At 35.6% G+C, this 288,358-nt stretch overlaps 1 long non-coding RNA gene and 1 pseudogene across 2 annotated transcripts; one reads left to right on the top strand and one right to left on the bottom strand.

The window, feature by feature from the left end:
- Positions 1 to 55,509: 55,509 nt before the first annotated feature.
- LOC309652739 (14-3-3 protein epsilon pseudogene) lies at positions 55,510 to 81,687 on the bottom strand (annotated as a pseudogene). Its single transcript has 2 exons — positions 77,692 to 81,687; positions 55,510 to 77,505 (listed from the first exon to the last, which is right to left on the bottom strand). The product of its transcript is annotated as a 14-3-3 protein epsilon pseudogene (transcript).
- Positions 81,688 to 87,373: 5,686 nt separating this feature from the next.
- LOC309652121 lies at positions 87,374 to 262,510 on the top strand. Its single transcript, XR_014258600.1, has 2 exons — positions 87,374 to 87,698; positions 258,700 to 262,510. It is a non-coding gene; the product is annotated as an uncharacterized lncRNA (long non-coding RNA).
- The last annotated feature ends 25,848 nt before the right edge of the window (positions 262,511 to 288,358 follow it).

Genomic DNA, 288,358 nt, shown 5'->3' with positions numbered 1-288,358 from the left:
CAATTCAAATACCTGTTTTGTATTGTATCTACTTACATCCCATTGGCCAAAACAAGTCATATGACCAAGTCCAAAGTTAGCAGGCTGGGAAGTATATGCACCTTTTTGTGGAGGAACCACAAAGTTACATGGAAAAGTATAAGGCTACAGGGTGTGAGGAAGAACTGAGGCTAGTGATTCAATCTACCAGAGTTCTTGAGATTATCATTTTGAATGTTGCTGCATGTAGGAATCAGGACACCTGAGTTTGCAGTGTTTCTAAATGAAGGTTCTATTGACATTGTACATGGTGCAACCTTTCCTGGATGTCATCAGATTTTAGCATGGCTGGCTTTCACCTACTTAATGCCAGTAAGCATCCCGACAAAATTTTCCAAATATTCTCTAGGGAATCAATAACATCCCCAGTTGAGAAACACTGCTGGATTCTACTTTTTAGTAATTGTATGAACTTGGGCACAAAATTCATCATCTCAGTTGTCTCAACCATAAGGAAGCGTTAGAATTAACAAATTTTAACTTTTGTTTCAGCATTAACATTTAATGAATTGAAATATAGAATGAAGAAATAAAGAAATATAGAAGATAGAGGCAACTAGAATGAATGTGTCTGAAAACCAGAATATATTCTCCAGGCCATCCCCCAAATCATTCTAGGAGTGTATGGTTTCCTCCTCATACTTTAAGATGACAGTAACAAGCTAAAGAATGCCAGATGAAAGCAATTAGAATGGTCGTTGAGGACTGAAAAACATGTCACATTAATAACTTTTGATCCAACTGAGGTAATTTAGTCAAGAAATAAAGGATGAACTTATGAAAAGAGAATTGGAGAATGAGGATGAAAGCCCAGTAACAGTTTCATTTGCTCATTAAACATCATTTTTGAGTATCTGATTGATTGATATATGCTGGATGTGATGTTGGGACTTTTGAAATTTATCATATAAAATAGACTTAATATGTATTGCCAAGGGAGCAAAGCTAGAGGCATTGGGGGAAAAGGCAGGTAAACAATTTTGGCTTAACATAAGAAAGAAGGGCATAATTACTAGGTAGTCTGAAAAAGAAATGGGTGATTTCAGGAGTCACTGAGGCTCCCATCACTGGAGATATTCAGCTATTCAGAGAGTAAGAAATTAATTTTATTAATCTTTGAATGCCTGGTAACTTAGCACATGCTGGGCACAGGGTACCTGTTCAATAGGAGTTTGTTGAATAAAGAAATACATCAAAAGGGTGGCAGAAAGTGTTTATTTCTAAAGTTATCCAACTCAAAGATTTCGTGACTTTAAGAGAAATGAGAACGCACAAAGTCACGGTTTCTGTCCTTTTCTCACCTCATAAAGTTTCCCTCATAAAGTATGTTAAGAGGAAGTATATCTTCAAAAGAGGTTTGAGGACAATATGGAAGAAAAAACAAAGTTATCCAAGGGTAGCCAGATGAGTGTATGTGAAAGGGGATATAAGTAGTGCTGGGGTTTGCATGGTGATGTCTGGTAGGGGGCTAAGTATTCATATAATTCACCATTCTCTTTTGCCTATCATCTGTAGTACTTTGGAAAGCACTAAGATAAGTTTTCTAGAGAAATTATCCTAATTCTACAGTTCCTTCATTACTTTTGAATTAATACAGCAGATTGTTTCTTGCCATTACTTTTGGTCAAACAAATAAAATAGAAGTGTAATATCAGAAGAGAACAAGTCAATTACAGGCTAGTTAGTTAGATTTTAGTTAATATTTTCTCTTACTAAAAATGTAGGAAAGGCTGTTCTTATTGATTGAAAGTGAACAGTTGCCAGACATAAGCAAATGTGTGGGAACCCATGTTTAAGTCACCCACATCTCCCTAAAGAAAATCTCAGAGTTAGAATGGGCCTTGTTGATACCACTTGATTATTCAAATATATCTTGTATTTCCACAACATATAAATTTTAATGCCAAAACAGGAAATTAAGTCTAAAAAATAAATCTCCTGCTAAATTAACTATCTGTTGCCATCTGAGCTTAGGGCTGAGTCAATTATATTGAACTCAAAAGATAAATCCTGGATGTTAAATCATCTCAATTTATGCACATTTACTCAGCACTTACCACAACGCTAGAAATGTGCTCATGCTGTAGGCAATGAAAAGGTGGATGGAATTTCATATTTCTAGCAATGATGAAATAACAGAGATTGGATTTATCTTCCCACTGAAAATTACTAGAAAACTGGACCAAATATATCAAATAACTATTTTCACACATTGGACAACAGGCAGCACAGGGAAAATAAATGAGTTTAGCCCTACGATCACACTGACTTTCTGCCTGAAGGCACATTCCACACCACAGAGCAGATGGAGGACCACATCCATAGCAGAGTGGATTCCCTGAATTGAAGAGACAGAGATTAGGGAAGCTGAGTGTGCTAGAACATACAGGGTAGAGTTCTGAGAAGAGACAGTTAACCAGCAAAAGAACTTCAGAATTTTATTTGATGAAAATATCCTTCAAAAATGAAGTATCAAATATCAAAATACTCAAATAAATGAAAAATGAGAGAATATTTCATCAGCAGACCTATACCAAAAGAAATACTAAAATAATTTTATCAGGCTAAATCAAAATTATACTTGATAGGAAATCAAATCTAAAGACAGGAATAATGAGAGCCAAAAAAGTAATATGCAGGTAAATATAAGAGACTTATTTTGGCTTTTCTTAATTTATGTAAAATAAAAACCCTATTGACTACTTAAAGCAAATATAATAAGGTATTCTGGGCTTAGACATAGAAACAAATATATAACAGCAATAACAAAAAAGACAAGAGGGCTTAAATAAAAAAGTACTGCTATAAGGTGCTTAGACTATATGGAAAGTGGTATAATATTAATTCAAAGAAGAGAGTAAGTAAAGGATATACAATGTAATTAGTAAAGTAAATGCTAACCTACAATGTATCAATGAAAATGGCAGAATGAGGACATCTGAAAATCAACAATAACACTGGCAAAAATGGTCAGAATCAACATTTTCAGGATGCTAAAAATTAACTGGAGGCTTGCAGCAATCCAGTGAGCTCTGTGGCTTTTTAACTTGCTCAATTCCTATTCTATTCCCCCACCTTCACTGAGGCCCATAGTAAATTATTTGAAAACAAACAACCCACAATCACGGTGAAAAGCAGTAGTCTGGCAGCCACTGGAAGGTACAGAACAGAAGCTTTTAAATCCTCATTTCCATAAAATTATTATTTTGCTTGTCTGGCAGTTCCCTGGAAGATCCTACTTACAAGCCTGTCTTTATTTGAGCTGACCTGAAAGTAAAAAAGTCTTTCCCTGGAGTGTTTGTCAAAAACATTTAGAGAAAGTTGTTTAAAATCACAGCTTCCTAAGGTGGTGCATATCTACTAGGGCAAAAGAGGATAGCGCAAAACCTTAAAATGAAAGCCTGGGAAATGAGATGTCCATAGGGTCTTTGGAAAGCTCTGACATATTGCTGGGAATCTGGAAGATGATGTGAATGCATAGGATTGTGTGCATGCCCAGAGCAGGGCACATGCTCAAGAAATGCCTGACAAGACCCTAAGCAATCATTACAATCCTGGCTACAAATCTTTGCTACAGTTAGCAATCTTAGCAAGGTAGTGGAGCAGAGCTTTCTATATTAATGACATTGACTTGGTACTAATTTTAAATCAATTGTTATATTATTAATTTTAATACTCTGGACCAGCACTAAGAAAATGACCCCCAAAAGTATATTAAAGAAATGGTAAGAGAATGAAAATGGTATACTAGAAAATATCTACTTAAAATAAAACCACATATTAAATGATTCAGTTTTTAGGAAATGTCCAGAACAGGCAAATCTATAGAGACATAAAACAATCAGTTGTACCTAGGGCTGAAGGCATTGGGTAAAGGAGGAGTGATTGCTAATGTGTTTGGGATTTTTGGGGGGGAATAATGAAAATGTTCTGAAAGTAGATAGTGGTAATTTTTATGCAACTTTGTAAATATACTAAAACCACTGAGTTGTATAATTTTAAAAGGCTAATTTCATGGCTTTTAACTTATATTTTAACTTTAAAATACACTATAAAAAGCTATGACACTAGGAAAATAACCAATAAATAGAAAAAATGGAGTTCTAAATCCTCTATCCAAATGAAGGCAGGAAAATAGAAAAGAGGTACCAAGAACAGATGGGAGAAATAGAAACAAATCCTAAGATGGTAGACTACATCTAAATATATCAGTAATTACAATAAAAGTAAATGAATAAGGTTTCCCTGGTGGCGCAGTGGTTGAGAATCTGCCTGCTAATGCGGGGGACACAGGTTAGAGCGCTGGTCTGGGAAGATCCCACATGCCGCGGAGCAACTAGGCCCGTGAGCCACAACTACTGAGCCTGTGCGTCTGGAGCCTGTGCTCCGCAACAAGAGAGGCCAAGACAGTGAGAGGCCCGCGCACCGCGATGAAGAGTGGCCCCCGCTTGCCGCAACTAGAGAAAGCCCTTGCACAGAAATGAAGACCCAACACAGCCAAAAATAAATGAATAAAAATAAATTTAAAAAAAAAGGTAAATGAATAAACTCTGTAATTAAAAAGTAGAGATGTCATAAAGATATAAAAGATTAAACACCATTTATAAGAGATTCACTTTACATATAAAGATACAAAGAGGTTGAAAGAAAAAAATGGAAACAAACAATAATCATTATAATGCTAGCATGACTATATCATTATCAATATAGACCATATACTGAGTCATAATACAAATGATTTCCATAAATATCAGAGGATTAAAATAACAGAGTATTTTTATCTTTAAAAGCTAAAAATATATTATTAACTTAAAACCAAAATGAGTTCAAAGAAAGATATATTAATGATAAGAGTAGAAATCAGCAAGTAATTAAATAAATAAATAAATAAGAAAACCAGCAAGGCAAAACATTGGTTCCTTACAATGGTTGTTAAGACTTGTAAATAGCTAGCAGGAATGATCAAAAAAATAAATGAGAGGGGGGACCTTCAAGATGGCGGAGGAGTAAGACGTGGAGATCACCTTCCTCCCCACAAATACATCAGAAATACATCTACACGTGGAACAACTCCTACAGAACACCTACTGAAAGCTGGCAAAAGACCTCAGACTTCCCAAAAGGCAAGAAAATCCCCACGAAACTGGGTAAGGCAAAAGAAAAAAGAAAAAATAGAGACAAAAGAATAGGGATGGGATCTGCACCTCCAGAGGGAGCTGTGAAGGAGGAAAAGTTTCCACACACTAGGAAGCCCCTTCAATGGTGGAGACGGGGGTGGGTGGGGGGAAAGTTTCGGAGCCATGGAGGAGAGTGCAGCAACAGGGGTGCAGAGGGCAAAGCGGAGAGATTCCCACACAGAGGATGGGTGTCAACCAGCACTCACCAGCCTGAGAGGCTTGTCTGCTCGCCCACCAGGGCGGGTGGGGGCTGGGAGCTGAGGCTTGGGCTCCAGAGGTCAGATCCCAGGGAGAGGACTGGGGTTGGCTGTGTGAACACAGCCTGTAGGGAGCTAGTGCACCACAGCTAGCCTGGAGGGAGTCCAGGAAAAAGCCTGGAACTGGCTAAGAGGCAAGAGACCATTGTTTCAGGGTGTGCGAGGAGAGGGGATTCAGAGCACCACCTAAACAAGCTTCAGAAAAGGACGTGAGCCGCGGCTATCAGCATGGACACCAGAGACGGGCATGAAACACTAGGGCTGCTGCTGCAGCCACCAAGAATCCTGTGTGCAAGCACAGGTCACTATCTACACCTCCTCTCCTGGGAGCCTGTTCAGCCCACCACTGCCAGGGTCCTGTGATCCAGGGACAACTTCCCTGGGAGAACACTCAGCATGCGTCAGGCTGTTGCAATGTCACGCTGGTCTCTGCCGCTGCAGGCTCGCCCCGCCCATACCTCTCCCTGGCCCCGGCCTGAGTGAGCCAGAGCCCCCTATTCAGCTGCCAATTTAACACAGTCCTGTCTGGGTGGGGAACAGATGCCCTCAGGCGATCTACATGCAGAGGTGGGGCCAAATCCAGAGCTGAACCCCAAGAGCTGTGTGAACAAAGAAGAGAAAGGGAAATCTCTCCCAGCAGCCTCAGGAGCAGTGGATTAAATCTCCACAATCAACTTGATGTACCCTGCATCTGTGGAATACCTGAATAGACAATGAATGTTCCCAAAATTGAGTCGGGAGCAACTGTAGACTTGGGGTTTGCTTTCTGCATCTAATTGGTTTCTGGTTTTACGTTTATCTTAGTTTAGTATGTAGAGCTTATTATCAAAGGTAGATTTGTTTATTGATTTGGTTGCTCTCTTCCTTTTTTTGAATATATATATATATTTCCTTTTTCTCTTTTTGTGAGTGTGTATGTGTATGCTTCTTTGGTTGGTTTTGTCTGTATAGCTTTGCTTTTACCATTTGTCCCAGCATTCTGTCTGGTTTTTTGTTTGTTTGTTTGTTTGTTTTAGTATAGTTTTTAGCACTTGTTATCATTGGCTGGATTTGTTTTTTGGTTTGGTTGCTCTCTTCTCTCTCTATTTTTATTACTTTTTTATTTTTAATAATATTTCTTTATTTTTAATTTTAATAAATTTATTTTATTTATTTATTTATTTATTTTTCTTTTTGTCCCTTTTCTTCTGAGCCGTGTGGCTGACAGGGTCTAGGTGCTCCAGCTGGGTGTCAGGACTGAGGGGGAGAGCTAGGTTCTGGATATTGGTCCACCAGAGACCTCCCAGTCCCACATAATATCAATCAGGGAGAGCTCTCCCAAAGATCTCCATCTCATCTCTAAGACCCAGCTCCCCTCAACGACCACCAAGCTCCAGTGCTGGACACCCCATGCTAAACAACTAGCAAGACAAGAACACAACCCCGCCCATTAGCAGAGAGGTTGCCTAAAATCATAATAAGTTCACAGACACCCGAAACACACCACGAGATGCACTCCTGCCCACCAGAACACAGGCACAAGTCCCCTCCACCAGGAAGCCTATCCAAACCATTAAACCAGCCTTACCCACTGGGGGCAGATGCCAAAAACAACGGGAACTACAAACTTGAAGCCTGCATAAAGGAGACCCCAACTGTAGTAAGTTAAGCAAAACGAGAAGACAGAGAAATACACAGCAGATGAAGGAGCAAGGTAAAAAACCACCAGACCAAACAAATGAAGAGGAAATAAGCAGTCTACCTGAAAAAGAATTCAGAGTAATGATAGTACAGATGATCCAAAATCTTGGAAATAGAATGGAGAAAATACAAGAAATATTAAACAAGGACCTAAAACAACTAAAGAGCAAACACACAATGATGAACAAGACAATAAATGAAATTTATTAAAATTAAAAATTCTCTAAGGAATCAATAGCAGAATAACTGAGACACAAGAACGGATAAGTGGCCTGGAAGATAAATACTGAAAATAACACAGAGAAGAATAAAGAAAAAAGAATAAAAAGAATTGAGGACAGTTTCAGACCTCTGGGACAACATTAAATGCACCAACATTTGAATTATAGGGGTCTCAAAAGAAGAAGAGAAAAAAAAGGGACTGATAAAATATTTGAAGAGATTAGAGTTGAAAACTTCCCTAATAAGGGAAATGAAATAGTCAATCAACTCCAGGAAGCACAGAGAGTCCCATACAGGATAAATCCAAGGAGAAACACACCAAGACACATATTAATCAAACTATCAAAAATTAAATACAAAGAAAACATATTAAAAGCAGCAAGGGAATAGCAGTAAATAACATAAAAGGGAATCCCCATAAGGTTAACAGCTGATCTTTCAGCAGAAACTCTGTAAGCCAGAAGGGAGTGGTAGGACATATTTAAAGTAAGGAAAGGGAAAAAACCTACAACCAAGATTACTCTATGCAACAAGGATCTCATTCAGATTCGACGGAGAAATCAAAACCTTTACAGACAATCAAAAGCTGAGAGAATTCAGCACCACCAAACCAGCTTTACAACAAATGCTAAAGGAACTTCTCTAGGCAGGAAGCACAAGAGAAGGAAAAGACCTACAATAACAACCCAGCACAATTAAGAAAATGGTAATAGGAACATACATATCGATAACTACCTTAAATGTAAATGGATTAAATGCTCCAACCAAAAGACATAGACTGGCTGAATGGATACAAAAACAAAACCCATATATATATATGCTGTCTACAAGAGACCCACTTCAGACCTAGGGACACATACAGACTGAAAGTAAGGGGATGGAAAAAGATATTCCATGCAAATGGAAATCAAAAGAAAGTTGGAGTAGCAATTCTCATATCAGACAAAATAGACTTTAAAATCAAGACTATTACAGGAGACAAAGAAGCACACTACATCATGATCAAGGGATCAATGAAAGAAGGAGATATAACAGTTGTAAATATTTATGCACCCAACATAGGAGCACCTCAATACATAAGGCACATGCTAACAGCCATAAAAGGAGAAATAGACAGTAAGACAATAATTGTAAGGGACTTTAACACCCTACTTTCACCAATGGACAGATCATCCAAAATGAAAATAAATAAGGAAACACAAGCTTTAAATGACACATTAGACAAGATGGACTTATTGCTATTTATATGACATTCCACCCCAAAATAACAGAATACACTTTCTTCTCAAGTGCTCTTGGAACACTCTCCAGGATAGATCATATCATGGGTTACAAATCAAGCCTTGGTAAATTTAAGAAAATTGAAATCCTATCAAGTATCTTTTCCAACCACAACGCTATGAGACTGGATATCAATTACAGGAAAAAAAATGTAAAAAATACAAACACATGGAGGCTAAACAATACACTACTAAATAACCAAGAGATCACTGAAGAAATCAAAGAGGAAATCAAAAAATACCCAGAAACAAATGACAATGAAGACACGACAACCCAAAACCTATGGGATGCGGCAAAAGCAGTTCTAAAAGTGAAGTTTATAGCAATACAATCCTACCTCACGAAACAAGCAACATCTGAAATAAACAACCTAACCTTACACCCAAAGCAATTAGAGAAAGAACGAAAAAAAGCCAAAGTTAGCAGAAGGAAAGAAATCATAAAAATCAGATCAGAAATAAATGAAAAAGAAATGAAGAAAACAATAGCATAGATCAATAAAACTAAAAGATGGTTGTTTGAGAAGATAAATAAAATTGATGAACCATTAGCCAGACTCATCAAGAAAAAATGGGAGAAGACTCAAATCAATAGAATTATAAATAAAAAAGGAGAAGTAACTACACTGCAGAAATACAAAGCATCATGAAAGATTACTACAAGCAACAATATGCCAATGAAATGGTCAACCTGGAAGAAATGGACAAATTCTTTGAAAAGCACAACCTCCTGAGGCTGAACCAGGAAGAAACAGAAAATATGAACAGACCAATCACAAGCAATGAATTTGAAACTGTGATTAAAAATCTTCCAACAAACAAAAGCCCAGGACCAGATGGCTTCACACACAAATTCTATCAAATATTTAGAGAAGAGCTAACACCTTTCCTTCTCAAACTCTTCCAAAATATAGCAGAGAAAGGAACGCTCCCAAACTTATTCTACGAGGCCACCATCACCCTGATACCAAAACCAGACAAAGATGTCACAAAAATGAAAACTACAGGCCAGTATCACTGATGAAAATACATGCAAAATTCCTCAAAAAAATACCAGCAAACAGAATCCAACAGCACACTTAAAGGATCATACACCATGATTAAGTGGGATTTATCCCAGGAATGCAAGGATTCTTCAGTATATGCAAATCAATCAATGTGATAAACTATATTAACAAACTGAAGGAGAAAAACCGTATGATCATCTCAATAGATGCAGAAAAAGCTTTCAACAAAAATCAACACCCATTTACGATAAAAACCCTCCAGAACGTAGGCATAGAGGGAACTTACCATAACATAATAAAGGCCACATATGTCAAACCCACAGCAAACATCATTCTCAATGGTGAAAACCTGAAACCATTTCCACTAAGATCAGGAACAGGACAAGGTTGCCCACTCTCACCACTATTATTCAACATAGTTTTGGAATTTTTAACCACAACAATCAGAGAAGAAACAGAAATACAACGAAGCCAAATCAGAAAAGAAAAATTAAAACTGTCACTGCTTGCAGATGACAAGATACTATACATAGAGAATCCTAAAGATGCTACCAGAAAACTACTAGAGCTAATCAATGAATTTGGTAAAGTAGCAGGATACAAAATTAATGCAAAGAAATCCCTTGCATTCCTATACACTAATGATGAAAAATCTGAAAGAGAAATTAAGGAAACACTCCCATTTACCACTGCAACAAAAAGAATAAAATACCTAGGAATAAACCTACCTAAGGAGACAAAATACCTGTATGTAGAAAACTATAACACACTGATGAAAGAAATTAAAGATGGTACAAACAGACGGAGAGATATACCATGTTCTTGGATTGGAAGAATCAACATTGTGAAAATGACTATACTACCCAAAGCAATCTACAGATCCAATGCAATCCCTACCAAACTACAAATGGCATTTTTCACAGAACTAGAACAAAAAATTTCACAATTTGTATGGAAGCACAAAAGACCCCGAATAGCCAAAGCAATCTTGAGAAAGAAAAACGGAGCTGGAAGAATCAGACTCCCTGACTTCAGACTACACTACAAAGCTACAGTAATCAAGACAGTATGGTACTGGCACAAAAACAGAAATATAGATCAATGGAACAGGATAGAAAGCCCAATGATAATCCCACGCACATATGGTCACCTTATCTTTGATAAAGGAGGCAAGAATATACAACGGAGAAAAGACAGTGTCTTCAATAAGTGGTGCTGGGATAACTGGACAGCTACATGTAAAAGAATGAAATTAGAAGACTCCCTAACACCATACACAAAAATAAACTCAAAATGGATTTAAGACCTAAATGTAAGGCCCGACAGTATAAAACTCTTAAAGGAAAACATAGGCAGAACACTGTATGACATAAATCACAGCAAGATCCTTTTTGACCCACCTCCTAGAGAAATGGAAATAAAAACAAAAATAAACAAATGGGACCTATTGAAACTTAAAAGCTTTTGCACAGCAAAGGAAACCGTAAATAAGACGAAAAGACAACACTCAGAATGGGAGAAAATATTTGCAAATGAAGCAGCTGACAAAGGATTTATCTACAAAATATACAAGCAGCTCATGCAGCTCAATATCAAAAAAACAAACAACCCCATCCAAAAATGGGCAGAAGACCTAAATAGACATTTCTCCAAAGAAGATATACAGATAGCCACAAACACATGAACGGATGCTCAGCATCAGTATTCATTAGAGAAATGCAAATCAAAACCACCAGGAGGTATCACCTCACACTGGTCAGAAAGGCCATCATCAAAAAATCTAGAAACAATAAATGCTGAAGAGCGTGTGGAGATAAGGGAACCCTCTTGCACTGTTGGTGGGAATGTAAATTGATACAGCCACTATGGAGAACAGTATGGAGGTTCCTAAAAATCTAAAAATAGAACTACCATACAACCCAGCAATCCCACTACTGGACATATACCCTGAGAAAACCATAATTCAAAAAGTCATGTACCACAATGTTCATTGCAGCTCTATTTACAATAGCCAGGACATGGAAGCAACCTAAGTGTTCATTGACAGATGAACTGATAAAGAAGATGTGGCAAATATATACAATGGAATATTACTCAACCATAAAAAGAAATGAAACTGAGTTATTTGTAGTGAGGTGGACGGACCTGGATACTGTCATACAGAGTGCAGTATGTCAGAAAGGGAAAAACAAATACTGTATGGTAACACATATATATGGAATCTAAAAAAAAAAAAAAGGTTCTGAAGAACCTAGGGGCAGGACAGGAATAAATACACAGACGTAGAGAATGGACTTGAGGGCATGGGGAGGGGGAAGTTTAAGCTGGGATGAAGTGAGAGAGTGCCATGGACATATATACACTACCAAATGTAAAATAGATAGATAGTGGGAAGCAGCTACATAGCACAGGGAGGCCAGTTTCGTGCTTTGTGACCATCTAGAGGGGTGGGATAGAGAGGGTGGGAGGGAGATTCAAGAGTGAGGAGATATGGGATATATGTATATGTATAGCTGATTCACTTTGTTATAAAGCAAAAACTAACACACCATTGTAAAGCAATTATACTCCAGTAACGATGTTAAAAAAAAAAGAAAATAAATGAGAGAAAGCAAATTTAGTCATATTAGAAATGAAAGAGGAGCCGTCTTTATGGATCCTAGAGACATTCACAAATAATAATGGGGTATAATGAACAACTTTATGCTAATCCTTTGAGAACTTTGACAAAATGGACAATTTTCTTTAGAGACACAACTTAACAAATTGCCCCAAAAGGAGCTAACAATCTACATTTGTAATTAAAATCGTCTCATGAAGGAAACTTCAGGCCCAGAAGGATCACTCCACACCCTTTTTTATGATGCAAGTAAAATACAGATACCAAAATCTAAGAAAGATATTACAAGGAAAGAAGATTATAGACCAATATGCTTAATGAATATAGATATAAAATTTATGTAAAATAGTAACAAATCAAATTCAGCAATATATAAAAGTGATAATTCATTATGTCCAGGTGGGTTTTATCTCATGAATGCAAGTTCGGTCCAACATTTGAAAGCCAGTTAATGTATTTGACTACATTAACAGAATAAAAGAAAAAAAAATCACATGATCATCTCAATGGATGTAGAAAACACATGAGACAAATATTAATGCTCATTCATGATTTAAACAAAGAACCTTTCAGCAAAGTAGAAATGGAAGTAAACGTCTTTAAAGTGATAAAGTGGGGCTTCCCTGTTGGCACAGTGGGTAAGAATCTGCCTGCCAATGCAGGGGACACTGGTTCGAGCCCTGGTCTGGGAAGATCCCACATGCTGTGGAGCAACTAAGCCCATGCGCCACAACTACTGAGCCTGTGCTCTAGAGCCAGCGAGCCACAACTACTGAAGCCTGCGTGCCTAGAGCCCGTGCTCTGCAACAAGAGAAGCCACTGCAATGAGAAGCCCATGCACCACAACGAAGAGTAGCCCCTGCTCACTGCAACTAGAGAAAGCCTGCGTACAGCAATGAAGACCCAACGCAACCAAAAATAAAGTAAATAAAATAAATAAAATTTTTTTAAAATGCTTTAAAGTGATAAAGTGTATCTTTGGTAAACCTAAAAGTAACCCTAAACCTATTGCTGAAACATTTAATATTTTCCACCTAAGACTTGGAACAATGCAAGTATATTTACCCTCACCACTTCTAAATAACACTGTACTAAAAATCCAGCCACATAAATAAATTAGAAAGGAAGAAGCAAATGTGTGTTTGTTTTCATGGTGTGATTGCCTATGTAGAATATCCTAAGGAATCCACCCCCAAAATTCCTAGTTTTAGTGAATTTAACAAATGCTTAGGATACAAGTTCAATTTTAAAACTCTAATTGCATTTCTATATACTACATACAATGTTAATATAAGTGTAATAATTAAAACTTACAATAGCATAGAGTAATACATTTGACAAAAATATTGGAAATCTTTTCACTAAAAACACATCACAGAGATAAAGAACAAATCGATAGAGGCCTTTCCTTTATTTTTCAATGCAAATCAGGTAATCAAAAATGCCTTAAGATTTGAAATGAGGGTTATTTCTCTCTTAAGCAAAGCTCTTCCCTTTTATTAAATCAAGAATAGAAGGCCTGGAAATTTGGGGTCCAATGCACAGTGCATAAAACCAAAATTCTGATTCCCTTCCAAATAAAATTCTTGGTTTTCAGCTATCTGCATGTGCGTGATTAAGCAATGTCGCTGGAAATACTGCTATGCAAAACATAAACTAACGGAAATGCAAACCAATTCTCTGAAATCCTGCTGGCATTTTCCAAGGAATACTACTTCTCAGTATTTTGAGTCTCCTAATTTGAATAAATATCTGGTGACAAAACAATTTTCACATATGCCCCTGGGAATTTGGCTTGTATTTAGAATGCTTACTGGCTCTCTAGCAACTTAACATTTTATCACTAAAGTGCCAAATTATTAATGTTGTAATGTTTCATATTTAGATCATAGCAACAGGATATGAGCCTAATGAAAAGACAGTTATCTCTCTACTTAGCTAGAATGTATTCTCATCTTCAAGAGAAAATTATCCTCCAAATAATTTTGTGTGTAGCAAGTTCGCATTCATCATTTATATTCTTCATTTAGCAGAAGGCTTGCCTGATATCATTGGGCCATTCAGGAATCACATTACCACATTCAATTCTACCAATGAAAACTACTGAAGAAAACAGTATCTACTAGTTTACCACAAACAAGAATTTGAACTGATAGCTTAGTAGTCAATGTCATTTAAACAAATAAATTGTGAAGGGGATTTCATATCACATGGCTTCTTCTTAGAATGTGAAAAATGGATTATTACTGCAAAGCCACATAAAGATTATTAAGCTTTGCATCTCAGTGCTTAGAACAGTGCCTGATAAATGAGTATTCGAGAAATTCATATTTAATAACTGAATGTATAAATGATGTAAAATGCCTCCACTTTAAGACTATTCAGTATCATCATAACTGGTTTCATTGATTTTCTTCCAAGTTTCATGTGTGTATGAATTTGTGTGTGATTTTATAGAAAAAATTGTATTGATAGTTTCAAACCTCTCTATTATAATTCTTCTGTTCAAGGCCAACGGGATGAAAATAGAACAAATCTTTTCTGTAAGTCTTATGTCTTTATCTCTGGGAAGGGAATAGTCATTTCTCCTGAAATCAAGGATGCAGTGTGAGGATCATTTCCCACTCATTTCCACACATCCAAAACATAAAGTCTACTGCCACTGCTTTATAATTTCCAAGCCCTTTTCCCTGTCACTATAACTACAGACCCTGTTCATGCTCTGGTTACCAAATTACTTCATTACAACTTTCATTCTAACTTTATTTGCTTTTGTGCCTGTATGACAGCATAATGAAATGGCCAGCACAAAAACCAGTTTTTTAACCTCGTCATACCTCTCTTCATGGTTTTATGATGGTTTCCTCTTATGCTGTAGGTTATTGAAATATCTACTTTCTACACCCACTTTAAGCAAAATATAATACAGGGCAGGATATGATGTATGTGCACACGTGTGTGTTTGTGTAGATAGAAAAGAATGGGGTCCTCAACCTTTAGAAAATTATTATCTATAGGGGAAAATATATATACATATATACATCAATGCTTAAAGGCTCATTTGCAAACCAGTTGTCTAAAATTCCTTTATATGCTCATAAAAATGGAATCCAAGTATATCTAGATATAGATATATAGATGTATATAAATATGTATGTATATATAAATGTACATATATATAAATGTATGAATCCAATGGAATACAGTGAAATCTAAATGGGATCCAAATGTGTGTGTGTGTATATATACATATATATATTTGTATATATATAGTTCAGAAATATTAGAAATATATTTATATATTAGAAATACATAATACTAGAAATATTAATTTTTCATGATAAACTGACTTCATGTCATTTGTAAATGGTACTTCCCTCTTCTTAGTCTCACACTTTTTCTTAATGCCAGTCTTAAATGCAAAATAGTCTATCATATATTAATTTTTGAATTTGGTTTGCCCTTCATTAGGTTATAAGCATTTGAAAACTGATAATTCCTGATTTCCCTTTATATCTCCCTGAAACCTCAAATTCAGAGCCTTTCTCAGTAAATATTTGATTTAAAACAGATCAACAGGGACTTTCCTGGTGGCTCAGTGGTTAAGAATCTGCCTGCCAATGCAGGGGATGCGGGTTCGAGCCCTGGTCCAGGAAGATCCCACATGCCGCAGAGCAGCTAAGCCCGTGCGCCACAACTACTGAGCCCGCGTGCCAAAACTACTGAAGCCCATGCACCTAGAGCCCATGCTCTGCAATGAAGACAAGCCACCACAATGAGAAGCCTGTGCACCGCAATGAAGAGTAGCCCTCACTCACTGCAAGGAGAGAAAGCCCGTGCAGCAACTAAGACCCAACACAGCCAAAGACGAATTAATTAATTAATTAATTAATTAATTAATTAAAAAAATTAAAACAGATCAACAAGTGCCAATTAATAGACCATAAATAGAGCTTATTTGCAGAAGGATCAGAAATAAAGATGTGATCAGCATTAATTCATATCAATTATGGAAGTTGTTTGGTAGAAGTAAGTCTGATTGAATTTTAATATTTTGAATTTGTGAAGCTCTTACCCTAAGTTCTCACTTCTTCCCAATATATAGTCTCTTTCAGTCTCTTAAGCTGACTCTTACCAAGGACAATTTTATTTTTATAGTTTTTGTTTCTTATTTTCTTATATCAAGTCTGGACTAATCTTCCATTGACCATATCACTTGCCGTTTCTTTCATTTAAAGCTTTTATATTTTGCTTCATTTTCTCTAACAGAAAGAAGTACCAGAAATTCCTGATTGTCCTCTCCAAAAAATGTAAAAAAAATAGAACAAAACAAAATAAACAAGCCAACTGGATCATGGTTGAACAATATAGTACATACAATAAAATCAAAATTAATTGTAAATCAAGTGAACACATTTGCCAAATTAATATTAGTACATATGAGATAGAAAATATTCATTTTATTTTTTAAATTTTATCTTATTTTTTCTATACAACAGGTTCTTATTAGTTATCTATTTTATACATATTCGTGTATATATGTCAATCCCAATCTCCCAATTCATCACACCACCACCTCCACCATCGCCCCACCCCTGCTTTCCCCCCTTGGTGTCCATAGGTTTGTTCTCTACATCTGTGTCTCTATTTCTGCCTTGAGAACTGGTTCATCCGTACCATTTTTCCAGATTGCACATATACGATATTTATTTTTCTCTTTCTAACTTAACTTCACTCTGTATGACAGTCTCTAGGTCCGTCCACGTCTTTACAAATGCCCCAATTCACTAATGATTAGAGAAATGAAAATCAAAACTGCAATGAGATATCATCTCACACCGGTCAGAATGGCCATCATCAAAAAATCTAGAAACAATAAATGCTGGAGAGGGTGTGGAGAAAAGGGAACACTCTTGCACTGTTGGTGGGAATGTAAATTGATACAGCCACTATGGAGAACAGTATGGAGGTTCCTTAAAAAACTAAAAATAGAACTACCATACGACCCAGCAATCCCACTACTGGGCATATACCCTGAGAAAACCAGAATTCAAAAAGAGTCATGTACCAAAATGTTCATTGCAGCTCTATTTACAATAGCCAGGATATGGAAGCAACCTAAGTGTCCATCATCAGATGAATGGATAAAGAAGATGTGGCACATATATACAATGGAATATTACTCAGCCATAAAAAGAAATGAAATTAAGTTATTTGTAGTGAGATGGATGGAGTTAGAGTCTATCATACAGAGTGAAGTAAGTCAGAAAGAGAAAAACAAATACAGTATGCTAACACATACATATGAAATCTAAGGAAAAAAAAAAGGTCATGAAGAACCTAGTGGCAAGACGGGAATAAAGACACAAACCTACTAGAGAATGGACTTGAGGATATGGGGAGGGGGAAGGGTAAGCTGTGACAAAGTGAGAGAGTGGCATGGACATATATACACTACCAAACGTAAAATAGATAGCTAGTGGGAAGCAACCACATAGCACAGGGAGACCAGCTCGTTGCATTGTGATCACCTAGAGGGGTGGCATAGGGAGGGTGGGAGGGAGGGAGATGCAAGAGGGACAAGATATGGGAACATATGTATATGTATAACTGATTCACTTTGTTATAAAGCAGAAATTAATACACCATTGTAAAGCAATTATACGTCAATAAAGATGTTTAAAAAATATTGAGCTGCATGAACTGTTTATATATTTTGGAGATTAGTCCTTTGTCCGTTGATTCATTTGCAAATATTTTCTCCCATTCTGAGGGTTGTCTTTTCATCTTCCTTATAGTTTCCTTTGCTGTGCAAAAGCTTTTAAGTTTCATTAGATCCCATTTGTTTATTTTTGTTTTTATTTCCATTACTCTAGGAGGTGGGTCAAAAAAGTCTTGCTGTGATTTATGTCAAAGAGTGTTCTTCCTGTGTTTTCCCCCAAGAGTTTTATAGTGTGCGGTCTTACGTTTAGGTCTTTAACCCATTTTGATTTTATTTTTGTGTATGGTGTTAGGGAGTGTTCTAATTTCATTCTTTTACATGTAGCTGTCCAGTTTTCCCAGCACCACTTATTGAAGAGACTGTCTTTTCTCCACTGTATATCCTTGCCTCCTTTGTCGTAGACTAGTTGACCATATGTGCGTGGGTTTATCTCTGGGCTTTCTATTCTGTTCCGTTGATCTGTATTTCTGTTTTTGTGCCAGTACCATATTGGCTTCATTACTGTAACTTTGTAGTATACTCTGAAGTCAGGGAGCCTGATTCCTTTTGCTCCGTTTTTTCCCCCTGAAGTTTGCTTTGGCTCTTCGGGGTCTTTTGTGTCTCCATACAAATTTTAACATTTTTTGTTCTAGTTCTGTAAAAAATGCCATTGGTAAATTGATAGGGATTGCACTGAATCTGTAGATTGCTTTGGGTAGTATAGTCATTTTCACAATATTGATTCTTCCCATCCAAGAACATTGTATATCTCTCCATCTGTTTGTGTCATCTTTGATTTCTTTCATCAGTGTCTTATAGTTTTCTGAGTACAAGTCTTTTACCTCCTTAGGTAGGTTTATTCCTAGGTATTTTATTTTTTTTGTTGCAATGGTAAATGGGATTGTTTCCTTAATTTCTCTTTCTGATTTTTCATTGTTAGTGTATAGGGATGCAAGAGATTTCTGTGCATTAATTTTGTATCCTGCTACTTTACCAAATTCATTGATTAGCTCTAGTAGTTTTCTGGTGACACCTTTAGGATTATTTATGTATAGTATCATGTCATCTGCAAACAGTGACAGTTTTACTCCTTCTTTTCCAATTTGTATTCCTTTTATTTCTTTTTCTTCTCTGATTGCCATGGCTAGGACTTCCAAAACTATGTTGAATAATAGTAGCAAGAGTGAACATCCTTGTCTTGTTCCTGATCTTAGTGGAAATGCTTTCAGTTTTTCACCATTGAGAATGATGTTTGCTGTGCGTTTGTCATATATGACCTTTACGATGTTGAGGCAGGTTCCCTCTATGCCAACTTTCTGGAGCGTTTTTATCATGAATCTGTGTTGAATATTGTCAAAAACTTTTTCTGCATCTGTTGAGATGATTATATGGTTTTTATTCTTCAGTTTGTTAATATGGTGTATCACATTGATTGATTTGCATATATTAAAGAATCCTTGCATCCCTGGCATAAATCCCACTTCATCATGTTGTATGATCCTTTGAATGTGTTGTTGGATTTTGTTTGCAAGTATTTTGTTGAGGATTTTGCATCTATATTCATCAGTGATACTGGTCTGTAATTTTCTTTTTTTGTAGTATCTCTGTCTGGTTTTGGTATCAGGGTGATGGTGGCCTCGTAGAATGAGTTTGGGAGTGATCCTTCCTCTGCAATTTTTTGGAAGAGTTTGAGAAGAATGGGTGTTAGCTCTTCTCTAAATGTTTGATAGAATTCACCTGTGACACCATCTGGTCCTGGACTTTTGTTTGTTGGAAGATTTTTAATTACAGTTTCAATTTCAGTGCTTGTGATTGGTCTGTTTATATTTTCTATTTCTTCCTGGTTCAGTCTTGGAAGGTTTTGCTTTTCTAAAAATTTGTCCATTTCTTCTAGGTTGACCATTTTATTGGCATAGAGCTGCTTGTAGTAATCTCTCATGATCCTTTGTATTTCTGTGGTGTCATTTGTAACTTCTCCTTCTTCATTTCTAATTTTATTGATTTGAGCCCTCTCCCTCTTTTTCTTGATACGTCTGGCTAAAGGTTAATCAATCGATGTATCTCCTCAAAGAACCAGCTTTTAGTTTTACTGATCTTTACTATTGTTTTCTTTGTTTCTATTTCATTTATTTCTGCTCTCATCTTTATGATTTCTTTCCTTCTACTGACTTTGGGTTTTGCTTGTTCTTCCTTTGCTAGTTCATTCAGATGTAAGGTTAGATTTGTTTATTTGAGATGTTTCTTGTTTCGTGAGGTAGGACTGTATTGCTGTAAACTTCCCTCTTAGAACTGCTCTGGCTGCATCCCATAGGTTTTGGATCGTCGTGTTTTCATTGTCATTTGTCTGTAGGTATTTTTTGGTTTCCTCTTTGATTTCTTCAGTGATCTCTTGGTTATTTAGTAATGTATTGTTTAGCCTCCATGTGTTTGTGTTTTTTTATGTTTTTTCCCTGTAATTTATTTCTAATCCCATAGCATTGTTGTCGGCAAAGATGCTTGGTATGATTTCAATTTTCTTAAATTTGCCGAGGCTTGATTTGTGACCCAAGATGTAATCTATCCTGGAGAATGTTCCATGTGCTCTTGAGAAGAAAGTGTAATCTGTCTGGTCTATTGTGTCATTTACAGCTCGTGTTTCCTTATTAATTTTCTTTCTGGATTATCTGTCCACTGGTGTAAGTGAGGTGTTAAAGTCCCCCACTATTATTGTGTTACTGTCGATTTCCTCTTTTATAGCTGTTAGCATTGCCTTATGTACTGAGGTGCTCCTATGTTGGGTACATATATATTTATAATTGTTATATCTTCTTCTTGGATTGATCCCTTGATCATTATGTAGTGTCCTTCCTTGTCTCTTGTAACATTCTTTATTTTAAAGTCTATTTTATCTGATATGAGTATTGCTACCCCAGATTTCTTTTGATTTCCATTTACATGGAATATCTTTTTCCATACCCTCACTTTCAGTCTGTATGTGTCCCTAGTTCTGAAGTGGGTCTCTTGCTGACAGCATATATATGGGTTCTCATTTTTGTATCCATTCAGTGAGCCTGTGTCTTTTGGTTGGAGCATTTAATCCATTCACATTTAAGTTAATTATTGATATGTATGTTCCTATTACCATTTTCTTAATTGTTTTGGATTTGTTTTTGTAGGTCCTTTTCTTCTCTTGTGTTTCCCACTTAGAGAAGATCATTTAGCATTTGTTTGGAGAGCTGGTTTGGTGGTGCTGAATTCTGTTTGCTTTTGCTTGTCTGTAAAGCTTTTGATTTCTCCATCATATCTGAATGAGATCCTTGCTGGGTAGAGTAATCTTGGTTGTAGGTTCTTCCCTTTAATCACTTTAAATATTTTGTGCCCTTCCCTTCTGGCTTGTAGAGCTTCTGCTGAGAAATCAGCTGTTAACTTTATGGGCATTCGCTTGTATGTTATTTGTCATTTTTCCCTTGTTGCTTTTAATAATTTTTCTTTGTCTTTAATTTTTTCAGTTGGATTACTATGTGTCCTGGCATGTTTCTTCTTGGGTTTATCCTTCCTGGTACTCGCTGAGCTTCCTGGACTTGGGTGTCTATTTCCTTTCCCATGTTAGGAAAGTTTTTGACTAAAATCTCTTCAAATATTTTCTCGGGTCCTTTCTCTCTCTCTCCTCCTTCTTGGACCCCTATAATGTGAATGTTGGTGTGTTTATTGTTGACCCAGAGGTCTCTTAGGCTGTCTTCATTTCTTTTCATTCTTTTTTCTTTATTCTGTTCTGTGGCAGTGAATTCCACCATTCTGTCTTCCAGGTCTCTTATCTGTTCTTCTGCCTCAGTTATTCTGCTATTGATTCCTCCTAGTGTATTTTTCATTTCAGTTATTGTATTGTTCATCTCTGTTTGTTTGTTCTTTAATTCTTGTAGTTCATTGTTAAACATTTCTTGCATATTCCTGATCTTTGCCTCCATTCTTTTTCTGAGGTCCTGGATCATTGTCACTATCATTATTCTGAATTCTTTTTCTGGAAGGTTGCCTATCTCCACTTCATTTAGTTGTTTTTCTGGGGTTTTATTCTCTTCCTTCATCTGGTACAAAGTCCTCTGCCTTTTCATTTTGTCTCTCTTTCTATGAATGTGGTTTTCCTTCCACAGGCTGCAGAACTGTAGTTCTTCTTGCTTCTCCTGTCTGTCTGCCCTCTGGTGGATGAGGCTATCTAAGAGGCTTGTGCAAGCTTCCTGATGGGAGGGACTGGTGGTGGGTAGAGCTGACTGTTGCTCTGGTGGGCAGAGCTCAGCAAAACTTTAATCCTCCTGTCTGCTGATGGGTGGGGCTGGGTTCCCTCCCTGTTGGTTGTTTGGCCTGAGGGTACCCAGCACTGGAGCCTACCCGGCTCTTTGGTGGGGCTAATGGTGGACTCTGGGAGGGCTCATGCCAAGGAGTACTTCCCAGAACTTCTGCTGCCAGTGTCCTTGTCCTTGCGGTAACCCACAGCCACCCCCCGCCTCTGCAGGAGACCCTCCAACACTAGCTGGTAGGTCTGGTCTGGTTCATTCTATGGGGTCACTGCTCCTTCCACCTTGGTCCTGATGCACACACTACTTTGTGTGTGCCATCCAAGAGTGGAGTCTCCGTTTCCCCCAGTCCTGTCAAAGTCCTGCAATCAAACCCCACTAGCCTTCAAAGTTTTATTCTCTGGGAATTCCTCCTCCCATTGCCAGATCCCCAGGTTGGGAAGCCTGACCTGGAGTTCAGAACCTTCACTCCAGTGGGTGGACTTCAGGAGTATAATTGTTCTCCAGTTTGTGAGTCACCCACCCAGCAGTTATGGGATTTGATTTTATTGTGATTGCGCCCCTCCTACCATCTCATTGTGGCTTCTCCTTTGTCTTTGGATGTGGGGTATCTTTTTTGGTGAGTTCCAGTGTCTTCCTGTCAATGATTGTTCAGCAGTTAATTGTGATTCCAGTGCTCTCGCAAGAGGGAGTGAGCACACTTCCTCAGGAAACATTCATTTTAACAAGAATAACACAGTAAGTTTAAATTTTTATCTTGTCTACCAGGTAAATTGATATGAGGAGTGGTAGCATATAGGAATGTAAAAAAGCTTGATTTGTAACCACAACACCTGATGTAGAGTCTTAGTTCTGCTCTTTCTGGTCATGTGATTTGATAAAATTATTTATTTTATCTATCTGGGCTTCATTGCCTTCACAGAAAAATGAGACCGTAATTATTTTATGCTCACAAAATTTTTCTGAGGAATAAGTGAAACAATAAATGAAAATTTTTTGTAGTTGTGAAGAGTCAAGCATAAGCAATGAAGTATTTTTTCCTTGGAAAATCGCCATGTACAATGTTTGCATTCATGGAGTAAAAATATCTTTCAAAAGTTTTTCTGTACTCTTTAGTTCTCTTCTAATGAGGTATTTGATCACAGGTGGCATCATGCTGTAGGAAAGGCAGCTGATAACATCTGAATAATGTTCTGTCACCTGTAGATACATCTTCCTACATCTGTGGGATGCAGTTCACAGCCTGTGCCTCAGAGGGCAGGATTAAATAGATGCTTTGCTTTATACTGGGATTCTTAGTTGGGTTAGTTGACTAAAGAAATTAGGCTTCTAGATCTTACCTGTTTTGGGGAGATGAACATTTCTTCACAGCCACATTTTTCTAAGCATCATTTACATTCAAGCTAAGCTAAATGTGATATTTTGACAAGAAAAAAGAATATTATTCTGCAACTGAAAGAGGATTTTAGTGCCTGAGATTTAAAAACAGGATGATAATATTGAAAACTTTAATATTTTGTGTCACTATTCTAAATTCTTATAGCATATATTGTCTATCAAATATAACATTTTATTGTAAAGTTTGTATGATTTTCTAGTTGTTTTATAAGTTTATGGTAGTCATGATTGTCAGAAAGGGGACTCAAGTGACCAGCTGTGCTAGTTGGGTAAGACCTATTCTGTTCTCAATTGCATCATATATAGAATGAGGGAATTGGTATAGAATAAGAGGTTGAAAACAGTATTCTGTGGAGCTGTTTTGTGTGGCTAGCATAGTGTTAGATATTTTAAAATATGCACTCTCCAGGTCTACAACAAGGCCCCAGCACTCCTTATTGTCTTATATCCAGCCATTTCATACATTTATATTACCTATCAGACCCCTAGAGATATTATAATTTTGGATTTCTGGACTAGACCATATTTTAATGTCTTTCCAGTACAAACATTCTATGAGAGTGATGATAAAGTAGAATATAATCTAGATCTTCTTGAGAATTGCAGATAATTTTAACAAGGACTTCTGATATTGTCAGTATGGTCATCAAAGTTAATATGGAAAATATAACATACAAATATTTAAAAAATTTTTGTTACAGTATAATTTAAAAACTTTATAGCAGCGTTTATAAGAAATAAGAATAAAATGACATATGCAAAAGAGAAGAAGAAGGAGAAAGAGGAGGAGGGAGAGATGAACAAGAAAAAGAGGAGAAGTAAGAGGGGGAGAAGGAGGAAGAAAAGAATAGGAGGAGGAGGAGAATGGAAAGCTAAAAATGTAAGCAAGTTAGTTAACACTACTCAAGCTCTGTCCAGGAAAAGAGAATGGAGGGGAAAGTATTAGTTGATTATTAGATAATAAATTTGAAGTTGGATATAAAAACCATGTAGAGAAACGATTCAAGGCCTTGGGAACATATAGGGAGGGAGTTGGAACTGAGATCCTTGCATAAAGATGAGACCCTCAAAGTCCACACTTTAAGTAAAATGGGAAACAATAATAAAATCCATTTGCTGGCCACAAGGGAGAACAGGTGATTTTATTGGTCTGAATTAAGGAAAATAAAAGCTTTCCGTTAGAATTCAGAACTTTTGTCCCATTCCTTATTTGGGGTTAGATAAAAACTGGAAGAACTTATATGTTCTAGGCACCCAATAAATTGATATAAATTTGATTCTGAGTCAGTGGTAGTCTAAGGATACCTGATATAAGTAAATGCAAAACCACTTTGGAGGGATATTCTCATGACCAAAGTGACAAGGGATTCTCACAGGAAGAAACGAGCCTCATTTAATGTAAGATAATTTTTAAAAATAGAGAACATGCAATGAAATAACCCAATCATCACAAATGCTTGATAGAGCTTCTCCTATTTCTTGTACCTGCTCAGAATCTGAAGCAACAAAAGAACAGTCTGAGAGACTGTAAAATACATATTTTAAATGGCTAAACATGTAAAAGAAAGAATTGAAAGCTTACAAAAAAAATGGACATGTAAATAAAAAATAAGCTGTTTTGACCAAAATAAGAATCAACTTCTGCAGATGAAAATGCATTCTTTGATATAAAATATTTTAAGGAATGGGTTAAAATACAATATTAGACAAGGCTGATAGAATTATTGGATACAGAATGCATAGTTTGGAGACATCTTGTTTCTGGTCAGGCATGGAACAAGCTGGAAGTCACCAGAGCATCCTAAAAACAAGAAAAAGCTGAAGAAACTGAAAAATCAACAACTCTTCTTATATCTGTCAGAGAAGTGAGGTTACAGGGCAAACCATTGCCCTGCAAAATGAAGAGACCAAGAGGCAAATAAAGAGAATCGCAACTTACTGAAGCAGAAACCCACAAGCACAAACCACTGTAGGAACCAATGCTGAGGTAGGGAAATATGAACTGTGACTGATGAATTGCTGGAGGCTCAGTATGGAAAAGCCCAAGAGTTAAAAACTCCAGGGGGAACCAATGATGCAGGGCCCCAACACTTTTTTGAATTTCACCTCTAGGAGCTTGACCAGGTTCTCACAGTGACTATTAGAGAAAAATCTCCTTGTGCTTCTGGCAGGGGGAGGGGGAAAGGAATCATTTTGAAATATGGCAGAGCATTCTGTTCTCAACAAAGTCTGCCCTCAGGAGAAAATACTTAACCAGAGCCTAACCTCTAGGGGTTTTATCAGTGCCTTCTAGCAGGGGAGAGGTAAATACCAAACTCCAGCCCACTCTAGCCATCCTGTCTCACTGAACGGGGGGCAGGGCACAATGTTGGGAGCTGAGAAGTACATGTGAAGTTCACAGTCCAGAGGTACAGGCTCACTAAAAGAGTGAGACCTACTCGTAGGATTATAGAATACATCTCCTCCCCCAACACCTTACCACCACATTACAAAAGGCCTATTTATAGCAGTTCCTTTTACCCACTACGTCATGTCTGGCTATCACGAAAAATATTACAAGACATACTAAAAAGCAAAAAACAGAACTTGAAGAGAGAACAAACATCACAACCAGACTTAGATATAGCAGGGAAGTTGGAATTAGCAGACTGGGAATTTAAAACAATTATGATTAAGATGCTTAAGGCTCTAAAAATAAAGTATACAGTATGCAAGAACAGATGGGCAATACAAGCAGAGAGATAGAAATTCTAAGAGGGAACCAAAAAGAAATGCTAGAGATCTAAAACACTAACAGAAATAAAGAATGCTTTTCATGGGCTTATTAGTAGACTGGACACAGCTGAGAAAAGAATTTCTGAGCTTGAGGATACCTAAGCAGAAACCAGTAAAACTGAAAAGCAGAACAAAGCTTGAAAAAAATCCAACAAGAACAGAATATCAAAGAACTGCGGGACAACTATGTAACATATGCATAATGGGAATTCTAGGAGAAGAAAGAGAAAAAGGAACAGAAAAAAAATTAAATAATGAAAGAATTCCCCCCCAAATTAGTGTTAGACTCCAAACCACAGATCTAGAAAGCTCAGAGAATATCAAGCAGGATAAATGCAAAACACAACAAAAATTTTACCTAGGCATATCATTTTCAAACTATAGAAAATCAAGAATATAGAATGCAGTATAGTACAATAAAGATGTAAACTTTATGAGCATGGTTTAAGAGTTAAGAAAAACACAATGGAAAAGTCTAATATACCTCTTGTAGGAGATCTTGAAGAAGAGAACAGAGTGATTGAGGTAGAGGCAGTATTCAAAGAGATGACAGAAAACTTTCCATAATGGTGAAATACATGCGCCCTCAGGTTCAAGAAGCACATTAGACCACCAGAAAAAATACATACTTACATGCATCACAGTGGAATTGTAGAACAGCAAAGGAAAATGACTCTAAAATCAACAAGAAAAAAAAGACAAATTTAGTACAAAGGACTGAAAAGTGACCTGACAATAGATTCATTCAAATGTGTATTCCAAAATGTCTATGATATTCCCAAAATTTTGTGGGGAAAAGAACTACTATGATTCATAATGTATATCAGTTACAAAGTTCTGATTTTTTAAGTAGGAGAGAAAGCTATAGTTCTACATGATGGTTTGATACGTGAGAATAGCAAGCAGTCCTTTTATATACATTTACTGTGACTTCATTTTAAGGTATAGAATAAAGCTTGTTATAATGAATTCTCAAACCACTATGTAGAACTTTCATTTCCTTCCCACTCAAAACATATCACAGTGCTCATGAGTGAGAATGCCATTATTCTAGAGACAACCTTGAACCTGTTCTAAACTATAAAAGTGAAATAAACCATTACTGTACTCATTATACAAACAGTAGCAAATTACACATCAATATGATTTGATTTCACATTTGAAAATTATTTGCCTAAAGACATATCCAGCCTTGACAGAGACCCCTAATAATTCAGATACCTCTGTTGAAGGCTAGGCATACAGCAGTTTTTAAAATGTGTTTATTTCACTACATTATAGGGACTGGTAGAGAATAAGAGGATAAATAGCATATTTTTAAATTGAGAAACCTAACAACAAGGTGAGAACATTTTCTTGATTGATTGATTTCCCCTTGTCCTTTACAACTAAAAAGTCTTATAGTTCTGAATTAGACAATATTGAACACTGAAGTAGTTCTATTCAGCAGCTTTATTTACAGGAGTTAAATGCCAAACACTCTTTTCATCAATGTCCACATGAAGCTCAGCTCTCTAAATTACAAATGTCCTGTTAATTCTTGAGTGTTTCATATTATTGATCAAAAAGAAAAAGAAAGGTATGCTTTTTGTTTGCTCCTTAAATCCACATCACACATAATTCTAAATATAAAAAAAAATCTTTGAACATATTTAACTTTAATATCCTTTCAATGTTTTGGGCTTTCTTCCATAGGAATCCAAATGATTCTAAAAGTCTAACTACAATGTACTGGCCACATATGCATGATGAGGGGAAGTTGGAATAAGAACAAAACAATTGGTCATTTATTATACACAAGCATACTTCCAGAAAGTGAATAAATGTTGACCATATGTATAATATTTCATGAAATATACCTGATTAATAGCATAATTCAAAACTTCTATATTTTTATAGTAGTGTGTCTTAAGCAGTAACAGAAAGGTTTTTTTAAAAGATCAAATTATGAGTGTGGATTTCTCAATTTCTCTTTGTAGTTCTATACATTTTGTGTTATATATTTTTAAGTTCTGATAAATACATCAATATTTTAATAGTATTTTTATACCTTTGTAGTGGGCTTCTTAATGCATAATAATACTCATTTAACATGTATTTTGTTTGCTATTACTTTGTACTATTTTAGTTGGTCGTTTTGTCTGCTATAAATGTTCATTTCTTTACATTTGGCCTTTGTGATTCCTTATGCTTTAAGAGGAGTTCTGCTTCTGGTGTTACGAAATAAGAGCTTAATTAGCTGATCCTCCTGCACACAACAGCTATACATTCTATTAAAAGTACATGAAAAATAACCACCTCAGTGTTTTTCAGCCTAAAAAAAGTGTAGGTAGATTTTTCTGGGGGGTGGAAACATGTAGTAAGTGATCCAAATGAAATGATTAACCCAATCGTTTTTTACAGCTTTACCCTGAGGACAACAGAATTATTACGGTTGCTACTACAGGGTAAACGCCATTTTATTTTTGGCCAGAATATTCAGAAAAGGAACATGAGACAATAAGGACTGTAAGAGAATAAGTAACCTAGGAAAGGGGAGAAACAGAGAAAAAAAAATCTGTGTTTAAATTCAGCCTAAGTCTCTGGTTGTTATCTGACTCCTGCATGCATGGGGAAAGCTGAAATCAGCTTCAAGTTAGGCCTAAGAAACTGAAATGAGTTCTGGGCTAATGCTGATATAACAATTTTCAGCCTGAGTCTAACCCAGTAAATTTTTTCTAAAGCCAAAACATCAGTATTCTTGGAGTAATATAACAAAATCAAGAATCTCCACGACATAATGTTCAAAATGTCAAGGGTATAAGCCAAAGTTATCTGACATATGAAAGCCAGGATAATATGACCCCATCTCAAAGGAAAATGGAACCAACAGTTGCCAATCCTGAGATTACCTAGCTATTGGAATTATCAGGCTAGGTTTTTTAAAGCATTCCTTATAACTATGCTCAGTATGTTAAAAGAAAATATGTTGTAAATAATGAAAAGATGGGAAATCACAGTAGAGATATACCAACAATATAAAAGAAACAAATGCAAATTTTAAAGCTAAAAGATACAATATCTGAAATTAAAATTTTTCTGGATGGGCTTAATAATAGAATGGGTAGGACAAAAAAAAAGAATCAGTGAACTTTCATATAGATTAATAAAAATTATCTAATGCAAAGAGATGTAGCTTAAAAGCCAATTGACAAATAAAAATAGAATTCTAAAAATTATTAACTAATCCAACAAATGCCAGGAAAAGAGAAACATATTAAAAAAAAAAAAAGATAGGGAACCAACCTAAAACAAATAACAGAATATTAGGCCTGAATCAAACTATATAAATAGTTATCCTGTATGTTAAGAGCTTAAATATTTTACATGTTGTCCATAGAAACTCATTTAAAATATAAAGACAAATATCAATAGATTGAGAGTAACTGGATAGAAAAAGATATACCATACAAACATGAAGCAGAAGAAGGCTGGAATAGCTATGATGTAAAATAAAATAAACTTTAATACAAAGAATATCACTAGAGGGATATTTCAAACTGATAAAGATTCAATTTTCCAGTAATTTATGACAAACATAAATGTGTATATGCTAATGACAGTATTTTCAGTGAACACATATGTATATGATTGACAGAACTGAAGAGAGAATTCAAAATTTCCACAAAGTAAGATATAAAAACATACTTCTATCATCAATTAACAGACCTTAACCAGAAGCTCAGTAAAGACAGAGAGAGTATGAACAATTCTGTTAACTATCTTGAGCTAAATAATATTGTTAGGATGCTACACTAACAACTGCAAAATACACTGTCCTTAAAATGAACATGGTATATTCACATAGTCCATTTGCAATGTCATTACACGTCTCAGTAAATATAAAATGATCAAAATATTATAGAACAATTTATCTGATCACAGTAAAATTAAATTAGAAATCAATAACAATAAGATATCTATGAAAATGCCATTATGTTTTATTTTAAACTTCTTATTTTGAAATAATTATAGGTTTACAGGAAATTGCTAAGAAATTTACAAGATATTATGTATACCCTTTGCCTAGCTTCCCCCAATGTTCACATCTTGCATAACTGTAGTACAATATCAAAACCAGAAAACTGTCTTTGATACAATCCATAGAGTTTATTCATATTTCTCCAGGTATACATGCACTCATCTGTGTGGGTGTGTGCACGTGTGTGTCTGTGTGTGTGTCTGTGTGTGTGTGTGTGTGTGTGTGTGTGTAGTTCTAAGTTCTATACAATTTTTCCGCATGTGTAGTTTTGGCTAATTACCACAAGTCTCCATGATGTTATATTTTTAAAGCCACATATAGTCCACCCCCATCCTGAATCCATGGCAACTACTAATCTATCCTACATCTCTATAATTTTGTTATTTTAAGAATGTAATATGGATAGAATTATATAGTGTATAACATTTTGGGATCAGATATTTAACTCAGCATAATACCTTTGAAGTTCATTCAAGTTATTGCATGCATCAATATTTCATTCCTTTGATTTCTGAGTAGCATTCCATGGTATGGATACATCACAGTTTATTTATACATTCATAGTTGAACATCTGGGCCATTTCCATTTTTTGGCTAATATGAATAAAGCTGCTATAAATATTCATGTACAAGTTTTTTGCATGAACATAAGTTACCATCCCTCTGGGATAAAACCCCAAGTGTGTAATTGCTCTATCATATAGTAATAGCAATCTTAGTTTTAAAATAAACTGCCAAACTGTTTCCAAGAGTGGCTGTTACATTTTGAGTGCTCATCAGCAGTGTATGAGTGATCAGCAGTTTCTCCACAGCCTCACCAGCCTTTGGTGGTATCACTTTTTTGTTTTAGTTGTTTTGATAGGTGTGTAGTGGTAAGTCTAGTGCCTAATGATGTTGCACATCTTTTCAGGTGCTTATGTGTCACCTGTATATCCTCTTTGGTAAAAATTCTGTGCATGTCTTTTTCCTAAATTTATAATTGGATAGATTCTAATTGTTTTTATTACTGTTCAGTTTGAGAGTTCTTTATATATTCTAGATACTTCATCAGATATGTGGTTTATGTATATATTCTTTTAGTCTGTAACTTGCTTTTTATAATCTGAACAAAATCTTTCACAGAGAATGCATTTTTAATTTTGATGAGGTCCAATTTATCTTTTTCTCCTCTTATGGATCATGCTTTTAGTGGCAAATTAAAGAACTTTTCACTTAGTTCTAGGTTCTGAAAATTTTCTCCGTCTTCCTAAAATTTTATAGTTTTACATTTTGCATTTAAGTCTGTGATGCATTTTAGTTAATTATGATATAGGATGTTAGGTTAAGTTTTTTGTATGAAGGTCCAATTTCTCTGTACCATATGTCTTCTGCAGAATTACTTTTGCACGTTTGTCGAAAATCAACTGGGTGTAAATCTATGGGCCTATTTCTGGATTTTCTATTCTCTTCAATTGGTCTATGTGTCTATTTATCCTCTAGTACCATGCAGTTTTGATTAATGGCTGTATAGTAGTAAGCTGTGACAATAGAAAAAGTGATTCCTTCTGCATTATTATTCTTTTCGAAATTTGCTTTGGTTATTGTAAGTCTTTACCCTTCCGATATAAATTTTAGAATTTGCTTGTCTATGTCTTCAAAAAACTTTGCTAGGATTTTGATGAGAATTTCCTTAAACCTATAGAACACTTTGAAGACAACTGACATCTTTACTAGATGAGTATTCCAATGCATGAATATGGTCTCTCCAATTATTCAGATTTTTGGTTTATTACAACAATGTTTTATACTTCTAAACATAGAGATCCTGTGCATGCTTTCTTAGATATATAACTAGGTATTTCATTTTTTAGAGCAATTATAAATGATGTTGCTTTTTTCTAGTTTATTTCCAGTTATTCATTGTTAGTCTATGGAAATATGATTGATATTTTTGCATTGATCTTGTAACCCTCAATCTTGCTGAACTCACTTATTAGTTCTAACAGTTTATTTTATTACTTTATTTCTGTAAATTGCTTGGGATTTTATATGTAGACTCTCATGTAATTTTCAAATAGGGAATATTATTTCTTCTATTCCAACATTTATGGCAATTATTTCTTGCCTTATTGAAGCAGCTAGAACTTCCAATACCATGTTGAATAAGAGTAGTGAAAGTGGACATCCTCTCCATGTACCCAAACTTAAAAGGAAAGCATTGAGTCTTTCACTATTAGGTATGATGCTGACTGTAGAGTTTTTATAGATTTTTTTTAAATAGAAAGAAAATTACAGGCCAATATCCCTGATGAATATAGACACAAAAATCCTCATAAATAACTAGCAAACCAAATCCAACAACACATTAAAGGGATCATACACCATGATCAAGAGGGATTTATCTTAGGGATGCAAGATTTCTTCAATATCTGCAATCAATCAGTGTGATACACCACATCAACAAATGGAAGAATAAAAACCATATAATCATCACAGTTATGCAGAAAATGCTTTTGACAAAATTGAACACCCATTTATGATAAAAACTCTCCAGAAAGTGGGCATAGAGGGAACCTACCTCAACATAATAAAGGCCATATATGACAAATCCACAGCAAACATCATTCTCAGTGGTGAAAAACTGAAAGCATTTCCTCTAAGATCAGGAACAAGACAAGGATGTCTACTCTCTCAACTATTATTCAACATAGTTTTGGAAGTCCTAGCCATGGCAACCAGAGAAGAAAAAGAAATAAAAGGAATCCAAATTGGAAAAGAAGAAGTAAAACTGTCACTGTTTGCTGATGACATGATACTATATAGAGAGAATCCTAAAGATGCTACCAGAAAACTACTAGAGCTCATCAATGAATTTGGTAAAGTTGCAAGGTACAAAATTAATATACAGAAATCTCTTGTATTCCTATACACTAACAATGAAAGATCAGAAAGAGAAATCAAGGTAGAAATCAATTCCATTTACCATCACATCAAAAAGAATAAAATACCTACGAATAAACTTACCTAAGGAGGCAAAAGACCTGTACTCAGAAAACTATAAGATACTGATGAAAGAAGTAAAAGATGACACAAACAGATGGAGAGATATACCGTGTTCTTGGATGGGAAGAATCAATATTGTGAAAATGACTATACTACCCAAAGCAATCTACAGATTCAATGCAATCCCTATCAAATTACCAAGGGCATTTTTCACAGAATTAGAACAAAAAATTTTACAATTTGTATGGAAACACAAAAGACCATGAATAGCTGAAGCAATCTTGAGAAAGAAAAATGGAGCTGGAGGAATCAGGCTCCCTGACTTCAAACTATACTACAAAGCTACAGTTATCAAAATAGTATGGGACTGGCACAAAAACAGAAATATAGATCAATGGAACAGGATCAATGGAACAGAGATAAACCCATGCACCTATGGTCACCTAATCTATGACAAAGGAGGCAAGAATACACAATGGAGAAAAGACAGTCTCTTCAATAAGGGGTGCTGGGAAAACTGGACAGCTACATGTAAACAGATGAAATTAGAACACTCCCTAACACCACACACAAAAATAAAATCAAAATAGATTAAAGACCTAAATGTAAGACCAGATACTTTAAAACTCTTTGAGGAAAACATAGGCAGAACACCCTTTGACATAAATCACAGCAAGATCTTTTTTGATCCACCTCCTAGAGTAATGAAAATAAGAACAAAAATAAATGAGACAATGAAACTTAAAAGCTTTTGCACAGCAAAGGAAACCATAAACAAAACAAAAAGACAACTCTCAGAATGAGAGAAAATATTTGTAAATGAAGCATCTGACAAAGTATTAATCTCCAAAATGTACAAACTGCTCATGCAGCTCAATATCAATAAAACAAACAATACAATCAAAAAATGGGCAGAAGATCTAAATAGACATTTCTCCAAAGAAGACATACAGATCGACTAAAAAGCACCTGAAAAGATGCTCAGCCTCACTAATTAGTTGAGGAATGCAAATCAAAATTACAGTGAGGTATCACATCACACCAGTCAGAATGGCCATCATCAAAAAATCTACAAGCAATAAATGCTGGAAAGAGTGGGGAGAAAAAGGAACCCTCCTACACTGTTGGTGGGAATGTAAATTGGTGCAGCCAGTATGGAGAAGAGTATGGAGGTTACTTAAACAACTAAAAATAGAGCTACCATTGCCCAGAAATCCCACTCCTGGTCATGCATCTGGAGAAAACCATAATTTGAAAAGATACATGCACCACAATGTTCATTGTAGCACTATTTACAATAGCCAGGACATGGAATCAACCTAAATGTCCATCAACAGATGAATGGATAAAGAAGATGTGATACATATATACAATGGAATATTACTCAGTTATAAAAAAGAATGAAATAATACCATCTGCAGCAACATGGATGGACCTAGAAATTGTCTTACTGAGTGAAGTAAGTCAGAGGACAAATATTATATGATATCACTTATATTTGGCATCTAAAAAAATGACACAAATGAACTTATTTACAAAAAAGAAATAGAGTCACAGATGTAGAAAGCAAACTTATGGTTACCAAGGGGGAACGGGGGGAGAGGGATAAATTGGGAGATTGCAATTGACATATATACTGTACTATATATAAAATAGATAACTAATGAGGACCTACTATATAGCACAGGGAACTCTACTCAATACTCTCTAATGACCTATATTGGAAAAGAATCTTAAAAAGAGTGGATATATGTATATGTATAACTGATTCACTTTGTTGTACAGTAGAAACTAACACAACGTTGTAAATCAACTATACTCCAATAAAAATTAATTTAAAAAATAAATAAAAGTAATTTGAGGAAATTTCCCTCTATACCTAATTTGCTGAGAGTTTTTATTAAGAATGGATCTTGGATTTTGTTATTTTCTTTGTCAATTTATATTATCTTATGAATTTTTCATCTTTAGTCTGTTGACATGATACATTACACTAATTTATTTTGAATGTTGATCCAGGTTTGCATATCTGGAGTAAATCCTACTTGGTAATCATTTGTTATTCTTTTAATACATTTCTGGATTTCATTTGCTGATGTTTTATTGAGGACTTCTGCATCTAAGTTCATGAGATAATTTGGTCTATAGTTTTCCTTTTTTATTGTTTTTGTATGTTTTAGGTATTGTGAAATTTCAAGCCTTTAAAAAGAGTCAGTAAATGTTTCCTCCTTTTCTATTTTCTGGAAGAGATTGTGGAAAATCGATGTTAGTTCTTTTTTAAATCTTTAATAGATTCTTCAGTGAACCCACGTGGGCCTGGAGATTTCTTTTGGGGGAGCTTTTTAACTAAATATTCCATTTTTAATGCGTATAGGACAACTACCTTTGTAAATTTGATCTTGTTTGTGATTTAAGAGTTTATGGTTTTTGATGTATTGATACATTTCTTATACTCATAAAGTTGTTTATAGTGCTCTTTTATGCTATGGTGAATGTGTCCTCCTAAGATTCATATGTTGAATCCTAACAAAACATCCAAGGTGATGATGATATGAGAAGGTGGAGCGTTTGGGAGGTGATTAAGTCATGAGGGCAAAGCCTTCATTTACTAGCATTAGTGCTCTTACAAAAGAGATTCCAGAGAGATCTTTTGCCCCTTCCACAGTTTGAGAATACAACGAGAAGTCTGAAACCTGGATGAGCGCCCTCACCCAACCATGCTGGCACCCTGTTCTTGGACTTCCAGACTTCAGAACTGTGAAAAATAAAATTCTGTTCATCATTATCTACCCAGTCTATGGCATTTTTATAGTAGGCAAAAATGTATTAAGATACCTTATTATCCTTTTAACTGTTGCAATATTGCTAATGATATGCCATGTTTCACTTGACATTAGTGATTTGTGTCTTCATTCTTCTTATTTTTGACTTGCTAAAACTTTATCAATGTTATTATTTTCAGGAACCAGCTTTTGGTTTTATTGATTTTCTGTATTTCGTATTTTCACTGTCATTTATTTCTGCTTCTATCTTTATTATTTCCTCCCTTCTACTTATATTTGGTTTATTTTTCTCTTCTTTTCTAGTTTCTTGATGTTGGAACTTGGATTTTTTTATTTGAAAACTCTCTTCCTTTCTAATGTAAGTATTAATGGTATAAATTTCCCTTTTGGTATTGTTTCAGCTAGAACTCACACATGTTGATATTCATTTGCATTTAGTTCTATGTATTTTTAAATTATTATTTTTGAGACTTTATTTTTGACCCATGGATTATTTTCAGATATGTTTAATTTCCAAAAGTTTAGAGATTTTATTATTGTCTTTCTGTTGTTCATTTCTAGTCTAATTTAACTTTGGTCATACAATATAGTCTGTATGATTTCAATTCTCTTAAATTTATTGAGTTTGTTTTATGGCCCAGGATATGATATATTTTGGTGAATATTCCATGGATGCTTGAGAAAGTATGCATTTTGCTATCATTGGGTAGAGTGTCCTTATATGACAGAGTCTAGTGCTTGATGATATTGGGCAGTTCTACATCCTTGTTGATTTTCTGTCTAGTCTTTCTAACAATTATGGAGAAAGGGTGTTTAAGCATCCAACTATAATTGTGGATTTAACTATTTCTCATTTTAGTTCTGTCAGTTTTTGCTTTACGTATTTTGAAACTCTGGCGTTTGGTGAGTACACATTAGGATCGCTATGTATTTTGGTGGATTGATCCTTTTATCATTATGTTATATCCTTCTTTGTCCCCTGTGATATTCTTTGCTATGAGGGTCTATTCTATCTGATATTAATATAGCTATTATTAATATTTGCATGCTATATTTTTTCTATGCTTTTATTTTCAACCTGCCCATGCCATTATATTAGAAATTAGTTTCCTGTAGACAGTATACAGTTGGGTCATGTTTTCTTATCCTCTCTACCAACTATCCATAATTGGGGAATTTATATCATCTACATTTGAAGTAATTATTGTGATATTAGTATTTAAGTCTGCTATTTTATTATTTGTGTTTGTTCACTCTATTTCTCAGTGCTCTGTTTCTCCTTTCTTGGCTTCCTGTGAGTTACTTGAACACCTTGTAGAATTCTGTCTTGTTTCATTTATATAGTGTTGTATACATTATACTTTTCTTAATTGTTGCTGTAGATATTGTAATATACATAAGTAACTTATCACACTCTATCAGTATTGATACTTCACTTTGGGTGAGGAATAGAAACCTTACCATTTATGTACCTTTACTCTCTACCTCACTTTTTCATTTTTTACATGTCTCCTGCAAGACTGAAGAATAGTTTTTCCTAAGAGATAACATTAATAGGATAAATACACCATGATGCATATGTATCAAAGTGTTATTTCTTCATTTTAACCTGGGGCAGGAGACACCTTAGGTGGGAAGTCTCTGGTGAAATCTGCCTTCTCCCTTCTCCAACTTCAGTGATTTTGAATGAATCTACTCTATTTTACTTTATTTTTTCGTTAAAATTTTTTCATTCCAGGTTTATTGAGATATAATTGACATACCACACTGTATAAGTTTAAGGTGTACAGCATAATGATTTGACTTATATACATCATTTCATGAGGACTACAATACGTTTAGTGAACATCCATCATCTCATATGGATACAAAATAAAAGAAAAAAAGATTTTTCCTTGTGATGAGAACTCTTAGGATTTACTGTCTTAAGAACATTCATATATAACATGCAACAGTGTTAATTATATTTGCCATGTTGTACATTACGTCCTTAGTACTTATTTATCTTATAACTGGAAGTTTGTACTTTTTGACTACCTTCGTCCAATTCCCCCTCCCTCCACCCCTGCCTCTGGTAACCACAAATCTCATCTCTTTTTCTTTGAGTTTGTTTTTTGTTTGTTTGTTTTAAGTATAATTGACCCACAACACTATGTTAGTACCTGGTGCAAAACATAGTGAGTCTATATTTCTATACATTACAAAATGATCACCACTCTTTTAAAATATTAAATAATTGTCTTAAGTATTTCCTTTAGATATGTTGAACACCATATTAGATGATGATATAACTTTTGATTCATTCATTAAATACGATTTAAGAAACTTATGGGGTTAAGGATCTTGTATTTACTCTTATGTTTACTGATTCTATTGCTTTTTCCTTTCTCAGGATCTCAGTCTTCTGTTATCATTTTCTTTTTGTTTGGAGAGTTTGTTTTAGCCATTCTAAAAGTAGAGGTATGCTAATGATAAAAGTTCTTAGTTTTCCTTTGTCCAAGAATGTCTTGATATCCCCTTTGTTCCTAAAGGATATTTCACTGGGTATAGGATTTGTGGGTAACATTTCTTCTCTTTAAGTATTTGAAAAATGTTGTGTCACTTCCTTCTGCCTCTATCATTTCAGGTAATAAATCCAATATCTTTAAATGGGTGTTCTTATATAGGTAATGTGTCAGTTCTCTCTGTTTTTTTTTTTTTTTTTTTTTGGTCTTTAGTTTTTGGAAGTTTAATTATGAAGTGTTATGATCAGGACTTCTTTAGATCTATCCTTTCTGAGTATTGGTCTGCTTCTTGAATCTTCAGGTTTGTATCTTTCACTAAATTTGGTAAGTTTTCAGCTATTGTTTCTTCAAATACATTTTTTCTGCCACAATTTCATTTCTTGTTTTTATGGGACTCCAATGAGACTAATCCTAGATTTTTGGCTATTGCCCCCACAAGTCCCTGAGGCTATATTTATTAGCTTTCCACAATATTTTCTCTCTGATGTTCAGACTGTGTAAACTCTATTACTCTGTCATCAAATTCATTGATTGTAACTTCTGTCATCACTCTACTATTGAGCTCATGAACTGAGTTTTTAAAATTTTACTGTATTTTTTAATTCTATAATTTTCATTCAGTACTTTTTAATACTTTCTATTTCTTTACTGAGATTTTCTATTTTTTTAAATTGAACTTCAACAGAACTCATAATTGTTTGTTGAAGCATTTTTATGATATCTGTTTTAAAATCCTTTTCAGATAATTTCAATACCTGATTCTTTCAATTTTGTCATCAGTTGACTGTCTTTTCTCACTCAAGTGATGTTTGTCGTGGTTCTTGGCATGACAAGTGATTTTACATTATATCTCGGAAAGTTTGGTTATTATGTTAAGAGACACTTGATCCTATTTAAATATTCTATTTCAGCATTCAGTCACCCTATTTAGGTTTAGTACATAGGTCTTGGTCTACTTTGGAGATCTGCAGTTCCAAGGAAAAATTAGTTTTTATAGCTCTTACAGTGTTATTTTGGTCTGCTTTGTTATTCTGGTGCTCCCACTCAAATCCACAGGTTCCACCTAGGCTGTTTGATGCTGTTTAGTGGGATACCTTTTCTTTTCTTTCTTTTCTTTTTTTTTCCTATTTATGTCTGCTGATATTTTGGTTGCAGGACTCTTCAGTCCCCATTCTTTAATATATGAGAGATAAAATGAAAACAAAGGGATCTCACCATGGTGTCTTTCCTCATTTCACAAATACCCTAGCCTATCTGACTCCGTTCCACCTTTGAGAATCCTTTTGTGATGGACTATTGAATTATTCTGAGATATTTAGTTGTATTTAGAGGGGAGGAGCTGAAAAGAGTGAGTCTATGCCATCTCAAGGAAAGGAGTTTGAGTGTGTCTCCTGTAAATAGCATTAATCTAAATTTAAAATGAAAATTAAATCCATTCTGAAAATCTATTATTTAACAAGCCATACTAATTTTCCTAAGAAATTTGAAAACATTCATTCCATTATACTCTTGCTTCCTTATTTACTACACATCTCATTATTTTTGTTGACAAAACTGTGGTCAGCATAATTGTAGACCTTTTATAGGAAATTTGTCTTTACTACATGGATGTTTTTATGAATTTCTTTTTGTATGTAATATTCTTCAGTTTAATAATGAGACATGAAAACACTTCACAGTTTGGATTGAGAAAATGTTTCCACAAAGCCACTTTTACTTGTTTCACCAAGTAATTCAGTAATATTATAGACTCAGGATACATTTTAATGTCAATTTCTTACCTTGGGAGTTTCTGTCTCATATAGATACTGTAGCATTAAATGCTAAACTTACATGTTAAGGTCCAGGTTTCAAATAATCAGACAGAGTTTTCTGTTCTTTCATCCACACCTCAGGCCAAGAAAGACAAATTTCATTGTCCCTCTGTGCTGACAGACATATTTTTATTTGCTCTCAGCTTTTACAGAGAATACAGTTTGTGTGCCAACTTGTTTTATAAATCTCAGTTCTAACTTTCTACTTCTCTAAGACTTCATCTCAGAGCAGAGAGAGGGGAGAGTTAACCCAATCCCCAAGGTTTCTGAAACTGGCATTCCTTCCACACACACAATAAAGGCAACTTCAACATTATCTCACTCACTTAATGCTCAAGTTTTTTTTTAAATTTAATTTAATATTTTTTATATAGCAGTTTCTTATTAGTTATCTATTTTATACATAGTAGTGTATATATGTCAATCCCAATCTCCCAGTTCATCCCACCACCCCACCCCGACTTTTCCCCCTTGGTGTCCATATGTTTGTTCTCTTCATCTGTGTCTCTATTTCTGCCTTAATGCTCAAGTTTTAATTGTCACTTTTTTCAAGGATTTTTTTGTCTTAAAAACACACAAATAGATGGAAAGATATACCGTGCTCATGGATTGGAAGAATTAATACTGTTAAAATGACCATACTACCCAAGTCAATCTACAGATTCAGAGCAATCCCTAAGAAACAAAATACCCATGGCATTTTTCACAGAACTAGAACAAATAATCTTAAAATTTGTGTGGAAACACAAGAGACTCCAAATAGACAAGACAATATTGAGAAAGAAGAACTAAGCTGTAGGTATCATGATCCCTGATTTCAAACTATAGTACAAAGCTACAGTAATCAAAACAGTATGGTAGTGGCACCAAAAAAGACACATATACAATGGTCAGAATAGAGAGCCCAGAAATAAGCCCACACACCTATGGTCAATTAATACAAGACAAAGAAGCCAAGAATATACAATAGGGAAAAGACAGCCTCTTCAATAAATGGTGTTGGGAAAACTGGACAGCTCCGTGCAAAAGAATCAAAATGAAGTTCTTTCTCACATCAAACATAAAAAAAACTTCAAAATGGCTTGAAAACTTAAATGTAAGACCTGAAACAATAAAACTCCTAGAAGAAAACATAGGCAGTACATTCTTTAAAATTGGTCTTAGTAATTTTTTTGGGGGGGGGGGTGGTTATGTCTCCTCAGTCAAGGGAAACAGAAGCAAAAATAAACAAATGGGACTATATGAAACTAAAAATCTTTTTTACAGTGAAGGAAATTATCAACAAAACAAAAAGGCCACCTACTGAATGGGAGAAAATATTTGCAAATGATATATCTGATAAGAGGTTAATATCCAAAATATACAAAGAACTCATACAACTCAACATCAAAAAAACAAACAACCTGATTAAAAAAATGGGCAGAGGACCTGAATAGGTATTTTTCCAAAGAAGACGTACAGATGGCCAAGAGACACATGAAAAGATGCTCAACATCACTAATTATTAGAGAAATGCAAATCAAAACTACAATGAGATATCACCTCACACTTGTCAGCAAGACAAGAAATAACAGGTGTTGGTGATGACATGGAGAAAAGGGGCCCCTTGTACACTGTTATTGGGAATGTAAACTGGTGTAGTCACTAGGGAAAACAGTATGGATATTCCTCAAAAAATTAAAAACAGAACTACCATCGGATCCAGCAATTTCACTCCTTGGTATTTATTGGAAGAAAATAAAAACACTGATTAGAAAAGATATTAATATATGCACTCAATATGTTCATTGCAGCATCATTTACAATAGCCAATATATGGAAGCAACCCAAGTACCCGTCAATAGGTGAATAGATAAAGAAGATGTGGTATATAGATGCAATGGTATATTACTCAGCTATAAAAAAGATTGAAATCTTGCCATTTGCAAAAACATGGAAGGACCTAGAGAGTATTATTCTAAGTGAGATAAGTTAGACAGAGAAAGACAAATGCTGTATGATTTCACTTATATGTGGAATCTAAAAAACAAAACAAATAAAAATACATAAGAAAATAGAAACAGAGTCATAGATACAGAGAACAAACATGTGGTTTCCATAGGGGAGGTGGGTGACAGGTAGGAGAGAAATAGGTGAGGGAGGTTAAGAATTAAAATCTTCCAGCTGCAAATAAATGAGTTACAGGTATGGGGAATATAGTCAATAATTATGTAATATCTTTGTATGGTGACAGATGGTAACTAGCTTTGTTGTGATCATTTTGAAATGTATAGAAATACTGAATCACCATGTTGTCTAACAGGAACTAACAGTGCTTTAGGTCAGTTATACTTAGAACAAATAAACCAAAAAACAAACAATCTCATAGAAAAAGAGATCAGATTTGTGGATACCAGAGGTGGGGGTGGGTGGGTGGTGGGGTAGGGGTAGGGAGAATTTGATGAAGGCAATCAAATGGTACAAACTTCCAGTTATAAGATAAATACGTACTAGGGATGTAATGTATGACATGATAAATATAATTAACTCTGCTATATGTTATATGTGGAAGTTAAGAGTAAACCCTAAGTGTTCTCATCACAAGGAAAAAAGTGTACTTTTTCTATTTCCTTAATTTTGTATCTATATGAAATGATGGATGTTCACTAAATTTATTGTGGTAGTCATTTCATGATGTATGTAAGTTAAATCATTATGCTGTAAACCTTAAACTTATACAGTGTTATATGTCAATTATATCTCAATAAAACTGTAAGAAAAATAAATTATAAAAGAGAAAAATCTTAAAAAAGACAGAGTGACTGAAATAATTTTGTTTGATTTGAGAGAATTTTAAAGCTATCTTAGATTCACCTATTACCTGAACTAAAAATCCAAAGACTTTAACATCACATTTTCCATGTGATTACATATCTGTTTATTGAAACTTAATCCCCCCTCATTGTTTATGTGATTTCCTTTTTGAATGTAGCCAAATATGCTAAATCATCATCTCTAGCCAAACCCACTCATACACACATCCTCTCACTTTGATTTAAAATTGTTGTTAGAATATTTTTTTTCTGAAGCTTGAATCACTTTAAAAGGTGGAAGAGCTCTATATTTTGGGTGAAGTAGGTATAGGAATGTAAGTAGCACTCTTAATTTGGTGAGATTGATTGACCAAACTTTAAAATATTCCAGCAAAATTTAGAAATGCTCATTCAGACAGAGTAGTGATAAGGGAAAATCTGAGCTAGAGCAATCTTTGTGGTTTATGAGTATATTGTAGTTTTAAGAAACCTATTGTTTATAGTATTTGTTCATTTAATTAATTTAAAAAATATGACACTTTCGGTTTGAAGATGACAATGTTTTGTCAGTATACTCCATTCTCTTCTTGGAAGTCACCCTAAAACAACAAGAAACACGAGAATGATAGATATAACTATGAATTTGTTTGAACTATATTCAGAGAAAACCTTGACGTGAAGACTGAAATGTGTTCCAAGCAATGAAATCAAGCATGGCTGTAGAAAGAACCTGAAAGGAGAAACCACAAATCTTGTAAATCCAGAAATTTTCTATTTCCTAATATAAGGTGTGCACTTTGGAGTGTGAAATGAGAACTTCTCAATTTCAACAGCGAGAAAATTATGCATACACCAGTAGTGTGAGTTTCTCTGGATCTGGTTTGCTTCTACAAAATGGAAGAGGTAATAGTGGAACAAGGAAGCACACAGACAATTCATATTTCCAGGAAGCAACTTGTATTTGTGGCATTGTGATTCGTATTGTGAACTGCTTACATCTGTCTATTTCCTTTGGCTAGGAAAAACAATAAAAGTTAACAGCTCACACAAAATCCTCAGGCACAAATAAGTCTACTCATAGCTTAGAATAGAGTCCTATCCCCTTTAAGACAACAGCTTCCTGCAAATAGCTTGTCTAGAAAAAAATAACCTCATTCAAAGATTAAAAAATCGCAACAAAAACAGAAGAAATATGAGAGGGACAGGGAAGGTGCTTGGCAAGTTAAAAAAAAAAACAGAAAAATACTGTAGCAAAACAGATGAAAACTGTGGCAAAATATTTCACCATGAAATTTAAAAAATCATCAAAACCATATCCTCTCTAGAAGAGCATAAAGAAGAGATGCAAGAGCTCTTGTAATATAGAGAGAGATAATGGAAGGAGATATGATCTTTTTCTATAACACTTCAGAAAAAATCAGAGAAAACACACCACAGAAATGAAGGCAAAATTAGAACTAGCACAAGATAAAAAATAGGTACTACAATCAACCCAATGAGTTACAAATATAGTAGGAAAAAAGGCAGAATTTGGAAAGTGCTATTATAATTAAAGAGAAAATGACACAGAAGAAAGAAAAATCTAACAAATACACAATTGGTGTCTCTGAATAAGAAAATAGAAGTAATAAAATAAAATAAATATGTTATAGTTATAAATCAAGAAATGAAGATAAGGCTAGAATCCACATATTGAAAGTATAATTGTGAGCAGTTATGAACAGATAACAGATGGAATTCCTATAGTGGCTTCAGGTAATCTCCTGAAACTATGAGCAGCTAAAATTGGTGATGGTGGCTTTCTTGAGATTACTCAGGTTTATTTTGGCTTCTGGATAAATTCCTATGAATCACTTTCTTTAATGTTGCAGGCAGCTGAGATAGACATGGGCTTTCCTACAATCCTGACATTTCTTGATTTTATGAACTCCAGCAGAAGCTTCCCTGACCTTCACATCCCTAGCTCTGACAAAAGCTTTGTGAACCACTAAGTCTTTATATTAAAATATTTCCTACAAAATTCCTAGACTAGCTTTTTTTTTTCTGACCAACACTGACTGATATGCTCATGGAAATAATTATTTTTAAATAGAGAATTATAGTTATTAAATAAGCCATTAATGAAATAATGTATTTTATATATACTTTATAAACAAATAACATATTATTACATATTAATATATGAAAGCAAACCTTCCTAAATATCAGAGGAAACACACACAGAACATAAATAATTCATGTAATGAATGATTTCAAGAAAGTATAAAAACAGAAATGTAACAAAATTTCAATAAAAGTAAATGAACTAAACTCATTAATTAAAAGGACTATCAAGAGGTACCACAGAAAATCGTGCTGTAAAGAATAGATAACTACAACAAAGTGATTTAGAAAGATTGAAAATAAAAAGAATGTGTAAAAGGTGTGGAAAAAGGATAGCAGAATCTATAATGAGACCTTAATATGAGACAATATTGAATCTGAGTTTTAAATGAAACAAAAATGTAGCATTGTATAATACTAAAAGTTATAATCACAATGAAGTTATAACAATTATACCTATGCATCAAATAACATGGCAGCAACATTTATCTATTCAAAACTATAGGATATCAAAGAAAAAGTAAAAAGAAATGCATTATTGGCAGCAGATTTATTCACTCAGTTGATGTCATGCCAAGTGGACAGAGAATAAATATAGAAGACCTAAACAGCACAACTAGTAAGGTGGAGTTATTGGTATGTATCATATTCTATACCATAAAATACAGAATCTATTTTGTATTAAAGGACCCCTGAAATATTCTCCAAAAAATGACTATATATTTTGCTAAAAGAAATACATCATTTTTCAAGGTATAAGAAAAGTAAAACAATGTGAATATTCATTAATCACAATTCAATAAAAGTAGAAGATAGTAACAAAACTAGGAAACAAAAAATCCTGCTTTAGACACATTCTCTTAAACAATTCAAAGAGAAAATGAAACCTTACACTAGAATATGAACAAATGATGATAACAGAAATATTGATACTACATATCGGAACTTTTGTGATGCTTCTAGAGCAGTGCCCAAATTAAATTCCATAGTCTTAAATACTTAACAAAAATTTAAAAATTAAAAATATATGAATCATCAAGCCAAAAAAAAGTTAAGGAAAAAAGACTAATAGAAGGTAAATCAAAGGAGATTAGAAGAGTTAAAAGACTTTAAAAATTAATGGATTCTTAAAAATTTGTTGGTTCTTTGAATAACAACAATAAAATTGAGAAGCAGTTAGCTAACCTGATCAAAATAAAACATTGGGGGGATTTTTTTAAATAAAGTATGATGAAATAAGCTCAGATGGAGACACCTTGAAGAATAATGTCACAACTCTGTTCAACTGTGCAAATAAATTCTAAGACCAAAATGAAATGGATAATACTTTAGAAAAATATACCAAAACTCACTCAAAAGACATAGAAAAATCTATCATAAAACAAGAATTAGGGCTTAATAATTTCACAACATTCCTACTTCTTGGAATTTATCTGCAGAAAAAAATTGCATATAGGAGAAATAATGCATGTACAAGTTTGTTTACTAAAGAATTGTTTGTAATAGCAAACAATTTGAACAACCTAAATGCCATCTGTAGAGAACAGGTTAAAATGAATTATGATACAGCAATATAGCGGAATACTATGCAGCTGAAAGAACAGACAAACCATAGCAAACACATGGAAAGCTTTTTGTATTATAATGGAACAATCTCCAAGATACATTGTGAAGTGAAAAAAATTAGGTGCATAAATGCCTAAAAAAGATAGTTGTATTTGCTTGTGTGTGTGTGTATTTGTATATGCATTTATACACATATACATGCATAACAGTTTTCTAGAAGCATAACTAATAACATAGATTTTATGCAATAAAACCAGGTGCTTAGGGCAAAGGAGTTTTCATTTTACATCCTTTTGTGCATTTTGAATTTTGAAGCATGAGAAAGTGTTACCTACTTAAAAATAAGTATAGGACTTCCCTGGTGGCGCGGTGATTAAGAATCTGCCTGCCAATGCAAGGGACACGGGTTCGAGCCCTAGTCCAGGAAGATCCTACATGCTGTGGAGCAACTAAGCCCGTGCGCCACAACTACTGAGCCTGCGCTCTAGAGCCCACAAGCCACAACTGCTGAGCCCACGTGCCACAACTACTGAAACCCGTGGGCCTAGAGCCCATGCTCTGCAACAAGAGAAGCCACCACAGTGAGAAGCCCGCGCACTGCAATGAAGAGTAGCCCCCGCTTGCTGCAACTAGAGAAAGCCCGTGCGCAGCAATGAAGACCCAACACAGCCAAAAATAAATAAATAATAAATAAATTTTTTTTAAATTAAAAAATAAATAAAAATAAGTAGAATTTACTTTCTAAAGATAATAAAGGAAAAGCAGCAACAACAAAAACTTCTTTATCAAGAGAGAAGCTGAAAATTAAGGGTTTGAGGTACTTAGGCTCTAAATCCTAGTCTTTACCTCCTGCAGTCTACCCAAAACAAAACTGGAAGATCCTGGTGTTTTTCTATTATACTCAGTCACCTTGTCATTCAGTTTCAAAGTGAAATGAGAAGGTTAATATGTTGGAGAAAAAATGGAATGTATTTTCAAAATTCAAATTAAACATTTTTAAATGATTGAAAGTTATTAGGGATAAAACCAAATTTCAAAATTTAACGCACAAAATACACATAGATTTTGGATACAAAGAAAAAAGGCTTTGCTATGGACACACCAATTTGCAGCACATACCAAGGAGTAATTGAATCTTAATTCAGGTTTAATAACTCTTTCCAGTTTGGAAACTTTCAGCTACAGTTCCTGTGTGCTACGGAAATGAAAGAATTCTAACAGACCTTTTCCATGTCAATTATAGTCAGCTTTTAGGAAGCAGGAGAGAACTTGTACAAAGTAGAACAAGATTTGGTAAATCCCAACCTTCCTTGATATTTCATGAACATATCATTGAGAAAAGTCAGTTCTTGGAATCTAATTTTTTTTTTTTCACAGAAAGGTAGTGCAATTTGTACTCTAAGTTGCTCTGTTTGGTGGTATGTAATTTGGATCTCACTGAACCATTGAGAAGATAATTCTTTTAATGTTCACAAGGTCTGGTTTTTGGGGGAGATTTTGTATATTTTTTTAATTTCCAGGATTATAAACAGCTAGCTCTTTAACATTGGGTGACTCATAATATTTTGATGTCCAAGTCTGAATCTTTCCAAATTGGGTTGATAAAATCAATGGCTTAAAGCCATCTCTTTGTAATGTTCTTAACAGAATAATGTTTAAGTAATGGATAGTCTTAGATTCTGAAACAGTCCCTTAGGCTCCAACAAATTAAATACAGGTTAAAGTGACTTAACCTGCTGAAGAGAAAGTAAAAGTGCAATAACAGTTCTAGCCTGTCAGGAATCATCTGAGTTACATCCAAGCACAGTAGCTACTTTAATTGTATTGTATACATTGATTGGTATGTTATGATGGTCATGTCTATCACATGACCCATTAATAATTTAGTGGTAATTGCCTAATGAGTGATTAAGGACCAATTATTTTAGATTGGTCAAAGTGTTTGCTATGTATTGCCTTTGAATCTTTTTTTTCCTTTTGCGTTTCCTTTATCTTTAATAATTATTCTGTTTAGGAAGCAGAAACCAAAATTTTTACCCAGGACAAGCACTTTCTAAAAAGCTCCTTGTACTCTTCAGTATCTTTCATGTACACTAGAAGCTATCTCACCTGATAGTCTTTGGGAAAATTTTTCATCTTTAATCTGCATGGATTTAATCTTTAAATCCTGCCATGCTGTTTTTTTGTTTTGTTTTGTTTTTTGTTTTAACAGCTTTAATGAGGTGTAATTGATATATAGTAAGATGTACATATTTAAAGTGTACAATTTGATAAATTTTGACATATCTGTATACCCGTGAAACAATCACCACAATCAATATAATGAACTTATCATCCACAACTCCCAAAAGTTTCCTTGTGCCCCTTTGCCTCTCCTTGCACCCTCCCCTCCCCAAGTAACCATTGATTTGTTTTTTTTGTCAATACAGATTAATTTGCATTTACTAGAACTTTATATAAATGGAATCCTAAGTATGTACTTTTTTGTCTGCCTTCTTTCACTAAGCATAACTATTTGAGATATATCTATGTTGTTGGGTTATCAGCAGTTAATTCCTTTTTAGAATATTACATTGCAAGTAGTATTCCATTGCATGAATAGACCACAATTTGTTTATTCATTCACCTGTGGGCAGATATTGGGTTGCTTCTAGATTTTTGGTTACTACATGTAAAGCTGCTATAAACAGTCATGTACAAGTGTTCATATGGGCAAAGCTCTAATTTCTCTTGTGTAACTGCCTAGGAATGGAATGCTGAATCATAGAATAGGTAGGTATGTTTAACTTATTTTTAACTGAGATATAATTGACATGTAACATTACATTAGTTTCAGGTGTACATGATTCAATATTTGTATATATTGTAAAATGATCATCATAATAAGTCTAGTTAATATTCATCACCATACACTTACACATTTTTTTCCTTCTGATGAGAACTTTTAGGATCTACTCTCAGCAACTTTCAAGTATGCAATAGAGTATTAGTAACTATAGTTGCCATGCTGTACATTACATCCCCATGACTTATTCATTTTATAATTGGAAGTTTGTGCCTTTTGAATCGCTTCACCCATTTTGTCCCCCACCCCAACCTCCTGCCTCTGATAACCACTGTATATATCCTCTGTATCTATGAGCTGTTTTTTAAAACATATTTATATTGAAGTAAAATATACATAACATTTATCATTTTAATATTTTTAAGTGTACAGTTTTGTGGCATTAAATACATTCACATTGTTGTGCAATCATAACCACCATGCATCTTCAGAACTTTTTCATCTTACAAAACTGAAACTCTGTACTCATTAAACACTAACTCCCCATTCCCATCTCCTCCAGACCCTGGCAACCACCATTCTACTTTCTGTCTCTTTGAATTTGACTACTCTAGGTATGTCATGTAAGTGGAACCACACAATATTTGGGCTTTTGAGACTGGCTTATCTCACTAGGCAGAATATCTTCAAGGTTCATCTATGTTATAGCATGTGTTAGAATTTCCTTTCTTTTTAAGATGATAATAATATTCCATTGTATGTATTTACCACTTTATTTTTATCCATTCATCATCCATTGACGGGCATTTGGGTAGCTTCCACCTTTTGGCTATTGTGAATAATGGTGCTATGAACATGGGTGTACAAGTATTTGTTCAAGTCCCTGATTTCACTTCTTTTGGGAATATGCCCAGAAGTGAAATTTCTCCATCATATGGTAATTCAATGTTTAATTTTTTTAGGAATTGCCACCATATTTTCCACAGTGGCTGCACTGTTTTACATTCCCACCAGAAGTGCACAAGGTTTCCAATTTCTCCATATCCTCACACTTTTTAAAATAATAGCCACCCTAATAGGTGTGAATATATAACCTTAGTGACTACTGATTAAATGAAATGAGTGAAAACTTAATTAAATGAGTTTCAGTGTTGTTTAAGAGTCTTTAACCCCTTTTTCAAACAGACTACTATGTAAAAGCTTACTCTGTAAAAGAGATAACAACATGTCCATTCTGTTTGAAATGAGGGTGGGAGCAGCAGAGCTCTGCCAATTTTCCAGCCTCCCAGCCCTGTTCCTCTCCCTGTGGTACCCTAAAGGAACACTTGAAAGCTGTCCACAGTGTCAAATAGCTCGAAATATCACCACTTCATGCTTGTAACTGTTCAGACTTGTAACTTCTACTTTGGTAACTAGTGTAGCTACCATTTCATTCAGTAAAGTTAGTTTCAAAAGTTAAGGCAAAGAATTAAAAACTCAGAGAGAGACTTAAAGCTGATAAATATCCTGTGTAATCCTACAAGTGCCCTCATGGTTCCTTGGTATCTCAAAGTACTTGGCAAATCCATATTATCCCTTAATCCTTTCAAATTGACTTGAAATGCCCTGACATCAATTAAAAACTAATTTCAACCTTTTACTGTCCTTGTATTTTAAATCTGAATATGCTGGAATCTAAATTGCTTGAACATCCAATCATCCTTATATGCATCATTTTCCAACAAATATACTGTATAGGAGCCACTATTTAGTGGGTCCCCAATACCCCATTACTCTCTTAGCAAAATCCAAATTCATGAATGCTTTTTTAATATGTATGCATAAAATAGCTTCTGAGTTAATCTAACAGTTAAAGGTGCAGCATAGTGTAATGGTTGACAGCATGGGCTATGGAACCAAACTGCCTGAGTTAGATCCTGTTTCTACTACTTTGCCACATTGTGTTAATCAGGTGACTTCTCTGGGCCTCAACTTTCTGATCTGTTAAACAGGGATAATGATATTAGAACCTATTTCATAGAATTGCTATGAGGATTAACTGTACTAATATTTATAAAGTAATTAGAACAGTGCTTGGCATATGCAAACACCATTAATAGAATTACATGAAATTTCCTCTTTGGCAAAGGTTATGTTAGATTTATATTTCCCTCAAGATGTGTTGAATTCTAATATATATTGTCCATATGCTACCTCACTTTATAAAGCCAAGGAGCTGTATATGGACTTGATGAGTGCCTTTCTACAAAGTGTTTTAGATGCCAACAAAACAGGAGTGGGTTACTGAGAGCACTTGCTTCCTTCCATAATCTGGTGCCTGCTACTTTCTTGCAATCTCTCATCAATCTCTTACATACTTCTTTGATTCAAGCCATAACAAAATACTTAAAATTATTCAAAGGAATCATGCTTTCTCAACCTCTACACTGTCTCACATCCTGTTCCTTCTTCCTGAATCATTCTTGTAACATTTCTTCTAGCTAACTCATGTGAAATTTCAGTACTGATTGAGCAATTGTAATTAAGTGTTGAATTTTATTTGAATTCTGGGCTTGATGACAGAGTATCAAAACAACTCCTAAATCAGGAAATACATGGGGAAGCAAAATAGAAGATATTCCATGTTAGCCTTCTCAGCATGTATTATAGCATAAGATTCATTCAACCTAATATACAACTTATATCTCTATAGAAAAAGAAACCAGGTCACCATGTGACATGTAAACAGAGCCTTGGTCCCTCCTCTGTCTTTACCCCATTCTCGATTTCCTCTCTCTGGAGCTTCTCCCTTGGCATTTGCCTCCTGTTTCAACTATAGGCCATTATTCACCACTTGTCACCCCTTAGAAATTCTGGACAGAGTTGCCTCATAAATTGCCATTCTCTTTCTGTGCATGCCAGTGGCAATTCCTGACTACAATTGTGTAACAACTAGCCAGAAAAAGACAGAAGCATAACCCAATTCCGCATACTAATTCTCAGTCAATAACCCCCTGAGGTAACCACTGTTCTGAAATCTACCATCATATATAAGTATTGGCTCTTTTTAAACTTCATATAAATAGAATATAGTATGTGCTCTTTCTTTCAACATGAATGTAATTAGGATGCATTCATATTCTTCCATGCAGCAGTATTTTGTTCTTTTCATTGCTGTTCCCTCTTATAAATTTATAACAATTAATTTAAATATTGTATTGTTGGACATCTGTGTTACTTTCAGTTTTGACTATTATAACAAAATTTTTATATGCACTCACACTTTTGGTGTACACCTTAAAGTGGAATTCCTGAGCAGTAGAAATGTACACACACACACACACACACACATACACACACACACCTCCCAAAGGACAGATATTCTCGGAAACATGACTCTAAACCCACAAAGAGTAAGAGAATCAACAATCATTTAGTAGGTGCCTCCTGTTTTCCCTGACCTATACTGGGCATGACTGCCTCATAATTTGTAAGACAGGTTGTTTTTCAGTATAGTTCATATTTAACATGATAATGAAGATAGTCTTGGTTCCTTTCTTTCATTACTTACCACTCAACTATGCCTCTCAAATTTTGCCCCTCCCGACATGCTTTTGGATAACAGAGGGCCATAATATGGCCATGAATGCCTCTTAATATCCACTTTTCTACCTAGGAAAATTCAGCTAGGAAAACTTAGGATGCCAGTAATTCTTAACAAGGGCCTGTCCTTTGTCTCTGAATAGGTGAGGGGGAGGTGTGTGGTATCATGCTAAGAGATTATTTAATTCTTCTGGTTACATAAAGGTCATATAAGCATGTATAGTAAAAGGCATAAGGCATTTTTCCAGCCATGTTCCAAAAGCATAAGATATTGGTAAGTATTATGAGAAAAGACACAATCTCTATTTGTGGAAAATAATGGTCTAAAAAAATTAAGCAAGTTTCTTTACTATAAGAATTATTGGGGCTTTTAATATTCTGTAAAGTCCTAAACTAGCAAGGCAGACTTTACAATTTCCCAAGTTTCTTGAACATGAAACTTTTTATCAGACTACCTAGTAACATTTTTTGGAATCAATGATTATTAGAACCCAGTTGGAGAAATACGTTCATAGGGATATAAGGGATACCATGTGGCCAAATGAATTGAGCCCACTGCTTCCCTCCAGAGGGATTGGAGAAGAATCTGCAGTTTCTCTCTATTCAACAGTCATTTACTGTGTGGCTAATGTGTTTCAGGCCCTACACTAGGTACAGGGTAGATTAACGTAGTGCCTACTTATGCAAAAATCATCTATTTGGGGCTAGAGTCCTAGAATAGCTTTCTTACCTGGAAGCATACCTAGGAGTAATATCTCATTGGGTCTGACTTGTTCTTCTTGTTTCTTTAAGAATAAAAGTATATATCCCCCCTTAATTCTGACCAGCATGTATAGCAGTCCTGGTGTTTCGAATTATAAGATACTATATTTCAATAGTACTTCATATTTTTTTGAGTCGGCATGTTTTGTGTCTCATTTGAACCACAAAATTCCTGTGATTATTAGACGAGAGAGATGGTTATTTCTATCAGATATATGGAGAAATTGAGATAGAGGAGTAAGATAAAAGTCAGCATGGTGGAGTGGGAAAAAGAACTGAATGAGGAACAAGAACACGCATGACCTGGTTTCCTAGCAGCCATTAACTGGTTGCATGACATTTTTTTGATATTTACCTGTTTATTCCCCTTTTGAAATGATGATAAAATCTGTGCTATATACCTATTGGGGCTGTTGTGAGGTAAAATAAAATGCAGATAAAATACTTTGCAAAAGTATAAGCACTAAGCAAATGCAAGATATTCTTATTGATTTGTTCCCAGCTATGCACTTCACCAGGGATGCTGTTAGTATGAGAAACCACCCCACATGGATAAATCTAGTGCTTTTTCACAACATTAAGATGTGGGAAAATAACACAAATATAGATTCTCAAATGTCTTCCTAAACGTTTTTCTTGATTTCATGCTTGACCTACAGTAGCCTGTTTTAAAAAGTTCCCATTACACTAAAAATAAAATCCACACTCCTTTCCATGATCTAAAAGACCAAGTCTGATCTGGCTGCCGTCTATATTGCCAACCTTTATTTACTGTTTCTGTCATTCACTCCCTGCAGACACATTTATTTTACTTCCTTGAATTCTCCAAGCTCTTTCCTATCTCAGAGCTTTTGTACATGTTAGTGCCTTTCTTTGAAATGACTTCTCTGCCTTCACGTGGTAATGGCTCCTCATATTTTGGAATTTAGATGAAATGTTATTTCTCCAGAGAGGCCATTTGTATATAGTATGTATATCATGTCACTTTCTCTCATAGCACCCATTTTTTTTTATGTCATAGTCTTTAAAAAAATAAAGTATTCGTGTTTTTTAAATGTTTGCTTTCCCTAATGTACTAGAAGCTTCATGAATGCAGAGATCTTGTGTGTTTTGTTTATCAGGCTGTGCACAATGCTTATCACAGTAACTGATACATAGTAGCCATTCAATAAACATTTGATGAATACTGCTTTTTATCAGAAATATCAATGCTCTCTTTTGATAAAAGAAAGAATACTACTTTCTGAGGGAAAACAGTGACTAAGGCTTTATTTTGAAAGAATAATCATTAATAGTATCAAATATTTTTAGATTATATTATGAACTTTGTAACCTGTGGTCCCCATCTGAAGCAGACTAGTAATTCCTTCATCCCTCACGTGGCCCTGTTGGTCAAGAGGACAGTGTCATCACTAATGGGAAGGATATATTGACTGTAGCATTTATACGGTATGCTATCGTAAAAGGAATTCTTGAGCATTAAACAAATATTTCCTTAATCACATGCCATTTTGATCATCATACAAAAGGCTTATAAAAAAATAAAATTTTATTTGTATGATATTCACTTTGTTAGAAATGGCACCAGAAGATAAAAGTCAGATACTGAATCATCAGGTAGAATTTCACTATACTCCTTTCTTTCTCCTCATGTCCTGATGGAACCACTCCTGCTTTCTAGATATTTCAGCTTGAAATAAACAAATGACTCATAGATCATTCTGCTGCTGGGAATGTCTTGCAAAGTCCTGTATGGTTTGTTCATCTTTGAGCCCATCTTTGGTCTTCCTGTGCCAACCCTAGAAATGATCTGTAAAATATTTAACATCTTCAATGCTTCTGGATTCCCAGTGGTACCAGGCTTTGACTATAAAATAATATCTTCTACATGAGGGAAAACAATATAAAATAAAACATATTTTCAATTTTCATTTCTTTTTTCTTCGTTATTAACATGTTGTCATTAATCAACCATTCAGTATAGCTGCAGACTCCTGTTTATTTTAATTAATTGCTGGGTCATCTGGTAGGTGTATGTTTAACCTTATAAAAACTGCCAACATATTTTCCAGAGTGACTGTGTCATTTTACAGTCCCACTGCCGGTGTATGAATGATCCACTCTTTACATATCCTTGCCCAAATTTTCTGTTGTCACTATTTTCTATTTTAGCCATTCTTTTAGGTGTGTAGTACTATTTCACTGTGGCTTTGATTTGAATTTCCTTAATGGCTAATGAAGTTGAACATTCTTTCATGTGCTTATTTATCATCTGTATATGCTCTTTGGTGAAATGTCTGTTCCTGTCTTTGGCCCATTTTCGAATTGGATTTCTTGCTTTTTTTACTGTTGATTTTACAGAGTTTTTTAAAAGTTCAGGATATAAGTCCTTTGTTCGATAGGTGATTTGCAAAGTTTTTCTCTCGGTCTGTGGCTTGTCTTTGCATTCCCTTAGCAGATTTTTCACATTGCAATAGTTGTAAATTTTAATGAAATCTAATTTCCAATTTTTCCTTCTATAGATCACACCTTTGGTGTTGAATTTAAGGATTCTTTGCTTAATCCTAAGTCATGAAGGTTTCTCCTATTTTTTTTTCTAAGTTTTATAGTTTTACACTTCACGTTTAGAAGTATGATCTGTTTTTAGTTAATTTTTGTAACATCTTTATTGGAGTATAATTGCTTTATAATGTTGTGTTAGTTTCTGCTGTATAACAAAGTGAATCAGCTATAGGTATACATATATCCCCATATCACCTCCCTCTTGCGTCTCCCTCCCACCCTCCCAATCCCACCACTCTATGTGGTCATAAAGCACCAAGCTGACCTCCCTGTGCTATGCAGCTGCTTCCCACTAGCTAGCTATTTTACATTTGGTGGTGTATATATGTCAATGCTACTCTCTCACTTCGTCCCACCTTCCCCTTCCCCTTCCCCCTTCCCGTGTCCTCAAGTCCATTCTCTATGTCTGCGTCTTTATTCCTGGCCTGCCCCTAGGTTCATTAGAACCATTTTTTATTTTATTTTATTTTTTTAGATTCCATATATATGTGTTAGCATACAGTATTTGTTTTTCTCTTTTGGACTTACTTCACTCTGTATGACAGTCTCTAGGTCCATCCACCTCACTACAAATAACTCAATTTCGTTTCTTTTTATGGCTAAGTAATATTCCATTGTATATATGCACCACATCTTCTTTATCCATTCATCTGTTGATGGACACTTAGGTTGTTTCCACGTCCTGGCTATTGTAAATAGTGCTACAATGAACATTGTGGTACATGACTCTTTTTGAATTATGGTTTTCTCAGGGTATATGCCCAGTAGTGGGATTGCTGGGTCATATGGTAGTTCTATTTTCAGTTTTTTAAGGAACCTCCATACTGTTCCCCATCATGGCTGTATCAATTTACATTCCCACCAACAGTGCAAGAGGGTTCCCTTTTCTCCACACCCTCTCCAGCATTTACTGTTTGTAGATGTTTTGATGATGGCCATTCTGACTGGTGTGAGATGATACCTCATTGTAGTTTTGATTTACATTTCTCTAATGATTACTAATGTTGAGCATCCTTTCATGTGTTTGTTGGCAATCTGTATATCTTCTTTGGAGAAATGTCTATTTAGGTCTTCTGCCCATTTTTGGATTGGGTTGTTTTGTTTTTTTGATATTGAATTGCATGAGCTGCTTATATATTTTGGAGATTAATCCGTAGTCCACTGTTTCGTTAGCAAATATTTTCTCCCATTCTGAAGGTTGTCTTTTCGTCTTGTTTATGCTTTCCTTTGCTGTGCAAAAGCTTTTAAGTTTCATTAGGTCCCATTTCTTTATTTTTGTTTTTATTTCCATTTCTCTAGGAGGCGTGTCAAAAAGGATCTTGCTGTGATTTATGTTATAGAGTGTTCTGCCTATGTTTTCCTCTAAGAGTTTTATAGTGTCTGGCCTTACTTTTAGGTCTTTAATCCATTTTGAGTTTCTGCTGTCTACAGGGAGCCCACTTCAGACCTAGGGACACATACAGACTGAAAGTGAGGGGATGGAAAAAGATATACCATGCAAAAGAAAGCTGGAGTAGCAATTCTCATATCAGACAAAATAGACTTTAAAATAAACACTATTACAAGAGACAAGAACACTACATAATGATCAAGGGATCAATTCAAGAAGAAGATATAACAATTGCAAATATTTATGCACCCAACGTAGGAGCACCTCAACACATAAGGCAAATGCTAACAGCCATAAAACGGGAAATCAACAGTAATACAATAATAGTAGGGGACTTTAACACCCCTCTTTCACCAATGGACAAATCATCCAAAATGAAAATAAGTAAGGAAACACAAGCTTTAAATTACACATTAAACATGATGATCTTACCTGATATTTATAGGACATTCCAACCAAAAACAACAGAATACACTTTCTTCTCAAGTGCACATGGAACATTCTCCAGGATAGACCATATCTTGGGTCACAAATGAAGCCCTGGTAAATTTAAGAAAATTGAAATCATATCAAGTATCATTTCCGAACACAATGCTGTGAGACTAGATATCAATTACAGGAAAAAAAATGTAAAACATACAAACACGTGGAGGCTAAACAATACCCTACTAAATAACCAAGAGATCACTGAAGAAATGAGAGGAAATAAAAAAAATTCCTAGAAACAAATGACAATGAAAACACGATGACCCAAAACCTATGGGATTCATCAAAAGCAGCTCTAAGAGGGAAGTCTATAGCAATACAATCGTACCTCAAGAAACAAGAAACATCTCAAATAAACAACCTAACCTTACACCTAAGGCAATTAGAGAAAGAAGAACAAAAAAACCCCAAAGTTAGCAGAAGGAAAGAAATCATAAAGATCAGATCAGAAATAAATGAAAAAGAAATGAAGGAAACAATAGCAAAGATAAATAAAACTAAAAGGTGGTTCTTTAAGAAGATACACAAAATTGATAAACCATTAGCCAGACTCATCAACAAAAAGAGTGAGAAGACTCAAATCAACAGAATTAGAAATGAAAAAGGAGAAATAACAACTGACACTGAAGAAATACAAAGGATCATGAGGGATTACTATAAGCAACTATATGCCAGTAAAATGGACAACCTGGAAGAAATGGACAAATTCTTAGAAAACACAACCTTCTGAGACTGAACCAGGAAGAAACAGAAAATATAAACAGACCAATCACAAGCACTGAAATTGAAACTGTGATTAAAAATCTTCCAACAAACAAAAGCCCAGGACCAGATGGCTTTAGTTAATTTTTATATAAGGTATGAAGTTTGAGTTTTTCTTTTTCTTTGTCTTCTTAACCTATGAATATCCAGTTGTTGAAATGACTGTCTATCCTTTCTTCTTTGAATTGTTTTTTCACCTTTATCAAAAATCAGTTAGCCATATTAGTGTGGGTCTATTCTGGAGTCTATTATGTTCCATTGGTCTATGTGTCTGTCTGCTAATACCATACTATCTTGGTTACTGTGGCTATATGGTGTCTTAAAATCAGGTAGTGTGATTCCTCCAACCTTATTCTTCTTTTTCAAAATTGTTTTATGTATTCTACATCCTCTGTTTTTTCATATAAAATTTAAAATGAGCTTGTTTATATCTACAAACACTCATGTTGGTATTTACATGAGGATTGCATTAAACCTGTAGATCAATTGGGGAAGAATTGACATTTTTGCTACCTTGAGTTTTCTAATCCATGAACACAATATGCCTCTCCATTTATTTCAGTCTTTTATTACTTTCTTCATCATTTTGTAGTTTTCAGCATATAGATCATGTACATGATTTGTTAAACATATGCCTAAATATTTCAGTTTGGTGATACTGTAAATGGTGTTTTATTTTAAGTTTTGATTTCCATTGCTAAAATTTGATTTGTTCATTGCTAGTATTTAAAAACATGATTTATTTTTATGTGATGATCATGTATCTGTGATAATGTTAAATTCCTTTGTTAATTCTAGAAGGTTTAAAAAAATATATTGATTCTTTGGGGTTTTCTACATAGATAATCATGCAACATGACTCTATTTCTGGTACTAGGTTTACACTACAACGTTGTGAATAAGGGACCTACCATAATGTTTTTCTCTTTTTTACAGACTGTTCAAAGCTTTTTAAATGTTTCTTTCTTCTTTAATTCTATGGCCCCAAATCAAGTAATAACATCAGATAAGGCTTTGCATCTCTAACACTCTATTCCTAAATTGGAAATTCTCTTTTTCCTCCTTCATTCTGACCTGATTGTAACATCAAAGGTTATACTGATGCCATCTGCACATCTCTGCAGAAAAGGATTTTTGAAGCATTAAAGTTTGGAGATAAGAACCTCATAATAAAAATAGCCACAGAAGCAAATCTTTCTCTCTCGTGAAAAATATAACAAATAACTACAACTTTCTTTCCAAATATAAAAATGTGCTTTTTAATTTAACCATTAGATTTTATTATATCCATGAATATACAAGACTTTCTTCAGGTTCACACTTCTCCAAAATGTTCTACATCCAACAGCAAAAATGATATTCCTTCTCAGATATTCTCATTAGATGTCTTCTTTGCAGAGGAAATTCATGCAAATAGTTGTCTCTTCCATACATCTAAAACTGCCACCATTTACCCACCCAAACTTCCTTATCATAAGTCAGCTGTACTTGCTAGACAATTAAGTATTGTACATGGGGAGTCGCATTCAAATTTATTGCATTTGTTTACATTTGATTTCTTTGTTAGGAGGCATTATCCCCTTGGAGGGCATCAGAATTCTAGAAGGTGAATTTGGGTATACTGGCCCAAAAAGCTGCCCACTGATAACCATCATTCCTTAGCTGAGAATTACTAGATAACATTTTCTATGTTTGTTAGCAAGAGTATTTTAACCTAATGAGCATGGTTGTTGAAGGCCTTTCTTTCCCAACTGGATTAGTGCCATGTTTAAAAATCCCACAGGCAGATCTACTATTCATTGTCTCTTCTGTGTCTTTGCTGAGCTACTTTTATGAACTTCCTGATGCCGAGATGTGATAAGCATTAGTCTGGAAAATCCCTGTACAGAAGAGCAAGTAAGCACTCTTTCTCAATCTATGATGTGTACCTAAGTCAAACGAACTGAAAAAGTACTGAAAAACTATGTTTATTATTTTTAAATAACTAAATTCTATGCAGTGCTAACTTTAAGAAACTTTTGCTGACAAAAATCTTCTTATTATCTCAATTCAATTAGCTCCATTAACTCAGGTGACTCTGAGATAAAGTCAATGTCAACAACAAACTCAAATAGATAGAACTAATGTTAAATAAAATTTTGAAAGAAAAACTGGTCTTTAGACAAGTAAGAGTTGATATATATTTGACGTCAAAATAGGACTTTTTTGGGGGAGACAGATATTTTGTTCAGAAGGCAAATCTTACTAAAGACAGTGCAATAAAACTGAGTTAATTAAATTTTTAAAAATTCATGATATAGCTCACAGAAGTAACAGCCTAATTTCTGGCTGATTCCTATTTACACTGGGTGCTACACTTTTAAAATGAGCATTATTATTGTTATTTGCCTCCCTTCAATTTTGATGACCTGGGACAAAGTCCTAAGTTCCCTGACCAAGTTCCAGCTTTACTTACAAATCAAAATATACATATGTTAAATAAAACTCAACTAACCAATATCCTCAAGTTACCAAATGTCTTATCTGCACGTCACCAGAAAAGAACAGATCAGCGTTTTAATTTTTAAAATGCAAAAAAAGAAAATTAATCCAGGGTAGTCAACCTGGGTTCAGCATACATTCACCCCAATTTCATAAATCTACTGCCTCTACATATAATGTTCTGAATAATGAGAATGGATCTTCAATCAATATGATAGCCTTTATACCTTCCTAAATTGTAAAATCAGGTAATTTGGCACAGTCCTTGGGTCATGGGGAAGAGGGCAAGACTGTGCTACTCAAATATTAAAATAAAATAGGTGGGGGAGCAGTCTCTACATGAGAAATCTCTATATCTTTTGCTTAATTTTGCTGTGCACCTAAAACTCCTCTAAAAAAATCGTCTATTTAATAAATAAATAAATGTCACCCTCTGCTAATCTTCAGCTACCCTGAAATTCAAATAACTAGAATCCAACAACCCTAAGTATGCACCAGTTAAATATGGCCTTTCTTTTTTCTGTGTATTTCAAGTCAAAATGATAGATTACCAGCCCTCTGTACTTTAGGTATGAGCCCTACACCAACTGAGGCTGAGAGAGAATACTATTGAATGCTCATGAAGCTGTATAGCATTTGGCAGTGATAAATACATTTGGCTGACAGTAATAGAGACTCATCAACACTTGGATATTGAGTTTCATTCATCCGACACTCATATGAGGAACAGTTTCTAAAACACTTTTTCATGCGTTTATGTTTCTCTGCCAGTAAAGAAAAAGTATTCTGAGTATTTTGGGCTACCTTATCAGTAGGTACAGAAAATCCTCCTGTTTTCCAAATTTAGGAGTGAGTTTTAGACATCTCAGTTCTGATACTCCCTTCCTGCCCCCAATAGATAATTATGCCTTCTATTTCTTTGCCTTGCTTCTGCAGTAGGCTGGGAAGACCCTCCTTATTAAAAAGTGTATTAGTTAATGTCAATACAGGCTTTCAGACTTGTAACATTTGAAAAATTGAAAAATCAAAAGACATGGAAAAGGAGAGAGCCTTAGTAAAAACAAGGAGAACGGTAAGAAACTATATATCTATTGGAGAAACGTATATCCTAGCCTGTAGGTATAAGTAGGGTAGCCTATATTCCTATAGTTGGGAAAGCTTAAGATATAAAATGATCTATATTTTCTTTCCATGAAATATTATAATGAACAAAATATTTGCCATATAATAAGTTTTAAGGATGATAGTCAGGAGGCTGATTTTTGTTAAAATGTTGTTCCAATCCTAGAGCCAGGCTAATTTCCATGGCAGCAATGCTATAAAGAGAGTTAAGACTGTTTCAAAGCAATATATTAGGCTAAAAGAATATGCTAGATTAAAAGAACCAAACAGATAACTGTGAAGAAAATTAGAAATAATTTAAAAGTCTTTTTTATCAGAAAGCTGATGAATGTGTAGTGAAATAAAAAGAAAAGCATCTATATCTTTTTCAGGCAGTCTAAAGGAATATAGCCAGACAGAGGTTACTAGCAGATGTTTGTCTCCACTCATTAATCTGGACAAAAACAGGTTTTAGCAATTGAATTCTATCTGTGCTTTCCATAATCCTGCAAACACATTTCAAAGTACTGTACTTATATTGCGGTTCCAGGGTTGTTGAAGAGAAAATATGCCTGGCATCCTTTGGAATTGGCATACGCAATGTTTTTCAAAACAGACTAGATCCCTGGCATCTTTCCTAAGCTTATTAAAATGTTGTATTTGCCTTCCAAGTGTCACTTTTTAACCAGAACACTCTCATAAATTTACCCTAAGTCTATGACAGCTCCCATGTTTTAAGAGAGCCAGAATTTTGTTTTGTACATATAACAAGGGAATAAATGGCCCCTCGATGAATAATTTTCATTTTTGCAGGATGAAGTTATTAAGCAGAAAACTTCATTAGACCTGCTGCCATTGTTTTAGAGATAAGAAAAAGAAATAATTTTCAAGGTGATATGCCTAACTAACACTGAACCACCACAGTAATACCCATTAACTTCAGGTGAGGGGCCATAGAGTTTAAAATCCATTCCAAAAAATTAGAAAAAGATAGTCTGTTCTAAGTGAATTGTTTTAATGAAGCTTAGTTATGTTACAAACATATGATAAAAATACAAAATGAACTGATAGAATACTTCTCAGCTAAATAAATGAAATATGAATTCAAGCCTGTTAAAATGCCTGCATCTGCAGAAAAGGATTGCAGTTACAGTAAAGATATTCCATATGGTGGAGAGAGATGGGGTGGAGGAGAGAGAGAAAGAGGGAGGGAGGGAGAGAACACAACTAGATAACTAGATGTGCAGTTGTGGACTGCATTTGATCTACAGGGTAATGATGCATGGAATACTGGGTTCTTTATAATGGAAGTTTTCTGTATACCTATGATATTAGCAATAAGCAGTGAGGTTGAATTTCTCTTTTACATTAGCAAACAAACAAGATAACATCAGATGCTCTCAGAATTGCCCTTTATACTCCTTTTCAAAGAACCCCTAAAGGTTTCCTGGCTGCAAGAAAGTATCTTTTTTAGGGAAAAAAATACATCCCCTGCATAAGAAAGAAGAAACACATCCCTTTACCACTCCTTACGACTGTGAAATAAAGTTTTCTTGCAGTGAGACTAGAGGTGGTGCCTTTTGTTACTCTTTTCCATTACCATTTTTCACTATCCTCATGCTGTCAAATAAATGTATATGAGATACTGATGGCTGATGAAGCCCAAAACATTACTTCTCTCAAAGCTATCTATCCTTTAACGGGGGATGAAAGAAATAAGCAAAAAAGAAACTATAAATGTGGCATCTATTCTAATTTGGTGGTCCTTGGACAAGTGATTTACTAATACCCGTAAAGTCACAAAATCATACTACTGTCTCCATCTCTGAACAAGACCATTATTCATCCACTGACTAGTTCCACTCTAGGCTACAAATGTGAAAGCTCTGATAATGCATATGAGGAAAGCTGTACCTCAAGTATAGGTACCAATATACCACCTGCACATATAAAAGGCAAGAATGAAGCATCGTAACAGTATTATCTATCCTATAAAAACCTGGGATTTCAAATCTGGACGGACTCTTGGAGATCATCTAGTTCAATTACCGCATTTCTTACAGACGGAAAAATGGAGGCTTAGGGAGAGATTGTACAAGATCACTCTGATAGTGGTAGAACCTGGATTGGATCCTGTAGCTCCTGATTGCTAGTCTGGTAAGATACCCCACATAACCAGACAGTTTCCCAGTTTCCCTCCCAGTGTGGGCGATGATTACCCAAACATGATCTGTAATACAAACTTCTGTTTATGGAATATGTTGTCTTTCTCTTGAAGATGAAACAGTGCATATTTCAAGACCAAAGAGAACCACATCTTCTCCCTAATGGTCTTCTCTGACCACTATATTTTCATGTTCAAGAACTATGAGTTGAACAAACCTTGATATTTAGTATTAAAGTGTTTCCCATTATTCACCTATTGATTCAAGGTTTCTTAATGGTATAATTCATTTTTATTCCAAAGCACTTTAACCATGAACTCCCAGGAACAACAATATTAAATCTAAAAATAGGAAAATTTTTAAATGCATAACTTGTCAAACTCCTATCCAGAGAAATATTGATTTTTGAGTACTTGTCCATAAAATATTTCTCAGTATATACTACTAGGGTTTAAGTGCAAATCTCTTTCAGTGCTTTTTGCATTTTATTAAGGACCAAAATTCAGTCTCCTAAAATTTGTTGGTCTGATGCATATATTCTCATATTATTTGTTATTGTGTATGCTTCCTCTCTTCTCAGCTAGATTATACACTTTTCTAAGTGTAGGAATCAATTCATCAAACCTTTCTTGTATTCTTCCCTGCACCAAAACACAGGATATGTCACGTAGTCAGTGTTCCATATATAGTTCTAGAATGAACAGATTTATTACTTATCTCCAAGACAATGGCTATATAGTTTCTTTGGAGGACACAGGCTTCAGAGACAGAAAATATTGGATAAACAGATACAAATTCACCAGCTTTGTGATCTTACAGAAATTACTTGACAAAGCTGATACTCAATTTCTCACCTATAGTACAGAGAACAATCAATATCAATGATTCTAAATTACTTCAGAAGCTTGTTGTAAAACAAGATAACATCCGTGAATTATCTATCTCTCACATTTCCTGCTTTACGCAACGGACATGTGCAATAAATATTCACTCCCTTTTCTCTGTTTTTTTAATTTGAATCAAATAATTACAGAAATGACCTGGAAAGACCCTAACAAAAACAAAAAAATATCATGCCATAGAATCATGCAGAACAAGTTAAATCCAGATAATAATATTATCCTCACAAAACTAATGGGAAGACTGAGAATAATGTAAGTAAAATAATTACTGCAGTGCCTAGTTCGAAGTAGATGCTTAACACATGATATTATTTATTGTTGGAGTATTTTATTCAACCAAAGTTCCTCATTAGTCTGAACTCAACTTTTAATACATTCATCAGTTCTAAATTATAATTGAGAGGTAATATTGCCTAACTATATTTATGATATATCCATGGCAGTATCTGTAGACCCTTGCACATAAAGTATTTATTCTCAGCCTATATTAGTGTGTCCTCTGGATTGCTGGTCAATAGAGACAAAGGCCACCACCAAATATACTCCTGAAGGAGAAGGATGGGCACAGTGCCAGGACCACAACAAAGAGAAAATGAAAACACTGGGGATGAGAAATCTAAGGCTCTATCTTTCCAAACATTCACAAAAGCACAGAAAATTGTGTAATCAGCTCCAATGTCCACATGGCCCAGTTTCAAAGTTCAGCAAAATTTTGCCAATTCTGTTTTCTGTATCAGGTCCTAACTCTGTATGTGTGGGTGTTGGAATATTTTAAAGGTAATAATAGGCATCATGTCATTTCAGCCACAAATTCTTCAGTCTGCATGATATAGACATTTTACTAACATAAATACCATACCATTATCGCAGTCCCCCAATAATGTTAACTCCACACTATCATCTAATACTCAGTCCATATTTAAATTGATCTGATTTTCTCAAAACGTTTTTACAGTTGATTTTTTCCAATCGGGATTCCAACATCGTCTATACATTACATTTAGTTGATATTTCTCCTAAGTCTCTTTTATTCTAAAAGAGTCATTTCCTTTTCTTTGGGAATCTGAGTTGTAATGTGGGTAAATGTGTGACCATAATTCACAGATGTTGCCTGAAGCTGGAAAGGCAGAAAGCAAGTTAGTATGGCTCATTGTAGATGCTCAGATACAGTGACCATTACACACTATTCAGTGAACAGTAACAAACACTAAAAAAGAGTTGACTGTACCTGCTGGATGTGAATATAAGTTACTCTTTAAAAGAACAGAAAAACCAACTAAAAGCCATCTTATTTTCATTGCTTAAGCTCAATCCTGTGTATCACGGTTGCTTTACTGCTCTACACCCTTTTCAAAAGGTAAATGACATTCTCTAGAGTCATACAGGATGCATCATTGAAATGGGTAATGTACTAGTGATTTAAAAAAAATCAGTTTATTTCTTTCTTCCAGGACTATCCTCTGGAGAATCTTTGCTCCAAGCTTTTATTCTGCAACATGATCCAGAGCTTATTCTTCCATAAAAATTTTAGCTTCAAGGTGAAATTAGCTGATAAACTCTAAAATGATCTGTACTTTTCACTGTTTAACACATTAAAACATTTTCCTTAACCATTCTGTATTGCTCTTTAGCTTGTAAAGGCTTGACAATGTCCTGAATGATATTATTAATCTGAATCATGCAGTTTGCTGCAAAATGAGTTAATAGTCATTGTATTCACAGCTCCTCATAGGAGCAGATTCTTAGAGGTAAGCAAAGTTCATCCTTAGAAGAACAGTTGTTTTTGGACCACTAGAATATCACTTAGTACAGAAATTGAATTTACACTTTAAAAATCCACACTAGTGTTTTATATTCCCTTAGCTTACATCATTTATCCAATGTATCTTATTCTTCATCAAATATTTCTTTTAGGTTTACTCTCATTCTGGCATTCAAAGTTCTCAAAAATCTCACTCAGGTGGAATTTCTGTGAAGCTAATATAGAATGTAATCTCTGGGTCCTTCACTTGCATGGGCCCCTTTCCAGCCCTGGCAGGGCCTTAGCAATGTATTCATATAGCCATACATTTCTGAAAAATTTGCAAAATTATCATACTTTAACTATATTCAGTTAAGACCACTGTCGCATTCCACTCTGATTTTGCTCCATGCCAGATGTCATTAGAGAGATCATAGTCGTAGGCCTTTTTACAATCTGACTAAGGGACGTTGACAAGCGATCTGAAACTGACAAAGATAACATAAAACTCATAATTTGCCATTATAATGAGGACATAGATGACAAATGTGTTAATGAGTGCCATCAATTCCAAGAGTGGTAAGATTATTCATTGCCCAAGAATATTTCATGTGTCAAGAAATCTTTCAGTTTACATATAAAAGAATTTTAATAGTAGTTTTATCAAATTTGACAACAATCCTAAAAAAAATTTATGACATTATTTATAATAAGTTGTGAGGCTGAAAAAGCCTATTTTAAACTAGCAATGATAAAAATAAATATCTATCACACCACAGGTAAAAAGCAATCATTTCTCTATTTTTTCCTCAGACGTTTATATTATAAAACCATTGTCTTATGAAGAGGCAATCAACAAGTATCAGGCAAAACTTGTATGAAGAAAAGTAGTGCAGAGGTTTTCAAGCCATGATTTAATAAAAATGTTATTTTTCTAGATTTTAAAAATGTTTGTCAGCTTTCTAAAGTTTGAAGTTTGTTGAGATTGTTTTTCTCTTTTAAATATTTTTGTTCATACCAAATATTGCATTCAAAATTTTATAGCATTTCTCTTAAAAAGAGCCCCTGATTATATGAGCTTTAGAGCCCACCAAACCTAGGTGTACCCCTGATCTGACCACTCACTACCCACTTAAAATTATCACCCACTGTTTCCCAGTATGAACCCTCCTCATTAGTTGAGCCAACTGCCATGCATGAAATAAGCCAAGTTCCTTACCATCCCTCAAATATACCATGTTGATACTTGCTTCTACTTTTATTCAGGTTAGCTTGTCAGCCATCCTCAGGGTACCCAACTAAGCAAATATTCTTAAAGAGTTAACTCAAGAGCTATCACCTGTAGGAAGTTTTTCTTGATTTGATCATCCCTCCTCAGATGCAATTAGTCTTTTCTCTGAATCAGCTTTCACTTTACATTAACTTATACAGAGGTTAAGTACTGTAAGTCAATCCCTCACTAGATTGTAATTGTTCTCAGAGCAGGAGGAAGCTCCTTTAGGTGAGTTTTTGCCAGAATGTCCGGTACATTATTTTCCTCACTCTGGGTTTTCAGTTGATGTTGGTTGAATCAGTAGGTGGTGTTTAGTGGAATCGTATTTTTAGAACACAACTGAATTCACCTCTATGAAGCTGTTTTTTCCTGTCTAGTCAAACCCAAATTGATTTCTCCCTTTTTAGAAATTTCCTTTTGCATTATAATCTATATCTTGATCATTTATCATATAAGAACACCAGTTATTATGTGTTGCCTTCCCATTTGAATTGAGAGTAGAAATCATGACGTAGACTTCTTTGGGAGCTCTCCTAGAGCCGTGCTATTCAACTGCATTTTTAAGGACAGTTTATTTATTTCTCCACTATAAAATATTCTTCTACCTATTTTCATTTATGATGTAATGTAACATTCACAATCATTGCCATAACTTTCCAACACCTGTATACTCATTTACTTGATATTTTCTCTCAACACACTCATTTTAAATATATATATATATATACATACATAAAATATATATATATACACTTATATAATTAAAAAGGAAACAGCTGAAATAGAAAGTCAGGATTGATAGCCACAAAAAACAGTTATGATTTCTAGCTTCTGTTAAATCCTGACCCCAAGCCTACTTCCTTTTTATTAAACAGAAAGATTACTAAATGTTAGAAAGATATTAAAGACTCATTAGCACCAAACTGAGACTTGCTCCTTAACATAATCCATTCATTCATATAATTTATATTTGTTGTCTTTCTACTATATGCCTGGATACTCAAGATACCTGGTTTCATTGGGATCCTACTGGGAGAAGATGGGGGAAAAAAGCAATCAATGCAAATAAATAAACAAGTTAATTTGAGCTAGGACAAATTCACTGAAGAAAATAAAATGGAATAATATAAATGAAATTGACTGGGATGAGAATCATTTTTGATTGGACAATCAGAAAATTTTTTAAAAGATAGCTTTCTCACTGAGTTATTATTTGTAAAGCCTAGGTCTGTGTATGATCTGAAATAATCCATGTATACCACCAAGGTACATGTCTTTCATTTTGGCAACCACTAAACCATATTTACATTTTGAAGTAGACAGATCTGAATAAAAGTCTCGTCTCTACCACTTACCAGCTGTGAAATCTTGGCCAAGTTACCTAATCTCTCTAAGCCTCAGTTTCCTTATCAGAAAAATGAGGACAATCAAAATAAAAATCATAGAATTGCTATAAAGAATAAATAAGAGAAAGGAATTCATATACTTCACAGAGTACCTGGTACATCATAAGCAGCCTTTTGCAAAAGTCCTATGGCAATTTCACCATTTGGCAATTGTCAGGTCCTTTTGATAAATAAAAGGAGCCCTTGGTAGTTAGAAGTTGGCAGAAGCTGTACATTTCCTACCCCAAAACCTCACTACCAGATGGTATGCTTCCTTGAAGACAGGTTTTTGACCAAATTCTGTCATGTGTACAAATATTTATAAGCACAAAACATTCATAATTGCATGTAGCTCAGGTTAATTCCCACTCTGACTGAGACACACAGACTGACACTTCACAGCAATATTTACTTTGGGCCGATGCTATGATATTTCTACAGCAGGAATAACCAATATGGTAGTCGTGTAATGTGGTAGAGTCCTCTGTGAAGTAGAGGGATACCAGATCAGTGGGGTTCTAGGTATCGAGCTCTACACAGAGGATTATAGGTTGCTGGGCTTGCCAGATTCTTCTACATGGTTCTCATAAGGATAGTGAGACCTGTATTATCTTTCCAACCAGCCTTCTCTCTTGAACACCACTAATGAAACATATTTCTAACATCTCTTATTCTAATTACAAACTCTCTGGTGTAGATTTTGATAAAAATATTGGAAATGCTAAATAACTATTTTTGTTTTGTTGATTCCAACTTAAGGTACCTCAAGTGCTAATTAACTGTGCTTACAATGAAGTCATAATTTGTACACATTTATATCACACTGTGTATATTGAAGTATGTTTAAAGTAAAATACTCCACAATATAACAGCTCAATAATATTAGCTGTTATTTTCAGTATAATAAAAGTATAGGTAGAACTTTCGTTGTGACAATTAGAACTAGTTTAAAGAAATATCCAATTACCCTATTATTGGATAATTATCTACTGTTCACATCCCTAATGACTGTGAAAGTAACCAAGGCTTTTAGGAAGAACTGATTAACTCTTTCTGGTCACCAGTTAACCAGAATATTAACCTTCATGAACCTACAAACCATGTTGGATAAAAAGTAGGTTTTTAATATATCCTTAATTTTGTATACATGAGAACAGCCCCAAAATACTAATTATTGGTATTATTATGATGACTGCTAGTATTTTAAATGGAAAGAAAAATGAAAATTTATAATTCTTTCACAATTTTCCTTCTAGTTTTACTTGTTTGTAGTAGAAACAGCAAGGTGTACAAAAGAAATATAAAAAGCATTCAACCCAGCTTTGCCACTGATTAGCTGTGTGATTGTACACAAGTCACAGCTTCCATGCTTCAGTTCCCTCATCTATAAATTATGGATCATACCCATTTCCCCTAACTGGCAGGGATGTTTTGAAAAGAAAATGAAGTTATACATGAGGATAGGTATTGACAAATTTTAAAGCACTGTACTAATATAGGCTGCTATTATTACTAGTATTTTTATTTTGGCTTGATTCCTAATCAGAGAGCATAATAAGACAAAAGCCAATGATAATAGAGCCAATAATAATAGCATTAGTGACAGTAGTCCAATTAGACAACAGTGGATGGCAGAAGGTAGACTATAAAAATATATCAACATATATAGAAGTCATTCATTTTTCATAAATGTCAAAATGAAAGAAATTCTTTTTTCTTCAACTGAGAAGCTGATGCTTTTATTTATAGACCTGCAATAAACTATTCACTAGTTTTTTTTATCTCCAACTATTTATATTTATATTCAAAACATTAGCAGATGCGTTTTCTTGATATTTTTGAGTTCTCTTTGAGTACCTCTAAGGACCAATCTTGTAGGATAGGTAGCTGCCTATAAGCTACGCTTTTGAAAGCTCAGAAGGTTCTTAAGAATATTTTGACTGGATTAGGTATTCCCTTACACTGGAGGAGAAATATATTAGTAACCAAACTGTAGGAATTTAATTGTTAATTTGATGTCACTGTCCAGGAAGCAAGTGTCCTGAGATATTGATGATAATGGAATGGGTGAAAAAATTGCAGAGAGAGCTCTAAAGTGATGTCTTAGTCTAGTAAAATGTAAGGGAAGTAGAGGAAGAGAGAAGGGCCAGCAGAGGACTGCTTGAGAATACCAACAGATGGGATGAAGAGATGGGGTGAACAGAGGACCAACTTGACATACTTCACCATTTTTCTTGAAATAAACTTTGAAAACAGAATTCAGTAATCAGTTGACTCAAAAACTCAATTTGCCTCCGTTTCAAAGAGGGGATCTGCCTTGAGAGTCCCCAGGCATCCAGAGATAGGTAGGCTATCTCAGGATGAAAAAGCTCTCAATAAAAACTTTACTTCCTCTACAATTTGGCCTCTACTCAACCTTGTAAAAATGTATTACATAGAAAATATTATTTAATTAAAACTCATCAAGTAATGCTCTGTGTGAAGCCAGATATTTTTCAATTCAATAGCCACCTACTAATGGCTGTGATAAAATTGTAAGATATACAGGGTAAAAAAGCAGAGGGTTCTTAATCTCCAGGAACTCACATATCTTATAATCCTCTCTTAGTGTTGCTCATTTGTAGGCACTTATATCTTCATCCTGCAGGATCTGGAATCAACCCTGACCAAGGCAAACTGTACATAAGGAGAAATATCTCTATCACTGAGTGAGATTTTGAATTAGTCCTGCTGCTGTAAGTCAAATATCTAGTATCCCTAAACTTTCCTTTTAAACCATATGTGTCCAATTTGTGCTACTGAACAAGTCTTGGTTTCTGATTATTCATTTGTTCATTGGAACTGAAGCCTTGTTTGGACCCTAAATACTAGATACTAGAGCATGTTTGGGGCCTTGAAAAACTTTCTACATGTTACCAATTACCTTTCTCTATATTTCCTCCATCTTCAAGGTTCTTGCTCAAAATTGAATATACCACCTACAGACATATCCTACTACAATAAATCTGAAATTGTCAATCACCACTTTCTGAAGGCTCTTGTTTCTGTAACCTTACACACCAGATCTGATTCCCTAGGACTCCACTGACAGCCAAGTTCAAGCACAGCTTAACCACATTTGATTGAATGTTCTAATTTAAACTATTGATTGTCCCTCTCAGGAATTAGTCTTATGATTTTGTCAGCAAATCATCCCCATTTTACTTGTTTACCTATGCTTCCACCACTAGCTTTGAAGTCGAACCTAACTCGGTTATCACAGTCACCTTAATAGTTATCTTCCTATTCTTAATCACAATATGTACACAAATTTTCTACTATGCCCTATCACTCTTGCAATCCAAAAGTGTACATAAGTTTTTTTCTTCACATCTTCTAAACAGAAGATTAATTTATAACCACCTGTTATTTTTAAGAAATATCTACAATGAATGTACTGATATCTTAAAGAAAGTAACAAGAAAAGAAGGAAGGGAAATAGGAAGGGAGGGAGGGAGGGAGAGATAGAGAAGAAGGAGGGAGGAAAGGAAGAAGAAAGGAAGGAAGAAAAGTTGAAATTAACCACAGTGAGAAACTCAGTATTTTGGCTTGTTGACTTGGACCTCCAAGTATAATTCAAACAAAACATAAAATCCTACAATATGTGACACTAATGTGAAAATTTCTCCCTTGATGCAAACCCTCTTTGGTATTTTTCAGCTGGAACTAAAACACACACTACTCTCTAACTGTGCAAGGAACACACTTATGATGCTACATAAGACACCATTAATGCAGAAATAAAAATTTTTAACGTTAAAAACTTATATTTGTGATTTACATTAATTTCCATAGCATAGTACATGGCATTGTTTGTTCTTATGATTAAAGAACTTATCTTAAAAACACTGCCCTAGATGGCAGAGGAGAAAATGCTAGCACAAGTAGGAACACAAAACATAAAGGTGTAAATTGCATTCAAAAGTCAAGTCTAGAAAAAGAGGTTAGAAAACAAATCTCATATTACTCTTTAAGATCTGAACTGAAGTGTAATTATAAGATAATGAAAGTTATTTTCTTGTGTGATACATCAACTGGCTCTGACAGCAGCTCCCAAAATTAAAATCCACCCAGATTTGCAGCAATGTCAATAATGCTAGAGTATGTGTATGGTCTTACAGGGTAACTGTGTGGACAACATATTTTTTAGTTATGTTTCAATTACATTGGTTTACTAAACATCACCCCATAAACCATTAAATGGTGTAAACAAAGACACAGAAAGTATACATGGACAAGAATATAAGCTCCTACTCTCATGTGAAATTGTAAAAATATCAATTTCAAAGTCATGTAAAAATTAGGAAAGTTTCACAAGAAAAATATATTGAGACTAAATAATTCATATTCTGTTATATTTTACACCTTTAGTTCTTCTTAGAACTACTTAGTGTAAGCTAAAGTAAAGATGGTTTGTAAAAGTAAGATTCAAAGATTCTAAGGTGGTAGCCAAGAAAACTTCACTTTGTTTATGGACAAAAGACTAATTATGACCGTAAAATAACCAAAGTAGAGAGTAGGGTACATTTCAAGAAAGAAACTGGTTTTAAGTTCAGGTTCATAATATCTCTCCTTCCCAAAGGGAGCTTAAAAAGGGTAAGAAAGATTAAAGTATCATTGAAATTAAGACAATATCTCAATCACATAACACAACTGTGAGGAATATCATCCAGATATAAAACATTTTGAATGAAATTAAAAGAATATACTAAGAATCAACTACAGAGAGGCCAATATAATTTGTTAGGATATAAGCAGAAGAAAGTATGAAAAAAACTCCATTTTTCAAACTGAATGGACAACTGAGAGTATTATGTTGGCCAGGGAAACTAATTGAGGAAATATAATAGTAATGTTAAAATGCAATTAAAGTAGAAAATTGCCTATTTTTTAGTAGTAAAAACTAAGCTACTAGAATGGAAGACAAAAGCAAGTACATAACAGATAATGCATTAAGGGACAAAGAAGAAAACCCATTAAGAAAAAAAAAGGATATTCATAAAATGGGGATTCAAGACTCTAGATAATTTATATGACTGATGAAAGAAAACATATATAGCAATAACAACAAAAATATTCACAAGTCTAAAAGAAGAAAATCTTCCAGAAATGACAGAAGTCCTGATTCTGCAAAGCAAAAGGCTTCACTATCAAAAAAAATTTATAATGGCAAAAAAATCCAGATATTCCTCATTATATAACTTTTGAGATGGAGAAGGAATATTACACCTACCCAGATATAAGAAGGTTACTTGCTGTAGCATTAAGATATTTTTGGCTGCAGGTAAAGGAATATATAGTTTAAAGTGGTTTTAAAAATAGGTGTTTCAATTCTTGTTGGTTTTTCATTTGTTTTTGTTTTTATTTTCCTCACATTACAAGAAATCTGAAAGAGGCTGTTTCACAGTTGGTACAGTGGCTTAATGATATCCACAAGGATCTGGGCCCTTTGTGTCCTTTTACATGACCATCCACAGCAGTAAGACTTTTGTCTTCAGTTTTGTTCTCTCATGGTCACTTAGCTATTGCATCATCCCTCATCGTGTCCTCACACAACCACACCCAAAAGCAGGAGTAGAGAGTAGATACTGTCTCATTTGTCTTATTTATTTATTTGACTAGAGATTTTATTTTAGAAATACAGAGGATGGCGGTGCGATAATATTTGACATTTTAAATTAAGGTTTGTGGGGCTTCCCTGGTGGCGCAGTGGTTGAGAATCTGCCTGCCAATGCAGGGAACTCGGGTTCGAGCCCTGGTCTGGGAAGATCCCACATGCCGCAGAGCAACTAGGCCTGTGAGCCACAACTACTGAGCCTGCGCGTCTGGAGCCTGTGCTCCGCGACGGGAGAGGCCGCGACAGTGAGAGGCCCGCGCACCGCTATGAAGAGTGGCCCCCACTCGCCGCAACTGGAGAAAGCCCTCGCACAGAAACAAAGATCCAACACAGCCAAAAATAAATAAATAAATAAATAAATTAATTAATTAAGGTTTGCTTCATTTAAGTTTAATATTAATTCCATGCTGTGTTTCAGTAAGAACAATACAGATTTTCTGTATCTGTGGATCCAGTCAGACATCCAGTAGTACAAATTAACTTCAAGGCACACAAACTGAACAAAAGAAGTTAAGCGATTGAATGGCTGAGGAACTCATTTCCCCAGGGGAAGAGGGAAGGAGAAGAAACAAAGAATATAACAGGCATGCAGCCTTTTCCATACCACCTTCGATGCTAACCTGCTTCAGAGGGAGAGTGAAAGCAGGCAAGAATGAGCAGCCATGGATTGTTGGACTGTTACCAGCATCATGTTTTTCAGCAACATTTCAGCAGAGTTTGAAGCACTTTTTTACAGTAAGACCATTACACCAAACTCTCCAAAGGACCTTTAACCACCTCAAGCTAACACCCAATTAATTTTAAACATCGGTATAAAATTCAATTTAAACAACTAGAAAAAGGAAAAATGATACCACTTATGCCTCTAGAGTGTGATTAACCTCTCTCTTAGATGTTTGCATCACTTAGAAGTCTAATCGCTTTTGAATGTAATTTCCATTTCTAATGGTGATCTTGCCACATCTGGCAGGAGATGATACAGTAGTGCTGAAAAAGCCTCTTGTGTAGTCCTATTAGTGTCTTAAAGAACCTAAAAACTGGAACCAGTAAAATGCACAGAAATTCACTCTTGCCTTTAAGAACATTTGAAAACTGTTTTTTAAAAGAAAACAGGGCAGAGCCTAAATTCTGAAAGCAAATGTAGAAGTCAGATTTGGTGGTTCTCACTGACCATGAGGAATTTCCTATGCGGTGGGATGGGAAGGAACAGGGTGGCTAGGAATGGTTTTTCTTGTTGGCTTTTAGGTCTCACTGATTTTCATCTTCCACATCCTGCAAAAAGTCTTTATTCTACTCTTCACCATCACCCTGCATGTCTGAATTCAATAGTGTCAGATTATCACATAACAACTGCATGATGTGTAGAGTCCTTATAGCTTTCTTCACTCAGCATATCCAGTTCTGCAGTTGCATCGAGAGTTGATTTTGCCAACCTGCAGGCATGCTCAGGGAAATTAAGAATTTCATAGTAGGAAAAAAAGAAGCATATTCACAGATATAGAGAACAAACCAGTGGTTACCAGTGGGGGGGTAGGGGTTGGGGGAGTGGGAGGTACAAACTACTGAGTGTAAGATAGGCAAAGGATGTATTATACAACACGGTGAATAGAGCCAACATTTTGTAATGATTGTAAATGGAAAGTAATCTTTAAAACTTGTATAAAAATAAAAGAAGTTCATAGTAAAATACAGTAAAATTGAGAGCAAGATCTAAGTAAACGGGATGTGTTGGTGGAAGTTCTGTCATTGCAATATCATTAGCAGCTTTAAAGCTACTAGGCTGTTCTTTGCAGCCTCCTTCCTATGGCAAATTCATCCAGATACCTGTGATAGTCCCTTTTCATTTTATAATAGAAAACCTTAGACTCGCCAGTGTTAGCTGCTGGAATGAGGTGTTTGTCTGGTATATCCAAACTGTAACAACAGATTAACCTTAGCTCAATCTCAACCATTTGCCAATATTCCTAAATCATTTTCAGTTTGTTTACTCCTTCTTAGTTTCTTCTTTCTGTTTACTGCTGCTGATTATTCTCCAGGAGACTCTTCTAGCTTCAATCACAATTTTATATACAACAGATAGAAACTACTTTCTTCATTAATTCCATCCTATCATTCAGCCTCCTTGGCCAGCTTCCTTGTGTATACCAGATTCTCCTGATCATGCATAGTGCAGCAGCTACAGTGGGGCCTGTGCAACAGATGGAAGTGGATAGGATCTCTCTCTCAGTCTCCTGCTCTGCATCCAGGCAGCCCAATTATCTCTTTTATTAGCGAGGAAACTCTTTCTTAGAACACTCGAGCAAAATTCTCCTTACATCTCTTCACTTCAACAAGGCCATATTACTACACTCTAGCTATAAGGGAGACTGGGGAAGTGATTTTCTACATTTCCACGCTCTATAATCAAAGATGGGGCTCTGACAGCAAGTAAGCAGTAAAAGGGGATTGGCTAACGGGTAGGCGACTCAAAGTGTCTACTATAGTCATTTACCAAGGGAAAAAAGTGATTGAGCTATTCTTAGATTTTCAACGTCACCAGATGCCAAATATAGAAATAATGTCAGATGAATTTTTATAAATGATATATATACATATGTATACATATATATACATATACATGTAAAATATACATATACATACACAATATACATATATGTACATAAAACTACACAAATCATAAATGTATATAATTTAATGAATTTTCACACAATGAATATACTTAATGAAATCTACATCCAGATCTTAATTGTGACTAATCTACTGAAAAGCCTCTTGAAGATATTTTTTAATCTCTCTCGTGTTTTTCACTTTTAGTATTTTCATTTGATCCTTTTGTATAATTTCTCTCTCTCTGCCAAAATCCTCTATCTGTTCATTTATGTCATCTGTCTTTTCCAGTGTAGTATGAACTGGCAAACTATAACCAACAACCTGTTTTCGTAAATAAAATCTTATCAGGACACAGCCATGCTCTTTGGTTTATGTGTTGTCTATGGCTGGTTTGTGCTACAGTGGCAGAATCCAAAATTTGTGACAGAGACCATATGACCTGCAGGGCCCAAAATATTTACTATATGGCCCTTTACAGAAATAAAGTTTGCTAACTCTTGAACTAGAGCATTTAATATGTTAATCATAGCTATTTTAAATTTCTTATCTTTGGTTCCAATATCTTCATCATATTTGCATCTTGTTTTGTTGATTGCTTTGTCTTTGATAGTGTGTTTTTCCTTACTTTTTTGGGTATGTTGTTGGTGTTTTTGTTGAAGACCAGGCATCTTGTGTCAAACAGTATTTATGCCTTAAAGTGAGCATACCTATTTCTTTTTCAAGGCCTTTAATTGAGTTGAGTTTGAGTTTTGTTATAGTGTACCTTCAGTGTGGCAATCTCCAAATTCCTCTAGTGTTACCTTCTGCTTAGGATGGGGCTGCTAAGGATTAGAGGTTTTTCCAATGTTTGTTCCACTTTCAGGTTTATAGTTTCCATTTGAACTTGTACCTTAGAGACAGCATCTCTCCTATTCCAGCCTCTGTACTAACATAAGATTTCTGTTACTAGTTACTCAACACTGAGGAGAATGAGTTTGGGGTAGGGGAACATTTTAGTCCATCCTCAGTCTTAAGTAGGTGCTTTATCCCTAGATTTTGGAGGTGAGTCTTTTCACTGATCCTATCTTTTCTGCCAGTATCAGGTTATAATTTGGGCCTAGGATGTTTTCTTACCTCTATTACAAAGGGTAGGTTTTTTGGTTTTTATTTTCTGTTCCATTTCCTGAGACACAATGGGTCTTCAACTGTGGCATGAGGATCACAGGGTTTGGTGTCCTTCCTTTCTTGGCTTAAGCCTTTTGTTCCATAGGGAAGATAGAAAAGAAGATCCAGGTAGGGCTTCCTGCCTTCCCTCAACAGCTACTGTTCAATTTCTCCAAGCCCACACCCAGAAGTTGAAATAAATTTTAATGTATCCTAATATGGAATTTTTCCCTATGAGGACAAATCACATTGGAACAGTTAATGGTAACTTTGTCCCCAAATAAATTACTCATTCCCTTGTGAAGAGAAAAGGGGTACAGTTAACATTTTTGAATTGTTTAATATTAATATTATGAAAACAACACACAAAATGGTTACATTTTCAGTTTGAAGGGGCAAACAATAAAAATGATTTTCCCTCCTACTCCCAAATTCCAAAAGCAGAAGTAACCACCATTGATATGCACACATACATGCAATGCATGCATCCTTTCTGTACTCATTACAGACACATCACCTAGTACTATATGACAGAAATTGCATTGAATGAGCCATTTGTGCATTCCTCTATTTTAAGAAAGTTTGTTTATACTATTACTTCATGTATACAAATTATGCATATGTTTGAACTCAATTGTCAAAATTAGCTATCATGTCCTATAGAAACTTTAAAATCTTTCATTCTTTTTTATTTCATTTTTATCATTTTCCTTACACCAGTCTTCCATGTCCTTAACTGTGTTTTCAGCTATATCTGTTATTGTTTGCTAACTTTTATCTAGCTTTCATTTTAGTAATACTTTATTTTTTCTTTTTCTTCCTGTTCTCTACCAGCTCACAGCTTAAGTCTTTTTTAAAAAAAATAATTTCCTTTTAGAATGCTTAAATCTTTCCTTTGAGACCATATTTCAAATAAACTGATTTTTAAATTGATAAAATAGGTTTTTTTGTTTGATATGTTCTATATATGTCTGTTAGAAATACTGTATGATCAATATTGATTCTTCCAATCCAAGAACACGGTATATCTTTCCATCTATTTGTGTGATCTTCAATTTCTTTCATCAGTATCTTATAGTTTTCAGCGTACAGGTATTTTGCCTCCTTAGGTAGGTTTATTCCTAGGTATTTTATCCTTTTTGATACGATAGTAAATGGGACTGTGTCTTTAATTTCTCTTTCTGATCTTTCATTGTTAGTGTATAGCAATGTAACAGGTTTCCGTACAGGTTCATGTACTTTGCACACAGTCACAGTTTTACTTCCTCTTTTTCAATATTGTTAAAATGACTACACTACCTAAGGCAATCTACAGATTCAGTGCAATCCCTAACAAATTGCCAATGGCATTTTTCACAGAAGTAGAACAAAACATTTTTTAATTTGTATGAAAACACAAAGACCCCAAATAGCCAAAGCAATCTTGAGAAAGAAAAATGGAGCTGGAGGAATCAGGCTCCCTGACTTCAGACTATACTACAAAGCTACAGTCATCAAAATAGTATGGTACTGGCACAAAAACAAAAATATAGATCAAGAGAACAGGATAGAAAGCCCAGAAATAAACCCATACACCTATGGTCAATTAATCTATGACAAAGGAGGTAAAAATATACAATGGAGAAAAGACAGTCTCTTCAATTAGTGGTGCTGGGAAAACTGGACAACTACATGTAAAAGAAGGAAATTAGAACATTCTCTAACACCATATACAAAAATAAACTCAAAATGAATTAAAGACCTAAATGTAAGACCAGATATTATAAAACTCCCAGAGGAAAACATAGGCATAACACTCTTTGACATAAATCAAAGCAATATCTTTTTGGATCTGTCTCCTAGAGTAATATAACTAAAAACAAAATAAATACTGCAATAAACCATAATGGAAAAGAATAATATATATATATATATATATCTGAATCACTTAGCTATACAGTAGAAATCAACACGACATTGTAAATCAACTATACTCAATAAATTTAAGAAAATAAACAAATGGGACCTAATGAAACGTAAATGCTTTTGCACAGCAAAGGAAACTATAAACAAAACAAAAAGACAACCTACAGAATGGGAGAAAATATTGGCAAATGATGCAGCTGACAAGGGATTAATTTCCAAAATATGCAAACAACTCATACAGCTCAATATCAAAAAACAAACAAACAATCCAAACAAAAAATGGGCAGAAGACCTAAATAGACATTTCTCCAAAGAAGACATACAGATGACCAACAGGCATATGAAAAAATGCTCAACATTGCTAATTATTAGAGAAATGGAAATCAAAACTACAATGAAGAATTACCTCACTCCAGTAACAATAGCGATCACCAAAAAGTCTAAAAATAGGAGGAGTAACCAAGATAGCAGAGTAGAAGGACATGCTCTCACTCCCTCTTGTGAGAACACCAGAATCACAACAAGCTGCTGGACAGTCATCGACAGGAAGACACTGGAACTCACCAAAAAAGATACCCCACATCCAAAGACAAAGGAGAAGCCACAATGAGACGGTAGGAGGGGCGCAATCACAGTAAAATCAAACCCCATAACTGGTGGGTGGATGACTCACAGACTGGCGAACACTTATACCACAGAAGTCTACCCACTGGAGGGAAGGTTCTGAGCCTCACTTCAGGCTTCCCAACCTGGGGGTCCAGCAACAGGAGGAGGAATTCCTAGAGTATCAGACTTTGAAGCCTAGTGGGAATTGATTGCAGGACTTCGACAGGACCGGGGGAAACAGACACTCCACTCTTGGAGGGCACACACAAAGTAGTGTGAGCATAGGGACCAAGGGGAAGGAGCAGTGACCCCAGGGGAGACTGAAACAGACCTACCTCCTAGTGTTGGAGGGTCTTCTGCAGAGGCTGGGGGGGGGGACTGTGGCTCACCAAGGGGACAAGGACACTGGCAGCAGAAGTTCTGGGAAGTACTCCTTGGCATGAGCCCTCCCAGAGTCTGTCATTAGCCCCAACAAAGTGCCCAGGTAGGCTCCAGTGTTGGGTTGCCTCAGGCCAAACAACCAACAGGGAGGGAACCCAGTCCCACCCATCAACAGTCAAGTGGATTAAAGTTTTACTGGGCTCTGCCCACCTGAGCAAGAGACAGCTCTACCCACCACCAGTCCCTCCCATCAAGCCTCTTAGACAGCCTCATCCACCAGAGGGCAGACAGCAGAAGCAAGATGAACTACAATCCTGCAGCTTGTGGAACAAAAAACACATTCACAGAAAGATAGATAAGATGAAAAGGCAGAGGGCTATATACCAGACGAAGGACAAGATAAAACCCCAGAAAAACAACTAAATGAAGTGGAGATAGGCAACCTTCCAGAAAAAGAATTCAGAATAATGATAGTGAAGATGATCCAGGACCTCAGAAAAAGAATGGAGACAAAGATCAAGAAGATGCAAGAAATGTTTAACAAAGACCTAGAAGAATTAAAGAACAAACAAACAGAGATGAACAATACAATAACTGAAATGAAAACTACACTAGAAGGAATCAATAGCAGAATAACTGAGGCAGAAGAACGGATAAGTGACCTGGAAGACAGAATGGTGGAATTCACTGCTGCGGAACAGAATAAAGAAAAAAGAATGAAAGGAAATGAAGACAGCCTAAGAGACCTCTGGGACAACATCAAACGCAACAACATGCGCATTATAGGGGTCCCAGAAGGAGAAGAGAGAGAGAAAAGACCAGAGAAAATATTTGAAGAGATTATAGTCAAAAACTTCCCTATCATGGGAAAGGAAAGAGCCACTCAAGTCCAGGAAGCGCAGCAAGTCCCATACAGGATAAACCCAAGGAGAAACACGCCAAGACACATAGAAATCAAATTGGCAAAAATTAAAGACAAAGAAAAATTATTGAAAGCAGCAAGGGAAAAATGACAAATAACATACAAGGGAACTCCCATAAGGTTAACAGCTGATTTCTCAGCAGAAACTCTACAAGCCAGAAGGGAGTGCCACGATATATTTAAAGTGATAAAAGGGAAGAACCTACAACCAAGATTACTCTACCCGGCAAGGATCTCATTCAGATTCGATGGAGAAATCAAAAGTTTTACAGACAAACAAAAGCTAAGAGAATTCAGCACCACCAAACCAGCTCTACAACAAATGCTAAAGGAACTTCTCTAAGTGGGAAACACAAGAGAAGGAAAGGACCTACAAAAACAAACCCAAAACAATTAAGAAAATGGTCATAGGAACATACATATCAATAATTACCTTAAACGTGAATGGATTAAATGCTCCAACCAAAAGACACAGGCTTGCTGAATGGATTCAAAAACAAGACCCATATATATGCTGTCTACAAGAGACCCACTTCAGACCTAGGGACACATACAGACTGAAAGTGAGGGGATGGAAAAAGATATTCCATGCAAATGGAAATCAAAAGAAAGCTGGAGTAGCTATACTCATATCAGATAAAATAGACTTTAAAATAAAGAATGTTACAAGAGACAAGGAAGGACACTACATAATGATCAAGGGATCAATCCAAGAAGAAGATATAACAATTATAAATATATATGCACCCAACATAGGAACACCTCAATACATAAGGCAACTGCTAATAGCTATAAAAGATGAAATCGAGAGTAACACAATAATACTGGGGGACTTTAACACCTCACTTACACCAATGGACAGATCATCCAAAATGAAAATAAATAAGGAAACAGAAGCTTTAAATGACACAATAGACCAGATAGATTTAATTGACATTTATAGGACATTCCATCCAAAAACAGCAGATTACACTTCTGAAGTGCGCACAGAACATTCTCCAGGATAGATCACATCTTGGGTCACAAATCAAGCCTCAGTAAATTTAAGAAAATTGAAATCATATCCAGCATCTTTTCTGACCACAATGCTATGAGATTAGAAATGAATTACAGGGAAAAAAAAGTAAAAAACACAAACACATGGAGGCTAAACAATACGTTACTAAATAACCAAGAGATCACTGAAGACATCAAAGAGGAAATCAAAAAATACCTAGAGACAAATGACAATGAAAACACGATGATCCAAAACCTATGGGATGCAGCAAAAGCAGTTCTAAGAGAGAAGTTTATAGCTATACAAGCCTACCTAAAGAAACAAGAAAAATCTCAAATAAACAATCTAACCTTACACCTAAAGGAACTAGAGAAAGAAGAACAAACAAAACCCGAAGTTAGCAGAAGGAAAAAAATCATAAAAACCAGAGCAGAAATAAATGAAATAGAAACAAAGAAAACAATAGCAAAGATCAATAAAACTAAATGCTGGTTCTTTGAGAAGATAAACAAAATTAATAAACCATTAGCCAGACTCATCAAGAAAAAGAGGGAGAGGACTCAAATCAATAAAATTAGAAATGAAAAAGTAGAAGTTACAACAGACACCACAGAAATACAAAGCATCCTAAGAGACTACTACAAGCAACTCTATACCAATAAAATGGACAACCTGGAAGAAATGGACAGATTCTTAGAAAGGTATAACCTTCCAAGACTGAACCAGGAAGAAACAGAAAATATGAACAGACCAATCACAAGTAATGAAATTGAAACTGTGATTAACAATCTTCCAAAAAACAAAAGTCCAGGACCAGATGGCTTCACAGGTGAATTCTATCAAACATTTAGAGAAGAGCTAACACCCATCCTTCTCAAACTCTTCCAAAAAATTGCAGAGGAAGGAACACTCCCAAACTCATTTTATGAGGCCACCATCACCCTGATACCAAAACCAGACAAAGATACTACGAAAAAAGAAAATTACAGACCAATATCACTGATGAATATAGATGCAAAAATCCTCAACAAAATACTAGCAAACAGAATCCAACAACACATTAAAATGATCATACACCACGATCAAGTGGGATATATCCCAGTGATGCAAGGATTCTTCAATATAGACAAATAAATCAATGTGATACACCATATTAACTACTTGAAGAATAAAAACCATATGATCCTCTCAATAGATGCAGAAAAAGCTTTTGACAAAATTCAACACCCATTTATCATAAAAACTCTCCAGAAAGTGGGCATAGAGGGAACCTGCCTCAACATAATAAAGGCCATATACGACAAACCCACAGCAAACATCATTCTCAATGGTGAGAAACTGAAAGCATTTCCTCTAAGATCAGGAACGAGACAAGGATGTCCACTCTCACCACTATTATTCAACATAATTTTGGTAGTCCTAGCCATGGCAATCAGAGAAGAAAAAGAAATAAAAGGAATACAAATTGGAAAAGAAGAAGTAAAATTGTCACTGTTTGCAGATGACATGATAATATACAGAGAGAATCCTAAAAATGCCACCAGAAAACTCCTAGAGCTAATCAATGAATTTGGTAAAGTTGCTGGATACAAAATTAATGCACAGAGATCTCTTGCATTCCTATAGATTAATGATGAAAAATCTTAAAGAGAATTTATGGAAACACTGCCATTTACCATTGCAACAAAAAGAATAAAATACCTAGGAATAAACCTACCTAGGGAGACGAAAAACCTTTATGCAGAAAACTATAAGACACTGATGAAAGAAGTTAAAAATGATATGAACAGATGGAGAGATATACCATGCTCTTGGATTGGAAGAATCAATATTGTGAAAATGACTATACTACCCAAAGCAATCTACAAATTCAATGCAATCCCTATCAAATTACCAATGGCATTTTTTATGGAACTAGAACAAATCATCTTAAAATTTGTATTGGAGACACAAAAGAGCCCGAATAGCCAAAGCAGTCTTGAGGGAAAAAAACGGAGCTGGAGGAATCAGACTCCCTGACTTCAGACTATACTACAAAGCTACAGTAATCAAGACAATATGGTACTGGCACAAAAACAGAAACATAGATCAATGGAACAAGATAGAAAGCCCAGAGATAAACCCATGCACCTATGGTCAACTAATCTATGACAAAGGAGGCAAAGATATATAATGGAGAAAAGATAGTCTTTTCAATAAGTGGTGCTGGGAAAACTGGACAGCTACATGTAAAAGAATGAAATTAGAACACTCCCTAACACTATACACAAAAATAAACTCAAAATGGTTTTGAGACCTAAATGTAAGACCAGACACTATAAAACTCTAGAGGAAAACATAGGAAGAACACTCTTTGACATAAATCACATCAAGATCTTTTTTGACCCACCTCCTAGAGTAATGGAAATAAAAACAAAAATAAACAAATGGGACCTAATGAAACTTAAAAGCTTTTGCACAACAAAGGAAACCATAAACAAGACCAAAAGACAACCCTCAGAATGGGAGAAAATATTTGCAAACGAATCAACGGACAAAGGATTAATCTCCAAACTATATAAACAGCTCATGCAGCTCAATATTAAAGAAACAAACAACCCAATCCAAAAATGGTCAGAAGACCTAAACAGACATTTCTCCAAAGAAGACATACAGATGGCCAAGAAGCACATGAAAAGCTGCTCAACATCACTAATTATTAGAGAATTGCAAATCAAAACTACAGTGAGATATCACCTCACACCAGGTAGCATGGGCATCACCAGAAAATCTACAAACAACAAATGCTGGAGAGGGTGCGGAATAAAGGGAACCCTCTTGCACTGTTGGTGGGAATGTAAATTGATACAGCCACTATGGAGAACAATATGGAGGTTCCTTAAAAAACTAAAAATAGAATTACCATATGATCCAGCAATCCCACTACTGGGCATATACCCAGAGAAAACCATAATCCAAAAAGACACATGCACCCCAATGTTCATTGCAGCACTATTTACAATAGCCAGGACATGGAAGCTACCTAAATGCCCATCGACAGACAAATGGGTAAAGAAGTTGTGGTACATATATACATGGAATATTACTCAGCCATAAAAAGGAATGAAATTGAGTCATCTGTTGAGACGTGGACAGATCTAGAGTCTGTCCTACAGAGTGAAGTAAGTCAGAAAGAGAAAAACAAATATTGTATATTAACGCATGTAGGTGGAACCTAGGAAAGTGGTACGGATGAATCAGTTTGCAGGGCAGAAGTTGAGACACAGATGTAGAGAACAGACATGTGGACACCGAGGGGGGAAAACCGCGGTGGGGTGGGGATGGTGGTGTGCTGAATTGGGCAATTGGGATTGACGTGTATATACTGATGTGTATAAAATTGATGACTAATAAGAACCTGCAGTATAAAAAAACAAACAAACAAACAAAACAACTAATACTAAACTTTCTTTGGGTTATTTGTATGGAAATATGTTAATATAAATGTTTCAGACATTACATGAAATTTCTAAAAATCTTATATGTTCTGGTATAATGTTATAAGTCATAATTCTAGTTATTACTTTAAAATGTATATCTCAGAAATAACTAAATTTCCTTGTCAATTGCATTGTTATGCACTTTCATCAAATCTTTAACCATGGTCATTTTTAAGTCTTTTGTCATTTACAGACAGTTCTGGGTGTTCTCTGATGCTTTTGCAAATGTGTTCCTATAAAAGGGTTTCATCTTCAAGGAATTCATGGAAAAGACTCTGACAAGTACAGGTTTCTGGTAACTGACTATACTGCTGAACTGAATGAATAAGCATTTTCAGAACTCTAATGGAAAACTGATGAATTCATAAAAGTGCTAACAAAAGATCAAGATGAAAAAAAAAGTTACGTGGGACTGAGTGAACTGATGAGGATGATTATAATTTTTGTGACTTTCTCTTTGAATAAAAAAAAAAATCCCACAAGGACTCAGAGGCAAAAAATATACAAATCAATTTTCACTGCAAAGTAAAGGAGCTGTTACAGTGGAGGATTACTGGACTGAATGTCAATATTATGACATAGTATGAGTGTGTTTCATGTTTGGTAATTGCAATCATTGTTGCTTTTGTTGTAGTCATCCATTTAAAAAAAAAGTCTAAAAATAATAAATGCTGGAGAAGGTATGGAGAAGAAGGACCCCTCCTACACTGTTGGTGAGAATGTAAATTGTTACAGCCACTATGGAGAACAGTATGGAGGTTCCTTAAAAAACTAAAAATCAAGTTACCATATGATCCTGCAATCCCACTCCTGGGCATATATCTGGAGAAAACCATAATTCGAAAAGATACATACACCCCAATGTGCTTTGCAGTACTATTTACAATAGCTAAGACATGGAAGCAACCTAAAATGTCCATCAACAGATGAATGGATAAAGAAGATGTGGTATATGTATACAATGAAATATTACTCAGCCATTAAAAAAAGAATGAAATAATGCCATTTGCAGCAACATGGATGGCCTAGAAATTATCATACTAAGTGAAGTAAACCAGACAAAGACAAATATCATATGATATTGCTTATATGTGGAATCTAAAAATTAAAAAAAGATGCAAATGAACTTATTTACAAAACAGAAATAGACCCACAGACGTAGAAAACAAACTTATGGTTACCAAAGGGGAAAGGGGGGAGGGATAAATTAGGAATTTGGGATCAACATACACACTACTGTATATAAAATAGATAACCAACAAGGACATACTTTATAGCACAGGGAACTATGTCCAATATTTTATAATAACCTATAAGGGAATAGAATCTGAAAAAGAATATATATATGCATATGTCTATATATATAATTGAATCACTGTGCTGTACACTTGAAACTAACACAACACTGTAAATCAATTATACTTCAATTTAAAAAAAAAGAAATACTATATGATCCAGCAATTCCACTTCTGCATATATATTCCAAAAAATTGAAAACAGGCACTCAAACATATTGTACACTCATGTTTATAGCAGCACTATTTGTAACAGCCAAAAGGTGGAAGCACCCCAAGTGCCCATTGGTGAATAAATGAATAAATAAAAGGTGGTATATACATAAAAGGGAATAATATTAGCTTTGAAAAGGACCAAAATTCTGACACATGCTGCGATATGACTGAACCTTGAAGACATTATGCTAAGTAAAATAAGCCAGACACAAAAGGACAAATATGACTCTAGTAATAAAGGTACCTAGAATAGTCTAATTTATAGAGAAAGAAAATAGAATAGAGGGTATCAGGTACTGAGAGGAGGAAGAAATGATGAATTATTGCTTTATAGGTACAGAGTTTCAGTTTGGGATGATGAAAATGTTCTAGATATGGGTAGTGGTGAGGGCTGCCAACAATGTGAATGTACCTACTGCACTGAACTGTATACTTAAACTTAGCTATGTATGGTTTACCACAATGATTAGTAGTGAGAAAGATTCTCTCCTTGGCTAAACTCTAGTCAGGCTCCTCTGAGCCTTCTTATTAACTTGGCCTCGACCTAGTGTACAAAAACTGCACAAATGATGTTTTTCACAGCTTCCACCCATTAAAAGAGTTCGAAAAACACTACCATAGTTGCTAACAGCTCAAGGCTGCATCTCTAGGATGATGACTCCAGCCCCCTTAAGTTCCTGCTTGGGAAAGCTCAAGGCTGCCACAAGAATTTATTGTTTGTTCCAGCCAACACCTGAAGATAGGGCTCCTATCTCCTGATCTCTGTGAGAGTGTAGGAGCCTAACTTTGATAAGTGCCAATTAACAAACCAAGATGACATAATTACATTAACCAATCCACTTTCCCACTTTCTGTAAATTTCCACTTCCTTGACTCTACTCAAGCTCCCACTATACATCCTCCCCATTCCCTCGTTATCCCTTTAAAATGCCCAGTCACTTTTGCATAAATCAAAGTTGGATTCAGTTCATGCTGAAGTTTTTTTCCCTACTGTAATAGTGTTACTGAATAAAACCTGTCCTTACCTCTTTAACTAGTGTCTGGCTTTGTTTATCTTTGACAGTGATTAAGAGCATGGAGTGTAGCCGGACTACTCTGTCTCAAATACCAGCAGAGCCACTGGTTGTAGAAACTTGGTCAAGTCATATACCTCTTTTGTATTTCATTTCACTCGTGGGAAAATAAGAATAATAATAGTAGGCTTATAGACAGGATTACATGAGACAATCCAGGTAATTAACTTAAAACAGTTCCTGGCACATAGTGAAGGCTACATGATGGTTTTACTTATCACAGCACTGTTCCTCAGCAACTTGTTTCATAGAAACTGGTAGGCAATTTACAAAGGAGGAATATTTGGATAAATATTTGCAATATTTATGTAAAACAGTGGATTATATAAAAAGTTCTTATAAATACAGAAAAATGAATATTCTGATAGAAATACTTGCGAAAAGCAAGAACAGACAATTCATAACAAAAACAAAAATTTGTCAATAAATATATAAAAATATCTTTGACCAAACAATTAGGGAAATGCAGAAGACAAATAAAAACAAAAAATATAATAAAACAAACAAAAAACCAGCAAGGAGATATCATTTGTCCTTTATGAGCCTCACAAAGATGAAAGAATAAAACAAAAAATTGAAATATCCAGCATTGGTGAGAGCATATTGAAATGAATACTCATTCTTGAGTATGCTGTTTTATTTGTGAGTAAAATTCATTGACTAGAAAAAATGTCCATAACACAATGATGCATGAATAAAGCAGATCGTGAAACAGCATGTAAAATGTGGTAGTTATATCTGGTTGGCAGTATTTCACTGGTTTTAAAAAATGTTTTAGTTTCTTGTATTATTTGAAATTTTATAAGCATTTTTTTAACTGAAAAAAAATGAAAACAAGAAAATTGTCTTAATCTTAAGTAGTAGATGAAGAGCAAGTATAGCGTTTTCAGGACTAAAGCAGTGCCTGCAAAAAGCTCACTTCCCCAGCATTATGTAGTAGGAACACTGACAAATAACATCCTACTGGAGTTCAGTTAGAAATTTACCTGTGTCTTCAGCAGAATTTGGAGAAACATGGTAGTGGTCAAAAACATGACTTGGTTATTGACTAGGGCTAGGGATTAAAATAAAAGGGCATAAAGAGAAGACTTCCTTCTTGAGAAACACCACTGTTGGTGAGCAATGACATTACTGGTTAGAGATTAACTAAAGGCAAATATAGACTGAGTGATTTTAGAAAAAGGATGGGAAGTGAATGAAGAAAACAATGCATTAATATATTTAATCCTTAAAACAATCCTATGAAGTACGGACAATGATTTTTTCCTACTTTCCACATGAAAATTAAAGTGCAAAGAGGAGAGGTATTCACCCAAGGTCATAGAATTACTTAATAAAACACTAGTCTGAAGTGTTTAGGCTGTATATATACCAGTGCTTCTCAATTTTAATTTGGAGCATGTGAAAGAATGGGAATATTGGCAGAAGTCATAAACAGGTGGTCCAGAGGTAGATCCAGCTTGCAGATTGTTTTGTTTGGCCAGCACCGTATTTTATGTTTGCTAGTTTATTTCCTTTTGTTTTAAAAATATGGTAGATTTTAAATTCACAAAAGTACACATAATATTTAGATCACCAGTTGTTTTTATTTTGCTTTTTTATGAAAAAAATCTGAAGATATGGAAATATTCTTGACTGCACCATAGCCATCTGTCAGGTCTGAGCTGAGGCAGTCCTCTTTAGAAGAGGCATGCACCCTCCACTCAGTCTGCCTCACTCCTTATATCACAGGTTTGGCCATATTGGAATTGATGGCATCTGCTATAGAACATACAAAGACCTTTAAAAAGCACCCTTAATTGTCTGTAAAGGTTAAAAGATGGTTATTTATTCTTTTGTAACCCAGATATTACTAGTGCCAGGTGAGGATAGAAAAAATTCCAACTAACCCTAGAATACATCTTTTCAGTTTCTATATCCTGACAGAATCTTCCTATTAGCAGTATTAAGAAATTGCTAGTTTGCTGATCATTTGTTAGGGGGGCAGAGGTTAGAGTTACATCACATCTCAAAAGCAAAATTATAAGAAAGCATCCATGAGGTATCTCTGTCGTTCCTCCAAAGTTCCCCTTCAACACTGGCACCCTTATCCCTCAGACCCGTAGTTCAGCTGGTCTGCCCGCCTGGCTTTGGCCTCCCAAATCAAGCACAACTAACTCCCAACAGTTCTCCCTTTTCCTTCTTTTTTTTTTTTTTTTAATTAAAATACGGTTAATGTACATGGCCTTTATTATGTTGAGGTGTGTTCCCTCTTTGCTCACTTTCTGGAGAGTTTTTATCATGGATGTGGAATTTTATCAAAAGTTTTTTCTGCGTCTATTGAGATGATCATATGGTTTTTATTGTTCAGTTTGTTAATGTGGTGTATCACACTGATTGATTTGTGGATATTGAAAAATTCTTGCATCCCTGGATAAATCTCACTTTATCATGGTGTATGATCCTTTTAATGTATTGTTGGATTCAGTTTGCTAGTACTTTGTTGAGGATTTTTGCATTCAAGTTCATCAGTGATATTGGCCTATAATTTTCTTTCTTTGTGAGACCTTTGTCTGGTTTTGGTATCAGGGTAATGCTGATGCTCATAGAATAAGTTTGGAAGTGTCCCTTCCTCTGCAATTTTTTGGAATAGATTGAGAAGGATAGGTGTTAACTCTTCTCTAAATGTTTGGTAGTATTCACCTGTGAAGCCACATGGTCCTTGATGTTTGTTAGTTGGGAGTTTAATTACCAATTCAATTTTATTACTGGTAATTTGTCTCTTCATATTTTCTATTTCTTCCTGGTTCAGTGTTGGGAGATTGTACCTTTGTAAGAATTTGTCCACTCTTCCAGTTTATCCATTTTATTGGTGTATAGTTGCCCAGCAATTCTACCCTAGGTATATATCAAAAAAAAAAACACAAAAAAACACTAATTTGAAAAGATACATGCACCCCAATGTTCATAGTAGCATTATTTACAATTGCCAAGATATGGAAGCAACCTAAGTGTACATCAACAGATGAATGGACACAGAAGATGTGGTATATATATACAATGGAATACTACTCAGCCATAAGAAAGAACAAAATTTTGCCATTTTCAGCAACACAGATGAACTTGGAGGGCATTATGCAAAGGGCATTATTCTCTGTCAAAGTCAGAGAAAGACAAATACTGTATGATATCAGTTATATGTGCAATCTAAAATACAACAAACTAGTGAATATGACAAAAATGAAGCAGACTCACAGATATAGAGAACAAACTAGTGGTTACCAGTGGGGAGGTGGGGTAGGGGCATTATAGGGGTGGAGAAGTGGGAGATACAAACTATTGGGTATAAGATAGGCTCAAGGATGTATTGTGCAACATGGAGACTATAGCCAAAATTTTATAATAACTGTAAATGGAAAGTAACCTTTAAAAATTGTATAAAAAATAAAAGAAAAAAGAAAAACAAACAAAAAAGGAATATAGTTGACCTAGAATAATATATTAGTTTCAGGTGTACTACATAGTGATTTGACATTTGACTACATTATGAAATGATCACCATGATAAGTCTAGAAACCATCTGTCCCCATACAAAGTTGCTGCAATATTATTGACCATATGCCTTATGCTATACATTACACCCCCATGGATTATTTACTTTGTAACTAGAGATTTGTACCTCTTAATCCCCTTCACCTTTTTCCCCACCCCAGTTCCCTTCCCTCTGGCAACCACTCATTTGTTCTCTACCTACGAGTTTGTTTTGTTTTTTAGATTCCATATATATGTGAGATCATACGGTATTTGTATTTCTCTGACTTATTTCACTTAGCATAACATCCTCCAGATCCATCCATGTTGTTGAAAATGGCATGATTTCATTTTTTAATGGCTGAGTAATATTCTACGTATACACATACATACATACATGCCACATCTTCTTCATCCATTCATTTATCAATGGACACTTAGGTTGCTTCCATATCTTTCCAATTGTAAATAATGATGCAATGAGCACTGGTGTGCATATCTTTTCAAATTAGTGTTTTTGTTTTCTTTGGGTAAATACCCAGAAGTGGAACTGCTGGATCATATGGTAGTCCTATTTTTAATTTTTTGAGGAACCTCCATACTGTTTTCCATTGTGGCTGCACTGATTTACAATCCCACTAACAGTGTGTGAGGGTCCCATTTTCTCCACATTCTCATCAACACTTGTTTTTTCTTGTCTTTTTGAGAGCAGCCATTCTGATGGCTGTGAGGTGGTATCTCAACGTGGTTTTAATTTGCATTTCCCTGATGATTAGAGATTTTGACCATCTCTTCATGTGTCTGTTGGCCATCTGTATGTCTTCTTTGGAAAAATGTCTATTCAGGTCCCATGCCCATTTTTTAATCCGGTCGTTTGTTTTGTTGATGTTGAATTGTCTGAAGTTTTGCATATTTTGGACATTAACCCCTTATCAGATTTATTGTTTGAAAACACCTTCTCCCATTCAGTAGGCTGCCTTTTCATTTTGTTGGTAGTTTCCTTCATGGTGCAAAAACTGTTTAATTTGTTGTAGACCTACTTGTTTATTTCTGCTTTTGTCCCTTGTGCTTTGGGTGTCATATCCATAAAATCATTGCCAAGACCAATGTCAAAGAGTTTTTTCCCTTATATTTTCTTCTAGGCATTTTATGGTTTTAGGTCTTGCATTTAAGTCTTTAATCTATTCTTAATTTATTTTTGTATATAGTGTGAGAAAGAAGTCTAGTTTGATTCTTTTGCATGTAGCTGTCCAGTTTTCCCAACAAATTTTCCCTTTTCTTAGGCAGAGCAATTTAGCTCTTTCTTATTCTTTTAACTTCACAATTATAGCATAACTCTGTTAACAAAGGGCTGACCTTAGGATCAACTCTCCTTAGAAGTTGCAGGGTGATCATAAATAAAAATTTATTTATAGCAAGTAACATTTTTTCCCTTTTACATTTGTATTTAAATTCCTCCAAACTCATGGCTATTGTACACCATTGAGGCAGCAGTAAACTGGGAAAAAAGAACCACATTTTAGCTCTGACTCTGCCACTTGCTAACTGAATTACTTAGAGTAAGTTTCATACATATTAGGTTCTCAGATTTTTCATTTGTAAAATGAGAATACAATAATTACACTTCCTATCCAACAGGGTTATTATTACTATCAAACACAGTTTATAACCTGAAAACACGTAGACAATAAGAATTGTCATTTTTTAAAGTGCCTTTTTAAATGTTCTGGAAGTTAGATTTTAAACGTTCAAGAATACCTTTTCTTGGGGTCCTCGGGAAGATGGCGGAAGAGTAAGACGCGGAGATCACCTTCCTTCCCACAGATACAGTAGAAATACATCTACACGTGGAACTGCTCCTACAGAACACCCACTGAACGCTGGCAGAAAACGTCCGACCTCCAAAAAGGCAAGAAACTCCCCCCGTACTTGGGTAGGGCAAAAGAAAAAAGAAATAACAGAGACAAAAGAATAGGGACGGCACCTGCACTAGTGGGAGGGAGCCGTGAAGGAGGAAAGATTTCCACGCACTAGGAAGCCCCTTCGCGGGCGGAGACTGCGGGTGGCAGAGGGGGGAAGCTTCGGAGCCACGGAGGAGAGCGCAGCCACAGGGGTGCGGAGGGCAAAGCGGAGAGGTTCCCGCACGGAGGCTCGGCGCCGAGCAGCACTCTCCAGCCCGAGAGGCTTGTCTGCTCACCCGCCGGGGCGGGCGGGGCTGGGAGCTGAGGCTCGGGCTTCGGTCGGATCGCAGGGAGAGGACTGGGGTTGGCGGCGTGAACACAGCCTGAAGGGGTTAGTGCACCACAGCTAGCCAAGAGGGAGTCCGGGAAAAAGTCTGCAGCTGCCGAAGAGGCAAGAGACTTTTTCTTCCCTCTTTGTTTCCTGGTGCGCGAGGAGAGGGGATTCAGAGCGCTGCCTAAACGAACTTCAGAGACGGGCGCGAGCCGCAGCTACCAGCGCGGATCCCACAGCAACAGGGGCGCAGAGGGAAAAACGGAGAGATTCCCGCACAGAGGCTCGGCGCCGAGCAGCACTCTCCAGCCCGAGAGGCTTGTCTGCTCCCCCGCCGGGGTGGGCGGGGCTGGGAGCTGAGGCTCGGGCTTCGGTCGGATCGCAGGGAGAGGACTGAGGCTGGCGGCGTGAACACAGCCTGAAGGGATTAGCGCACAACAGCTGGCTGGGAGGGAGACCGGGAAAAAGTCTGCAGCTGCCGAAGAGGCAAGAGACTTTTTCTTGCCTCTTTGTTTCGTGGCGCGCAAGGAGAGGGGATTCAGAGCGCCGCCTAAACGAACTCCAGAGAAGGGCGCGAGCCGCGGCGATCACCGCAGACCCCACAGCAACAGGGGCGCAGAGGAAAAAAACGGAGAGACTCCCGCACAGAGGCTCGGCGCCGAGCAGCACTCACCAGCCCGAGAGGCTTGTCTGCTCGGCGGGCGGGGCTGGGAGCTGAGGCTCGGGTTTCGGTTTCGGTTGGATCGCAGGGAGAGGACTGGGGCTGGCGGCGTGAACACAGCCTGAAGGGGTTAGCGCACCACAGCTGGCTGGTAGGGAGTCCGGGAAAAAGTCTGCAGCTGCCGAAGAGGCAAGAGACTTTTTCTTGCCTCTTTGTTTCGCGGCGCGCAAGGAGAGGGGATTCAGAGTGCCGCCTAAACGAACTCCAGAGAAAGGCGTGAGCCGCGGCGATCAGCACGGACCCCAGAGACGGGCGTGAGACGCTGGGGCTGCTGCTGCCGCCTCCAAAAAGCCTGTGTGTGAGCACAAGTCACTCTCCACATCGCCCCTCCCGGGAGCCTGTGCAGCCCGCCACTGCCAGGGTCCCGTGATCCGGGGACAAGTTCCCCGGGAGAACGCACTGCCCGCCTCAGGCTGGTGCAACGTCACGCCGGCCTCGGCCGCCGCAGGCTCACCCCGCCTCCTCTGTACACCTCCCTCCCCGCGGCCTGAGGGAGCCAGAGCCCCCGAAGCAGCTGCTCCTTTAACCCCGTCCTGTCTGTGCGGGGAATAGACGCCCTCAGGCGACCTACACGCAGAGGCGGGTCCAAATCCAAAGCTGATCCCCAGGAACTGTGCGAACAGGGAAGATAAGGGGAAATCTCTCCCAGCAACCTTAGAAGCAGCGGATTAAAACTCCACAAACAACTTGATGGGCCTGCAGCTGGTGAATACCTGAATAGACAACGAATCATCCCAAATTCAGGAGGTGGACTTTGGGAGCAGGATATATTAATTTTTCCCCTTTTCCTTTATTTGTGAGTGTATATGTATATGCTTCTGGGTGCGATTTTGTCTGTATAGCTTTGCTTTACAATAGCTTTATTTTACTTCACTATATTATAGCCTCTTTCTTTCTTTCTGTCTTTCTTTCTATTTTTTCTCCCTTTTACTCTGAGCCGTGTGGACGAAAGGCTCTTGGTGCTCCAGCCAGGCATCAGGGCCGTGCCTCTGAGGTGGGAGAGCCAACTTCAGGACACTGGTCCACAAGAGACCTCCCAGCTTCACGTAATACCAAACGGCAAAAATCTCTCAGAGATCTCTATCTCAACATCAAGACCCAGCTTCACTCAACGACCAATAAGCTACAGTGCTGGACACCATATGCCAAACAACTAGCAAGACAGGAACACAGCCCCATCCATTAGCAGAGAGGCTGCCTAAAATCATAATAAGGCCACAGACACCCCAAAATACACCACCAGACGTGGACGTGCCCACCAGAAAGACAAGAGCCAACCTCATCCACCAGAGCTCAGGCACTAGTTCCCTCCACCAGGAAGCCTACACAACCCACTGAACCAACCTTAGCCACTGGGGACAGATACCAAAAACAACAGGAACTACGAACCTGCAGCCTGTGAAAAGGAGACCCCAAACACAGTAAGATAAGCAAAATGAGACGACAGAAAAACACACAGCAGATGAAGGAGCAGGGTCAAAACACACCAGACCTAACAAATGAAGAGGAAATAGGTAGTCTACCTGAAAAAGAATTCAGAATAATGATAGTAAGGATGATCCAAAATCTTGGAAATAGAATAGACAAAATGCAAGAAACATTTAACAAGGACGTAGAAGAACTAAAGAGGAACCAAGCAATGATGAAAACCACAATAAATGAAATTAAAAATACTCTAGATGGGATCAATAGCAGAATAACTGAGGCAGAAGAAAGGATAAGTGACCTGGAAGATAAAATGGTGGAAATAACTACTGCAGAGCAGGATAAAGAAAAAAGAATGAAAAGAACTGAGGACAGTCTCAGAGACCTCTGGGACAACATTAAACGTGCCAACATTCGAATTATAGGGGTCCCAGAAGAAGAAGAGAAAAAGAAAGGGACTGAGAAGATATTTGAAGAGATTATAGTTGAAAACTTCCCTAATATGGGAAAGGAAATAGTTAATCAAGTCCTGGAAGCACAGAGAGTCCCATACAGGATAAACCCAAGGAGAAACACACCAAGACACATATTAATCAAACTGTCAAAAATTAAATATAAGGAAAACATATTAAAGGCAGCAAGGGAAAAAAAACAAATAACACACAAGGGAATCCCCATAAGGTTAACATCTGATCTTTCAGCAGAAACTCTGCAAGCCAGAAGGGAGTGGCAGGATATACTTAAAGTGATGAAGGAGAAAAACCTGCAACCAAGATTACACTACCCAGCAAGGATCTCATTCAGATTCGATGGAGAAATTAAAACCTTTACAGACAAGCAAAAGCTGAGAGAGTTCAGCACCACCAAACCAGCTTTACAACAAATGCTAAAGGAACTTCTCTAGGCAAGAAACACAAGAGAAGGAAAACACCTACAATAACAAACCCAAAACATTTAAGAAAATGGGAATAGGAACATACATATCGATAATTACCTTGAATGTAAATGGATTAAATGCTCCCACCAAAAGACACAGGCTGGCTGAATGGATACAAAAACAAGACCCATATATATGCTGTCTACAAGAGACCCACTTCAGACCTAGAGACACATATAGACTGAAAGTGAGGGGATGGAAAAAGATATTCCATGCAAATGGAAATCAAAAGAAAGCTGGAGTAGCAATTCTCATATCAGACAAAATAGACTTTAAAATAAAGACTATTACAAGAGACAAAGAAGGACACTATATAATGATCAAGGGATCGATACAAGAGGAAGGTATAACAATTGTAAATATTTATGCACCCAACATAGGAGCACCTCAATACATAAGGCAAATACTAACAGCCATAAAAGGGGAAATCGACAGCAACACAATCATAGTAGGGGACTTTAACACCCCACTCTCACCAATGGACAGATCATCCAAAATGAAAATAAATAAGGAAACACAAGCTTTAAATGATACATTAAACAAGATTGACTTAATTGATATTTATAGGACATTCCATCCAAAAACAACAGAATACACATTTTTCTCAAGTGCTCATGGAACATTCTCCAGGATAGATCATATCTTGGGTCACAAATCAAGCCTTGGTAAATTTAAGAAAATTGAAATCGTATCAAGTATCTTTTCCGACCACAACGCTATGAGACTAGATATCAATTACAGGAAAAGACCTGTAAAAAATACAAACACATGGAGGCTACACAATACATTACTTAATAACGAAGTGATCACTGAAGAAATCAAAGGGGAAATCAAAAAATACCTAGAAACAAATGACAATGGAGATACGACGACCCAAAACCTATGGGACGCAGCAAAAGCAGTGATAAGAGGGAAGTTTATAGCAATACAAGCCTACCTCAAGAAACAGGAAACATCTCGAATAAACAACCTAACCTTGCACCTAAAGCAATTAGAGAAAGAAGAACAAAAAAACCCCAAAGCCAGCAGAAGGAAAGAAATTATAAAGATCAGGTCAGAAATAAATGAAAAAGAAATGAAGGAAACAATAGCAAAAATCAATGAAACTAAAAGCTGGTTCTTTGAGAAGATAAACAAAATTGATAAACCATTAGCCAGACTCATCAAGAGAAAAAGGGAGAAGACTCAGATCAATAGAATTAGAAATGAAAAAGGAGAAGTAACCACTGACACTGCAGAAATACAAAAGATCATGAGAGATTACTACAAGCAACTCTATGCCAATAAAATGGACAACCTGGAAGAAATGGACAGATTCTTAGAAAGGCACAAACTGCCGAGACTGAACCAGGAAGAAATAGAAAATATGAACAGACCAATCACAAGCACTGAAATTGAAACTGTGATTAAAAACCTTCCAACAAACAAAAGCCCAGGACCAGATGGCTTCACAGGTGAATTCTATCAAACATTTAGAGAAGAGCTAACACCTATCCTTCTCAAACTCTTCCAAAATATTGCAGAGGGAGGAACACTCCCAAACTCATTCTACGAGGCCACCATCACCCTGATACCAAAACCAGACAAAGATGTCACAAAGAAAGAAAACTACAGGCCAATATCACTGATGAACATAGATGCAAAAATCCTCAACAAAATACTAGCAAACAGAATCCAACAGCACATTAAAAGGATCATACACCATGATCAAGTGGGGTTTATCCCAGGAATGCAAGGATTCTTCAATATACGCAAATCAATCAATGTGATACATCATATTAACAAACTGAAGGAGAAAAACCATATGATCATCTCAATAGATGCAGAGAAAGCTTTCGACAAAATTCAACACCCATTTATGATAAAAGCCCTGCAGAAAGTAGGCATAGAGGGAACTTTCCTCAACATAATAAAGGCCATATATGACAAACCCACAGCCAACATTGTCCTCAATGGTGAAAAACTGAAACCATTTCCACTAAGATCAGGAACAAGACAAGGTTGCCCACTCTCACCACTATTATTCAACATAGTTTTGGAAGTGTTAGCCACAGCAGTCAGAGAAGACAAAGAAATAAAAGGAATCCAAATCGGAAAAGAAGAAGTAAAGCTGTCACTATTTGCAGATGACATGATACTATACATAGAGAATCCTAAAGATGCTACCAGAAAACTCCTAGAGCTAATCAATGAATTTGGTAAAGTAGCAGGATACAAAATTAATGCACAGAAATCTCTTGCATTTCTATACACTAATGACGAAAAATCTGAAAGTGAAATTAAGAAAACACTCCCATTTACCATTGCAACAAAAAGAATAAAATATCTAGGAATAAACCTACCTAAGGAGACAAAAGACCTGTATGCAGAAAATTATAAGACACTGATGAAAGAAATTAAAGATGATACAAATAGATGGAGAGATATACCATGTTCCTGGATTGGAAGAATCAACATTGTGAAAATGACTCTACTACCCAAAGCAATCTACAGATTCAATGCAATCCCTATCAAACTACCACTGGCATTTTTCACAGAACTAGAACAAAAAATTTCACAATTTGTATGGAAACACAAAAGACCCCGAATAGCCAAAGCAATCTTGAGAACGAAAAATGGAGCTGGGGGAATCAGGCTCCCTGACTTCAGACTATATTACAAAGCTTCAGTAATCAAGACAGTTTGGTACTGGCACAAAAACAGAAATATAGATCAATGGAACAGGATAGAAAGCCCAGAGATAAACCCACACACATATGGGCACCTTATTTTTGATAAAGGAGGCAAGCATATACAGTGGAGAAAAGACAGCCTCTTCAATAAGTGGTGCTGGGAAAATTGGACAGGTACATGTAAAAGTATGAAAATAGAACACTCCCTGACACCATGCACAAAAATAAACTCAAAATGGATTAAAGACCTAAGTGTAAGGGCAGACACTATCAAACTCTTAGAGGAAAACATAGGCAGAACACTCTATGACATACATCACAGCAAGATTCTTTTTGACCCAGCTCCCAGAGAAATGGAAATAAGAACACAAATAAACAAATGGGACCTAATGAAACTTAAAAGCTTTTGCACAGCAAAGGAAACCATAAACAAGACCAAAAGACAACCATCAGAATGGGAGAAAATATTTGCAAATGAAGCAACTGACAAAGGATTAATCTCCAAGATTTACAAGCAGCTCATGCAGCTCAATAACAAAAAAACGAACAACCCAATCCAAAAATGGGCCGAAGACCTAAATAGACATTTCTCCAAAGAAGATATACAGATGGCCTACAGACACATGAAAGAATGCTCAACATCATTAATCATTAGAGAAATGCAAATCAAAACTACAATGAGATATCATCTCACACCGGTCAGAATGGCCATCATCAAAAAATCTAGAAACAATAAATGCTGGAGAGGGTGTGGAGGAAAGGGAACACTCTTGCACTGTTGGTGGGAATGTAAATTGATACAGCCACTATGGAGAACAGTATGGAGGTTCCTTAAAAAACTACAAATAGAACTACCATACGACCCAGCAATCCCACTACTGGGCATATACCCTGAGAAAACCATAGGTCAAAAAGAGTCATGTACCAAAATGTTCATTGCAGCTCTATTTACAATAGCCAGGACATGGAAGCAATCTAAATGTCCATCGACAGATGAATGGATAAAGAAGATGTGGCACATATATACAATGGAATATTACTCAGCCATAAAAAGAAATGAAATGGAGGTATTTGTAATGAGGTGGATGGAGTTAGAGTCTGTCATACAGAGTGAAGTAAGTCAGAAAGAGAAAAACAAATACAGTATGCTAACACATATATACGGAATCTAAGGGGAAAAAAAAAAAAAAAAAAAAAAAAAGGCCATGAAGAACCTAGTGGCAAGACGGGAATAAAGACACAGACCTACTAGAGAATGGACTTGAGGATATGGGGAGGGGGTGGGGTGAGATGTGACAGGGTAAGAGAGTGTCATGGACATATATACACTACCAAATGTAAAATAGATAACTAGTGGGAAGCAGCCGCATAGCACAGGGAGATCAGCTCGGTGCTTTGTGACCATCTAGAGGGATGGGATGGGGAGGGTGGGAGGGAGGGAGATGCAAGAGGGAAGAGAAATGGGAACATATTGTATATGTATAACTGATTCACTTTGTTATAAAGCAGAAGCTAACACACCATTGTAAGGCAATTATACTTCAATAAAGATGTTAAAAAAAAAAAAAAAAAAAAAAAAACTGGAAAAAAAGAAAAAAAAAAAAAAAAAAAAAAGAATACCTTTTCTTGAACACCTAGTATATGCCAAGCATTGTGCTGGATATTTTGTAAAAACTTTCTACTTTAATCATCTCTGCAACTCTTTGAAATAGTAGTGATATATATTTTTCACCGAAAGAAACTAAAACTCAGAGAAGTTAAATAGCTTGCCAAAGGCCATCTGTCTGAGTCAAAAGCCCATGTTCTTTCGATGACACCACATTGTCATCCATCCATTAATTTGGAACACTCTGGATGTGTCTAGAGAAGGCTACAAAATTATTTGACCTTGCAAAACATTTTTGGATTCTCATGTACACAGCCTCAGGATTAAAAACATTAAGTAACCTGAGAATATTTTATATCAAATACTTAGTACTATTTGAGTACATTATTTAGTAGAAGAATGGTATTTATATAGCAATCAATTCTACTTATAAACAGTCTTTTTCTATTCAGTCTTACACCTATCAGTTAGTCCTGGCTTCTTGCAAACAAGGAAGCAACCACAGGAAATTAGGCTCCAGGGGGGTGGGAACAAACTATCACTTACATTGGATTATTTTAATGCTGGAACAATACATTTTGAACAAAAAACTGATGGAGGTAGTGGATTTTGTGAAGGTAGAAACTGAGCATTTGTAGCCTCCTAATGACTACCAACACACTAATCCTATCTTGATTTTTTGTTTAGTTTTCATTTTCAAATGATTTTGAGCTAACATGGCAACACAGTCTCAAGTGTGCCCACTTCTGCTCTCCTCTTCTTTGAAGAGGTTCTTTGCAATGCTCTTTGAGGGGCAGCATTAGAATAGGACAGAATGATTTAGCAAAAAGAACTGAAAAGAGTCCCTCTTGGATTTTTTCCAGTGTTAGAGAAGAGAGATTTGCAAGAAAAAATTAACATTCATTTCTACTCACTAGGTGAGAACTGGGTTTAAATTTGATTGGTAATGTTGTGATATCAGAATAAAATTAAGTTTGTATGCTAATAAGATATGTTTCCTATTTCATTCTTCTAATAATACTTCTAGGGCCCTCAATTCTATTTTGGCTGAAAGTAATAACAAAGAATCAAATAATGATTTGATTTGCTCACTCCCGTACTCACAGCCATCTATTTTCTAAGACATTCATCATTTGGATATAAACTAAATCTCTTTAATGTTAAGAAGACTGGAGAGGATAACATCTTTCATCAGCCTGCTGGTGCTGTGAATTTGTTTGTGAAAAGTTGCCCCTTATTCAAGTTGAATCTGGGGAAACTCCCAAACATTGGCTAATTCAATGGCTGGATAGTCCTGAGGGGCCTATGAATTTGGCAAGCATAAGGATGTAGAAGCAGGCCCAGATGGTTTCTTCTGGCCTGTGAATTGTCAGCTATCTCTGCTCTACCTTCCTCAGGCTTGAGGTTGGTAAATAGTCAAAGAAAGAAACAAGCATGATCAGCAGCAGTGACTTCAACTTGTTGAAAATAAGAAATCTAGTATTTCACATGGGGACCACAAGGGCATATGGAAAAGTTAGAACACTTTAGAGGAAAAAAAAATATCTAATATGCTGAAGATAAAAAGAGAAAAGCTGAATTGTGACTTCTAAATAAGGAAGTTAAAAGGGCTATGGATGTTTTATTTTCTTTAAAGATAGTGGTAGTTAAAAAAGAGGTATTGTCACAGGGATAATGGTCTTCTATAGCTATGTAAATGTCAAAGGGAAATCAGGATATCTATATTTCCTGAAAAAAAATTGAATTTATCCTTTGTGAAAGTTCAGTGACAAAGATCACTATTATGCCAGATGATAGATGTACACCAAGCCATTTTGTCTGATGTATAGAGGTGTGGTTGAATAACAACTACACTGTAGTCTATTAATAACTACCTTTTCCTAACACAGAGGAACAATGAATTATTACCTGCTGTGACAATCAATTAACTCTAGGAAAGAAAAACAACATATTCAGTCATTTTGTTTTACTTTTCTTTTAGGGCTTCTTACACAAATACAAGGCATGACTATAAAACAGCAGGATTAGTGTTTAAATAAACATACAAGCATTGTTAGGTTTCAGTGAATTTTGTCCTCTTCAAAGTAATCATCTTGGCTGTACACATGATAACAATTGGTTCCAAATTGTCCAGGACAAACAATCTAGACGTCCTGTAATTTTATCATTCTCAGTAAAGGTAATTCATGAACGATAGAATGCAATATTAATCTGAATAATTTTGTATGACTTTTCACAGATATTTATAAATCAGGAAAAGTCCTTGATCAAATCATGTATTGTGATTTGGCATTCAGTAAATATGGTTACAGAAGCTATGTAGTTATTCTAGCAATGTGTAGAGCTCTTTCTGGCAACTGTCACCAGTATCAGCTTATGAGTCACACAAGGAAATCACTGTTATTACTTTATCTCACTGTGAGATATGTTCCTACAGCTGAGCATAAAAGCATCTCAGCATCCCATTTTCTTTGCACAGGTTTCCTAAGCTGACTTCTGAGTAGAGTGCTTCCATATTAAACGGACATACTAAAATGTTGAAAAGAACATGACTGCCATTCTTAGAGGTTTCATTACTAAAATGCTGAAAATCTTGAATTCTAAGGACAGTACTATGATGTATGGTATATCACATTAAATGCAATGGAAGCTTTTATCCTAGGGATTTAAAATGCCCTCATCATTTCCATGTATGACTTCCTCATAGATCAGTCCATTAATCTACAGGTATTAATGTGTGATGTATTTGTGCCTAGTGCTGTAGTAGGTGCAGCCAACTAGTTTGCAGAAAGGCATTGTCAGTTACAATTTTAATAATGAGGAATAGATGAACTAAGAAATTAAATCATTAGCCTGAGTTCACATAATGACACACTGGTAATCCCAGCAGAGAAAGCCACTTTCTTAATCTTGGCTCAGTGAACCTTCATGAATAACTCTCTTTTTCTCTCTCTCTTTCACTCTGCGCATACACACACACACACATACACACCCTACTCTGTAGCCTTATTTTATAAAGTATTTAAAACCATGGCTGTTGATGGTTTCTTCTGACCATGTATATACTTAAGGATGTTCAGAGTGGGGTATGGGGATGTGAGATGTGGGGAGGGAGGGTGACATCATAGCATGATTTATACTAGGTCTGTTAAAGCAAGTTTTAAAAGACTGCAAATCCATAAATAATCCTATTGGATTCATCCACTTGAAAGCATAAGGAGAAGAGGTCTCTCATAACTGGGTTGGGACAGGAAGGTAGAGAGTTATCCACAGAGAGAAGCTACTGACTGATCATGAGAGAAAATGGAAAAGGCCAGACTCTTAAGAATGAAAGTTCATAGTTTGCTTTCCTGTGGTTAACAGGCACTCTGACGTATCTCACACTTTGAATTCCTGGCTGAATGAGGTATGGGTTATGGATCACTGAGGAAAGGTAGGGAGAAGGGTTGTGGTAAGAGCTTCAGTCCCATAGTTTCAGCCTAATGAAAAAATTCATATAAGCCTGAGGACAGAGGTGGTAGGATTACAGAATTTTCTGATATGATGCCACAGGCAATTTTTCATACCATTTCCAATCTACAGCTTCCTTATTGTTGTGATCTTTGGGTCCCAAAGAAGATGTTTGTTTGGGGTAAATGATTGTAATGAACTATTATCAGCTGGATTTATTGCTTCTATGTAAAAGCACCATGTTGCGTATTTTAAATGCATTCTATCAATTTATGCCCACAATAGTTTTCAGACATAGGTGCTATTATTATCCCTGTTCTATAGATAAGGAAGTTCAAGCTCAGAGAATTTAAGCAACATGTCCTTGATCACACTACAAAATACTGAGGGAACTAAAGCTACCAACTAGGTTGGTCTGACTGCATTTGGTCCTCATAATGGCCCTGCAAGAAAAGTGAATGGAGAAATGGAGTCTCCTGCTAGATTCTTCATTCATTCTTTCATTGAACAATTATTTGACTTATATTCTGGACCAGTCACTGTATATGCACTGAGAATACAGTCATAAACAAAACAGACCTGGTCCCTGTTCTCATGGAGCTCACCATTTTGGGGGAAATATAATTATAAACAAAATCTCCTCCCAACTCAGAAAACCTCCTCACAAAGGTAGCAAAGAAACAACTGTATTATTGAACAAGCAATAAATCAGAATGCAATGCACATCACAGGCAATCCGCTAAAGAGATTGCAACAACAGAAAGAAACATTACTTGTTTATATAGCTAAATGGATACAACACATTAAATTCATGTTCTCAAGATAAAGTTGCTAATTTTCTGCTGTTTTTATAACTGAAGGTAGGTTTTGCCCTTTGGAGTCACTTGCCAGCTGAATTTAGGCCTATATCCTCCTAGGAAACTGGGAGATAGGACGTTATATTCTTTGATGATTACATTTCAAAGAGATGACTCTCAGGTCCTTGAGGAAATATTCCTGAGTTGTGAGACTCACAAGAGGCTTATTTAGTCATTAAAAAGATTTACACACATTTGAAAAAGACAGGGAAAGAAATTTTGAAAAAGGGGGAGGGGAGTCTCTTCCCTTATTTTCAATAGGGAGAATTTAAATCACTTAATTTGTATTTGATATTACACCATTAAGTGGGGAAAATAGATAATAAACAAAACTTGCATAAATATATAATTATACATCTTGATATTCTATGCAACCAGCATGCTATAGGAGAAAAAAAAATTAAAGGAAGGATCTTAATCTAGTCTAGGAATTGCTCCTCAAAGAAGTTATTTTTAAGATGTATCCTTAGCAATGAGCAGGAATTAGTTTCTTAATGAATAGGAAGAAGAGCTTTCCAGGAAAAGGCAACAACATGTATGAAAGCTGAGACGGGAGAGAGCTCAATGTCGTCAAGTAAAAGAAGGCCATTGCTAGAGCTAAATGAACTAGAGAACAAGTGACATGAGAATTTCATACATGGCTAGAGTTATACTGAGGTATCTCTCAACCAAGGGAAATATGGAAACAAGGGAAACATGAATGCCTTCTGAGACTGAAGTTTTAAACATACAAACAATGAGAGTAGAAAATTGTTCAGGCAACTGAAAGAAAGAAAATGATTCCCAGACTTGCAAGCCTTGACAGGGACTTGACTGCAATTAGCAGCACATCCAAAAAAACAGTTAACAGTACCATATTGTGCACTTAAAAATTTGTTAAGAGGGCATGTTAAGTGTTCTTACCATAGTAGAAAAATAATTTAATAAAAAGAAACAGGGGAGGCAACACCAAGGCATAGCAAATCAAATTGTATAGAGCAGCAGAGAATAGGATTACAGCCGATTTCTCATTGGAAACAATGCAAGCAAGTACTAAAAGAAAAAACAATCAGCCTGTACTTCTATAGCTCAGTGGAAATATCTTTTAATAGAAAAGGTAAAATAAAGACTTTTTGAGGAACAAAATGATTAAATAATTCATCATCAACAGATGAGTAACACAAGAAATATTAAAGAAAGTTCTTAGGGCAGAAGGAAACAGATATCAGATGGAAAATACATCTGCACAAAACAAAGAGCACTGCAAATGGTAACTAGATAGGGCAAATAGATAAGATTGCTTTCTTGTTATTTAAATCTCTTTAAAATGTAATTGACTTTAAGTGAACCAAAAAAAAAAAAAAAGAATTAGGAGAGTTGACCAGTAAAATACAGACAAAAACATCACTAAGACAAGCAAAGATAATCCCAAACAAGCAGTATTGAGTGCCCTAGCCCAAAGAAAAATTATTTTGTCCCTGTGGCAAATACATCCATATTACAGGAGTGAAATTAAATAGAAGTCTAATAAATTCTCCTTATCCTAAGTTCAGATTCAACAATTAAAATTGGATAAGATTTTATGTATCCCACATAGCATGCCTATGAGGAGAGAATGAAATGGTGAGAGAAGCAGAGCCCTGTCCCACTTGGCAGTTCTTTTTCTTAATGTCAAATTGCTATAAAATATTAAGTTGAGCTTAATTAATGTGTGTTTGCTCTGTTAAAAATTCTGATTTTCATGTCAGCAAAGCCTAAAAGTCCTCTGTAACTGCTTCTCTGGGCAGCTTTATGGCCTTCCTCTTCATTGCTATTCAGTTTCCTATGGAAACTTCTATAGGCCAGTTATTCATCATGGACCTGTTCACCTATTTTTCTTCACTCATAGGGCTTGATCCATCTTTCTCTATTTTGTTTGCGATTTATTTTGTCATCTAGATCTTTCTCCCTTAGGCTACCTATAAAACATAATGCATTGTTATATCCAAACATTGTGAAAATATATATGATATAAAAGAATTGTTACTATGTACTAAAAAGATTTAGAGAGCAATTCTTCACTAGGTTTGTTTTCTATCTACTTGCTATCACCTGGCCTCACTCTTTATTGAAATGCAGAGGGCTAAGGTTTGCTCTTTCCTCGTGCCCTTATGGACTCTAAATTGTTTATGATTTCAGAAAATGACATCTTCCCTGACTCCCTTTTTAAACATAATTTTTGCCTCCATCACATTATTATAGCTAAGTGTTGCCACACAGTATGTAGCAGAGTGTGGTGCGCAAGTATATATGTATTGTGATTAGGCTTTCTAGATTCAAATTCAGACTCTAATCTTGGATTTGGGGCAAGTTATTTAGCATTTTGTGCCTGTTTCCTCACCTGTAAAACCGGACTAGTAATACTATCTAGCTCATAGAAGATGAAATAAGATAAAACTCAAAAAGTACTTGAAGGATCTGGCACTTACAAAGTGTTCAAATGATAGCTAATACCCTGTTTTTCTACTTCTATTCTTCTATGCCAACTCTTCCCATATTAGACAGACAGCATCCATGTGTGAGATACACCCCAAGAGGTAATCAGATTTTGATAACACCTTCTTCTTTCCAAATGATAAGGAAGTAAAACACTCCTATCATTTGTAATTCCCCAGTGATTAACATTGGTAATGGTAGTTCATACAGGCTGTGGCATAGAAAAAAACAACCTTGGGGATCTGGGTAATTATTCATTGAACTTTAGGGGAGGAAAATCTTTTCTTCTACTCTCTTAGGTTCACAGCTGGGACTTGAAAATTTAAATTACAAAAGATAGATTAACAGGGAAAAAAGGCATACAAATTTTATTTTATATGCAAAGGGACTTCCCAGAAAAAAAATCCATAGAAACCATTGGACTTAGGAGCTTATATACCATTTTAACAAAGGATGATAAATGTGGAGAGGTGACTAGACATAGAAAAGGGAGTTTGGGCTTCTAGGGATGGTAAAATGTGGGAAGGTAAATATATGGTGGAGAGTAATGGTAGATAAGTGTTATTTAGTAAGGTTTCTTTATGCAGATTCATCCCAGTGCCATCTCCACCTATGGTATTAAGAATTGTTATCCTCTTGGGCTTCCCTGGTGGCGCAGTGGTTGAGAATCTGCCTGCCAATGCAGGGGACACGGGTTCGAGCCCTGGTCTGGGAGGAACCCACGTGCCGCGGAGCAACTGGGCCTGTGGGCCACAATTGCTGAGCCTGCGTGTCTGGAGCCTGTGCTCCGCAACAGGAGAGGCCGCGATAGTGAGAGGCCCGCGCACCGCGATGAAGAGTGGCCCCCGCTCGCCGCAACTGGGGAAAGCCCTCGCACAGAAACGAAGACCCAACACAGCCAAAAATAAATAAATAAATAAAAATTTAAAAAAAAGAATTGTTATCCTCTTCCTTGTGTGGGAGAGGGGGACATTTTTTCAAAGGCAATGTATGCCCTTATTTTTGTTAGATGGGGGGAGGGCAGAGAGTTCTTCGTGTGTCTGCTGCTTCTCAGTTGCCTTCAGCTCAAAATAATCCTTTTGCCAAAGTGACATATTTTAGAGTGTCACATTCTAATCCCTTTCACACTCAAATAGTTTTTGAATGCCAACGATATGTCAGGTGTTACTCCAGGCACTGGAGTTCATGGAGCTGACTTTTTTGGTTGGAGAGACAGAATACAAATAAACAGAAAGTAAATATGATATTGGAAAAAATAACAGAGAGTAAGGGGACTGAGAGTAATAACATGAAAATACTACTTTAGATATATGTACTTTCCAGTGAGTTACCTTTGACTCCATCTTTTGTTTTTTCCCATTTACAAGAACACATCATACTGCAAGCTTGAGTGACACTACCATTGGGATAATCCTCTGTATGTTTTACCTAACCTCTAAATGTAAGCCTTTTGGAAAGTTTAGACTAAGCATAAGTGGTAACAAATGTGAACAAGGACAGAACTGATTATCAACATCATACAATATTCTAGGTCCCAAGTATCTGATCCTAAGTCCCCAGAGACCATCAGTGCTTCATAGCTATAACTCATCCTTACCCAAAGTATCACCTATTATTCCTTCCATTGCATTTTGGTTTCTAAAGGGTTCTTTTTCATTCTTGGCAAAGTTACAAAGAAGAAATGATTAACACAAGTTCAAGGAATGATCAATTCTTTTCTGGCTCAGATTACAAACTATTCCTACTTCTTCTTATTCTCATAGAAGGAGCTATTCCTTATATGCTCAGGGGAATGATATTCTTAAAATTATTGTTAATATTTCACCATCACAAAAACCAAGAATCATAATCGTCATCATTTTCAACAGCAAACTATTAAAGTACCCTTAAGGGGAAAGAAAGGACAACAAAAGAAATTTTTCTCTGAAAAGTTCCAGCACTTAATAGATTCCTCTCAATATGTGGAAATAAACAATCAGTATTGGACAACAGAATTAGATACGACTGAAAAATTCTGCTAGTCCAGGCGTCACTTCACAAGTGGAAAAGAGTGTTATTTTCAGCCTGACAGAAGATGCTTCAAATCCTCAAATCTTCAGTCACATCTGATCCAACTAAAGATCCAGTCAAGGTCTTTGTTTCACCAAGATAAGTGCATCACCATGGAAGCTTTCCGTAAAACTCTATAGAATCCAAATGTCCAGTTTCCTTATGAAAGGAGAAAAGAGCAATACTGACACAGGAAGCTGAAATTAATTGGATTTATATTTCATTTCAGATCTCTAAGTCACTGCTGATAAAGGAGTCTTTAATCTCCAGTGTAGGAGAACTCTGTATCGCAAGCACAATTGAAATCTATCCACCAAAACTAGCTCTTTGAAAAATGTAGCCTTCATAACCTTACCAGCATTCAGGGGAACAATTTCTTACCACCTGCATTATCAGTTCTAGCCCTTCTATGAAAGAGTCTGTCAAAAATGCAGTCCTGTAAGATGGTTATGATTTTAATCTCTCTAGTGATTGGAAAGGGAGCACAAGTGCTTTTGATTGCAAATGTTTGCTAAAAGTCAATACAGCTTTTTTTTCTCATATTATTAAACAAATTAATAACATTTGGGGGAAAAAACACCCTAAACTCTCAATATTATTTGTGAAACACCAAGGTAGTCTCAAATAATGAACATGCTCTGAAACAATTATTTTTTCTAATTGGAGGAAAATGCATACATGTCAAATAACTTTGTACTGTAAAAAACATAATAATTCCCAGTCAACATTTAAACATATTAGGTGTATATATGTAAAATGTATACTATACATACCACAGGATATGTGTATATGTGCACCAAATGGATTTCCATAGTTGAGCACGTTTCTGAATTACCCCTCGTAACAACAAACAGGAGAAGAAAGCACCTGCGGTGCCCAAGGGCATCACAACAGATATGAAAACTGTATCGGTACAAAGCACATAATAGTACATGAAAAAGTGCTACGCCTGCATGAGCTGAATGTTATTCACAGAGAGAGATTTTCTCTTATGAATGTTGTTTTCTTGTTGCTTCTAAAATAGAAAACGTAAGATGATGAGAGAATGAGACACATGCACCACAAATATTTCGGTCCCTAGATGTGTGCAGTTACACACACACACACAAACGCTTGGTGAAATTGTGACGGCTGTAGAATATGGGCAGGTATTGTTTTCTGACCTCTCTTGAACCCACAACCTGTGTTCTGCAGTAGGTCCATTCAGGCCAGAGGAAAGCGTCTCTCCAAATCCCTCTACAAGTTACTTACTGGGATTAGTTTAATATGCAAAAGAGAAAAGAGAAAGGATTAGTTTAATGTGGAGAATCGGGAAAGTGGAAAGGAATGAAGAAGAGTATGGGGAGGGAACTGCTATTTGGAGCCAACTGGACCCCATTGCTCTCTTAGTCACACCAGCATCAGCAATACTTTGTCTGGGTATACTGGACCCTCCTTGATGCTGAGAAACTGGGCATATTTAATAAGGTTCATTAACATACTCAGCATGCATTTCTAGACACATGAAGTATCTAGATATTTTTACATCAGCACTAGATTCTTATGCTTAAAGGCTTTAAAAATGAACTACTTCCACACATTTTCTGTTCTACTTGATTGGTTTGTTAAAGGTTTCTCTTTCATCCAAGTTTCACTTTGGTTGATTTTCAATACTTAATTCTACTTTCCATGAACTCTTCTCCCAGGCTTCATCTATCTCCTGAAAGGCTGATGCACTTAATACTCTCTCTTCTCATCCTGGAGTTTTAAGAAGAGGTATAAATCTTATCTGCTGATTTGAATAACGCCACCTTGTATGTCATCTCTGGAAGTTTTCTTACTATCTTTCATGCTAATTTTGATGGCTAAAATTGCAATCTTAGAATGCCTTGTGGCCCCCCAGAGAACTGTACACGCAGGAAATATAAGAAACACATAAGCCCTTCTGGGATTCTATTTACTCCAAATAATGCTGTTTTGTTGCTGATTTTAAGAATTAGATGCAATAACTCTACTCCACATCATTCTTACTAATAACTAGACCTATTTTATTTAGTGTATTGAATTGTGTTTATCAGTTGTAGAAACAGAATCTGGAAAATCAGTTTTACTCATTCTGAATAGCCTAAGAAATGATATTCAGGGAAGCAGTTGTGAGAAACTGCATCAGAGTATCTTCAATACATGATCGTCATCAGCTTTCCTATTTTCTCTAACCAGAAAATGTGTACCCTAACTAAGCCACTATGAAATGGCCTTTACCTCCTCTGTAATCTTTGAAACTGCCACTCCTGTGCTCCTACCCCAACTATCTTTGCTGAACAAAACATACCTTCTTACCTATATCTACAGACACAAATCATAGGAAGCATCCCTGACGTGTTAAATTGACTTAAAATTGCTTAAGTTTGTTTTTGATTTTGGAGGGTGAGGTAGGGGGCCAGAGGGCTAGGAGGGTTATTCTATATGGATCACAACCTTTTAAAACAAGCTTTGTATAAGAAATAAAATAAAGAAGAGGAATGAAGATAGACTGAAGAACATTAGAGGAGGTAGACATAGAGAGTGATTATAGTTTCAAGCAATACTATTCTCTTTATCACGTGGATTCTGTAGAATAATCATCTATAATTTACTGTGTATATTTGTGTTCAAATTTGATATTCAGAAACATAAAGATCTGATCTCTAGCATTTTGAACTCCAACAATATAAAAACCAACACAAGATAATGTACCATGATGAAAGCAGTTTTGCCTATGTAATTCAATTATAATATTGGCAAGAAAACAGGCAGTTTGAAAGATAGATAGATAAAATGTTGAGTTTGGGAACACAGGTTATTTGAGGTGGTGGCAGCATTTCCAAAGAGAGAGATTCTGGCAATAGTAGAAAGCCAGCAGTTGGAGTGCTGGTGGGAATATGTGACTGGTGAGTAAATTGGAGGATCATCAGCAGAGACTGGACAGTCAAAACACAGAGAATTCATGTAGATAAAAACATATCCTGGGGGAATTCTTGTAAGTATGGACCTGGAGGAGAAAGTGGAGCCATTAAAGGGGGAGAAAGGGTAATCAAAGACATTTTGAACACACGCTCTGTGCCTGGTACTGTGCTAAATGCTAGAGACACAAAGATAAATAAATTATGGTTTCTGCCCTCAAGTTCACAGTATAGTCCAAGGAAACAGATATTCTGGTAACTACTTGCAATAAAGATTATAACAGACATTTATGACAAGGACAGAGTAGACACGTAGAAAGAATCAATGAACTATGGGGAAAGGATAAGAAAAGCACACACTCACAGAACACTTTAGTAGATGCTTAGTAATGTTTAAAGCCTTTGCATAATTATTTTAAAATCTGTGCAGGTATATTATGAAGTAGATTCTAATATCATGCTCTTTTTACAGATCATGAGACTGAGGCATAGAGACCTTAAGTGACTTGCCCAGGATCTCACAGCTTTGAAGTAACAGAGCTGGCAGGCAGACTAGGTCCAGAAGCTTTAAGAATACTCACCACACTTTAAAGGGAAAAAATAGAGCATGAGGTGTTTGGCTTGGTACTGAGGAATGTGTTGGCAATGTTAGGTATTCAAGGTTGGAGAAAGGTATTCTAGACAAAGAAAAAAGCATAAGCACAGAGCCATGCCATGGCAAGACATATTCTACAAGTAAGTCAGTATAACCTAGCTATTTAACACAGCATCCTGACTTGGAACCTAGCCTTGACAATAAGAAAATGCTGCTTTCAGCTGCTGTGTGGTTTATAGTATATTAAATTATCAAAACTATTTTCTATTTAGCTGGTGCCTCTATTGGTCTCACTTTTAACTAAATGCTATATAAAACTATCTTCTCAATCACTGGTATTTTACAAAACTATATCAAAATAAAATAAAAATAGAGAAGCAATGTCCTTCATCATCATCATGATCATCATCAATCTAAACAATCCAAAGTAGCTCGGTTTACTTTGATTTATAAAAGCACTGTGCAGGCTCTGCCAAAACACAGACAAGACATTTCTTCTTCTCTTCAACATGTAGCTGGTGCTTCTGCATTCCAACATAACCTTTATATACCAATTATCACTCCCAACTTTCCCTCTTGAACCATCATTTTCTATCCTCCCCAGCTAGCCCTGTCATCTCTCCCCCTTTCCTCTTCATAGTTCCCAATTTCCTTTTGTCAAATAGTTCTTCCAAATTTCTCAACTCATTCTCAATAACAGCCAACAGCACCAGCATCTTAAGGCAGAGAACACAAAACTGGGAGGTTGGTTTCTATGCTGCTGTGTGACAGAGCAATTATTACATTTCACTTAGCTGACCAGTCCAGAGATTAGATTGGAGATTGGCTGTCATACTGAAGTCTAGGTTCTGAAATATTTTCTCTTCTTGTAGGAGTGCTTTACCTGAATTTCTCTTTGATCCTTTTTTTTTTTTAGAGAAGCCTATGGAATGAAACAGTCCTGCTGCATCTTTAAAATTTTTCCTCCTTTTCAGCTTCTGCAGTCCTGTTTCAACAAATTGAATTAGAGATGAATTTGTTGTGTTTGTCTATGGAAACACACTCCTTTATAGTAGTGATAACTGTCAGGAGAGGAGAGAGAAAGGACTTTGTGAATATTTATTATACTTCAAAATGACTCATATGCTAATAAACCTAATGCCTTAGGGCCAGTTGGGAACCTTATGCATAGATTAGAAAAGGATTAAGAGCAGCAATTAATTTAGTAACAAGGATAAGTGAAATGGGAGTTTTTCTTGAGGGAACTCTTTTTAGAAAGTGTGTTCAATTTGTTCCCAGTTTCAGGTTTCCTTTGTTTCTTTTACCTGTTGACTTTAAACAATTCAGAATAGAACACTTCTGCCTTTGCATTCAGTTTACCTTATCCCTATGCTATATATGATTGACTTTAAGAGAGACAATGTTCCTATTCTCAAGAACGTTACAGTCTCAATGGAGGGACATTACATCATATTGTAACTGCCTGTTTATTTGTTGTTAAAGAGCAACAGGATACAGGATGTTACTGTAGTGCCTAGGAAGACCATGTGATGTTTCTTCTGTAAGCCAAGTTTCTTCTAGGCATCCTGGAGGAAGCCATTTCTAAGAGAAAACTTGATGAATGACTCTGAGTTAGCTCAGTAAAGAGAACTACAGGGCAGTGGTTAAAAGTGCATGCTTAGGGGAAAGGCAGAGAGGACTGTAGTTAATACATCCTTCCATAAAAGTAACAAAAACACTGGAAATGGTCAAAATAAACTCTGGAAACTAACCAAATGCTTGCAACAATTCAAAGAGCATTTATTATAGAAAAGTTGCTAAATTCTGGTAAGAACATCAGACTTTGTGGTATTATAACTTAACCAACATCTACCTCCTTCCTTCTAGTTCTACAATAGCCTTGAAAACTAGTAACTCGCAAACATGCTAGCTATGAGAACCAACAGGCTTGCAACCACCAGAGAAGGTAGACTGCATTTGGAGCTTCTCAAAGTCTCTTCTCTAAACCATTTTCACTCTTTGACCTGACTGGCAGTTCTTTGGAAAAACCCCATTCACAGGGTGTTATTATTATACTTGATCTCCCAGCTTCAGCTCACTCCACAGGAAAAATTTTATCCCTAGGCAACTGTTTAACACTCCAGCTGCCTAAGGTACAAATACAAGTTGGGGCAAACAAGACGCTGACCAAAAACTTAAAAAGAAGACCTGGGAATGAGATATCCATAGGAGGCTTCAAGCTCTGACACCTTATTGGGGATTTAGAAGGCTATGTGCATGTGCAGGGCTGTGGGCATGCCCATGAAAGAATTAAAAATGCCTCACTCTCTTATCTTGGGCTGACCTTGAGACCTTGCACAATTAGGAAGTAAGGGCTAAACCAAAACTGTGTAAATATTGAAAGCATGCCCCAATACACAAACACAGAGCCCCTCAGAAAAAGGTGAAATAATTATTGTTCAAGACATTTAAGGACTTGTTTAAGACATTAAGGACTTCTGTTCAATCATTACCTGATCATTAACCTAACCAAGCATAATTCAGTGGCATAGACATAGAATACAGACATTACCAAATTTGTCCAGAAAAGTCACAACAAACAGCAACAGGAACAACAGCAACAATGAATAGCAACCACAATAAACTCTAGGGAGGAATAAGTCTGATTTCTAGAGCTGTCACATAATTTTACCTGAAATATCTAGTTTTCAACAACAAAAAATATTGCAAGATATAGAAAAAAACAAGAGAGTATGGTCCATACACAGGTGAGAAAAAACTCAATAGAAACTGTTCCTGAGGCAGTCAAGATGTTTGACTTACTAGAAAAAGACTTTAAATCAGCTATTATAAATATGCTGAGCTAAAAGAAACCATGTAAAAAAAAAAAAAAACTAAGGAAAGTATGACCACAATGCCTCACCAAAACAATTAAAATATAGAAAGTACAAAAAAGAATCAAATTGAAATTCTGGAACTGATATTGCAGTAACTGAAATGAAAAAAATCTAGCAGAGGAGCTCAACAGCAGATGTGAGCAGCCAGGAGAAAGAATCAGCACACTTGAAGATAGTTCAATTGAGATTATCCAGTCTAAGGAACATAAAGAAAAAAGACTAAGAAAAATGAAAGGAACCTCAGGGACCTGTGGGATATCTTCAAGCATACTTACACATTCATAAGAAGGAGAGAAGGGGCAGAAAGAATATTTGAAGAAATCACGGCTGAAACGTTCCCAAATTTGATGGAAAACATTAATCTATACATCCAAACAACTCAATAAAGTAGGATGAACTCTTTGAGTTCCACATGTACACACACCATAGTCTGTTGAAATCCAAACATAAAAAGAGAATTATGAAAAAAAGTAAGAGAATAGTCACTTATCATATACAAAGAATCTTCACTTCAATAAGATATAAAGCTGACTTATCAGGATTCATGGAACCAGAAGGAAGTGAAGGACACAAAGTGCTGAAAGAAAGACTGTCCAAAAAAAAGCCTATATCCAGCAAAAATATTCTTCAAAAACTAAGGAGAAATTAAAACATACACAATAAACAAAAACCAAGCATTACTAGCTTGCCTTCCCTAGAAGAAATACTAAAAGGAATTCTACAGGCTGAGGTGAAAAGACACTATACAGTCATTTGAAACCACATGAAGAAATAACAAATACTGGCAAAGGTAATTACATAAGTAAATATAAAATGCAGTATAAAAGTATTTTTGTTTGTAACTCTTTTCTTCTGACTTAAAAAACAATTGTGCAGTATATATTTCCATCTGTTTGTGTCATCTACAATTTCTTTTATCAGTGTCATAGTTTTTGGAGTATAGGTCCTTTGCCTCCTTAGGTAGGTTTATTCCTAGCTATTTATTCTTTTTGATGGTAAATGGGATTGTTTCCTTAATTTCTCTTTCTGATACTTCGTTGTTAGTGTATAGAAATGAAACAGATTTCTGTATATTAATTTTGTATCCTGCAACTTTACCAAATTCATTGATGAGTTCTAGTAGTTTTCTGGTGGTATCTTTAGGATTTTCTATGTATAGTATCATGTCATCTGCAAACAGTGACAGTTTTACTTCTTCCTTTCCAATTATTATTCCTTTTATTTCTTTTTCTTCTCTGACTGCTGTGGCTAAGACTTCCAAAACTATGTTTAAAAAAAGTGGCAAGAATGGGCATCCTTGTCTTGTTCCTTATCTTAGAGGAAATGCTTTCAGATTTTCACTGTTGAGTATAAGGTTAGCTGTGGGTTTGTCATATATGGTCTTTATTATGTTGAGGTATCTTCCCTCTATGTCCACTTTCTGGAGAGTTTTTATCATAAATGGATGTTGAATATTATCAAAAACGTTTTCTGCATCTACTGAGATGATCATATGGGTTTTATTCTTCAATTTATTAATGTGGTATATCACATTGATTTGTGGATAACAATAAATCTATGACAAAGGGGACAAGAATACACAATGCAGAATAGACAGTCTCTTCAATAAGTGGTGCTGGGAAAACTGGACAGCTACATGTAAAAGAATGAAATTAGAACATTCTCTAACACCATACACAAAAATAAACTCAAAATGGATTAAAAACCTAAATGTAAGACCAGACACTATAAAACACCTACAGGAAAACATAGAACACTCTTTGACATAAATTGCAGCAATATTTTTTTGGATCCATATCCTAAAGTAAATGAAATAAAAGCAAAACTAAACAAATGGGACATGATTAAACTTAAAAGCTTTTGCACAGCAAAGGAAACCATCAATAAAACAACAAAAGACAACCTACTGAATGGGAGAAAATATTTGCCAATGATATGACCAATAAAGGGTTAATATCCAGCATATATAAAAAGCTTATACAACTCAACATCAAAAAAACAACCAGATTAAAAAATGGGCAGAAGACCTGGGCAGACATTTTTCCAAAGAGGAAATGCAGATGGCCAACAGGCACATGAAAAGATGCTCAACATCACTAATCATCAGGAAATGCAAATCAAAACCACAATGAGGTATCACCTCACACCTATCAGAATGGCTATCCTCAAAAAGAACACAAATAACAAATGGTGGCGAGGATGTGGAGAAAAGGGAACACTTGTACACTGTTGATGGGTATATAAGTTGGTGCAGCTACTCTGGAAAACAGTATGGGGGTTTCTCAAAAAACTAAAAATAGAACTACCATATGACCCAGCAATTCCACTCCTGGGTATATATCTGAAAAAAATAAAAACATTAATTCAAAAAGATGCATGCACCCCAATGTTCAGAACAGCATTATTTACAATAGCCAAGATATGGAAACAACCCATCCAAGTGTCCATCAACAGATGAATGGATAAAAAAGGTGTTGTATATATATGCAATAGAATACTACTCAGCCATAAAAAAGAACAAAATTTTGCCATTTGCAGCAACATAGTTGGACTTGGAGGACATTATTCTAAGTGAAACCAGTCAGACAGAGAAAGACAAGTACTGTATGATATCACTTATATGTGGAATCAAAGAAGTGCAACAAACTAGTGAATATAATAAAAAGGAGCAGACTCACAGATATAGAGAACAAATTACTGGTTACTAGTGGTGTAGGCTCACAGATGTATTGTACAACAAGGGAAATATAGCCAAAATTTTGTAATAATTGTAAATGGAAAATAAACTTTAAAAATTATATAAAACATTTTAAATAAAATTAAAAAATAAGCTTCCTGGGGGAAAAAAGATGGAGAAATATATACCATGTAAACACTAACCAAAATAGGCAAAAATTAAATCAGGAACTATTCATTCCTTTTAATAACACAAAAGCTCATATGAATATCTTCTCTGTTTAGTTTTCTTTTTGGTATTGATTTCTACTTTAATCAAAACATGTTCAGAAAAGATAATATAATAGAAATTCTTTGAAATTTATTGAAGACTAACTTTATAGATTAACATGTGGTCAATAATTTAAAAATTTTTATGTATACTTGAATATATATGACTTCAAGCAGCAAGAATGGGGTGGGGGAAAGGCTTTTCTCATGCTTTCTCTTCCTTTATCAGAGAGAAAAAAAATAGGGAGGGTGGGAGGGAGGCTCAAGAGGGAGGGGATATGGGGATATATGTATACAGATAACTGATTCACTTTGTTGTACAGCAGAGAGTAACACAACATTGTAAAGCAATTATACTCTAATAAAGTTGTAAGAAAAAAAAAGATAAATGACTATAAAGTCATTAAATAGGAAAATTAAATAAAATTATTTGGATGATTAAACCCATTTTTGAAAAACATAAATTGCAGATGAACCGGTTTGCAGGGCAGAAATTGAGACACAGATGTAGAGAACAAATGTATGGACACCAAGGGGGGAAAGCGGTGGGGGGTGGTGGTGTGATGAATTGGGCAATTGGGATTGACGTATACACTGATGTGTATAAAATTGATGACTAATAAAAAATAAAATTAAAATAAAATAAAATAAAAAAGAAAAACATAAATTGAAAATTTCAGAAACTTCAGTTGAATGTAGCACAGATAAAATCATAGCAAATTGTGGATTTACTTTATCCTCCACTACCATGATAACAAAATATTTTTTAACTATAAAATAAAAATAACTCTGCACAATTACTAACCAAATGTACAAATGTGCCAATTTAGGTACCTAGGGATATCATTTGAATATTAAACAATTAAACAAGACATTTGTTAAAAAAACAGCATTGTTCAAAGTTCTATGAAACTTATTCTACACACATTCTTTCTAATGACAAAATCACTTGATTCTGGTTACTTTATTCTACTTGAAATAATTCCATAATTTTTTCAATGCTCCAAATTCTTAAGATAGAAAAAATCAACTGAAAAAAGGGGCACAAATTTTGGCAGTGTGGGTCAAATTCTTATTAAACTTGAAGAAAGTAAAAAGAATATTAACAATAGTCTTAGGTACTCAAAATTTAAATCCAATTTGAAAAACAAATAACTGTCCTGTTATAGAAAATTAAAAATTTGAAAATGAGAAAAATATTATCATGCTCTTGTTGAATGCATAATATGTAGGTTTCTACATTTGGCAGAACAATACATAGCACTGAGACTAAGATTATCCAAGAAACTTTATGAAGATGATAATGCAACTTGATTCATCTAGCAGAAATAAACACAATGTTTGATAACATTTATAGCTAAACATTTATGCAAAATACAATGGTGCAACATACTGTTAAAGATTTTAGGGTATGAAATCTAAAGCCAAATAATTAAAATTGTAACAGATGTGGTGAATGAAATAATTTGAACAAGATTAAAAATTCTAAATATAATTTGGTTATTTTAGTATAACAAAAGGACAATGGATAGGAAAGTGACACAAAATGAAATACAAATGGAAATAAATTAACCTAACTGTATTTCAAATAAATAATGTCATCACATTGAAGTGATACTAACTCGAGGTACTTTTGAAAAGAGTATTTTGATCATATGCCCTCAGAATAAAGATAATTTGAACTATAAACAAATAGTGCATATTCTAGTTGGTTGATTTGTTTTCCCAGTGGATTGAGTCAGCAATTTTGAAACTATGTATATTGTAGAACTGATCAAATAAGTAAATATACTGTAGACAATTAGAGCCAGGTTTTTCACTGTTAGAGAAGAGAGTTTAAAATATGGAAACAGGAAAGCAAGAATAAACCCTCTTTTGTTTACTGGATTTTAAAGTATCAGTATTAATATATATTAGTTAATATAAATACATATAAATAACCCTGAATATATATATATACACACATATATAACCTTAAAAAGGATGCATATATGTATAATACACATACATATATATGTATAATACATATAAATGTATATTTTAATATAGTATATTATTTAAATTATATGCAACTATTTTAATATATTATATTTTAATATATTACTTGTATATATTTTTTAAAATAGTGTATATATGGGACCTAGAAGCAATGATACACCATTAGCAATCAACAGCACATCTAGCACCCAGATCTTGGTTTCTAAATACCGTTTTCCACTAATAGAAACCACATTCCTTGGGAAGGTTTGGAGCAGGGAAGGTACAATATAAGCCTGAAAGGACTTCTGCCAGAAAATGAGGAAATGCTCAAATAATGATTGACATGTTAAAAGGACACAGAAGTCAGTTTGAAGGGGCTACCATTGGCCAAATCAAGAATAATTTAAAAATCGCAATAAATGATGCAGGAACAGATAATCCAAATAATAAAATAAGAAATCAAAAATTCATATTACTATATATGTACATAAATAAAAATAAATAATTAGGGGAGAAGAGAAAACTCATCCTTGCAATAGCATCCCAACTAGTAACATAGGAATGAAAAAATTAGAAAATCACCATTTGGCAACTAACATAACAATAACTGCTTTAGACAAGGATCATCAGTGGATAGCAAAGCTAGTGAAAGATGAGAAATAAGATATCTAATCAGTCTCAAAATATCTCTCCAACAGATACTTATTAATTACAAAGGGAAAACTAGTAACTTCGTAGTGGAGAAACCTGGCAGACGATCCTTTAACCCAATGATCAAAGTTAACATTACCAATAATGGGATGAAATGCCATCATGGACCTCATGATATATGATGTGAAGAACCACTATTAATTCTGTGATAGCCCAGTCAATAATGTGTAAGTTGAATCTAATCAAAAGGAAACATAAGGTAAACCTAAACTGAGGGATATATGACAAAGTAACTGGCCTGTACTGTCCAAAAATGTCAAGAAAAAAAAAAAAGATTTCAGAAAAGTCCCAGATTAAAGGAAACTAAAATGATGTGATACTGAAGTACAATATGTGAATCCATAAAAGGATCCTGGACCAAATATTTCTTTTTCTTTACCTATGAAGGACATTAGTATGAAAAATGATGAAATTGAATAGGGCTGAAAATTACATAATATTATTTTATCATTTTTAAGTTTCTCATTTTGATAAGTTTACTGTGCTTATGTAATGTAATACGTGTTTTAAGGAAATACATCTTGGGTTATTTAGAGATAGAGGGAATTATATCTCCAACCTTTTCTCAAGTAGCTCTGAAAAAATCATATATACATACATGAGAGAGGAGAGACAGAGACAGAAAGAGACAGAGACAGCAAATGTGCTAGGATAAAATTTTAACATTTGGGAGAACTTCGTGAAGAGTATATAGAAATTATTTATGATTTTCATAGTATTTCTATAATTCTGACATTATTTCAAAATAAAAAGTAAAAGAAAACAAAAAAGATAATTTAAACTACCACTCAGTTTTTAAGATACAACTGCTGATGTGTGAATCAGTTAAAGCAGATAAAAATTAATAGATTTTTGAATTTCTGAAATGCAAATGTCTTTACATAGAACATTTGTGGATATATTCTCTAGCAGATGTCACAAACAGAGAATTGTATATGTTTTTATTAGTCTACTTTCAAAAACTGAATCTTAAGAAAATTAACTTGAGAGGCCAGGGATGCTATAAAGTTATAAGTATTCATCAAAGCATATAAATTTCAACAGGTCTTAAACAAAATCTCAGGTATCCTACTTTTCTTTTTCTGTATATTCTTTTTTTTTCCAGGGGTCATTTGTGATTTTTTTTTTCACATCTTTATTGGAGTATAAGTGCTTTACAATGTTGTGTTAGTTTCTGCTGCACAACAAAGTGAATCAGCTATATGTATACATATCCCCATATCCCCTCCCTCTTGAGCCTCCCTCCCGCCCTCCCTATCCCATTCCTCAAGCTCATCACAAAGCACCAAGCTGATCTCCCTGTGCTATGCAGCAGCTTCCCACTAGCCATCCATTTTACATTTGGTAGTGTATATACGTCAATGCTACTCTCTCACTTCATCCCAGCTTCCCCTTCACGCCCCCCCCCCACAGCAGGGCCTGCAAGTCTGTTCTCTACGTCTACATCTTTATTCCTGCTCTGCCACTAGGTTCATCAGTACCGCTTTTTAAAATTACATATATATGGGTTAGCACACAGTATTTCTTTTACTCTTTCTGACATACTTCACTCTGTATGACAGATTCTAGGCCCATCTACCTCACTACAAATAACTCAATTTCGTTCCTTTTTATGGCTGAGTAATATTCCATTGTATATATGTGCCACATCTTTATCCAGTCATCTGTCGAAGGACATTTAGGTTGCTTCCATGTCCTGGCTATGGTAAATAGTGCAGCAATGAACATTGTGGTACATGTCTCTTATTGAATTATGGTTTTCTCAGGGTATATGCCCAGTAGTGGGATTGCTGGGTCGTATGGTAGTTCTATTTTTAGTTTTCAAGGAACATCCATACTGTTCTCCATAGTGGCTGTATCAATTTACATTCCTACCAACAGTGCAAGAGGGTTCCCTTTCCTCCACACCCTTTCCAACATTTATTGTTTGTAGATTTTCTGATGATGCCCATTCTGACTGGTGTGAGGTGATACCTTATGGTGGTTTTGATTTGCATTTCTCTAACAATTAGTGATGTTGAGCATCTTTTCATGCATTTGTTGGCCATCTGTATGTATTCGTTGGAGAAATGTCTATCTAGGTCTTCTGCCCATTTTTGGATGGGGTTGTTTGTTTTTTTGATATTGAGCTGCATGAGCTGCTTGCATATTTTTCAGATTAATCCTTTGTCAGTTGCTTCATTTCTAAATATTTTCTCCAATTCTGAGGGTTGTCTTTTTGTCTTGTTTATGGTTTCCTTTGCTGTGCAAATGCTTTTAAGTTTCATTAGATCGCATTTGTTTATTTTTGTTTTTATTTCCATTTCTCTAAGAGGTGGGTCAAAAAGGATCTGGCTGTGATTTATGTCATAGAGTGTTCTGCCTATGTTTTCCTCTAAGAGTTTCATAGTGTCTGGCCTTACATTTAGGTCTTTAATCCATTTTGAGTTTATTTTTGTGTATGGTGTTAGGAAGTGTTCTAATTTCATTCTTTTACATGTAGCTGTCCATTTTTCCTAGCACCACTTATTTAAGAGGCTGTCTTTTCTCCATTGTATATTCTGGCCTCCTTTATCAAAGATAAGATGACCATATGTGCATGGCTTTATCTCTGGTCCTTCTATCTTGTTCCATTGATCTATTTTTTTTGTGCCAGTACCATACTATATTGATGACTGTAGCTTTGTAGTATAGTCTGAAGTCAGGGAGCCTGATTCCTCCAGCTCCGTTTTTCTTTCTCAAGATTGCTTTGGCTTTTTGGGGTCTTCTGTGTTTCCATACAAATTTTAAAATTTCTTGTTCTAGTTCTGTGAAAAATGTCATTGGTAATTTGATACGGATTGCATTGAACTTGTAGATTGCTTTGGGTAGTATAGTCATTTTCACAGTATTGATTCTTCCATTCCAGGAGCATGGTATATCTCTCCATCTGTCTATGTTATCTTTGATTTCTTTCATTAGTGGTTTATAGTTTTCTGCATACAGTTCTTTTGTCTCCCTAGGTAGGTTTATTCCTAGGTATTTTATTCTTTTTGTTGCAATGGTAAATGAGAGTGTTTCCTTAATTTCTCTTTCTGATCTTTTGTTGTTAGTGTATAGGAATGCAAGAGATTTCTGTGCATTAATTTTTTATCCTGCAAGTTACCAAATTCATTGATTAGTTCTAGTAGTTTTCTGGTAGCATCTTTAGGATTCTCTATGTGCAGTATCATGTCATCGGCAAAGTGACAATTTTACTTCTTTTCCAATTTGGATTCCTTTTATTTCTTTTTCTTCTCTGATTGCTGTGGCTAGGACTTCCAATACTATGTTGAATAATAGTGGTGAGAGTGGACAACCTTGTTTTTTCCGGATCTTAGAGGAAATGCTTTCAGTTGTTAACCACTGAGAATGATGTTTGCTGTCGGTTTGTCATATATGGCTTTTATTATGTTGAGGTAGGTTCCCTCTAAGCCCACTTTCTGGAGAATTTTTTTTATCATAAGTTGGTGTTGAATTTTGTCAAAAGCCTTTTCTGCATCTATGGAGATTATCATATGGTTTTTATTCTGTAATTTGTTAATATGGTGTATCAAATTGATTGTTTTGCGTGTATTGAAGAATCCTTGCATCCCTGGGATAAATCCTACTTGATCATGTTGTATGATCCTTTTAAAGTGTTGTTGGATTCTGTTTGCTAGTATTTTGTTGAGGATTTTTGCATCTATGTACATCAGTGATATTGGTCTATATTTTCTTTTTTTGTGATATCTTTGTTGGTTTTGGTATCAGGGTGATGGTGGCCTCATAGAATGAGTTTGGGAGTGTTCCTCCCTCTGCAATTTTTTGGAAGAGTTTGAGAAGGATGAGTATTAGCTCTTTTCTAAATGTTTGATAGAATTCGCCTGTAAAGCCATCTGGTCCTGGACTTCTGTTCGTTGGAAGATTTTTAATTGCAGTTTCTATTTCATTACCTGTGATTGCTCTGTTTATATTTTCTAATTCTTCCTGGTTCAGTCTTGGAAGGTTGTACTTTTCCAGGAATTTGTCCATTTCTTTCAGGTTGTCCATTTTATTGGCATATAGTTGCTTGCAGTAGTCTCTTATGATCTTTTGTATTTCTGCAGTGTCAGTTGTAATCTCTCCTTTTTCATTTCTAATTTTATTGACTTGCATCCTCTCCCTTTTTTTCTTGATGAGTCTGGTTAAAGGTTTATCAATTTTGTTTATCTTCTCAAAGAACCAGCTTTTAGTTTTATTGATCTTTGCTATTGTTTTCTTTGTTTCTATTTCATTTATTTCTGCTCTGATCTTTATGATTTCTTTCCTTCTACTAATTTTCGGTTTTCTTTGTTCTTCTTTATCTAATTGCTTAAGGTGTAAGGTTAGATTGTTTATTTGAGATTTTTCTTGTTTCTTGAGGTGAGCTTGAAGTGCTATGATCTTCCCTCTTAGAACTGCTTTTGCTGCATCCCATAGGTTTTAGCTCATCGTGTTTTCATTGTCATTTGTTTCTAGGTATTTTTTGATTTCTTCAGTGATCTCTTGGTTATTTAGCAGCGCACTGTTTAGCCTCCATGTATTTGTGTTTTTTACTGTTTTTTTCTTGTAATTGATTTTTAATCTCATAGTGTTGTGGTCGGAAAAGATGCTTGATACAATTTCAATTTTCTCAAATTTTCCAAGGTTTGATTTGTGGCCGAAAATATGATCTATTCTGGAGAACGTTCCATAGGCACTTGAGAAGAAATTGTATTCTTCCGCTTTTGGGTGAAATGTCCTAAAAATATCAATTAAGTCTATCTGGTCTGTTGTGTCATTTAAAGCTTGTGTTTCCTTATTTATTTTCTGTCTGGATGATCTGTCTATTGGTAGAAGTGGGGTGTTAATGTCCCCCACTCTTACTGTGTTACTGTTGATTTCTCCTTTTATGGCTGTTAGCATTTTCCTTATATATTGAGGTGCTCCTATGCTGGGTGAAGAAATATTTATAATTGTTATGTTTTCTTCTTGGATTGATCCCTTGATCATTATGTAGTGTCCTTCTTTGTCTCTTGTAATAGTCTTTGTTTTAATGTCTATTTTGTTTGATATGAGAATTGCTACTCCAGCTTTCTTTTGATTTCCATTTGCATGGGATATCTTTTTCCGTCCCCTCACTTTCAGTCTGTATGTGTCTCTAGGTCTGAAGTGGGTCTCTTGTAGACAGCATATATACAGGTCTTGTTTTTGTATCCTGCTGCCCCTGCCAACCTATTGCCCCCTCCCAACAGCCTCCACCATCACCATACATACAAAGCAAAAGCTTCAAGTCTCCCTGAAGCTACAAAATTTTCCTTCTTTAAGAATGTCAGCAGCTATTGACTTCCCAGTCTATGCTAGATTGCCAATTATAGTAAAAATGTACCAGTCTCTTTACTGTTGGCGGCATAGCGTGGCATGCATGATCTTAGTTCCCCGACCAGGGATCAAATCCATGCCTCCTGCAGTGGAAACGCAGAGTCCTATCCACTGGACTGCCAGGGAATTCCCACCATCGACTGTTAAGATAATTGCCTGGTAGAATCACTGGTCATAGAATATCTTGCAATCATGAGCCATGGTATTAGTTTGCTAGGGCTGCTATAACAGAGTACCACAAACCAGGTGACTTAAACAGCAGAAATCTATTGTCTCATATTCTTGGGGACTAAAAGTCTAAGATCAAGGTGTTGGTAGGATTGGTTCATTCTAAGGACTATGAGAGAGAATCTGTTCTATACCTCTCCCTTAGCTTCTGGTGGTTTGCTGGAAATTTTTGGCATTTCTTGGCTTTTAGAAGTATCACCCTTATCTTTACATATTATTCTTCTTATGTGTGTTTCTCTGTGTCCAAATTTATCCTTTTTATGAGGATACCAGTCATATTGGATTTGGGCCCACCCTAATGACCTCATCTTAAGTAATTACATCTACAACAACCATATTTCCAAAAAGTCACATTCTGAGGTACTGAGGGTTAGGATTTCAACATATGAATTTTAGGGGGACACAACCCAACCCATACTTGCATGAGTTACTTTCTACTCAAAATAGTATCATTTCCAGCATGATTGATGAAGATGCTCTTTTTCTCATTGCTTATTATTAATGACCAGAAATCTGGAAGAACTATAACAAATGCTGATATTCTCAGTTCAGGTTATGCTATGCCTTCTGCATTGAATGTTCTGATAAGATGCTCTCTATGACATAACTTTACAAGTTGAACAGATTATATAATTGACCTGATTTTAAATAAATTACCTAGTGGCTGGCACATAGTAAATGCTCAAAAATGATAACAGTTCATATTAAATATAGCAATTTTAAACCATTTTCTAACTTATAGTAGTATCTCAGTGCACATTTATTACATATTACACAGTAAAGGAAGTACTTGATTTGGACAGGAAAACAGATGTAGCAAAACAATTTGATATAACTCCCTCTGCATTATCCATCAATTAAAAATGACTGTCACCTGCAAATTAGACTAATTTGATAATATTTAAAATGAGCTAGTGGATGTTCTGGTGGGTGTAATTGGTAGGAGATTTGAGCATATGATAAGCATACTTACCACAATGAAATTAAAATAGAAGAATTTGGATATTCCCTTTTAAATTCACTGTAACATGATGTGAAGTATTAGTTAAAAGAGCAAGTATTTTTTGAACTTGAACATATTCCAAATGTTGAATTGACACTTGGTATACAGAGGTGATTAAAGCAGACATGCTTACTTTCACACTGGTTCATAAGTCTTTTATTAATCATATTTCACTTTAATGGATCACAGTAGAAAATGGAAACTGTTAATATAATAAAATCATTAATTTTTATAGTAAGCCTCTTTACATGCTTTTTAAAAAACACTCTATTAACTATTATATCATAACTGAGAAACCTTTTCCCAGCTTAGGAGAATATGATGCAATAGTTTTTAAAAAATAGCATCTTCAAAGGTAACATTTGGCTCACAAATACTGAAAATTGAATTTAATAATTTAAAACCATAATTTGACTGAAATATAATACTGTAAATAACATTTGATTATTAAGAAATAATTTTTACTTAAAGACTGAATGGAAATTATTATGTTTCAAAGGCATTTTTAAAGCATTCATACCCAGGAAGTATGCCTTCTAAAAATATTAAACCTTACAGAACAAAATATCAGCATGGAATTTAGTTCCAATGACATCTACATTGCCAGCTCCACTCTTTGCCTGGTTCACTACCTTCCATAGATTTGCACTTAACTAAGCTTTAAATACAGGGTTCCTTGATAGTCTAAGGGAGAAAAAGTAGTCTTCAGCTTTGCAACCAACTTTCCATCTGTACGTGTTCCAACTAAACTACCATGTATATGATCCACAATGGCAGGCAGAATGGCAGAATTCACCTGATGTCAACACGGTAACACAATTATATGCAAATATTTTTCTACCTTCAATTTGAAAAGTTGATTTGAAAAATCAAAATTAAAGATTATACACTATTGGGGATTCCCTGGCTGGCCAGTGGTTAGGACTCCATGCTTTCACTGCCGAAGGCTTGGGTTCAATCCCTGGTCAGGGAACTAAGATCCCACAAGCCACGCAGCACAGCCAAAAAAAAAAAAAATGTATATATATATATATATATACTATTATTTTCACTTCCTGAAATTATTGTCATATGTGAGCAAGGAAATATGTACAAGGATACTGTTTGTGTAATTTTTTATATTAACTGAAGATTGGAAACAAGTTAAATGCCTATCAATAGAAGACTGGTGAAATAAATTATGGTATATCTACCTAATGAAGAATTTTGCAGCAATTCCAAACAAAGAAGCCTACTCTATAATGTACATGTAGGGAAGTATCTTCAAAATACATATTAAATGAAGAAAAGTAGTAAGATAGTATGTCCGATATTCTTTGTATAATCAAAATTATGCTTGTATGGTCATAGATATTTCAAGGAGGATATGTAAGAGACTGTTAACATTAGTTATTTTGGGGGATAAGAAAGAAAGGAAGGCTGAGTAATATTCCATTGTATATATGTGCCACATCTTCTTTATCCATTCATCTGTCGATGGACATTTAGGTTGCTTCCATGTCCTGGCTATTGTAAATAGAGCTGCAATGAACACTCAGCCATAAAAAGAAATGAAATGGAGGTATTTGTAATGAGGTGGATGGAGTTAGAGTCTGTCATACAGAGTGAAGTAAGTCAGAAAGAGAAAAACAAATACAGCATGCTAACACATATATACGGAATCTAAGGAAAAAAAAAAAAAGGCCATGAAGAACCTAGCGGCAAGACGGGAATAAAGACATAGACCTACTAGAGAATGGACTTGAGGATATGGGGAGGTGGTGGGGTGAGAGGTGACAGGGTAAGAGAGTGTCATGGACATATATACACTACCAAATGTAAAATAGATAGCTAGTGGGAAGCAGCCACATAGCACAGGGAGATCAGCTCGGTGCTTTGTGACCACCTAGAGGGGTGGGATGGGGAGGGTGGGAGGGAGGGAGATGCAAGAGGGAAGAGATATGGGAACATATTGTATGTGTATAACTGATTCACTTTGTTATAAAGCAGAAGCTAACACACCATTGTAAGGCAATTATACTTCAATAAAGATGTTTAAAAAAAAAAAAAAAAGAAAGAAAGAAAGGAAGGAATAATTATGGTTCTTAAGTTCAAGCAGGATTCCAGTTAGGCAAATTGCCTGTTTGATTATAGGAATTAGGCACATGCCTATACATAGTTAATTGACATCCACCTGTCAACCACGTGATAGTCAACAGGTACAGCATGAGCATTAACCAGTCAGCAGAGATACCAGCAGTAAAAAAAAATCAGCAGCACAGGTGAGTATCTGTTGAATACCAATCGTGCTTCTCAATCAACTTACTATGTGAGTTGGATTGGTAGTATCCTTTGCTAATGAAATTGCTGAAATACTGAACTGATTAACCAAAGCCCTCTCTTGGCATTTAAGGCATTTGTCATTATTCACAAGTCCACCCCCCATTCCCATCCCTGCCACAGGTTAACAAATTATAAATCATAACATCCAAACAGTTCAATGGAGAAAACATCAACAAGCGATTCCCATGATAAAAGAAACCATGTTTGCCCTTTGTTTGACAGCAAGAGAGATAGAATATAATTCTGGAAAACCAATAATTTACTTCAAAGCCAAACAGGAAAAAATAATGCATTGGCCACTAGATGGCCCCCATATATTTTTTCCACTATTATAATAAGAACATGAAAGAAACAAAACAAGTGAAAGAGAAATATTTAATAAAATAATGTATGATTCTTTATCTTTTGCCTGAATACTCACAAGTAGAAATTATGACTCCTTATGTATCACTTATTTAGCATATCTTCATAATGCAGAACTAGTGAAACTCTCCTACATTTTATCAGTAACCTTTTCAATGGTTCCTATTAAAATATTTTAAGAATTAAAAGTTGTTATGTTTAACTTCTGGGCCACATCAAAATACTTCATCTGATTTTGTCCCTGATGGCTAGCAATAGCATTTTTTTCTTTCTTAGTTTTGAGTCCCTGCTATGATTCCCACAGACTCTAGTTCTCTCTCTACTTTAAGTAAATCTTTCCTCTTCTTAAAACTTTCTGAGTTTAAATTTAGAACATAAGCAGGTCATTTACTTACAGGTACACATAGCTTTCTCTTTTACCATATTGTATATATTAAAACCCAATAATTTTTTCATGTAAAAATGATAGTTAAAATGTCAGCTGATTTGTATTTCATTTAGCTCATAATCCATTCAACAATCAGCTGCTTCTAAAGAGGTACTTTCATTATTGTGCATTTATAATGGAAATATCTGAGATTCCTAAAAATAGTAAAGAATAAGTGATTGCCTTAACGAGTAATCATCTGTAGTTCGGCTGGTTACAGAATACCGATGTGTATCACATTTCACTAATGATCATTACCTTGATTTTCTCATTTTCTGCTTTCCAGAAAGAAAGGGCTTATCAGTTCCATGTCCTGTAAAACTTTAAATAGAAAACGAACTTAAGCTTTCCTTGCAAATTATATTTTCTCCATATGCTACCCAGTTCAAGAACTCAAGTCTGGTTACATACAGCCCAAAATCATGCCCCCCAAAATCATCTGTTTAGAAAATCTTCAATTGTGACTTCACATTTTTATGGACAATTTCCTGTTAGATTCTGTTCCCTAAGGGCTTTGGGCACTATTGAAAAGACGTGAGATGCTGCAGGCTACTTTTACCACCTCTTTGCCACTTGTTGGTCAGGCTCGCTTCCTTTGTTCAGCTCTTTTATTTATTTATTTTTTTCTGAGCCCTTGGAATCTGCTTAATTCTGAGGTTTTAGAGTATGAGAATTAAAAACCATTGTACCGCATAAATACAACTCTATGACAGCCTACCTACCCTAAAATTTGGCCTTTGGAAAAGGAGAGGCTGGAAAAGTGACTGAAGCATTTCTTTGAGTCTATAAAAGATTTTCTCCCTGTTATACTACCAAAATGGCAAGGAGATTTCAAAACTGCACTGCAGCAACTAAATCAGCAGGTTTCAATGCACTTAGATCTTTCTCATTCCTCCGGAGTAAGTTATCACATGAAGACTAAAATAAGCCCAATTTTGTTTGTTTCCTTGTTTGTTTCCTTGTTTGTTTTACATGTTAAGAAGTCATTAAATGTAATAAAACATGACTATGAAAAAATATTGTCTATGTACAGGTAAATGTGCTTTGTTCACATTCTCCAGCTAGTTATAAAAAAACAAAAAATCAAAAAAAATTCCTTAAGTCCAGTGGGGCACTGAGACACATTGCCCTCATGTCAGTTCCCAGGGTGATTTCCAGGTTTTTGCATATAATAGTCTATTTTTCTGTTCTTTTAATTCTTTTGTGCTTTTTATTTTTCTTCATTCTAGAGTCCTTCACTGAAAGGTTAAGAATAATATCAGCAAATAGGCATTTCATCAGGGGGAAACTTTGTATAGAGAGTCATTTGAAGGACTCTTTCTCTTTTCTTTGGATGGCTTATCGGAAACCATTCAGCAAACACATTCCCTCAGGCAATTTCAATCTATTGAAATTCCCAGAGAACTTTAAAGGTGTTAGTTTCATCTGCATAGGCTGTATTTACCTGAGAATTTGAATTCTAGAATCAGAAACTCACAGGGTAAGGAAGAAGTGTAAAATCATTCAGTGCTGATTCTTTTTTATAATACCAGATATTTCCCTGGCCTCTCTGCATAATCTCGTTCAGTCACTGGGAACTAACTACCTTGGAGGCAGAGCTTTCAAAAATTATCAGGACTTCAAAAATAAGGCTAGAACTCCTTCATCTATGCCCTATCTTCCATTCCATTTAAGTCCTTTTTACAGAGATAACAACTATTTTTCTTTTTTCTTGGCCTTTTTCTATGCTTATTATCATCATATTTAAGTAATCATAAAACATACAATATTTTTTTTCTTTGCTATTTTTATTAAACAATATGGCTTGTAAGTTTTTCCATGTCATACAGACATGTTTTATTATTTTTAGCTGCTGCATAGTAATCCATAACATGAAACACAGTTTATTTAACCATTTTCCTTTTGGATTTTTCCCATTTTCACTACTATAAACAGTATTAGAAACATTCTTTCCCGTGCCTCCTTCTGTGTACATTCAAGTGTTTCTCTGAATAGATGTAGAGATTCGATTTTTGGCAAGGAATGGGGAAGGTGACTGACATTTACTGGAGCATTTTCATTCAACAAATCCACTCAAGAAATAATTACTGAATGCCTTCTAAGTTCAAGACACTGTTCTAGGTGACTAAGGTTATATAACAAGGAATAAGACAGACAAGGACTGTCTTAATATAATTAACATTTAATATAACTCATTTAATTGACAATTACCTTCAGTGTTTGCCCATCTTACAGTGATGAAATCAAAGTTCAAAAAAGCAACTTGCAAAGGAAAGAGTTGTAATTTGAACTCAACATCTATCTGAGTGAAGAGTACAGGTTCTTTACCTTCCCCTCACATTCTGGGGAAGTGTTCTTTTGTCTGTTGAGATGCATATTTCTGCTATTTTCCTAGAACACTTTTTTGAAGGTCAAGTCTAATTACACTTTCGCATTACAGTCCTCGAAAAAAATAATACCAGCTATCATATTTTACTATCATATTTACTATCCACCAGGCTTAACAAGCACCTTATATATACCAAGTCATTTAATCCTGAAAAAAAGCCTCTTTGTAGTTTATTTTACAAACACTTATATCACAGTGGATTTCTATCAGGCCTTGTTTTGAGTGCTTTACAGATAATTCAGTACATCCGCATAACAGTTCTAAAGAATAGGTGCTATTATTATCTAAATTTTACAGACGAGGAAAATGAGACTTTAAAGAAAGGTTAAGTAATTTGTTCAAAGTCACAAATCTGTGTAGTGGCAGAGTTGAGATGTAAACTTAAATGTGTGTCTCTACAACCTACTTTCTTACTATACAATGCTACCTTTCTTTAAAATGTCTTTAAAATATTTGAGGATGAGTGTCATGTAGTCCCCTGCCTTTGCCCTCTTCCAGTATTTCTTATGACAAGGATGATGTCTTCAGCCTGGTCTCACCAACTGATATTAGAAATCAGCTTCATCATTCTATTTTCTTTCCTCCCAGTGCAATGAAGTTTGTTTATTTTCTTTTAGAATGTGGTTCCCAGAACAGATACAGTATTCTAGGTGATTATGAAACCATCTAGAATTCTAGAAACTATGTTACTATTATTATTGCCTAGGATCTCATTAAATTGTTTTTCCAGTTTTATTGAGAAATAATTGGCATATATTACTTTATAAGTTAAAGGTGTACAGCATAATGGTTTGATTTACATATACTGAGAAATGATGACCACAATACTCTTAGTTAACATCCATCATCTCATACAGATACAATAAAAAGAAAAAAATTTTCCTTGTGATAACACTTAGGATCTACTCTCTTGACAACTTACCTGTATATCATACAGCAGTGCTAACTATAGTAATGATGTACATTACACTCCCAGTACTTATTTATCTTGTAACTGGAAGTTTGTTGTCATTAAATTTTTGGTAGCCACGTCTACCTTTTGATTCATACTGAATTTACTGTTGCCACCCCACACCTTATCCTTGTTATATATCACCATGATAGATTCAGTGCGTTATTGTAGCTGGCAAGACATTTAAGGATCCTGACTCTGCTATTCAATGTAGAGGCTCTTACTCCCAGTTATGTATTATCTGCACATTTCTATGAGCATGTTCTCACTTTATCCAAATAAGTCACTAATAAAAATACTTAAATGTAATTATCAAGAACAGAGCCTTGCAGCACACAACTATAGACTTCATTCCAGATTGGCATTGATTATAAAAACAAGGTAGCTTCAGGTATAGTCGTTGAATTAGTAATGAATCTACTTAAATGTCTTTGCATTCAGCTCATTTTTATCTACAGGAAAATAATTTTTAAGCATGTCAAATGCCTTGCTTTGTTCAGCTATACTATGTCTTCTGAAATTTCCTTATCTATAAACCAATAAATTCATTAAAGAAATGATTGAGTTACCGTGTTTTGTTTTTATAGAGGAGCTGGTCAGAAGTTACTTAGATTATCTTCTTTAAAATCTATGTATTCTCCATTGCTTAGTAGCCATTCATTCACTTATCCCAGAAGTATTTATTGAGTGCCTACTGTGTGCCAGACACTATTCTAGGTTCTGATGCTACAACAGTGAATGAAACATAAAAATTCTTAACATCATAGATGTCACATTCTGTTATAAACAACCAGTGCCTTATAAAGGATAAAGAAGACCTGTAGTTATTTACATTGGAGAGCTGACTACAATTCACTGCTTGTTCTCCAATGTCATGATCTCCCATTTTGCAACTTCCAAAGCTGCAGACTGTGGGATACTCTGGGGCCAGGTGATTACTGCTAATCAAAAATGAGATAGGCCTTAGGGGTCACCACTTCCAACCTCCTAGACAGTACGGAAATCCCTTTAACAGCATCCCCCAACCTATCTGCTCAACAACTTTATGATTACAAATACTCATACTTGATGGTGTTTTAGGGATACTAGCTAGAATACAAGACAGGATTCAGGCATGCTTGGTTTTGCCAGACCAAACTAGGTAGTGAGCTATCAGACTTTTTGCATGGTGGACTAAGGTACCTATGCTATATAATCTTTATAATGAATTCATTTCCTTGCCCATTTCAGCTTCTAGAGGCCACCTATATCACATGGCTCATGGCCTCTTCCTCTCTCTTCAACACCAGCAACAATGGGTCAAGTCTTTCTCATATCACATCACTCTAACCACTTCTGCCTCCTGATTGCACTATTAAGGACCCTGTAATTACACTGAACACACTTGGACAATGCATGATAATCTCCCTCTTTCAAGGCCCTTAATTTAATCACATCTGCAAAGTCTTTGCCAGCTAAACCAACAAATTCACAGGTTCCAGAGATTGGGACATGGACACCTGGGGGGGAGTCATTATACTGTCTACCAGGCCATCCTTCTGGTCTGAGTTGTATTTTCTTTCTTCTTGAGTTATTCAACATCTTTGGTATTTATTTGACAAAAATAATTCCTTTCCCCTTTTTTTCTATTATTCCTGCCTTGTTGTGGACTCAGCATCACTCACTCTCCCTATTTTTACCTTTATATTTGCTCCACTGAAGCTTTCCAAAGTTTTTCTTGAATCAGAAGGTCTATATCACTAATGGACAGGTAACTGACACTATGAACAGCCTTACTCCATCCCTCTTGATATTTTTGTTTCCAAATTATTCCCCATCATCATTAGTCTTGCCCTGCTTGGCAAGTGTGAACATGAGGAATATGAGAATTCTGGTCACATTGTGTCTAGTGACCTCACATACCTTAGATAATCTGACTCTATCAGTATTCATAGTACTTAGAAGATATTCATGATTTTTTCAAAGGTGGTGTGTGAGTGTGAGAGAGAGAGACAGAGAGACAAAGACAGACAGACAGGCAGACAGACTTAGCAACTTTGCTTGCAACTTTACTGCAAGGTATATCCATTGTTTGTCTGTGGGAACAGTCGTCTATTTTTCTCCCCTTTATGCGCCTCTTTGTCTCTCTACTGACTCCCTTCACACTCTCTTTCTGCTGGGTCCTGAGTCGTCATGACTGCCCATCTTTTCCTTAAACTTGCTCAGACCTATTCAGATGTTTCTATGATGCATTGTTATTTCTTGTATACCATTCCAGTATTAGCTACATAGTGGCTTTATTATGGACATATCATTTGTTCTTTGAAACATTTTTTTTTATCCCTTCTTTTTATTGCTTTTAAAAAATATTTTGACTCAGCAGAGGATGAGCCCGACTGGCACTGGGGAAGGTAGCCAAATTCCTTCCCTGACCCTTGATGGTCTTTGTGCCATGTTTTAATATCATCGTGCTCAAAGCTAAATTTGTTTACTTCCCGTATTCCTCTAGCACATATGCTACCTTTTGAGAAACTGATTTCTACCATTAAGATTGTGTGATTTAAAAAGAGGAAAAGAATCAAAGCTCAATTTCCATTTTGTATTTGCATATAATTCTAGTAAGTTCTATAAGTGGACTTTCTTTCTTTGCATGCAAGATCCTGTATAGACAGGGGAAGGGAATTAATTTTTATCATCATTTCTTATATACTAGGCACTGAGATAAGTGCTTTACATCTATTGTTAGTAGATTCTTAATATACTAATTTGCCTCAAGTACATTTGCATAGCCTCCATGAGGGACAATTGACAATTACAAGTCTTACAAAATGTGAGAATGCTTTACAAAAGTCTCTTCAATGCTGAAGATGTGCTCTTCCAAAAATATCCTTTCATATATGTGTCTTAGTCAGCCTGGACTGCTATAACAAAATAGCATAGCTGGGTGGCTTAAACAACAGACGTTTATTTCTCACAGTTCTAGAGGCTGGGAAGTCTAAAATCAAGGTGCCAGAATATTCAGTTCTAGGTGAGGGCCTGCTTCCCAGCTTGCAGACTGCTGCCATCTCATTGTGTGCTCACAAGACCTCTTTAGCGTGATCATTTGGGGAGAGGGGGAGAGAGGGATTGAGAGATAGAGAGAGAGAGAGAGATCGCATATCTCTTCCTCTTCTTATAAGGACACTAATCCCATCATGAGGGCGGTATCCTCATGACTTCATCTAAACCTAATTATCTCTCAAAGGCCCATCTCCAAATATTGATACTATCACATTGGTAGTTAGGGCTTCAACGTATGAATTTGGGGAGGGTGGCAGGGGGAATACAAACGTTTAGTTCATAACGACATGGAAATAACTTAATAATAATATTTGGATGCTTGGTATATATTAAATACTATCTGAGTATTTCAAATACAATATCCTATTTCTCTACATTTTTAGCCTCAGGCTAATATTCAAATGATGAAGAGTAATACATTTTAAATCCCACAAAAGATTGCAATTATCTAGTGGGTCTAGTTGTCCCAAGGAGAGAGATTTAATGTCAAGGTGTAACCGAGCAGGACCCTATGGTGCCTTCCCAGGACAGTCACCTCCCCCATATCCTCTGTTTTAGCTCCTCTCTGAAGTACCTAGATAATAATATCTGATGCACATTTCCTGAGTCGTTTTACAGATCTAAAACCTCCAGCAAATGTGTTTTGAGAGCTAGCTACCCTGGACTCCTTTGTTCGGTGATCTGGACTCCAATAAATGCTGCACTTTCCTTCACCACAAGCCAGTGTCAGTAGATTGACTTTACCGTGAGTGGGTGAGTGGACCCAAGTTTGGTCTCGTAACACAGAATCCATCCCCTTCATACATTTTTAAAAAGAACTAATATTTATTGAGAGCTTAATATATATTAAGCATACTGCTAGGTAATTTACATATATAATTTTATTAGTATGGGTACCCAGATAAGCTACTTAGGGAAGAAAAATTTCTCCTTTACCCTCTTAGGGTCTCTAGCTGAGTCTAAAAATTAATCTGATATAAGACAGATTAACAACAAAAAAACATACAAGTTTTATTAGAATTTTAAATTTAAATGGGAGTTTTCACAAGAAAATAAAGTTCTGAAGAAGTGACCAGAGCAGAAAGTATATATATATTTTAGACAAAGAAATTATAAATTTGTGAAGAAATGATAAGTCAAAGAGGTTTGGGCTAAGGACAGTAAATTGTGGAGAAGTGACTAGGAGATATATAGGGGGAAAACTAGTGGAAGATAAGGATTATTTTGGTAAGTTTGTTTGTACAGGTTCATTTCAGAGTTGATTCCCAGTCTTTGGTGATAAGGATGTTCTTCTCTTCTTGGTACAGGGAAGGTACCTTACTCATGGGAAATTTTATGCCCTGTTTTTAGGTTTTAAAAAATGGAAGTCAGCATATTTTGGGTGGCATATCCTGAACTCCTTCACTAGAATGGGGTTGGGAAAGGAGGATCATTCAAGGCAGAAAAAACAGAAAGTTCAAAGATAAGGCATGAATGAGATTGACTTTTTCAATAAAGTGATCTTGGGAAGAGGTGACAGTGTTATTGCTACATTCCTCTCTCCCCACGTTTTCCCTTTAAGTTCTTTATTACCTCTCAGTAGCACTCTGTACCCCTCAGCCCCTTACTGCTTCCCTAACTTCTGGGGTACATTATAGCAACATAAAAGACAAATGCCTCTTTATGATATAAGATGCAAATCTCACTTTACAGCAGTCATCTCCAATCCCATTACTACTCCCAGGATACACAAGAGCTTTCCTGATAACTGAGAAAACAAAATCTTTTCTGAGTGGGTTCCAAAGCTGCCTCTTTGTTTTCCTGCAAAACTAGTTTCTTCATGGGAAAAAAAACCTCAAAAAGCCCAAAAAAAACCCCAAAAAAGTTGTCTTGGTGGGTCTCCGGATCTGAACATAAAGTCCACACAAGAATGTAAGTTTATGAGGACAGATATTTTAGGTAATTCATAGTGCCAGTTACATACACATGAAACTGAGCTGGACCATGTGGGGCTCCTGGGCACGGAAGCCTTTCTGTCCCCTGTTTCTTGTAGGAAACAGACTTCGGCCTCCATGACCTTCCCTGGGTTCCAAGGGGCAGATTTGCTAATCCAGGAAAGAGGGGATGCCAGGACGGGGGAAGGGCAGCCAGGAAACAATAGTGCAGCCTTGGGGAGGGTCCTGGTTCCACCTCAAGGGATACACAAAGCAATGTCTTTAAACTCTTTAAGAAGTCAGCATTCTTCATACCAGAGAAACATCACCTGAGGCTACATTAGAGGAACAAGAGAAGCTCATCAGGAAGATTACCTAAAACCAGATTAGAGGAGTGAAGGTCCTGCACACACCCTAGTCTTATCAGCAACCCTGCCCTTGAACATTTGCTATAAAACTCCTCATCAAATCCTCCCGGGTTGGGACACAATTTTGAGAGGCACGAGCCTGCTGTGGCCTGAGCCTGCTGTGGCCCCCTTTGCCTGGCAAAGCAATAAAGCTATTCTTTTCTACTTCACCCAAAACTCTGTCTCCGAGATGCAACTCAGCACCAGTGCACAGAGGCTGAGCTTTCGGCATCTCTCACACACACCCACACACCTTCCTTTACTTCAGTGTACTCTAGTTCCTTTACCTCCCTCATATCGCAGAAGCAACTCTATCTCCCTTAATATAACCCTACTGTATACCTTTCTCACTATTTTCCTCATAAGCTCCAAGTTAGTAAGGGAAAGGAACATTGAAGTCAACCAAGTAATTTTTTTGCTATACAAGCCTGCAAGAACATTAGCTTTCATACGTAGCTTTCAGCTGGCATCTAAGCAAGTCATTAGACCTTTCTCGTGCACTGTATTGTGTGACAGATGATATTAACGTTCAGCAAGATTTTGGGTTCTTCTCTACTTTCAAGCACATTCCCCTTCAAAGTTAGATACACAGATGTAATTTGTTTTGGTCAATGAACCATCGTCAGAAGTGTCACTTCTGGGAAGAAGCATTTAAGAGTCAGTGCACAATTCTCCATGCTCTTTCTTCCCAGATTCTAGAAATCATGAAAGCATGTGTTGATGAGGTCTGATGAGACTGAAGCAATCTAGCATAGAGTGCCACTATATGGAGCACAGCTTTGTTTAGGAACTCACCTGGACCTGAAGCACTTTGAATGAGTGAGGAATACACTTTTGTTGTGTTAAAGTGATAAAATTTTGGTGGTATTTACTCAGAATCTGGGTTCTCCCCTTGGTGGGTGTCAAACTAAAAGACACAACCAAGCCAAAGATGGGGAGAAGGAAGGATTACTTGCAGCAAGTAAGGGGAATACCAGGGATCTTTCCCAAATTAGTGTCTCCCCGAACAGTAAAATTGCAGAAGTTTTAAGCTAAGGATACATGCATATTTATGAAGGCACTTGGGCGGTAGATAGAGGCCAAGCTATAGCTGATTGAAGTCAGGAGGGTTAGAAAAGGTCAACATCATCCCTTAGGTTCCAGTTGATCTGGTGGTTGAGCACTTCAGGCTAATCTTTACCAATGAAACAGAGACAGGGAGTCTTTATAACAGATATGTTATCTTTGCTATTATTACTTCTCTTGCCTGATAACAGTGTTTTGTTCCTGTATTCTTTTGTCCCCTTAAGATCATTAATTACTGAGATCTGTTCAAGGAGAAACATTGTGGCCAGGCTTAGATCACAAAATGGCTTAGGCCAAAAATGGCTTCTCTTATGTCAAGAAAGCCATGCCTGGTTCTCTTTCTCCAGGCACCCCCTACCCTATCTGGTTACAGTATTACTTCAGCATAACCCAAATTATCCTGATTGATAAAGAAATTAGATACATAGAAAAAATAATGAAATCCTGCCATTTGCAATGATATGGATGAACTTATGATAAGTGAAATAAGCCAGACACAGAATGACAAATACTGTGTGATCTCATTTATATGTGGAATCTATGGCCAAAATCATAGAATCTAAGAGGAGAATGTTGGTTGCCAGAGGCTAGTGGGGAGGGTGAAATAGGGAGATATTGGTCAAAAGGTACAAAGTTTCAGTTGTACAGGATGAATAAGTTTTGGAGATCTAATGTACAGCATGGTGGCCATAGTTAATAATAATGCATAGTTGAAATATTCTAAGAGGGTGTATCTTAAGTGCTCCCACCACAGAAATAAAAAGAAAGAAAGAAAATGTTAACTATGTGGGGTGAGAGATATGTTAATTACCTTGATTGTGGTGATTATTTCACAACATATACACGTATCAAAACATCAAGCTGTATGCCTTAAATATATACAAATTTTACTTGTCAGTTATACTTCAAGAAAACTGAAAAAAACTTGGATACTTAGAAGTAGGATGTTATAAAAGCATAAACTAGGTGGCATTGACTCAATGGTTCAAAGGGATACAACTGAGAAACTACTATTACAGGCTGTAAAAATTGTTATCTAGATTATGGGAGTAGAACTCTTATCCTGTGATAATTGGCAAAGCAGATCATGTATCTAATTCACCTGCACCTCTAGAGAAGGATGTTGGAAAATTGGAAGAAGTTACAAGAAAGAGTTGAGCTCAGGAAAATTTGGTCATTTTTAAACCTGATATGAAAAAGATTAGAGAGTTCAGAAATTCAGATCCTTTTACAGTCAAATAAATAAAAGACAACTACTACTCTATTTAAAATTCAAATTTAAAAAGATAAGATTGAGAAAACCTTTGAAGAATAACCGTTCAGTAGATTCCTTCTGTAAAGTAAACTTCCTCAAGGCAAATCGATTATCAGTATGGGTACCCATTAAATCTCTTCAGTTGTATGAAATGACTCAGAATAAGGGTATGCTTTTTTTCACTAAAGCACTAGGCTCTAGGTTCCAGCCTTTAGGTCAAGACAGAGAATTAAGGGGAAAGAAAGCAAAGAAATATATGAGTTCTGTGAATTACATCTTGAAAATAACTGTGGCTTCTTAGAACATGTCTTTGACTGCAATCAAATGGTTGAGAATCACTGATATAAAGTGACAAATTCTATTTTTTAAAAATTTTTTATTGACGTATAGTTGATTTATAATATTGTATTCATTTCAGGGGTACAACATGGTGATTCAGTATTTTTATAGATTATACTCCATTTAAAGTTATAAAATATTGGCTATATTCCCTGAGCTCTACAATACATACTTGTAGTTTATTTAGTTTATACATTGTAGCTTGTATCTCTTAATCCCCTACACATTTTTACACTCCCCCCTTCCTTTCCCCCACTGGTAACCACTAGTTTGTTCTCTATATCTGTGACTTTGTTTCTGTTTTGTTATATGCATTCATTTGTTTTAATTTTTAGATTCTATGTATATGTGCTTTCATACAATATTTGTCTTTCTCTGACTTATTTCACTAAGCATAATACCCTCCAGGTCCATCCATATTGTTCCAACTGGCAGAATTTCATTCCTTTTTATGGCTGAGTAATAATTCATTGTATATATATACCACATCTTCTTTATCCATTCTTCTGTCGATGGACATTTAGGTTGCTTCCATTACCTTGGCTACTATATTGTAAATACAGTGCTGCTATGAACATTGGGGTGTGTGTATCTTTTCAAGTTACTGTTTTTGTCTTCTTCAGATATATACCCAGGAGTGGAATTTCTGGATCATATGGTAGTTCCATTTTAAGTTTTTTGAAGAACCTCCATACTGTTTTCCATACTGGCTACACCAATTTACATTCCCACCAACAGTTGTACCAGGGCTCCCTTTTCTCCACATTCTTATCAATATTTGAGATTTGTAGACTTTTTGATAACAGCCATTCTGACAGATGCGAAGTAATATCTCATTGTGGTTTTGATTTGCATTTTTCTGATGGTTAGCGATGCTGAGCATATTTCCATGTGCCTATTGACCATCTGTATATATTCTTCGGAACAATGTCTATTCAGGTCTTCTGCCCATTTTTTTTTTTTTAGGAGACAAAATTTTATTTAAATGTTATAATGGTTAAATATTTTATTAAAATGTTATGCCCATTTTTTAATTGGGTTGTTTGTTTTTTTGATGTTGAGTTGTATGAGCTGTTTATATATTTTGGATATTAACCCCTTATCAGTCACATCATTTGCAAATATTTTCTACCATTCAGTAGGCTGTCTTTTCATTTTGTCAATGGTTTCCTTTGCTGTGCAAAAGCTTTTAAGTTTAATTAGGTCCCATTTGTTTATTTTTGTTTTTGTTTCCTTTGCCTTAAGAGACAGATCAAAAAAATATTGTTACAGTTTATGTCAAAGAATGTTCTGCCTATGTTTTCTTCTAGGAGTTTTATGGTTTCTGGTCTCACATTTAGGTCTTTAATTCATTTCGAGTTTAGTTTTGTATATGGTGTGAGAAAATATTCTAATTTCATTCTTTTACATGTAGCTGTAAAGTGACTAATTTTAGAGTTTTGTGGTCTTTTTCTTGTTTGTTTTGTTGTATTGTGGTGCTACAATATATTTTTTTAATATTTAAAATATTCTTAGTATTGGACTTCTAATTTTGCTGCCTTTTTTCTTAGTATTTTAGACTTATTTTTGGTTTGATATTTTAACTTTTGTGTTTTGAAATAGCCATCATTTAAAAAGTGCTTACTGTTGTTTTCAGTTCTTAATGCTTTAGTGCTTTAGTATTTTTAAAGTTCTCTGAATTCTTGTAAGTTTTCATTAGTTGCTATATTCTAGATGTTGGAATTTTTTCAGGTTGATTTTATTGCATAAACTGGTATTATTTCCTGATCAAACCTCTGATAATATTGTTTTGAATCATTTAATAACAGTTTACAATCAATGTTAAGCATTTTAAAACATAAGGCTTAGATCTTTTTAAACTACATGTTGCCATTAACTTCCATTGAGTATAGATACAGCTGGGAGTCAGAAAAAATAACAACTGAATATCTGTCAAAACAATTATCTTCTAACCACAAACAACCCAACTGTAATAAATGTATTAGTTCTATCATTCTTCATGAAACAGTAAAGAATTTACTACATTATTTTCAAAAAAAATTGGATGGCTTAAATATGGTAAAATTTAATTCCCAGAAGAAGAAAGAAAACCAACAAACAAGACTCCATTTCAGCTAACAAGCTTTACCCACCATGCTTACATATTTAGTTCTGAATATTGAGGGGATTTTGATAAAACTTTTTCATTTGAAAGCTAAAACTTTTCAAACAAAATGAAATGCTAAATTTAATTAACTAATAGATAATTTTCTCTCAACAGTGCAGAATATTCCTTTATCTGACTAAAATTGATAAAAACAACATGATTCATATTAAAGATATCAGTGGTACTAAAGGTTCAGATACTTTTATTTCTCTCGACACCCAGCACCAATCCCACAGTAAAATATTTCAAGGAATTTTAAATGCAGAAAACTTATTTCTCCTGAGTGGACTAATAAGATGTATTTATAGTCTCAGGCTATCTGTCTTTCTATCTATCTATCTATCATCAAAAAATATAGCAAAAATCCTGTTCTAATAATCAGCCCAAGATCTATTCGGAAACTCAAGTGATAGGCCCAGAGGTTAGGAAAACAAAACAAAACAAAACAAAAAAACACAATTAACCCTTATTTAGTGCTTATTGTGGCAGTTTAAAAATAAATGCCAATTTTTAAACACTCCTCCCATTGAGATTTAGGGCCTAATTCCCCTTTCCTTGAATACTGAGGTGACTTGACTAATAGAACTTGGCAGAGGTAAAATTCTGGGACTTTTGAGATTAGGCCATAAGATGTCTTGCAGCTTCCACCTAGGTCTCTGGGGGCATTTACTCTTGAAGTCTTGTGCTACCATGTAAGAAATCTGTTTATCTGTGACTGCTTTCCTGGAGAGATCATGTGAAAAAACCCTGGTACTAGAGGAGAGGCAGTCCCAGAAGAACTCAGTCTTCTAAACATTATTGCCAAGGCACCAGGCAAGTGCATGAATCTTAGATCCTCTAGGCCTTCCCAGCCATCAGCTGAATGCCACAGAGTGACCCAAGTTGACACCATATGGAGCAGATGAATCACTCAGCCAAGTATTGCTGAAATCCCTAACACACACAAAAGAAATGAGCTATAACAAAGGATTATTCTTTTTAGCCACCAAGTTTTGAGGTAGTTTGCATCAGAAACTGTGCAGAGCCTGATTTATAGCACTTGCAAGCTAACTAGCTGACTTGGGTCAGAGACAAAGGGCCTTATTACTTGCTCACAGCAAAAGGAGTCATGAGAGCTTCATGTTGGTTTGTGTGGTGTCCTCATGCTATCCATGTCCCACTGGGGCAACCCAAAGGGTTGTTTCCGCAAATACAACCTTGAGAAACTGTCCGGGTAAAAAGTGATCAGGACCTTGCATTTTCAGCATACCCAATGAGAATGTGCAGAGATGCTTAGGGGCCATGGTGGATTTTTTTCTCCCAGCACAGTGTTACACAACAACATACTTCATTTCCTCTAGGACATTTATCACTATATAACGAGAGCATACCCTGGTCCCTGGGTACTGAGAAATAAAAATTACAGTTGTTTTTGTGGAATCTCATGGGTAAAAGAAATACAGTATGATAGAGATTTGCTACCTCTTTGCAAAATTTCTGGTCTCGAGTTTAAAAACAAAACAAAACACCTCTCTTTCAGAGTGGTCTTCATTTTCAATTCCCCTTTCCTCCCATTAACACGTAATTCTAAAAAGCAGGACTTTTTAATATTGTGTCTTAGTTTCATGATGGGATTAATGGAGTATGTGAATATCCTCAAATTGTGGAAAAAGTGTTATATATGTCCACTTATACACGTCTTTCTCTAGAGAGATGAGACATAGCTATTGTCAGATTTTCAAAGAAATATGTGACTTAAGAAGGTTAAGAATAGTGAAGATGTGGGGGAAATTCACTATATTTACATTAACCAACTTAGAGGTTTACCTTTTAAGCCCTAAAAATGCTTCAACAGCCATCATTGGCAAGCTAATCTCTAACCACTGACTATTTGTAAATGGCTTGGTGTTGTACCGTGTGAGACAGTAACTTTGGTGACTCTGGAAAATTACTTTCCCATGGTTCAGGGTGTGTTATGTGGAAATTTTATTGGCAGAATTGGAGTAGGTACTTTAGGACTGTGAAGAATCTAACCTGCACAAATGACATTAATCCTTTTTCTGATGAGACTAAGCCAGCACAAGCACACAGATTACCTGGTTTAGATTTCTCAAATTATTGTTCCTCTATTAACTATAGAGTCTCCACAGAACTGGATAAAATAGGCTTTGGAACCTAAACCTTATTCACAAGAAGTCAAAGATCCCAGAGTACATCTGGTTCCTTCTGACATTATACCTAAGTTAATAGCACTGAACTTCACGACAGGAATAAAATATCAGATGTCAGTATAAATCCCATGTTATCCTCCTCCCCTATGTAACTGGTATATCTATACAGCATAAATCTCCTGTCAGCATTTGTAGGTTTTATTGCCTCCTTAGTAAATGAAAGAGTATACTATATATTTAAAAGCCATTATATTTTGATGAAGCTAATTCCAGATAGATTAAAACTAATTACTTTTTAAAAAACTTAGTTGAGATATTCAGGGGTTGTTTTGGGGACAAAATTCATTTCTTAGTTTTCAAAGTCTTCTGTTAAACTGAACTCATTTATTTTATTTCAAATTTAAAGCAAGTCATTTTGGTTACAGCAGAGATTCAAAGCAGCTTAATTCATTAAATTAAAATATAACACTAGTTAAATGACTCCAAACAATTATTTTTTTTAAAGATACAATTAATTTTGATGATAGCCATTCTGACAGGTATGAGATTGTATCTCACTGTGGTTTTGATTTGCATTTTTCTGATGATTAACGATGTTGAGCATCTTTTCATGTGTCTGTTGGCTATCTGCATTTCCTCTTTGGAAAAATGTCTACACAGGTCTTCTGCCCTTTTTTAAAATCTGGTTGTTTGTTTTTTTTGATGTTGAGTTGTATGAGCTATTTATATGTGTTGGATATTAACCCCTTATCAGTCATAACATTTGCAAATATTTTCTCCCATTCAGTAGGTTGACTTTTCCTTTTGTCAGTGGTTTCCTTTGCTGTGCAAAAGCTTTTAAGTTTAATTAGGTCTCATTTGTTTATTTTTGCTTTTATTTCCTATGCTTTAGAAGACAGATCCAAAAAAATATTACTACGATTTATGTCAGAGTGTTCTGCCTAGGTTTTCCTCTGGGAGTTTTATAGTATATGGTCTTACATTTAGGTCTTTAATGCATTTTGAGTTTATTTTTGTATATGGTGTTAGAGAATGTTCTAATTTCATTCTTTTACATGTAGCTATCCAGTTTCCCCAGTAGCACCTACTGAAGAGATGCTTTTCTCTGTTGAATATTCTTGCCTCCTTTGTCAGAGATTAACTGACCATAAGTTCATGGATTTATTTATGGGCTCTCTATTCTGTTCCATTGATCCATATATCATTATCAAGAAAGTAAAAAGATATCCACACAGTAGGAAAAAAATTTGAAAATTGTATATATGTTAAGGGACTAGTAACCTGAATATATAAAGAACTCTTATAACTTATACCAAAATGATAAACAACCCAATAAATAAATGTACAAAGGACTTGAATAGATATTTTTCCAAGAAGACATACAGATTACCAGTAAGCACATGAAAAAAATGCTCAAGATCATTAGTCACCAAGAAAACGCAAATCAAAACCAAAAAAAGGTACTACTTTATACCCAGTTGAATGACTATAATAATCATAAAAAAAGAAAAATAACAAGTGTTGGCACAGATGTGGAGAAATCGGTACCCTTGTGAATTCCTAGTAAGAATGCAAAATGGTTCACCTGATATGAAAACAAGTTTGGTGGTTCCTCAAAAAGTTAAACATAAAATTACCATCTGACCTTGAAATTCCAATTCTAGGTATATATCCAAAAGAACTGAAAACGGGTATTCAATCAAATACGTGTACATGAATGTTCATAGTAGCATTATTCACAATAGCCAAATGTTGTAATTGCTCAAGTGTCCATCAAGGAATGAATGGATAAACAAACTGTATATAGATACTATGGAATATTATTCAGCCATAAAATATGGAAGAAGTACTGATACACAGTACAACATAGATGAACCACCAAACCATTATGCTAAGAGTAAGAAGCCAGATACACTATGTCACATATTGTATGATCCCATTTATATAAATATCCAGATTAGACAAATCCATAGATATCTAGATTTGTGGTTGCCAGAGACTGCAAGGAAGGGGAATGGGGAGAAAGTATTTAATGGCTAAGGAATTTTACTTAGAAGTGATAAAATAGATGTGGTGGTTGTACAAAATGCCACTGAATTTTTCACTTTAAAATGGTTATTTTTATGTTATGTGAATTTTACTTCAATAAATTATTTTAAAAATAATGGTCCAAAATATTTTTTTCAAATTTGATACAAAACATGCAGAAACCTTAGGGAACCCTTACAAGAATAAACAGAATGAAAACAACCATATGTAAACCAAAGTGAAACTGTTAAAATCCAAAGATAAATACAAAACCTTGAAAACAGTCAGAGAAAAAAATTCACTTTGCGTACAGTGGAAAAACAATAAAAAGCACAGCTGACATCACCAGAAGCAATGGAAGTCAAGAAAAAAAAGAGAAAATATCTTTGGATTGATGAAACATCAACAAAACTTTAAGCATTCCATAAGCAGTAAAAATATTCTTCAGAAATATAGGTGAAAGAAAGACTATTTCAGGGCTTCCCTGGTGGCGCAGTGGTTGAGAGTCTGCCTGCCAATGCAGGGGACACGGGTTCGAGCCCTGGTCTGGGAGGATCCCACATACTGCGGAGCAACTGGGCCCGTGAGCCACAGTTGCTGAGCCTGCGCGTCTGGAGCCTGTGCTCCGCAACAAGAGAGGCCGCGATAGTGAGAGGCCCGCGCACTGCGATGAAGAGTGGCCCCCGCTTGCCACAACTAGAGAAAGCCCTCGCACAGAAACGAAAACCCGACACAGCCATAAATAAATAAATAAATAAATAAATAAATAAATAAATAAATAAATAAATAAATAAATATTTAAAAAAAAAAAAAAAAAAAGACTATTTCAGATAAATTGAGAGAATTTTCTACCAGCATCTGACACTGTAATACTAAATGATAGTCATAAGATTAAAAGGAATGATGCCTGATGGAAACTGAAAATCAACCAGGAAAAAATAGCAATGTGTAATGAAAGACTACTTGCTTTTTATTTTTTGTAATGTAATCTCCTTAAAATACATTTGACTTAAAAAAATCAATGACGTAGAAGGCATTTGTAACACAGAAGTAAACAATAGCATGAAATATGGATGGTGAATCAGTTATTATTTTCGTGAAGTGGGAAATGGGGTATCAGAAGTTGACATGGGAAGTAGGAAGTATAAAGTGCAAAGTACAAAGTATGAAGTAGGACATATGAACAGTCCTGAGAGAAGTTTGAAGTGTTAAGTGGTATAATATTGAATCAGTGTTTTTACTATTATTCTTAGAGCTGTATAGGTACATTTTATAAACGTTTGTATGTACGATTCATAATTGAAAAAATGTCTAGCCTAGCTTAAAACTTCAGTCTCATTACAAGCTCCAGTGAAGTCTCTGCATATAGCTCCAAGGCCAGGAATTGAGAAGAGAGCAAACTCTGCTAATAACCTACATCCTCTTTCTTAGTTCTTGGTTCTCCTATGCTATCGGTTACAAGGAGAAAAGGTGGGAAAAAAATAGAAAGTATCTCTTTAATTAACTGATAGCATTTTGAAGACTTCTTGGTTACTGTTGCTGATTTTCTGACTGACAAACACAGTTTCTCTGCCCTCTGTGTGACAGGCACCCAAAGGCTGACTTTTCCATTGTGTGCACATATGAGTATTTTTGAGGACACCTAGGACTTTCCCACAGCACAATTCCCATCCTTTTCATCCCCTACCAAATTCTTTGGCCAGTAGTCCACTCAGAGAACACATACCCAGCTACTTCCCTCAGTAACCACTTAAACTGTAGATACTCAGGTGTTGTTCCTTTGTTGAGCTGTAGAAGTATAGGCTGCTCCACTGGCATCTCTTCTTTAGGTCCTTCCTTCTTTCCACAAGTCTCTCTCTCTCTCTGTTTTTATTTTTGTTTATTTTTTTTCTGATCAAGTTGGTATAAGGGACATAACAGCAAGCCTGCTGTCAAAGCAAATATCTAGCCAGGGGATAAAATGCCTCTCTATTCTTCTGGCATGCACCCCAAATTTTATGAATGATTTTCCTAGGAATGCCACAGAACTTAATTTCAAGAAGAAAATAGCACCCCTTCCCCACTATCATAAGGAGGCAGAGGAATAACTTGGATAGCATCTACGTTCCCTGGTACTCGCCTTATATACTGGGGTGTAGTAAGGTGGTGGTTGATTATAGCATGGGTGAGTTAGAATACCTGCAATGTGACATCTGGACCCAATTTTGGGCAGCTTGATGGAGGCTCTTTTTAGAAAAAGATAGTATCTTTTTTTTTTAAAGAATTTTTAGTGACTTCTAGTGGACAACCCCAGGGCAATAAGAAAAGTCCTGTTACATTAGACTCCCACATTTATTGTGTGTCCTCTGGCAAGTCTCCTGTATTCGCCCAACCTTACTTTTTGTACCATTACACTGAAAAGAATAATGTACCTACCCTTTCAGAGTTTTTTTTTTAATTAAATAAGTATGGATGTAAAGGGCTTATATAGACTAAATGTTCAAGAAAATTTAAGAGAGTACTTTTAAATGTTTATTTGGGGAAAAACCCTAATTTCAGTAGAAATTAAACAAATACAATGAATGTAACATTTCACGACTTTTGGGAAAAAGATCCTTTACAGAAATGTAAACTTTACTACATATGCTAAAGTCAAAATAAATTATATCATTAGTAAGAATAATATATGAATCAATGCATTGGTCATAGAACTATAATTATCTTTCAGTGAAACACAGTTCCTTAATTTTAACTTTGGTTTTAAATTTGGTTATTCTGTGCATTTGATTAAAAAAGAGATTATTCTTTGGAATTTGTTCAATTTTTAAACCTAAGTACTTCCATTCCTTTGCATTTTTTTCTTCTTCAAAACAGCAGGCTACTTATACTGGATTTTTCGCTTTGGAATTGGGCACTGAGATGATTCATTATGATATATATTTGATACAAAAGTAGGCATCATAGGCTATTTTTGATGATAGTATGTTTCATAATTGGGAATTAGTTTGAGACGTGTAAAAATTAAAGGAGCTTATTCCTATAAAGCACTTAGCAAGGTGCCTGTCATATAGTGAAGTCTCCATAAATGCTGGCTACTATTATAATGATTATGAAGCTTTCTACACAGGCTTTTAACTATTATTATCATGCCAAATTAACCTATAATAATAGAATGCTAATAGGAGAAAAGTGTAGTTGCACAATGATAATTGAAAACTATATTTATTCACGACTTCTCATTTTTAAAAGCATATTTTTCATGTTATTAAAATAATGTTGAATAGGGGAGATGGAAAATACAGTAATTCTTACCCAGATGACTGTCTGGAAACAACAGTTTCATAGCTTATCAGATATCAAAGGGCATTGATAAACCTTTATTTTATGGCATGGTGATAATTTTTTTTAAAGTTTGCTAAATTGAAGAAATATGAAAATGATGGACATGTGTCATAAAAGTTTAAAATAAAAAATGTATATTTGCTTTTTTTTACATAGGGCCTTTGCTTAGAGTATACAAAATCAATAGTTTGAATTCAACATTATCTTTCTGATATAAACTATATCAGATAGTTCATTTTTTACAATTTGTTTGCATTTCCTTAAAGTGGATAGGAAACTTGAAGAAAATGGGCAAGAAATCTGAGTTTAGAAATCTTAAAATATTAATTTTCCCTATATTTGCAGTCTCATCCACACCAAATTCATGAGCAATGTTTAGAGAAACACTTTTAATAATATTTTCCAAAGCAGTGAAGTTACTTTTCATAGAAAGAACAACCTTCTTTTTACATTTATATTTCATCACTTTACATAGTATTTCCTTAAATTACTTAATATATTAACATGTACAAGTGGCATAAATAAGTTTTGGAACAAACTCAGCAGATTCTCGGTAAGCATAGAATTTGAATAGTGGAAGGACAAGCATGTGAAGGTACTAAAAATGCAGTCAACTAGCAGTGAGCATTTAGCCTGCCCTGGGCATCAATTAGAATGCTTTATAGAGGAAAGCAAGTCATTTTGACAAGTCAGTTAGTTAACTGGTAGTCTGGCAAGGGTGTTTCTTTGTTTTGTATTCTAATAAGATGACATTTTACACTGCTATAACTGAGACAACTGATCCATTTAGTCCCCATTTCTAGGTAGTATAGATTTTTATCAGTGAGTTTAGAATTATACAATTTATTTTCATTTTGAGGGGAATCAAAAAAATAACTAAATCCCTTTGAACTAAATAAATGTGAGCTCCAAAGAACCACTCAGATATTATTTTCCTTAACCTTTTGTTAAAGATGCCCCCCAAAAGATAAGTAATTTAAAATGTCCGTAGGACATAATTTCAAACTATTAAAATCATAGATTTGTTCCTCAGAATGTGCTGTGTATTTGGGAGATGGGCATGGTCAGGGACATTGTCTCTTGGTGTCTTTCCGCAGCATTATCTAACCCTAAATGTATATGAAGCCCTTCCTCATATACTGTGATTCAGAACTCCAGATGTCCGAGTTCCACCAAAGAAGAAATATGCATTTATTTTTCCCATTCTCCTTTTGTTTTGGGGTGATTTTCAAGATGGTTAAACTAGAAAATTCCATTTTTACTCCACCATTTTTTAAAACCAGATTTCTCAATCAAATCTTTGCAAGAGAGAGCCTCCCATCAAGCCTCTTAGATAGCCTCAACCACCAGAGGGCAGACAACAGAAGCAAGAAAAACTACAATCCTGCAGCCTGTGGACCAAAAACCACAGTTACAGAAAGATAGAGAAGATGAAAAGGCAGAGGGCTATGTACCAGATGAAAGAACAAGATAAAACCTCAGAAAAACAACTAAATGAAGTGGAGATAGGCAACCTTCCAGAAAAAGAATTCAGAATAATGATAGTGAAGATGATCCAGGACCTCGGAATAAGAATGGAGGCAAAGATTGAGAAGATGCAAGAAATGATTAACAAAGACCTAGAAGAATTAAAGAACAAACAAACAGAGATGACCAATACAATAACTGAAATGAAAACTACACTAGAAGGAATCAATAGCAGAATAACTGAGGCAGAAGAACGGATAAGTGACCTGGAAGACAGAATGGTGGAATTCACTGCTGCGGAACAGACTAAAGAAAAAAGAATGAAAAGAAATGAAGACAGCCTAAGAGACCTCTGGGACAATATTAAACGCAACAACATTCGCATTATAGGGGTCCCAGAAGGAGAAGAGAGAGAGAAAGGACCAGAGAAAATATTTGAAGAGATTATAGTCGAAAACTTCCCTAACATGGGAAAGGAAATAGCCACCCAAGTCCAGGAAGTGCAGAGAGTCCCATACAGAATAAACCCAAGGAGAAACACGCCGCGACACATAGTAATCAAATTGGCAAAAATTAAAGACAAAGAAAAATTATTGAAAGCGGCTAGGGAAAAATTACAAATAACATACAAGGGAACTCCCATAAGGTTAACAGCTGATTTCTCAGCAGAAACTCTGCAAGCCAGAAGGGAGTGGCATGATATACTTAAAGTGATGAAAGGGAAAAACCTACAACCAAGATTACTCTACCCGGCAAGGATCTCATTTAGATTTGATGGAGAAATCAAAAGCTTTACAGACAAGCAAAAGCTAAGAGAATTCAGCACCACCAAACCAGCTCTACAACAAATGCTAAAGGAACTTCTCTAAGTGGGAAACACAAGAGAAGAAAAGGACCTACAAAAACAAACCCAAAACAATTAAGAAAATGGTCATAGGAACATACATATCGATAATTACCTTAAACGTGAATGGATTAAACACCCCAACCAAAAGACATAGACTGGCTGAATGGATTCAAAAACAAGACCCATATATATGCTGTCTACAAGAGACCCACTTTAGACCTAGGGACACATACAGACTGAAAGTGAGGGGATGGAAAAAGATATTCCATGCAAATGGAAATCAAAAGAAAGCTGGAGTAGCTATACTCATATCAGATAAAATAGACTTTAAAATAAAGAATGTTACAAGAGACAAGGAAGGACACTACATAATGATCCAGGGATCAATCCAAGAAGAATATATAACAATTATAAATATATATGCACCCAACATAGGAGCACCTCAATACATAAGGCAACTGCTAACAGCTATAAAAGAGGAAATCAACAGTAACACAATAATAGTGGGGGACTTTAACACTTCACTTACACCAATGGACAGATCATCCAAAATGAAAATAAATAAGGAAACAGAAGCTTTAAATGACACAATAGACCAGATAGATTTAATTGATATATATAGGACATTCCATCCAAAAACAGCAGATTACACATTCTTCTCAAGTGCGCACGGAACATTCTCCAGGATAGATCACATCTTGGGTCACAAATCAAGCCTCAGTAAATTTAAGAAAATTGAAATCATACCAAGCATCTTTTCTGACCACAACGCTATGAGATTAGAAATGAATTACAGGGAAAAAAATGTAAAAAAGACAAACACATGGAGGCTAAAAAAAAAAAAAAAAAAAAAAATCTTTGCAAGAATAGTTAAATTTAGAGAAATTTCCTTCTCACACACAAAGCTTTCATACTTTCTTTGGAAATTAGATTTTCATACTTGATGTACATTATTTCAAAGGTCACTGGCATAATGATTTATTTAAGTATCCCAAGCCTCCAGTAAACAGCAAGGTATGAGAATAACTACTTCTTGGTTAAAATACAAATGATAGAGACTACCTTAGTATTTTGTTTTGTTTTGGAATAACTTATGATTTATAACTCTGTTTTTATTACAAATTTCCACATTTTCTTTTGGTGTTATTTTTCTTAATTCTGAAAACTTCTTTCATAATTTCTATAGCAATGCAAGTCTGTTAGTGACAAATTCTTTAAGTTTTCTTTGATCTAAAAATGTGTGTTTTGCCTTTATTAATGAAGGCTGGATATCAGATTTTTTTTTCAGCACTTAAAAACGTTTTTCTAATACCTACTGACCTCCACTGTTTCCTTTATAACATTGCTGTTCATTAAATCATTTTCCCCTGATTTAATGCATTATTTTTTCATGTTTTCATATTTTCTCTTTATCTTTGGTCTTAAGCAGCTCAACTATGATATGTCTAGCTGTGGCTTTTCTTGTATTTATCTTGTTTGGGCTTCAAAGAATTACATGAATCTGTAAATTTATATATTTGGCCACATTCGTGATTTTGTTTGCCATTATTTCTTCAAATATTTTTTTTCTCCTCTATTCTCTCTTCTCTTTTTTTGGAACTCAAATTACACAATGTTAGATACCTGCTAATTAAAAAAAAGTTTTTTTCTTTTTTCAGATAGGATTTCTATTGATCTAGCTTCAAATTTCCTGACTTTTTTTCCCTCATTCTGCTGTTAAGCATATTCAGTCATTTATTTTATTTTAAAATATTGCATTTTTAATACTAGAAGTTCCCTTTTGTTAATTTTTATAAATTTTATTTTCCTGCTGAGATTTCTTTTCATTCAAAACAAGCATATTTTCTTTACATCCCTGATCATAGTTATAAAACCTGTGTTATAAAATCTTGGCATTTAAAGTAATAAAACAGTTATAAAATCTTGAGGTTGTTCTCCACTGATTTTCTTTTCTTTTAAAATCTGTCATTTTCTCAATTTTTCATACTTTGGATTGTACATTGAAGCTGTAAATCTTATCTTGTGGAGACTATGTATTTCATTTCAAAAATTGTTTTCTAAAGAGTTTTATTATTTTTTAAAAACAGGTAGTTAATGTGGTTGAACTCATAGTGCGAACAATGTCTCCCCTGTGGTGGATGAGAGCTCAGATAGCAATTCAGTTCTTTTCCCTTAGCTTGCCTCTTCACAGTCTGTCTCACTTATGTTTAGTTTAGGGGTCAGCCAGAAATTTGGTCAGAGACTATTCATAGTATCTAGGCATCTCCTTCCCCGGCTCTGTTCTTTCTGCCAGTTTTCTCCTGACTTTTCAGTGGCAGTGGTTGACCAGAACTCTTTCCTCTGGTTTTTCAAGCCAGTTAGACTACAGACTTTCTATCACAGTATTATCCACAAAGCTGGCACAGACTAAGGCATGCCCTCGGGTTAAAAGTCATTAAAAGAAAATGCACTCTTACCTGGACCTTAACTTTCTTTCAACTGTGAAATCTATTCTGGATGCTACTTGTGTTTGGTCAGAATCCAATGCCTTAAATATTAAAAAAAATATTTTGTCCAGAGTACTGATAACTATACAGTGGTTGTTCTGATAAGGAATATTTGGCCATTACTGCAAGCTGAACCCATCCTCCTTTATATGTATCCATATGTCTGCACATGAGAAGGCAAAGTAGTCCCATAAATACTCAAGAATACCAAGTTGAGTTGCTCTGTAGGTTTGGCTTCTGAAGAAAAATAGAGGAGGTAGTTTGATTAAAATAGTTGCTTGCTATTTCTCTCCAGGTAGAAAATTAAGGAAAGAGAGAATCATATGATGTCTTCAAAATAAAGGAGAGAAAGCAGACTATATTTGAAGAAAAAGAGGTGTGAAAACAGATATAATTTTCTAGATTAGTAACAACATATTGCCAAATACGTTTTTTTTAACATCTTTATTGGAGTATAATTGCTTTACAATGTTGTGTTAATTTCTGCTGTATAAAGTGAATCAGCTATATGTATACATATATCCCCATGTCCCCTCCCTCTTGCATCTCCTTCCCACCCTCCTTATCTCACCCTTCTAGGTGGTCACAAAGCACCGAGTTGATCTCCCTGTGCTATGCAGCTGCTTCCCACTAGCTATCTATTTTACATTTGGTAGTGTATATATGTCAATGCCACTCTCTCACTTCGTCCCAGCTTATCCTTCCCACTCTCCATGTCCACAAGTCCATTTTCTACATCTGCGTCTTTATTCCTGTCCTGCCCCTAGGTTCATCAGAACCATTTTTCTTTTTTAAGGTTCCATATATATGTGTTAGCATAAAGTATTTGTTTTTCTCTTTCTGACTTACTTCACTCTGTATGACACCATCCACCTCACTACAAATAACTCAATTTCATTTCTTTTTATGGCTGAGTAATATTCCATTGTATATATGTGCCACATCTTCTTTATCCATTCATCTGTCGATGGACACTTAGGTTGCTTCCATGTCCTGGCTATTGTAAATAGTGCTACAATGAAAATTGTGGTACATGTCTCTCTTTGAATTATGGTTTTCTCAGGGTATATGCATAGTAGTAGGATTACTGGGTCATATGGTAGTTCTAGTTTTAGTTTTTTAAGGAACCTCCATACTGTTCTCCATAGTGGCTGTATCAACTTCAAGAGGGTTCCTTTTTCTCCAAACCATCTCCAGCATTTATTGTTTGTAGATTTTTTGATGATGGCCATTTTGACCAGTGTGAGGTGATACCTCATTGTAGTTTTGATTTGCATTTCTATAATGATTAGTGATGTTGAGCATCCTTTCATGTGTTTGTTGGCAATCGGTATATCTTCTTTGGAGAAATGTCTATTTAGGTCTTCTGCCCATTTTTGGATTGGGTTGTTTGTTTTTTTGATATTGAGATGCATGAGCTGCTTGTATATTTTGGAGATTAATCCTTTGTCCGTTGCTTCATTTGCAAGTATTTTCTTCCATTCTGAGAGTTGTCTTTTTGTCTTGTTTATGGTTTCCTTTGCTGTGCAAAGCTTTATTTCATTAGGTCCCATTTGTTTATTTTTGTTTCTATTTCCATTTTTCTAGGAGATGGGTGAAAAACAGATCTTGCTGTGATTTATGTCATAGAGTGTTCTGCCTATGTTTTCCTCTAAGAGTTTTATGGTGTCTGGTCTTACATTTAGATCTTTAATCCACTTTGAGTTTATTTTTGTGTATGGTGCTAGGGAGTGCTCTAATTTCATTCTTTTCCATGTAGCTGTCCAGTTTTCCCAGCACCACTTATTGAAGATGCTGTCTTTTCTCTATTGTATATTCTTGCCTCCTTTATCAAAGATAAGGTGACCATATGTGCATGGCTTTATCTCTGGGCTTTGTATCCTGTTCCATTGATCTATATTTCTGTTTTTGTGCCCGTACCATACTGTCTTGATTACTGTAGCTTTGTAGTATAGTCTGAAGAGTGGGAGCCCGATTTCTCCAGCTCCGTTTTTCTTTCTCAAGATTGCTTTGGCTATTCCAGGTGGTTTGTGTTTCCATACAAATTGTGAAATTTTTTGTTCTAGTTCTGTGAAAAATGCCATTGTTAATTTGATAGGGCTTGCATTGAATCTGTAGAATGCTTTGGGTAGTATAGTCATTTTCACAATGTTGATTCTTCCAATCCAGGAGCATGGTATATCTCTCCATCTGTTTGTGTTGTTTTTAATTTCTTTCATCAGTGTCTTATAGTTTTCTACATACAGGTCTTTTGTCTCCTTAGGTAGGTTTATTCCTAGGTATTTTATTCTGTTTGTTGCAATGGCATATGGGAGTTTCCTTAATTTCTCTTTCAGATTTTTCATCGTTAGTGTTTAGGAATGCAAGAGATTTCTGTGCATTAATTTTGTATCCTGCTACTTTACCAAATTCATTGATTAGCTCTAGTAGTTTCCTGGTAGCATCTTTAGGATTCTCTCTATATAGTATCATGTCATCGGCAAACAGTGACAGTTTTACATCTTCTTTTCCAATTTGGATTCCTTTTATTTCTTTTTTTTCTCTGATTGCCATGGCTAAAACTTCCAAAGCTATGTTGAATAATAGTGGTGAGAGTGGACAATCGTGTCGTGTTCCTCATGTTAGAGGAAATGATTTCAGTTTTTCATCATTGAGAACGATGTTGGCTGTGGGTTTGTCATATATGGCCTTTATTATGTTGAGGTAGGTTCCCTCTATGCCTACTTTCTGGAGAGTTTTTGTTTTTGTTTTTTATAAATTTATTTATTTATTTATTTATTTTTGGCTGTGTTGGGTCTTCGTTTCTGTGCGAGGGCTTTCTCCAGTTGCGGCGAGTGGGGGCCACTCTTCATCACGGTGCGCGGGCCTCTCACTGTTGCGGCCTTCTCCCATTGCGGAGCACAGGCTCCAGATGCGCAGGCTCAGTAGTTGTGGCTCACGGGCTTAGTTGCTCCATGGCATGTGGGATCTTCCCAGACCAGGGCTCAAACCCGTGTCCCCTGCATTGGCAGGCAGATTCTCAACCACTGCGCCACCAGGGAAGCCCTCTGGAGAGTTTTATCATAAATGTGTGTTGAATTCTGTCAAAAACTTTTTCTGCATCTATTGAGGTTATCATATGGTTTTTATCCTTCTGTTTGTTAATATGGTATATCACATTGATTGATTGGCGTATATTGAAGAATCCTTGCATTCCTGGGATAAACCCCATTTGATCATGGTGTATGATCCTTTTAATGTGCTGTTGGATTCTGTTTGCTAGTACTTTGTTGAGGATTTTTGCATCTATGTTCACCAGTGATATTGGCCTGCAGTTTTCTTTTTTGTGACCTCTTTGTCTGGTTTTGGTATCAGGGTGATGGTGGCCTTGTAGAATGAGTTTGGGAGTGTTCCTCCCTCTGCTATATTTTGGAAGAGTTTGAGAAGGATAGGTGTTAACTCTTCTCTAAATGTTTGATAGAACTCACCTGTGAAGCCATCTGATCCTGGGCTTTTGTTTGTTGGAAGATTTTTAATCACAGTTCCAATTTCAGTGCTTGTGATTGGTCTGTTTACATTTTCTATTTCTTCCTGGTTCATTCTTGGAAAGTTGTGCTTTTCTAAGAATTTGCCCATTTCTTCCAGGTTGACCATTTTATTGGCATATAGTTGCTTGTAGTAATCTCTCATGACCCTTTGTATTTCTGTAGTATCAGTTGTTACTTCTCCGTTTTCATTTCTAATTCTGTTGATTTGAGTCTTCTCCCTTTTTTTCTTGATGAGTCTGGCTAGTGGTTTATCAATTTTGTTTATCTTCTCAAAGACCCGGCTTTTAGTTTTATTGATCTTTGCTACTGTTTTCTTCATTTCTTTTTCATTTATTTCTGATCTGATCTTTATGATTTCTTTCCTTCTGCTAATTTTGGGGGTTTTTTTGTTCTTCTTTCTCTAATTGCTTTAGGTGTAAGGTTAGGTTGTTTACTGGAGACACAAGCTTTAAATGACACATTAGACAAGATGGACTTAATTGATATTTATAGGACATTCCATCCAAAAACAACAGAATACACTTTCTTCTCAAGTGCTTATGGAACATTCTCCAGGATAGATCATATCTTGGGTCACAAATCAAGCCTTGGTAAATGTAAGAAAATTGAAATTATATCAAGTATCTTTTCCAACTGCTACGCTATGAAGCTAAATATCAATTACAGGGGAAAAAACTTAGAAAATACAGACACATGTAGGCTAAACTATACGCTATTAAATAACCAAGATATCACTGAAGAAATCAAAGAGGAAATCAAAAAATATCTAGAAACAAATGACAAAGAAAACACGACCACCCAAAACCTATGGGATGCAGCAAAAGCAGTCCTAAGAGGGAAGTTTAGAGCAATACAATCCTACCTCAAGAAACATGAAAAATCTCAAATAAACAGCCAAATATGTTTTGATATCCATGGACAATTCCAAAGGCATATAATTTAGTGAACAAATGTTAAATTATACATATATATGTACATATCTGTATGTATGTATTGGGGGAAGGAAGGGAGGGAGGGAGGGAGAGAGAGAGAATGATAAGGCACATATTCTTCACAACCCCAATTTAATTTAAAATGCATAGAAAACTCTAATCACAAGTTACCTGCTTCTAATCTTTGAGAATATCCTACCACATCTTGATTTAGAAAAACATATACTTCAGCCTTAAAAAGTAAGAATTTTTAAAGTGAGTTTTGCTCTACATGGATCACTAGGTAAATGAAAGACATAATTTAGCAAATGATAAATTATTACCTAATGTATTATTATGGTTAAGTTATGTGCTATAAATGAAGAACCACACATGAAATAGTATAAATTTTCTTCAAAATGCTAGTGGTAATGACAATCATAAAGGTATAATTCGATTCTACTTCCTCCTCAACCAATAAATTACTAGTGGTTGCTGTAAAGGACTAGCTTTAGTTTTCTTTAATATTAAAAGTTTTTCTTACACATTGATTCCTAAATGCAAGGGGTTATTTCATGTGGTTAACATGAGCAGAGGTACAAGAGTAGGCTCTAAATGTATTTCTTTGATTACTGGCAAATTTAGAAAAATTACAGGAACAAGTAATAGCTTTTTCTCCTACACTTTAATGTAATCATTTATGAGTATTGTCCCTATCAAGCTAGCTAATGGTGTTCCATAATAATCAGCAAACCCATTTTTGCCAATTATCCAGGTTCAAAATTGGAGTCATTTGTGACTCTTCATTCATTCTCACAATCAATTCTGTCACAGAGTCCCATTTTTAGTTACCTCTTAATTACCTCCATATCTGTTCTTCCCTTTTGATTATTATTGAAATTGACCTAGCTCTGATGGTTAATGTAATGAAATTGACCTAGCTCTGATGGTTAATAGTACCATAGATTTATCACACCTTCCCTTGTTATCACTATCCTCACATCCAGTCTATCTTGTACACTGCTACTACTAATATTAGCCCTACATATTGCTAATAATATAAATATTGCTAATAGTCCAAAAATATTGTTTTTTAATGTTAATTGCTTAGTAATTAATACTTGATAGTTCATCATTCTACAAAGAGTTTAAACTCCTTAACTAGGGAGAAAACACCTTTCCAGTTTGAACCATCTGTTTCACCAGTTTAGTCTGCTCATTACTCCCTCCAAGCATGGCAGGAGTTACATGTTGCTGTAGGATAGGGGCAGTATAGTTCTTTTCTAAATTTAAATGTTTTAAGACTCTATCTTGGGGTTTTTCATAATTCAGTGTAGTAAAGGATCACCTGTTATATTCCTAACCTCCATCAACAGAGATTCTGATTCAGTAGGTCTATAGTTGGGACCTGAGAATTTGCAGTTTTAGCAGCTACCTTAGTGGATTCTGATAAAGATGTCCCATAGGCCATAAGGAACAATATTATTTAGTCCATTTATTAACCGTGCTTATCCTCCAAAGACATATATTCTATTTTTTAACATGAAGCCTTCAGGATTACTCTTGTCAAGTGAACATCTCTCTGTAACATTCATTCATTCAGCTCTCAGAGAAGACTACTATTAAATAGCCATTCCATTCCTTTCTATTCAGTTACCCTTCATAGCACTTAACACTGCTTGTTATTACAGTATATCTATTTATCTATTTTCTTATTGTTTTCCCCACTTGAAAATCAGCTTCATGAAGGTAGAGACATTGTGTTCACTCCTATAGTATCATCAGAGGCTAGAACAGCATAGTAGGTTCTCATTGTACCTAAATATTGCTGAACAAATAAATTTGACAGCATATAGGCCTTTTATTGTTAATTGTGTTTTCATGAATGTTCCTGATGATCCAACAATATAGTATGCTGTTTAGGGGAGGGCCTCTTTCATATGTCTTTATATTTTACTTTATAGCACCCACTACAGTGGTTTGCGCAATAAACACATAGTACAGATTTGTTGATATTTATTGTTCTATTGACATGAGTCAGAAAATGACATTAACTGATAACTGATTTAAATTGTATTTTTTAAGTAACAATGTGGGAAGTGGAATAATACACAACCACCAAGATATCAATGTCCTAATCCCCAGAACCTGTTAATATGTTACTTTGCATGACAAAAATTACTTTATAGATGTGATTAAGGATAAGGACCTTGAGATAGAGAGATTAGTCTGTATTATATAGGTAGGTCCAATCTAATTGCATGAATCCTTAAAAGTAGAGAATAATTCCCAGCTGCAGAGAACTACAGAAATGGTAGTGTGAGAAGGACTAAGCTTGCTGCTACTGGCTTTGGAGGTGGGGAAGGAGGGCCATGAGTCAAGGAATGTGGGTGGCTTCTAGAGGCTAAATAAAGCAAAGAAATGGATCATTCCCTAGAGCATTCAGAAAGAAATGCAGCTCTGCTGATGTCTTGATTTTAGCCCAGTGAGATACAGGATAGACTTAAGACATCAATTGTTATCATCACTAAAGTTTCTTCTTGAGTAACCTAACACAGTTTTCCAGATCACAACATATTCACTTCCATCTAAATTATTTTAGAAAAAAATACTTTTTGAATCTACATGTGATGCTGACACTAGAAGTATATTCTAAGTCATAAGTATGTATGTTATTTATTTCTGTGATATAACCACTTATATATTTGCTTTTAAAGTAGTCTTTAAAACGCTTGCTTAAAATGGCATCTAAGGGACGTCCCTGGTGGTGCAGTGGTTAAGAATCTGACTGCCAATGCAGGGGACACGGGTTCGAGCCCTGGTCTGAGAAGATCCCACATGCCGTGGAGCAACTAAGCCCGTGCACTACAACTACTGAGCCTGCGCTCTAGAGCCTGCAAGCCACAACTACTGAAGCCCATGTGCTTAGAGCCTGTGCTCCACAATAAGAGAAGCCACCACAATGAGAAGCCCGCGCACCACAATGAAGAGTAGTCCCTGCTTGCCACAACTAGAGAAAGCCCGTGCACAGTAACAAAGACCTGACACAACCAAAAATAAATAAATAAATAAATACATTTTAAAAATAAAAATAAAAAAAAATAAATAAATCAAATGGCATTTAAAATCTGCAATTGTGAGGTCATCTCCCCTCTTCATAGACAATCATCTAAAATTTAGTATTAATTTTTTGTCTCCCTCTGATTCTCCCTCCCTCCCTGATTCTGACTGGTAATTTCGATTAACATCTAAAACTAGCATTAATTGTTATTATTAACAACTGATGTACCGTACTCAAGTAGTTGTTCAAAATAAAGTAATTGAGAAAGATCCTGTAATATGAGAGATAATTTATAAGGATCTCTTCTATGAGAGAACATTTTGGAGCTAAAGATTCAGATTATATTCAGGAAGATAAATAATTTCATTCCCTTTTTGCTTGGTTTTCTTCCCCGGGATTCCTTTTTATGTTAATACAGATATTTCAACAATATCCTTTTTAATATCATATTTATTGCTATATGATATTTTTCCAGTCCTCTATTAATGAACCTTTAAACTGATTCTAATTTCTAACAATGAAAAATGATGACACAATAAACATTACTTTGCATATATCGTTACATATTTGCATGAGTATTTCTACAGAAGAAATTCCTGATATAGAATTGCTATGTGAAAGGGAGCAAGCATTACAAATTTGAAAATTATTGCCAAATTTACCTACAAATATATCAAGAAATTTATGTTGCCATGTGTAATGGCATGAAAATGTGCTTCTTACTTCTCTGACAGTAAGGAGTGTAATTGACTTGTGGCCCAGTGTAGCACTTTGAAATCCATCACTGTGCTTGTTATGATAAGAGACCATTCTTTTTACCAGTTGCTCCCAGCCAGTAAATAATTGAGCACAACAGAGATACTAAGACAGGTCCATATCTGAGACATGCAGGACTGCTCTGATGGGGGACTTTGTCTCAAGGACTCCCCAGTGACCTTGCAGAAGTCTCTTACAGCCACAGTGCAGTCTAGAATGAGTTCACCCAACTTTTATTACTTCCTTCTTTACCATTCTCTTTTATTCACAACGCCACATACATGCGTAAGACTGTGCCCATATCTAGGACTGTGCACATACTTAGGAAACATCTGAGAAGGCCCCAAGCTCTCACCTCCTACCAACCTTGAGGCTTTAAGCAAGCAGGAAGTGAAAGCTAAGATGGAGTTGTAAGCTGCCTGGCTAAATGTTTTAGACATGCTCCAACACACACACAGAGCCCGTCTGCAAAGACTAGATTTATTGGTCTCAGGTAGCTAAGGAAGTCTTTGTATAATCATTAGCTGCTCAATAGGCAACCTAAGCAGAGATGTCAGTGGTCACACACATGACAAAGAATACAGAATTTACTGAGTTAGTTTAGAAATTCCAATTAAACCACAACAAGAAAAAATGACAAACCACTACACACTTACTAGAATGTCCAAACTCCAGAACACTGACAAAACCAAATGATGGCAAGGATGTGGAGAAGAATCTGATTTGACAATTTCCCACATAATCTTATCTAAAATGTCCAAGTTTCAATAAAAATTGCAACATTTGCAAAGAAGTAAGAAAGTATGGCTGATACACAGGAAAAGAAGCAGTCAATAGGAACTGTCACTGAGGAAGCTCCAACATTGGAATTACTAACCAAAACTTTGAAACTGCTACAGTAAGTCCCCTACATATGAATGAGTTCCATTCCCAGAGCACGTTCGTAAGTCTAATTTGTATGTAAGTCCAACAAAGTTAGCCTAGGTACCCAACTAACTCAATTGGCTATATAGTACGGTACTGTATTGGTTTATAATGATTTTCACACAAATAATACATAAAAAACAAACACAAAAAATGAAGAAAACATTTTTAATCTTACAGTATAGTACCTTGAAAAAGTACTGTAGTACAGTACAGCAGCTGGCATACAGGGGCTGGCATCGAGTGAACAGGCAAGAAGAGTTACTGACTGGAGGAGGGAGAGGAGGTGGAGATGGTAGAACTGAAAGATCATCAGCAATAGGAGACGCAGCACAAGCTGCAATTTCACTCACACCTGATGTTGATGGCACAGGCTCTGGTTCCTTTCTTTATTCAATTCTATCTACCCTCTTGAAAAAACGATCCAGTGACGTCTGGGTAGTAGCTCTTTTTTCCTCGTCATTGATGACATGGTAGCACTGAATTGCATTCTGAACACCTGCTGCAACCTTCGTGTACTGCTTTATGTTTGGGTCCTGTGCCTCAAAACCTAACCAGTGCCTCCTCAAATAAAGAAAATCCCCTTGCCATTTCCTGTGTCATGAATCTCTTCAGTTCTTCAATTACTTCTTCTTCCTCTTGTCTCTCTTCATCCTTTCTCTGGGACTCCAATTCCATCAGGTCTTATTAGTAAGCTCCTCGTGTTGCACAGCAAGGAGTTCAATGTACGCCAGACACATGAACTAACGTAGGTGACTGAACATGCATTAATATACGATACTTGCTTTTCTCTTCCTGACTTACTTCACTCTGTATGACAGACTCCAGGTCCATCCACCTCACTACAAATAACTGAATTTCGTTTTTTTTATGGCTGAGTAATATTCCACTGTATATATGTGCCACACCTTCTTTATCCATTCATCTGTTGATGGACATTTAGGTTGCTTCCATGTCTTGGCTATTGTAAATAATGCTGCAATGAACATTGGGGTGCATGTATCTATTTGAATTAAGTTTTCTCTGGATATATGCCTGGGAGTGGGATTGCAGTATCATATAGAGCTACTATATGATCTTTTACCTTTACTATACCAGATAAAGAAAGAAGAGCAAACTAAATCCAAAGCAAGATGAAGAAATAAATAATAATGATGAGAGTGGAAATAAATAAAATAAAGAATAGAGAAATGATAAAGAAACTCAACAAAAACAAAGTTGTTTTTCTTTAGAAGAAAATCAACAAAATTTACAAACATTTAGGTGGACAGACCACGAGAAAAAGAGAGAAGACTCAAATTACTAAAATCAAGAATTAAAGAGGAGATACTACTACTGATTTTAGAGAAATAAAAAGGATTATAAGGGAATATTAAGAACAATTGTTTGCAAATGAAATAGATAACATAGACAAAATGGACAAATTCTGATAGTGACATAGACTATCAAAACTAACTCAAGAAGAAATAGAAAATCTGAATGTATCTATAACAAAGGACCTATAACAAAGTCCTATATAGGACCAGAGGGCTTTCTTGGTGAATTATACCAATCAGTCCTTTACTAACTTTCCACATAACAGAAGAGGAAAGAACAATTTCAATTCATTCTAGGAGGTCAGTATTATCCTGATACAAAAATAAGACAAAGACATCACAATAAGAGAAAACTACAATTATTGCTTATGAACATAGAACCAAAATGTTTCACAAAATATTAGCAAATCAAATCCAGCAGCATATGCAAAGGATCATATGGGAGTGAGGCCAGCAAACTGGTAGAGTAGCAATTTCAAAACATCTATTCCTCCACAGAAACATTGAAAAACAAGTAGGAACTCTCAGAACCATATGTTAGAATTCTGGAAAATGGTCAAAGGCTTAAAGCAAACAAGTGAACGCTAAATCAAGAAAAAAGCAACTTAAAAATTGTAGGAAAGTTTTGAGGCATTCTTACTTGCCCCAGCCCCACCTTTCTCTGGGTTAGCAGTTTCAGGCCCTTATACCTGGTGTTGGAGGGAGCAGAGCTGACCTTACTTACAAATTATAGTGTTTATCTGTCTGGAGCTACCTGAAAGGCTGACACAAGGCACCATCTCTTTTGCGCCTAACTAAAAACTCACTCAGGGCAGAAAAATTGACAGACATTGCTCAAAAACATGGTGAACCTAAAGAAAAATCCACAGCTGAAGGAGGCCATAGATTATGGTTGAGTATACAGCATACAATAGACCACCTACAGCCTGGATGGGAAAATCTGGGGAGAGAATTGCTTTGGGAAATAAGGACATTCAAAAGCACCTGTGTACACTGGGGAATTTAGAAAGCCACACATGTCCCAAGACAAGATGTGTGCTCAGAAAAGAGAATGACATGATTCAGCTAAGTTTTCTGGCAGTATATATTAAAAAATCATGACATGTTTCTCATTTCCTTCTGCGCTTGCACCTGAAGTGCCTTTAATGTTCATATATCTATGAACATTCTGTTTATAAGGACAGGCAACACATGTATTTCCTTAGAAGATACAAGCTTTCTCTACCTTTAACATCCTTATTTCTATCAATAGTCTATTCAAGGCAATCTAAGCTTTTTCTATCATATTTCTCAAATTTCTTCCAGCCTCTGCACATTACTTGATCCCAAAGCCACTTACATTTGTAGTATTTGTTACAGCAGCATCCCATTTCCTGGTTCAAAAATCTGTATTAGTTTCCTATGGCTTTTACAAAATATTACCACAAACTGGGTGGATTATTTAAGAATAAATACAAATTTATCCTTTCACAGTTCTGGGGGCCATAAATCCAAAATCAACTTGTCAGCAGTGTCATGCTTTCTCTGGAGCATGTAGGGTAGAATCTCTTCCTTGCCTCTTCCAGCTTCCGGTGGCTGACAGTATTCCTTTGCTTGTGGCCATATCACTCCAGTGGAATCTCAATCTACCTCTCTCTTATAAGGAAAGTGGTGATGGTATTCAGAGCCCACCTGGATAACCCAGGATAATTTCCTCATCTCAAGATTCCTAACTTAATCACATCTGCAAAGACTCTTTTTCTAAATAAGGTAATATTTATATTTTTCCAGGAATTAAAATCTGATATCTTTTGGGCCACCATTCAACCTACAGTAGTCTTTAAAAGAGGAATCAGCTTTAATTAAGGAGAAATTATAGGGCAAACCCTTGGCCCTATAATCACTTGACTTGTTCAGTTACTCTGCTGTAAATAGCTGTCTCTGAGTGGATAAGATGAAAGGTACAAATTATTTATAATACAGGGATATAAACAAAAAACCCTTTTACTGACTATTGAAATTGAGCAAGAAATATAAAATAAGATTAATCTGGCCTCTTCTGTATTCTTAATTTATGTAACAAATTTCTTTTTACTGAATTGAATTGTTTACTAATTGAATGTTTTTGGCATTCAAAAAAGTTCTTTTATTGTCAAACTGTTTACTACAGTTCAAGTCTTTACCCATTTGAAATGTAAATATCTAAATTTTAATAAAACCAAGGCTAGTAAAAGATGTTTTAGATAATTTTGAAAAGCCAAAAAATATGGCCAATGTAAAAGACAGTGATAGTTTGTATATTGTCCCTATTATTCATCATTTCAGATATATATAAACTTGGTCTGGTTTTTCTCCCTTTCTTTTTTCAACCTTAAACTGATTTCTTGCTGTTTCATATACTGTAAAAGTTCAATATAACTTGTGACTGTTGAGTTATTTGTTAAAATTACTATATTACTGCTATTTATAACTGTTGGATATTATGCTTGAGTTACATTTAAAAAAGAGCTTATGACAGATTTTAAACCTAAAATAAGAAAGGAAGCTTTGTTAAATTTTGACAAATATAACCCAGAATTCAGGGATTTTCTGCTAGTACCAGGATGCTGGCGGTGTCTCAGGTCATTGCCATCATCTTACTGCTGAATAACAGGCACCAGAGCTTTACTCAGGGTCTATTTGATAGAAAGATATCATCACCCAGGAACCAGGAGAGCCAAAAGCATTGAAGAACAGAGCAGGAAAGTATTGTGCAGGACTGGAAAAGGTTATGCAGGGCAGGGTAGTACACATTGGAAAATGTAGGGTGGGTTCAAGCCAAACAGAGTAAGGAAGGTTTGGGAAAGGCCAGGAGGGGTTGACCAAGTAAAGGTATAATTTTGGTAAAGGTAAATTCAGAAAAAGAAGGAAAATATAGGGTATGGCTGAGATGCCTAGGACAAGGAAGAGCTGAGCAAGTTGGAACAATGCAGGGCAAAACAGGGCATGCCACTGTATGTCAGGGTGAGCAAGCATAATCTGTCAGGGTGAACTAGCATGACAGGTGGGGCACAGCAGAGAATTGATCAGGATATGACTGAACAAGAAAAGCTGGGAGGGACAGAGTAGAAAACAGCACACTCTAAAGGTAAGTGTAAAGTGAGTTACAGTAGGGCACAACGACACCTGACAGAGAATGGAAAGTCTAAATAGGTACAGCAAGATGAGACAGAGAAGGCTTGGGTAAGGTGAGATGGAGCAGGAAAGGGTAATAAATAAAAGTTAAGTCTGTAAAGAAATGTTGAGCCCATGATTAACTAAGAGATGGTTCCCATTAATTCATTAATAAGAATTATATGGAATATAGTTGTGATTGATGTGAGTTTTCAATATTGGTAGCATATATTAAGCAGGTCTCAATATTGATTATACCAAATTCTAAGGGTCCTACATCAAGGTGCTCAGCAACACATGTTACCAATCACAGAATTTTGTTCTGCCATTGATCCTTAAACTTATAGAGTTTTCTTTGAGAGTATGCTATAAATAAATCAATGCCTATTGTCATATCTAATTTCCACATATTCATAATTTAATAGTGTTTCTCAACTTGAGCGTTAAAAATCACATGTGGAATTTGTGGAAATGTATATTTTAAGGTCTCTCCTATAATAACAGAAGTGATAAGTTTGGTGCTATATTATTGTCACCAGATTATTACAATCAGAAAAAATGAAAATCATATTGTTGTGCTGTTAATACCACATCTGTCATGAGCTTAATCTGTTCCATAGGGAAGAATGTTCAGAGTCTTCTCTGAGATAGAAGGAGATAGGTGGGAGAAGGGGATGTATTTAGTGGGTTCCACTCCCTCTTTCCAATTAGCAGATACAGTTTCCGCTTTTTTAATGTGCCTAGCATTTGAGTGTACAACTTAGTATAAACCATAAATGTAGACTACTGCCTTGGTTAAGGACTAGATCATCTCATCCTTGTATTATTGCAAAGATATTCTAAGTGGTCTTCCAGAGTATTCTCTCTCTCCAATCTGTTCTTCATAACAGTACTCTGTTTAAAGTCTTCCAGTAGCTCCGAGGGCCTATTGGAGGATCAAACCACCGTAGAATGGAATGGAAGAGCACTCTATTCTAGACTACTAGTTATGCCCCCCAAATCTGTTCTCCCCTTCTTCTTGGTCAAATGGCCACATGCTCAGCTAGAATTTACATTCCTCACCCTCCTTTTCTGCTAGCTGTAACCATAATAATAAGTTCAAGTCAATGGAATGTGAATGTACATAATGTATGTAAGATCTGAGTCATTTCTACCTGGAAGACAAGTTTATTTCTCTGGATTTTGATTTTTTTTATCCTTCTCAAAGGCTGGTTTGAACCTATGGACGAGATCAATACCCTAGGAGAACGTGGAGCAGTAAGATGGAAGGAAAAATTGTTTTTCTTTTATCTGTCCACCCACCCTGGAATTGAGAGAGAAAATAAACCTGTATTTGGCATTGTGGATATCACTGTGGAATCTACTGTAACTGTGGATGTCTTTGTTAGAATAGTGTAATTTAAAACTAATGAATAAATTATTTTCTGATGTTTTTCCTTATTTATCTGTGTCTGGCTCACAATATGTTTTTCGAAAGAATGAATGGTGATGCACTGATACTAACCCATCATGTGGGGGCAGGCATGTGCTACTGAATATATAAAAACACATATTATGTTCTATATTTTGTTATATTCGGTTCTTATTTCTAGTTTACACTTTAACTGGTATAGATATTTTTGTATGATTGCCATTTTTCACGAGATATTTGTTGGGGGTGCAGCTTCCATAAAAATACATTTGGCGGTATGATCAAGAGTATCAATCTATCCTCATTCTCTTGCCACAATCTGTCTAATGGTACCATTGGAATCATATCCTCTGTATCAGTTAGGGTCTCTAGGAGGTCCTAGTTAAGATGCAAGTTAACACATTAAACCACTCTTACCCATTTACACCCTGAAATGAATTAGTCTTGATGTTACTTTCGAATACAACAGTTGGGGTTCATAGGCCCCAAACAATAAGGAATATGACAAGATTTGATTAGATGGAAAGTCACAAAAAGCAATCCGGGCTACAGAGTGCTGCTGGGAGAGCATAGATCTAGCAAGATTCCAACTCCTGTCTCTGTCATCAAGTAATGAATGTCCAAATTATATACTTAAGTATTCACTGATTCTTATCACTCAAGTGTGCTCAGATTGAAAGTTATTAGTTTTTGGTTGGTTGAAATTTTTATTTATTTAAGAATAATATTCAGTATTGTGGTAGATAATTTAAAAGCCTCACAGGCTTTATCCATATTATAGGTGAGCCAAGAGAGAAATTTAAAATGTTAAAGTATGATGGCAATTAAATATAGAAAAAAAAGAAATGTTTGCTAGAGACTGCTTGGTAATATCTTGTGTTTAAAAGGAAAGATATTTTAGTCAAATTTAAGAGATTTTTAAAAAGATGAACTAGAATAACAATGTGAGACGATCACCAGCAAATTACAATGATGATTCAGTAGCACCCCAAAAAAGTGAAAAAGATGAATATATTTTAAGAAACAAATGTTTCTGATTTTCTGAAATTGAAGAGTAAAAGGGTCATATTTGCAGTTAGAATAAAATTGATCTAACCTTGTCAATGAATCAGTATATTAGATAGCAAAGGGATTGATCTCAAGCCATTTTTCCCTCATTGGCAAGTTACTAAATAAAAATAAAATAATTGCTCATAATACAATTGTTATTCTCTTTAAAGGATCTAGACCTTTTCATACTAAAAAGGATAGTCGTGCTGGTGAATTTTCAAAATATAATATTGGCCACTGATTTCATTCATCTAAAGTTAGCATTAGAAACCTCATTATGAGATGATAAATAATAGACAGTTGGCAAGCTCACCGATTTTTACTGTCAATTCTAAGTGGAATAACAAGCCACAAATATCATCCTAGAGATGTCAGAGCCTGTTGGTCATTAACTTCAGCATTCAATCTAGTTCTTCCCCATGGGGTTGCTCATAGCTGAAATCCATCCTCTGGTCTCTGTTCTGCCACAAGGACTCTTGAGTGTTTGAACCAACTTACAGTTGTCTGCTACCCAGATCTTACCCTTGAGATCTGCTAAAGAGGGTCAGTGAGTTTGGTAAGTATCACAATATCACTAGAAAGAGGGAAGAAGATTTAACTTTCCTTCTTTCTTTGGTATCCTCAAGTCTATAGAGTCTTCAATTTAGACATACCCTATCACATCAATAAGAGAAACAAAGAGTGGCAACCCTCTTTCTTCACCCCAAACCCCTGAATGTTCAACATCATCCCAATGTGAACTAGTCCTGGCCTAACTATCCAGTAGCCTGCTGCTCATTAAAAAGAATCCTCAGATTTACTCAGCCCAATCTCTCCCCTCTACCACAAACATATTACCATTATTCCATCTGTGACTTTATTTCTTTTGCCAGGAATGCTATCCCTTCTCTACTTATGTATCTTCCATCAACTCAATTCCTACCTTTTACATTGAAGCCTTCCCTAAAAATAAATTATAAATATCTTTCTCCTTTTAAATTCTATAACATTTAAAATCTTCACCACTAATGTAGCATGGTTGCATACTTATGTTCTATTGATAAATTAATGTTTTATGTTAACTGAGTCTGTGATCCAAGTATATTGTTTTTGTGTACTCGCAAATCCTACATAGTGTCTAGTACAATGCTCAGCTAATCGACACTCTTGTCCCATGACAATCCATTATCACAGAGCACCCAGAATAATCTGTTTAAAAGCATAAAATCAAATTATTCCATTCTTCTGCTTTCAAACTCTCCAATAACTTTACATCACAGATAGGATAAAATAAAATCTTAACATGGCCTACAATGCCCTGTGTGATCAAAGTGGAAAACCATATTAAAAATCAGCCTCACCAAAAAACTACTAGAGCTCATCAATGAATTCGGTAAACTTGCAGGATACAAAATTAATATATAGAAATCTTTTGTATTTCTATACACTAGCAATGAATCATCAGAAAGAGAAATTAAGGAAAGAATCCTATTTACCATCGCATCAAAAAGAATAAAATACCTAGAAATGAACCTACATAAGGAGGTAAAAGAGCAGTACTCAGAAAACTATAAGAAACTGTTGAAAGAAATTGAAGATAACACAAATAGATGGAAAGATACACTGTGTTCATGGACTGGAAGAACTAATATTGTTAAAATGACTATACTACCCAAGGTAATCTACAGATACAATGCAATCCCTATCAAAATACCAATGGTATTTTTCACAGAACTAGAATAAATAATTTTAAAATTTGTATGGAAACAGAAAAGACCCTGAATAACCAAAACAATCTTGAGAAAGAACAGAGCTGGAGGTATCACACTCCCTTACTTCAGACTATACTACAAAGCTACATAATCAAAACAGTTTGATACTGGCACAAAAACAGATATATAGATCAGTGGAGCAGAATAGAGAACCTAGAAAAAACCCACACACTTATGGTCAATTAATCTAGGACAGAGGAGGCAAGAATATACAATGGAGAAAGGAGAGTCTCTTCAATAAATGGTATTGGGAAAACTGGACAGCTACATGAAACATAATAAAATTAGAACATTTTCTAACACCACATACAAAAATAAACTCAAAATGGATTAAAGACTAAATGTAAGACCAGAAACCATAAAACTCCTAGAAGAAAACATAGGCAGAACACTCTTTGACATAAAGTGTAGCAATTATTTTTTTATCCGTCTCCCAAGGCAAAGGAAATAAGAGCAAAAATAAATAAATGGCACCTAATTATACATAAAAGCTTTTTGCACAGCAAAGGAAGCCATCAACAAAACAAAAAGACACCCTACTGAATAGGAGAAAATATTTGCAAATGATATGACTGATAAGAGGTTAATATTCAAAATATATAAATAGTTCATACAACTCAACTTCCAAAAAACAAACAACCTGATTAAAAAATGGGCAGAAGACCTGAATAGACATTTTTCCTAAGAAGACATGCAGATGGCCAACAGGCACATGAAAAGATGCTCAACATTATTAATCATCAGAGAAATGCAAATCAAGACCACAATCAGATATCACCTCACCTGTCAGAATGGCTATCATTGAAAAGTCTACAAATAACAAATGTTGGTGAGGGCAAGGAGAAAAGAGAATCCTAGTATACTGTTGGTGGGAATGTAAATTAGTACAGCCACTGTGGAAAACAGTATGGATGGTCCTCAAAAAACTGAAAGTATAACTACCATATGATCTAGCAATTCCACCCCTGGGTATATATCCAAAGAAAAGGAAAACATTAATTTGAAAAGATATATGCATCCCAATGTTCATAGCAGCATTATTTACAATAGCCAGGATATAGAAGCAACCTAAGTGTCCATCAACAGATGAATGGATAAAGAAGATATGGTATATATATATACATACATACACACAATGGAATACTACTCAGCCATAAAAAAGAATGAAATTTTGTCATTTGAAACAACATGGGTGGATTTGGAGGGTATTATGCTAAGAAAAATAAGTCAGACAGAGAAAGACAAACAGTAGTTTTAAAATCAAGGATGCTAAAGAATCTCCTTTCAAAATATAGAATTTCAGGGCCTGTTCCCAAAGAATTAGATTCAGTATGTTAGGGTGCAATATTTTTATGAAGCACCCTAGGTATTTCTGATGTAGGCAGTGTAAAGACCACACACTGAAAATAATGCTCAGAGCATGCCCTCAGAACTTTTTCATCTAGTCCTATGGGTTTAAACTACCTCTTATATGATCATGACTCCCACATAGATATTTTTTTGATCTAGATTCAGCATCATCTCACAGATATGTTTCCCAGGTAGCTCAAATCCATTTCTTCTACTCCCTACATTCCAAAATTGCAAATCCCCTCTGAATTCCTAAAATTGATGGCTAGAAATATCATTTTCCAATATCTCAAGTGAGAACTCTTTTGTTTTGCTAAAACCCCTCATATCAACAAATCACAAAGTCTGTTGATTCTATTTTCTTATTGTTTTCTACAGATCTTCTCCTTTTCCCTTGCCAATGCCTTAGTTCATGCACTTATCATTTCATCCTGGATCGTTGCCAGTAACCTTTTACCCAGTACACCTGCTGCCAATCCTACCCTTTTTCAATCTGTTGTCTATATCACTGCCAGAACTTTTTTTTTCTAGAATCCTGATTTGATCATCTTATTCCCTGATCAAAATCCTTCAGCGTTTCCCATTACCTTCTGGATAAAATACAAACCTTGTACTGTGATATGGGAGGCTCCTTTTTACCAAGCATCTGCCAACATCTCCAGTTTTGACATTCCACCAATTATCCAACAGCAATAACAGAAGTATGTGAAGTTACAGAATTTATTGCACTATCTCAAATCTCCCTGATCTTTTGAAATCTGTACATTCCTATTCATTCTGGAACTCAGCTCAGATATCCCCTCTTTCAGAAATCTTTTACTATGGTCTTCCACACACAAAAAGTACCCTCACCTGAATCCCTTTCTTTGAATTTGTAGTTTCTTAATTGAGTCTCTATTAATTGAATAGTAAATGCTCCAAAAAAATCTTGATTATTGGGTGACTGATGAGTATAATGTGTGAATTATTATCAGGGAATGAAAGAGGAAATTTTAATTTAGGCTAATAATACATGTTCTTTGATTCTTCCTGTAAAATCATAGAACAGTGAAATAGCAGAAATGAAAATTACCTCTAGTTAAATGAAAATAATATCTAGTTTTGGTCCCACTCTCACTCTGCACATAAGAAAACAGACTTGGAACAATTAGTCTGGTTCAAACCCACAGCAAGTAAGTGAAAAGATGGGACTAGAATATATTCAGACAGATAGCATATGTGTATGGAGTATGAGGCATAAAATCAACATCCAATATGGTGATATATGTATACATATAGTTGATTCACTTTGTTGTACAGCAGAAACTAACACAACCTTGTAAAGCAATTGTACTCCAATAAAGATATAAAAAAATAAAAATAAAAATAAAATCTGAGTGAAGTCAAGAATAAAAAATTTAGATGAGAAAAACAAACAAACAAACAACAAAACAAAACAACACCCATATCCTTATGCATCCACAGTGGAAGATCTGTTTTCATTTAGCCTAGGATTTAGATATATCTGAGCATACCTGGTAATGATTGGCGAGCAAGTTTTAGGAGCCATAATTTGCACAAAGTTTTGAGGGTTTTTTTTTTTTATTTTTTATTTATTTATTTATTTATTTTTAATTTATGGCTATGTTGGGTCTTCGTTTCTGTGCGAGGGTTTTCACTAGTTGTGGCAAGTGGGGGCCACTCTTCATCGCTGTGCGCGGGCCTCTCACTATCGCGGCCTCTCTTGTTGCGGAGCACAGGCTCCAGACACGCAGGCTCAGTAATTGTGGCTCACGGGCCCAGCCGCTCCGCGACATGTGGGATCCTCCCAGACCAGGGCTCGAACCCGTGTTCCCTGCATTAGCAGGCAGATTCTCAACCACTGTGCCACCAGGGAAGCCCAGGGGTTTTGTTTTTGAGTGACTGTGTATGTCTCTGTGTGTGTGTGTGTGTGTGTGTGTGGCTGAATGAAAGGAAAGGGAGATGGAGGTGATATACCATTTGGTCCCTTGACCTTGCCATATGAGTTAACATTTGAGACTTGTAGAAAAATGGGCTTTATGCAACAGTTCAAGTAGCTGCTTACTAAGGAGACTCTGAAAATATGGGGAAATCAGTAATACTATTTCAGGGCCTGGATGATATTTTCCAACTTCTGCAAGGAGCATGACATAGCTTTGACTCATTCAGAATTCCAAAGGACAGTGTTTCATCTTAGCACCTCACAGATTTGTAGCTGGGAAGGAATTAGGACATAGTTTCCTGTCATTCATACTATGGATTTGGGAAAAAGACACTACCAGTCCAGGCTACAATAAAAATTACCAGAAACTGAGTGGCTTAAACAATAAACATTAACTTCTCACAGTTCTGGAGACTGGGAAGCTCAAGATCAAGGTGCTGAGAGGTTAGGCAGCTGCTGAGAACTCCCTTCCTGGTTTGCAGATGGCAGTCTTCTCATTGTATCTTAACATGGCAGAAGGTAGAGAGAGAGAGAAGAAGCAAGCTCTCCCATTTCTTTTCTTATGAGGGCACTAATCCCATCATGAGGGCTCTACACTAATGACCTATTTACCTCCCTAAGGTCTCATCTTCAAATGCTATCACATCGGGGATTACGATTTCAGCATATGAATTTTGGGAGGACATAAACATTTAGTCCATGGCAGACACCATGACCAGGTACTATCTTCAAGTATTTTATTGGACATGGTTCAAAAACAAGGGTGGAAATATAGCACAAAAATATTGCTTGTGAACATGTGTGAGACACATCAGTTTGAGTAAGATTTTTAAGAGATTTGGGTGTCCTGCATCAGCAATTGAAGTCATAAGCAAATACTATGGATTATAATTATTAATTCAACAATATTACTTGCTGGCAAGGTCTGGAGAAGTTTGAGCTACAGGTCATCTCTGCAATCTGGTGAACCCTGGAGTAGCATGTAGCAGTTTTGGTGTCTTTAACAGCAGTGACATGATTGTGACTCAGAAAAATTTGTATACAGTCTTAGATTCACCTAAGATGTATTGTTACCACTTTTTAATAAGTCAAAGTTGTGTTATTTGACTTAATAGTCTGCTGTGTGACCAGTACTCAAGACTCAGCAAGAGTTCATTATCATAAAGCCATTCTTAGCTAAAACAGCCTGAAGGTATATCCGTATCTCTAAGTTCCTCAAGCACATAGTCCTAGCAACACTACACTGAATAATTTATTAGACCATTTTGCATGTTTTATTATCATATTGTTATTATTATCATTATTTTTTTTTGTTTACTCTTGGCTTTCCAACCCAACCTGAATCCTCTTTAAGGGCAACTGGACTATACTATACCTGTTCAATGAGAACTACTGCATAGCTGATTGTTCTTTATATATTGTGTGTATATTATCTGTCCCATTCTCCAGATCCCTTGTACCTATGATCAGTCTCTATTTTTCCCTCCCACCAACCTGGATGTAGAACTCAGCTCACCATCACAATCTCTGAAAAGAATCTAGTCCCATCTCAAACCCTATTCTTTTTTTTTTTTAACATCTTTATTGGAGTATAATTGCTTTACAATGGTGTGTTAGTTTCTGCTTCATAACAAAGTGAATCAGTTATACATATACATATGTTCCCATATCTCTTCCCTCTTGCATCTCCCTCCCTCCCACCCTCCCTAACCCACCCCTGTAGGTGGTCACAAACCACTGAGCTGATCTCCCTGTGCTATGTGGCTGCTTCCCACTAGCTATCTATTTTACGTTTGGTAGTGTATATATGTCCATGCCACTCTCTCACTTTGTCACAGCTTACCCTTCCCCCTCCCCATATCCTCAAGTCCATTCTCTAATCTGATAGTAGAAAATCCATTTTTTGGGCAACGTAGTAAATTTCTACAAAGGCCATCAATAGTTTATAAGGTACAGCTACAAAGCAGATACCTACATGATACAATTGTTCTTTATTAAGAATTTATCATTCACTCAGCTCTGAAGTCCTAACTTTCTTAAACATGGAGTGATTCATAACACAGCATTCACAATGAATTCTGACATGTTGTAATGGATTTTGGTGGGCATACAAGTGTGAAGAAAGTATATCATCATTGTAGTACATTGTCTATTATAACTAGAGTGCAATTCCATTTCTCACTGTATCTTAAAGGGGGCCATGTTGGAATTTTGGGTGGGATAAGTGTTTGTTATGTGGGACACTGTGACACCTCTGGCCAACACTCACTAAATGTTAGTATGGTACTCTAGTCATTGGAGAATGAAAAACAGCACCAGACACTTGAAACTCGTCTAAAATGTGGATGATACTACTCTCCTTTGAGAATTACCACAAAGTTAATAATTTCTGCTAGTTAACAAGGTCTATCTATACTCAATTACTCTGTTAAGGCAACAACCAAGAGCAATGGCATTTAAATAGCATTGTTATAGTGGTAGCTACTAAAAATCATAGAAAAATATACACAGTTTCAAACAGTGTACAATTAGTCTGTCAACTCCCCAGAAGCATAGTGAAGCCCTTCATAAATAACCAAGGACTTGAGATTTCCCTATCATTATGCATTTGATGCAGCTGAGAAGGTCATTAGGCAGTTAAGTAACTCTCCAGAGATCCTAAAATGGTGTATTTCAGTATATCTTTGACACTTTTGCTTTTTACACTTTACATTTGAATATCACTTTTAGAGTAATTTAAATGTAATTTGAAGGACTACAATGGCTCTATTAATCATCATTCTCAGATCAGGTTTCCTTGGATTAAGTAAGCTATAATGAATGCTATTTCATTGTTCCTCACTTAACTGATAGTAAACTTGGAACAGCTCAGTGAAGTACCTAAAGAGTATGAGATGCAGAATCTAAGCTCAAAAATCTATTTACTATAGGCAAGATAGTGTTTTTCTCATGTTGTATAGATGCCAAGGTATCCAGACCCTGTGGAATAGACAGAAATTTTGTTTTGCAGATTTGTAGGCATTATTTCAAAATGTAATGGCCATTCCCACTGGTCATTATATAAGAAATGAGCATTACAAAATGTGGGGTTGGAACACATCAAACCTTGGAGACCAAACCTGAGAGTTACTCCTGGTTACCTTCAAAGATGATAAATTAAAATTTCCCTGGAAAAGGTACAAAATGAAATGAATCTGAAAATGGTGGTCTTTCTAATCTTCTAGGACCTTCCATATCAGACCCATCTGGTATGAAGAATGCTGAATTAGTATACATAGTTTGCAGTATGTGTCATCCAGACTTCAGGAGACCATGATAAATATTCTGTATCTGTCTATATAATTTGAAACAAATAGCATGCCTCAGGGCCTTGCAATGAAATTATTCTCATTGACTGGTGTCCAGAGGGGATGAATAATTGTGTATGTGTATAGGGTGATAGGGATGCTGTAAAATAAAAATTACCATTGCCAAAATTCTCATGGAATTATATTTTCCTGCCTCAGTAATGAAATATGCTATCTATGGAAGCAGCAAAACTTTTCTTAAAAAAAGAAAATTAAATGAGGCTATATTTTAAATAGAACAGATGGCTTTATTTGTATCCCAAAATTTAACTGTCGAAATACTTTTTCTCCACATTGTGCAAGGAAGATTTATTAGAATTTATTACTATGTGAGAAGACAACGTCCTGCAGATCTGAGCAAAAGTCAAAGACAGCTATCAAAGGACCTAATAAAGCTCTCCAAAAGTCCTCTCCTCCATAAAAGCAATGAGAACACTTGAAAAAATGGTCAAAATCAACCTTTCTTAAAGCTCTGAATGTTAACTAAAGGCTTACAGTAATCCAAGCAGTATTTCTTAAAGAAGAACAGTTGAATCTTGGTAAAAACAGCAAGGTTTGTGGGGTTTTAGCTTGCCCTACTTCTATCCTCCACTCCCAGGTCTGTGAGAATGTTGAAAACTAACAGCCTCACAACTATAGTTGCCACAAAAATATGAAAACCAGCACTCTAGCAACCACTGGAGGGAAGAGAAACAGGTTTGGATTTCTACAAAATCCATCTTCTGATAATTGTCACTATTTGACATGTCTGGGGGCTCCTTGCATAGCTGCATTCTCAGGTTTGTCTTTAATTGACCTGAGTCAGAGCTCTCTCTATGCAAACAACACTATACCTAGGGAATTTGTTGGAAAAAAAAATAGTGGTAATTATTTAATACTGCAGCTACCTAGACAGTGATACCAGTTGGAATTAATAAGAGGCTGACTAAAAAACTTAAAAGGAAAAACTGGTAAATGAGATGTTTGTAGCAGGCTTTGAAAAGCTCAACATATTTTGGGGACTCTAGAAGGTCACATGGTGTTCAGGGCTGTAGGCATGCCCATGAAAGACCTCCAAAAGCTCTAATCTCTCACCTCTGACTGACCGTAAGGCTCTGAATAACAAGAAGTATGGCTAAGGCAGAGCTGTAAACTGCAGAAACACTGAAGGCATGTGTCAAGGAATATACAAAATCTTTTGGTGAAGGCCAGGAGAATTACTGGTTCATGGCATTTAACTAAATCTCTGTCCAAATATTAGCTGACCCCTGAACTAACCAAGTAGACATTTTACTGGCTGCATATGACAAGAAAACAGACTTTACAGAATTAGTCCAAGAAAGTCACTAAAAAATGAAGAAGAAGAATGAATGACAAAGAAGAATGACAACAAAAACAGCTAACAGCAACAACAAACCCTGGGGAGAACCCTGGGGAGAATGAAATTCTTATTCCCAGAGTCACCACATTATATTATTTAAAATGTCAGGTCAAGAAAATTAGAAGGCATGCAAAGAAACAGGAATAGATGGCCCATATGAAAGAAAAAAGGCAATCAACAGAAAATGTCCCTATGGAAGGTGTTGGACTTACTTGACGAAGACTTTAAATTAGCTATTATAAAAATGTTCAAAAAACTTGAAGACAGGTCAACTGTGATTATACTAAGGAACAGAAAGGAGAAAGAAGGAAGAATAATTATCTCAGAGGTCTGTAGGACATCACCAAATATACCAACATATATATAATGAGAGTTCCAGAAGGAAAAGAGAGAAAGGCTAGAAAGAGTATTTGAAAAAATATGATGAAAACATGAATATGCACAACTAAGTAGTTCAGTGACCAACCAGTAGGATTAACTAAGAAGTATCTACACCTACACACATCATAGATAAACTGCCAAAGCCAAAGCCAAAGCCAAAGCAAGAATCTCAAAAACAATGAGTGAAATATAACTCTTATATACAAAGGATTCTCAATAAAAATAACAGTTGAACTCTCATCAGAAATCATGGAGGCCAGAAGGCAGTGGGATGATATGTTTAACATGCTGAAAGGAAAAACCCATCAATCAATAATTTTATACCTAGCAAACCATACTTCAGAAACAGAGATTTTAAGACATTAAAATTAAGTAGTAATGACTAGATGAGAAAAAAAAACAAAGTTGGAAGATTCACAATTCCCAATTTCAAAAGTTGCTGGAGACCTACAGTAATCAGTACACTGTGATACTGGCATAAGCCTTGACATATATGGAATAATATTGAGAGTCCAAACATAAACCTATGTATTTATGGTTAATTGAGTTTTGACAAGGGTGTCAATATATTTCAATAGAGAAAGAATAGTCTTTTCAACAAACGGTGATGGTACAACAGGATATCCACACACACAAAAAAAGGAAGTTAAACACCTAATTCACACTATATTAAAAAATTAACTAAAAATGAATCATATATCTAAATGTAATAGTTCAAGCTATAAAACTCTTAGAAGAAAACTTAAATTGGAATCTTCCTGTGATTTGGCAACGGATTCTTAGAAATGACACCAAAAGCAAAAGTAACAAAAGAAAAACATTGATAAAATAGAGTTCATCTGAATTACAGACTTGTGCTTCGAAGGATCCCATTAAGAAGTGCAAAGACAGCCCACAGAAAGGGAGAAAATACTTGCCAGTCATATATCTTATAAAAGACCTGTATCCAGAATATATAGTAAACTCTCATAAATCAACAACAAAAAGATTGATAATCTAATTTAAAAGTAGGCAAATGATTTGAATAGATATTTCCTCAAAGAAGATACACACATGACCAATAAGCACATGAAACGTTGTTCAAAATCATTAGCCATCAGCATAATGCAAATCAAAATGATATTAAGATACCAGTTTACACCCACCACAAGGATGGCTATATTCAAAAGGAAGAACAAAAACAATTGTTTGTGAGGATGTAGAGAAATTAGAACTGAAGGTGATCAGAATATGCCATCACAAAACATGCCACTGTGGCATAAGGATTGTTTTGAGTTTAAGGCAATTAAGAAACAGCAGACACAGGAAGAACTCTCTACCCTTCCCATTTCTACCTAAAAGCAGGGCATAAATTTACCTTTTGAAGTTATCCCCCTCTCCTCTACCAGGAAGAGGAGATGACTCATCACTGTAGATGGCATTGACTTGAGTCTACACATCTAACCTTACTAAATAACCATTATCTTTTATTAGTTTTTCCTATATATTTATCTTCCCACAATTTACTGCTCTTAGAAGCCCAAGCCAATTCTCCTTTTTCTTGTCAGTTCTCCCCAATTTACTGCCCTTTGTTAAAGTGGCATATGAGTTCCTGGGCCTAACTGCTTCCTTGGGGTTTTTATTTCTTTCCTGTGAAGCTCATTTGTGAATGTGAAATAATCCTTTTCTCCCATTAATCTATCTTTTTTTTGGTTTAATCCCCGAACACTGAACCTAAGAAGGTAAAGGATAAGCTTTTTCCCTCCCCTACAGAACCCTTATCCATTGCTGGTGGGAATGTGAAAAATGGTACAGCTGCTTTGGAAAACAGTTTGGCAGTTCCTCTGAAAATTAAGTATAGAGTTACCATATTACCCAGAAATTTCACCCCTAGGTATATACCCAAAAGAAACTGAAATAACAAGTATACACAGAAACTTGTGCAGGAATGTTCACAGCAGCATTACTCATAATAGCCATAAGGGGTAGAGAAATGGTGAGTGACTGCTAACGTGTACAAGGTTTCTTTTTGAGGTGATGGAAATTTCTAAAATTAAACAATGGTACTCTTTGTGTAACTCTGTGAATATGCAATAAACTGTTGCTGTATGTATTTTTAAAGAGTAAATTTTATCTCCATAAAGTTGTTACAAAATTGATAATAAATCTGATTTAAAAGAATATCCACAATTTTTCAAACATGTTAGTCTGTCATAGGAGGACATGTTCTATCAGACCCCTTCTGTTGCTGAAAGAACAGAGTAACATTTGTCAAGTGACAGCCTTTTGTATGCTAATTATCAATAATTTGAGTGTTTTTTCTTTCACATGCTAATTAGCTATAGTATTCCAGTTAAATATTAGAATCCCTATCTAAGAAACATGGCTTTCATTGAGTTCTAATGAATATCAGGAACATGGGAAGTTTGAAATCACAAGGAAATACATGAGTACTAATGATACTTGTGAGTGTCAAAAGAAGTCAAGCCTATATAAGCCAACTATCAGGTCTGGCTTCTTTTATTCAAATTTTGCTATAATAATAATAATTGCTAACATTTATTGAATGCTTATTACATAATGAAATAAGGAACTATTAAAATGATTTTTACATATATAGAAACTGAAAAGTAAAGTGGCTTCAGTTAACAAGTGGCAGACCTGAGATTATTAGAGGTTGTCATATATTGACGCATCTAATCCTTTTAAACTTGGTTTTCAGTGACCAGTTTATAAAGCAAGTATTTCTTTTAATAAAGTGGAAAAATAGAATATAGTAAAGTAGCATATTTTTACTTACTCTTGAACTGAACAAAGATAGGTATAGCATCAAATTAGATTTTTATTCTTTTTTTAAACAGAAATTTAGCAACTGGGATCTTCTTCCAGTTTCAATTTTTTTAGGGGGTCAGATTTAAAGAGAAAAGTATTTTATAGTAGTGAATATAATCTTTTCAGTTATTTTCAAATCTCCAAACAAAATACATTATAAGTGTATAAATATATCTTTCAAATATGAATAAAATATTTAGTTTGGTGAACTGGGTGAATAGACCAATCGTCTACTGCGATCCCAAGTTAAAATCTAGTTTTGACACAATAGTATTTCTGTGACAGTTTCTAATTTATAAGTACACATGAATATTTATAAATTCCAGATAAATCAGACATGTGTTCATTTTTCACAATGAAATGATCAGACAATATGAGAAAAAATTGTGAGTTACTGACTGTAATGAGTATTTCTTAACTTATTAGTAACATTCATATACCCTATATTTATGATTTATAACATTTGGCTGAACAAACAACACAAAACATCTTATAGTGCTTTTTAAATAATGTGTTTTTTATATTATCACGATACCTATAAAGGAAGAATCTTTTCATTGCGTAGATATAAACATTTCAGTGTCAAAAGTAGTGGGAAAAATAGAAGTACTCATGTTCAGAAACTCATCAAATAGTTAACATATATACTTGATAAACAGACAAATCTTATGCTTTCAGATGGTGTCCCCAGAATTTTAAATAGTACTTCGAGTCATGGAAATTGCCACAGTAATTACCTACAGTAGAAGAAAAGGAATTATAAGGCATACATCTTACAGTTGCTGTGTCATTAGGCTTTTGATCTACCATAACATGCTTTGAAGGTATTGTAGTATCATGGCGAGGTACTAAACTGAGTTGTATCAGCAGTCAATGAGTATCAATTAACAGTGACCTTTTAGGAAAAAAAATGTGTGCGCAAATTTTAAAGGTTATACCTTAGAAATTTTGAGTCTTATACTGAACGTCTTAAAGAATTTTTAGGAAAAAAATCATAGAAAATGATAGACATTTAACTTTACAAAACTATGAACTGCCTTTCTAATAGCCCTCTTAATAAAATGAGATTAGATCCTCTCCAAAGTAGGGATTTTACCCTACTTTGGTTCTATTATAAAAATCACATACATGTAACCTGGTCTCCTCTCTGGACAGGGAGATAGTGCATTTAAGTATGTGACTACCTACTGTGATATTAACTCTCTTGCTCCTTCGTGTCTGATGTGATGTGGAACATCTTTCAATATTAGGAAAAGCTTAATTGATTTATCAAGTGTCCTGTATTTTCTTGCATTATTTCTATCTGGTGACCTGCATGTTTGTGGTTCTTATGACTGGACAACTAGGATTGTCTTTGAAAATACCATTCTAATGTTATCTTCTAGTGCTATTGTAATGTCAACTTAAAGAAAAACACGTAACATGAGAGTTCTGAGTTTAAGTTTTACTCAGGGTCTTATTGAGGACTATAGCTTGAGAGACAGCCACTCAGTACCTCTGAGTAAACTGCCCAGAAGAGGTGGGGGAGAAGCCTATATATATATATATATATATATATATATATGTATGTATGTGTATATATATATATATATATATGGATTTTTTGGCTAGGAAATACTTGTAGTCAAGCAAACATCTTGGTAAAAATTACTGCAAATCACAAAGAACAGATATCTCAAGTTAATGATTTTAGTGCTTTTCTATGTACGGGAAGTTGCAAGGATTTGGGGTCATTGGAATTCTTCCCGAGATATGCATTTTACTATGTAAGGGCTTGCTTATCCAAAGCACAGAGCTCCACATCCTGGTTTTTCATCCTGAATTCCCTGCAGGGCACAGTTGATGGCTGACTGAAGTGGGTTATGACTTAACCCTTGTATAACTGGATAATGAGCTACACTCTTTATTTTTTGTTCACAATCTCAAAATTAATTACACACACACACACACACACACACACACACAGTAAAGCTGTAAAGTAATTAAATCCGTTCCTCAAATGAACAAGACAAAAAAGAATATGAATGATAACTAAGTATCAGTTACTTTCTTTTCTTATTTGATGGATACATTACTTTTATTAACGCTCCATTTTCCTCTCTATTCACAGTTTTGTAACAAAACTGAATTTTTACACAGCTTTGTCTACAATTACTTTGTGAAAATCCACAATATAGAGAACTACCTTGTTTTAAGAATAAAAGAACTTCCTCTTTTCAGAAGGATCTGCAGCAATTTTTCTCTCTAAACAAAACCTCTGCTCTATGGTTCATGTTCAGATATGGGCTTCATTCAAATCTGCTTCCTTTCTTCTGAGTTGCTAATGGAAGCATACGGTAACATTTCTGCCTGGGCTAATTTAAATCATCTCCCTTAAAGTGAGGCTTAGTAAATAGCTTAGCAAGTATTCTCTTTTATACAAAGAACTATTTTGACACAGTGCATAATTGTATATATACAATTGTATAAATACACTTTTAAAATAATGGATTTTCTTCTTATACACAATGAATTAAGTTCATTATAAGGTGAAAATGACTGACATGTGATCCTTTTCTGACAGCAACATTAGCCAGAAAATTGGGTACAGATAAACAGACCCCTGGGTTGTATGTTGGGAAAGGGAAAAGCACTATTGGGGCAGAATTTACCTGCATCTTATTTTGACTATAGTTTTGCCTCAGGAGATGGGCGATATAAGGAAGTGTGTATTCCACTCCTCTTGTAGAATATGAGTTCTTTTATCTATGAGTAGGGAAAGATGTACAGCACATATTAACAAAGAACCCCTTTGCAACATTTTAAGTGTCAAAAAAGGCATGTCTATATCCAATGAGCTTTTTGTTAAGATTTAAATCTATTCATACTGCAATAAATTAAGCTATTCAAGCAATTCAGGGCCATCCATCTAGTCTCATGCTTTTGAAATGTAAAGCGTTCAGTCCTGTTGCTTATAAAATCATATAGTGCTTTCATTCCAATTTATGTTGATTTAGTTCAAATAATGGAAATTTTAAATCACCTCATGGCTATTTTGACAGGTGTACAGACCGTGGTAAAATGGTTTTGGACATGTGTTCAGAATTCTGTAAGCAGGGGGGAAAAAATAAGAAATATAAAGGGTTCCTAATTCACAATGTTTGCTATTTGCTAGAAATTCATTTGTAAGCAATTGTTTTATAAGATTTTTTATAATATAAACTAAAATAAACATAATATTATAAATATGTTGAGCCTTCTATTTAGTTTTATATCAGAATTGTCATAAAAAGATGCTGCATTTTATTTATATAGAAAATAAAAGACAATGAAGTTGTCAAGTTAGGACACTGTGAGTTCTAATCCACAAAAATTCAGTTTTGAGTTCCTAGAGCTGTATATTCCAAAAGTTTATAGATATTTGAACTGAAAGTAATTCCCTTGATCCTGACAAGCTTTGGGTGTCTTAACCACACTGAGAGTTTTCTACACAGTTCTCAAATTGATTGACAAGTTTGTAGATAAAAGTTGTTTTTCTTTTAACCTTACATTATTTCTCTTCCAAGGTTTTTTCAACCCCAGAGGCTCACTGACACTTGGGGAATGGTAGTTATAATTATTTAATTTTGAACAGTTTAGCTTTCTGACCATTACCACTTGATAACAGCTCAAGGTAGGGTTGGCTTTATACCCCAGTATAATAGGCAGTTGGGATATGAAGATTAGAATCTCCTAATCTCTGTGTGTACTCTGTACTTCTTTCATTGAGACTCATTATTGTGCAATTCTCACCAATAAGGATTTCCCCTTTATGAGCAGTCTCTTTCAAAATTTCTCTTAGAGAGGTAATAGATTAGGTATCTGACACTCTATTGACAGTTAATTTACCGGATCCCTTTCCTTCATGCCTGGGAAGATCCAGGCCATCAGGAAGGCACTGGACACCTGGGGTTGAGGCAGTCATTACAACAGGGGCCAAATAGAACTCAAAAGGGTGTCAGAACAACTCTAACGATCAACATTGCCTCCTTCACAGTTTGGCTAAGGGCTGACCCCTGAACAAAAAAATAACGTAATGAGCAGCTGTGTCCATAGGGTACACTTCTGAAAGACATTTGTTTCTGGCTGGAATGTATGAAACTAAATAGCTTATTTTCCCCCTCTTGTTCCATTTACGTTATAAAATCTTAAATCCAAATTACAAGACAAAAGTCCTTAAGAGGAAATTCCTCTGGCATTGAGTAGGGAAGATTAGAGGTAGCTATTATCCCTTTTTATAATCCTGTAGCTACTTAAGACAAAATGAAAGAAGACCCCCTGCCTTGCTTACATTGTAAACACATGGAAAAGAATGGAATCACATGTCCAAGCAGACTTGCATGTGCCTGAAGGACAGTTCAAGGTCCTGCAACCCCACTTCTTTTTTTTTTTTTTTCCCCACTTCTTAACTGGCTTGGCATTCATACCATTCAAGTCACTGTAGATCTGTTTTAACAAATGGCAGAAAAGAATTTGGGGACCCAGAAGTCCCCAGGGTCATCCCCTCCCCAGTTCCAAGGTAGTTCTGTGACATCATTAGATGCTTTACTACAAGGAATAGCAAAAATATAACATTTATTGAATACTCATTATATTCCTGGCACTTTATGTTTATTGGAGTTAACTGTGGCAACAATTCTGTTAGGTATGCTTATTATCTTCGTTTTGCAGCTACAGAAATGGGCAAGGAAAGATTGTGTAATTCCCTTACGGTGACACAGCTAGCATGCAGCTGAAAAAGGATTTGGACCCTAGCAGTATACCAACATTGTCCACACTTTTTACCATTATACTAAGTTGTCACCAGAGGAACAGGACCTAGTGAAGTGGAGGTGGCTAATGATGTAACTGAGCAGTTTGCTGAGGAGTCAAGCTTCTAATTGGACATGACATTTGCATTACCAGTACCAAAACATTGTAAAGGCACAAGAAAAATGTCATCAATAGTTCAGCACTTTGCAAGCAGTTGTACATTTGGCATCATAGAGACAAAATATCCAGATGGAAGACTGAAAATTTTATTTTGCACATAGGTGTCCTGGCATTATAGGAAGAAAGAAAAGTGACTTCTATTCAGTTATTTACCATTTGTGGTGATATCAGCACTCTATAAACAGGAGAGAAAACAAATGCTAGTGTTCATACTATATCTATGTTGTGCTGAAATGGCCTGCAACTTCAATCCCTTCCTTTAAGGTATTTCAGTGGGATGTCACCAGGGGCAGCCTCAACAAAAGTGCAAAAGTTAGGCTCATCTTGGGTGCCCTTTTGTATCTTCAGGGATGCACCATCCCTTTGTCCTCACCAAATGAAGTGTGACTTCATGGTTTATAAATCCCCCATTCACAGCATGCTCTTAAAAACAAGTCATTCATAGCAAGAGCAATTTGAAAAGGGTCAAAGTTTTAAGTAACTGTGGTGCAAACTGATGGTAGAATTTCAAGCACCTGTATGGGTGGCCAATTTGTGAAAATAGTGGACTTCTGAGGCCCTTACAAGCCCTCTAAAAAGCCACTGAATTATATGATTCCCAGGCTTACAAGTCTTGAAACTCCTGTACAGGAAAAACACAGTGATAAAGTCAATGACTGATTAGTTGCTAATTATGTAACTTAAAATAATGGGGGACACAAAGACTACACGTGCTACTGGTTTAGACTAGAAGTATTTCTTTGAAAATATTAGCAAGCAAAATACTTTCACTATGCTACTGCCTTCCAACAGCAGTCACTGAAGACCCTCTGTAGAGGCTACACAGGTGCCAGTTACTATAAAACATAATCTCTTGATCTCTGTACGTGTATGTCAATCTCTCTGTGTCAGCTCCTCTCTCTCTCTCTCTCTAAATTGTCTCAGAAATACAGCTACTCAACTTTGCTGTTCTAGCATGGAAGCATCTACAGACAATATGCAATCACATGAGTGGACTTCTTTTCCCTTAAAACTTTATTTACAAAAATAGGTCATAGATTGCTGATTCCTTTACGAGAGGTATAATTTTAGGTTTTACATTTAGGATTATGATCTATTTTGAGTTAATTTTTGTATACGATGCAAGATACTGATCAAATTCATTTTCTTGAATATAAATTGGCTAATAGCACTTGTTGAAAAGACCATCTTCTTTCCACTGGCTTTCCTTTGCACCTTGGTCAAAATCAGTTTTCCATGTACTTGTGGGTCTCTTTGTCAGCTCTTTACTCTGTTCCATTGATTTATTTGTCTATCTTGAAGGCTAAAATCACACTGCTCTATATGTTTTATAACTATATAATGCATATTGGAATCAGATAGTGTTAGCCCTTAAAGTTTGTTCATTATTCTCTGGGTGTTTTTAAGATTAACTCTTCACTGCTGGTTTTAAGCAATTTGATACTGACATGCCTTGTACTTTTTCTTGAGTTCTTGTATTTGCGGTTCCTTGAACTTTTTGGATCACTGGGTTTACAGTTTGTATCAATTTTGGAAAAATTTTGGCCATTATTTCTTGAAATATCTTTTCTGCCCTCCCCTCTCTCTCCTCTCCTCTAAGGAGATGAATTATACATATATGTCTCCTTGAAGTTATCCCAAAGCTCAGAAATGGTCTGTTCCTGTTCCCTTTAGCTGGATTATTTTTTTTTTCCTTCTTTGTTTCACTTTGGAAAGTCTCTGTTGTGAAGTCTTTGAGTTCATTAATCTCTTTATCTCCAATGCCTAGTCTACCGTTAATCCCAACCAGTGAATTTTTCATCACGCACATTATGGTTTTAATCCCTAGATGTTTTATTTGAATCTATTTAAATATCTTTCACGTCTCTGCTTACCTTTATGTACGTATTATAACAACCAGTTTAATGTCCTTATCTGTTACCATCTAATATCTAGGTAAATTTCAATTGTTTAATTCTTCTCTACATAATGAGTTGTATTTTCCTAATTCTTTCCACACCTGGTAATTTTTTATTGGATGCCAGAATCCGTGAGTTTGCCCTTGTTGAGATCATATATGTGTGTGTGTGTGTGTGTGTGTGTGTGTGTATATAAATATATATATATTTATATATATATATTTATATATACATATATAGATTTTCTTGAGCTTTGTTCTGGTATATATAAAATTACTTGGAAATGGTTTCATCCTTTTGAGTCTTGCTTTTAAGAATTGTTAGGTAGGACCAGAGCTATGATTAGCTTAGCACTATTAACTCCCCACTAATGAGTCAAGACCCTTCTGAGTAATCTGCCCAATGCCCCATGAACAATGAGGTTTTTCAGTCTGACTTGTGGGAAAAGGCACTATTCTTGGTCCCGTGTGTATGCTAGGTATTGTTCTCTAATCTTCTCTGAGGACTTTTTCCCCCTGACTCAGGTAGTTTCCTCATACACACAATCCAATAATCCACTCAGTAAGGTAGTGGCTTTCTGTGGTTTCAGTAACCTGCGTTCAACCAAGGTCTGAAAATATTAAATGGAAAATTCCAGAAATAAACAATTCATACGTTTTGAATTGTGCACTGTTCTGTTCTGAGTAGCATGATGAAATCTCACACCATCCCGCTCTATCCTGCTGGAGATCTCCAACCATCGACATCATCTGCTCCTAATATCCAACCATTGACATCATCATGGCTAGATGATCCAGGATCACCCAAAGCAGATGATCCTATTGACCTTCTGATGGTTAGTCAGAAAGTCAATAGTAGCCTAATGCTGCGTCACAATACTTACTCATTTACCTCACTTCATCTCATCATGCAGGGATTTTATTATCTCATATCATCGAAACAAGAAGGGTGAGTACAGTATAATAAGATATTTTGAGAGGGAAAGACCACATTCACATAACTTTTATTACAGTATATTGTTACAATTATTCTATTCTAATTTATTATTAATTATTATTAATCACTTACTTTGCCTAGTTCATAAATTAAACTTTATCATAGGTATGTATGTATAGGAAAAACAGTATATATAGAGTTTGGTACTATGCGTGGTTTCAGGCATCCACTGGGGGTCTTGGAAAATATCCTCTGTGGATAAGGGGGGACTACTGTATTCTTTTCAATACTCTAAGTTCTCTCTTTATGTGAAGAAAATAAGCCAGGTCTGAGGGTTTGCTTATACAGGCTTGGCTTCTTTTGGTACTCATAAATATTTTTAGTACTCATGTGTTTCCTTGTCACTTCAAATGTCTCATGTTCCTGTCATTCATTAGAAGTTTATGAACACTCTCTCCTCTCCAATACACTGTCCTATGTATTCTAGTTAGCTTGGTTTCTCCAGACTCTAACCTCTTCAACATAGGGACTCCACAGGATTCTGCCTGGCTTCACCTACCTGCATCATAGCCTAGAAACTCTCCCAAGGCAGGAAACTGGGGAAATCATATGGCTCACTTCATTTAACTACATTTCAGCGTTCCTGTCCTTGATTGCCTGATGTCCAGTGTCTTGATACCAGAAATTCTTTCACATACTTTGTTAATTTTTGTTCATGTGTTTATTTTAGGAAGGAGGTTGAATCTGGTCCCTATGACTCCTCTTTTTTGCTGGAAGTGGCATTCTCCACTGGTTTAACCTTATATTTAACTGTAAGAAAATATCCTTCTTTTTGAGGTGTCTATCAGTGACTCAGAAATTCTAGCTCTATTTTGTGTGAAGTCATTTAGATGGTATCTAATACACTAATAGAATATTTTAGTCTTTACTTGGCATGCTATAGCTACTAAAATCCTCATTTTGCTCATTTCAAAGCTTAAGGTACTGAAAGTCAGTACTTAATATTATCATCACTAATTTATATGAATATCCACCAGAGCATTGTTTATAATTGCATAAATAACAAAATACACTGCAAATATCTAATAATGGGAATGTTAAGATAAATACATAAGGTGGAATATTATACAGCCATTACATAAAATGTTTTTCTAAAAATATTTAATTACATTGGAAAATGTTACTATGTAATGTTAAATAAGATTGTACATATAGTTGAATGTCAATTTCATTAATAATACATAAATATACATTTTAAAATTGGATGAAAATGCATTAGCTTCTTAATTATAATGGTGGTTATCTCAGTGTTAAATGCTGTAGTCATTAATTGTTGTTTATTAAAATTTCAGCCTTCCCAACACGATACGATTGTATTTCCTGGCCTCCTTCTGGTTGGATAGAACCATATAACTACTTCTTGCGAGTGGGTTGTGAGCAGAAATAATAATATGTCACTTCTGGGATGCAGGATTTAGTTGGCATTGTTAGATTTTCCAAAATCCCTCTGCGGCTGACATGACTAACAGTAATTAACGTTCAGCACAGTTGCTGCTTCACCAACCTCGGTCCTTGAGTAACCATTATAAATTGAGACTCTTCTTGCCAAATCACAATTGACAGTTAGAATGAGCAAGCAATTCATCTTTGTTTCTTTAGCAACTGATATTTGGGGGTTGTTTGTTATAACATGAAGTGGGCTATCCTGACCGATACCAGGGGATTATGGAAAGTTTCATTTTTCTTTATTATACATTTCTGTATTTTCCAATATATACACAATGAACTTGGGTTAATTTTGATATAAAAATTCTTTGCTATATACTTACTTCATTGAATGAAAGGTGACATCACTTGTAAGAAATACCATTATTTTATTATGTACCCCTAAGAAAGAATAAAGGTTGCAAGTTAAACTGTGACTTAATGCTTCAATGAGAGTTCTATATATTATTTGAATTGGTTACATCAGTCTCTTGTTGCTTTCCAATTTCTTTTATCAGCTCCAAAGTATTTGGCCATTTCTTCTGTCATCTGCCTTCAGTTGTGTCACTAGATGTGTGGTGTAATGTAGGTAGGCACCTTTATTTCTTAAGTTTCATAAAACTTTTTGTTTGTTCTTTGAAATAAAAATAGGAATGTGTCATTTCTCCACTGATCACTAATGTAACTAGCTTCTTATTGCAGCTGTAACAAATTGCTACCAAATCAGTGGTTAAAAGCAACACAAAATTTTTATCTTACAATTATGGAAATCAGAAGTCTTAAATGGGTCTCAATGGGCTAAAATCAAGCTGTCAGCAGGGCTGCATTCCTTTTGCATCCAGAAGGAATGTGTCTCTTGATAATCTGTTGCTTTGCTTTTTACAGCTTCTAGAGGCTGCCCACATTCCTTGGCTCATGGTTCCATTCAAAGCTGGCAATGTTGGGCTAAATTCTCACACTGCCATCTCTCTGAATCTCTCTTTTGTAGTCACATCTTCTGCTGACTGATTCATCTCTTGCCTCTCTCCCATTTTTAAGTATCCTTGTGATTACACTGGGTTTACCTTGATAATCCAGGACAATCTTCCTATTTTAAGGTCTTCTTATCAGTAACTTTAATTACCCTTGGCTATATAACATATTCATAGGTTCCTGGGATGAGGATGTGGACATCTTTGTGGAGGGAGGCATTATTCTGCTTACCACAATCACCAATATGAAATGCAGGCTCCCTGCTCTTTTTCTATCCCTTCCTGCATACCCAGTAACTTTTGCCTCAGTGAGAAATCACATTTTAGTTTTTTTGGAGACATTTTAAAAACAATGCATTTAGTACCAAGAAAGTACACAACACATTGCAGTGATGACCATATGTTTATTATATTTTTTTAGTGTAGATATTCTCTACAAAATCACTGATTTTCAGAAAGCTATCTCTAATTTGGGCAACACAATGTATAGGGAAATCATGGTATCCTCCTACTTTTTTTTTTTTGGCCACACCACGCAGCATGCGGAAATTCCCCTACCAGGGATTGAACCCATGCCCCCTGCAGTGGAAGCACGGGGTCTTAACCACTGAACCACCAGGGAAGTCCTGATGACCATATGAACAACTATGATCGAATTTCACAATGACGACTAACTTACCCCTTATTGATGGTAAGATGCCATAGATTTTTAGAATGCATCACTATATCAAAGATGTTGAATGTAGAAAAACATTGTGTGTCTTAGAATCAATGACATACAGCATATGCAAAGGAATAATCAACAGATCTGCCAGTTACTCATCTGACAGGTCTCTAAAGAATGGAACAAATACAAGATAAGCTTTGACAGGAAAAGTAGAACCAGAACATGGGCTTAGTCCATGCTGAATAGTGAAAAAGAGGCATGAGGACACTACACGCATGTGTCATGAGACACTGAAATGAGGGCTGAGATGACTAGCATAGCCATTGATTGAAATGTAAATAATCCCACACTCATTCAAAAAAAAAACCCTTCAGTAAATATTCAAGGAAGTTTTTCATTTTTATTAACATAAACTAGGCTTGCTTCTTCCATGTGTTTATCTGTTTTGACATTTTGAAATGCACAGGAATGAATGTGCTTTGAAGAGTGATTAATTTAAAAATTTGAATCACGCACCATAAATCAGATAATGGGTATAAAATGATTTCACAATCTAAAGTAAAAAGTCAAGTGTACTTTTCTCAAAATCATTTTTCATAGATAATTTCCCTTCCCTTTATAACCATGGTAGGGACACTGATTTATTATCTATCTTGAGGTGGTAAAATACAAGGACAGCAAATATAAACAAAACTTTACTACTGTTTATTAAATTCCTACTTTGAAAAATAGCAAAGCTTCAAGATGCAACTACACACAAAACTTCAGTTATTAAGAATAATTGGGAAGAAGGCAATTCTGATTTAGTGAAAAGTCTAAATCACATTAAGTTTGAAAAGAAATATAATTGAGTTACATTGAAGCAATGTAATAAGATAAATTTTTTAAAGCTAACTAATTTTTGGCAATTGATGATACTTGTTTTAGTAAAAATATGATTGTGATTAGGCTTTAAATGGATAGCATGGAAAAGAGTGGAAATACCCAACAGACTGGAGTCAAGACATATGTACCCAGCTCCCAGATCTGCAGTTAAGAACACTCTGTTTCCTTATCTATAAAATGAAGGGATTATAATAGATAATATCTGAGACTTCTGAAGCTCTACAATGCTTTAAGTATATATTTACTTACCAGTAAATAGAAGTTGCCAAAGTGGTTTTAGAACTAAGAACTTGAATCAGTGATTTAGGCATTCCTCCTATAATCCTCTTGAAAATATTAATTTGTTTAGCAATCCCCTTTTCTAGACATAGTTAAAAAGTAAGCCAGTCTCTGGCAAGGCTTTTTGTTTTTGTTTTTAATTTGGAATTATTTTTATTACGGTATTCTGACAGTTTACTGTAGTTTATATTCACAGATAAACGTCAGTTGAAGCAATTTAAAAAGTTAACACTCTAATAGGGAACACAAAAGAAGACTTCAGTATTTCAACCTGCTTTCCTTCTGGCAAAGCATTAAAATTGCTCTTTATATAAAAACGATGCAATGCACTCATTTTGCTGTCAGTCAAAATCTGCTCTGTGCTTTAAACTGAATGACAACAAGGATTAGAGGGACTGATCAAGTCTGAAATACGTGTGTGGAAAGGACAGGGGATTGGGGAAGGAGGAGAAGTAAACTCATAAGAATGAGGCTCAAGGTTTTTTGTTGTTGTGTTTTTGTTGTTGTTTTTTGTTGTTGCTGTTTTTGTTTTTTTGGGATGTGTGTGAGTTACAGCCTACTCTTCCACATTTGTGCAGTTGCAAACTTTTCCAGACTTCCTTCCTTGTCTTCCCCTCCCAAGTTCTTTTCTTTATCCTTTCCTTTTATATCCTTCTTTTCCCCAACTCTCCCTCTGAAACCCCGAAGTTGTCTTACCCCATAACTTCATTTCCTTCATCCATCACTCTTGAAAAAAAGACAAGTCAAGATGAGATTAAATGGTTCCTGTTTTGCCTAAAACTTGTTAAAATTCCAGTGAGAAGGTGAAAATGAGATTAATCTGCCAGTAGCTGTCTCCTTCTATTTTTCACGACCACTTTTAATAAAAGGAGCACACAAATTTTCTTTTATGGTTTTACATTTAGCTCTTTGCTTGTAATGGAGAATTCTACTTCAGCTGAGGGAAAAACTAAGTCATTTGCATGCAAATACAGCAATAAGGAGAGACTGCACAAATAATGAATATGGCGTATTAGCCAATCTTCCTGCAATCAGTGACCAGGAATATATTCATTCTGAATGATTCACTGATTCATTCTAGTTATTACCATAAAAAGTGTCCTACGATGTGTGTATCACTTAAATTAAATGGCAGTGATTAACAGTATATTTTCCACACAATATCATGAATTATAAGGACTGTATCTGCACTGGATATGCTTAACAGTCATACCATTAAGTTAAAAATTGCCTAAGTGGGCCTTGATCAGAAAGTATTTGGAAAGCTAACATTGCTGTTCATGAATAGTCTGGGTCTGCTTTTCTTCATAGAGCTGTCCTTCCTAAAACCGAAATAATACTTAACAGCTATGACAAAAAATATTGTATTTTTTTGACTTTGAGAGCAATGAAATACATATGGATGCTTTTAGCTAAAGATGAATGAGCTACTAACAGCAAGATGGCAAGTTTGTTACCACCCACAATAGTCTCTTTTTTGGATCAGACTTGGAAATAGAAAGTGCTTTCATATCTAGTGTTTCTTTTGATTCCCAGTACATCCTGGCGAGGGAATAAAACCTGTGTATTTATTCCTGTTTTAAAACAGGCGACTGAGGTTCTCAGAGACTAGATTACTTGTCTAAGGACACCCAGCACATATTGTCATATTGTTTTCAAATGTTGTAAGAATAGACGAAAAGTGTGTTTTGGAGATAAGGCTGCCCTTTGTTGCATTAACTTTAATCTGTTTTCAATCTTTATATTTACTTTACCTTGAAATTACAAATAATGTTAAGGATCATTTAAAAGTTTTAAATTAATTTATTAATTTTATTAATTTAATTTAAATTTTAAATTCTGTACCAGAGGGCCATGGTTTGTAAAAGGTAGGGAAATAATATGCTACATATTCTAAGTTCTGATATTAAAAATGCTCAGGGGGAAATTACTGTTATATGAAATTGGCAAGGAAATCCTAGTTTTACTTTTTGTCCCATTCATTTGTAAACTCATGTGGATAAGGACTTTTTTTAAATGAGTTACTCTGTTTGGAATATAAACAGCTTCTCATTACTGACTACTATCAACTGGATGATATAATAAAAATGATAACAATAGCGATCATTTATTCAGTACTTTCTTTGTAACAAGCATTATTCTAAAGGCTTTACAAATGTTACTGATTTTAATGCACTAATTCTTCTTAACAACCCTGTGAAGTAGGCACTATTATTATTCCATTTTAGAGGTTTGAAAACTGAGGTACAGAGAATTAACATACTTCCTCATGGTTACATAACTAGTAATTGAAACAATTGAAAGTAAGGAATTCAAACCCAGGCAGTCTGGCTCCAGAGCCACAACTCATAACCATTAATGGATGCTGCCTAAAAAAAAGAGAAGTTTCTAGAGTCTGACTATCTGGGCTCCAATCTTGGATCTATGCCACACTAGTCATAAGGGAGTTGTTTAATATCTTTAGGTCTCAGCTTTCACATCTGTAATATTATGATAGCAATATCAACCTCATAGGGTTAATACAAAGAGGAAATAAAATAACAAATTTAATACAACATAGCAAGATGACTGAAAACTAGTTGTTAATGAATGTTAATTTTTCCTCTGAATGACAATGAAAGTACTGCCTTGTGATAATCCTATTTCTAAATTTGGAGGTTATCATATGCTTGTATTTGTAACACTGTCTCATCTGTCGCCTATCTCCTGAAGAATTGTATTCACACCATCTCAAAGTATCTGGGTGACATGGCAAAAATAAAATCAGTCAACCAAATGATTAATTGATTTACTTGAATGAGCTATTAATTAACCAACTTTTTTTCATCTTGACTAATTTGATTTTAGACTAAAATTTCTTAAGAGGCTGCTAGATTTGGTCTTGTGTATAGGCTAAACTATCACTGTTAAAAGGCACTATATTATTAGTGTCCACCTCTGAGAAATGAATGTGTACATCAATTAAGGTTTGTTTAGGAGATTAAAAACAAATGCTTACAATGGCTAAATTATTAAATTCTAAACCTCTATTACATTGACCACTTTGGCTGAACATGTTTTCTTGGCATTCAACTAGAGACCAACAAACATTACATTTTCAAGAGTTAAAAATAAAGTTAAATGGAGATAATTATGCAGCTGCTATTATAAGTGAGAAACTGCAGGAGTTCCCAAAAGATTTCAAGAGTTTTACAACTGTTGAGTCAGTTTTCCGAAATTTGTCTGTGGGTGCAATCTAGTAAGCCTAACTGGAAGAGTGACTGGGGAGGATGTTTCTTATTGATAACAGAAATCTTATCCCAGATCCAGTACTGAGTTACCCAAAATTCAGACAAAGTTCATGTTTAGAGCACCAGCAAAGTTCAGCTTTGATTAATCTATCTAGATTTTGTAATAAAAATATCTAGAAAGTAGAAAAATATCTAGAAGAAAAATCTAAAATATTTAATTTTAGTTTGTATTCAAGTTTTGTGTCACTTTGAAAAGTAAAAATTTATTTTTTTAATTACATATCAATGTCTGGGTCACCATAATCTTGCAAGTGTTAGGATCTTAATTCAATTCCAGTAGAAATCGACCGGAAGAGGGTCTTGGAGCAAAGTTAGCATAAATGGGAACGGGCCATTTCTAAGTAATGTTGCGAAAGCTGAACTCCGAGTTAGAATAAAAACTATCCAATTTCTAACTTCCAAATTTTTGCTCACATTTTAACTATTAGAGCTTGACACAGAACAGCAGCTTGGGAAAGGCTAGTTGGTCGATTGCTGATTGATTGCTTCCGGGAGCTGTTTTGCGGAGCCTTTAGAAGTTGCCTGCCTCCTAACCCTGCGCTGTTACTGCAACACAAGCACCTGACAGATTTCCTTGCCAAGGCTGACTGGCCATCGCTCAAGGAACGAAGCCCCTTCAAGCATCCTTGAAAGGGCTTTTCTCTTTGGAGAGAGCACCTTGTAAACCCTCACAATTTTGTTTCCTTGGATGCTAATTGGTTTTTAAGCCTGATGGGTTTACAAAAGTTAGCTAAAATTTCAAGTTGCCTTTGACATATTCAAGTACGCAAATGGAAAGACATCTCAAGCTGATTCTCTCTTTCGGGTGACTTAGGCTTTGTCTATATAATCCCAGTTTCATATTGTAGGGTTGAGGTTGAATATAGCCATTTTTGAAATGGGCGTTAATTACATGTTATCAGATTTCAGTCACTGGGGAGGCGGGGTGGGAAGGCTGTTGTGTTTAACAGTTTCTCTTTAGGAGGCAGAAAATAGTACAAGCTTACAAAAGACAAAAACAGGGTTTTCACTCCATCATTACATTGATTAGTACTCCTGTGTACCCATATGGGCATAGGGATCTCTGGGATTATGTAAACAAGCAATTGCTCAAAATAGTGGCCCTGCCTAAAATGATTCCAGGCTTAACTGGAATTAGAGCTCAGAAACTGGAATTAGTTCCCAGAAACTTTCCACTACACAACAGAGTCATATGTATACAGAAGCTCACAACACCCCGCCCCCACCCCCACAGAAACTGTGAAAACTTTATTACTTCAAAATATAGCCTTGATATTTACTTAAATTCTGGTTGACGCAACTTATTCTATTTTTTTGTTACTCTCTACTCCTGAATGGCTTCCCTTCAAGCTTGCTCATTCTTTCCCAAGATGCTGATGGCTCAGTGATTTAGGTTGGCATGCTTGGACACGGGCAGGGTTGGCTAGGTGTATGAAAGTATAGGAAGAAAAGTTAACAGAATCATCTATATTCTCCTTCTTTTATCTCAATCTAGAAAAAATAAAGATTTTTTGGGAAGTACAATTCCTAGAATTGTTCAGGAGTGTGGAGAAATGTTTAAAATTGCTTTAATTTTATAAGCACTAGTTAAAGCACCATCCATGGGTTTTCACAGATGACAACATTATTAAAATGCTCAAGTCATTACATGCTCTTCCAAAAATTTAGATTCCAAAAACATTAACATTAATGTCTTTCCCCTTTTTAGCTCATTCTATAAAAATAATGAAAATTGGGGCTTCCCTGGTGGCGCAGTGGTTGAGAATCTGCCTGCCAATGCAGGGGACACAGGTTCGAGCCCTGGTCCGGGAAGATCCCACATGCCGCGGAGCAGCTGGGCCCGTGAGCCACAGTTGCTGAGCCTGCGCGTCTGGAGCCTGTGCTCCACAGCAAGAAAGGCCGCGATAGTGAGAGGCCCGCGCACCGCGATGAAGAGTGGCCCCCACTTGCTGCAACTAGAGAAAGCCCTCGCACAGAAACGAAGACCCAACACAGCCATAAATAAATAAATAAATAAATAAATAAATAAATAAATAAATAAAATTAAAAAATAATAATGAAAATTAAAAAGTAAAAATAAAAACCTAAATTTTAAAAAAGGAAATAAAAGAATAATAAGCTTAAAACCAAAGAAAAGCTTCTCTTGAGGTAAGCAGTTTTCTAATAATGCGAATATCTACTTAAGTTTGGAGAAATATTTTCTATTAGTAGTGCTATATATGTGGTTTTATTTAATAGTTATGTTCATTCATTTGAGCAAATTCATTCATAACTAAAGTAAACATCACAGAAACCTTATAAACCTTTGAGGCCGTGAATCTTCTTTACAAAATCTTCTTTATGTATAGCATAAAACACATCAAAATGGTCATGTGAATTTATCAAATGGAAATGTCATGAAGATTAAGGTAATAGCCCATCCTCTGTTCATGTTACACTTGATGGGAAAAGCTTTGAATGACAAGAACAATGGCAATATCTTGATTCTTTGTCAGGAAATCACAATTCAAATCCTTACGAATATATTCACAATGTAGCTTAGAAAAAAAATCTAGCTTTAATATTGAAGAACTGTCACAGAGCTTTGGTCATGTTGTTGAACTAGGGAATATTTTGATTTTGGCCCTTTATAATGGTTCAGTTATGTATTTTTAAAAACACTGTGTATGCACAATAGGGATTTTGAGTGAATAGTGGGGTTGGAAGGAGGGTTCACTACATAATTAATATAATTAATGAATTAGCCTAGCTAATGACTAGAGAAGAACTGACAAAAAAGTAGGAAGATGGGAGTTATTCATCAGTTAATGAAATCAAGTTGTTAGAGCTTTAAGATTAGCCTTAATAGGATATCTACATTTGGAGCCTTATTGAGAAACTCTCTTAAAATCCATGTTTGCTAACATCAGTAATTTATGAAATATTTGTTTATTATAAACCACAAAAAATGTCTATTATAAAAATGTGATTTTCAAATTACTTTTCATGAATGAGAATTCTTTTCTTTACTTGTTTTTACATAGTAAGCTATGTATGCCTGAACACCTGCAAATAAAGCATCTGACTCTTATTTCAGAAGTAGATTGTGATATTTTTAATCACATTTTAGGAGGGAGATTCCAAGATCAGCGGTTAAGTTTCTCCTGAGTACTTTGACTGCAATTAAAAGTAAGCTGCCACCAGGTGGAAAGTGGTATTTTCATGACAGCTAGGATGACCATATGTCCCAGGTTGCTTAGGAGAGGTCTAACTTATGACTTTTGTCCCATATTAAATATTAATAGCACATCCTTTTCACTCTCAAAAGTTTCCAAATTTGGACAATTAATTTTATGGTCACCCTATGATAATTTCATGGTCAAAGAGCACTGCCAACTCTCAATTTAGGTGAATGGCTTCAGGGTCTGAGAGAAATAACATAGCACTCCTGATAACATTTCCTTTCACATACAGCATATTCTCCCTTAGATTTAAATAATTGTCTACATTTTTTGTTAAACTTTCTTTGAATTGCATCTAAGTTTTTCCTATGGCCTCGCACGTGCTTAAACCAGTCTAGTAATCTGTTAGGTCCCATGTTTTTTCTGGAGCTTTCCATTCTTCTAGTCTAGTCTGGACTTGTTGCACTTTAGCTCTGCTGAATAACAGCTATCCTGGGACTTCCACTGGCCATCATTAGTGGAATTCTCTTCATTTCTCTGTCGCTCTCTCATGCATGAAATCACTTGCTTCTTGGATCCCACTTTTTAGGCTTATTTTCTCTTTTTGGTAGAATACTTCCTCCAGTACTTTTAAATTTTTGAATTTTCATGTGTAAAAAATATATGTGAAAATATACCCTGCTGATAGTTTAACAGCACACAGAATTTTAGACTAAAATCATTTTATCTGAGGATATTGAACATTGCCTTCTAGCTTCTGGTATTAATATTAAGAAGTTTGAAGCTATTCTGCTTCTTGACCCCTTGAATGTAACCTATTTATTTTTCTGTTTGGAAGCTAATCTTTGTCCCCAGAGTCCTAAATTTTATGATTGTTTGCCTTAATGTGGGTTATTTATTATATATTTATTTTTGTTCTAGACAATTAATAGGTCCTGTCAATTAAGGGGCTGCTAGCCTTCCATTCCAGGAAATATTTTTCAACTGTTCCTCTTTGATGATTTCCTAATCTCTATTTCACCTGTCCTCTTTGTTAATTGAATTGAGCCTTTACAGTGGAAAAACACACCTCCCAAACACAAATACCTTTCAAGGGCCCATTCCAAGAGCTTAGCACAGTGCCTGGCACAAATTTCAAAAGTAAATAAAAGTATGTTGAATAAATGACCACTATGATCACCTAATGGAAAGTATCAAAGTGCAATCTTTGCTTATGTCTAGTCTTTCTTCATAATGATTTTTTCTTCTTTGCTTGGAACCATCGGTCGCAAAGGAGATGTGACAGGCATATTCTGATAAGGTGATTTGATCTTTCCCTCACAATGTCCCATTTCACCCTATGGTTACTGGAAATTTTTTTCTAATATTTAGATCTACAGGTGCCACTTTTCACTCCTTTGGCTTTTAGGTACTACTATATTCAACAATGATCCCTAGTGGGCCACAGTATTTTTAAAGGCATCCAGTTGGTTCCTCTGAAAACAATTTTAAAGGCTGAGTTTGAATAGCACTATCTTTGAATACCCTGTCAGCCAGAGTTAGTGGCCCAAAGGAGGTGATCCATACCTAAGGAGGGCATGAAGGTGAGACCAAATACAATCTCCAAAAGTTTAGCTTAGTTTCCACGTTTTTCTGCTTTAACATTAAAAAAGCTTAGTACCACCAAGTAACATTTAAGAAATTCAGAAATTGGGTGAACTGTAGCAATGTTTGAATACAAGTTTCTGAGAGGATTTAAAAGCTATTTACCACTCAAATCCAGCTACATGGTGAGATCTTAACCTAAGTAGAATAGGCAGCCTCCTATCAAGAATTTTATGAGCTGTGGAACCACTCCCCTTCACAAACAAGCAAACAAGTAACAAATTTCCCTACCATACGCCCATCTTCTACAGCATACCAGTTCTCATCATTAGGGTGTTTTTGGCATCAACATGGGAATCCCCAACTGATTAATTCTGGGGTGGCATGAACTGCCTATGCTCTTCCCTGTGGTAAGTTATTTATTGAGAAATGTACCTTTGTGAGAAGCCATACCACATAACCTGTTTGGCCTTCAGAGGACCACTTCTCTCCCACCATTAGCAACTCTCTCCACTGCACCACAACCCAACCTCACACTCAATACACACACAACCAGATTATTAGGTGCTCTCTAAGTATATGAAAAATAAAGAATATCTCTTCCATGGTGGTGTACTTTCCAGAAGTGATAAAAAAATTACCAATCTACTGATTCATGAATTCAATGAAATCTAAGTGGTATATATAAAATATATTTATAAATAAATCCACACTAAGACACATCACAGTGAAACTGTAGATCAAAGATAAAGAGAAGATTTTTAAAAAACAGTTGCAGTTAGAATAAAAGTTGACATCTCAAGAGCTATAATGGAAATCAGAAGACAGTGGGATAATATTTTAAAACTGCTGCAAAAACAACTGCAAACCTAGAATTCCATACCCACTGAAATATACTCATCTGCCAATGATTAGTGTGAAATAATAACATTTTCAGACAAATAGACCTTAACTAAAGGAAATTCTAAAGAATGAATTTTAGGCAGCATAAAAGTGATCCAGGTGTAAAAATAATCATAAGAAATCTTAAATGCAATAGCAAAGGAATAGCAAAGAAAGGAGAATAACAAAGAACTCTTCTCTGTGAAAATATGGCAATCTCTGAGTTAAAAATTCTCTATAAAATCTCTGCTAAATGTAAACATGCTATGAAAAAAGAGTGACATATGTCATTTACATTTTCTAGTACAGTGTGTGCTCTAATACAGAAAGTGTGTTCTCTGGAAGATTAGTGCCCTGAGAAACATTAATAAGTGTTACTTGAAAATAAGGTCACATGTTCAAATATGTGTGGGAAACATGGTGTTAAATAAAGTGAAACCAGATATTTGACCTTCAAGTATACTAATGTACATTTTAAATTACCAAGAGTGTGATATAGTATATAGCATTTCCCAATTTTATTTAACCACAGATTTGTTTTTTCAGAGTAACTCAGTGAATTGGCTCTCCATATATCACACTCAAGGAAGCTCTGTCCCTAGCACATTCCCTGTGATTCTTTATGAAATTCGATATATGTTAACTTGTAAAGCAGCAAACATTCCTGACACAGTAGAGCAAGAGATGGGTAAATTCTTACAGAGAGAAGAGAAAAGGGTACGATTTAGAGTATGAAGTGGTTCCTGGGATGGGGGATCCATATAGGGGAGCTACCTTTGTGAGAAGGAGAATTGCAAAAGCACTAAGGGCCAAATGGCAAAGAATAACATCATGTGCTTAAAACTTGTTTTGGGGCCTCTGTTGCTCAACTACGTTGGTCATCCATGAGTATTCACAATCTTTTGGCAATATAAAAGAAAATGGTTGAGACGTGAAATAAGCAAAACTTGCAGCTGGTTCTTCTTCTGATGCATCTGATTAGGAAGCAGTGTCCACTGGCCATTTATGCAAACCCGTGTAGAATCCACAGTGATAATTTTTGCCTCATTACAAGATACAAAATAACAAGATCAAGTGGTTTTCCATTATACGAGATTAATATGATTTTATATGCAATGACTAAATATTTTTTATGTAAAACAATTCTCACCACAGGCCCATAAGACTATCAATAGGTTTCTCATTCACCAGCAAAATTCATGTCTATCCTAATCCTAAAAGTAATAATATATTCCCTAATATTAATAAGTATTTATCCTGATAAGTTTAGAATTTAAATTTTTAAAATTATTAAATTTAGTATTCATATTAAATTACTATTAAATTAGTATTTCATTGATTATACAATTATGTTAAAGACATTTTATTAATTTGTTTTATAAAAGGGAAGGAACATTTTAGCAATTTGTGTAGTAGTTTTCTACATCTCTGCAAGGGTAACAACTCTGAGAAATAGGCAGAGCATAGTATTTTCCCTGATTGGCAGATTATGTGACTTGCCTAAAATCATGCAGCTACAAAATCCATCCCAGGTGGACCAAATGAGAGTTACTGTTTCATAAGTGATGGCAAGAGCTCAGAGAAAATTCAGGTTGCATTGACAGTAGAAGCATGTGGAAACAGAAAAATAATTCAGATTTTGGGGAAGGACTCATTAGAAACAGGCTGAATTCACAAGGTCAAGCAGAGTTATTGTTCTAGGTTGTAACTGGATTATTCTAAATTTACCAGCAGATATTAATTGACATACATTATAATTCTCTCCAGATCACATAAATTTAAGGACAGGTAAATGTTTAGGTTTTGGCTCTTAATCCCATCCAGTTTTGTCACTGGCACTATAAGTTTCCATATTCTTCCTTTTTCATGGTGTCCTTGTGATTTTTAAGTCTTCTCAAATGGTCATGAGAGATTTTAGATTGTAGTCTAGTTTGTAAATTATAGAATTTGCTCTCCTATGATTACTCTTTCTCACCTTTGAAATAATTGGGTCATTGCCTTTCTCTTCTTTCCTGCTTACAATGCTAGAGCAGGGTCTTCAAGTAATTATACCTATTTCAATTAACTTTGAATTGTCTAGTCTTTATGTGGCTACAGCCAAGTAATTCATTCTAAAAGTAGCCTCTTTGAGCTTATATATTCCTTTTGTCTCTACCAGGAATGACACATTCATGACATGTGTAGTCACCTCTCTCCTAGAACCACAGCAAACACATTGCTAATTAATTACATGATTTCTGCCACTGGACTCAGACAATGATGAAAATGTAGCACTTACTGTGTGCAAGGTACTATTATAAGCACTTTAAAAGTATTAACAAATTTCATCTCCAGATCAACCTTATGAGACAGCTATTTTCATTATCTCTGTTTTATAGACGGAGCAACTGAGGCACAACAAGTTTAAGTAACTTGACCAAGATTGCACAGACATTACATGTAGAGCTAGAATTTGAATCGAGGCAGTCTAGCTCCAGATTTTATGAACTTTACCATTAATGCTGTATTACATCATATTCCCCATTGGAAAAAGCTTACATGTTCAACCACAAATGACCACAGGCCTAATTCTTATAGATTTCATATTTCTCCCACTGATACAGAAGAGGGAAAAGATGACCCGCACAATAGGCATACAGTCCTAGTTCACACTGGATTTGTCTCCTGCTTGGAGGTATTGAGTGAGGAGTTAATTGTACAGAATCACACAATAGGCAAACTCAACTATGATATGCAAACTTGATTCCTTAAACCTTGGACCTAGAATGAGAGTTTGATATTGCTTTGTTAACTTCCTGATACAAAAGCCACTGTAAACTGATTTCTCAGAATTTGGTAGCTACACCTCATATTGGAGGATCTGAAGCCCTATTAGGCAGGGAATTAATAAAGTTAGAGACAATACTTGCACTGAGCAGCAGAAAACAGGGAAACATAGATTAAGAGAGTCTCCTAACAATTACCACTGACACAGAATTAGTTTGAAATCATGACTTGGGAAAATAGAGATCTGGGTTCCTAGGACAAGTTAAGTTTTGATATCTGAGGTTTTAGGGAGGGAGAAGGGAAAGGAAAAACAAAAGGTCAAGTCAAGATGCATGTCTGGAGATGTTAAAATGCTAAAAGATTCTAGGGGGACATAAGCAATCAGATAGTATCAGAGAACACTATGTAGCTGGGAGCCAGAGGTATGTCAAAGGTAAAAGAAAGTTGAAGTGGTAAAACACCAGAGACTAGGGTAGTAGTTGAGATCTGGATATTATTCCTGGCTCTTCTGCAAGCATCGTTACTCTGCGTACTTTATCATAAAATATCTCACTTCAGAATTCTTATGTATTAAATGACAAGTACTGGACTAAACAACCTCTAAAGACTCTTCCAGCTCTATCCTTCCATGATTATGTAATTCATAAACTTACATAACCTTGAAATTCTAACTTCTCTGAAAGTCATAAAATAGCCAATATAAAAGCATTGTTTTTGGCAGGCTGCTTAGTTGAAAGAATTGAACTATTACCAGACAGACCATGTTACTGGGATTTTTTTCTTAACATATTATTACAGGAACTCAAGTACTCATAGGACCCTTGCTCTTGATTTTTCCCAAGGGGCTTCCAAATCTGCCATTCAGTCAACCAACATTTACTGAATTCTAACAATATGTTTGGACACTGGGTTAAGCCTTAGGAAGAGAAAGATGAATAAAGAAGAGTCATGGTTTTAAAGTCAATCGCAGTATACTGGGGGAAGTAGAAATGTATGCCCTGAGGACAATATCATGATAGAGATATGTGTAGGATATTATAGGCACAGAGGAAAGAAGTACATAACTCAGTTAAAGAGAGGTGATAATGGAAAGTTTCTAAGTAGAGATCTTACCTTATGCCATTCTTTAAACTGAGGTGTTTATTTGTGGGAGAATGTTGGGCAGAGCATGCCAACCAAAGAAAACAATATGAATACACGAGCAAAGGTGAGAAATAACGTTTATGAAAAAGGTTGGCTTCTACTGTTTTCGTCGGTTCTGTACTCCTTTCCCCTTTGTTTTAGCCATGTTTCTCAATCCAACTCTACGATGAGACTGTTAAGCATATTACACTGCCCCCATTGCTACAAGGGTAGGCATATGACCCAGACACAGGGTCATATGCCATTTGCCATATCACAGGGTCATGATATACCATTCCCCTCGGTATAGCAGTTCATACAAGGGATGGCATATTACCAAGCCAGATCAGACACTTCCCTAGGGTTTTAACATACCAAAGTATCAAATGAAAAACAGTGTGTCACAAAAGCTAGGACCATATACTTTAGTATGAGGCTGCCTGGGTTGAAATATAAGTTTCACCACTTATCAGCTTTGTGAACTTAGATAAACTGCTCAATCTGTATCTTAGTTTCCTCCTTTGTAAAATGGGGACCACAATAGTACCCACACCATAGTGCTGTAAGGATTAATATGTTAATACATGTAGAGCACTTAGAATATTTCTTGGCACACAGTAAGTACTCATTAAATATTGTTGATATTATTGTTGTTGTATTGTATATGCTATTGCTATATTTGTTTTTTGTGTATATGTATATACGTGTGTGTGTGTGTATTTTTTCTGTGTCCTCACTGAAATATAAGTGCTATGAGAACAGGGACTTTGTCTGTCATGTTCACTATATATTCAGGGTCTAGAACAGTGATTGGCACATAGGAGATACTACATAAACATCTGTGGATGAATCAGTGAAGAAACTACAAGCATTTGCATGTCACTAGAGATAAAAGTATATGAAAGTGGGCATGTTGTATTATAAGAGCAGTTAAATAGTGTTAGAAGTGCCCTAATTGAAATAATCACTGTAGGGTTTGTCAAATAACACATGAAATACAACCTTCAGGACAAGTTACTGATCATCTTTAACAAGAGCTGTATGATAGGGTCTACTCGTCATCTTCAGGGGTATAAAAATACATTTCAATTGATGAAATTAATAGTGTTTAAGATAGGTTATTGTTAGAAGTGATATATCAGACCTGCTTAATCTTGCATGAGGAGGTTTTAAAAGGCAACAAAGATCTGGAGGTCCAGAGCTCCTTTGGTCTCATGTACCTACATTTCTCAGTCTTCTGCTCCCTAATCCACTGCCAAGCTCTCTATTCCTACCATTGGTACTTCACTGCATCTTCCTCAGAATGTGATTTTCATGCAAAGTGCCAGTCTTTGGCCTTAGATCAGAGAGTGGGGTCTCCCAGAGCTATAGAACCGGTTATACAGGTTTTGTTCGTTTGTTTGTTTCCTTCCTAATGAATGTTTGTACATTGGATGGAATTTAACTTGAGACTTTCTTTCATTGTAGCATACCATCTAATAGCCAGGATGTGGGAGAGAGAACATATAGCCCCCAGCTACCTCTCAACACCAGAGGCTGCCAATATTTACAGAACAACAACACACAAAAAAACTTGGCATTTGTTGCACTGTCCAAATTGGTTTCACTAGTTTGCAACACATAGACATGGACTTAAAAAGAAAGGTAGGATAGGTTTACCCTGAGTTCGAGAGAGGCCACTAAAGAGTTTAAAAGAGGTAAGTGAACTGATAAGATTTGAAATTTGGATGTCAATCTTATAACTGTGGACAAAGAACTTAAGAAGAAGAATATGAATGCAGGGAGATTAATTTGAAAGGTTTTGATCCAGGTGAGAAATAAAACAGAAAGTGATTTCAGGAGAGAAGAGGAGAGGACAGATTACAAAAATATATGTAGTAATCAGAAGAGGTATGTTATTAAGTAGGATAAGGGAGGTAAAAAAGAAGGGAGAACCATAAATGTGTCCTAAGTTTCTAGCTTGTGTAACTGGGGGAATGAGGGTGGATGGCACCAAACAAAATAGAGAAAACAAGAGGAGGTGCAGGCACTTGTTTTTTGTTTCTTGAGTTTTAATTTTTTGTTTTCTCTTTCCTGCTTCCTTCTTCTGTCAGCTTTCTTTGATTGCCAAATTCCATTTTAACATCCTGACCCCTCTACTGGCTTCCCTGTAGCTAAGACAAACATTTGTTTTTCAGCCCTCTTTGAGCTATGTGTGCTCATAAATCATTTTGACAATGAACAAAATAAAACAATAGTTGAATCCAGCCAAAAATGACTATTAAAAAGAACAACATTGAAATAAAACAGCATCAAACTGCAACTACCTGTTGGTGATTTGTTAGTATCATCAATACTAGAGTCAACAAATATTTGAGTGTCAACTCAGTGCTAAGCACTGTCCTGGGTCCTAGGGATACAAAGACCCGGAGAAGCAGCCTAGTAGAATGGATAAAGTGTGATTTTTGAGTTTGAACCAGAGTGTATCTCTTGTTCCACCACCTACTAGGTTTGTGACCTTGGGCTAATTGTTAACCCCTCAGAGCCTCATTATTTTCCATATGCAAGATGGGGATAATTGCATAGCACATACATCATTCAGCTGTCAAGTTATGTGAGATAGCAAATCTAGCCTAGAAGAGCAGCTGATATAAGTACATGATAAATGGTAGCTGCTATGAACATAAAAATCATAATTATTCTCTTAAGAAGCTTACAGTCTATTACAGATTTTTTGTCTATATGAGCCTCCCATATCTTTTTATTATCAATTAAAAGAAAAGAATAGCATTGAATCATATTTTTATCACAGGCAAGGTATAATGATTCAGAATGGTAGTATTTCATAGTCCTAGAATAGCATTTCTTCAAGACTCTGAGTATAATCAAGTATAACATCTAAAGCCTTGGAGACTTACTTCAATGATCTGATGAAGAAAATGAAGAAAAAGCAAACTCTCTGAGAATAGTAATTTGAAAATGATGTATTACAAATAGGCAGTTAAAGTGTGTTAATTGGCTGTACTGTAGCACCAAGGGTGTGGTGCGGTTTGGAGGAGAGGGAAAAAACCGAATCATATGAAGTAATACAAACTCAGTGCAATTAAAGTTTCTGCCAGATTGGGTTATAATGAACTCACTGTGTTTTAATGAAGCTAATAACTGAGTATCTTATTAAATTTCACTAGAATACATTGAAGGATGTTTTACTGTAGCCTTTTAAGATCTTTTATGAATCCAGATTTGTGCCAGATATTATGAAAAAGAAAACGTTAACTGCATTACTTTACTCCCATCATCATATAACTTGCTTAAGATGTTTGTCAGTAGTGAATAAACTATATTCTTCCTCATCTCAATAATTTTAAATTATAATAAATGTGGAAAATATTTAAAAATGAAAATACACATCTAAAATATTAATCGTTGTCACAAAATCAGAGGGACTAAATTTTGGATAAAGTTTATGTATTAATAAAGTTTTAAGTTAAAGCAGTAAAAAGCCTTTTGGCCTGGATTTTCAAAACTCAATGGGTGGGGAGACCTTCAAGATGGGGGATGAGTAAGACTTGGAGATCACCTTCTTCCCCACAAATACATCAGAAATACATCTACATGTGGAACAACTCCTACAGAACACCTACTGAACACTAGCAGAAGACCTCACACCTTCCAAACAGCAAGAAACTCCCCACGTACCTGGGTAGGGCAAAAGAGAAAAGAAAAAACAGAGGCAAAAGAATAGGGATGGGACCTGCACCTCGGGGAGGGAGCTGTGAAGGAGGAAAGGTTTCCACACACTAGGAAGCCTCTTCGCGGGCAGAGATGGGGGGAGGGGTGGGTGGGGGGAAGCTTCGGAGCCACGGAGGAGAGCGCAGCCACAGGGGTGCGGAGGGCAAAGCGGAGAGATTCCCGCACAGAGGATCGGTGCCGACCAGCACTCACCAGCCCGAGAGGCTTGTCTGCTCCCCCGCCGGGGCGGGTGGGGGCTGGGAGCTGAGGCTCGGGCTTCGGAGGTCAGATCCCAGGGAGAGGACTGGGGTTGGCTGCGTGAACACAGCCTGAAGGGGCCTAGTGCACCACAGCTAGCCCGGACGGAGTCCAGGATAAAGTCTGGACCTGCCGAAGAGGCAAGAGACCATTGTTTTGGGGTGTGCCAGGAGAGGGGATTCAGAGCACAGCCTAAATGAGCTGCAGAGAAGGGCGCAAGCCGCGGCTATCAGGGCAGACACTAGAGACGGGCATGAAACGCTAGGGCTGCTGCTGCAGCCACCAAGAACCCTGTGCCGAAACACAGGTCACTTCCCACACCTCCCCTCCCGGGAGACTGTGCAGCCCACCACTGCCAGGGTCCCGTGATCCAGGGACAACTTCCCCGGGAGAACACAAGGCGTGCCTCAGGCCTTTGCAACGTCACGTTGGCCTCTGCTGCCGCAGGCTCGCCCCGCATTCCGTACCCCTCCCTCTCCACGGCCTGAGTGAGCTAGAGTCCCCTAATCAGCTGCTACTTTAACCCCATCCTGTCTGGGCAGGGAACAGATGCTCTCAGGTGACCTACACACAGAGGCAGGGCCAAATCCAAAGTTGAACCCCAGGAGTTTTGAGAACAAAGAAGAGAAAGGGAAATCTCTCCCAGCAGCCTCAGAAGCAGCGGACTAAATCTCCACAATCAACTTGATGTACCCTGCATCTGAGGCGGTGGACTCTGGGAGCAACTGTAGACTTGGGGTTCACTTCCTGAATCTAATTTGTTTCTGGTTTTATGTTTACTTTAGTATTCAGAGTTTATTATCATTTGTAGATTTGTTTATTGATTTGGTTGCTCTCTTCCTCCTTTTTTTTTTTGGCTGCATCAGGACTTTGTTGCTGCGTGTGGGCTTTCTCTAGTTGCGGTGAGCAGCGGCTACTCTTTGTTGCGCTGCACAGGCTTCTCATTATGGTGGCTTCTCTTGTTGCGGAGCAAGGGCTCTAGGAGCACAGGCTTCAGTAGTTGTGGCGCACGGGCTTAGTTGCTCCACGGCATGTGGGATCTTCCTGAACCAGGGCTCGAACCCAAGTCCCCTACATTGGCAGGTGGATTCTTAACCACTGTGCCAACAGGGAAGCCCCTCTTTTTTTTATATATAGATATATATATTTTTTCCTTTTTCTCTTTTGTGAGTGTGTATGTGTGTGCTTCATTGTGTGATTTTGTCTGTACAGCTTTGCTTTAACCATTTGTCCTAGGGTTCTGTCTGTCCAATTTTTTTTTTTAGTATAGTTTTTAGTGCTTGTTATCATTGGTTGATTTGTTTTTTGGTTTGGTTGCTCTCTTCTTTCTTTTTTTTTTTAAATTACTTTTAAATTTTTCTTATTTTTAATAATTATTTTTTATTTTTTATTTTAATAACTTTATTTTTTTCTTTTTTCTTACTTTTTTTCTATCTTTTCTTCTGAGCCGTGTGGCTGGCAGGGTCTTGGTGCTCTGGCCGGGTGTCAAGTCTGTGCCTAGGTGGTTAGAGAGCCGAGTTCAGGACATCAGTCCACCAGAGACCTCCCGGCTCCATGTAATATCAAACGGCGAAAGCTCTCCCAGAGATCTCCATGTCAATGCTAAGACTCAGCTCCACTCAACGACCAGCAAGCTACAGTGTTGGACACCCTATGCCAAACAACTAGCAAGACAAGAACAAAACCGCACCCATTAGCAGAGTGCCTGCCTAAAATCATAATAAGTTCACAGACACCCCAAAACACACTGCATGATGCGGTCCTGCCCACTAGAAAGACAAGATACAGCCACATCCAGCAGAACACAGGCACTAGTCTCCTCCACCAGGAAGCCTACACAACCCACTGAACCAACCTTAGCCACTGGGGGCAGATGCCAAAAACAACGGGAACTACATACCAGCAGCCTGTGAAAAGGAGACCCCAAACACAGTAAGTTAAGCAAAATGAGAAGACAGAGAAACACACAGCAGATGAAGGAGCAAGGAAAACACCCATCACACCAAACAAATGAAGAGGAAATAGGCAGCCTACCTGAAAAAGAATTCAGAGTAATGATAGTAAAGATGATCCAAAATCTTGCAAATAGAATGGAAAAAATACAAGAAAAGTTTAACAAGGACCTGGAAGAACTAAAGATCCAACAAACAATGATGAACAACACAATAAATGAAATTAAAATTCTCTAGAAGGAATCAATACCAGAATAAATTAGGCAGAAAAACGGATAAGTGACCTGGAATATAAAATAGTGGAAATAACTACCACAGAGCTGAATAAAGAAAAAAGAATGAAAAGAATTGAGGACAGTCTTAGAGAGTTCTAGGACAACACTAAATGCACTAACATTTGAATTATAGGGGTTCCAGAAGAAGAAGAGAAAAAGAAAGGGACTGAGAAAATATTTGAAGAGATTATACTTGAAAACTTCCTTAAAATGGGAATGGAAATAGTTAATCAAGTTCAGGAAGCGCAGAGAGTCCCACACAGGATAAATCTAAGGAGAAACACACCAAGACACATAATAATCAAATTATCAAAAATTAAATAAAAAGAAAAAATATTAAAAGCAGCAAGGGAAAAACAACAAATAACATACAAGGGAATCCCCATAAGGTTAACAGCTGATCTTTCAGCAGAAACTCTGCAACCCAGAAGGGAGTGGCAGGACATATTTAAAGTGATGAAAGGGAAAAACCTACAACCAAGATTATGCAAACCAGCAAGGATCTCATTCAGATTCGATGGAGAAATTAAAGCCTTTACAGACAAGCAAAAGCTAAGAGAATTCAGCACCACCAAACCAGCTTTACAACAAAGGCTAAAGGAACTTCTCTAGGCAGGAAACACAAGAGAAGGAAAAGACCTACAATAACAAACCCAAAACAATTAAGAAAATGGTAATAGGAACATATATATCGATAATTACCTAAAAGGTAAATGTATTAAATACTCCAACCAAAAGACACAGACTGGCTGAATGGATACAAAAACAAGATCCATATATATGCTGTCTACAAGAGACCCACTTCAGACCTAGGGAAACATAAAGATTGAAAGTGAGGGGATGGAAATGTATTCCATGCAAAGGGAAATCAAAAGAAAGCTGGAGTAGCAATTCTCATATCAGACACAATAGACTTTAAAATAAAGACTATTACAAGAGACGAAAAAGGACACTGCATAATGATCAAGGGATCAGTCCAAGAAGATATAATAACAGTAAATATTTATGCACCCAACATAGGAGAACCTCAATACATAAGGCAAATGCTAACAGCAATAAAAGTGGAAATTGACAGTAACACAATCATAGTAGGGGACTTTAACACCCCACTTTCACCAATGGACAGATCATCCAAAATGAAAATAAATAAGGAATCACAGATGGACTTAACTGATATTTAAAGGACATTCCATCCAAAAACAACAGAATACACTTTCTTCTCAATGGCTCATGGAACATTCTCAAGGATAGATGATATCTTAGGTCACAAATCAAGCCTTGATAAATTTAAGAACATTGAAATCATATCAAGTATCTTTTCTGACAACAATGCTATGAGACTAGATGTCAATTACAGGATAAAATCTGCAAAAAACACAAACACATGAAGGCTAAAAAATACACTACTAAATAACCAAGAGATCACTGAAGAAATCAAAGAGGAAATACAAAAATACCTACAAACAAATGACAGTGAAAACACAACGACCCAAACCTATGGGATGCAGCAAAAGCAACTCTAAGGGGGAAGTTTATAGCAATACAATCCTACCTCACAAAAAAAGCAACATCTCAAATAAACAATCTAACCTTACACCTAAAGCAATTAGAGAAAGAAGAACAAAAAAACCCCCAAAGTTAGTAGAAGGAAAGAAATCATAAAGATCAGATCAGAAATAAATGAAAAAGAAATGAAGGAAACAATAACAAAGCTCAATAAAACTAAAAGCTGGTTCTTTGAGAGGAAAAACAAAATTGATAAACCATTAGCCAGACTCATCAAGAAAAACAGGGAAAAGACTCAAATCAATAGAATTAGAAATGAAAAAGGAGAAGTAAAAACTGACACTGGAGAAATACAAAGGATTATGAGAGATTACTACACACAACTATATGCCAATAAAATGGAAAACCAGGAAGAAAGGGGCAAATTCTGAGAAAAGCACAACCTTCTGAGACTGAATCAGAGGAAATAGAAAATATAAGCAGACCAAAGCACTGAAATTGAGACTGTGATTAAAAATCTTCCAACAAACAAAAGTCCAGGACTAGATAGCTTCACAGGCGAATTCTCTCAAACATTTAGAGAAGAGCTAACACCTATCCTTCTCAAACTCTTCCAAAATATAGCAGAGGGAGGAACACTCCCAAACTCATTCTACGAGGCCACCATCACCCTGATACCGAAAGCAGACAAAGATGTCACAAAGAAAGAAAACTACAGGCCAATATCACTGATGAACATAGATGCAAAAATCCTCAACAAAATACTAGCAAACAGAATCCAACAGCATATTAAAAGGACTATACACCATGATCAAGTGGGGTTTATCCCAAGAATGCAAAGATTATTCAATATATGCAAATCAATCAATGTGATAAACCATAGTAACAAATTGAAGGAGAAAAACCATATGATCATCTCAATAGGTTCAGAAAAAGCTTTCGACAAAATTCAACACCGATTTATGATAAAAACCCTCCAGAAAGTAGGCATAGAGGAACTTACCTCAACATAATAAAGGACATATATGACAAACCCACAGCCAACATCGTTCTCAAAGGTGAAAAACTGAAAACATTTCCATTAAGATCAGGAACAAGACAAGGTTGTCCACTCTCACCACTATTATTCAACATAGTTTTGGAAGTTTTAGTCACAGCAATCAGAGAAGAAAAAGAAATAAAAGGAATCCAAATTGGAAAAGAAGAAGTAAAGTTGTCACTGTTTGCAGATGACATGATACTATACATAGAGAAACCTAAAGATGCTACCAGGAAACTACTAGAGCTAATCAATGAATTTGGTAAAGTAGCAGGATACAAAATTAATGCACAGAAATCTCTTGCATTACTATGCACTAATGATGAAAAATCTGAAAGACAAATTAAGGAAACACTGCCAATTACCACTGCAACAAAAAGAATAAAATACCTAGGAATAATCCTACCTAAAGAGACAAAAGACCTGCATGCAGAAAACTATAAGACACTGATGAAAGAAATTAAAGTTGATAGAAACAGATGGAGAGATATATCATGTCTTGGATAGGAAGAATCAACATTGTGAAAATGACTATACTACCCAAAACAATCTACAGATTCAATGCAATCCCTATCAAAATACCAATGGCATTTTTCAAAGAACTAGAACAAAAAATTTCACAATTTGTATGGAAACACAAGAGACCCCAAATAGCCAAAGCAATATTGAAAAAGACAAACGGAGCTGCCAGGATCAGGCTCCCTGACTTCAGTCTATACTCCAAAGCTACAATAATCAAGACAGTATGGTACTGGCACAAAAACAGAAATACAGATCAATGGAACAGTATAGAAAGCCCAGAGATAAACCCACGCACATATGATCACCTTATCTTTGATAAAGGAGGCAAGAATATACAATGGAGAAAAGACAGCCTCTTCAATAAGTGGTGCTGGGAAAACTGGACAGCTACATGGAAAAGAATGAAATTAGAACACTACCTAACACCATACACAAAAATAAACTCAAAATGGATTAAAGACATAAATGTAAGGCCAGACACTATAAAACTCTTAGAGGAAAACATAGGCAGAACACTCTATGACAAAGGTGACAGCAAGATCCTTTTTGACCCATCTCCTAGAGAAATGGAAATGAAAACAAAAATAAACAAATGGGACCTAATGAAACTTAAAAGCTTTTGCACAACAAAGGAAACCATAAACAAGACGAAAAGACAACCCTCAGAATCGGAGAAAATATTTGCAAATGAAGCAACTGACAAAGGATTAATCTCCAAAATTTACAAGGAGATCATACAGCTCAATATCAAAAAAACAAAAAACCCAATCCAAAAATGAGCAGAAGACTTAAATAGACATTTCTTCAAAGCAGATATACAGATTGCCAAGAAACACATGAAAGGATGGTCAATATCTCTAATCATTAGAGAAATACAAATCAAAACTACAATGAGCTATCATCTCACACCAGTCAGAATGGCCATCATCAATGTATTTACAAACAATAAATGCTGGAGAGGATGTGAAGAAAAGGGAGCCCTCTTTCACTGTTGGTGGGAATGTAAAGTGATACAGCCATTATGGAGAACAGTATGGAGGTTCCTTAAAATGTAAAAATAGATCTACCATTATGACCCAGGAATCCCACTACTGGGCATATACTCTAAGAAACCATAATTCAAAAAGTATCATGTACCACAATGTTCATTGCAGCTCTATTTACAATAGCCAGGACATGGAAGCAACCTAAATGTCCATCGACAGATGAATGGATAAAGAAGATGTGGCACATATATACAATGGAATTTTACTCAGCCATAAAAGGAAACGAAATTGAGTTATTTGTAGTGAGATGGATGGACCTAGAGACTGTCATACAGTGTGAAGTAAGTCAGAAAGAGAAAAACAAATAGCGTATGCTAACACATATATATGGAATCTAAAAAAAAAAAAAAGGTTCTGAAGAACCTAGGGGTAGGACAGGAATAAAGATGCAGATGTAGAGAATGGACTTGAGGACATGGGTAGGGGGAAGGGTAAGCTGGGACGAATTGAGAGAGTAGCATATACTTATATATACTACCAAATGTAAAATAGATAGCTAGTGGGAAGCAGCCGCATAGCAGAGGGAGATAAGCTCGGTGCCTTGTGACCACCTAGAGGGGTGGGATAAGGAGGGTGGGAGGGAGACGCAAGAAGGATTAGATATGGGGATATATGTATATGTATTGCTGATTCACTTTGTTATAAAGCAGAAATTAACACACCATTGTAAAGCAATTATACTCCAATAAAGATGTTAAAAAACAAAACAAACAAACAAAAAATCTCAATGAGTAGAATTTTATTAAGTCCAAACTTATACATTCTATGCAAACCTGGATAAAATCTGTGGAATAACAAATGCCAGTAAAACAGATGGCAATGACCCCATGTGTGCATTTGTCCAAGAGGCGCTTTTCAACATTCAGCAATAGTTTCTTTGACCAGCCACGTTAAAGGCCAGTGCTTGGCAGTGCTATCCACTTGGCAAATTCATTCTTTGTTGTCTCTATTCCTGGTTTTCTACCCTTTTTCCGACTTTCAGCTGTCTCTCCATTTACTGACATTCAGCAGTACTGGTTATGCTACTCTCCTCAAATCTTCTCATGTGAGAATATCTCACATAGCACAACATGTCATTTTCCAAAGGATATTTTTAATTCATAGGTTAATGACTCAAGAGCCTCTTACTGAACACAGGACATAAATGTATACTTGGTTTGAATTTGGGGCTATTTTAATGGAACACTGGGCATTTGTATATCTCCTAATCTGATATTTTATACTCAGTAGGCAATTCAACATTTTAACCTTGTCCAGAATTAATGCTGTTCCTCCTCACATTCCTTTCAAATCACCATCCAAGGCAGAGCTACAGTCACTTCTCTTTCACTCAAGAATGCTTTCTCTAGTGGCCCTTGGACATTCCTTGCTTGGGATAGAAGTGGAAGGGAAAGAGAGCTAGTATTTTTAAGATAGTTGAGCCAAGTAAACCCTAAACAGACAATTCCATGTTTTATAGAGCCATGCCCAAATTTGTAAGCCAAGATGAAGAAGAAAACTTATCAATATTATTGATACTGCCAAATAGTAAAGCTAGTGGAGCTAAGAATTAAGAGCTTGGAAATAAACTCTTGTATATATGGTCAAATGATTTTGAAAATGGGTGCCAAGACCATTTAATGGAGAAAGGACATCCTTATGAACAAATGATGCTGAGAAAATTAGATATCTATAAGTAAAAGAATGAATTTGGACCCTTAATTTTCATCATATACAAAAATTAACTCAAAATGGATCAACGACCTAAATGTAAGAGCTAAAACTATAAAACTCTTAGAAGAAAACATATGGGCACACAAGCAACGAAAGTCTGTCAATAAGTGGGATGACCTCAAACTAAAAAGCTTCTGGACAGCAAAAGAAACAAAATGAAAAAATGAAAAAGCAACCTACAGATGGGAGAAAATATTTGCAAATCATTTGTTGGATAAGGGGTTAATACAAAAATATATACAGAACTTATATAACAAACAATCTGATTTAAAAAATGGGCAAGGGAACTGAATAGACATTTTCCAAATAAGACATCCAAAGGACCAACAGGTACATGAAGAGATGCTCACCATCACTGATCATCAAGGCAACTCAAGTGAAAACCATGATGAGATATCACCTTACAATTGTTAGAATGGTTGTCATCAAAAAGACAAGAGATAACAAGTGTTGGTGAGGTGTGGAGAAAAGGAAACCCTTGTGCACTGTTGGTGGGAATATAAATTGGTGCAGCCACTATGGAGAACAGTATGGATGTTCCTCAAAAAAATTTAACCTAGGACTACTGTACCATCCAGAAATTCCACTTTTTGGTATATATCCAAAGGAAATGAAAACGGGACACTGAAAAGATATCTGCACTCCCATGTGTATTGCAGCATTATTCAAAATAGCCAAGGTACGGAAATGACTTGTGTCCAATAATGGGTGAATGGATAAAGAAGATGTGAGATATATATATATATATATATATATATATATACATATATATATATATATATATATATGTATATATATATATATATATATATATATTCAGCCATGAGAAAGAAGGAAATCCTGCTATTTGGAATAACATGGATGGGCCTTGTGGGCATTATATTACATGAGATAAGCCACACAGAGAAAGACGAATACTGTATGATTTCATTTACATATGAAATCTAAAAAAGCCAAACTGGAAACAGAGTAGAATGGTGGTTACCAGGGGCTGTAAGGTGGCAGAATTGGAGAGATTTTGGTCAAATGGTACAAACTTCCATTTAGAAGATGAATAAGTTCTGAAGCTCTAATGCACAGCACTATGATTACAGTCATTAATACCATATTATGTACTTCAATGTTGCTAGGAAACTAGATCTTAAATGTTCCCACCATAAAAAATTATAATCATATGACGTGATAGGGGTGTTACCTAATTGTATGATGGTAATCATATTGCAATATATAAATGTATCAAATCATCACCTTGTACACCTTAAACTTCCACAATGTTGTATGTCAATTACACCTCCAGTTTAAAAAAAGAAAGAAAGAAAATATATAGGAAAAGCTTCCTGGCATTGGATTTGGCAATGATTTCTTGTACATGACACCAAAAGCACAGGAAAAAAAAAATAGATACATTAAATTTCAACCAAATTAAAAACTGTGCATCAAAGGACATTATCAACAGAGTGAAAGGGTAACCTATGGAATGGTAGAAAATATTTACAAACCATATAACTGATAAGGGATTAATATCCAGAATATAAAAAGAACTCCTACAACCCAACAACAATGACAAAAACCACCCAATAAAAAAAATGGGCCAAGAACTTGAATAGACATTTCTCCAAAGAAGATATACAGATGGCTAATAAGCACATGAGACAGTGTTCAACATCACTAATTGTTAGGGAAATGCAAATCAAAACCACAATAAGATATGACTTCACACCCATTAGGATGGCAACTACATTTATAAAAAAAAAAAAGAAAAAAGAAAAGCAGAAAATAACAAGTGTTGGCAAGCATGTGGAGAAATTGGCACTCTTGTGATGGAGAGAAAGAGTGAGAGGGATATTGATTTCCTAAGTTTCTTTTATTCACAATTAACAGCAAGAGGCAAAGGCAATTGGTCTAGAGTTTTATACAAAGGAAGTAGTCATGTTCACATAAAAAGGGAAATTCTGATCCTACCAGTTCCAGTGAATTATGGGGATTAGAGAGGAGAAGTTGGGAAAATAGGCAGGCAGATGTATACCTATCTGTTTCACTTCTTCTTTGGGATTCTGGAAGTTTCTGAAAGGAGAAGTCCTCAGAGGTTACTCCTTCACCAGAGTCTCCCTGAGAGCTTCCCTGTGTTGTGAAAGATAACAGAAGTTGCTGTTTCCTGTGAAGAGTTGTAGAATATAGCTGAGAGCTCTGGATGGGGAGCTTATCCATGAAGATTGCAGCAGGGATAAAGTAGCCCTGGATCACATGGCCACATGATACTATTCTTGAGCCCTTATTGTGCCAGACATTACCCTTAGCACTTACACATTCATATCCACTCAGGCACTACAACATTCCTCTGAGTTAGTACCATTATTAATATTTCAAAGCCCCAGATCTTATACAACTCAGTCTTAAACATCATGTCTACACAAAAGATTCAAAATACATCAGCAGGAGAACAACGTATTTTGGAAAGTATGACGTTGGCACATTACAGAGGTCATGGATATAAAGCTTTACTGCATTCATCTTATACTTCAGGTCACTAATGTAGTTCAGTAACTTTGATTTCATTTCCCACTTCACTGGATAATTGCAGGAACCTTGGCTCTTATATCCCAGTTTCAAGTGGTAATCATATCCTTCAAGTAGGCTTAAATCCTTCAGTTGGCTGACAGTTATTATCTTCTTTCAGACTAATTTCCTGCTGAGGGAATGTCCATTCTTTTTGCAGACTCATCTATGTATTGCCAGGTGCCAGTGCACTCAATCTTTTGTAATGCTGTAATTGTGTCTCTTCTACCTTTGTCAGAAAGCACAAGAGCAAATGTCCCTACTTCTTCTTCTATCTTTGTCAGAAAGCACAAGAGCAAATGTCCCTACTTCTTAGCACAAGAGCAAATGTCCCTACTTCCCTTCCCTTAGAAAAGGGTTTCAGGAGCACAAATCCCTTTCTTCAACTGTCAGAGTATTGTAGACATTCCTTAAATAACATTCCCCACAACAGATTTTGCTTAATATCAATTACTTGAATATCTGGAGGCTGGCCAGAGATATTACTCATCCTCATGTTCATTATCAAAGATTGAAACCATGAAGTATAAAATCTCTCCCTATGTCAAAGAAGACTCTGCTTCCCCACACCCAGATGGTTCTGAATAATTACTCTTTGATTGTGCACTCATATTTGTTCTCTCACTGACTGCTTGTTACAAAGATATTACCTTTGTTCCTCAATTTCAGTGCTATAATTGGGTTCCAGTCCATTCTTTGCCCTTGTTTTCAGAAAAGCAATAAAGTTTACTCAATTGGACATCTCTCAGACTAAGATCCAAAATCACTCCGGACAACAAGTCATGTCCCTTTTCCAAATCCGACCTGCACATATACACCTTCTTGATCTTTATTTCTTCTGTAAACTAAATCAATTTAAACATATTGATGCTTTTATATTTTATATAACTTCTGTCTTGACTTAGCTTGTGTGAAATTATTGTCCTTAATTAAATTATTACTTGTGAGTTAATCCCAATTCCTTGAAACTAGATTTGTATTTGTGTTTTTCCCAGTGCCATTGTGGAAACAAACAAATTGCTTTTATCTCATTCTTTTATGCTCCTAGACATCTTTATCTGCACCTCTGTTTTAGCACTAACCACAGTCTGCTTTTGCATTATTTTCATCTATAACTTTCTAGCTAAGTGAATGTCCATATCTCTGTGATTTGCTAGAGAGTAGGGGCCACATCCTAGTCATTTCTCAATATATAGCACAGTGTTGTGAATACAGAAAGTATTTAATAAAGTGGTAGGTGATTTACATTGAGTGATGTGATTTGGCTGACACTGAGACATAGCAGTACCTTTTTCTTGAAATAGCTATTATTTCACTCTCCTTCATCATTGCTTTCTGTTAACATATTTGGTCAAATACCAGTACTTGCTCTATCTCATGTTTGCTTTGTTGGCAAGGCTCAGCACAAGAGGCTAAGCTCTTTATTGGTCAGAGTGGAGGAAGTTTGTGGTCTACTGTGAGATAATCCTGTGTGTTTTATTATGACTGTGGTTAATAATCATTGTAATAACTAATCCTATTTAGCCCTTTACAGTCCTGCTCATTGAATGCCAATTATGTGCTAGGAACTTTATACATTATAACAGTAATCTTCATAGCAGATATAAGGAAGCTATTATTATGCCAATAACAATAAAAACAACAATATATATTGATATACCAGGCATTGTAATAAGTGCTTTACTTGTATTTTTTTTTTTACTGACCTCTCAGAACAACACTATGAAGTTAGTATAACCATTATATCCACTTTATAGATAAGTAAACTGAAGTTCAGATGGATTAAGTAACTTGCCCAATATCACATAGCTGGTAAAAATAGACCAGAACAAATGGAAAATAATAATTGACAAAGCACAATAGAATTAAAGATTAATAAGTTGAATGGAGAACTAGACAAATTGAAAGCGTTTATCAGAGAATAGAAAAATGAAGAAAATAGATTAAAATCTAAACTAATCATTTTGAACGTTTTAAATTTTAGGAAAAAAGAAAGCATTCTAAATGGATCCAGCACCCCTGCTCCCAAACACATTACCTTAAAGGAATAAAAATCAGGCAGACCTCAGATTTAGTCATTAAATGCCAGAAGACAATGAAACCACCTAATACTTATCAGTGCTTATTATGTACTAGGCACTGTATTACATACTTAATATTGCCTGTCTCATTTAATCTTCATAACAATCTTGTGAAATTGGTATTATTTTTTATGTTCATTTGAGGCTGAAGAAACTTGAGGCACAACGTTAAGTAATTTTCCAAGTTCTCATAGCCAGTAAGTTGCAGAATCAGAACTTATACCTATCTGTTTGAATACAAAAACCTATCCTCCTACCACTTCAATGCTCTACCTAACATGCTTTTACATCTCTGTTCTCAAGAGCTTAAAGTTCTGTCTTATACTAGTTCTTGCTTGGTTTAACCCAACACATGGAATATGTCCTCATATCAGAATTTGTATGATTGCTTTAACACATATTCTTCTACCATATTCCACACCCCACAACCAAAATGACCTTAGATTTAGACTTTAAACCTATTCTTGAGGTTTCTATTTCATAAGTGGAATGGTCTGAATGTTTGTGTTGCCCGAAAGTTCATATGTTGAAAATCTAATGCCTAAGGTGATGGTATTAGGAGGTGGGACATTTGAGAGGTGATTAGGTCATGAGGGTGGAGCCCTCACAAACGGAATTAGTGCCATTATAAGAGAGGCTCCAAAGACATCTCTCTCCCCCTTCTACCATGTGAGGACACAGTTAGAAGTTGGCAGTCTCCAATATGGGAGAAGACCTTCACCAGAACACAGCCATGCTGTTGCCACGATCTTGGACTTCCCAGTCTCTAGACTTGTGAGAAATAAATTTCTGTTGTTTATAAGGTACTCAGTCTGTGATATTTTGTTATAGCAACCTGAATGGACTAAGAAAATAAGACAGTGTTTCTAAGATCTGTCCCTGACAGTGATTTGAAATTCATCATTTATTATAGCTCATTTATGTCTTCTGTTTTTCTCACATCAACCTTAACTCCTTCCACACTGTTCTTCAACACATGGCTCACGAGGCTCTACTTTCTGCTTAAAGCACTCTCTGTAACATCGGGTTTATGGACAGGTAGATCTGGTGACCAAAGAGTGTCTGAATGTTAAATTCAGCTAGGTTGCTCTGTGTATTAGTTTATTAAATGAATGGTTTTTTCCCCAAATATTTAAGTCATATGAAAAGTCTCTCTTTTTGACATAAAAGCAATATTTAAAAAATAGGACTCTGAGAATGGAACTGTATGTTCTTCTAACACATTTTTCCTCAGGCTCTTAGGAAACAGAGTGGGCTTATAAAGAAAACACAGTTGTGAACAGAAATGATTTGTATCTATACATGCTATCTATATTTGCATACATGTCAATTTATAAAACAAATACTTCAAATTCATTTCTACAAAATTTAGTAACTGCCTACTCCAGTCAAACTATATCTGTGCCCTTTGAGATGTGTCAACAAGTTACTTCCTAAAGAGACCTTAGTTGCTTCTCACAAAGCAGCACAGTTCTGGAAGAAGATAGAATAGGCTCTGAAAGAAGTCAGACTTAGTTGGAAACTTGAGTTTCATTCTTAACACCAAAGTGACCTCGGGCAAAAAGACATTAAAGCCTATGAGTTTCAGCTTCCAATCAAACAAGACCAGGGGATCTTACTATTTAACTCACAGTGTGATTGTGCAGATTAAATGAGATGGTATATACTAAAACATCCAAGAAAGTTCCTGGTATATGCTAAGCACACATACAATGTTACTTACACAGTCTGCCTTCTTACTTGGTATTTTGAACCTGTAGGACAACAATGGTGGCAGGCTGGTATCATGAAACAACTAGTGAGAACTTCAGAAAGTGGTTGATTCAGTACCCAAAATAATATATAAATAATATACATAACAAGAGGATTTAGCATACACATAATACTTTTATACAACTCAAAATACCTTTTCTTAGATTGCCTTTTCTACATTTTACAAAAATTCTGAGGCAACTTGATTAATTATGAGGAAATTTAGGCATAGATAGGTTAAGTGACTCACCAAAATCATGGGGGCTAATCAGCTAAAACTGAGTTGGTTGTTGCAATTCAAAGAGAGAGCTTTGAATATTCCAAAACTAATTCAAGGTTTTGAACTTGGGAGGTCTAAGGACCCTAATGCCAGTTGCGCACCAAGCATGTATAACCTGGCTGAATCCCAGGTCATTCCATGCCAGATGGATCATGTTCAAATGCAATCCAGAGGTAGGAATGAGGGTATTATGGTTGACTCTCTTAGGTAAGGCTTATAAATAACAATGAGACTCCCATAGTGAAGACCTAACTTAGTTTCTTAGTTTCTTATACTAAAACAGTTAGGGGTAGGGGAACAAAATCATCTGAAAATAGCATTGTACGTTTTCCCGTTTTTGCTATTATATCACAGCTATGTGAATTGTTACCATTGAAGAAAACTAGGTGAATGATGCATGGGATGCCCCTGTAGATTTTTTTGAAACTTCATGTAAATAATTATTATCTCAAGATAAAAAGTTAAAAAGATAGCATCACACACCACAATCCTATGCTATTTGGTACCTAATTCATTTTTCTTTATTTAAAAGCAGTTGTATTAGGTTTTATTCAACTGAGATTGGAATTTAATATTTAAAGAGATTAACGTGACAAGAAAAACAAGGAGGCATCTCACTAAATAAAAGGTAAATTCTGAAAATCATATAATGAAAAACAACACCAGAATAAGGAGGCTCCTGGAAGCTAGGAGAAGGTGGACGCCAGACTGCATGTGCTCAAGTCAGTAGGCACAGAACAGAGCCCTGCAAAAGCGATGGATAGCATGACATGCTGTTACCCTGAGCTGGTAGAGCTCCTCGTGAAATCCCTTTTCTTTCCAGCTATATTTCTGGCCCAAACACTGTTAATACAAGCAATTACCTGCCAGAGCAGCATGGGAAACCCTTTTACTAATCTAATGCAATCAATACTATTGTGAAATAGGCCCTTGTAACTGAAGAGACAGTTCCATCCAATATAATTAGCTTTATTTCTTTACTGGGGTTCAGATAATGTTACTGGTATCTAGACAACATTATCAAAATAGAGACCTAATCAGTCTCCAAAGGCAATAGAAATGAAAGCAAAAATAAACAAATGGGACCTGATCAAACTTATAAGCTTTTGCACAGCAAAGGAAACCATAAACAAAATGAAAAGACAACCTATGGACTGAGAGAAAATATTTGCAAATGATACGATCAACAAGGGATTAATTTCCAAACAGCTCATACAATTCAATAACAAAAAACCAAACAATCCAATCAAAAATGGTTAGAAGACCTAAACAGACATTTCTCCAAAGAAGGTATACAGATGGTCAACAGGCACATGAAAAGATGCTCAGCATCGCTAATTATTAGAGAAATGTAAATCAAAACTACAATGAGGTACCACCTCTCACCAGTCAGAATGGCCATCATTAAAAAGTCTACAAATAACAAATGCTGTTGAGCATGTGGAAAAAAGGGAACCCTCCTACACTGTTGGTAGGAATGTAAATTGGTGTACCCACTGTGGAGAACAATGTGGAAGTTCCTTAAAAAGCTAAAAATAGAGTTACCATATGATCCAGCAATCCCACTCCTGGGGATAAATCTGGAGAAAACTCGAAAAGATACATGCACCCCAATGTTCATTGCAGCACTATTTACAATATAATAGCCAAGACATGGAAGCAACCTAAGTGTCCATCAACAGATGAATGGATAAAGATGTGGTGTGTATAAGTATATATACATATATACAATGGAATATTACTCAGCCATAAAAAAAAGAATGAAATAATGCCATTTGCAGCAACATGGATGGACTTAGAGATTATCATACTAAGTGAAGTAAGTCAGACAAAGACAAATATTATATAACATCACTAATATGTGGAATCTAAAAAAATAGTACAAACAAACTTATTTACAAAACAGAAACAGACTCACAGACATAGAAAACAAACTTATGGTTACCAAAGAGGAAGGAGGTGGGGAGGGATAATTTGGGAGTATGGGATTAACAGATACACACTACCATATATAAAATAGATAAACAACAAGGATTTACTGTGTAGCACAGGGAAGTTTATTCAATATCTTGTAATAAACTATAATGGAAAATAATCAAAAAAATAATCAAGATATATACATACATATATATACAGCTGAATCACTTTGCTGTACACCTGAAACTAACACAACATTGTAAATCAACTATACTTCAATTTAAAAAAAATAGATACCTAAGGAGGACAGTGTTTCCCAAGCTGTGACAGTGCTGGACATTGAATAGGCTGGATCCTTGTGAGAACTCAGATATAAAGTTGGGGTGCTCTGTTTACCTGTGCTTGACCCTGCTGTTTTCTTCTCCTTGTTTCATTTATCTCTGTTCCTTTATGATCCTCTGCATCTAAACTGCTTCCTTCAGAAGATGTCCTTACCATTATCTCCTCTATAACCCATCTCCTGATTGTCATTCTCCATTTAGGAGGGATAGTCCAAAGTGTCTTCATAGGCCCTAGGTATCCAAGACTCCATACTGTGGTTTTCCACTCTGATTATCCTGATCTGGACATTAATCTGATGGTTAGGTCCTTTCTCTCCATTCTTCACCCATCAAAATTTAACCATCCTGTGTCTCATCCAAATGAAAACAAAATATGGCATGTCACACTAAAAGAATCTCATTGACTAATATGTTAAATTCTAAATTAATTTTGTGCACTAATAGTTATTGAGGACTTATCTTGCATGTGGCATATTCCAGGCAATGTGGTTATAGCAATGAACAAAATAGATAAGTTCCATGCTTTCAAGGATCATACATGTTAATAGGGGAGGCAGAAGATAAACAAACATGCAATATAATGTCAAGTAGTAAAATCCTTATGAAGAAAAATAAAACAGGATAAAGGAATAGAAAATAATTGCCACTTAGAGGAGGAGCTCAGGGAGGCATCTCTCTGAGTTGATATTTCAGCAGAGATCTAAATGGTGTGGGAAGGAAGTCACGGGAGGGAAGAGAGTTCCAGGTAGAAGGAACAAACTGATTGAATATTAGTAATTGATTGCATTAGATCCTTGGCATCCTCTAAGGACCATAACAAGACCGTTGTAAACTTCAGTTTTTATGAATATCCCTTGTAACCTTAAAACCCTGCAGGCCCCACAAGATGGTGGTTTGTAAAGATCATAGCAGGAGCAACATTTAATTTCTTTTGAAAGCTTTCTTCCTCCTTGCACCTGCTGGATCTAATCCCTACTGTTCTTCAAACAGCTAGACTCTACAATGAAACATGTTTTTTCTCCCCAGAGGGCCTGAGGGATTTTAAATTGACTGGTCAAAGCTATTTTTTTTATGCTCCATTGTATAAAGACACATTGTCTTGACTGCCAGTGACAGTCACTTTTAATCCATAAAGATTATGAAGAGTGACAGAGTGAGTCTTGCCACATCTGATCTCCTTTCATACTAATTGCTTAAGCTCTTAGTACTTGAGCTCAAAAGTTTATCTTCTGCTAAAAAAAATAAACCTGTGCACACGTTACCCTTCTTTTCAACTTCTTTTCCTTGAACTTCTTTTCCAATGTTTCTTTTCTTCCTCCTCTCCATTGATCCTGATGCCAGGACCACCACCTCTATTTTGTGTGAAACACACCATTCTTTCTGTTGCTAAAATATCTCATTTGGTCATTCTGTGTCAAAACACCTCCTGTTGATTATGAATTCTCCATGGCTCTGCCCCTGGTTACTTGCAATTATGGCTGAACAGAATCCTGGGCAATTACTCCCAGATTCAATTATCACATAGCACATGCACATAGCACACTTGGTTCAGTCAGGTGTAATACCCAAAGCATTTGCATTGAAGATTTGGGTTCTATAGGGGAACTGTAGTTGTAGTAATTAATTTGAATGATCTCTTTAAGTTGTCATAAAATTTTATTTTTTAAAGAACTGACAACTACAAAAATACATATGGATTTTAAATTCTGAAGTCGATCTAATCTTTAGAAGTAAAGAACCAAGGATTTATAATGCTTTTATTATACATTGCTATTTAATCAAATAGCAGTTTATAAAGACAGATTCTTCCTAAATGAGTTCAAACAGTAATTTCAGAATGGGTATTACACACTTTATCCCATCTGTTATTCCTGACCCAGTGGAAGTGTGGTTCTCTCATAGAATATAATTGTGTATATAGGTGAGAAATTAAAAGTTAAATTAAGCTGCATTGTTTTGAACTCAATTTAAATTAATTCATACCTTTTATTTTGTATAGGGCAAATTTCTACTCTTTCCAATAGTTGTAAAATCTGAATACACATGAGATATTAAAACTAACATTATTATGAGTCAGTCTTCAGGTTGGTTTGACATAATTTTATTTTGTTAGAGTGTAGGGACTGAGGTCCTCAAAGTATTTGTGATACTAAGCAATTCAGTTACACTTAACATTTCAATTTTTAGAGCACAGTCTTAACATGACTGATGAAATGACTTTCATGTAATGGCGGTAATAAAAACAAAGGATTTCTATGCTCTGTATAGCTCCCAAAGAATACTCTAATTCTACTTCAACTTTGTTGATGCCTGGTTCCTAGAATTATCTCTACTTTGATACAAGTTCCTTTTTGCTCCTGCCTCTGAGTTTCTATAGCATTTTTTCATCTCTAGTAAAGTTCTTAAGATATCTCATCATTTTTTATATATTGTAGGTTCTTCTTATCCACTAAACATGAGATCAGGCTCTGTGTTCTATTCAGCTGTATATCTCCGTACCCATTTCAGTGCTTGGTACCAAGTAGGAACTCAGCACATGTTGACAGAATGAATAAATGAACAAATGGGTACATAAAGACAGAATATATGTCACTGCAACTTTTCCTGTCATTGTAAATCACTTTCAAGGGGTAATATTTCTGGCAATTAGAATACTGAGTACCGTGGAAAACCTGAGGAATTCTTAATCTCTGCACATGAAAGACATCTAGATAAACAAATCATAAAATCTATACTAATTTTCTGTCATAAATTATTTAAACTGACTTTGAGCACATGCCTACTGATATGATTAGAATTGCTATTTCATGATAATTTTTTATTGACCCACATAATTATGAACACCAACAAAAAAGCAGAATATGATATCAAGTTGTAATGTGATACCTCTGAAAATATAATAGATTGTAATACATTCTTTCTTTTGAGGTTCTGAAACTAGAAATTCCATTCCTCTGAGAGACTGTTGATTTATACAAAATAGCTAACTCATTTTGCTAACTTGGATTGATAAAATCACAATTGGAAAAGTGCCATGGTGCCTTCTGTGTAGAGAATTCAGCTGAAATTAGAAATTATACTTAAACTACCAACAGGAGAAATACTGGCTGTCTAACTATTTAGAACAGTGCAAATACCTTGTTTCTTGCCAAAGCAAAGAAAAAACTACCTCTAAGTGGTATAGCAGAGCTGACAAAATCCTTTAAGATGATTATGTATATCACTGTTCCAGTCTGGTACTTTAAGACAACATTCAAACTATTTATATTATTCACACTGTGCAATGCTCAAACATTATTTAACTATTGTGAAAAAATTGTAATGACTCAGTTAACTTGGAAATCAAGTTACCCATAATAACCATGTCATATTTAAGAAAAATATCAGAGAGTTAAAATTGACCAATAATTTGGTTTAGGAATTCTGGATTAGCACAAATATGATTCATGTGTTTTGAATTAGAACTTTCAAACTAGAACTACCTCTTGCTTTGTTAATACTGGTAATATACAGTAGATAGATGAAAGAGGTCTAGACCAGAATTTTGATAATAGAATGAGTTACAGTAAGCTTACTTTTAAATGTAAATATTCCTTAAAAAGTTGAAAAACAGAATTACTCCATAAAAATATTGTCTCATAAACAACAGACAGTCCATGCCTTTCCCCAGCAATCCTCTAAGAAGGATGCAGGTGTAAGTTAAGATTTTCCCTAGGTATGATGCCAGGTAAGAAAGAAACCACATCTGTTTGTTTTACCTCCTTTTTTTCCCAATGGAGTAGATTGGCATTTCCAACCTGTTTTATTGGAATACACATCCTGTAAATGTTAATAAAAATGTGTGTGTGTGTGTGTGTGTGTGTGTGTGAGAGAGAGAGAGAGAGATATGAAGGAAGGAAAATATCTGTTGTCAAGTAAATTTGGGTTTCTCTGGGTTAAAGAAAGTTAAACAAACTCCTCCGCATCCAATAAATCTAAAACCTTTCAATACTTTAAAATATATTAATTATACTGGGAATATTCATGATTTCAAAGATCTAATGTCTCAATGGATATTAAAATTTCAAGAAACACATTTTAGGTAATGCTAGAGTAGACAGTCAGCTTCTTTGAAGGTAAGAAGAATTTCTAATTCACTCCTGCATCTCTATTTCCTAGCACAATGCATGAATTCATTCTGGTTCATATATTCTTAAGTACATAACATAACTTTTAAGTTCAGAGGGACAGATCTGTACCTTTCTGTATACCCAATGGCTACAAGCAGAATTGAAAGGCAGAAGTAGGCACTCTCACAAAAGCAGCCCAACAAGAAAATTTTAAACATAGGCCCATAAAAGAACACTGGCATATTCAAACAGAATAGTAAGAAATTCGGAATGTTTTTCTTCAAAACACCTATTCGCATTGCTATTGTGTAAACAAGCTTGATCTTTCAGCTAAATGGCTAAAATTCATTTTGATATCATGAGTGCTAACGTTTACTGTTGTTGATGTTAAAATGGGAACCCCGTTATTTTTTGAAATGAACACTGATCAGATTTTAAAAATGGATGCAAACTAAGAAGCATGTTACTGACAACCTAGGCACCTTTCTGAGCTAAATATCATCAAGGGAGCAGAATGTGTCACTCAAACCTACATTAAGAAAACAAAATGGAGCAACTGTAAAATGAGCTTTAGTTAATTGTAACATGTCACAAGTCATGTTTGCAAAATAGAAGGAGGTGTGAACATGGAGCTCAAGTAAAGGAGTGTCAAAGAAAAGTATACACTCGTATGTCAGCAACAGAGTTCTTAAGCAAAGCTGGAGACCAAACCCCTGGAATTATCAGAGCCACAATAAAGTACAGACACTCTATATAGTATTTAAGAACATAAACCTTGGAGTGAGGCAAATCTTTTAGATAGGTTCTGACACACGTAGACTGTATGACATTGGAACATTTCATTAACTTTATAAGCCTCAGTTTCCTCAATTTATAAATGAGGTTAAAAGTACTAACTGCATAGAATTATGTGAGAAATAAATATAAAAATACATGTAAATGCTTTGTGCAGGGCCTGGTTTATAGTATGCGTGACTTAAATGGTAATAGCATCATTACTTTTACTATAACTACTAGCCTGCCTAGCTTTCTCCCAACTTTTAACTACAACACAAGCCATCACTCCACTTTGTTTACATGGTAACCTAAGTTGCATTATTTCTGGATTAGTTTCTGTGACCCTAAACATCCTTACCATTCTGGTCAAGCTAAAGATATCTCTGGGTACAAGTTGTCTTCTCACCTCCAAGTTTTTTTTCTGCAGTGCTTTATTCCTGGAATACCCTTGGCCCCAGCCCACTAAATGAACTTCCTGGGGTGAGAGATTTTGATGTCTCTGCTTCATGTCCTTAAAAATCCTGTTAAGTTTTGTTTAAATGGGCTTTTAAGTATGCTGTTTCATTTTCATGTCATTTATTTATTATTTATATGCCACTCTCTTCCAGAAAACGTTAGAAGTTGCTAAGTAATTTTCCAGTAAGCTTGATTTTAGAAATCTAATCTCTGTATTAAAAGTAATTTATTATCTCAACAACAAAAGGAGTTTCCTGGGTGGTGGCGGGGCAGTGATGTTTATAGGAAGGCAACTCAAAGTAAATGAGGAACCATACAGTTTCTGCTTTTAAAGTACAAAGGTATAAAGGTTGAGCTTGGCAAATGCTGGAATCATATTAGAGACCAGGGCAGGACTTCAGGCAACAGCTTTCAAGAACCTCATTTTCACAATGAGGAAACTAAAGCCCCCAAAGTTAAATGATCACACTTAACTATTTAGTGACATTATTGCTCTGCTTTAAATAGTAATGGTTAAGCAAAAATAAATTGATTACATTTTCTCAGTTACCCATGATTATAGAAAGGCTAGCTATCTCCTTCTTGTAATGTTATCTGCCGTCTGTTATCAGCATACCTTATTTGAGGCAAAGTACCTAGAAAGAAAATATTTCTTGAATACTAGACTAATACACCTAAAGTTATGGATAATTCTGAGGCTCCAATACCACCACTATAAAGAGGGGTGGTGGCACAAAAAATCAATGACCAATGTCATACTCTCATCTTTTCACAGTTCTTAGGACTCTACTTCTTCAGGAAGAACTCATATGTTAATCAAATTGTCAGAAAAGAGCTTTTGGCTCCCTCCTTTATTTTTAGAATTTGTCCCTAGTATGAACTTATTCTTGCCCCATTCTTAGAATTTATTTACTCCTGACCAGCAGATGAAATATATGCTTATATTGTATTTTGACATAAAATCATAGAATTGTAGAAAGAGAGGTATTGATACTATTATTCTACTCTCTATGCCCTATTCTACACCTTTGTCTTCATATTAATGATGAATGATATCTTAGACTGTAAACTATTGGATGAGAAGAACCTTTTCTTTCACTCACTTACTCAACCAATATTTATTTAGCAACTATTGTGTACCAGATCTTGAACATCTAGAATCAGGTCAAGGTGAGCTCCCTGAGACAAAACTAACAACCAGACAAACAACAATTAAAAAATATATATATTTATATAAAAATTTATGTATATGTGTGTGTGTGTGTATATATGTATATATATATATATATGATATACACAGTATGCTTGGCACATAGCAGGGGCTTATATATTTGATGAACAAGTGAATGATATGATGGGTATGATCTCAAAAAGGTCTGTAAAATATCTGGATTACCAAACCCTGCTTCCCAATTTGACATATGGATAACACATCGCAGTCATGCAGTTTGATGTACTAAATAATTGGTTAACCTTGAATGACACTGATGTTGGTGATGGTGATGGTAAATTTCATTGTCTATGATTGAAAAACAAAAGAATTGCCTTTTTCTATGCGTATTGAACCCTTCCACCAAATGAATTTAAGGAGAGGTACCCTTCTTGAGTTTAAAAAAACATAGAGTTGACTCAAAAATTTCCTTCAAAATAGGCCTTTTTAATATTAGTTTTAATCAGTTGGATAAAGCTTTAGAATTAACAAGACTGGCCTTATTGCACTATGCATTTTCTGAATTTGCTAATGTTTCTCTCAACTGTTGGGGGTGGAGTGATAGGGGTGGGAAGCTTTCAAAATTTAAATACTTTATTATTATTTTTAATAAATAAGTTCTAATCTGGGAGGCTAACTGCAATATTATTTTGTCATGTATTAAACCTGATTCTATAGTGCAAGGCTATGTTCTTCTCTCAAATATATATGCTTAATTTCCCCTGAAAATAAGAGTTTTGCTTGAGTGATCACAGAATATGGAACAGTGATTACTTCTTACCTGAATATACAGTTCTTGCCGTGGTTCACAAGATTCTGACTATAATCATATCTTGTGGTTTGTACTTCTTTCTGTAAGCTTACTGGTTTACAGAGACTATTAGTTAAACTAGCTAATTTACAGTATCTACTTTAACCTCGGAGTCCCTTGAACTTCACCATTTACCTTGATGTGGAGCTCAGCATTAGTCAACAGGAGAAGCAAAATTCTCTGTGACTCCAAGTATCTCCAGATTGCTACTTTTGTCACACAGGCCTTACCAGTGCTCTTTGGAGCTTTTGTAAATTAAAGGAGGAGATGTGACAAACAAGGACAATTTTTCATCCATGACTTTCTTAACCCTAAGATTTCACTTTAATTTCTTTGCTAGCTCTGCAACCTCTTCTTTGGTACTTTAGCTGGACTGTACAATATTTCAAGGGGCCCTTTCAGTGCCCTGGTTAATCTGCCCTTGACAACTCTTTTTTTTTTTTTTTTTTTTTGCTTAAGTCAGCAGAGAGAGGTCCGGAGATACAGATTGATTTATTTGGCACTGCTTAGCAAGAACAGAGGCTGCTAATTTTTTTTTTTTTTTGGCTAGTCTGATTAAATTACCATGAAACATATTTTCCTATAATGAATCCTAGCACCTTCACCTAGGTTAACATCTGGCAGCTGCGTGGCCTTGATAGAGAGGGTTGAGTTAAATAAACTGCTTATGTGCCTGTACTCAAGCATTTATTCAACAAATCTAAACCACAATCCTTAATATCCTTTGCCTTTTGTTTTTTACTCCGTTCTAGGCATATCAAGTTTGTTTCCACTCCAAGGCATTTACACTAGCTGTTCCTTTTCTCTGAAAGGATCTTTCGCCAGATCTTCCCATGACTTGCTTTCTTATTTTGTTCAAGTCTCTGAGGAGATCACCTCCTCAGATAGGCCTCAGAAACCCCTATCTAAAATGACCTACAACCCCATAATATTCTATTTACATACTCTGCTCCCTCTCTCTTTTTTTTCATAGAACTTATCTGCTATTTAAAAATATGCTACTTACTAATTATTTATTACTATTTATACACCTACTAAAATGTAAGTTTAATGTGGGCAGGGATACTGCCTACCTTGTTTTCAACTGTTCCTCCATCACTTTACCTCAGTGCCTGGCACATGATAGGTGCTAAACAAATACTTCAAAATGAATGGATGAGATAGTAATTGAAAGTACGATATGTGTTTGGCACTGTTCCAAGTTCTAAGGGTTCAGCAGTGAGCAGTACTTATAAAATCCTTGCTCTTGTGAAACCTATGCTCATGGAGGATTGTTGCAAATATCCAGGTAAGAGATCATGAGAAATTTTGCTAGATTTGCAGTGGTGGGGATAAGGAAGGGCTAGATTAGAAAGATGTTTAATTGGTAGACTAAATAGCCTTTGCTAATTTTCAACAATATTAGGGTGATAGTTCATTGTCATCAGAGTCTGGACAAAGTTTAAATTGAATTGAAGACAATCTAACCGTTTTTATGCTTCTTATCTTATTTCCTGAACTCTCACTACTTTTTCGCCAAGCACTCAGAGCTGTCTTTCTTCTCTTTAGCTAACCAAGTCTCCTCACTAGTGCATCCAGATCTACTGTCCTTATAAGTGTCTAATACCCCAAATTTCCACCCCCTTGCCTTGTTTGAAATCTCTAATTCCTGGGACTCTTAGGATTCAGGTAGTCATATTAACATGAATCTTCTCTACATTTGGGATGCTCATATTTTATGCAACAAATAGGTTTTTGCACTGCTATGTGCTAAGTACTAAAGATAATAATAATACATAATTAATACATAATACTAAAGATAATAATACTAAAGATAATAATAATTAATACATAATCATACATAATTAAATAAGACAGAAAAGGTCTGCACCTTCAAGATGCTCTCCATCACAGTCAAGTCATCTCCCCAGTGAGTTCTGTGTTTTCCTTTTCATAAAGCCCATACCTTTAGTCAAACTACTTCCTACAGTTTTCTTTCTTATGTAAAGAATGTCACTATTTTTCAGGTGATGGATATACCCAGAGCACATTAATGTTCAAGCCTCTCCCAACTCAGGTTACCAACTTCACTTACATCTCAGACACCTTCATTCTACCCTGAGTATGCTTCCATCACCACCACACTCACATCAAACTAGGGGGAGGAAACAGCAACAGAAAAAATAATTTAAACAACACTAATAAAGCACCTAACCATCAGAAGAGTCGGTTTCCCCCCTCCAACAGCTCAGCTTTACAGTCCTTCTCCCATTTATTATTGAAGGGTTACAATGTTAAGCTAGACATTGATATTCCAATGTAACTCTCTCATTTATTTCTAGGTCAGGCTTCAATGAATGTCTAGATTGTTTTTCCCCCCTACTGTTGACTGATATGTTCAGTTTTTAAAAGCTTAGGATGCAGTGACTCATATTGCTGTCTTAATTCTCAAAAAAATTAATCAATGCCCACATCTATAGTTATAGTTATTATAACTATAATGGATATATATAATTTTACCATAGAAAAGGTGAAGTTATGGTTCATACATTATATATGATATGTATTTGAATATTTTATGACTAGGTGAGTATAAACATAGGAATAACTGAGAACCATTTGATGAAGACCTGGTCAATTTTAACCAATCTGTAAAATACAGACAGCTGTACTACTCAGATGTCAGAGCTGTAGTCATTAGTTAGGTAATTGTGTGAATCCTAAGATTATAGTTTTAATATAATTTTTTAAACTTACTATTAAAATCACTAGTAAAAACTAAAATGAGGCTTTAAAAACTTGAGCTTCAAAAATTACTTTTCTAGGTTTTTCTTGAGGTCATATACATTTCTGGTAGCATGTGATATTCATGTAAAGCACACAAAATTTTTTCCAAAATGTCAGAAAATCTAGCACATATAAGAGGCTTAAAAATTGATAGAGTTAAAGAAAAGTGTAGCTTAAAAAAAAGTAAATGTCAAGTATAAAAATATCCAGGATGAAGAACTTTATAGTACCATAAGTAAACTTCTGTTTCCCCAAAGCAATGAATCTGTAATAACAAATGAGCTTAGTTATTATTATATTTTTGGTAATTGAAAAAGCTGTATTTTTCCTGAGTCTATGAATTTGATATTTTAAAGCTTCCAGATAAATTATATCAAAATACCATTAGTTTTAAATACCATGTGTTAGCAGTGAAATATGGGAAGTAATATATTTTCCCCTTCTTGGTAGTATTTATAAAATCTTTCCAGTTTAAAAGACCGTGGTCAGTACATGGATAACAGCACAGAAGTTATGCTTATCAAATTTTTATATTGTAGAAAGTGAAGTAAGATACATAATTCTATTACTACAATAATAGCTAAACTTTATTGAATACTTCTTATGTCTCAGACAATGCTTTAAGCTCTCTACATCCATTATTTAATTCCATCTTTATAATCTTATGAAGAATGTATTATTAGTCCATTTTTCAGGTGAAGAAAGTGACCAAGAAATTAAAAACCTTACTCAAGTTCACACTGTAAACCAAAAAGACAAGACTTGAATCCATAGAATCTGACTCTAGAACCTGTGCTCCTTACCATGTGTGAGAAAACAGAACTCAGATTCCAAAGGCTCTTGTTTTCCAGTTTTAAGATGCTGAATTGAGTTCACATATGTAAAAGTAATGTGTCACAAATTTCAATAAAATACATTGTGCTTAATTAAATGTTTTGGAGTGTTTGGCATTCTACTGGGCACTAGAGGTAAAATAGTGAATAAAAATTTACGTTACCTGCCAGTGAAAAGACTAATATGATTCCTTGAAAAGTATGGTGACAATGAGGATGGAGGAAAATGAATGGAATTGAGAAATATTTGGGAGGTAGAATAGTCAGGACTTGATGAAGAACTGGATGACTGTGTTAAAGGAGAAGGAAAAGTTAAACTCAGAACAAAGAATAAATTCATTGATGGAGTTGGCGAGAAATCAATAGATCTGGTTTTGAAGTGGATGTGGGGCATCAAAATGGATAACTAGTAGAGGACTGGAAATTCAAGTCTAGATCTTAGGAGAAAGCCCTGGACCAAAGATATTAGAAAGAGGAGGCATAAGCATAAAAATGGTAAATGAAGCCATAGGAGTTTATGAGGCCATTTAAGGACACGGAGACGAGAAGAGATTGAGGAATAAACAAATATTTAAGAGGCAGGCAGAGGAAATGTTCCAGATCCTTATATGTAATTGTCCTCAAGATATTTCCTTTTTAGATATTTTACAGACATCTAAAATAAAATGTGTAGTTTCCACTCACGGTATAGTATACTACTTTGTTTTGCACCAAACCTCCTGCTGAGAACATGAGGAAAAGCTAGACAAACCTACTTGAAGACACTGGCAAGCTGCAGACACAGGATGGACTTGTGGGACTAATATCCCAGAGAAAAGGTAAAAAGAGAAGGTCTGAAATTTGGTACAACTTTTCCCTGAGAGATCCACATGGAGAACTTTCAGCATTCTCATGTGGCTGAGGAAATTGATTGAAGTTCAAGGCCCCAAAAGGAGGATAGGCCCTGATAAACACTCCAAGCTTTCATTTAGTACCTGAAACAAATACACCTTAAGGAGCACTGGTGAAATAAAAATAGATTAGCCCTACAAGGACTAGAACATAGCTCTGAATAAGTACATTCCTTGCTTAGATTATGATAATCTGCCCCTAACCTAAATAACTTGTAAAATGAACACTAAATTTTCTCTGGAGGACGAAAATGTTGTTCAGATTATAAATCTCTAATTTTTTTCATTCGCAATGTCTGACAGTCAATCAAATCTAGTCAGTTAAGAATTAAGCAGATATCGTATGCCATATGACAACCTATGAAAAAGCCTTACCTTGAAAAACAAAAAAAGGAACATGAATCAATGCAAGTTTGGATCAGCTATTAATTAAGAGCAGGGATCTGAAAAAAATTTTTTATAAAGGTTCAAGGAGTTAAATATTTTAAGTTTTGTTGTCTAGATGGGTCTCTGTTGCATATTCTTGTTTTGTTTTTTTTTTTAATTTCAGCCATTTAAAATGACAAAACATTTTTAGCTTGCACAGTATACAAAAGCAAGTCGGTCAAATTTGGCTCAAGAACTGTAGTTTACCAACCTCTGATTCACACAAAATATAGAGGATGGGGAAAGTGTTAATCTATACCACACAGAAGCAATCTGCAAAAGCTAGTCTATGGAAAATTATCCAGAACAAACAACCAAGTTTCTTTTGTCTTTGAAATAAATAATTTGCGTGAAAAAATAGTGAAATTATACATTAAAACCATTTAAAATACATATCCATCAGTGGCATTAACTTTAATTTTTTTAATGGTAAAATTATATACTTATCATGAAAATATTTTGAATACTGACTGGATATTTTATGATATAAAGTAATTATAGTTAATATTTAGGTATAATAATAATACTGTGATTGTTTTCTAAAGTGTCCTTATATTTTAGAGATATATTCTGAAATATGTATTAAAAATAAAATAATATCTGTGATTTGTTTTAAAATAATATAAGGGAAGTGGGTGTGCCAGATGTACTATGTGATAATGATCATTGGGGGTCGTTGATGAGTATATTAGGATTAATTATATTTTTCTGTCTGCTTTGCATATGTTTAAAATTCTTCATAATCTGAAAATATAAAAATCATTAAAAAATAATTGAATGAATCTTAAATTTTAAAAAAAATAGACAGTAGAAAGAGACCAACAAAGAGATAAAGATTTTGGAATAATTAAATGGAGACTTTACCATGACTCTCATTAAAATATTCAAAAAATGATTTAAAAATATAAAATATTACGAGAGAATTAATATTTATAAAACTTAGTTAAATAATAATTTTAGACTTGAAAAACACAACTAAAATTAGAAGTCAGAAGATTAGATTTCTGCTTCTAAGATTGAATTTCAGAAACCAGATTTACCCTCTGCCTAAAAAATTAAAAAGCAGACAGAATACATGAAATAATGTGTTTTAGACACTGGATATCTGGTAGCACAGGACAGTGTTCCCAGGGAAATGGGAAACAAACAAGTGAGCCCTGTGACTGTGCCAGTTTACTTGAAGGAGAGAGTTTTCAGGCTATAGTACAATATATGGAGAGGAAAACTCAGAATGAGGAGAAATTGATACACAAGTAAAATGGATGAATCTCAAAATAATAATGCTGAGTTAAAGAATATAAAAACAAAAAATACATAATTGCTTATTCCCTTTATGTACAATTCTAGGAAATATAAGCATGATGCAAATCATATCAGTGATTGTCTGGAAATAGTTATGGACAGGGTTTAAAGGAGGAATTACAAAGGAGTACAAGAAAACTTGGGAAAGTTAGAGATGTCCATTATCGTGTTTGTGGTGATAATTTCTTGAGTGTATGCTTATTATGAAGTCAGAAATTATAAACTGTATAGTTTAAATACATGCAGTTCATTTGTGTTAATGATAACTCATTATAGCTGTTAAAAAAAGGTGTAGATGCAGCTAGGGCATATTAGACATAGTGGAGGAGGGAATATATGAACTAGAAGGTAGATCAGAATAAAATATCCAAACTGAAGTACAGAGAAAAAGAGTTCAGATAATATAAAATAATATGCAAGTCATATGGTACATAGGTCTAATATATGTTTAATATGGTGGACCAGAAGCAGAAGAAAGAATGACATAGAAGAAATATTAGAAGTATAATGATCAAGAATTTGTCCAAAACCCTCAAAAGTCATAATTTTAAGAAACTCTATATCCCCTAATGAGGATAAATTTCTAGTTCATATATTCCCTCTTCCCCTATCTAATATGCCCTAACTCAATGAGAGTCACATCTAGGTATATCATAGTAATAATACTAAAAGATAAAAATAGAGAGAAAATTTTTAATACAACCATATAAAAAATTAAGCATATTATCATAAAAGGAGCAACACTAAGCTAACAGCTGATTCTTCAACAGAAACAGTGGAAGCTATATAACCATGGAATTCCATTTTAAAATGATGATAGATAATAATTCCCAATTTAGAATTTTGCACCAAGTTAAAAATATCTTAAAAAATTATTATGAGCCCAGCTGAACTAGAGAGAGCTGTCAGGTGTTGGAATAGCCAATTAAATCAATAGGTCCAAAATGAAAGTTACACTTGTCTTTAATCATTTAGCAAGAAGCTAAACCAGAAAAAAATGCTGACTTCCATGTTCCATTTCCCCCCATGGAATGGCATGTTTGTACTTATAAACATAGGTACAAAAATCATAAACTGAAACAAACAATGTATAATAAATATAATACATGATAAAGTCATGTTTTCTTAGAAATACAAGATGTTTGACATTTGAAAAACAATCATTGAAATTCACTACATTAACAGAATAAAGGAGAAAAATCATATGATGATCTCAACAGATACAATAAAAGTATTTCATAAAATTCAAGAACCTTTGATGATAAAGGACAAAAAAATTCTTAGAAAGTTAGGAATAGAAGAAAATTTCCTTAATTTCAGAGAGAGTAATCCACTGAAACCCTGGAACAATTACCACATTTAATGGCAAAATGTTGAAAGCCTTTCCTTTGAGGAATGAGACAATTTCTATACAATGTTGACTTGGAAGTCCTAGCCAATGCTTTAATAAAAGAGAAACATGTTTTAAAGATATAAAAAATGTAAAGAAAGAAATAAAACTCATTCACTTCAGGAGATATGGTTGTATAGAAAATCCAAAAAAAACCCTACAAATAAACTATTAGAATGAGTGAACCTTAGCAAGTTTCTTTATAGAATTAAAAGAGGGCAAAACCAAGCTATGATAACACCAGTCATGTATTATTTAACTTTGGGTCAATGGGTCAGGGTAGTGACTGATTAGGGGGCATGTGGAGACTTTGGAATGCCGGTAATGTTCTATTTCTTAACTGTAGGTAATTGTTATATGTTGTTTATTTTATGGTGATTCACCAAACTCTATACTTATGTGATCATTATTCATGTTCAATTAATATTTTAAAAATTAAATTTATCAAAGATGAAATTACCTTCTTTCTCTTAAACTTGCTTCTCCTCCACTGCCTGCCAACTCAAGGTAAGCTGCCATTTTTGATTGTTCAATCTTTCTAATCAGACACTTTATGTTTTTTCCATATACTAAATATCTCTAGAATCCATCTACTTTTCTTTACACCAGTTCCATTACTTTATCTTAAGCCATCATTATCTCTTGTCCAGATTACTGCAATGCCTTCCTCCCAAATCATCCCCTTGCCTTCATTTTTTGTCCTTTCCAAAACCCTTTTCTAGGGTGCAGTCAAAATTGATTTTCTAAAGCACAAATCACAAAACTGGTCATATAACTTCCCTGTTAAAAAAACATTTATTTCCCACTTTTTCTCATGATAAAGTCTATTGCCTATAATGTAACTCATAAAATGTTTAGTGATCAGGCTCCTGCTTACTTCTCCTGCCTCATCTCTTGCCTTCACTGTTTATCCCCTCTTCCCACCCAGTGCTTGCAAAATGTGCTCCATCTATACTGAATAATTTGCACTACTAAAATATGCTGTGCTCTTTCTTTCCATTACAAAAATATACTTTTGGTTAGTCAAGATTCCAGAGTTCTGTGCGGAAAGGCTTCAGGGCAGCAGTGTTGTTGGAAGATGATGCTAAAAATGTTGTCTTAAAGCTGCATTTCCATAACAAATGAACCATTTTGCCTGTATATTTTGTAGCTTGATGGTGGTGCTAACAGAGATTATGAGAAGCTAATGATTGCCTCCCCTTGCCACCAATTTGCCCTTGACCTTTGCACTTGAAATTTATGCTTTCTAGACCATTTCTCTCTCTCTTCCCACCTAATCATCAGATCATTCTTCTAGTTCAGATATTACTTCCTTATAAAGTCTTCCCTAATTGTTCAAAGACAGATTAGGTATCCCTCTTCAGTGTAAATCTAGCACTGTTGACTTGGTTCTATCACAGCACGATAACATAGTGGAGTCAAATGTTTGTCAGATTCTAGCAGTCATTATCTCTCTCTTCTCCCATTGGCATTGTGATGACTGTAGGTTAATTGTAGGATTCATAACCCTAGTCGCTGAGAACACAGAGAAAGGCTTAGAGCCTCAGATTTGTGTATATCCAGAAATAATAAGTGAACATAGAAAGAGATAAATGTAGGAAGAATGTGGGTAAGTACAGAGAGAAAGAAGGTGAAAATTTCAACATGAGGCTGGAGAAGTAGACAGTCCAAGATCATGTAGAGCCTTACTGGCTTTGTATGTAGTTTGGTCTTTACTTTTAGTGCAATGAGATGTTGCTGAAGGATTTTTTTTTGATCATAAGAAAATCTCTAAGATATATTACATAAAAAAATCAAAGTGCAGAACACAGTGTACAGAGGCTAACATTTATTTTAAAATGAGATACATATATTTATAAATATAAAATTTCTGAAAAACATATAATAAACTGAAAGTGTTTATTTCCTCTGGCAATAGGGACTTACAGCCTAGGATCGTAGTTATATCCTTTTATGTTATTTGTGTTTTTGTTCAGGTACACGATTACTTCTAAAAATAAACTTTTAATTAATCATGAATTTTGTTATCAGACAAAGATAGGTTAGAATCTTAGCCTGCTTACTCACTGTGTGACATTGGACAAGTGACTTCATCTCTCTCAAACTCAGTTTCCCCTATGTAAATGAGGATGACAATCATGCATGCATATGGTTGTAAGGATTAAATACACTAATGAGAAGGGCTTAAGACAGAGCCTGACACATAGTAAGCATTCACTATATTTTCCATATTTCCATTACTTTTGCCTTCATATCAAAGTCAGTTTAAACCACACAGATCAGCAGAGCACAGTAGTTAAGAACTTGAGCTGTATAGTCAGAACTGAGTTCAAAATCTGTTTCTGCTACATCGTATGACTTTTATCAGGTCACTTCCCCTTTCTAAGCCTCTGCTTCCTTACTGTAAATGTGGATACCTAGAGTGCTTATAGCTGGGGTGGTTTTGAGATACTGTGCCATACAATAATAATGACAGCTCCCACTTTGTGGGCACTTTCTAACTGCCAAGTTATATTAAGTGCTTACAGATACTGGTTAATATTATAACTATTACTATTGTTATTATTACTGATGGATATGTGAGGAGGGAGAGAACATTAGCAGCAATAATTGCCAGACCAGGTATTAGATGATTACCATTTTCTTCCACAAGAAAGCACAGAGATACAAAAGTTTATTTTTAAAATTTCAGTATCTTCTAACTCCACTGGCCTAGTCTCTCTACTACCAAGCTGTAGCCATTGCAAGGTCAGCCAGGCTACACAGTCCAGTGTGCTACCCACAAATGTCAAGGTGTTTGTGGTCCAGATTAAAGGACAGAAAGTAGGGTCTCTGTACATTGTGTCTGGCACCAAGTCAGAAAAGTGTTTCTTCATGATGCTTATCCACATGGTGTTCATCAGCTGCACCTGATAGAGGACATGAATGATGAAATGCTACAAGACTGCCATCTTGTCACTGCACAAAGTAACATATAGGAAAGGACTGCCTGTGATATTGCAGATGGGACAGATACACTCGAGGTTAATGAGGCCAATATTCTTCTGAAATTGCTTTTTCTTTAGCCAGAGGTTACTTGTGGGGACCAGGGATAAGCCAAAATACATAGTCCTCATGGGAAAGATATGTATCCACCCCAGTGAGGTATCAGGGCTTGTCATTGAACATGCTTGACACTACTATCTTCTAGAAGTGGTCCTTGATCTTGTCTCTGCTCAGGCCTCCAATGATGAAGTCTAACACATCTTTCCTGGTCATCCCTTCCAGACAGGTAGTCTAGAGAAACCTATTTGTTTTCCCCTAGATGACAGCACAGATTATCTTTGCCCGGCTGACAGATGGCTGCATAGTAACAGCTAGCTAATAGTTCTACATGTATATGGCCTCCTAAAATGCAAGGTCTCAACAGCATGCTGCTCGCCATGTCATTCAGAAATATAAAGACAGATTAGCTCAGTGCATTATGAATTTCCACTGACTTCTCTGAACTTAAGAGGAATTTGTTACCAACATAGTTGCTAGAAGCTACTACTCACTCTCAGCAGGTTATGTGTCCAATTCATGAAGCCATGGAAACTGTGGGTTTTCTGAATCAGCTCTGGGCTCAGGCTCAAGCCCAGATGGTATCATCTAAGCAAATGAAGGAACCCCGTGTGTCCAGGTGCTCTGCTATGATACCACTCATGATCACCTGCAAGCTCAGTGTCATAAAGAAAAACGTGGCCACAGAGCCAAAGTGGCAGCTGAAGCTCATCTAGGCTCTGGAGTGGCTATACTCAGCTACCAACCTCAGGATGCTACTCTAGCTACTGCTACAGCTCTAGGCATCTTGACTTCCAGAAAGTATGCAGTCAGAGAAAACTTTGGCTACTACCATGTTGGTCACATGATTAGTAATGCTCAAGGATTTTAAAACGGTTGCTACATGATTCAACTTGATTTTTTAAAAAAAGAATCACTGTGTGCATTGTGAATGAAAGGGAGGGGAATGAAGGCAGCAAAACCAGTTATAGGAGGATATTATAGTAATCTAGGCAGTAGGTAGGCGTGACTTGGATAACTAAAGAAGTGAAAGAAAGTAGTCATTACATATGTATGTAAAAATTTAGTTTAATGAAGATTTGAAAAAGCATCACATTTGATGTTCCAAATGACAAATGCATTCCATTATGGTTGGAGTGGTCAGGCATGGATTCATGTGAAATACTTGCTCTGGTCTTAAAATGAAACAGTCTTTGATAGATAGAGAGGAGGAATGTGATAGGGGAAAAAGAATGAAAAAGTGCACGGGAATATAAAATTTTAAAACAGTGCCTAGGGAGCAGTAAATGGAACAACTTAACTAGAGTAGACAGGTTTTTTAAGGGTAGGGTTAATACTGATATAATAGACTAGGGCCAAATTGTGAAAGTCTCTGCACATGCAGATAGGTAGTTTTAATTTTATCGTCTGGGCAATGGGAAGCTAACAATCCTTTCTAACAGGAAATTAAATCAAAGTGGTAGTTTAGCAAGATTAATCTAGCAGTGGTGAAGAGAAATGATGAGAAAAGAGTATGGAGGCAGGGAGGTCAATCAGCAAGTTACCACAATATTCCAGGCACACGTGTCTAGTCCTAAAATCTATCCATCCATCCATCTATCCATCCATTCCTCAATAAACAATTGGATTATGAATGAGATATTCTTTTGAATTAGCTACATGATAGTGGAAATAGGAAAATTCTGCTATGATAGTCTTAAAGGACTTGGAAAAGTTATATAACACTTTTGAGCTTCAATTAAGTCTCTTATGAAATGGCAATGTATTTTGTCATTGTTAAGAAGAATACGTCAGAGGGCAGACAGCAGAAGCAAGAAGAACTACAATCCTGCAGCCTGTGGAACAAAAACCACATTCACAGAAGAGAGACAAAATGAAAAGGCAGAGGACTATGTACCAGATGAAGGAACAAGATAAAACCCCAGAAAAACAACTAAATGAAGTGGAGATAGGCAACCTTCCAGAAAAAAAATTCAGAATAATGATAGTGAAGATGATCCAGGACCTCGGAAAAAGAATAGAGGCAAAGATCGAGAAGATTCAAGAAATGTTTAACAAGGACCTGGAAGAGTTAAAGAACAAACAAACAGAGATGAACAATACAATAACTGAAATGAAAACTACACTAGAAGGAATCAATAGCAGAATAACTGAGGCAGAAGAAAGAATAAGTGACCTGGAAGACAGAATGGTGGAATTCACTGCTGTGGAACAGAATAAAGAAAAAAGAATGAAAAGAAATGAAGACAGCCTAAGAGACCTCTGGGACAACATTAAATGCAACATTTGCATTACAGGGGTCCCAGAAGGAGAAGAGAGAGAGAAAGGACCAGAGAAAATATGTGAAGAGATTATAGTCGAAAACTTCCCTAACATGGGAAAGGAAATAGTCACCCAAGTCCAGGAAGTGCAGCAAGTCCCATACAGAATAAACCCAAGGAGAAACACGCCGAGACACATAGTAATCAAATTGGCAAAAATTAAAGACAAAGAAAAATTATTGAAAGCAGCAAGGGAAAAATGACAAATAACATACAAGGGAACTCCCATAAGGTTAACAGCTGATATCTCAGCAGGAACTCTACAAGCCAGAAGGGAGTGGCACGATATATTTAAAGTGATGAAAGGGAAGAACCACCAAGCAAGATTACTCTACCCGGCAAGGATCTCATTCAGATTCGATGGAGAAATCAAAAGCTTTACAGACAAGCAAAAGCTAAGAGAATTCAGGACCACCAAACCAGCTCTACAAGAAATGCTAAAGGAACTTCTCTAAGTGGGAAACACAAGAGAAGAAAAGGACCTACAAAAACAAACCCAAAACAATTAAGAAAATGGTCATAGGAACACACATATCGATAATTACCTTAAACGTGAATGGATTAAATGCTCCAACCAAAAGACACAGGCTTGCTGAATGGATACAAAAACAAGACCCATATATATGCTGTCTACAAGAGACCCACTTCAGACCTAGGGACACATACAGACTGAAAGTGAGGGGATGGAAAAAGATATTCCATGCAAATGGAAATCAAAAGAAAGCTGGAGTAGCAATACTCATATCAGATAAAATAGACTTTAAAATAAAGAATGTTATAAGAGACAAGGAAGGACACTACATAATGATCAGGGGATCAATCCAAGAAGAAGATATAACAATTATAATTATATATGCACCCAACATAGGAACACCTCAATACATAAGGCAACTGCTAACAGCTATAAAAGAGGAAATCGACAGTAACACAATAATAGTGGGGGACTTTAACACCTCACTTACACCAATGGACAGATCATCCAAAATGAAAATAAATAAGGAAACAGAAGCTTTAAATGACACAATAGACCAGATAGATTTAATTGATATTTATAGGACATTCCATCCACAAACAGCAGATTATACTTTCTTCTCAAGTGTGCACAGAACATTCTCCAGGATAGATCACATCTTGGGTCACAAATCAAGCCTCAGTAAATTTAAGAAAATTGAAATCATATCAAGCATCATTCTGACCACAACGTTTTGAAATTAGAAATGAATTACAGGGGGAAAAAAACGTAAAAAACACAAACATATGGAGACTAAACAATACATTACTAAATAACCAAGAGATCACTGAAGAAATCAAAGAGGAAATCAAAAAAATACCTAGAGATAAATGACAATGAAAACATGATGGTCCAAAACCTATGGGATGCAGCAAAAGCAGTTCTAAGAGGGAAGTTTATAGCTATACAAGCCTACTTCAAAAAACAAGAAATGGACAAGTTCTTAGAAAGGTATAACCTTCCAAGACTGAACCAGGAAGAAATAGAAAATATGAACAGACCAATCACAAGTAATGAAATTGAAACTGTGATTAAACATCTTCCAACAAACAAAAGTCCAGGACCAGATGGCTTCACAGGTGAATTCTATCAAACATTTAGAAAAGAGTTAACACCCATCCTTCTCAAACTCTTACAAAAAATTGCAGAGAAAGGAACACTCCAAAATTCATTCTATGAGGCCACCATCACCCTGATACCAAAACCAGACAAAGACACTACAAAAAAAGAAAATTACAGACCAATATCACTGATGAATATACATGCAAAGATCCTCAACAAAATACTAGCAAACAGAATCCAACAACACATTAAAAGGATCATACACCATGGTCAAGTGGGATTTATCCCAGGGATGCAAGGATTCTTCAATATACACAAATCAATCAATGTGATTCACCATATTAAGAAATTGAAAAATAAAATCCATATGATCATCTCAATGGATGAAGAAAAACCTTTTGACAAAATTCAACACGCATTCATGATAAGAACTCTCCAGAAAGTGGGCATAGAGGGAACCTACCTCAACCTAATAAAGGCCATATACGACAAACCCACAGCAAACATCATTCTCAATGGTGAAAAACTGAAAGCATTTCCTCTAAGATCAGGAACGAGACAAGGATGTCCACTCTCATCACTATTATTCAACATAGTTTTGAAAGTCCTGGCCACGGCAATCAGAGAAGAAAAAGAAATAAAAGGAATACAAATTGGAAAAGAAGAAGTAAAACTGTCACTGTTTGCTGATGACATGATACTATACATAGAGAATCCTAAAACTGCCACCAGAAAACTACTAGAGCTAATCAATGAATTTGGTAAAGTTGCAGGATACAAAATTAATGCACAGAAATCTCTTGCATTCCTATACACTAATGATGAAAAAGCTGAAAGAGAAGTTAAGGAAACACTCCCATTTACCATTGCCACAAAAAGAATAAAATACCTAGGAATAAACCTACCTAGAGAGACAAAAGACCTTTATGCAGAGAACTATAAGACACTGATGAAAGAAATTAAAGATGATACCAACAGATGGAGAGATATACCATGTTCTTGGATTGGAATAATCAATATTGTGAAAATGACTATACTACCCAAAGCAATCAACAGATTCAATGCAATCCCCATCAAATTACCAATGGCATTTTTTATGGAACTAGAGTAATGGAACTTCCTAGAGTAATGGAAATAAAAACAAAAATAAACAAATGGGACCTAATGAAACTTCAAAGCTTTTGCACAGCAAAGGAAACCATAAACAAGACGAAAAGACAACCCTCAGAATGGGGGAAAATATTTGCAAACGAATCAACGGAGAAAGGATTAATCTCCAAACTATATAAACAGCTCATGCAGCTCAATATTAAAGAAACACACCACCCAATCCAGAAATGGGCAGAAGACCTAAATAGACATTTCTCCAAAGAAGACATACAGATGGCCAAGAAGCACATGAAAAGTTGCTCAGTGTCACTAATTATTAGAGAAATGCAAATCAAAACTACAATGAGGTGTCGTCTCACACCAGTTAGAATGGGTATCATCAGAAAATCTACCAACAACAAATGCTGGAGAGGGTGTGGAGAAAAGGGAACCCTCTTGCACTGTTGGTGGGAATGTAAATTGATACAGCCACTATGGAGAACAGTATGGAGGTTCCTTAAAAAACTAAAAATAGAGTTACCATATGATCCAGCAATCCCACTACTGGGCATATACCCAGAGAAAACCATAATTCAAAAAGACACATGCACCCCAATGTTCATTCCAGCACTATTTACAATAGCCAGGTCATGGAAGCAATCTAAATGCCCATCGATAGATGAATGGATAAAGAAGTTGTGGTACATATATACAATGGAATATTACTCAGCCATAAAAAGGAACGAAATTGAGTCATATGTTGAGACGTGGATGGATCTAGAGGCTGTCATACAGAGTGAAGTAAGTCAGAAAGAGAAAAACAAATTTCGTATATTAACGCATGTATGTGGAACCTAGAGAAATGGTACAGATGAACCGGTTTGCAGGGCAGAAGTTGAGACACAGATGTAGAGAACAAATGTATGGACACCAAGGGGGGAAAGCTGCGGGGGTGTGGGGATGGTGGTGTGATGAATTGGGCGATTGGGATTGACATGTATACACTGATATGTATAAAATTGATGATTAATAACAACCTGCTGTATAAAAAAATAAATAAAATAAAATTCAAAAATTAAAAAAAAACAGACAGAGAAAGAAGAATATGTGAGGTAAATCATATAAAGTGCATAGCAAAGTGCTTGACACATATCTCCTCAAAGGATAATTTCTTCCTTTCTTCTTCCTTTAATTGCTATTTAGACAAATGATCTAAGGTTAAAGAAAAGTTAGGCATCAAAGCCTAATGTGACGACTTCATGTGTACAAACATTTACTGAGAAACAGACTATGCTAATTATTATAATAGTAGTCCAATTAATAAAGATAAGAAATAATCAGGAGAAGAGGTATTTTGAGAAAGGAAGATCGGTTAGGTTTTTGATATATCATCCTATTCAATTGCAAGATCGTTGTCTGTGGTCAGAGTTGCTGAATTAGATTGAGCCTTCCCCAGAGGCAGTGGTTGAAGCCTCGATACTAAAGTTACCAAAAAGAGATTAAATAGACAGGTCAGAGAAGAACTTTTGCTCCTGGCCAGTTGAAAACCTTTTCCTAACAGTTGCTAATTTTCTATAATTTTGGAAATATGCCACAATAAGGGGTTATAATCAGTCTATTTTCCCTGAGCACCTATTATTTGTTAGATATTCTGTTAGGCATTTTATCTGCATTGGCACATGTAATTCTTCTGATGAACTTCAAATAGATTTTAATAATCTTCTTTATATATGTGAGAAAGACAAGTTTCAGAGATGTTAAGTGATTTATGAAGGACATACAGTGGAATCAGAAATCCAATCCAGAGCAACTGACTCTATGTGTATTGGGCCTAAATTTGCTAAAAAATGTTTTGTTTACTAATTGGCCATATTTTCACATCAAAACATCCATATTTACATGCGATGAACCTTAGAGAGTACGTAGATAAAAGTCAGCTGATCAGACAGACCTGGGTTTGAACCCTGGCTCTATCAGTGGATGCGTAAGCTTTGGCAATGATTGAAACTGAGCAGGACCCTTTGGGCCCCTCCTGGGTACAAAAGCCTTTCCATGTCCCCTATTTCTTGTTTGTAGGAAAAAAGCTTCAGCGTCCTAGACTTTCCCTGAGTTCCAAAGGGCAGATTCAAACAGTTAATGATTAGAACTATAGAGTTACAAGACACCTAATTCCTCCTCAAGGGCTATACATAACAATCTGGTACACATCTCTGAGTTCTTCTACAGGAACTAAGGCCCCCACCCAAGTGGATGGTAACTTCAGGCTAAGCACAAGCACATGGGCCCCAGACTAGTTGGAACCAGAAGGCTGATGATTGTGATTCCTGGAACACCACCCTGGTACCTTATCACCAACCAATCAGAAGAAAGTCACACATCCTGCAGCCCTCCCCTGATTTGCCTTTAAAAACTCTTCTCTGAAACCCATCAGGGAGTTCAGGTCTTGGAAGCATAAGCCACCAATTCTCCTTGCTTGGTCCTTGCAATAAACCTTTCCCTGCTCCAAACTGATTTTTCGGTTTGTACGGCCTTACTGTGCAGCAGTCACATGAACTGGGGTTTGACAACATAACCTCCTTGAATCCCAGTTTCCTCACATGTAAAAATTAGAAAATAAATGCGAAAACCTAGTCCAGTGTTTGGCATATTCTTAATTACATGTTACACTAGCTTCCTCCTTCCTCCATTTACTCCTTCATCATTAAAGTTTTCATGTCTAGAAAAAAAAAATGAGAGCTCGTCCTACTGAAAAAGTTCCTCTCCCAGGGTATACTCTGTCTTGTGAGTGAATATGCATTTTAATGCATTTGTCACTTGGAATGTCAACTGTTATCCTCATTCAAATCATCATTAAGATAACTGTATATATATATTATATATATAATATATATAGATTATATATGTAATAACCATCTTTTGGAAAAATTCTGCCATTTATATTTTCTTGCTCTAAAATACTACTGTTCATCAGTTGACAAATTCAGCATTATTCTTTCAGTTTCTATCTCAGGACTACAAGCATACACCTCTTTCTAAGTACTGATCAAGTATAAATCCATCATAGGATTGGACACAGTTTCAAAACTGCTTTGTAATTTGATAGGTCCAGAATGTGACTCTAAGAGGCTATACAAATCAGCCAATTGTAGCAATACTGGAGGCTTAAAGCAGTGCTAGGCTGTATATTTGAACTTTTACACATTTAAAAAAATTGCTTTGTTTTGGGAATCTGAATTATAGCATACACAAAAATAGACCTAGACCAACTAAAAAGAATTCAAAATTATTAGCAAGAGGTGTCTTTTCTCTACTTGCCACATCCATCCTTCCCTTTAGCCAGGTGTGATTTTTCCTACTCATCTGTAGATGTTTACCCACCTGAAATGGGGCATCAGTGCTGGCACTGAGTAGAATGCAAACTAGAAATAGAATCTTTGTTGCTGTTGTGCCTTACTAGTATTTGAGTTTCAGGATATTTTCTATATAAATCGTCTGCATATATTTCCTTTATACACCATTATGAGTACCTGAAATTTGAATCATAGAGTACCTATCCATTCCTCCCGGCCTTAATTGACATACTTGGACTTGTCATCTTATCTCTTTGTCTGATTCCTACTTTGACATCCCCCTACTTTCAGTCAAAGTCATAGTTTTATTCACTTTATGGACTTTTCCTCTTTTCCTGCCACTTAACTCCTAGTCCAATGCTTTCTATGAATTTTGTTGTTAGATGTCCAAGATGCTGTTACATAACTTTTTAAAAAATATTCTTTTCCTCCTTCTTAACATTCTTCACACACGAGGTGTCTAAATTGCTTAGATCTACTTCCCAGCATCCTCTACTCAATCTCAGCATCATGTGCAAGGCCCTCCTCTTCAGACATTTCCTACCATCTGCTTCCATCAAAATTTACCTATACCCTGATCCATTTTTTCAGGGCCCAGATCTTTAGTAAGGTTAACCCAATAGATAAAATCTGGTTTAGGTATTAATGATTGATTCTAAGTTAAGGTACAATTCCTACCGAGAAATAAAATTTTAATTTTCCTTGGCTTTTCATGCTTTAACTCCAAATAAATATGGCTGGTAAGGGAGTTATTGATATATTGTGGGTTGAGATTATCTTTGAAACACCCTTCAAAACATATCATGCAGTTGATATTGCAGCCACCAAATTTCTGTATTGTTTTTGAAGAATTCTCTCCTGAGAATGTGTATTTATACACAAAGACTCCAGCACACGTTTACTCTTTACCTTGAAATGTGTTTGACATTGAATGTATATTGGATATAATTTTCTCTGTACAGTTCAGTTATAGTTCCCAAATGCAATTATCATGTTTGAATGGAGTCTATTCCCCAAAGATAAAAACTGTTCATATTGTGAAAGGAATCAATGCAATATAAAATTAACCAAAAAGATAAAGAGGATCGAGGACCCTATTACAGATAGAGAATGAAAAAAAAATGAGTCTTCGTCAAGGCTAATGTAGACCCTAATGCAACCTTGCAAATTAGAACAAAACTATCTTGGAACCATTAAGTTTCAGCAGCTTAAAATATGCAAAAATATCACCATCTCCTCTACCCATACCCTCCGCTTCCATGTCAGAATCCAAGCCCTCTCAACATTCCCCATAAAGATTATAGAACCAGGGTTCTATTTGCAGCAAATACACCTTAGCAACACATTTACATAAAAATCCAAATACATAAATTATAATAGAATCCTTTTAAATGAGCTCATTTGTTACATTCTCTTCCCCAGACAGCCTGTCTTAGTCCATTTGGGCTGTTATAACAAAATAACATGGACTGGGTACCTTTTAGACAATGGAAATTTATTTCTTATAATTCTGGAGGCTGGGAAGTCCAAGATCAAGGCACTTACATATTTGATATCTGGTGAGGGCCCGCTTTCTGATTCATAGCACCTTTTAGCTATAATCTCACATAGTGGGACAGGCAAGGGGTATTTCTAGGACCTCTTTTATAAGGAACTAATACCATTCATGAGGGCATTGCCCTCATGACCTAATCACCTCTCAAGGGCTCTACCACCTTGGGGTTCAGAGTTTCAACATATGAACTTTGGGGGAAAACAAACATTCAGACAATAGCAGAGCCCAGCTAGAAATGAGTTCTTCCTTCCTTAAACATGTTTTCTACTACCCTTCTGGTATTATGGCAGTTGGTGTACACGTTTTGTCCTTTGACTAAAGTGAATGTTTCTTGAAGGAAGATGCTATATTCTATCTTTGAATCCCTAATGCCTACTAGAGTCTCTCTCCCCTCAAAAAGTATTATCAGGTTTAAAATACATAATTCCGTTCTTATTCCTTATTTCACTATTGATTTGTTTGTTCAACAAATATTTATTAAGCACATGTAATGTGCAAGGCAATCTCCTAGTCAGAAGACATACAGTGATTAACAAGACACATGGTTCTTGCCCTCACAGAGCTTATAGTCACATGGTAGAGACAGCAGCAACAATCAATTAGCTAAAAATTTATCTCATTAAAATGTAATAAGTGGAAGGAAAACAAATCAACAGTTGCCACAGGTTGGAGGAATAATCGACTACAAAGAGGATGCACAGGAGAACTTTGGGGGTGAAAGAACTGTTCTTTAATTTTAGAATGAAGAACCTATACTGTATTGGGGCAGTAGAAGCATGTTTACATGCATTTGGCAAAACCTATAGAACCGTATATTACACAGAGTGAATTTTAATATATGCAAACTAAAATATAAAATTGATCAGGATGTTGAGGTATCTCAAGATCGAATGCAGACTGTGACAAACAAATCTATCTCTATTACAAATATACAATATGATGACACTGAAGGCGGTGGGGAAAATGACCTGACCTAAGTAACTTTGGAAAATAATGTTCTGAGTGGAACCTGTAAACTAAAGACAAATGGAACTGTTTATAAACACTACTCTAGTTGGTAAATTTGTTTCACATGAGGACACAAGTTAACAATTCTGAAACTGTTTTCCATGTATATTGCTACTGAGCAAATAAGTAAATGTACGGTAAATAGTGACAGTCAGGTATCTTAATGCTGGAGTTACTGATAAGCAAAAGAGGAAGACTAGAATGAACTATGTGATACTGGATTAGAGTTGGAGACATCTCCATGAGCTCATAATTTGCTTAATATAGATAAAATGGGTACATAAAGAAATATGATATTTATGTATATTAATGGTATTAATGATGTTTATGTACATACTTTATTATACATGTGTGTATTTTCTTGCTCTGTCCACTGAAAGGACCTAGAAAACAATGACACTCCAGTAACAAGCACAGCCAGGAACCAGGGCTCCTTGGATTAATGGCTGATACTAGGGCTGGAATAAGGAATATATAAAATAAGCATGGAGATTCTCATAGGGCCAGAAATTACAAAAGTGCTCCCCTTCCCCAAGAAAAATTCACAATGATGGGGATATGTCAAAAGGATACGGGGACCTACTGAAAAATCTCCCAATGGCCAAATCTGGAACAATTTGAGCAACAAAGTAAGTATGATTGGATTATAACTCAAAGTATGAAATAAATACACATGAGTACATAGTGATATTAATATATTATTGAATAAATAAATAAATAAATGGGGGAGTGGAGAAAAATCTTTCTTACAAAGAAATTCCAAATAATATATGTAGATGCTTTCCCTTCAAGGGGGTAGATCTTAATCCCCCTTAGGATAAGCTGGAATTAATGGCTTACATCCAAAGAATAAAGTAGGGAAAGGAAAAATAGTAACTTTACAAATAAACCTGGCAAACATTACATTAAGAAAGTGATGCAGGTTAACATCAGTGATGTCATATGGATATCTTGTAAACTTTGATAGATGTGATGAGAAGGGAAACTTCATCTCTGTGGTACTCCTCCTGGAAACCTATAACTCCAGTCTAATCATGGGAAAAACACCAGACAAACTCAGATCAGGGGACATTCTACAGGATACTTGATCAATACCCCTACAGATGTTCAAGGTCATGAAAAACACATAAAGACTAAAAAAAGTCACAAACCAGAGGAAACTGGGAAGACATGGTATCTAAATGCAAGGTGATACTCTGGATTGGATCTTCGAATAGAAAGAGGACCTTGGGGCTTCCCTGGAGGCGCAGTGGTTGAGAATCTGCCTACCAATGCAAGGGACACGGGTTCGAGCCCTGGTCTGGGAAGATCCCACATGCCGCGGAGCGACTAGGCCCGTGAGCCACAATTGCTGAGCCTGCGCGTCTGGAGCCTGTGCTCCGCAACAAGAGAGGACGCGACAGTGAGAGGCCCGCGCACTGCGACGAAGAGTGGCCCCTGCTTGCCGCAACTAGAGAAAGCCCTCGCACAGAAACGAAGACCCAACACAGCCATAAATAAATAAATAAATAAATAAATAAATAAATGAATGAATGAATGAATGAAAGAAAGAAAGAAAGAAAGAAAGAAAGAGGACCTTGATGGAAAAACTAATGAAATACAAATTAAGTATGAAATTTTGTTAGTAGCAATGTACCAATGTTGGTTTCTTAGCCTTGACAAATACATTATGCAAATAAAATGTTCATAATGGGGGGAAATTGGGTGAGATGTATACAGGAACTCCCTGTACTCTCTTTGCAATTTTTCTGTAAACCCAAAATTATTTCTAAGTAAAAAGTTTAGGAAATGTAAAAAGTGATTCAAAGGATATATATAACCTCCATTAAATTGCATGGGGGTCTTGCTATGACCTATCTTACTGTTGTGTCTTTAGCTCCTTAGAGAGCATCTCTATCCTGTCCATTTGTATAACATCCAGAATCATCTCCCTACAAAAATGCTTTCATTATTCTACTTCTCTGCTCAAAATCCTACTGTGGCTCCCCGTTTCTGTAGGAGAAATCCCAAACTCCTCAGGTAGATATGCAAGTTTCCTTCATCAACTGATTCTTACCTTACCTTTCTAAACTTATGTATATATAAACTGAATGGATGAACAAATATCAATTGGAATGGAATAAAAACGGTTTATTAAGCACAAACTATGGGTCAAACATTCTGCTGGGTGTTTGGTGCTATAGAGAATATTAAGATGTTATACCTGCCCTTGACTTACAAACATAAATTTAAATAATTCTAAATATTATAAGTACTAAAGTAGAATGGAGAAAATAACATAACATGTATAGATAACTTACAGAGAAGCGAAATGGAAGAGATGAGTCTTGAGTGGAAGTAGAACTTTACCAATCAGAAAAGTGTATTTCATTTAAAGAGAAATAACAACAAACTCAAAAAGCCATAAAATTCTTGTATAGGAAATGGTGACCGGAGAGTGTAGGGTATGTAGTAGAGAGAGGTAGATAAGACTAGAAGAGTAAGTTAAAGTCAGACTGTGAAGGGTCTTGGAGTCTTGGTAAAGAAATTTTATTTTCCTTTTGGAAGCTATAAGTAATCTCTTTGGTAAAATGCTAAGTCATCAAGCACAGCATTATATATCATCTCATATTGTTCTCTAGTTGTTTTTTTATATGAAGTACTCTAACAAATCTTGCCTTTCTAGCCGAATTGCCAGCTAAGTCTTTCATTCCTGGATCCCAATATTGCACAGCAGAGTACTGGGTCCATTACATAGCAGTTCCTGAAAATTTTTGCTTAATGTATCCTTGTTTATTTATACCAGGTATCTTTGTTCCTTTATAAAACAAAATTAATGGAAAATAAATTTCTTGTTTTTTAAGAACCACATCAGTGAACATTCTTATTCTGGTATTTGCATTTCTAAGAAGTTCACTAGATACATAGTTGCATTTCTTTCCTTAAATTTCACTATTAGTCAGTATTATACTATGCACAAAATACTATTTGATCATTTGCCTAGTGGCCTTGAGTTGACATATTATGGATGTATACTTTTTGAATCCATAAGGAAGAAGCTAGTTGTCCCTGGGAACTTTGCCCAGGACCTGGAATCATGGGGATTTCTCAGCTTGCCTTATGGTTAGGTTATAGTCAGCTATGAATGAAATTGGATGATGGGCTCTGTTCTTGTTCCTTTTGCAATCCCTAATGTTTGCTGATGACCAGTATATTATCACTGTGATCTTGAGAGACAAGGGGAGAGTTTGCCGAACATGGTACAAGTCAGTCAAGTTTTGCCCTCATTCTCTCTCTTGCAGGGAAGTAGATTGCCAGAAACACTTTTGCACTGCCAGAGAAAATAAATTACAGTTTTAAGGGCAATGCATGTGGGAGATATTTTCACCTCTATATTCCAGATGAGAAAAAACAAACACAGAGAGGCTAAGTGAATACTTTAAAATCACAGAGCCAACTGGTTCCGGGACCAGTCCAGGTCTCTTGAAGCAGTACTTTATAAAAACTATGAAGTTCACCAATAGCCCAGATAAACACAAATACATTTTAGTAGAATACTAGAAAATAATCAAACTGCCTGATGCGGAATACCCTGGCCAAATTTCCATCATGGAAAGATGCTCTTCTGTGAACTGTAATTTTGAAGGCAGATGTTGCTGAAAGCAACCAGGGCAATTACAAAAATAACAAAACCAAGTTTGTCATGAAATTCATTCACATACCAGAAAAGCAATATTCTTCTTGTACAATATCAACCACTGCACACAAGAATATTTTATGCAGCTGACAGAATCATAACAATACAAAAAACGAGCACATTTAATTGGCTGAAAACCAAATAGACCAGACAGTATGTGCAAATCCAAATGTTTATAATGGTCACTGAAGGTGATCCAAGTAAGCACAACTCCAAAATGAAGCTTCTGATTATTTTGAGCTGGGAATTAGGCTATGTGATCTGTGTGACAGCTGTGACAGGTAATAAAAGAGAAGTTCCAATAAAGAGACACGAAGCTGCATAATAATGTTACAAGAAGCAACAGATATAATAAGATTCATCAGAATTTGAACTTATGGTGAGCAAAGATAGTTTTATTCTATAGAGATCTAGGAATAGGGGAAATTCTTTTTTCCCCTAAATTAACAGGAGATACAGGCAGCTCCAAGGTATGATGATATCAGTGTTTTCTGATTTACCTAAACTGGCTGAAAGCAGTCTTCATGTTTTCTCACTGTTATGGTTCTGTGAAACTTATTTTGCTATTCCAATTCCCAGGAAGCGAAAGTTTCAATCGTTTTTCTTTTTACTTCTCAATTTCCTTCTACTATACTTCATCTTCTTTCACCAGTGCAATGACCAGCCAATTAATCTATACCACAATTGAAAGGAAATTAATATAATACATTCAAAACATACACTATATCTTACTCACAGATGTGAAAATAGATTTTCATTTAATTTAATGAGAATAATAAGTTTTCAGCCTTAGGCATAATTGGACAATAGTTATGACATAATTTATTTTCCAAATTCTAGGATCAGTAGAAAAGTCTCTCTCCTACAAACTAGTTCTCATCATATTTTTCTTATGCCTCGATAAGAGGAACATCAAATTGAAGGTTAGGGAGGGAAAGGATGGTATATGTGAGATATTTATTTTCTTGTTAAATGGAAAATGTGCTGATTATATTTCACAGTCCTTTTCTTCTCCTATTATATCACAGGACTCTGTTTTAAGGAAAATTCCACCTGTATCATAACTGTTAAATAAATCTGGAAGGTAAGGCATTTTAATCAAAGAGATAGCCAAGGCAGGAAAGATGCAAATAACTGTATTAATTTTCTATTGCTGTGTAACAAATTACCAAAAATGCAGTGGCTTAAAACAACATAAATGTATTATCTCACAGTTCTGTAAGTCAAAGTCTGGCTGGGCTTGGATGGTTTCTCTTCTCCAGGTTTCACAGGCCGGAATCAAGGTTTCGAATGGTCTGTGCTCTTAGCTGAAGGCTTTAGGGTAAAATCCTCTCCCTCACTCACTTCAGTTGTTGGCCAGACTCAATCCAATAATAAAATATATTTTCATGACATGACAAAATATTGATTACAAAAATTATCTAAGATCAGCCAGGATGCAATTAATGACTTCCCACTTGATTGTTAAGGTATTTTAAGGAGTTTGATCTGGTTGGTCTCTCTTGCTATATGAATCCAATGAAGAGCCACTGAAGGCTAAACACACACACACACACACACAAACACACTCACTCACATACTCAGAAACTCCAGAAGTCAGCCTCCCATTCTAAGCCTAGTGCCTAGCTAATCTTGTTTTAAATGTGCCACTATCTGTGTGACTTCAATCCAATCACTTTAGCTCTCTGGGCCTCAGTTTCTCTAACTTTAAGCGAAAGGGCATGATCTAGATGATCTTTATTGTTCACAATAGCTCTGATTTTCTATTATTCCATTATCTCAAATATTCAAATGAAATATCCTTGACATCCTATCTATTTACAAAGTGCTATTTTGCTAAGAGAGTCTCTGAATCTCTACTGGAATTCTGAATGAGAGATCTTAGATGCCAAAATTTGAATACTTTGAATTTAAAAATCAATTAGTCTTATATATAGCCAAACCATTGCCATTGGTCTTATTGTTATATTTTCAGAAAAGAGGGTGCTTTCTGAACAATGAGGTCTATAATATTTTTAAAGGGTTATTCTCTGATCAGAAACTATTCAGTGGATGAACTGCCTCTGAAGGCAACTTAATATATATTATTCTAACTTTACTTTTTCTATGTATTTTAGAAGATAGAAGTAAAGGTATATAGGCTGAAAAACCCAGTCCAAAAGCTTCCTACTCCATTTTAAATACCACTGGAAAACTTGGATCAACCTCCTAATGGAAAGGTGGAATAGGAGGCCTGATTGTTGGTTATTTCAGTTAGCAATCTAGTAAGATGGCTGTGAGAAAGACAGTAATACAGTAATTTTTAGTTGAGGTAGGCTAACTTCTGCAACAAGCCAACCCCCAAATTTAAGTGGTTTAACACAGTAGAGGTGTCTTTCTTTACTCAGTATGCATTGTTCGTGGTGATGGGGGTGGGGTGACTTCTGCTCCCTGCAGTTATTCAGGAATGCATGCTACTAGCAGCTCTGCAATCTTCAATAGATGATTTCCAAGGTCACCCTTGCAAACAATATACAGCCAGCACATTGGGAAAGAACATGAAGAATGGCAAATAGAATATTTAATGCGTCAAGCTTGAAAGAGCATATATTATTTCCCTCTATGCACCTCTGGCTATAAATCATTCATACGGCCCCACCTAACTGCAAGGAGTCTGGGAAATGCGGCCTAGTCATGTGCCCTCGAAGAGGAGGCCTTCAATTGATTGGGTGATGCTCAACCACATTATTGAGGATAATCTTCCTTCGTTAAAGTAAACTAATTTTAGATGTTAACCACATCTACAAAATACCTTCATAGCACACTTAGATTAGTGTTTGATTGAATAACTGGGTACTACAGCCTAACCAAGTTGACACAGAATACTAACCATCACCGTATCTATTCGAGGAATATATGCAGTGCAAAGATAATTTATTTCCTAATAGCTAAAATAAATCTCTCAAGGATAATATCTGGCTTGACTGTAAACAAGAAGTAAATGGTTGTTTTTCTAGGGATGAGTTTTCAAACAAAGAAAAGCTAATTGGTTCCCAATGATTATTATTTTTAAGACTTCTGATGCAAGACCATATTGATAAATCACGGTCAATGCACCACAGATGTCAAATTGGTTAAGAAGAGAATTCTACACTAAAAGCCAGCCAAAATGTATATCATAACCTACAATATGCCATATACCCTAAACCTAAGCTCTTCAGCAAGCTGAGTAAGGCGACCCACACTATAAGAAGGTAAAAATCTTGATAAACTCAATAAAGCTTAAATGAAGGATATTTTTAAACAAACAAATATTATATTAATAAAATGATTCACATAGAACAATTATGACACAACCTTGGGAATGATTAAAATTAAATTGGCCAATCTACCAATGCCTTTAAAGTGATTTATATATGATGAGTTACATTAAATCTTGCATGAAATGAGTCCACTTGTACCTAAAATCATATGAAGAAATATCTATAGCAGCAAAATAAATGGATATATTTGAGGGAAATTTACATAAAGTTTAATATCAAAGAATTAAACATGTTTCATTAGTCACCATTATCACTTATGTTGACCATATTCATAAGGTAAATTCTTCCTTTCACTTTGCCTTTGGAGACTCAGCTTTCAAAGTTACATTGGTAGAAGGTACAATGGTTAAAAATGAAAAGAGGGGGGCTTCCCTGGTGGTGCAGTGGTTGAGAATCTGCCTGCCAGTGCAGGGGACGCGGGTTCGAGCCCTGGTCTGGGAGGATCCCACATGCCGTGGAGCAACTGGGCCCGTGAGCCACAACTACTGAGCCTGAGCGTCTGGAGCCTCTGCTCCGCAACGGGAGAGGCCGCGATAGTGAGAGGCCCGCGCACCGCGATGAAGAGTGGCCCCCACTCGCCGCAACTGGAGAAAGCCCTCACACAGAAACGAAGACCCAACACAGCCAAAAGTAAACATAATAAATAAATAATAAATAAAAATTAAAAAAAAAATGAAAAGAGGAATAAAAATCAAGTATGAAAGAAGCAAGTTTTAGTAAACAGAGGGGTCAGTGACAATTATTTTCAACTCTATTTTTTCCCGTGGTTGATATGCTTTTACCCCCACCCAAGAAATCTATTCTGAGGCTGGAATGGTGCTATGGACTTAATGTTTGTGTCTCCCATGAAATTCATATGTTGAAACTATAATCTCCAATGTGATAATATTCAATATTTGGACATAGGCCCTATGGGAGGTAATTAGGTCATGATCTGAATTAGTGTCCTTATAAGACACAAGAAAGCCTCTCTCTCTCTTTCACTCTCTTCCCTACTCTTTGCTTAACCTCCCTTTACTCCCCCTTCCCTCCCTCTCTCCCATGTGAGGACATACCAAGAAGATGGCCATCTGAAAACCAGAAGAGGGCTCTCACCAGACACCTAATCTTGATCTTGGACTCCCCAGCCTCAACAACTGTGAGAAATAAATGTTTGCTGTCTAAGCCACCCACTCTACGGTAATTTGTTACAGCAGCCTGAACTAAGACAAAGGGGGATATGCCTGTAATGGGCAAAATCTTCACTGATTAATGAAAGATGACACCATTCATAGCACAGTTGGTGATTATGCTACTTTCATAGAAAACTAAACCAAATTCCTTTTAGCAAATTACAATCTGTGACTTTGTCCTCTGGTAACTTTTTTTTTTAATTTAAAAAGATAGAAATCTAAAATTCCAATTGAATCCATGTGGAAAGGTTGATTGATAGTCAGTAAAAGACAAATGACCCCTTTCTGAATATATTTTAGCACAGATCAGCAATTGAGTATAAGATTCTTTGTCACCAACTATATTGCTGCAAATGTGTCTTCAATATCCTTTACAAAGCTCCTTGATCTTTGTTCTTCTCTTTCAGAAACCTTTATCAATGACAAATTCAGACCCTGGAAAGCCTTGATTTAGATTCTTTAGTCCCATTCTTCATTGCTATCATGCATCTTGGAGAAAGAATTGAAAAAGGGGTATGAGTGAAGGAGAAATTTGTTCTGAAAACTCTGATGTAAAATACTTTTTGGTTATTAAATATGGCTAAGACCCCTGGAATCATGCCAAAGAGAGTATAGAAAATCTTTGATCAATATGTTCACAATCTAAAATTAAGACTGCAGGGTTTCATGAATCACTCTAATATTCACAAGTTTTACAGGACAAGAAATATATCTAGCTGATGCATAATAATATTTAATATTATTGGGCACTTTTATTCCAATGTTTTTACTACCATGTTACTTGTGACATTCTTGTTTTCCTTTCCAGAATCCAGGAGACGAGAAAAGACAACAGATCATTGTTGTGCAGGTGGAGTTATTAATTTTTAGTCTCAATTAATGAGTTGACCACAGTCACACGAAATATAAGAAAATAATGATTCTGTGAGTAGCCATCAGTTCTCCTTACTCCCAGTATCTTTATTTCAGTAAACATTTCCTAGATTTGAAGAAGAAAAACCTCTTTAAATCATAGTTACTTGGACCATAGCCTCTTTCCTAGGACTTCATCTCAGGAGGTTAAAAGAGTCACATCAAATAAAATAATTTCTCCCTGAAAAACAAACTTAACATCACTATATTTCTTAGGTTTCATGAAGTTAATTTATTAGCTGTCCAATGCCCCAGTGGAATCAGTCCCCTAGAAGCTTAGGAAGCAAAAGCCCTGTTTTTACTAAAAAATTTGTTGCTGACAACTCTTAGTGCCCTACAATTCTTTTCGTTTCCAACTTAGATACGAGATTACCAGTGACATATTGGTAATTTAAAAATCCCATGAAACTGACTCTGAAAAGAACATTTTCAATATTTCTTAATGGTTTTTAAAAAAATCTCAATGACCCTGAACATTCTTAGCCTATACTCATTTCCAAATGACCAGGCTATATCTCTTCTCTATGAATTAGCTTACAATTCAAGTTTGATTCATTTTTCTTCTTTAATATTTTAAAAGTTGGTTTTATCTTCTTATATAAGCTAAAAATATCTGAATAAAGAATACAACTGGAGTAAAGAAAAAAGAAAATAAAAAAGAAGAGAAAAAAAAGATTCATATTAAAACTTTTGAGTGAAAAACTTCAAACTTATATCTACTAATAGAACATTCTGCATTTCAATGATATAGTACTTCAGAGAATACACACAGAATTTTTTTTTAACATCTTGATTGGCGTATAATTGCTTTACAATGTTGTGTTAATTTCTGCTGTATAACAAAGTGAATCAGCTATACGTATACATATATGCCCATATCCCCTCTCTTTTACGTCTCCCTCCCACCCTCCGTATCCCACCCCTCTAGGTGGTCACAAAGCACTAAGCTGATCTCCCTGTGCTATGCCGCTGCTTCCCACTATCTATTTTATATTTGGTAGTGTATATATGACAAGGCCACTGTCTCACTTCATCCCAGCTTCCCCTTCCCCTTCCCCGTGTCCTTAAGTCCATTCTCTACATCTGCGTCTTTATTCCTGTCCTGTCCCTAGGTTCTTCAGAACCATTTTTTTTTTTAGATTGCATATATTTGTGTTACCATATGGTATTTATTTTTCTCTTTCTGACTTACTTCACTCTGTATAACAATGTCTAGGCCCATCCACCTCACTACAAATAATTTCGTTTCTTTTTATGGCTGAGTAGTATTCCATCGTATATATGTGCCATATCTTCTTTATCTATTCATCTGTCGATGGACACTTAGGTTGCTTTCATGTCCTGGCTATTGTAAATAGAGCTGCAATGAACATTGTGGTACATGACTCTTTTTGAATTATGGTTTTCTCAGGGTGTATGCCCAGGAGTGGGATTGCTGGGTCATATGGTAGTTCTATTTTTAGGTTTTAAAGGAACCTCCATACTGTTCTCCATAGTGGCTGTAACAAATTATATTCCCACCAACAGTGCAAGAGGGTTCCCTTTTCTCCACACACTCTCCAGCATTTACTGTTTGTAGATATTTTGATGATGGCCATTCTGACCGGTGTGAGGTGATACCTCATTGTAGCTTTGATTTGCATTTCTCTAATGATTAGTGATGTTGAGCGTCCTTTCACGTGTTGCTGCCAATCTGTATATCTCCTTTTGAAAAATGTCTATTTGGTCTTCTGCCCATTTTTGGATTGGGTTGTTTGTTTCTTTGATATTGAGCTGCATGAGCCGCTTGTATATGTTGGAGATTAATCCTTTGTCACTTGCTTCGTTTGCAAATATATTCTCCCATTCTGAGAGTACTTTTTTTATATATGAATTTATTTATTTAATTTATTTATTTTTGGCTGTGTTGGGTCTTTGTTGCTGCGCATGGGCTTTCTCTAGTTGCGGCAAGGGGAAGCTACTCTTTGTTGCGGTGCACGGGCTTCTCATTGTGGTGGCTTCTCTTGCTGCAGATCATGGGCTCTAGGCTCACAGGCTTCAGTACTTGCGGCTCACAGGTTCTAGAGCACAGGCTCAGTAGTTGTGGCACACAGGCTTAGTTGCTCCACGACATGTGGGATCTTCCCGGACCAGGGCTAGAACCTATGTCCCCTGCATTGGTAGGCAGATTCTCAACCACTGTGCCACCAGGGAAGCCCGAGAGTTGTCTTTTTGTCTTGTTTATGGTTTCCTTTGCTGTGCAAAAGCTTTTAAGTTTCATTAGTTCCCATTTGTTTATTTTTGTTTTTATTTCCATTTCCGTAGGAGGTGGGTCAAAAAGGACCTTGCTGTGATTTATGTCATAGAGTGCTCTGCCTATGTTTTCCTCTAAGTTTTATAGTGTCTGGCCTTATATTTATGTCTTTAATCCATTTTGAGTTTATTTTTGTGTATGGTGTTAGAGAGTGTTCTAATTTCATTCTTTTCCATGTAGCTGCCCAGTTTTTCCAGCACCACTTATTGAAGAGGCTGTCTTTTCTCTATTGTATATTCTGGCCTCCTTTATCTAAGATAAGGTGACCATATGTGCATGGGTTTATCTCTGGGTTTTCTATCCTGTTCCATTGATCTATATTTCTGTTTTTGTTTTTGTGTGTGCTAGTACCATACTGTCTTGATTACTGTAGCTTTGTAGTATAGTCTGAAGTCAGAGAGACTGATTCCTACTGCTCCGTTTTTCTTTATCAAGATAGCTTTGGGTATTCAGGGTCTTTTGTGTTTCCATACAAACTGTGAAACTTTTTGTTCTAGATCTGTGAAAAATGCCATTGATTGCTTGATAGGGATTGCATTGAATCTGTAGATTGCTTTGGGTAGTATAGTCATGTTCACAATGTTGATTCTTCCAATCCAAGAACATGGTATATCTCTCCATCTGTTTATATCATCTCTAATTTCTTTCATCAGTGTCTTATAGTTTTCTGCATACAGGTCTTTTGTCTCCTAAGGTAGGTTTATTCCTAAGTATTTTATTCTTTTTGTTGCAATGGTAAATGGGAGTGTTTCCTTAATTTCTATTTCAGATATTTCATCATTAGTGTATAGGAATGTAAGAGATTTCTGTGCATTAATTTTGTATCCTGCTAGTTTTCCAAATTCATTGATTAGCTCCAGTTGTTTTCTGGTAGCATCTTTAGGATTCTCTATGTATAGTATCATGTCATCTGCAAACAGTGACAGTTTTACTTCTTCTTTTCCAATTTGGATTCCATTTATTTCTTTCTGTTCTCTGATTGCTGTGGCTAAAACTTCCAAAACTATGTTGAATAATAGCGGTGAGAGTGGGCAACCTTGTCTTCTTCCTGATCTTAGTGGAAATGGTTTCAGTTTTTCACCTTTGAGAACGATGTTGGCTGTGGGTTTGTCATACATGGCCTTTATTATGTTGAGGTAAGTTCCCTCTATGTCTACTTTCTGGAGAGTTTTTATCATAAATGGGTGTTGAATTCTGTCGAACATTTTTTCTGCATCTATTGTGATTATCATATGGTTTTTATCCTTCAATTTGTTAATATAGTGTATCACATTGATTGATTTGTGCATATTGAAGAATTCTTGCATTCCTGGGATAAACCCCACTTGACCATGGCGTATGATCCTTTTAATGTGCTGCTGGATTCTGTTTGCTAGTATTTTGTTGAGGATTTTTGCATCTATGTTCATCAGTGATATTGGCCTGTAGTTTTCTTTCTTTGTGACATCTTTGTCTGGTTTTGGTATCAGGGTGATGGTGGCCTTCTAGAATGAGTTTGGGAGTGTTCCTCCCTCTGCTATATTTTGGAAGAGTTTGAGAAGGATAGGTGTTAGCTCTTCTCTAAATGTTTGATAGAATTTGCCTGTGAAGCCATCTGGTCCTGGGCCTTTGTTTACTGGAAGAATTTTAATAACGGTTTGAATTTCAGTGCTTGTGATTGGTGTGTTTATATTTTCTACTTCTTCCTGATTCAGCCTCAGAAGGTTGTGCTTTTCTAAGAATTTGTCCATTTCTTCCTGGTTGTCCATTTTATTAGCATATAGTTGCTTGTAGTAATCTCTCATAATCCTTTGTATTTCTTTAGTGTCAGTTGTTCCTTCTCTTTTTTCATTTCTAATTCTGTTGATTTGAGTCTTTTCCCTGTTTTTCTTAATGAGTCTGGCTAATGGTTTATCAATATTGTTCATCTTCTCAAAGAACCAGCTTTTAGTTTTATTGATCTTTGCTATTGTTTCCTTCCATTCTTTTTCATTTATTTCTGGTCTGATCTTTATGATTTCTTTCCTTCTGCTAAGTGTGGGGTTTTTTTGTTCTTCTTTTTCTAATTGCTTTAGGTTTAAGGTTAGGTTGTTTATTTGAGATTTTTCTTGTTTCTTGAGGTAGGATTGTATTGATATAAACTTCCCTCTTAGAACTGTTTTTCTGAATCCCATAGGTTTTGGGTCGTCGTGTTTTCACTGTCATTTGTTTCTGGGTATTTTTTGATTTCTTCAGTGATCTCTTGGTTATTTAGTAGTGTATTGTTTAGCCTCCACTTGTTTGTATTTTTTACAGCTTTTTTTCCTGTAATTGATATTTAATCTTATAGCGTTGTGGTCGGAAAAGATGCCTGATATGATTTCAATTTTCTTAAATTTACCAAGGCTTGATTTGTGACCCAAGATATGATCTATCCTGGAAAATGTTCCCTGAGCACTTGAGAAGAAGGTGTATTCTGTTGTTTTTGGATGGAATGTCCTAAAAATATCAATTAAGTCCATCTTGTTTAATGTACCATTTAAAGCTTGTGTTTCCTTATTTATTTTCATTTTGGATGATCTGTCCATTGGTGAAAGTGGGGTATTAAAATCCCCCACTATGATTGTGTTAATGTCAATTTCCCCTTTTATGGATGTTAGTATTTGCCTTATGTATTGAGGTGCTCCTACGTTGGGTGCATAAATATTTACAACTGTTATATCTTCTTCTTGTATTGATCCCTTGATCATTATGTATTGTTCTTCTTTGTCTCTTGTAATAACCTTTATTTTAAAGTCTATTTTGCCTGATATGAGAATTGCTACTCCAGCTTTCTTTTGATTTCCATTTGCATGGAATATCTTTTCCATCCCCTCACTTTCAGTCTGTATATGTCTCTAGGTCTGAATTGGGTCTCTTGTAGACAGCATATATATGGGTCTTTTTTTTGTATCCATTCAGCCAGTCTATGTCTTTTGGTGAGAGCATTTAATCCATTTACATTTAAGGTAATTATCAATATGTATGTTCCTATTACCATTTTCTTAATTGTTTTGGGTTTGTTTTTGTAGGTCTTTTCCTTTTCTTGTGTCTCCTGCCTAGAGAAGTTCCTTTAGCATTTGTTGTAAAGCTGGTTTGGTGGTGCTGAATTCTCTTAACTTTTGCTTGTCTGTAAAGATTTTAATTTCTCCATTGAATCTGAATGAGATCCTAGCTGGGTAGAGTAATCTTGTTTGTAGGTTTTTCTCTTTCATCACTTTAAATATGTCCTGCCACTCCCTTCTGGGTTGCAAAGTTTCTGCTGACAGATCAGCTGTTAACCTTATGGGGATTTCCTTGTATTGTATTTGTTGCTTTTCCCATGCTGCTTTTAATATTTTTTCTTTGCATTTAATTTTTGATAGTTTGATTAATATGTGTCTTGGCATGTTTCTCCTTGGATTATCCTGTAATGGACTCTGTGCTTCCTGGACTTAATTAACTATTTCCTTTCCCCTTTTAAGGAAGTTTTCAACTATAATGTCTTCAAATATTTTCTCAGACCCTTTCATTTTCTCTTCTTCTTCTGGGACCCCTATAATTCAAATGTTGGTGCATGTAATGTTGTCCCAGAGGTCTCTGAGACTGTCCTCAATTCTTTTATTCTGCTCTGTGGTAGTTATTTCCTCTATTTCATCTTCCAGGTCACTTATCCGTTCTTCTGCCTCAGTTATTCTGGTATTGATTCCTTCTAGAGAATTTTTAATTTCATTTATTGTGTTGTTCATCATTGTTTGTTTGCTCTTTAGTTCTTCTAGGTCCTTGAATTTTCTCCATTCTATTTACAAGATTTTGGGTCATCTTTACTTTCATTACTCTGATTTCTCTTTCAGGTAGACTGCCTATTTCCTCTTCATTTGTTTGGTCTGGTGAGTTTTTACTTGGCTCCTTCATCTGCTGCATATTTCTCTGTCTTCTCATTTTGCTTAACTTACTGCCTGTGTTTGAGTTGGAACATCAGTTTTTTTCTGGCTTCAGACTTGGACTGAAATGTACACCATTATCTCTACTGTTTCTCAGGTATTTGGACCCTGATGGTACCATACCATTGACTCTCATGGGTCTGGACTTCTTATTTTTGCTGTACTCTCCTGGTCCTCCTCCTATCTCTGAGGTCTTCTACTCATTTTCTCTTCCTAGCTCAATTTACTCCTTTATATGTGGGTTTTCCAAGCACTATGTCCTTATCCATCTGCTGTTCTTTAATGTTGATGACACAACATTATCTAGAATCTGTAGTAACAGACAAAGCAGGACATCGACATAGGCTACATCTGTTCCATATTTACTATTGAGTGGCTTGGTATAAACCTGAGCAAATGAAATCGAACATTGCACACCTGGTGAGTTAACAAATGAAAAAATATCATTTATAAGATACAGTGGCTCACATTCACCTCTGTGAAAATGGCACATAACAGGGAGGCAAGAGCCCCTGCCATTCTGAGACAGGCAACTTGGCAGAGAAGTGCAGGGAGACTTGACTTTGTTTGGAAGGATAATAAGGTATAAGGCTTCTATGTCTTGTATAGGGTGTGGGTAATTCCTCCAAAAATTGAGAATTTGTGTAAGAAGAAAGTATTATAAGGTCTGCTGCCCCATTTCTATTTGTTCTTTCTGCTACCAAATACACTGAAATAATGAAGGACATCTTGAAGTCTTCTGGCAAATACATTCTCTGCTAAGCCCAGGATCAGGATAGTATTGAAATATGCCATCAAAGAAGGAAGTACTATCTCCTGGAGACAACAGAGATGCCAAACTGAAGACTGTTATTTAGAATACCCTCAATAAATAATTATCATCACTGGAGCATCTGCAACCACATTTTCAATTGTGAGTCTGCCAAAACTTCCTTCTCAGCAAAAGCACCAAGAATTCATCTGATTGGTGGCACTGCTTTGTAATTGCATTATTCACAAAATACTCATATTTTCCATAGTGTCAGACTACTTTCATCTTTTAGTACCTGATGGTATTTAGTTTACTCCAGTAGCTCAGGGAATATATGGAAGAAGACTGGAGGCACCTCAATTTATCACCTGTTCAAGTTCTTCTCCCTCCCAATCTTGTCCCATTCCTCCCAAATGAGAAAAAATATATTCCTAAATTTTAAGATAAAATCATTTCAGCTTGCCTTTATATGCTCTTATTTTTCTGGTACATACCCTGGGGAATCTGCTCAGAACTCTTTTCTTTAAATAGTCTGTCCCCAAAATTACCTATGCTTTAGATTCTAATTCCTGATTTGTTGGAATTGTTTCTTTTCCAAAACGCTAAGCCTTGCCTTTGAAGCAGGGAATGTATATATCTCTGTGAGAGAACCATACTGTAATTTAGCATCAAAGGCATTAGCTACAATGACTTTTTATTTGGCATGGTGATCTTGAAAACCTTGTGATCTTCACATTTTTGGCAAAAGTGATTTAAAAAATGATTTTATGGAATGTACTTTTATCAAACTTTGATACACTGAAATGAGTCAACTTTCATATGATACTGTTGGCTATTTATTAGGGCAATATCTGGAAATAAGTTGCCTTGTACCCTTAGAACAGGATAGATCTTATATTCTTCGCTGTCCAAAGAATAATCTAGACACCAGGTGATGTCACGTGTTCTGACAGTTCCTTGATTTCATTCAAATGGATTTCAAAAGGCATTTCCCTTAAGATGGCTTTCCATTTTGCATTTTACTACACATACTTGGATCTGTAAGCAGAGAATTACTGCAACCTTTTGCATCCCAGTCAGAGCTTTTTTAATGCCTGAACTGATTGTTGACTATTTCACAACATGCATTTTCTGTGCACTTCTGACCTTACTGTCAAAACTGTGTTATGGATAACATTTATATTTGTCCAACTCGGTAATGTTGCTACTTTAAGCAGGCATGCTGACCACCTTTAAAAAGATACCAGTGAGTTATACTGATGGTACAAAAAAACCCATGTTACTACACAGCTCATTATATTTCTTTTGCTGCCCATTAGCTCTATTTTTATGTATGTCTGGTTTCTCAAACTAATAAATATCATAATAAGAATTAGTTTCATTCTTCTGCCATTTTGCATGAAAATGAATTATTAATTTAGAATGGAATAATGGACAACACTTGGTAGATTATTGGGAGATGTGGGTTTTAATCCTGCCTTAGACACTAAACAGCTTGTGACTCTGGGTGGTAAGTCTTTTTCATCCTCTAAGCCATGTTTTCCTCATCTCAAACTATAGTGTAGTTTATTAAGAGGAATGGGCTATGAATCCATCTCCATGGATTGAAATTTTGACGTTGCTATTTATCACATGTGTGATCCTGGGTACGATAATTTATGTGTGCCACTTACAAAGTTTTCACCAAGTATTAGATAAGCTAATGTAGAAAATTAGGCTATTAGACCAGATAAGATTTATAAGATTTTCCAGTTCCACAATTCTATTTCTGTGATTGTGTATTATAAGCTCCCTAAGAACAGGGCCTGTGTGAAACTATTCTCCCAGAGTACTAAGCATAGCATTTGCCACATAATGCATGCTCAAAATTGCCTGATGAATTAAACAAAACATAGAGAAAAACCTATATTAAAACGAAAAGACAACCCTTTGTTATCTACAATTGCCAGGTAATTTTCAATTATTGGTCTTTCAAAAAATATATAGAATTTTCAAAAAGTATTTAAGAGCATCACTACCAATTAAGACAAAGTGTTTTAATTTGTTGACTGATCTTTAAATTCCGTATTCCAAGATGGAAATTGATATTCTGTCATAAGTGGATGTTAGTTTATCTGACAAGCAGGGCACTTGTAAATTCTAGTGATAAGCACATTTCCTAACCTATTTAGACATTTCAAAATTGAAAGCAAAGTACATTTAGAAAACAATATACAAGGTCAATAGATGTTAAGTCTGACACTTAAAGCTCACTTTATCATTCACAGTCTTATCCTGTGGATATGAAATTCCTTTGCATTCTTTTAAAAATTTAAAGCCTTTGTTCTTGTAAGTGAACTGAAGCTGGATGCTATGGAAAAAGAGAGTGAAAAGAAAGAAGTTGATAAGATAAAGAGTGTTGAAAAAAGTTGGATACCAAGCCTGCCTTTCTCTGTACTCCCCTCACAACTAATATATATCTCTCAGGGTAATTACTATTAATACATATATTATAATGACACTTTTATGTAATTTTCTCTCTAATGAATTATGAGTTTTTTGGAGCAGGGATTGTGTTATTGATATATGTATCCCCAGTGTTTATTTCATTTCCTCATAGATAGTAGGTGCTAAATAAATGTCTGTGGAATAAATAAGTAAACAGCTACATGGAAGGAAAAAAGAATAAAAAAAATCACCATTACATTTTGTGTCTCTGAGAGTTAAGAAATCTCAGCTAAAAGTTTCATTTGGGGTATTTGTTCTATTGTATCCTGCTTAATAAATATTTAAATATCTTCAGAAAGAGAATGGATGAGTATTTAGTATGGGTTCTCAGGATTGGAAAAGAACTATTGATGATAACAGGTTAGCAGGTGGGAGCTACCCAAGTAGCTGACTGAATTCTTGACTTAAAAGCAGAATTGGATTTTGGGACATGAGTGCATGGGCATCCAGGTCAAGAATGAACTGTTGGTGACTTGTTTTTGATGCTTCCTCAGTGAAATCTAATGAAATGATTGATATTGTTGAATTATAAGAGGTTTTGTTTCCTTATTCTTGTATTTTTTACTCTTTCAAATTTTATGTCTGATTAAACACATGCACTTTCCTTAAGAAATTCACAAGTCAACAAAAGAACTAAATCAGATGAGCAGTTTTATCCCCAAAAATGAGATTACTGCCTTAAAAACTTATATTATTTAAAATTATATTGTGAAATGATGACACACTAATTGAAATTAAGGGAGAGTTCCCATGGTACTTCTGATTTACAGATATTAACTTCCTTCATCACTGACATTGCCATATTCTAATATTTAAAAATACAGTTCAGTTCATTTCCTGGCTGAGGGGTAAATTTACAGAGAGGACCCCAACCTTTGGCTTCCTGCAGTTTTGTTTGTTTCTTTGTCTTCCACAACCCTCAGCTATATTGGCAAACTGCAATAGGTGCTATCATTTTTTGTTGCCTGGCTACCATCTCAGCACTATCTAGAGATAAAACTAGCTTGATAATCAGGTACTTTAGGGAAGTTGAGTAGAGTACTTCATTAGGAAAAACACATGCAAAGAAGAACTTTCTTAAATGTACAAAGTACATTTCACAAAGTAACTGCAAGATTTATTTAGCCCAAGTCAAGTGAGGTTGAAACCCAAGGGGCAAATATCAAATATGAAGTGCTTGCAGAGGGCTTCCCAGTGTACAAATAAGGACATGTAGATAAAACAGCTCAAAATCTTGTATCACAAAAGGGAGGTAGGTCTTCCCTGGTGGAGCAGTGGTTAAGAATCTGCCTGACAATGCAGGGGACACGGGTTCGAGCCCTGCTCCAGGAAGATCCCACATGCCACAGAGCAACTAAACCCATGCGTGACAACTACTGAGCCGGCGCACTAGAACCCACAAGCCACAACTACTGAGCCCATGTGCCATAACTACTGAAGCCCACACACTTAGAGACCATGATATGCAACAACAGAAGCCACTGCAATGAGAAGCCTGTGCACCACAACGAAGAAGAGCCCTTGCTTGCTGCAACTAGAGAAAGCCCGCAGACAGCAATGAAGACACAACACAGCCAAAAATAAATAAATAAAATAAATAAATTTTTTTTAAAAAAGGGGGAGGTATATTCCAGGCCTACTTTAAAACTTGGGAGTGGAAGGAGCACCACAAAACCAGCTTTACAACAAATGCTAAAGGAACTTCTCTAGGTAGGAAACAAAAGACAAGGAAAAGACCTACAAAAACAAACCCAAAACAATTAAGAAAATGGTAATAGGAACATACATATCGATAATTACCCTAAATGTAAATGGATTAAACGCCCCAACCAAAATACATAGACTGGCTGAATACATACAAAAATAAGACCCATATAAATGCGGCCTAAAACAGATCCACTTCAGATCTAGGGACACATACAGATTGAAAGTGAAGGGATGGAAAAAGATATTCCATGCAAATGGAAATCAAAAGAAAGCTGGAATAGAAATACTCATATCAGACAAAATAGACTTTAAAATAAAGACTATTACAAGAGACAAAGAAGGACAATACATAATTATCAAGGGACCAAACCAAGAAGAAGATATAAAAATTGTAAATATTTATGGACACAACATAGGAGCACACCAATACATAAGGCAAATGCTAACAGCCATAAAAGAGGAAATCAACATTAGCACAATAATAGTAGGGGGCTTTCACTCTCACGATTATTATTCAACATAGTTTTGGAAGTTTTAGCCACAGCAATCAGAGAAGAAAAAGAAATAAAAGGAATCCAAATTGGAAAAGAAGTAAAGCTGTCACTGTTTGCAGATGACACGATATTATACATAGAGGATCCTAAAGGTGCTACCAGAAAACTACTAGAGTTAATCAATGAATTTGGTAAAGTAGCAGGATACAAAATTAATGCACAGAAATCTCTTGCATTCCTATACACTAATGATGAAATACCTGAAATGGAAATTAAGGAAACACTCCCATTTACGACTGCAACAAAAAGAATAAAATACCTAGGAATAAACCTACATAAGGAGACAAAAGACCTGTATGCAGAAAACTATAAGACACTGATGAAAGAAATTAAAGATGATGCAAACAGATGGAGAGATATATGATGTTTGTGAATTGGAAGAATCAAAATTGTGAAAAAAAAATATACTACCCAAAGCAATCTACAGATTCAATGCAATCCCTATCAAACTACCAATGGCATTTTTCACAGATGTAGAACAAAATATTTCACAATTTGTATGGAAATACAAATGACCGCAAATAGCCAAAGCAATATTGAGAAAGAAAAACGGAGCTGGAGGAATCAGTCTCCCAGACTTCAGACAATACTACAAAGCTACAGTAATCAAGACAGTATGTTACTGGCCCCAAAACAGAAATATGGATCAATGGAACAGGATAGAAAGCCCAGAGATAAACCCACACATATATGGTCACCTTATTTTTGATAAAGGAGGCCAGAATATACAATGGAGAAAAGACAGCCTCTTCAATAAGTGGTGCTGGGGAAACTGGACAGCTACATGGAAAAGAATGAAATTAGAACACTCCCTAACACCATACACAAAAATAAACTCAAAATGGATTAAAGATCTAAATGTAAGGTCAGACACTATAAAATTCTTAGAGGAAAACATAGGCAGAACACTCTAAGACATAAATCACAGCAAGATCCTTTTTGACCCACCTCCTAGAGAAATGGAAATAAAAATAAACAAATGGGACTTAATGAAATTTAAAAGCTTTTGCACAGCAAAGGAAACCATAAATAAGAGGAAAAGACAACCCTGAGAATGGGAGAAAATGTTTGCAAATGAAGCAACTGACAAAGGATTAATCTCCAAAATTTACAAGCAGCTCATGCAGCTCAATTTCAAAAAAATGAACAACCCAATACAAAAATGGGCAGAAAACTTAAATAGACATTTCTCCAAAGGAGATATACAGATTGCCAACAAACACATGAAAGGATGCTCAACATCACTCATCATTAGAGAAATGCAAATCAAAACTACAATGAATTATCACCTCACACCAGTCAGAATGGCCATCATCAAAAAATCTACAAACAACAAATGCTGGAGAGGGTGTGGAGAAAAGGGAACCCTCTTGCACTGTTGGTGGGAATGTAAATTGATATAGCCACTATGGAGAACAGTATGGAGGTTCCTTAAGAAACTAAAACTAGAACTACCATATGACCCAGCAATCCCACTACTGGGCATATACCCAGAGAAAACCATAATTCAAAACGAGTCATATACCACAATGTTCCTTGCAGCACTATTTACAATAGCCAGGACATGGAAGCAACCTAAGTATCCACTGACAGATGAATGGATAAAGAGGATGTGGCACATACATACAATTGAATATTAGCCATAAAAAGAAACGAAATTGAGTTATTTGTAGTGAGGTCGGTGGACCTAGAGTCTGTCATACAGAGTGAAGTAAGTCGGAAAGAGAGAAACAAATACCATATTCTAACACATATATATGGAATCTAAAACAAAAATGGTTCCGATGAACCTAGGGGCAAGACAGGAATAAAGATGCAGATGTAGAGAATGGACTTCAGGACGTGGGGATTGGGAAGGGTAAGCTGGGACGAAATGAGAGAGTATCATGGACATATATACACTACCAAATGTAAAATAGATAGCTAGTGGGTAGCAGCTGCATAGCACAGGAAGATCAGCTGAGTGCTTTGCGACCACCTAGAGGGTGGGATAGGGAGGGTGGGAGAGAGACGCAAGAGGGAGGGGTTATGGGGATATATGTATACAAATAGCTGATTCTCTTTGTTATACAGCAGAGACTAACACAACATTGTAAAGCAATTTTACTCCAGTAAAGATGTTAAAAAAAAAAAAAAGAATCTATGCAGTACAGCTAAAATAGAGATTGGAGAAAAGTCGGAGATTTAAATATTATATAAAAATGAAGAAGAAAGCATGAAATTATAGTTCAAAAGTTAAAAATACAAACAACAAAATAAATGAGGAAAATCTCTTAATGTAGTTCATTGCATCAGTAATTTTAAAGAGAGAAAAGATTAGATGATCACTTTCATAGAAAGGTGAAAAAGCACTTGGCAATATTCAATACCATGCTTGAAATTAAAATAAAAAACAACACTCAATAAAGTAGGAATTGATGGTTACTTCCTTACTGTAATTTTATATGGCCACAGTTGAAAGGGCAAGCTTCATCCTTAATTAAGATACACTAAAGTCATTTGTCGATCACCATCCTTATAAACCTTGTACTGAACTCTTTATCCAACACAACTAAATAGGACGACAAAAGAAAATCCCATCTTGAGATTAGAGAGTTGATTCTAAACTTCATATGAAAAATTAAACCAGTAAGTATAGCTGAACCACAGCAGATGTGTCAAGATAGGGCCTGGGATCCAGCCACCAAGTCACACACACTGTCCACTCTTGAAGCCAGTGCGAGGTGCTCTGTGGCTGCCTACAGCAGTTCAACCAGCTGTTTATGAACTGCTACCGTGGCTTCTCCCAGAACCACTTCAAGCTGGTGGCGCCAATGTTGCAGGAGATACTCGCCATCTGGGGACACATGGTGGCGCTGATAAACTTTACAGGGGTGCTGTGCAGTGATCCTCAGCCAGGAACCAACAGGTACCTGAAGCAGGGCTACAGGCTGCAGCCAAAGAAGTGAGAAGCCAATGCTGGGAAAAATGCCAGTGCCTGGTGGCCTTTCTGGGCGCTTGGCTGGAGGTGTGCATGGTGGTTAGGATGACTTTTGTCTCTTGATATTGTCCTGCCATCTTTTTTGGAAAGAATACTGGTCCAAGCTTTTCTGTCATGCAGTAACCTTTTTTCTTTTTGAAGCATAGTTGATTTACAGTATTATATTAGTTGTAGGTATACAGCATAGTAATTCAGTATTTTTACAGATTATACTCCATTAAAAGCTATTACAAGATAGTGGCTAGAATTCCCTGCTTTATACAATATATCTTTGTTCCTTATCTGTTTTATACATAATTGTTTGTACCTCTTAATCCCATACCCCTGATTTGCCCCACCCCCTTCCCTCTTACTTTTGGTAACCAACCACTAGTTTGCTTTCTATATCTGTGAGTCTGTGTCTGTTTTGCTATACACATTCATTTGTTTTATTTTTTAGATTCCATATAAAAGTGATATCATACAATATTTATCTTTCTCTGTCTGACTTATTTCACTAAGCATAATATTCTCCAGGTCCATCCATGTTGCTGCAAATGGCATAATTTCATTCTTTTTAATGGCTAAGTAATATTCCATTGTGTGTGTGTGTGTGTGTGTGTGTGTGTGTGTGTGTGTGTGAGTGTGTGTGTGTATATATATATGCACATATGCCACTTCTTCTTTATCCATTTGTCTGTTGATGGATACTTCGGTTGCTTCCATAGTTCCATAGCTTGGCTATTGTAAATAATGCTGCTATGAA

The sequence above is a fragment of the Balaenoptera physalus genome, assembly GCF_965194825.1.
Source record: "Balaenoptera physalus genome assembly, chromosome: X".
Lineage (NCBI taxonomy): Eukaryota > Metazoa > Chordata > Mammalia > Artiodactyla > Balaenopteridae > Balaenoptera > Balaenoptera physalus.
The sequence above is the reverse complement of the archived record's forward strand: the minus strand, read 5'-3'. Positions and strand labels throughout refer to the sequence as shown.